At 33.0% G+C, this 283,075-nt stretch overlaps 35 protein-coding genes, 1 long non-coding RNA gene, 5 other non-coding genes and 1 pseudogene across 49 annotated transcripts; 18 read left to right on the forward strand and 24 right to left on the reverse strand.

The window, feature by feature from the left end:
• Nucleotides 1–23,949: 23,949 nt before the first annotated feature.
• Nucleotides 23,950–27,866, reverse strand: LOC107958021 (uncharacterized). The gene is made up of 4 exons (XR_001700564.2): nt 27,764–27,866; nt 26,987–27,418; nt 24,750–25,975; nt 23,950–24,608 (listed from the first exon to the last, which is right to left on the reverse strand). It is a non-coding gene; the product is annotated as an uncharacterized lncRNA (long non-coding RNA).
• Nucleotides 24,963–29,208, forward strand: LOC107958019 (uncharacterized). Its single transcript, XM_016893670.2, has 3 exons — nt 24,963–25,454; nt 26,790–26,957; nt 27,052–29,208. Exons 1-3 carry the CDS (start codon nt 24,963–24,965, stop codon nt 28,759–28,761), a joined length of 2,370 nt encoding a protein of 789 aa, XP_016749159.1. The 3' UTR covers nt 28,762–29,208.
• Nucleotides 29,180–29,440, reverse strand: LOC107958020 (dolichyl-diphosphooligosaccharide--protein glycosyltransferase subunit 4A). Its single transcript, XM_016893671.1, has one exon. It carries the CDS (start codon nt 29,438–29,440, stop codon nt 29,330–29,332), a length of 111 nt encoding a protein of 36 aa, XP_016749160.1. The 3' UTR covers nt 29,180–29,329.
• A 1,515-nt stretch (nt 29,441–30,955) lies between these two features.
• Nucleotides 30,956–31,027, reverse strand: TRNAH-GUG (transfer RNA histidin (anticodon GUG)). The gene has a single exon. It is a non-coding gene; the product is annotated as a tRNA-His (tRNA).
• Nucleotides 31,028–31,099: 72 nt separating this feature from the next.
• Nucleotides 31,100–31,171, reverse strand: TRNAH-GUG (transfer RNA histidin (anticodon GUG)). The gene has a single exon. It is a non-coding gene; the product is annotated as a tRNA-His (tRNA).
• A 1,326-nt stretch (nt 31,172–32,497) lies between these two features.
• Nucleotides 32,498–32,579, forward strand: TRNAS-AGA (transfer RNA serine (anticodon AGA)). Its single transcript has one exon. It is a non-coding gene; the product is annotated as a tRNA-Ser (tRNA).
• Nucleotides 32,580–33,281: 702 nt separating this feature from the next.
• Nucleotides 33,282–36,377, reverse strand: LOC107958023 (rop guanine nucleotide exchange factor 7). 2 transcript variants are annotated; one of them, XM_016893673.2, is made up of 7 exons: nt 35,791–36,377; nt 35,564–35,680; nt 34,921–35,075; nt 34,722–34,796; nt 34,357–34,650; nt 33,943–34,275; nt 33,282–33,861 (listed from the first exon to the last, which is right to left on the reverse strand). In XM_016893673.2, the coding sequence occupies exons 1-7, from the start codon at nt 36,056–36,058 to the stop codon at nt 33,439–33,441; spliced, it is 1,665 nt and encodes a 554-aa protein (XP_016749162.1). In that variant the 5' UTR covers nt 36,059–36,377; the 3' UTR covers nt 33,282–33,438. The 2 variants fall into 2 exon arrangements, with proteins under 2 accessions (XP_016749162.1, XP_040971619.1); XM_041115685.1 differs by lacking the exon at nt 35,564–35,680 and having other exon boundaries at nt 35,791–36,345.
• A 3,759-nt stretch (nt 36,378–40,136) lies between these two features.
• On the reverse strand, nt 40,137–40,946 carry LOC107961280 (copper transporter 4). Its single transcript, XM_016897456.2, has one exon. The coding sequence runs from the start codon at nt 40,784–40,786 to the stop codon at nt 40,355–40,357; it is 432 nt and encodes a 143-aa protein (XP_016752945.1). The 5' UTR covers nt 40,787–40,946; the 3' UTR covers nt 40,137–40,354.
• A 1,326-nt stretch (nt 40,947–42,272) lies between these two features.
• On the forward strand, nt 42,273–46,895 carry LOC107958024 (phosphatidylinositol:ceramide inositolphosphotransferase 1). Its single transcript, XM_016893674.2, has 13 exons — nt 42,273–42,777; nt 42,864–42,953; nt 43,649–43,735; nt 43,823–43,891; nt 43,975–44,055; nt 44,602–44,673; nt 44,757–44,817; nt 44,915–45,017; nt 45,211–45,306; nt 45,389–45,435; nt 45,513–45,640; nt 45,723–45,868; nt 46,592–46,895. The coding sequence occupies exons 1-12, from the start codon at nt 42,745–42,747 to the stop codon at nt 45,804–45,806; spliced, it is 951 nt and encodes a 316-aa protein (XP_016749163.1). The 5' UTR covers nt 42,273–42,744; the 3' UTR covers nt 45,807–45,868; nt 46,592–46,895.
• Nucleotides 46,896–51,546: 4,651 nt separating this feature from the next.
• LOC107958025 (serine/threonine-protein kinase BSK6) lies at nt 51,547–55,887 on the forward strand. Of its 2 annotated transcripts, XM_016893675.2 has the most exons (10): nt 51,547–51,810; nt 51,892–52,115; nt 52,218–52,353; nt 52,682–52,815; nt 52,905–53,010; nt 53,159–53,244; nt 53,810–53,998; nt 54,100–54,264; nt 54,647–54,760; nt 54,998–55,887. In XM_016893675.2, the coding sequence occupies exons 1-10, from the start codon at nt 51,729–51,731 to the stop codon at nt 55,238–55,240; spliced, it is 1,479 nt and encodes a 492-aa protein (XP_016749164.1). In that variant the 5' UTR covers nt 51,547–51,728; the 3' UTR covers nt 55,241–55,887. The 2 variants fall into 2 exon arrangements, with proteins under 2 accessions (XP_016749164.1, XP_016749165.1); XM_016893676.2 differs by lacking the exon at nt 54,998–55,887 and having other exon boundaries at nt 51,571–51,810; nt 54,670–54,760.
• A 7,145-nt stretch (nt 55,888–63,032) lies between these two features.
• LOC107958026 (uncharacterized) lies at nt 63,033–64,579 on the reverse strand. The gene is made up of 3 exons (XM_016893677.2): nt 64,362–64,579; nt 63,914–64,240; nt 63,033–63,385 (listed from the first exon to the last, which is right to left on the reverse strand). Exons 1-3 carry the CDS (start codon nt 64,423–64,425, stop codon nt 63,237–63,239), a joined length of 540 nt encoding a protein of 179 aa, XP_016749166.1. The 5' UTR covers nt 64,426–64,579; the 3' UTR covers nt 63,033–63,236.
• Nucleotides 64,580–88,877: 24,298 nt separating this feature from the next.
• On the forward strand, nt 88,878–91,512 carry LOC107958027 (receptor-like protein 7). The gene has a single exon (XM_016893678.2). It carries the CDS (start codon nt 89,266–89,268, stop codon nt 91,510–91,512), a length of 2,247 nt encoding a protein of 748 aa, XP_016749167.2. The 5' UTR covers nt 88,878–89,265.
• An 8,009-nt stretch (nt 91,513–99,521) lies between these two features.
• Nucleotides 99,522–100,553, reverse strand: LOC107961283 (uncharacterized). Its single transcript, XM_041115719.1, has 3 exons — nt 100,364–100,553; nt 99,905–100,231; nt 99,522–99,816 (listed from the first exon to the last, which is right to left on the reverse strand). The coding sequence occupies exons 1-3, from the start codon at nt 100,425–100,427 to the stop codon at nt 99,659–99,661; spliced, it is 549 nt and encodes a 182-aa protein (XP_040971653.1). The 5' UTR covers nt 100,428–100,553; the 3' UTR covers nt 99,522–99,658.
• A 3,081-nt stretch (nt 100,554–103,634) lies between these two features.
• LOC107958028 (uncharacterized) lies at nt 103,635–107,380 on the reverse strand. Its single transcript, XM_016893679.2, has 7 exons — nt 107,040–107,380; nt 106,690–106,954; nt 105,704–105,904; nt 104,751–105,414; nt 104,553–104,662; nt 104,410–104,469; nt 103,635–103,746 (listed from the first exon to the last, which is right to left on the reverse strand). The coding sequence occupies exons 1-7, from the start codon at nt 107,259–107,261 to the stop codon at nt 103,694–103,696; spliced, it is 1,575 nt and encodes a 524-aa protein (XP_016749168.2). The 5' UTR covers nt 107,262–107,380; the 3' UTR covers nt 103,635–103,693.
• Nucleotides 107,381–110,242: 2,862 nt separating this feature from the next.
• Nucleotides 110,243–110,340, reverse strand: LOC121207219 (small nucleolar RNA snoR27). Its single transcript, XR_005902318.1, has one exon. It is a non-coding gene; the product is annotated as a small nucleolar RNA snoR27 (small nucleolar RNA).
• A 60-nt stretch (nt 110,341–110,400) lies between these two features.
• Nucleotides 110,401–110,491, reverse strand: LOC121207198 (small nucleolar RNA snoR26). The gene has a single exon (XR_005902296.1). It is a non-coding gene; the product is annotated as a small nucleolar RNA snoR26 (small nucleolar RNA).
• Nucleotides 110,492–111,681: 1,190 nt separating this feature from the next.
• LOC107958029 (60S ribosomal protein L35a-3) lies at nt 111,682–113,374 on the forward strand. Its single transcript, XM_016893680.2, has 5 exons — nt 111,682–111,832; nt 111,920–111,955; nt 112,045–112,273; nt 112,367–112,409; nt 113,157–113,374. The coding sequence occupies exons 1-4, from the start codon at nt 111,801–111,803 to the stop codon at nt 112,406–112,408; spliced, it is 339 nt and encodes a 112-aa protein (XP_016749169.1). The 5' UTR covers nt 111,682–111,800; the 3' UTR covers nt 112,409; nt 113,157–113,374.
• A 2,396-nt stretch (nt 113,375–115,770) lies between these two features.
• On the reverse strand, nt 115,771–117,267 carry LOC107960703 (uncharacterized). The gene is made up of 6 exons (XM_016897000.1): nt 116,987–117,267; nt 116,833–116,868; nt 116,660–116,720; nt 116,318–116,569; nt 115,949–116,221; nt 115,771–115,884 (listed from the first exon to the last, which is right to left on the reverse strand). The coding sequence occupies exons 1-6, from the start codon at nt 117,265–117,267 to the stop codon at nt 115,771–115,773; spliced, it is 1,017 nt and encodes a 338-aa protein (XP_016752489.1).
• A 2,198-nt stretch (nt 117,268–119,465) lies between these two features.
• On the forward strand, nt 119,466–122,535 carry LOC107958031 (uncharacterized). Of its 3 annotated transcripts, XR_005928681.1 has the most exons (5): nt 119,466–120,229; nt 120,329–121,126; nt 121,220–121,406; nt 121,511–121,652; nt 121,773–122,535. XR_005928681.1 is itself a non-coding variant. In XM_016893681.2 (3 exons), exons 1-3 carry the CDS (start codon nt 119,648–119,650, stop codon nt 121,289–121,291), a joined length of 1,452 nt encoding a protein of 483 aa, XP_016749170.1. In that variant the 5' UTR covers nt 119,466–119,647; the 3' UTR covers nt 121,292–121,474. The 3 variants fall into 3 exon arrangements, 1 of the variants encoding a protein (XP_016749170.1); XR_005928679.1 differs by having other exon boundaries at nt 121,511–122,535; XM_016893681.2 differs by lacking the exons at nt 121,511–121,652; nt 121,773–122,535 and having other exon boundaries at nt 121,220–121,474.
• Nucleotides 122,536–130,254: 7,719 nt separating this feature from the next.
• On the reverse strand, nt 130,255–131,454 carry LOC107960705 (uncharacterized). The gene is made up of 3 exons (XM_016897001.1): nt 131,144–131,454; nt 130,427–131,018; nt 130,255–130,353 (listed from the first exon to the last, which is right to left on the reverse strand). The coding sequence occupies exons 1-3, from the start codon at nt 131,452–131,454 to the stop codon at nt 130,255–130,257; spliced, it is 1,002 nt and encodes a 333-aa protein (XP_016752490.1).
• Nucleotides 131,455–136,132: 4,678 nt separating this feature from the next.
• Nucleotides 136,133–139,795, reverse strand: LOC107960708 (probable LRR receptor-like serine/threonine-protein kinase At3g47570). Its single transcript, XM_041097051.1, has 4 exons — nt 139,293–139,795; nt 137,091–139,222; nt 136,506–136,919; nt 136,133–136,323 (listed from the first exon to the last, which is right to left on the reverse strand). Exons 1-3 carry the CDS (start codon nt 139,793–139,795, stop codon nt 136,915–136,917), a joined length of 2,640 nt encoding a protein of 879 aa, XP_040952985.1. The 3' UTR covers nt 136,133–136,323; nt 136,506–136,914.
• On the reverse strand, nt 136,316–136,911 carry LOC107960706 (putative receptor-like protein kinase At3g47110). The gene is made up of 2 exons (XM_016897003.2): nt 136,506–136,911; nt 136,316–136,323 (listed from the first exon to the last, which is right to left on the reverse strand). Exons 1-2 carry the CDS (start codon nt 136,909–136,911, stop codon nt 136,316–136,318), a joined length of 414 nt encoding a protein of 137 aa, XP_016752492.2.
• Nucleotides 139,796–143,207: 3,412 nt separating the features above from the next.
• Nucleotides 143,208–144,457, forward strand: LOC107960709 (uncharacterized). Its single transcript, XM_016897006.2, has 3 exons — nt 143,208–143,396; nt 143,495–144,292; nt 144,386–144,457. The coding sequence occupies exons 1-3, from the start codon at nt 143,208–143,210 to the stop codon at nt 144,455–144,457; spliced, it is 1,059 nt and encodes a 352-aa protein (XP_016752495.2).
• A 6,933-nt stretch (nt 144,458–151,390) lies between these two features.
• LOC107960710 (uncharacterized) lies at nt 151,391–152,977 on the forward strand. Its single transcript, XM_041097124.1, has 4 exons — nt 151,391–151,588; nt 151,672–151,960; nt 152,185–152,393; nt 152,921–152,977. The coding sequence occupies exons 1-4, from the start codon at nt 151,391–151,393 to the stop codon at nt 152,975–152,977; spliced, it is 753 nt and encodes a 250-aa protein (XP_040953058.1).
• Nucleotides 152,978–159,844: 6,867 nt separating this feature from the next.
• On the reverse strand, nt 159,845–161,538 carry LOC107960711 (uncharacterized). Its single transcript, XM_016897008.2, has 4 exons — nt 161,509–161,538; nt 160,778–161,392; nt 160,027–160,680; nt 159,845–159,937 (listed from the first exon to the last, which is right to left on the reverse strand). Exons 1-4 carry the CDS (start codon nt 161,536–161,538, stop codon nt 159,845–159,847), a joined length of 1,392 nt encoding a protein of 463 aa, XP_016752497.2.
• Nucleotides 161,539–165,388: 3,850 nt separating this feature from the next.
• On the reverse strand, nt 165,389–167,825 carry LOC121230644 (uncharacterized). 2 transcript variants are annotated; one of them, XM_041115731.1, is made up of 3 exons: nt 167,111–167,825; nt 166,357–167,013; nt 165,389–166,273 (listed from the first exon to the last, which is right to left on the reverse strand). In XM_041115731.1, the coding sequence occupies exons 1-3, from the start codon at nt 167,729–167,731 to the stop codon at nt 166,166–166,168; spliced, it is 1,386 nt and encodes a 461-aa protein (XP_040971665.1). In that variant the 5' UTR covers nt 167,732–167,825; the 3' UTR covers nt 165,389–166,165. The 2 variants fall into 2 exon arrangements, with proteins under 2 accessions (XP_040971665.1, XP_040971668.1); XM_041115734.1 differs by lacking the exon at nt 165,389–166,273 and having other exon boundaries at nt 166,500–166,627; nt 166,743–167,013; nt 167,111–167,824.
• Nucleotides 167,826–170,338: 2,513 nt separating this feature from the next.
• Nucleotides 170,339–174,947, forward strand: LOC107958032 (neutral ceramidase 2). Of its 2 annotated transcripts, none has more exons than XM_016893684.2 (11): nt 170,339–170,943; nt 171,022–171,096; nt 171,241–171,597; nt 171,685–171,893; nt 171,971–172,327; nt 172,431–172,695; nt 172,782–173,052; nt 173,145–173,270; nt 173,487–173,550; nt 173,659–173,828; nt 174,274–174,947. In XM_016893684.2, exons 3-11 carry the CDS (start codon nt 171,266–171,268, stop codon nt 174,817–174,819), a joined length of 2,340 nt encoding a protein of 779 aa, XP_016749173.2. In that variant the 5' UTR covers nt 170,339–170,943; nt 171,022–171,096; nt 171,241–171,265; the 3' UTR covers nt 174,820–174,947. The 2 variants fall into 2 exon arrangements, with proteins under 2 accessions (XP_016749173.2, XP_016749171.2); XM_016893682.2 differs by having other exon boundaries at nt 170,795–170,943; nt 171,019–171,096.
• Nucleotides 174,948–176,582: 1,635 nt separating this feature from the next.
• LOC107961284 (probable sugar phosphate/phosphate translocator At5g05820) lies at nt 176,583–180,105 on the forward strand. The gene is made up of 4 exons (XM_016897458.2): nt 176,583–177,099; nt 177,899–178,002; nt 179,041–179,269; nt 179,875–180,105. The coding sequence occupies exons 1-4, from the start codon at nt 176,659–176,661 to the stop codon at nt 180,019–180,021; spliced, it is 921 nt and encodes a 306-aa protein (XP_016752947.1). The 5' UTR covers nt 176,583–176,658; the 3' UTR covers nt 180,022–180,105.
• An 889-nt stretch (nt 180,106–180,994) lies between these two features.
• Nucleotides 180,995–184,456, reverse strand: LOC107958033 (ataxin-3 homolog). The gene is made up of 2 exons (XM_016893686.2): nt 184,033–184,456; nt 180,995–181,808 (listed from the first exon to the last, which is right to left on the reverse strand). Exons 1-2 carry the CDS (start codon nt 184,279–184,281, stop codon nt 181,215–181,217), a joined length of 843 nt encoding a protein of 280 aa, XP_016749175.1. The 5' UTR covers nt 184,282–184,456; the 3' UTR covers nt 180,995–181,214.
• Nucleotides 184,457–184,998: 542 nt separating this feature from the next.
• LOC107958034 (OVARIAN TUMOR DOMAIN-containing deubiquitinating enzyme 3) lies at nt 184,999–189,339 on the reverse strand. Its single transcript, XM_016893687.2, has 8 exons — nt 189,156–189,339; nt 188,906–189,062; nt 188,727–188,814; nt 186,895–186,958; nt 186,382–186,487; nt 186,233–186,287; nt 186,022–186,075; nt 184,999–185,343 (listed from the first exon to the last, which is right to left on the reverse strand). The coding sequence occupies exons 1-8, from the start codon at nt 189,175–189,177 to the stop codon at nt 185,206–185,208; spliced, it is 684 nt and encodes a 227-aa protein (XP_016749176.1). The 5' UTR covers nt 189,178–189,339; the 3' UTR covers nt 184,999–185,205.
• Nucleotides 189,340–190,066: 727 nt separating this feature from the next.
• Nucleotides 190,067–197,943, forward strand: LOC107958035 (mRNA-capping enzyme). The gene is made up of 18 exons (XM_016893688.2): nt 190,067–190,411; nt 190,889–191,024; nt 191,587–191,725; nt 192,118–192,269; nt 192,672–192,755; nt 192,837–192,899; nt 193,264–193,392; nt 193,505–193,711; nt 194,160–194,279; nt 194,710–194,759; nt 195,526–195,685; nt 195,778–195,915; nt 196,309–196,431; nt 196,521–196,619; nt 196,853–196,942; nt 197,060–197,144; nt 197,232–197,365; nt 197,454–197,943. The coding sequence occupies exons 2-18, from the start codon at nt 190,896–190,898 to the stop codon at nt 197,595–197,597; spliced, it is 2,046 nt and encodes a 681-aa protein (XP_016749177.2). The 5' UTR covers nt 190,067–190,411; nt 190,889–190,895; the 3' UTR covers nt 197,598–197,943.
• A 5,053-nt stretch (nt 197,944–202,996) lies between these two features.
• On the reverse strand, nt 202,997–205,262 carry LOC107958036 (protein OCTOPUS-like). The gene has a single exon (XM_016893690.2). It carries the CDS (start codon nt 204,476–204,478, stop codon nt 203,087–203,089), a length of 1,392 nt encoding a protein of 463 aa, XP_016749179.2. The 5' UTR covers nt 204,479–205,262; the 3' UTR covers nt 202,997–203,086.
• A 3,330-nt stretch (nt 205,263–208,592) lies between these two features.
• On the forward strand, nt 208,593–211,353 carry LOC107958037 (probably inactive leucine-rich repeat receptor-like protein kinase At5g48380). Its single transcript, XM_016893691.2, has 2 exons — nt 208,593–210,227; nt 210,307–211,353. Exons 1-2 carry the CDS (start codon nt 209,262–209,264, stop codon nt 211,153–211,155), a joined length of 1,815 nt encoding a protein of 604 aa, XP_016749180.2. The 5' UTR covers nt 208,593–209,261; the 3' UTR covers nt 211,156–211,353.
• A 504-nt stretch (nt 211,354–211,857) lies between these two features.
• On the forward strand, nt 211,858–214,304 carry LOC107958038 (pentatricopeptide repeat-containing protein At3g09060). Its single transcript, XM_016893692.2, has one exon. The coding sequence runs from the start codon at nt 211,982–211,984 to the stop codon at nt 214,067–214,069; it is 2,088 nt and encodes a 695-aa protein (XP_016749181.1). The 5' UTR covers nt 211,858–211,981; the 3' UTR covers nt 214,070–214,304.
• Nucleotides 214,305–214,525: 221 nt separating this feature from the next.
• Nucleotides 214,526–215,894, reverse strand: LOC107958039 (uncharacterized). Its single transcript, XM_016893693.2, has 2 exons — nt 215,390–215,894; nt 214,526–215,042 (listed from the first exon to the last, which is right to left on the reverse strand). The coding sequence occupies exons 1-2, from the start codon at nt 215,726–215,728 to the stop codon at nt 214,611–214,613; spliced, it is 771 nt and encodes a 256-aa protein (XP_016749182.1). The 5' UTR covers nt 215,729–215,894; the 3' UTR covers nt 214,526–214,610.
• A 1,133-nt stretch (nt 215,895–217,027) lies between these two features.
• LOC107958041 (protein NRT1/ PTR FAMILY 8.1-like) lies at nt 217,028–218,922 on the reverse strand (annotated as a pseudogene).
• A 4,966-nt stretch (nt 218,923–223,888) lies between these two features.
• LOC107958040 (laccase-4) lies at nt 223,889–228,194 on the forward strand. Its single transcript, XM_016893694.2, has 5 exons — nt 223,889–224,164; nt 224,288–224,439; nt 225,190–225,563; nt 226,041–226,967; nt 227,802–228,194. Exons 1-5 carry the CDS (start codon nt 224,072–224,074, stop codon nt 227,930–227,932), a joined length of 1,677 nt encoding a protein of 558 aa, XP_016749183.2. The 5' UTR covers nt 223,889–224,071; the 3' UTR covers nt 227,933–228,194.
• Nucleotides 228,195–250,396: 22,202 nt separating this feature from the next.
• LOC107958042 (transcription factor DIVARICATA) lies at nt 250,397–252,842 on the forward strand. Its single transcript, XM_016893695.2, has 2 exons — nt 250,397–251,400; nt 252,173–252,842. The coding sequence occupies exons 1-2, from the start codon at nt 250,973–250,975 to the stop codon at nt 252,630–252,632; spliced, it is 888 nt and encodes a 295-aa protein (XP_016749184.1). The 5' UTR covers nt 250,397–250,972; the 3' UTR covers nt 252,633–252,842.
• Nucleotides 252,843–255,971: 3,129 nt separating this feature from the next.
• Nucleotides 255,972–260,175, reverse strand: LOC107958043 (sulfoquinovosyl transferase SQD2). Its single transcript, XM_016893696.2, has 11 exons — nt 259,467–260,175; nt 258,928–258,994; nt 258,617–258,687; nt 258,182–258,299; nt 258,028–258,101; nt 257,835–257,890; nt 257,662–257,745; nt 257,061–257,148; nt 256,902–256,979; nt 256,711–256,767; nt 255,972–256,602 (listed from the first exon to the last, which is right to left on the reverse strand). The coding sequence occupies exons 1-11, from the start codon at nt 259,826–259,828 to the stop codon at nt 256,107–256,109; spliced, it is 1,551 nt and encodes a 516-aa protein (XP_016749185.1). The 5' UTR covers nt 259,829–260,175; the 3' UTR covers nt 255,972–256,106.
• A 5,390-nt stretch (nt 260,176–265,565) lies between these two features.
• LOC107960714 (josephin-like protein) lies at nt 265,566–265,961 on the forward strand. Its single transcript, XM_016897010.1, has one exon. It carries the CDS (start codon nt 265,566–265,568, stop codon nt 265,959–265,961), a length of 396 nt encoding a protein of 131 aa, XP_016752499.1.
• Nucleotides 265,962–267,148: 1,187 nt separating this feature from the next.
• On the forward strand, nt 267,149–270,063 carry LOC107958045 (mediator of RNA polymerase II transcription subunit 6). Of its 3 annotated transcripts, none has more exons than XM_016893699.2 (5): nt 267,149–267,535; nt 268,690–268,864; nt 269,060–269,129; nt 269,524–269,633; nt 269,776–270,063. In XM_016893699.2, exons 1-5 carry the CDS (start codon nt 267,294–267,296, stop codon nt 269,791–269,793), a joined length of 615 nt encoding a protein of 204 aa, XP_016749188.1. In that variant the 5' UTR covers nt 267,149–267,293; the 3' UTR covers nt 269,794–270,063. The 3 variants fall into 3 exon arrangements, with proteins under 3 accessions (XP_016749188.1, XP_016749187.1, XP_040971704.1); XM_041115770.1 differs by having other exon boundaries at nt 267,180–267,535; nt 269,849–270,063; XM_016893698.2 differs by having other exon boundaries at nt 267,172–267,535; nt 269,524–270,063.
• Nucleotides 270,064–270,352: 289 nt separating this feature from the next.
• On the reverse strand, nt 270,353–273,598 carry LOC107958044 (26S proteasome non-ATPase regulatory subunit 7 homolog A). Its single transcript, XM_016893697.2, has 10 exons — nt 273,246–273,598; nt 272,601–272,693; nt 272,412–272,493; nt 272,225–272,321; nt 271,990–272,065; nt 271,839–271,897; nt 271,606–271,728; nt 271,020–271,077; nt 270,810–270,895; nt 270,353–270,721 (listed from the first exon to the last, which is right to left on the reverse strand). The coding sequence occupies exons 1-10, from the start codon at nt 273,430–273,432 to the stop codon at nt 270,656–270,658; spliced, it is 927 nt and encodes a 308-aa protein (XP_016749186.1). The 5' UTR covers nt 273,433–273,598; the 3' UTR covers nt 270,353–270,655.
• Between the last annotated feature and the right edge of the window lie 9,477 nt (nt 273,599–283,075).

Consider the following 283,075-nt stretch of genomic DNA (forward strand, 5'->3'; position numbering starts at 1 on the left):
TATAATTATACAAGCATATGAGTTATGATATTTGGATTATGATGCTATATAAAAATTTTGATTGTGAATTAGTGATTTGAGTTAGAATTTTGTGTTGAGAACAAAAGTGATTAAAAGCAAATGTTTATTAAATGCTTTGAGAATGTGAACTTAGTAATGAATTGGCTATTTGTGATGGTATGTGTTATGCGCATTTATGTGTAAGATAAATTTGAGGCTTTACTACACTCACCCTCATATTAGTAAAATGTTACAATGAAATTTGTGAGATTTTGGTTGAATAAGCTTACGAGTGTAGTGTTACAGAAGTTCGTGTATGGGAGAATAATAATGTGGTCGGAAAAGTGAATGAATTAGAAAATGAGGACAATATAAAAAGAGAGAAATATTTGATAGTTCTGAAAACTACTCAGGTTATCAAAATGGATATCATTCTATATGGATTGTAATTTTTCGATACTTCGTGTAGCTTCAGATGCTGAAATATCGCTATCCTGATTTTCTTATGAATCTATGTGATTATCTGTAAAAGATATGAAAATCCAAAATCATGTGTGAATTTGAAATATACTGTGGAAGTAAATCATTAACCTACCATCTGGTAAGATTTTCGGGGACGAAAATCCCTAAAGGGGGGAGAGTTGTAATAGCCCGATTTTAGGCTTAGTCGGAACAGTGGTTTCGGGACCACAAATCCGACAAAAAAAAATGTAATGGCTTGAATTTTCAGAGGTGTTGGAACGGTGATTCGAGATCACTAAATTCGACAAATGGGTAGAAAATATTATTAATTTAGTAAGTATAAGTTAAATATGAAGTTAGGAAAATTTTTGAAATAGTGAATAGTGCACTAGAAATAAATATTAAAATAATTAGAATCGAAATGAGGTATCAAGACCTCGGGGATTTTAAACTGAGCCATAAATATTTTTATAAATATTTATGGAGTGTTAAAAAGTTAGTATTAAAGTTTCGTTAAGAAATTTTAAAGTTCCGATAATTAATTGAACAAAAAGGACTAAATTGTAACAAATGCAAAATTTTGGGAAATGATTAAATAGCTTAAATGATAAAAGGAAGAGGGCTTAAAAGGCAAATAGACCCAAGGTCTATTTGGGCTGGACGGCAGAGGCATGAAATCAGCAAGAAAGTAAGGAGAATTAAGGGAAAAATTGGAAAATTGCAAAATTTGCTTAATAAAGTTAGGACCCAAGTGGAATTATCTAGATTTCTCTTCATTTTTCTGAATTCTCATCAGCTAAAACACCATGGAAGGGCTTCTTCAAGCTGGTTCTTCATATTTTTATTACAAGTAAGTTCAATTCTTGACTATTTCTTAAAATTTTTGTATTTTTATGACTTTTACAACTAGGCCCACTTGTTAAATCCATTAGTTTTTGATTTTATGAAAGAAGTTGAAAGTTGATATGAATATGTGCTGGAAGTATATGATGATTTAGCATGAAATTAGAGCTTTAAATTGTTCATATGCTGATTTTATTGAAAGAATTGAATAGAAAGTGAATGTTTGGGACCTAATAGTAAAAGAGTTTGAAGATAGAGTTATATGTGGAAATTCTGAATTTCAATATTTGTGTAAAAACTTATAATGTCTAGAAAAGTACTAATTGAGAAAATTAGATTAATTGAGGGGTTAATTGAGAAAGGACCGAATTGTATAAACTGTGAAATTTGGGGCAAAATGGAAATCAACATTTTGCACTAAAGCAGTTTTGGACAGCAGCAGTAGTGTAACTTTGAAAAATCACCAAAAATTGTAGAGATTGAATTAGAGGATGAATAAAATATGAAACTAAAGCTTATTGAGTCTAGTTTCTTATAAAAGAAATGACGCGAGCAATGGAATTGTAAATCATGAGATATAATAGATTTTGTGAGACAAGGTCAGAATGAATTCGGGTTCCCCTGTTCTGACTTTGGAAAATCATTAAAAATTGTACAGAAATTATTATGAGTTATAGTTTATATGGTTAGAATCCTTAATGAGTCTATTTTTAGAAGAAACAAGCTAAAACATCATCCGAATTCTGTACAATGAGATAATTAATTTTTAGTGAAGAGTGGTCGGAACTGTCAGACAGCGAAACAGGGGAAATTTTAAAGAATAAACTGTACTATATGGCTGAACCAAAAATTATGAAAATTTTATGGTATGAAGATATGTGAGTCTAGTTTCAGGGAAAATTAACGGATCTTAATTTGGAGCTCTGTAGCTCCGGATAAAAATAATTTAGTGACTCTGACTCGGATAAACAGCTTTGAATATACATGTTAGTGAGTGTTGAAATTATGGTTAATGTTGTTTAAGTGTGTTATACACATTAAGGATGTGGAATGGAGAGGAGGAGGAGGAAAATTGGGAAATATATGAATGATTCGTGTATAAATGGTCATATGTTTGATTATAACTCATAAACGATGAAATATGAATGATGCTTATTTTTGTGCATTATTGGTCATGGTTTAAGCTCATGTGTGAAAATAAAGTTTCATAGTATGTGTGTATGGTATATTCAGTATATGATTTGGCATGAAATAATACCATGAATGGTTTATGAATTAACACATGTTGGTAAGCTTGATATATGAATAAATGATCAAATTGAGCGGAACGCCGGATTTGAGTACTTCTGATCAAGTGACAAAGTGATAAGTGGTAGCTTTAGCTACACTTATCTGATCAAGTGACAAGTGGAAAGTGATAAGTAATAGCTTCGCCTATACTTATCTGATCAAGTGACAAAGTGATAAGTGATAGCTTCGGCTGCACTTATCTGATCAAGTGACAAGTGAAAAGTGATAAGTGATAGCTTCGGCTATACTTATCTGATCAAGAGACAAAGTGATAAGTGATAGCTTTAGCTACACTTATCTGATCAAGAGACAAAGTGATAAGTGGCTACACTTATCTGATCAAGAAACAAAGTGATAAGTGGCTACACTTATCTGATCAAGAAACAAAGTGATAGGTGGCTACACTTATCTGATCAGGGACAAGTGATAAGTGATCATACGTAAGACCATAGTTATACTATGGCAAAGTGAAAGTGAAGTACTCAATTTTCCGTGACCGTTCCCTAATTTGATTAAGGATGGTAAGTGACAAATGGGCCCAAAAGAATTAAAGTAAATGGATAAGTGGTAGTGTATTTATATCAGGACGATGTTGTTATTCAAACTAAAGTGATATTTTCATTGCTAAATTGAGAATTTCATAAATGTGTTATTGAATGGTATAATCAATAAACATTGAGTTAAATGGTAAATACGTATTAGTTTTGAATTTGATATCATTGAATTGTACGTGAATTAAATGGAAATTGCTAGTGATATGATTTAAATTATGAGCATGAGAAATTGCGAATTGAATGAAATGGAAATGAAGCATTAAATTGCATGAGTATGTATCGGGTCTCGCAGGCCCTAATTATTATGATTATAATATTTTGAGGATATATTGTGAAAAGTTATAGAAACATGTTAATTATTTTGAAAGTTTTAATTTTGATGAAATTTTATAACTCGGTTAAATACGTTTACAAGTGTATGTGTTTTGGTAATGCCTCGTACCCTATTCCGGTGTTGGATACAGGTAAGGGGTGTTACATTTAGTGGTATCAGAGCTACGGTTTAGTCGGTTCTCGGACCAAACGTAGCATATGTGAGCCTAGCTATACATGCCACGTTATTACTCTTGATGATGTGATATCTCCGGGCTCTAACGAAATTGCTTTGTTAAGACAGAGATGATTTTCAATCGAGCTATTTTCGATAATGCTAAAAATGATATTGAGATAAATGAAATATGCTCACGTTATGTTGGAATTTGGAAAGGTAAGTATAAAAATTTGTGATATGGATGTGTTCATGTATGAAAAGAGATGACTATAAGTTAAAAAAAAAAGTTTATGTTGTGACAAGCTCATCCAAGTATGTTGGTGATTATATAATGCTATGTGCTCAACATATTTGATTAAGTGAATATGATAAGCAAATTTACTTAAATAGATGGAACGTGTGTATGTACATCTGCTTGAATAAGTGTAATTAGTATGTTCATATGATAGAATCTTATGTTTAATTGTTAAATTAAAGATAATAAGATATTTTGTTTTATGTCTAAACCATGAATATTATAATAGTATGAAAAATTGAATTGGAAGTCAAATTGAGTAGAACGCAGGAATGAGTACTTTCGTTCAGTGATATGTGATGAATTGACGGAAAAGACCATGGTTTGACCATGGCAACATGTGAACATGTGATTATGTGATTCCGTGTAAGACCATAGCTGGGCTATGGCATCGGTAAGTGATATGTGTGATATGTGATTCCGTGTAAGACCATAGCTGGGCTATGGCATCGGTAAGTGATATGTGATTTCGTGTAAGACCGTAGTTGGGCTATGGCATCGGTATGTGATTTGTGATTACGTGTAAGACCATAGTTGGACTATGGCATCGAGAAAACGAAGTGCTCAATTCCGTAAGACGTTTTCTAATTTGGCAAATGTCGGTAAGTAAAATAGAAGCCAAGTATTGGAATTTAATTAGATATTAACGTTGAGCTTGAGTAAGTAAATTCGTTGTGTGAAATTGTGAGTGACAGAAAACATTTGTAATAAATAGATGTGTTAATTTGCTTGGAATGAATTACGTGGTTATGATGGTATTACATTGATGATGAATACAAAATCATATATATATGTATCTATGAGAGCAAGTTGAAAGATTTATGACTTCACCATCACCCCCTTATCAGTATTGTTCTATGACGAAAATTATCTTGATGAGACAGATATGTTTTTCAACTGAGTTAATTCTAATAGTATAGAAATAAATACTAAAATGTTTGAGTGAAAATGTATTGATTATGAGTTGAAACTCATAAAGGTATGGATCAAAGAATAAAACATTTTTTTATTGATGAATGTTATAATTATACAAGCATATGAGTTATGATATTTGGATTATGATGCTATATAAAAATTTTGATTGTGAATTAGTGATTTGAGTTAGAATTTTGTGTTGAGAACAAAAGTGATTAAAAGCAAATGTTTATTAAATGCTTTGAGAATGTGAACTTAGTAATGAATTGGCTATTTGTGATGGTATGTGTTATGCGCATTTATGTGTAAGATAAATTTGAGGCTTTACTACACTCACCCTCATATTAGTAAAATGTTACAATGAAATTTGTGAGATTTTGGTTGAATAAGCTTACGAGTGTAGTGTTACAGAAGTTCGTGTATGGGAGAATAATAATGTGGTCGGAAAAGTGAATGAATTAGAAAATGAGGACAATATAAAAAGAGAGAAATATTTGATAGTTCTGAAAACTACTCAGGTTATCAAAATGGATATCATTCTATATGGATTGTAATTTTTCGATACTTCGTGTAGCTTCAGATGCTGAAATATCGCTATCCTGATTTTCTTATGAATCTATGTGATTATCTGTAAAAGATATGAAAATCCAAAATCATGTGTGAATTTGAAATATACTGTGGAAGTAAATCATTAACCTACCATCTGGTAAGATTTTCGGGGACGAAAATCCCTAAAGGGGGAGAGTTGTAATAGCCCGATTTTAGGCTTAGTCGGAACAGTGGTTTCGGGACCACAAATCCGACAAAAAAAAATGTAATGGCTTGAATTTTCAGAGGTGTTGGAACGGTGATTCGAGATCACTAAATTCGACAAATGGGTAGAAAATATTATTAATTTAGTAAGTATAAGTTAAATATGAAGTTAGGAAAATTTTTGAAATAGTGAATAGTGCACTAGAAATAAATATTAAAATAATTAGAATCGAAATGAGGTATCAAGACCTCGGGGATTTTAAACTGAGCCATAAATATTTTTATAAATATTTATGGAGTGTTAAAAAGTTAGTATTAAAGTTTCGTTAAGAAATTTTAAAGTTCCGATAATTAATTGAACAAAAAGGACTAAATTGTAACAAATGCAAAATTTTGGGAAATGATTAAATAGCTTAAATGATAAAAGGAAGAGGGCTTAAAAGGCAAATAGACCCAAGGTCTATTTGGGCTGGACGGCAGAGGCATGAAATCAGCAAGAAAGTAAGGAGAATTAAGGGAAAAATTGGAAAATTGCAAAATTTGCTTAATAAAGTTAGGACCCAAGTGGAATTATCTAGATTTCTCTTCATTTTTCTGAATTCTCATCAGCTAAAACACCATGGAAGGGCTTCTTCAAGCTGGTTCTTCATATTTTTATTACAAGTAAGTTCAATTCTTGACTATTTCTTAAAATTTTTGTATTTTTATGACTTTTACAACTAGGCCCACTTGTTAAATCCATTAGTTTTTGATTTTATGAAAGAAGTTGAAAGTTGATATGAATATGTGCTGGAAGTATATGATGATTTAGCATGAAATTAGAGCTTTAAATTGTTCATATGCTGATTTTATTGAAAGAATTGAATAGAAAGTGAATGTTTGGGACCTAATAGTAAAAGAGTTTGAAGATAGAGTTATATGTGGAAATTCTGAATTTCAATATTTGTGTAAAAACTTATAATGTCTAGAAAAGTACTAATTGAGAAAATTAGATTAATTGAGGGGTTAATTGAGAAAGGACCGAATTGTATAAACTGTGAAATTTGGGGCAAAATGGAAATCAACATTTTGCACTAAAGCAGTTTTGGACAGCAGCAGTAGTGTAACTTTGAAAAATCACCAAAAATTGTAGAGATTGAATTAGAGGATGAATAAAATATGAAACTAAAGCTTATTGAGTCTAGTTTCTTATAAAAGAAATGACGCGAGCAATGGAATTGTAAATCATGAGATATAATAGATTTTGTGAGACAAGGTCAGAATGAATTCGGGTTCCCCTGTTCTGACTTTGGAAAATCATTAAAAATTGTACAGAAATTATTATGAGTTATAGTTTATATGGTTAGAATCCTTAATGAGTCTATTTTTAGAAGAAACAAGCTAAAACATCATCCGAATTCTGTACAATGAGATAATTAATTTTTAGTGAAGAGTGGTCGGAACTGTCAGACAGCGAAACAGGGGAAATTTTAAAGAATAAACTGTACTATATGGCTGAACCAAAAATTATGAAAATTTTATGGTATGAAGATATGTGAGTCTAGTTTCAGGGAAAATTAACGGATCTTAATTTGGAGCTCTGTAGCTCCGGATAAAAATAATTTAGTGACTCTGACTCGGATAAACAGCTTTGAATATACATGTTAGTGAGTGTTGAAATTATGGTTAATGTTGTTTAAGTGTGTTATACACATTAAGGATGTGGAATGGAGAGGAGGAGGAGGAAAATTGGGAAATATATGAATGATTCGTGTATAAATGGTCATATGTTTGATTATAACTCATAAACGATGAAATATGAATGATGCTTATTTTTGTGCATTATTGGTCATGGTTTAAGCTCATGTGTGAAAATAAAGTTTCATAGTATGTGTGTATGGTATATTCAGTATATGATTTGGCATGAAATAATACCATGAATGGTTTATGAATTAACACATGTTGGTAAGCTTGATATATGAATAAATGATCAAATTGAGCGGAACGCCGGATTTGAGTACTTCTGATCAAGTGACAAAGTGATAAGTGGTAGCTTTAGCTACACTTATCTGATCAAGTGACAAGTGGAAAGTGATAAGTAATAGCTTCGCCTATACTTATCTGATCAAGTGACAAAGTGATAAGTGATAGCTTCGGCTGCACTTATCTGATCAAGTGACAAGTGAAAAGTGATAAGTGATAGCTTCGGCTATACTTATCTGATCAAGAGACAAAGTGATAAGTGATAGCTTTAGCTACACTTATCTGATCAAGAGACAAAGTGATAAGTGGCTACACTTATCTGATCAAGAAACAAAGTGATAAGTGGCTACACTTATCTGATCAAGAAACAAAGTGATAGGTGGCTACACTTATCTGATCAGGGACAAGTGATAAGTGATCATACGTAAGACCATAGTTATACTATGGCAAAGTGAAAGTGAAGTACTCAATTTTCCGTGACCGTTCCCTAATTTGATTAAGGATGGTAAGTGACAAATGGGCCCAAAAGAATTAAAGTAAATGGATAAGTGGTAGTGTATTTATATCAGGACGATGTTGTTATTCAAACTAAAGTGATATTTTCATTGCTAAATTGAGAATTTCATAAATGTGTTATTGAATGGTATAATCAATAAACATTGAGTTAAATGGTAAATACGTATTAGTTTTGAATTTGATATCATTGAATTGTACGTGAATTAAATGGAAATTGCTAGTGATATGATTTAAATTATGAGCATGAGAAATTGCGAATTGAATGAAATGGAAATGAAGCATTAAATTGCATGAGTATGTATCGGGTCTCGCAGGCCCTAATTATTATGATTATAATATTTTGAGGATATATTGTGAAAAGTTATAGAAACATGTTAATTATTTTGAAAGTTTTAATTTTGATGAAATTTTATAACTCGGTTAAATACGTTTACAAGTGTATGTGTTTTGGTAATGCCTCGTACCCTATTCCGGTGTTGGATACAGGTAAGGGGTGTTACATTTAGTGGTATCAGAGCTACGGTTTAGTCGGTTCTCGGACCAAACGTAGCATATGTGAGCCTAGCTATACATGCCACGTTATTACTCTTGATGATGTGATATCTCCGGGCTCTAACGAAATTGCTTTGTTAAGACAGAGATGATTTTCAATCGAGCTATTTTCGATAATGCTAAAAATGATATTGAGATAAATGAAATATGCTCACGTTATGTTGGAATTTGGAAAGGTAAGTATAAAAATTTGTGATATGGATGTGTTCATGTATGAAAAGAGATGACTATAAGTTAAAAAAAAAGTTTATGTTGTGACAAGCTCATCCAAGTATGTTGGTGATTATATAATGCTATGTGCTCAACATATTTGATTAAGTGAATATGATAAGCAAGTTTACTTAAATAGATGGAACGTGTGTATGTACATCTGCTTGAATAAGTGTAATTAGTATGTTCATATGATAGAATCTTATGTTTAATTGTTAAATTAAAGATAATAAGATATTTTGTTTTATGTCTAAACCATGAATATTATAATAGTATGAAAAATTGAATTGGAAGTCAAATTGAGTAGAACGCAGGAATGAGTACTTTCGTTCAGTGATATGTGATGAATTGACGGAAAAGACCATGGTTTGACCATGGCAACATGTGAACATGTGATTATGTGATTCCGTGTAAGACCATAGCTGGGCTATGGCATCGGTAAGTGATATGTGTGATATGTGATTCCGTGTAAGACCATAGCTGGGCTATGGCATCGGTAAGTGATATGTGATTTCGTGTAAGACCGTAGTTGGGCTATGGCATCGGTATGTGATTTGTGATTACGTGTAAGACCATAGTTGGACTATGGCATCGAGAAAACGAAGTGCTCAATTCCGTAAGACGTTTTCTAATTTGGCAAATGTCGGTAAGTAAAATAGAAGCCAAGTATTGGAATTTAATTAGATATTAACGTTGAGCTTGAGTAAGTAAATTCGTTGTGTGAAATTGTGAGTGACAGAAAACATTTGTAATAAATAGATGTGTTAATTTGCTTGGAATGAATTACGTGGTTATGATGGTATTACATTGATGATGAATACAAAATCATATATATATGTATCTATGAGAGCAAGTTGAAAGATTTATGACTTCACCATCACCCCCTTATCAGTATTGTTCTATGACGAAAATTATCTTGATGAGACAGATATGTTTTTCAACTGAGTTAATTCTAATAGTATAGAAATAAATACTAAAATGTTTGAGTGAAAATGTATTGATTATGAGTTGAAACTCATAAAGGTATGGATCAAAGAATAAAACATTTTTTTTATTGATGAATGTTATAATTATACAAGCATATGAGTTATGATATTTGGATTATGATGCTATATAAAAATTTTGATTGTGAATTAGTGATTTGAGTTAGAATTTTGTGTTGAGAACAAAAGTGATTAAAAGCAAATGTTTATTAAATGCTTTGAGAATGTGAACTTAGTAATGAATTGGCTATTTGTGATGGTATGTGTTATGCGCATTTATGTGTAAGATAAATTTGAGGCTTTACTACACTCACCCTCATATTAGTAAAATGTTACAATGAAATTTGTGAGATTTTGGTTGAATAAGCTTACGAGTGTAGTGTTACAGAAGTTCGTGTATGGGAGAATAATAATGTGGTCGGAAAAGTGAATGAATTAGAAAATGAGGACAATATAAAAAGAGAGAAATATTTGATAGTTCTGAAAACTACTCAGGTTATCAAAATGGATATCATTCTATATGGATTGTAATTTTTCGATACTTCGTGTAGCTTCAGATGCTGAAATATCGCTATCCTGATTTTCTTATGAATCTATGTGATTATCTGTAAAAGATATGAAAATCCAAAATCATGTGTGAATTTGAAATATACTGTGGAAGTAAATCATTAACCTACCATCTGGTAAGATTTTCGGGGACGAAAATCCCTAAAGGGGGGAGAGTTGTAATAGCCCGATTTTAGGCTTAGTCGGAACAGTGGTTTCGGGACCACAAATCCGACAAAAAAAAATGTAATGGCTTGAATTTTCAGAGGTGTTGGAACGGTGATTCGAGATCACTAAATTCGACAAATGGGTAGAAAATATTATTAATTTAGTAAGTATAAGTTAAATATGAAGTTAGGAAAATTTTTGAAATAGTGAATAGTGCACTAGAAATAAATATTAAAATAATTAGAATCGAAATGAGGTATCAAGACCTCGGGGATTTTAAACTGAGCCATAAATATTTTTATAAATATTTATGGAGTGTTAAAAAGTTAGTATTAAAGTTTCGTTAAGAAATTTTAAAGTTCCGATAATTAATTGAACAAAAAGGACTAAATTGTAACAAATGCAAAATTTTGGGAAATGATTAAATAGCTTAAATGATAAAAGGAAGAGGGCTTAAAAGGCAAATAGACCCAAGGTCTATTTGGGCTGGACGGCAGAGGCATGAAATCAGCAAGAAAGTAAGGAGAATTAAGGGAAAAATTGGAAAATTGCAAAATTTGCTTAATAAAGTTAGGACCCAAGTGGAATTATCTAGATTTCTCTTCATTTTTCTGAATTCTCATCAGCTAAAACACCATGGAAGGGCTTCTTCAAGCTGGTTCTTCATATTTTTATTACAAGTAAGTTCAATTCTTGACTATTTCTTAAAATTTTTGTATTTTTATGACTTTTACAACTAGGCCCACTTGTTAAATCCATTAGTTTTTGATTTTATGAAAGAAGTTGAAAGTTGATATGAATATGTGCTGGAAGTATATGATGATTTAGCATGAAATTAGAGCTTTAAATTGTTCATATGCTGATTTTATTGAAAGAATTGAATAGAAAGTGAATGTTTGGGACCTAATAGTAAAAGAGTTTGAAGATAGAGTTATATGTGGAAATTCTGAATTTCAATATTTGTGTAAAAACTTATAATGTCTAGAAAAGTACTAATTGAGAAAATTAGATTAATTGAGGGGTTAATTGAGAAAGGACCGAATTGTATAAACTGTGAAATTTGGGGCAAAATGGAAATCAACATTTTGCACTAAAGCAGTTTTGGACAGCAGCAGTAGTGTAACTTTGAAAAATCACCAAAAATTGTAGAGATTGAATTAGAGGATGAATAAAATATGAAACTAAAGCTTATTGAGTCTAGTTTCTTATAAAAGAAATGACGCGAGCAATGGAATTGTAAATCATGAGATATAATAGATTTTGTGAGACAAGGTCAGAATGAATTCGGGTTCCCCTGTTCTGACTTTGGAAAATCATTAAAAATTGTACAGAAATTATTATGAGTTATAGTTTATATGGTTAGAATCCTTAATGAGTCTATTTTTAGAAGAAACAAGCTAAAACATCATCCGAATTCTGTACAATGAGATAATTAATTTTTAGTGAAGAGTGGTCGGAACTGTCAGACAGCGAAACAGGGGAAATTTTAAAGAATAAACTGTACTATATGGCTGAACCAAAAATTATGAAAATTTTATGGTATGAAGATATGTGAGTCTAGTTTCAGGGAAAATTAACGGATCTTAATTTGGAGCTCTGTAGCTCCGGATAAAAATAATTTAGTGACTCTGACTCGGATAAACAGCTTTGAATATACATGTTAGTGAGTGTTGAAATTATGGTTAATGTTGTTTAAGTGTGTTATACACATTAAGGATGTGGAATGGAGAGGAGGAGGAGGAAAATTGGGAAATATATGAATGATTCGTGTATAAATGGTCATATGTTTGATTATAACTCATAAACGATGAAATATGAATGATGCTTATTTTTGTGCATTATTGGTCATGGTTTAAGCTCATGTGTGAAAATAAAGTTTCATAGTATGTGTGTATGGTATATTCAGTATATGATTTGGCATGAAATAATACCATGAATGGTTTATGAATTAACACATGTTGGTAAGCTTGATATATGAATAAATGATCAAATTGAGCGGAACGCCGGATTTGAGTACTTCTGATCAAGTGACAAAGTGATAAGTGGTAGCTTTAGCTACACTTATCTGATCAAGTGACAAGTGGAAAGTGATAAGTAATAGCTTCGCCTATACTTATCTGATCAAGTGACAAAGTGATAAGTGATAGCTTCGGCTGCACTTATCTGATCAAGTGACAAGTGAAAAGTGATAAGTGATAGCTTCGGCTATACTTATCTGATCAAGAGACAAAGTGATAAGTGATAGCTTTAGCTACACTTATCTGATCAAGAGACAAAGTGATAAGTGGCTACACTTATCTGATCAAGAAACAAAGTGATAAGTGGATACACTTATCTGATCAAGAAACAAAGTGATAGGTGGCTACACTTATCTGATCAGGGACAAGTGATAAGTGATCATACGTAAGACCATAGTTATACTATGGCAAAGTGAAAGTGAAGTACTCAATTTTCCGTGACCGTTCCCTAATTTGATTAAGGATGGTAAGTGACAAATGGGCCCAAAAGAATTAAAGTAAATGGATAAGTGGTAGTGTATTTATATCAGGACGATGTTGTTATTCAAACTAAAGTGATATTTTCATTGCTAAATTGAGAATTTCATAAATGTGTTATTGAATGGTATAATCAATAAACATTGAGTTAAATGGTAAATACGTATTAGTTTTGAATTTGATGTCATTGAATTGTACGTGAATTAAATGGAAATTGCTAGTGATATGATTTAAATTATGAGCATGAGAAATTGCGAATTGAATGAAATGGAAATGAAGCATTAAATTGCATGAGTATGTATCGGGTCTCGCAGGCCCTAATTATTATGATTATAATATTTTGAGGATATATTGTGAAAAGTTATAGAAACATGTTAATTATTTTGAAAGTTTTAATTTTGATGAAATTTTATAACTCGGTTAAATACGTTTACAAGTGTATGTGTTTTGGTAATGCCTCGTACCCTATTCCGGTGTTGGATACAGGTAAGGGGTGTTACATGAAGATTTGGCTTTGATGCTGTTGGGGTCACTTCCTGAGGAGTTTGAGTTCCTAGAAACTACTCTACTTCATAGCAGGAGTGATATATCTCTGAGCGAAGTCTGTGCGGCCTTATACAGTTATGAACAGAGAAAGAAGGACAAACAGAAAAACTCAATCAGAGATACAGAAGCTTTAGTAGTCCGAGGTCGTTCATACACTCGGAAGAAAACTCAAAAGGGGAGATCAAAGTCAAAGTCCAGACTCGGGAAAGATGAATGTGCTTTTTGTCATGAGAAAGGCCACTGGAAGAAAAATTGTCCAAAGCTGAAGAATAAGGGAAAAGCTGCTGTAGATGCTTGTGTTGCTAAGCATGATACTAGTGACTCTGAACTATCACTGGTTGCATCATCATCGTCGTTCCATTCAAATGAGTGGATATTGGATTCGGGTTGTACCTATCATATGTCCCCTAACCGGGAGTGGTTCTCTGATTTAGTAGAACTAAATGGAGGAGTTGTTTATATGGGCAATGACAATGCCTGTAAAACTGTTGGGATAGGTTCAATCCAATTAAAGAATCAAGATGGATCAACCAGAGTTCTGACTGATGTTCGGTACGTGCCCAGTTTGAAGAAAAATCTCATCTCATTGGGAGCCTTGGAATCCAATGGTTCAGTTGTTACTATGAGAGATGGGATTTTGAAAGTGACATCTGGCGCACTTGTGATATTGAAGGGCATCAGGAAAAATAACTTGTATTACTACCAAGGTAGTACAGTTATTGGAGCAGTCGCTACAGCTTCCGGTAACAAAGAATTGGACTCAATGCAGTTGTGGCATATGAAGTTGGGACATGCCAGCGAAAAATCCTTGCAAATTCTGGCAAAGCAAGGATTGTTGAAAGGTGCAAAGGCTTACAAATTAAAATTTTGCGAGCATTGTGTTCTGGGAAAGCAAAAGAGAGTGAAATTCGGTACTGCTATCCATAATACAAAAGGTATTTTGGAATATGTTCACTCAGATGTGTGGGGGCCTTCCAAGACACCTTCATTGGGAGGAAAACACTACTTTGTTACTTTTGTTGATGACTTTTCCAGAAGAGTGTGGGTGTATACCATGAGAACTAAGGATGAAGTGCTTAGAGTTTTTCTTAAATGGAAAACTATGATCGAAAACCAGACTGGCAAGAAAATCAAGCGGCTTAGGACGGACAATGAAGGGGAATATAAAAGTGATCCGTTCTTCGATGTGTGCCAAGAGTATGGTATTGTTCGACACTTCACAGTTAGGGATACACCACAGCAGAATGGATTGGCAGAGCGTATGAATCGAACATTGCTGGAGAAAGTTCGATGTATGTTGTCCAATGCTGGGTTGGGCAAGCAATTTTGGGCTGAGGCTGTGACATACGCTGGCCATCTTGTTAATCGTTTGCCATCATCTGCATTAGAAAGAAAAACTCCTATGGAGGTATGGTCTGGAAAACCGGCTACAGATTATGATTCCTTACATGTGTTTGGATCCACTGCATATTACCATGTGAAGGAGTCAAAGTTAAATCCGAGGGCAAAGAAAGCTCTCTTTATGGGAATCACTTCTAGAGTGAAGGGATTTCGTCTTTGGTGCTTAAGCACAAAGAAAATGATCTGTAGCAGAGATGTTACCTTTGATGAATCTGCCACATTGAAAAAGGTAGCAGATAAAGATATTCAGACGAGCAATACTCCACAGCAGGTGGAGTGTACTCCAAAACAGGTGGAGTTTGAGTAGATGGGGATTTGCCCAGTTAATAAGTCTAATTCTCCAGCCACAATGGAGGAATTAGAGGTTGAAGAGGTTCTGACCCAAGAACCACTAAGTACACCAGAACCAGTTGCAGTTGTAAGGCCACAGAGAGAAATTCGTAAACCTGCTCGATTTACTGATATGGTGGCCTACGCCCTTCCCGTTGTTGATGATATTCCTATCACTTATCAAGAAGTAATACAAAGCTTAGAAAGTGATAAATGGAAAAGCGCCATGGATGAAGAAATGCAGTCTCTCCGGAAGAACAATACTTGGGAGTTGGCGCAATTACCGAAAGGTAAAAGGGCAATCGGATGCAAGTGGGTAATCGCAAAGAAAGATGGATCTCCTAGCAAGAAGGATATTCGCTACAAGGCAAGATTGGTAGCTAAAGGCTACGCTCAGAAGGAGGGAATTGACTACAATGATATATTTTCCCCTGTTGTGAAGCATTCCTCCATTAGAATTTTGTTGGCCTTGGTAGCACAGTTGAATTTGGAGCTAGCTCAACTTGATGTTAAGACGGCTTTCTTGCATGGTGAGTTAGAAGAGGAGATCTATATGACTCAGCCCGAAGGATACACAGATGCTGGTGGTAGAAATTGGGTTTGTAAGCTGAACAAATCGCTATATGGATTGAAGCAATCCCCGAGGCAGTGGTACAAGCGATTTGATAGCTTTATGAGAAGGCAGAAGTACACAAGAAGCAAATATGACAATTGTGTGTATTTGCAGAAGCTGCATGATGGATCTTTCATTTATCTACTCTTGTATGTTGATGATATGTTAATCGCTTCGAAGAGCCAAAAAGAGATAGATAAGCTGAAGGCTCAGTTGAATCAAGAGTTCGAGATGAAAGATCTAGGTGAGGCCAAGAAGATTCTCGGCATGGAGATAAGTAGAGATAGAAGAGAGGCAAGCTTTGTTTGAATCAGAAGCAATATCTGAAAAATGTATTACAATGTTTTAGTGTAAATGAAAACACAAAACATGTAAGTACCCCACTTGCTTCTCATTTGAAACTTAATGCTCAATTATCTCCGAAAACTGAAGAAGAAAGAGAATATATGGAAAAAGTCCCATATGCTAATGCAGTTGGGAGTTTGATGTATGCGATGGTGTGTACGAGGCCTGACATTTCACAAGCTGTTGGAGTTGTGAGCAGGTATATGCATGATCCTGGAAAAGGACATTGGCAAGCTGTGAAATGGATTCTACGGTATCTTCGAAAAATCGTAGATGTTGGTTTAATTTTTGAACAGGATGAAGCACTTGGTCAGTTTGTAGTTGGATATGTTGATTCCGACTTTGCTGGTGATTTAGATAAACGTCATTCAACTACGGGGTATCTGTTTACTCTTGCGAAAGCCCCAGTGAGTTGGAAGTCTACCTTACAGTCTACAGTAGCTGTGTCTACTACAGAGGCAGAATATATGGCAGTTACAGAAGCTGTTAAGGAGGCTATTTGGCTTAATGGATTGTTGAAAGACTTAGGAGTTGTTCAAAGTCACATAAGTTTATATTGTGACAGTCAGAGCGCTATTCATTTAGCGAAAAATCAAGTCTATCATTCAAGAACCAAGCATATCGACGTAAGATATCACTTTGTGCGGGAAGTCTTTGAAAAAGAAAAAATTCTACTTCAGAAGATTCCGACAGCAGATAATCCCGCAGATATGATGACCAAGGTGGTAACAACAATCAAGTTTAATCATTGTTTGAACTTGATTAACATCCTGAGAATTTGAGCACCTTTAGGTGTATGGCGCTCGAGAGCGCATTTGGAGGCACTACAAAAGATAGCTTTATCGAATTTGGGGAGTTGAAGGAAGTATGTGAAGATGTGATTATCCTAATCAAATCTTCAAGGTGGAGATTGTTGAAAAGACAAATTAAAAGGGGTGTTGAAAAGTCAAAAAAATGGGAGGTGCAAGTGGCACCGAAAGAAAAAAATGGTAGGCAAGTTGTTTAAAGTTGAATGGGATAATTGCAATTTTGGTCCCTAATTTTTTAGGCCATTTGCAAGTTAGTCCCTGAACCTCAACTATAAATAGGCCTAACCATTTCTCATTTACACTATCCCAACCAATCTTTCTCTCTTAGTTTTCTCTCTTCTCCCATTTGAGAATTCTTAAGGAATTCTATTTGTTTGTAATATTTTGGAGATAGTAAAGTTATCATCTGGTGTTAGTGCCCGAGGACGTAGGTATCATTTACCGAACCTCGTTAAAACTCTTATGTTCTTTTTGTCCTATTTTTCTTTCAATATTTGAGGGTATAATAGTAGTATTTAATTGTGCTATTAAATTACGTTAGAAGGAATATTCTGACTAAGGAAAGACTTGGTATTTAAGAGATCCTTGTGATCCACCTCTCTTCCCTGGGAATTGAACTTTGTGTGATTTTTTAGTACAATAATTTACACGCTTCCGACCCTATTGGAACAACAACAACCATCCTAGGCAAAGGATAAATTTATCAATTCGGTCAGACCTAATCCTATGGGCAAAGCCTAAGATAAAAAAAATGAAAAAGGGTCGATGATCAGTTGTTCCACGACCAAACATCCAATCACCGTAACAACACTTAAACTAGAGACTCAGATGGTTTTGTGCGTGTTGGATGTGCACTAAGGGTGGTTGAGTGCATGGAACCTGTTTGAGCAAAGGCTCAAGCAATTATACGTGGGTTGCGTTTGACACATTCCATGGGCTTCCATCATGTCATGCTTGAGAGTGGTGCCGTCTCGATTGTTAATAAACTTCATTTTAACAGTCTTGATTTGTCCATTTTGGGTTAATTGTTATTAGAAGTCCAAAGTTTGGATGTTTTATTTGATTCGTTGATTTTTTTCTTATGTAACTCATTGGTTCGATAAAGTTGTAGATTGTCTCAATCATGTGGGCTTAGAATATGACGATACGTACTCTCACATCTAGACTAAATTATACGTCCTCTATTCATGGTATTGTGGTTAATGATGATACTAGTTATGAATGAATGGTCTATTAAGAATATCAGACAAGAGGTCTGTCCCTCCTTGTTGCAGGTTGAAAGAATGAAATTCACATATCTGCCTAAGTTAAATTATGCATCAAGTTGTCAAGTTGGATGCCCTTGTTCATGAACATCTCATTTCCCTTTTCATATGCAAATTGTATTAGCATTTGAATCAAACTCATTCCCCAACAAGGCCCATTTTGGTTCAATTAATAAAGTATGTTTGAAGTATCAATTGGGCTGAATGGTGGGTTGCCCCACAATAAGCTTTAGTCATATATGCTAAAGATTTGGGGTTAAGATTTAGAGAATATGCCAGCTCTCTATACGCAGCAAAAACAGATTACATTCTTAGTTCAAGATGATGTTCATATTAATGTATAATTGCTTTAATGGTTAAATTCTAAAATAAATTTATTTAGAGTAATGAATTACTATGATAAAATTATACAGATTATGTCTTCAAATCATGTTAATTGCATCTTCAAATTATCGAGGTTATAATAATTAAGTTCTTCCATTACTAAATCGATAATTTAATTGTTAAATGACACATCAAATTTTATGTGATATAATTTAAAATGAAAAAAATTAATAAAAAATGAATATAATAAAAACGGATGTTTTAAAAGTTTTATCATTCGCTCAATTTTATTTTATTTTTAGTTTTTTCTTTTAAAAGTTATGTAACAATATTCTTTTTTCTTTAAAAAAATCGTTTTAAATTTAATTACATGAGAATTGGCGTGACATTTAATGGTTAAATTAATAATTTTAAAAACAAAAGGACTTGATTGATTTAATATTGATAATTTAAAGATGTGATTAAAATATTTAGAAGTTTTAAGGCTAATTTAGAATGAAGGCTATAATTTGATAATATTTAAATAATACAAAATATCGAAAATAATTAAAACTTAACATATAAAAAGAAATAAATAATATCTTAAATTTTATGTAAAAGAAATTATTAAAGTGTAAATAAAGACAAATTCGGTGGGAGAAAGTAGGGCCTTGACTTCCTTACTTTTTCTTTTAAATAACTATGACCAAACTATACTTTAAGACCACTAAAAATTAGTTAATCTAATCTTAATTTTATTGATATAGACATTGTTACCAACGCAGGAGGATGTGAGTTTGAGTACGCTGAAGCTCATTATTCTCCTATTTATGGGTTGGAAGGAACTATAGATATTTATAGAAAAAAAATTTAACTTGATTGATATGGACATTGTTACCGGCGCAGGAAGATGTGAGTTTAAGTACACTGAAGTATATTTTTATTCTATTTATGGGTTAAAATAGACTATAGAATACTATTAAAAATTAATAATTTAACTTTAAAAATTTTAACGTATTTTTTTTAATAATTGTTTTCTAAAGGAGTTATTTAAGTTTTAAACATAAAATTTTTAATTTTATCTTGATTTTTCTACACAAAATTCCTGAGTTTTAATTATAAATTTTTAAATTTTTTTAATATTTTTTTTAATAATTTTTAATTTTGACCTTTATAAAATTTTATAATTTATCTTGATTTTTCTACACAAAATTCCTGATTTCTTCTCTAAGTGTAAAGGATTATCTAAACATAATATTTATATTAATATATGCTTCGTATGATTGCATTTTTTAAATTAAAATTATATCATTACGATAAATTATTCAAATATGTAAAATGAATTGAAACATCAAATCTCAACCTAACCCTAAACTTTGAACTTGAACCCTTAAATCCAAAGCCTCAAACTTGTTTAAGGATCAAGATTTTGGATTTGAGGTTCGGGGAAATTTTTTTATCAAAATTATGTGTTAATGACATAAAAAATTATTGAAATATTATTATATAATTCGGAATAGACCGTGAATAATGTAGTGAGAACGGTCCATAAAATAATTTTTTTATTTTGAATACATTAATTTACTCTTTTCTTTAATTCCTTATCCAAAGAAAAAAAAAGCAATTTTCCTAAATAGCCCTCTCTTTTAATACCCAAACTTGACCAAAGTAAGTACATCCGAAATTGAAATCGAGTTTTCTTATCTTTTTCTCGAAAACTTTATTTATACAATTCTTAACTTATTTATAACCTCCAATTCCTAAAGTGAGGATATAACGCGTTTGAATCTATATATTCTAAATGTTGCAACAATATTGATATTAACGAAGTTAAAACACAATTAATGTAGGTTACATGTTGCAAGCTAACTTGCTTGTTAAAAAAGAAATCGAAATAGTTTCACTATGAAAATTAATGTGCTCTTATATGTTTATATGATTCTTTTAACTACCACTATCTGATTACGTTCTTTTTCATATTTTATCTATGATAACAAATTGTAATCGTATTTTTTATATCGTATCTAAAATTATCGGATATAACAAGTTGGGAAGTCATATTTTACTTTCTTATTTTATAATTCATTGAAGATTACATTGGAAATATATTAGGTACATCACCTTTTTGTGTATCAAATTTGAGGCTAGTCATATTTTACTTTCTTATTTTATAATTCATTGAAGATTACATTGGAAATATATTAGGTACATCACCTTTTTGTGTATCAAATTTGAGGCTTACATTCCAAGTGATATATGAATGGCTACAATCTATAAGGCAATTATGTGTGCTTTCATTTTCATGACTAAAATCCCAATCCAAATTTAATTTTGTCCTCATCTAATTCTAGTAGTTCCATCAACTCTTATTTTTAGTCCAATTAATGCCCTGCCTCTGATGTTTGGCTAATCATTAATGTTGTTGATTTATAGTAAATTTGTTTGGAAAAAAATTATACATGGTTTTTATTTGAGTATTATATTTAAATTTTTACGTTCTTAAAAGTTAAATTCTTTTTTCGACTGAGTTTTAGTTTGATTAATATGAGTATTGTTGTCAATATATGAAGACGTGTGTTTAAGTGCGTTGAAGCGCATTATCCTCTTATTTATGGGTTGGAGGGGGTTATGGACAGTTTTAGACATTTGTCAAAAAGAGCATATATGATCAGAACCTATATTGAGGTTGTTTAAAAATAAATGAACTTTAGTTTTGTGCCATTTTATACATGAAATTTTAATTTGATTAAATTTCATAAATCACTAACAACATTATCAAATTCTCATCATTTTACGTTGATATATTGCATATACAAACAACTATATTAAAATGAAAATAAATGTATGTATCAATTTCTTAAATGTGTATAGTTAAATCAAAAACAAAATTCAATGTATACATATAAATCACAATATTCAAGTTTCATGTGTACAATTTTACCAAATCGAAGTTCATATATCAAACTGTACATTGGATCAAAGTTCATGTATAAATTTGATATTTCATTTTGAATGATATCAAGAATTTAGAGTTTCAACTGATTTAAACTTAGTTGGCACCGTTGCCATTGCAACAATTAAGAGGATATGGGTTCGAACACGTTTAAATCTATTTTTCTTTTAATTTAAGTGTTTGAATAAAAATCATTAAATTTAACAAAAAAAAAAATTATAAGTGAAATGCCAAGTTTGCTTTTGCATTAAAGAGACTTGATGGAGAGTGACTAAGCTTGGAGAATGGACTTTGTCAATGTAAAATTGATAGCTTAAGCCACGAATTAAATTGCCATTGCAAGTGGAATCATATTAAGCTGTTTGTATCAATGGCAACCATAAATCCAACACTCTTGCTTTCCCAGTTTCCTTTACCGTAAGGAAGAGGGAGATCTTAGACTCCACTTATTAAAATATCAATGGGAATGGCGTATATTAATACTAGATTCATCAATTATGCATCAAACTAAAAAATTCAAATTTAAATTCGAATTTAAAATTAATTTAAACAAATAACAATATAATTCAAAATGATCAAGGTAAGAAATCCAAAATGACCTGATTAAGAAAATGTCAATTGGTAATTACAAATTATTCGAATTCAAAACAACCTAAATCGAAAATGACTAATCTTTTTGTTGAGCGGGAAATCTTCGAAGTGTTGTCTGTTAGGAAATCGACCTGATCCCTTAACAACTGAAAGTATTGTCCTTCCGAGAAGATTGTCTCCCGTGCTCTGCTGAGAGATAGTGTGCTGTGAGCGACTACTTGGAGGACTTGGTTCACAAAGCCGAGCACCTGGACCATACATGGGTGTATTGCCACTCACCAAGGGGACGTGAGCGTCTCGCTCTAGGCGAGGTTCGAACTCGACCAATTGTCAACAATTTTAAAACTTGAATTGACTTTATCAGATTGACTTGGTAATCACTCAATTATAATAAATTTCATATTTTATCACCCAATTATAAAAAATTATAAAATCATCACTCAACTATGAAAAGTTACGAACGTAATAAATTTACTCTCTTTTTCCATGGTTGTTGATTTATGATACAATAATTTTTGAACTGCAGAACAAAAATTGGGTGATTCTAGGGAGGATACAAAATTTTCCGGGAAAATTATGATGTCACATTCGGTCATAGGACGTAGAAGATGTGGCCTGAATGTGACCGCTCATCTTTCAGATATGAACCAGCTGCGATAAGGGTTAGGAGGAGGGTTTCGTAAAAGAATCAAAATCATAAAATAACGATAAAATACTTCGACTTATTCGGGGTCGTTGGATTACAACTTGTTAGATTCTGGTTCTGGTCTCTTTCAAAATTCCCTCAATTGCACCCATTTCAACATGTGGAATGGAAGGGAAAGGAGGAACTTATTCCAAATGCAAGATGGTGATTGGAAAATTCGTATTCTTTTCATCTTGAAAGATTTTATGGAACTATCATTTATAACCTAAGAATTAGGAGATAAATAACATCAAACAATTTGAATTTTAATCCAAAATGATATCCAAGTTTATAAAAAAAAGGGTAAATTATACCCAAAATCATTAAATTATTAGTAAATTTACGTTTTGATCACTCAGCTTTAGAATGTTACAAAATAATTATTAAACTATTCGAAGGTTTTTATTCATTTAAATCACTAGACTGTTAATATTTTTTTTATAGAAAAAATTCAAGTCAGCAAGCTATAAACAACGAATTGATGATCGGTACAATAGATCAATACTTATCAACGAGCAAAAAAACATGTCTTAGATCCAAGTCAATTTGACTGTAAATGTTGATAATCGAAAAAGAAAATAGTTTGGATTTTGATTTGCAGAATCGTTACATTTAAAATTGTTTTATGAAAAAAATTGAACTATAGATGAAAAAAATGAATGAGAGTTTTCGATCGTTGCAAAATGTGCAAATAAAGAAGGCCAAACAACAACAGTTTTAATAATCCAACTTAAATGAAAACTTCTGAATAATTTAACGTTTTAAAATAAAGTAATCAAAACATAAACTTACTAATAATTTAAAAAAACTGACAATAAAACTAAAATCTTGACAAATAAATTTAGAAAACAAACATGCATGTAAAATAAAAAATTTATCATATATGTCTCATTTATTTAATTTTTTATTTTAAAAATATTAATTAAATACACATGAAGATTTTTTTAACTTATTGAATTGAGAAAAATCAACAGCCAAAGAATCATATAATTATTTATTAAACAAATTAAAAATGATTTGGCCAAGAAAAAGAACAAATTAAAAATGAGTCAACACATGTATGTCATCAATTATTCATTTATACTCTGCTTTATAGAGTTAAAAACTCCACGTAATAATCCAAAATAAGAAAAGGTCGTTTTATAAAATCTAATATGGAAATTATTGTTGAAAAATGTTCCAAAAAATGTGGGATTTTGGAATGTAGGACAAAAACAAGTGGAACAGTGACAATTCCGGATTTCTATATTTGGTAGTAAAAATTAAAAGGAATAAAGAGTAAAAATTCGATGAACGAGGTAAAAATATTATAAAGACCTTTGTATTAGGAGTTATATTGTATTTTATCTTTTTTATTGAAAAAATAAATAAATTAGTCCCTATATATTAGATTAAAGAGCAAACTAATACTGTTAAAAATTGATCTATGTAAGAATGAAATACATGTGATATATCACGTGTATTTGGTTATTCTATAAGCTATGTTAATTTTTAACCGTAGAATGATCTATGTCGGGTTTGCTCTTTGATCTAACATATATAGATTAATTTACCTATTTTATGAGTAAAGGAGAAAAAATATAATCTAACTCTTAGTACAAAAATTTTCATGGTACTTGTACCGAAATAAAAAAATTATCCCTCAAAAAAAGGCACTTGATAGAAGGGTTTTACCGTATATGCTCCTGGTCCAATAAATGTTAGTCTCGAGTCCAACGTAACTCGGGATATACCTGGAGTTTACACCCAAAAAAAGGGAAAGATTAGCAATATTTTTTAACCATAATCCATGCAGAATCTCCAAAGGTTTGCCTAAACTGACAATGACTTTCGATGGCTAAGTTAAAAAAAATACAAAAAGTACAACGAATCACCTTTATGATGCCAAAGAAATACTGCCGGCTTGAGTATTTTCACTCCAATAATGTAAAATACATCATAATCCTTCCATTAATCTTCCCAGGCTTGCAATTGCATACCACCATGTGTGTCTTTGTTCTCCTATAAAGCCTCTCGTCAACCAATCTCAGACTCTTGACAGACCTAAATTACATAATGAAAGCACCAATGGATAGCTCACAAGCTCCATGGCGTTTACGCCTAGGATCTGCTTTGCTTGCTCCATGGTGGGTTGCACTACCCTCTACGGGCCGGAATCTGTCCGGCATACCATAACGTTTCCTGCGTTTTCCTATGTGACAACTATCTTAATAGTCTCGGATGCTACACTTGGTGATGCCCTGCGAGGTTGTTGGCATGTTCTATGTGCCAGCATTCAAGTAATACTGCCTTCTATGTTGATTCTCCGGTTGATTGGACCATCTAGGTTCAACTGTGGACTAGCTGCTGTAGCAGTGGCACTTAGTTCATTCCTGATCGCGTTACCTGGTTCCACGCATTTGACGGCTAAGAGGATTGCCTTCGGTCAGACTGTGATTATTTATGTAGGTGCAGTTATTCAAGGTGCAAAAACTGGAATTATCATTCATCCGATTCATGTCGCAGCAAGCACAGCTCTTGGCACCGTGGCATCTATTCTAGCCATGTTGTTTCCGTACCCTCACTTAGCCTACCGTGAGGTAAGTACCGAGCTGGAATATGAACTTGCTTTGTTTTGCATGGGACTGCATCTATTTTGCATCAAGATTTATGTATTGCATAAGCATAACGAAATAGTGCAATGTTTAGGGTCAAGTTTCATGGTTGTTCATCCTCACCTAGTGCTGTAAAACACTAAAATAGATGCCAATAAACCTTTTCATCAAATATCCAATCATTTTCCTTCTGTCTACAAGATGATGATGAGGATTACGTTAATTTCTTTTCTTTGTTAAAACTAAGAGCATGAAAGTTAAGGTACATCGAAAAGCATGGTCCTTCATAATGCATAAACAGGGAAGCAGAAGAATAGAAAAATCATGAAGCATCAGATTCTTAATACCGCCATAAGGGAGAGTATATCCATATGTAGACCATTCAATTTTGGCCCAAATCTGAAAACTCAACCCAACCTGATTTAATCATAAAAAAGTCAACTTGAATCTGTCCAACTAGAACTTGAAATGCGCCAAGCTTGAGTGTCAAATCTGAATGACAAAACCTGAAATGACCCAAATCTGAAATTATCCGACCTGAAAACCTTAACTAGCAAACCCAAATGACCCAAACTCAAAGTAATTCAAACCCAAAACACACCAAATCCAAAACTGACCCGAACACAAAATAATCCGAAAATTTTAAAACCTAAATTGATCAAATCCAAAACCAACCTGATCAGCACAATTAACACATCTTTCTATATTCTTTTTTTGACAAATATCTATATTCTTTTTGTTTTGACTATTGTTTGCTCACATTCCGTTTAATGGTATATCATTGAACTTTCATGCTCAAAGTTGAACTGATATTTTACTTATCAAGTGTCTTCCACTCCCTTCGATAACACACTTTGGCATGTTAGCCAGTGACTATATTAGGAATTAATCAGTAAACTAAAGAAGGATTAAGCCCTTTTCATGAATCTTATTCGTTTTAATATTCAACATTGCCTTTAGTTCAATCAGGGTATCTAATTTAACTGAATATAGTCTAATACTATGAATAGCCCTATCAATTGGACAGGTCAAGTTGATTTTAGATCAGTCATTCCAGTTTTTAAAATTTTTGGGTCATTTTGGTTTCAGTTTGTTTTACTTTAGGTCATTTTGGGCTTGAATCATTTGAGTTTGCCAGTCATCTTTTTTGGATTCAATCATCTCGGCTTCAAGTCATTTTTGTTTTGGGTCTTTTTAGGTTTGGTTTAGACAGGATCATTTAGACAGGTTTGTATTGTTATATCAGGCTTAGATTTGGATTAATTGGGTCGAGTTTTGGGGTTCAAGTTAGAATTGACGGGTCTTAATATGGATGTACAGGTAAGAAAGATATGCAGATTCTATGCGGAGAATGCTTCAAACAGGTTTAATCTCTTAGTGGAAGCTTTTTGTGCAAAAGGCGACATGGCAGCGCATAATTTAATAACAGATGCAAGGTTACTCTCTAAAGCAGGAGCCAAGCTAATTGGAAGTATCAAAGATAAACATGTAAGTGAAAAAGCAGTTAAAGAGCTAACCTTTTCTAATCTCTGTCTGAGCTTTTGTTTGAAAGTAACATTGACGAGGTGTTTTCTGTTAACAGGAAGGCATGCTTTGGGAGAAACCTTGGTTGAGATTCTTGAAACCAAAGCGCTCAGATCCTGGAGAGAAACTGAAAGAGATGGATATGCCGATTCAAGGGATGGAATGGGCCTTAACCAATTGCACTTCCTTCCCTGTCAGGATGATGGACGAAGAGCTCGTAAATGTTCTACAAATTGAAAAGAAACAGATTGCTCTAAAACTTGAGCAAGCTATGCGTTCCGTGCCTTTTGATGCAGCAACAACTCCAGATATGAAGGGAGAAAATACAGACAGATCTTTGTGGACCCAAAAAGCCATTTCAACAAACCATGAAGATCTGTCATCCTTCTTCTTCTTGTATTGTATGGAACTCCTACAAGACGGTCCTGCATGCATTTTAAAGAATGGTGAGGAAGCTAAAATACAAGAATCAAGTCAGCCAAAGAAGCAAGGAAAAAGTAGAGTGAAACAGATGCAGAGTTTCCGGAGGGAAAACTTACTTTTCGCAATCAAGTGCTCACTTTCTCTAGGTCTCGCTGTGCTATTCGGTTTGATATATAACAAAGAGAACGGATACTGGTCGGGACTAACAATTGCCATTAGTTTCGTAACAGGGCGACAAGCAACATTTATGGTGGCTAATGCCCGTGCGCAGGGGACAGCCATGGGATCAGTATATGGAATACTATGCTGCTTTATTTTTAAAAAGCTTACAGATTTAAGGTTCTTACTTCTACTTCCTTGGATCATTTTCACCAGTTTTCTGAGACATAGTCGCATGTATGGCCAAGCTGGTGGGATTGCAGCAGTTATAGGGGCATCACTGATATTGGGAAGGAAAAACTACGGCACTCCAAGTGAATTTGCAATTGCTAGAACCGCAGAAGCTACCATCGGATTAATATGCTTCGTCGCAGTGGAGATTCTGTTCCATCCTTCAAGATCTGCAACACTAGCAAAAACAGAACTCTCTAGGACCTTAAGAGCACTTCAAGATTGCTTTAAGGTAATAAGTCTTCATACTGATCAAAAAGAAAATTTGAGAGAATTAATGCGAGAAAAGCAGAAGCAGCTGAGATATCATGTCAGGGAACTGCAGAATTTCATTGCAGAAGCTGAATTGGAGCCAAATTTCTGGTTCCTGCCATTTCATTGTGGTTGCTACAATAAGCTTCTAATATCTATTTGCAAAATGACAGATTTGCTACACTTTACTATCCATCTAATTGGATTTCTCTCAGCAGCATCCCAGATGCTGGGAGTCACTTGGGAGGAGATCCAAGAACAGATAAAGAATGTCCTAGAACATCTCGTGGACAAAACAGGCTCTTTATCAAAATGCCTGGATAAGGTATTACTAGTTAAGTCTCTGGAAGAGATTGAAAAACAGTTGCAAATGGAAAGTGTATCCCAAGACCTTGAGTTGGGAAAATCACCAAATGCAGATGTCTGTACACGATTGGGGTATGAAGAAACCAGCATTTCTGAGATCGGAAAGTGTTTTCTTCAATATACAATCAGAGTGGCAGATAAGACAGAGTGTAATGAAGTCGAAGAGATGCTTAAGAGCCAAATGGTTCTATGTCTAAGCAGCCTAGGCTACTGTCTTAATGATTTGAAGAGAGAAGCCACAGAAACAGAGAAAGAAATAGCCGAACTACTGAAATGGGAGAATCCAACAAGGCATGTAAATTTTCCTGAACTGTTATCCAAGCTTCATGCCACATGATAAAAATACAAACTCACACGAAACCTGTCAAATTGCAAGCTATACGAGGAAGCCTCAACGGTGACCCAGCTATTGGCAACCTCTGGTTCAATTTCATTTTTCTCTGCAACTAGATAAAAGAGACAACAGAAGTGAATATGTGAACTAGGCCTTTTCAAAGCCTATGTATATATGTATCAAGGAGGTTTCAATGCAATTTGCAAAAAATTTTCGGGACTTATCCAATCCGGCAAGGCTATATTCAGGATAGTATGGATCAAGTGATTGACTATCCTCAGTTGAAATGCCACCCCCTCTTTCAGCTCCAACACAATGCGGTGCTGCTATACGTTTAAAGTATTTCTGTAGGGAATTCATTTCCACTAGTTGCTGCTAAAGCACTTACGAATGTAAAGAATAAAAATATTTCTCAAACAAATTTCAACAATAAGATGACATTTATAGCCACAATTTGTCAAAGGTTTTCAACAACAATGATTTGTCTCTATTTTCAAAACAAGTCGGTCTACAGAAGCTAATCATCTAAATGTCCATTGCAGACACTTTTAAAAAAAATGCAAAATCTTCATTAGTTTTCATATTTCGGGTCCGCCATCACAAAATGATACGCTATAACCAGAACAAAAATGAAGATTCCAAGGAAACTTGCGAAGAAACCAAGGTCTTGATCGTCAATCATCTGAAACATTACAAGCAAAAATAACAGGATAAATCAGTTTCGGAACATAATCTTTCTCATTTCATAGGGCATATCTTGCAGCCAAATGGAGTAAGGAAAGAAAACACCAACAACCAGAAATAAAAACAGTAGTTTGTGAATAACACTTTACTCTTTTCTATATCACTAACCAGAAAGGCATACTAGAAACAGCAAATTTCCCAATCGCAACATTAAAACTAATTATAAAATTAAACTACTCTGATAAAAACAGTACTAACACACTTAATCAAATAATGATTGCTTCCAACGATTGAGTTAAAACCCAAATGATGAGTTAAACTGCCACACTCAAATTCAAGACTTTCTTGGAACATAGTGAGGCCAACCTAGAGATGACAATCGAAGGTGTAGATACGAATATTTGTGAATATCTGACTTGCTTTCTATATATTCAAGTAATATTTGGATTTGGATATTTAATTACTATCTGCATAGGATTCGAAGCAGCTGTGAATGTTACTGATCCGAATCTGCTTTACTTTTGTAGATAACAAATTCAGACATCTAAATCCATTATCCACTTTACATATTAAAAATTTTATTCTAAAAACTTTCTACACTCACTATCTTCATATACTTAACGGATTTGGATATTTGATTGATAATTTAATTAATTTTCGGATAGTAATATTCAAATTTAATACGGAAAAATAAGGATTTAGGTTTTAAAGCAGATTTGCAGACTCAGATTCAAATTCAAAATCGAATTCGAATATGAAGTTCACGGAAATTGCAGATATCCAAACTGTTATCATTCCTAGGCCAACACATCCACTATTCCGATCAAAGCATAAAACTGGAAGCTCAAGCAAAAAATAAACCACGAACTAAAATTTCATAAGAAGCAATAATAGATCAGTCATGGATGATCAGCAGGAAAAGAAGATTAAATCTTTCTCGAACAACACCATAGTGGAACCAAGAATTCAGTTCTAAAAGTTAAAACTCGGTGATTATGAAAAATTAGTAGCTAAAAAAAGAACAGATTTAATGGCAGAATTTAGAACACTTACGATGAGAGCTTAAAAGGTAATGAAGAAAAGACGAATCTGAAAATTCCCAAATGGTCACTCACAATACTAGAAACGCGCAAGTATTGGCAGTGTTTTAAACAAAACTGGGCGACAGTTCAGGGTTGGCCTATAAACGAGGTCGTCTTGCAGCAAAAACATATGGTTCAATTCTTATATTAGTCCTTATATATTTCAAATATTGTACTTTTAGTCCCTATACTTTAATTTGATCAATTTTAGTGCCTATACTTTTTAAATTTTAAATTTTAAATTCTAATCCTGACCAAACAGAAGCAATTAAATCCAAATTTCTACTGAGTAATATATAAAAAATATTAGCTGATATGGCATCACACATCTTAATGAATTTAACAATTATGAGAACTAAAATATTAAAATTTGAAAAGTAAAGGGACTAATAGCTAAAATTAACCAAACATTTAAAGAACAAAAAATTCAGTGTGGCTGCTGGGATTCGAGCCCAGGTCTCCACGGCCACAACGTGGAATTCTTACCACTAAACTACAGCCACAACTTGTTAAAGTTTTGAAAAGTAAAGCTGTAATATCTAAAATTAACCAAAACATATTAAAAAAAAAATTTTTGTGGCTGCTGGGATTCGAGCCCAGGTCTCCACGGCCACAACGTGGAATTCTTACCACTAAACTACAGCCACAACTTGAGAACCTTAGTCATTGTATAAGTATTAAGATGTTATGTTATTTTCAACAAAGTGCTTTGACATTCAATATTTAAGTTTGCAAAGAGCTTTATTGGAGCAATAAAATAACAAGAGCTTTAAGCATGTAAATAAGTTATGTAGAGAAAAGAAATAGTTGCAATTGAAATATTTATATTGAGTCTTTGGGTTGTTTGATTGGATATGTTAGCACATCTGTTTACCTAGTGATTAATTTGTTAATCTTGTAATTTATATTACTTGCGATTCTTTTTAAAAGATATTTTTATTCTTGATAACTACTTATTATGTCAAGTGATTAATTTTTGTTCCTTTTAAAATATTCTCTCTAAATTTTAATAACTTTCTATCATTATTTATCACTAACAAACTATGTTGATCATGATCTCTCATTCAACCTTTTTACCTTGTGTTATAAGTAACATCTTCTAGCCTCTCCATCATCATTATTATTAACCTCTTTTATAATATTAAGAAAAACAATGTTTACTTCATTAATATTAAAATGACTTATTACAATATGTAAACAATTTAAAACTTGTGTTACACATATATTTTTCTTTATTTAGCAAAAATATTAAACAAGTTTTTTTGAGATATTATTTTATAAAACATCAATTTTACTTTATAATAAATTAAATATTGATGACATATCATAGAGTCTTAGAAAAAATATATGGTATTGGTTTAACCTAAAAAATCTTATGATATAATTTAGATTTGTAAACTTTTTCTCAACTTTCAAAACTTAATTCTAATTAATTTGAACTCGAACTCAATCTAATTTGATTTTATCATAAAATAATAACTAAATTCATTCAACTTGAATCTTAATTGGTTCGAATCCAAATTAAATTGAACTTAAAATGATTTGTATCGTTGTTTACTTACCAAAAATCATTTCATGTTAAAAGTATTATGGAAATGAGTCAGATTGCATTTTTTCATTCTACACAAAAACGGGCAAATGAGTCATTGTACATTAAATTAATGAGCAAATTTTAAAATTCATCTATCTGTACTGTTAAAAACTAGCGTGGCTAACGAAATAACCAAACTATGACATGTGGCGTGCCATGTGTATCTAATGTAGATATATAAAGACTAGTTTTTAACAGTAGAAATAGATGAAATTTTTAATAGAAGGATCGGTTTGCCCACTTTTCTATATAGGGGGTTTAAAATACAATTTGACTCTTAGTTTATGAGTCTCCATGGTACTTTTACCTCATTTCATCCAAGTTTAGTCAAAATAAATTATAGTAAAATTTAAAGTTAACGAAATTCTATCAACAAATTGGAGTGGGTGTGTCGGAGTGGTTATCGGGCATGACTAGAAATCATGTGGGCTTTGCCCGCGCAGGTTCAAATCCTGCTGCTCACGGTTTTGTGTAAAGCTTGCAATTATATTTTATTTTTGGGATAATATAATTTTTTACCCTTAAATTTGGCAATTAGTCCATTTTGGTGTTTGTACTTTTGTCCACTTCGATTTTTTGAACTTGGCAACTAGATTCATTCTGGCCTCTAAACTTGGATTTTGTCAAGATTTGATGATATGACTAGTGTTATTAGAACAAGACCGAATCGGACAAATCGACCGAGAACTGATCAATATAATGGTTTGAACAAAAGGGTTGAGCCAATTAACTCAAAAATTGCTTGAAATTGATAAAAAAATAAAAAAAATCAAGACAAAAATCGACAATTGAACAAGTTGACTCGATTTAATAATTTCTTTATTTTTATTTTTTTTAAATTTTTATAAAATTTTAATTATTTATTTAATTATTGTTTGCCTGACAGCTGAACTGATCGAACTAGTTGAATTAGGAACAGGGGGTTTAACATTTTCAATCATGCAATGTAGTTATTAAAACACTGAATGTGGCATTTTAAGATTTGACCACATTATCATTTTTATCTAAATTTTTAAATTTTCAAGTAATGATGTGACACTACATCATCAAAATTTATAATTTTCTAGTCTAGGGATCAAAATGGACTTAATTGTCAAGTTCAAGTATCAAAATAGACTAAAAGAAAAAGTAAAAATACCAAACTGAACTTAGTTACCAAGTTCAGGGACCAAAAATTACAAGCTCTTTATTTATTTTTAAATATCTACTAAGGATACAAATTACACAAATGTGTGAATGTTGAAACATTCTCAAGCATCTCCCTATTCCTACCAAATAGATTCGACTGAAACAACAGTTTTCGCCGAAAATCGGGTTCCAATCTCACTGCTCTTTCTCTGGAACCGGCTCCTCATTTCGATGTTCAGACGATACCGATGTTTCTTGATAAGTGCTTGAACCTGATTCTTTCGTGCTTAAATCGATACTAAGATAATCCGTCAAGACCTTCTTCGCACCCGTGCTGCGATGTGCGATTTTGTTGCTTGTGGAAAATGATGATCTGTCCCCCCTCGCGGGGCTAGCTAGCTGTGCCGGTGAAAAGTTCGGGGTGGTAAATGTTGTTCTATAAGGAGTGCTTGAGACACTCTTCGGACCTATTAAACCGGCTCGTAACAGCGAAGAGAATTGCTCCGAATGTTTCGTTAAGTCATCTATGTAGAGCAGGTCGTCGATACGTGCAACAATGTTATGCGCAAGGCTCTCCAACACTCTCGAGTAGCTTTCTAGAATCGATTTCCCAACATCCTAATCAACAACGTTAACGACTTTTTGTAACTACAAGCTTGGTGAGAACGAATGTTGTTATCGGGATTTATCGAAACATACCTTGTTGTATTGAATTTTGGCCATGTCTAACGTGGTCTGAGGAAGACCGGGGAACCTTTGCTTCAAGCAAAGGAGGACGCTCTCAGCTCGGTCCGCGAGTATGTCTCTCTTGTCTACATCAACTATCAAGTCCTTGACCAATTCCCAACTCGACCGGGCTGCATTGTTGACAGGCCTTTTACGCCATAAATACATCGAGGCCTCCACTCGGTTGGCAATCTCTATCGCTTGATGTTCGGAGGACAAATTAAGGCAATCGAGAAGACATTCGGGTGTAAACATATCTGATGAAATATGTCGATAAATGACATCACCTAAACTGGCTCGACCATTCTGAAACACATTTGGAACAAGAAAACTTAACAACCAAGTAATCAAAACGCCCGAGAAAGCGTAAACCCAAAAACTTATTACCTTTGGAAGTGCTTCCAAATACGATTCGGGGACTTCAATATCAGCAAGACTAACATTGTTGATAGCCATTGCAGCTTTTAGTATCTGGTTCGTGCAATCCCGTTTATGTTGCAATTTCTTTCGTGAACTATCATCGAGGCCTCCTGGAGGTACTCGAGGTACGGGAAGCCACCATTTTTCCTCTTGTCGTTGAAGGGCTTTTCCGAAACAGTTCATCAATCCATCACCTTCCGGGGCTACTATCCCTTGATCAACATACCAAAACTCGGTACCGACAAAGCTATCCAGTATTTCCTGCAACAATGTTGTTCATATCAACAAAACCAAATCATTATCGCACCGAAACGAGAACCAAACGATCTTACAAGAAGCATGTTGTCCAATTTTCTCAATGCAGGGAGGTTAACGTAAAGATCCGATCGAGGCCTACAAGTCATGACCTGAAAATCACAGGTGATTTTGGTGTCAATGGCATTCGAATTGCTTGGGGAGCATGTTGTCCAATTTTCTCAATCGCATTGCATCGATACCGAATAAAAACATGTTCGCTTATCTAGCTTTTACCTCAAGCTTAGTTCCATCAGGAAAAGTCTGAAATGAAGGTACCAATTCAACAATGTGATCACTAACACAAAGAAGCCATTCGATCTCTCGTCGCCACATCGATTTCTTCTCGGCCGGAACCGGTTCTAGCCTCCACATTTGCCCAAATAAGGTGGCTACAAAGTTAAAGCAGCCAATACCAAATCATAAAACAAATGCTCACATTGAAATTTTGATTAAAAAAAAGGATAAATTACATTAGTAGTCACCTAATTATTAGTAAATTTCTTTTTTAGTTACCTAACTATGATGAAGAGTTACAGAATGTCACCTGACTATTTGATATATTTCTTTTTTATCACCAACCGGCTAATGATGACAACTTTTAAAATTGGCATTAGAGTAACTTTAACCCTTAATATTTATACAATGTGTCAATTTAGTCTTGATTTTAAAAAATCTAACCTCAACGATTACACATATTGTAAAAATTTTTTAGAACTAAGACTAAATTGACATAATTTATAAATATTGCGGGTTAAAGTTACTATTATGTCAATTTTAAATGCTAATAAATAATAGGGTAAAAATAAAATTACTAATAATTGAGTTACTACCAACTTATTTTACCCAAAGAAAGAAACCATTGTTAGCAATAGCATACCACAAAGATTGGTGATGGCATTTGAAATAGCCAAAGCTGTGCAAACACCATTTCCACAACCAGACATATCTTCACCAAGCAACAATTTAGCAAATCTTTCCTTCATCAATTCAATCTCTAAAAACCCATTAAAACCAGACACATTAGCATAATGATTCAAGCAAGTAAAATGACGGCCACACACACACACACACATACATAGATACATACATAAATACACTCTTTACCTGAAATTGTGGAGCTTTGTTTCTTTAATTTTGTATCATCCAATGGGGTCTCCTTTGCATCTTCACTACAACTAGAAGTGGAGCAGGAACTACTGTCACTGTGTTCTTTGTTGCTCTTTGTTTCTGCTGTCAAAATATCAGAACTTGAACTACTTTCACAACCCTTGTCTTCAAGCAACACTGCAGATGTACCCAATTGCACACCATTTTCAACGAAGTTTTCATTTTTATCTACAAAGCTTCGTTTTTTTTCAACCAAGTCCTCCATTTCAGCTTTATTGCCACTATGCTTTAGCCTCTGCAAGCAAGAGCTGTTTGTGTCTATGTCTCTGCAACACAAGCTGGTAACAGATTTTGAAACCCAATAGCTGTCAGCTTTAGGCTTTGGTGAAGACAAACAAGGCTTGAACTGGCAATGCTGTTGTTGGTGATAATGTGGTGTTGGGTGGAACTATTTGTTGTTGGTGGGTGAAATATCCATCCGTAAGGTTGTAACCATGTCTCCTTCAATGGGGCAAATTGGAAGTTAAAAACAATAAATAAATGAAGAGAATTTTGGTATGGGTTTTATTTTTCCTTTATATTGTGACAAAAAAGTGGGAGTCTTTGTTATCTTATGGCATGATAACTCATGATAAAACTATTGGTCTAATTTTTTATTTAGTCCTTCTATTATACTAAAATTTTAGATATAATTTCTTTGTCTTAATTTGACATTGTTATTTGGTCCTCTATTTTATATTGTTATCATTAATTGTTGTTAAATTGATGATGTAGATTTGTTTACTGTCAAGGGCAGGTAGGATTTAATCTCGTATAATTATAAGTTAATACATAGTAAAATTTTATTTTAACCTTTTTAAAAATGATAAAATTTTAATTTAGTCATTTTAAAGGCTATAAAGTTATAAGCTAATACAACGGTAAAATTGTATTTTGACTCTTATAAAATTTATAATTCGATTTCGACCCCTAAAAATTTCTAGTTTTGCCCCTATTTACTATTATTCGATCACACAATTAGTGTAAATCCAATTAACAATGTTCATCCAACAATAAATTTACATGTCAATCGAATGTCAAAATTGATCGAAAGAAGAAAATTCACATAATCAGTTTAGGGGCAACACCTAGCAATATTATCGATTTGAATCTACTCATAACATTATAATGAAAGTAATAAAACCAAATTATACCAAATTAAAGGATTAAATGCAAATTTCACCTAGGGACTAAAACAATAATTAGACCAAAACATCTAAAGACCTCCCAAGTTTCCAAATTTTAAATTTTTTTTGAATTTTTTAAAATCAATGAAAAAGTAAGGTAATGGGAAGTCGTGTAGCCGACGGATCCTATCCATTATGTCTACCATTTTTAAAATTTAAATCTTTCATTTTTTTTTATTTTGCTTTATTGCCAGTTCTTGAAGTTACTTGACAACCCTTTTTCATGGCCATCTTGAATTTAAAAAGAAAAATAATTTCAAAATTCAAAACATGTAAAGTAAGAATAATTTTCACTTTATGATGCTTATGTAAGTTATTTTCCACTTTTGTATGGTCATTCATGCAAATATCCCCTTTGGCATTTGAAATTTGACAATTAGGAATCTTCTTTTTTTTCAAATTCAAATCAAATTTGTCAAATCTTGATTTTTTCATAAAAGATGTTTAATTTAATATTTAAATTTAATGTATTCATAACCATAAACCTTGATATGCTATTAAAAGTAAAGATTGGTATGAGAGTAATGGTGAACTGATTGGTTATTGAGAGTTACAGTAAAATATCGGTAGATTTAATACTAGGGAATGAGAGAGGGGGAAGCTCTTCGCTGGAGTTAGAGATCTGTAATTGGATGCTGAAAGATTGGTATGTTAAACTTCGATTTATGTCAAGAACAACAAATATAGTAGTTGATACTATAAGTAAGGAGGTTCGGAGACGTAAAATGGGATTGCTTATATTTGCTTGACCACCTGTGACGATGCATGATGTAATCCTAAAAGATAAATGCTAAATAAGTCTATTTTTAGTTTTTTCTATTGAACATTGCAATTCAACTTCCTTTTTGTAACAAAAAATAAATGAAGTCATATAAATTGATTTTAAAAATAAATTTAATGATAGGCAAAGGGGAACGTAGAGGGTTTGGTTCAAAATTGGTAAATTTATTGTTAAGTCCTTGAAATTTTTTTAAGAAAAATTATATGGTAGATGGTGCTCGTGAGTCAGGCTAGACTGAGGGTCGATTTTTAAAAAAATTCTCAGGCTCGGGTTCAAGTTCGACTTGCTCAAAAATATTGTCTTACATTAATATTTATATATTTTTATAATTAAAAATTACTTAAATTTAGTTTGGATAGGGTTGGATCAACTCGAACACAAAGACTTTTTGTCCAAGCTTGACCCAAGTTGAGTTGGTTTGATAAGACCAAGCAGTCCACTCAACTCATGGATAGGTCAATTTTCAATAATTTATAATTCAATTATGACTTCTAATTTTTGTTAACTTTTTTCTTAATTAAATGAAACTAGAGGTGTTCATGAGTCGAATCCGGCCAGTCTTAAACATAATATTAACACACTTTATGCTTGCCCAAGCTCGGTCTGGTCCAAAATATGTGCTTAAAAGTTTGCCTAAACTTACTCATTTTTGCAAAAGACTAAACCTAAGCCCATTTAAGGCCCACTCATATTATTTTTAATTTTTTTAAAAATATATTTATATTATATTATTTTAATATTCAATAATTGAATACAATTTTTATTTATTGAAATTTTTATATAGTAATGTTAATATTATTTTAATGTTTACACTATAGCAATATTATATATTTAGTATAACTTTATTTTTTTTAATGTGTTCTAATTACATAATGTATAAAAATAACAAAATATAAAGTATTATAAACTTAAAAAATGGTCGGGCTTAAACGGGCCTAAATTTTTTTTACCCAAATCCATTTTTCGGACTTAATATTTTTACTCGAACTCTTCCAAATTTCAGACGAGCCTAAACGAGTAACCCGATCCATGAAAGGTATTAACGAAACTATATATAGAATTATATACTATCAATATTTCAAATAATTCATTAATTTATGTTGTTCCTTTCTTTGCTTACAAAAGTGAAAACCCAAGTTGGAAAACAACTTCTTTTAAGGATTGATTTGAGAATTAAGACAAAATCAAAATAAATTTTCCTCACAACCAACATTGAGAATGATTGGGAAAAATGACATTGAAATTTGAAGTTTAAGGTCTCATAATTATTTATCTAATGAAATCCCTTTGTTTAACATACATCTACACCACTTAGCCTTTTTCTAACTTTCCTTGTAAGGCTTTAGAATCTTGTGGTCACTTCTCTTTGGTTAATGCGGTTGGTCCAACAAAAATTATATTTTAGAATTTGGTTGATGTTGATTTCTAATTTGAAAAGTCATCAGAGGGATTAAAAAAGAAAAAAAAAACTTGATTGTCAAGCTGTTTTGGGTCTTAGTATATCAAAAAGTTAATGTATTAAGAGTTAGATTGTATTTTGTCCCCTTCACTAAGAAAAAGGATAAATTAATCCATGTATGTTAAATTAATCCATTTGTACTATTGAATACTAGCTTGGTTGACAACATAACAAAATAGTGACACGTAGCGTGTCACATGTACCTCAGATTGGCGTACAGGGAACAGTTGAAATGGATGAAATTTTAATAGAAGGACTAGTTTGTTAAATATAGGGACTAACTTGTATATAATTTAGTAGAAAGTGTAAAATGCAATCTGACTCTTAATATAAAGGCTTCATGGTATTTTTACTAATACATGTCTTATTTAAGGTAAAATAGAAAAAGTGTAACGCAACATTTAGCTCTTGAACTTAACAACTCTTTTTGGTCCACGTTAGTTATAAAATTTGATAGTTTTCTTAGTTTTGGTCTATGTGATGATGTGGCACTCTGATATCGTGCTATATTATAACCTAAAAACTATAATTTTATAATAAAAAAAGTGATGATGTGGCACAATATTAAAGTACTAAATTGAATATACTAATAACATGATAGAAAAAATAAAGGGGCTCAATTATGCTAAATGATAAAGAGATTAAAATAATAATTACACCTATGAAATTTCAACTACTTCATTATGGCCCTAACTTATGAAGCAAATTTTATGTTAATCCTAAATTTTGAAACATTTCAATTAAATCCTTAAACTAAAATATTATTTTAGTCAAGTTTTTTTTTCACTGTAATCCTCAATTTTTGCTTTAAAATCAATTTGAATTTGACGTGTTTAAAAATATTTATTAATTTATATATGTTTGACTTTACGTTGACATTTAATTTAAAGCCGACTAAATTAATTTTAGAAAACAATACTTTATTTAATAAATGCGAGTGCAAAACTCAAAATTTAAGATATCTTATGCCCTTAATCCATACATAAATCTATCAACTCAAACCTATCAACTCAGAGTGAAGCTTATACGATCCGTAACGAATCCGAAACATGAACCATAAAACACACTCCAAAATAAACTTATCATTTCGTTTCCCTACTTCCTAGGAGGAAGGTCAGGCACTTTTTCAGCTTTTCTAAAAGCTTTACTCCCGAAAACCAAGAACCCGATCGCATGTCCGAAAACGGCAGCAAGAAAGACTCCGCCGTTAAACGACATGACAGCCAACATCACCATGTAACTCAACCCGGCTCGCACTGTGTGCATCGCTGTCTGGAAGAACCCGGCGGCGACTTTATTAGCTCCGGGCTTGATGATGCTGCAATAAGAGAGCCATTCCACGACCATGGCTAGTGCAAATACCAAGATCAAGGCTAATGCGTACATGCCCGAATTACAACCGGGCCAACCTGAGAAAAGGATTTCGGATTTATGACCCCAATAGAAACTCATGTGTAGCAAGGATTTCCGGTGAACGTGCAGGCCCGTCGTGTTCCAAGCCGACGTGGTTTCGACCATGTTCGCCATCTTCGTACTAGTTTTTTATGGGATTTTGAATACAACTGTGATGGGATTTTAAAGAGAAGTGAATTGGAATCTCCTGAAAAACTCATTTGAAAGCAATCCCAACATGGAACTGGCATTTTCCAAGTTCACACGGACCGAATGAACTGCTACAGCAGAGATTTTCAGATTTTATTCCCTCTTTTTCCATATATAATATATACACTTTAGCTTTATTTTGAGTCCTATTACTCTGTTCTGGCCTTCTGAGTTTTGTTTTAGGAAAATTGTTTTAGCTTTATTAAATGCCATCTTCAATAAAGTGGATGAGGGACTATTAATTTTTTTTAAAAAAAATTAGGAATTTAATGATTTTTTTAAAATCAAGGGTATAATTAATATTTTTAGATTAATGAGAATTTTAAAAAAATTAAGGAGGTTTAATTAAAATTTTAAGGGAGAAATTAAACTTTTTCAAAATCATCATGAAGTAATATTTGTTTCTCTTAAAAAGTAACTAAATTTGTCCAACAAAGTACTTAAGCAATACTAAACACACCCTTAGAGGTATTAATGGGTTCGATAAATTCAGTTCTTATTAAGCTTATACCTCTACTATTATTTAATAGTACTTTGTTCTTTTTTATTTTTTTTTAAAAATCAATAAAAAATTGCATATGGGGAGAGTTGAACTAGACTTGGCCTAGTCCGAAGGTTCGTTCGAAAAGTGGAAGGGTTTGATTAAAAATAATACTCATTTTCTAAATGGGTCAGGCCTTAGGTAAGCTTTTTTTTTTTTGCCTGAGTTCGGCCCAAACTTGCAAAAAAAGAATTGATGTTGTTATTTTGTTTTGCTGTTGTGTTTTGTTGTTGTTTTGCTACTATTTCGCTATTATATTGTTATTATTTTTTTTTGTTGTTGTTTGGATATTTTATAATTTTTGTTTCATTGTTAATTTTGCTATTATTTTTTTGTCCAATCTTATTTTTTGAACCTATATTTTTTTTCAAACCCTTCCACTTTTCAATCAGGCTAAATGACCCAATCCATGATCAGGTGTAATTATCATTAATTTTCCTATAAAATATAAAAAAAAATTAAAACACCCTCTTAATAATATAATTAACTTTGTGAAAATAATAACTTTTTATTTATTTCCCAATTAAATTGTTGACTGATTAACTCTTGACATTAATTCGGTATCTACTCATTCCAACTCAATTTTGACAAAAAAAAAGAGACAATTTTAATCTAAAATTATCAAAATTTAAAACCAATCAAAATTAAAATAATTCAAACCCAAAATAACTCGAAACCGAGATCAGAATAAAAACCTAAAATAATCCCAACATTACAATCTAAAACCACCTAAACCTAAAATTAAATCCAACAAAACAAAACTAAAAAAAGTAACCGAAATGTCCTAAAATTTTAAGCCCTAAATAAGTTCACCTAAATTAACCCCAAATATTATTTAGTTTACAAAGTCATCCCTAACCTTAATACAGTAAAGTTTCTAAATACAACTCAACTTGCTAGCTGCTACGGGTGTTTGGGCTAATTGTTAAAAAAAACCCCTTCTGAACGGCTTCTCCGTGTTACCCTCGCTGTTTTATTGTTCCATTTTTCTCTTAATTGTTGCCATTTTTAGCAAAAAAATGAAAAAAAAAGAAACAAAAAATTTCCATTTCATTTATATCAAAACCCGAGGAGAAGAAAGACCTTTAATACCAACCCATTTCCCATTCCTTTGATTCTCTTTCTTTGTTCTTCCTTTTGGGTTTTTGTTCTTGATCGTAAATCGCCGAGTCTTTGATCATTTCAAGAATCGGCTACATTGAAGGAAGCAGAGAAAGAGAATCATAAGATAACCATTTGTTTAAAATTTTTTTTTGAGGACTTTAATTTGGTTTTTAAATGATGTTGATCAGAATTGGGTGGTTTTGAAGTACTATGGAACTGATTGGTAAACGATTAAAAGATGACGCTTTACATTGGTCGCGAAGCTTCAAAGGTGGGTGTCTGTGTTTGTTATGGTTCGTTCTACATGAGGTTTTTTCAGGGTTTTTGATTTGGTATTTTTTAAAAAATTATTTGTAGTTATGGAAGAGAATTTGTGCAGAAACAAGTGCAGAGAGCAATCTTTTTATAGGCAATTGGAAATACATTATTGCCGGTTTCGTTTTTCAGGTTCATTTTCTGCATTTTTTTTAATAGATGCTTGATTTTATGAAGAGATTTGTATATAGTGAATTGTAATACTTAGAGAAATCTAAGCTTATGGCATTGTTTTAGCATTTGAATTAGGGTTGAAGGTGTTACTTTTATGCTGTTTCTCGAAAGAATTTTGGGTCATTTGAGATTGTTAAATGTGTGTTTGTGTGTTGCAAAGTTCAAGTAATACTTTAATTAGTCATTTTCTGGCCTTTTGTTTTGGTATTAAATCTAGCATTTGAGGGTTTAAGTTGTTACTTTTATGTTGTTTCTCGGAAGAATTTCGGGTCATTCGAGATTGTTTAGTGTGTGTTTATGTGCCTTTGTTTTGGTTTTGAAATGTAGCATTTGGATTAGGTTTAAGGTGTTACTTTTATGCTGTTTCTCGAAAGAATTTCAGGTCATTCGAGTTTGTTTGGGGTGTGTTTTTGTGTTACAAAGTTCAAGTATACTTAATTATGTTCATTTTCTGGCCTTCTGTTTTGGTACTGAAATGTAGCACTTGAATTAGGGTTTAAGTTGTTACTTTTACTCTCTTTTTCGAAAGAATTTCAGGGTCATTTGAGATTGTTTAGTGTGTGTTTATGCATTACAAAGTTCAAGTACACTTAATTATAGTCATATCTGGCCTTTTTATTTTGGTACTGAAATGTGCATTTTGCTCTCTGAAGTACATACACGGTGTAGCTGCTCGAGGAGTTCATTATCTACACTGGCCTGGACCGACACTACAGGATCTTGGATTCTTTCTTCTTCCAGTAAGTACAAGTTTCTTCTGTTTTTCCCTTTTGCTTATATCTCCATGATGTACAAGTTTCATATACTTAATTTTCTTGTAAATTTAGGAGCTTGGACAGGATAAAGTCTATGTTAGCGAGACAGTGTTCATGTTTGTCTTTCTATCATTTTTCTTGGTAAAGTTATATTCCTCATTAGTTTCAGTTTTGAGTAGCATCGTTTTTGTTTCCAGTTCTAATGCATGAATTGCTATTTGCAGTGGACTTTCCATCCTTTTGTTTTCAAGGTCAAAAAGTTCTATACGGTTCAAATTTGGTGCAGGGTGCTAGCATATTTAGTTGTAAGTGCTAATGCATTAGTCTCTCTTTTGTTCTGATCATAAATATGCACCCACCATAGGTTCCTTTACTAAAGCAGTTTTAAGGTTCTTTGCTTTTCATATTTTGCCAATGTATGTTACCATGTTTGAGTGAGAATCAACTTCAGCATTGTTGGTTCAAAACCCTTTTTATCTTTGACCAAATGTTTCTATCCACAGGGACGAAGCTAGAAAATTGCTTTAGGGGGGCTAGAAATGAATCATAAATTATTGGGGGGCCAAAGCGCAAATTTACTAACATGTAATTTCATAAAAAATTAAGGGACTAAATGGAAAATCTACCATTTTGGGGGACCAAGGCCACTGCTTGCCCCCCTTTGTCTTCATCCTTGTCTATCGATTGGAAGTACCACTTTCATCAATGACCGGTCCAGTAAAAATTGAACTCAATGCTGAAGTTGTTCATCTATACTAATTTGGTGCAAATCTTGATAAATCAGAAGCCTTTAGCATTTCCTCTGTAATTTTACTTAATAGTTGTTTGTTTCATTTATTTATTTGTTGCAGGTTTCTCAGACTCTCCGAATTTTCACTTTCTATTCTACTCAGCTTCCCGGTCCAAATTACCATTGCCGACCGGTATATTTGTTCTCTGGGGGTTAATGTAACAAATGAAACGGATTGGTTTTATCGTTTTAGTAAATAACTTGTGTTTGTTGCAGGGTTCAAAGCTTGCTAGATTGCCAGAACCGGATGGTGTGCTAGAAGTCCTCGTAATTAATTGTTTGTATTTTTCTTTTGTTGAACTCTTGATTTATTGTTTTTAAAAAACATAGATATGTTCTTTAAGCATATACTCATTTGATTGTCGAATTTGCAGTTCCTCAAGGTGTAATATATGGCTGTGGTGACTTGATTTTTTCATCGCACATGATTTTCACCCTCGTCTTTGTTCTCACCTATCAGAAATACGGCACACGAAGGTAAAACATGGTTTGTTCGTATTTAATCAATGGACGAGTCATCCTAAGTATGGCTGTAGTTGTAGCCTAAGTATGTTTGATCGGTTTTCTCGTATATAATCAATGCACTAATCATCCTAGCTTTGCTCTGTAGACATTGCATATGAGTAAACAAATTGATTGGTTTCTAACGATGTCATTTGTACAATCGCAGATGTATAAAGCAATTTGGTTGGACGATAGCTATTATTCAAAGTCTCTTGATTGTAGCATCTCGCAAACATTACACAGTTGACGTAGTTGTCGCTTGGTAATGAAGCAAACTCCCAAAATTTTTTATTTATACATAACTAAACTTCATCTTCGTTTTAATTTGGCGGGGTTTTCTCCAGGTATACTGTTAATTTAGTGGTATTCTTCGTAGACAAGAAATTGCCAGGTTAGAAATGTTTCGATCTTATCTAACTTTGGTCATGGCATTTTGGTAGTGGTTCTAACACTAACATTTTACTGCAGAATTGTCCGACAGAACTAATGGAAGTTCGCTTCTTTTGTTACCATTGAGCACCAAAGATAAAGATAATTGGACCAAAGAAGAGAATCACAAGCTTTTGAACGGGAATTCTGTAAACCCTGCTGATCGGGTACGGTAACTTTATCAGTTTAACTCTTTTCCCTCTTTGGATATCTTGGTATTTATTGGTAGTGTTTTCTAAATTTGTTTAGAGGCCAAGATCTCAAAGTAATGGCAAGAATCTGGAAGATGTCAATATAAACCAGGTCGATACTTCAATGAACAGCACACCATAATGGGGGACTGTTTTGAAACCATATCGTTCTTGGATTTAAAGGCTCGGCTTCTTCCAAAAATGGTAAACTTTATTTGTAATTCTTAAAAGAAAAAAACAGTACTTGCTATTTCTTGGTTTAAAACCATCATCAGCTATCATTAGCATCAAACATGTACATGCTGGTTCTTTCTTTTCTCTTGTTGATAGCTTTTTTTTTTCATTTGTTGTAGCTTTTGAAATATTGGTTCTCTTTTTTTGTCTAATTACGGTTTTAGTCCATCTAACATGGAAAAATTTGAGATTTAGTCCTTCTACTTTATTTTGGCATAAATTGTTCCCTCGATTTTTATAATGTTTTTACTTTTTAGTAGGTAGTTATTGTTAAAGTGATGACAGTAAATTTTCTTAAACAACATTAAGTATTCATTGAACATCTAAATTTATTATTGGTTGAAATAATAGTAAAAAAAATTCAATTATTCTTTAACTGCAACAACTAACGGTACTATTTGGTTTTAGTCCATCTACCATGGTGCAATTTGAGATTCGGTCCCTTTATTTTGGTATAATTTGGTTTTAGTAGGTAGTTGTTGCTGTTAAAGTGATGACAATAATTTTTTCTTAAACAACATCAAGCATTCGATTTAATTTTCCATTATCTTGACTGTGACCAAATAATGGTAAAAGAAAATCCCAATCATATTGATTTAGACCTATTTATAGTAGAGGATCAAATTATACTATCGAATTATGTCAAATTCAATGTGAATGATTGGAACATAATTGTTGTCTCTCTCAATACAGGATTTGCAGGTGAGAAGTGCTTGAATCTCAAAAGAACTTAAATCCCAAAAGGGGGTACGAACTATGGCCAAGCTTTGAAAACTCTGGTTCCTGTGACTAAAATGGCTATGGTGATTTCAATACCCTGGAGCCACCATTTGTCTACAATTCTTACCCTTTTTCAATACCTTTGAATGGGGCAATGACGTACATGGAAAGAAAGAGAAAGGCTTCTTTTCGTAGCCAGGCTGCTTAGTCTTTATTGCTTGTGTAAACCCTTTTTCTTGTAATGTTCCAATTAATATACCTTCCACAGTTTTTTTAACAGCATTTCACTCATTAATAGAAACTGTCACTCTCTAATAGAAACTTGAAACTTGTTAGGATAATTATCACCATCTATCCAAATTCCATCTGGGTTTGGGCCGATAGGTTTTGAACCGGCATCTGCCCAAACTTACAAGGTTTCAGATTGAGCTTGCAGGCGGAGTTCGCTCGCCCAGCCTATTCCCTATGAATCTATATGTGCATGAGAACATTTAACACGTATTAAACCTAGAGTAGGGGCGCGTCTGTATGAATAGAGTTTACCTAGTATGTCAATTCAATGAAAAGTACCCATATCATAAAAATAGAAAAATATCACTAGAAAAAGAGAGAAAAAAAATTACCTCAACAAAACAAAATATTGGGTCTTGATTCTCTATTTTTGGGGGTCAATTAATTGGAATTTATTAATATGCAAGCTTACAAAGAAAGTGAATCTTAATGGTATCGTACATAAGAATGTAAGCGCTAAGCTACACATATCTCGAAAAACTAGTATCATCGTTTGATAAAAAATGAAGACCTTGGGAAATACATGACCCTAAAGATGTTTTTTTCCGACTTTTTCACCTAAAAAGTTTAAAAAATAAATTATCAATTAAATTGATTAAAAATATATAAAAATTGGAACCATCCCAAAATTCAATATAATAATTTTTATTGTTTCTCGTTATTTTAAAATTAACCTCCAATGTTACCAAAAAAATTTGAAAAAAAAGTTAAATTACATAATGTGTAAATATTGAAGGTAATGTTATAATCAAGACTAAATTGATATAATTTATAAATTTTGATAATTAAAGTTGCTATTAAGTCAATTTTAAAAGCTACCACCATTAGTTAACTAGTGACCAAAAAAAATAAAATTAAATAATTGAATGATCAAAAATAAATTTACTAATAATTAAGTGACTACAAATATAATTTAGCTTAAAAATATGTTATCTATCTTTATAAATTGTCAATGTAATAAAAATGTCAAGTATATGTGCTGTACAACAGCTAGTGTTGCTTGCCCATGTGGGATTCTCTATGGAGGGTGCTTATGTCGACAAATTGACGGCAAAGAGGCCCCATTTTTCTTCCATAATCTTATAAGCTAAGGTTAAAATGTTTGATGCCCTCAAAAGCAATGCTGCCGCAATTTCAGCTCTGAAAATTTGGTCCTACTAGTTTATCTCAATTTTATCCCGTAAATTTTGATATAAATTCGAAAATCAACTTGATTTAACCTGATTAGATCATAAATATTTAACAACTCAAATTTATTAACCCTAATTAAAATAACTTTAAAATATAAAAATCTAAATTGTTCCAATCCAAATTAACTTAAAATCGATTTCTCCGATAAATTTTCGGGCGGAATGGAGGTGCAAACTTTCATCATTGTTGCATGTAATAACGACCACTTTCTCCTTTTGCATGCATTGCCGGGCCTTTAGGTTTTTTTTTTTCATGTAAAAGAATAACCAAAAAAAGGGTCCTCTTGAACCCTAATAAGTGGGTGATATTAATTATGTCACCACCCGTTAGACAAGGATTCTCTTTATTTTTCTATTATTATTATTATTTTTTCGATCTTTTTATCGGATTAAGTTTTAAATTTAAGCATAATAGAATAATTAAAATTATGATTTTTAAAGAGGTTATCAATAATATAAAGGTAGAGGAACTACAACCATAAATAGAATGGTTTGATTGAAACGATATTTTTATTTAAGAGTTCGATTAAAATTAAAATTTTAAAATGAGCATTGAGATTTCATCTTATTTTATAACCCAAAAAATAAAATTAAAAAAAAAATCGATGAGTCATGTTTACATATGGTTATAGAGGGGCTAGGAGAGATGTTCTTCAAAAAAAATAAAATGAAACTCGATGCTCTCAAGTTTTTATAAGATGAAAGTGAACTTCAAGAATGTCGAAGTTTTATAATGAAAAAAGTAATAACATAAGTTTCTCTCCTTCATCTCTCCTTTTTATTCTATTTCTTGTGACTTTACATTTTTCTCGTCTCTATTACGAACATTTGTATATTTAATCTCATATTTATCTTATAAAAATTTGAAATAGTCTGCAGTTATTTCGTTTTCGTTGAAGAATATTTCTCTAAGCGTAAATAAATCAAATTACATGTTTTTCCCAGGTAAGATGTGCAACTCAATTTTCCAATGGATTCCTAAAAAAATAATTTTTTTATGCTAATTGTATATTTATAAATAATTTTTTAGATGATTTTTTTTTCATAAAACATGATTCTTGTTTCATGCAGAACACATATTTCCCAATTTAATTTCATGTACCACATTTTCAACAAAAACAAAAGCGTGAATCCAAAGAAAAAAAATTGTGGAATTGTCCCTCTCAAGATTCTTAGTAAAATAAGGGTCTAATTCTGATTTTAATCCTTTAAACATTCAACTGACATGTAAATTTATTAATAATTGAATACGATCGATTGGATTTCCACATGACCAAATAAATTTATTTTCAAAATCACAGGGATTCTAATTACTTGTGCAATCAATTTGAATTTATTAATAATATTATAAAAAGATCAGATATATTAAACTAGAAAGATCACGATTCAAATTTAGTATAATAAAAGAACTAACATAATAATTAAACCCGAAATAAGATCATTAAAGGTAATCTTTTCTTCTTCTTTTTTTGTACATATAATGATATAGCCTTAAAGCTAAAGTTATGTCAGTACTAATCTATCTCAAACAATGGACACATGGCGCAATGGATATCATCATCCAATAAATTTCTCACAATATCTAGGGATTTCTTACAAATAATCAATTGTTCCATTTTGTCTCGAGCCTCTTTGGCGATAGATCTGTCTCTATGTTACTTTCTTTCAGGATTTGCTGAAATTTTACTTCCCAATCCTTAATATATCAGTCTTGAATAAGCCTAACTTCACTGTAATTATTGGCTATTGCTAATCCCTTTTGTATAACGGCAATCAGCAAAGAATTATCACTCTCAATCTCTACTTGATAGTACTCCTATGCCCAAGCATACTTTTAAACCTTCAAGTAACGCTCGAGCTTCAATTTGAAAAATATCTGACAATCCTACTACCATTTCAAAACCCCCGTCCAACTTTCATTTGGCTCTCTCACCACTCCGCCTATGGCCGCTCTTGGACTAAAATTCGATATTGAACCATCAACATTCACCTTATATATATGTCATCCATGAGTAGAAAATTGCCACTAACCCTTAATCATGGATCTACAAGTTAAATCAATTTCTTTAGTATAAAAATTGTAAGTTGGAGCTTAGAAATGTATAAAAAAAATTGTTAATGCAACTTTACCAAAATCTTAAGACCAAACTGATGGACAATCACATAAAGTCTGCTTTCCCACGCCAATGATTTGTTTGACTTTTTGAGCAAACGAAGCACGTTGCTTGTCGTTGATATGTTTGACTTTTGACATTATGTAAATTAAAAATCAAAGAGGGAAAGGAAAAACAAATGATGAGTTTTAAAGAAAAAGGAAATAGCTTTTATGGAATGGGGTTGGATAAATTGTAAAATTCAATAAATTATAGGGTTAATTTTAATAGACATCCTCTAATTATGCTTAGATTTTAAATTGATCCTTGAACTTCAAAATGTTTTGATTGAATCCTTAAAGTATTAATATTATGTCAATCAAATCCTTTTATCAACCTAGACATTAGTTTAAACATTAAATGCCATATCAAAAATTGCGATAAGCATATTTAGAACACGTGAATTAAATTATAAATATGTATATGTGTATATATATATATATATTATATGGACAATTTGTATCTAACATGTTAAAAAAAAAAGAAAATAGTTTCTACATTAAACACGTTATGTTTAAGTTGTCCATTCGATAATTTGGGTAGGTGTATTTACAATTTTATTCACATGTTTTAAATATGTTTCACATTAAAACTTAATTAGAGGTGTCAATTGAGACACTGGTGCTCCTAAACTACTTGAGTTTGATTCAAAAAAATTAAACTAGATTCTTTGTTTGTCGAGCCAAGATGGAACTCGAGGTGCTTGAGTTATTAATTAAGCCAAATTTGAGCTTAGTAATACCCGGTTCGAACGACTCATAAGACTTATCAACCTTTTCAATTTTAATATATATTTTAGACATTTTATATTATGTTATTATGTTATTGCCCTTAATATATGTTATTAACTCTAATATTAATTGTTGAGCCTAGTTAGAGCGCAAGTTTAAATACATGCGAGCTTAATCAAGCTTGAGCTTAAGTACAAAAATTGATAAACAAGCTTAATTGAGTTAACTCGTTTATATCCCAACTTGACCTCAAGCTTGAAAATAGATGTTCGATTAAGTTTAAGTGAAATATCGAGCTTCGAATTTCAAGTCGAGCTCAAACTTTTCAGTATTGAAGCTCAGTTCGACTTTCCTCTATTACTCCCGTAATTTGAACTAGAATTTAAGTACTAAATTGACAATTTAGTGGAAAGAAGAACCCAAGGGATATAATACTAGTACTTCGAGAACTTAACAATTTGACGTTTAGGGACCAATTTAAAATCTGAGTGATAGTTTGAGGGCATTAATTGGAATTAACCCTGAATTGCAAGTCATAAAATGTCGCATTTTTATTGCAGAGCGAGGGAAAAAGTTGTGTTAAGCTGAAGAAAGCACACAGTAAAGGACAAAAAAAAAAACCAGAACTTTGGGTTCACAACGATCAGAATTTGGGATTTTAGCACCAATGTATGGTGTATGATCATTTAACAAGTCATTGATTCCCCCATTTTTTTGATCGATTTGACTTGAAAAAGAAAAAAAAATGGGTGCTCGTTGTTCTAAATTCTCTATCTGTTGGTTTCAATCTCACCTGAAAGCTACCGTTCTTGAATCCTCCGATTTGGGTACCTTTTTTTTCCCTCTGTTTCTCTTTCTCTGTTTAGGAAAAGCAATGTCATGTGTCTTTATGTTATAATTCAATGTAGATAATGGAGGCAAAGGTGAGAAGCAAACATGGCCGAGTTTCACTGAGTTCAGCTTAGAACATATGAAAGCTGCCACAAATGGATTCTCTTCAGATAACATAGTATCTGAACATGGTGAAAAAGCTCCTAATGTTGTTTACAAAGGGAAGCTCCTCAAAAACGATCTTTGGGTTGCCGTTAAACGTTTCAACAAGTTCGCTTGGCCTGATCCTCGTCAATTCCTGGTCTGTTTAATTCAATCCCATTTGCTCATTTTCATTTTGTTTTCTAACTGTTTGTTTAAAATACTGAGTGAATTTTATGTTAAAATTTGTGTGTGTTTTTAGGAGGAAGCGAGAGCTGTTGGGAGTTTAAGGAGTGAACGGTTAGCTAACCTGATTGGTTGCTGTTGTGAAGGCGAGGAAAGATTGTTGGTCGCCGAGTTTATGCCTCATGAAACGTTGGCTAAGCATCTTTTTCACTGTACGTTAATACCTTTTTCTGGTTAAAAAACCTCTCCAGTCCATCTCAATTTCAAAATTGAGCGAATTGGTTCCTATAAAAAAATTGGGGCAATTTAATCGTGTCAATTTCGAAACTGAATAACTAAGGACAATTAATCACGATGCTAACCTTAGTTGTTTAGTTTCGAAATTGACTAGATTAAATTGCTTTGATTCTTTCGAGAGGGACTAATTTGCTCAATTTTCGAATTTGAGAGGGATTGGAGAGGTCTTTCTACCCCTTTTTTCTTTATTTCTTCTTCGTTGTGTAAATGAAGTAAAAATAAGTACTGGGTTATATTTGTTAGGGGAAAATCAGCCGATGAAATGGGCAATGAGGTTAAGGGTGGCACTATACTTGGCACAAGCATTGGAGTATTGTAGCAGTAAAGGAAGAGCTTTGTACCATGATCTTAATGCTTACAGGATTTTGTTTGACAATGTGAAATTTAATGAAGATTTTGCTTGTAAAAATTACCCCTCTTTTTTTAAAAAAAAGGTTCTGATTCTGAATTGGGTTTTATGTGGCAGGATGGTAATCCTAGGCTATCTTGCTTTGGCCTAATGAAGAATAGCAGAGATGGCAAGAGTTATAGTACAAACTTAGCTTTTACACCTCCAGAATATCTAAGAACAGGTTAAAATTTGTTTAAACAATTCATTTTTTGGTCTAAAGTGTAAGGACTAATTTACTAATGAGTAGAGGGGGCAAAATACAATTCCTGATACTTTTAGCTTATGGATTACTTTGAATATTAGCTCAAAGTTTGGATATTCTTTGGCAGGTAGAGTGACGGCTGAAAGCGTTGTATATAGCTTTGGAACCTTGCTGTTAGATCTTATGAGTGGCAAGCATATCCCTCCTAGCCATGTAAATTATTGACTCTTAATGAATTTTTATTGTTTTTAGGATCTTCTCTTTGTTACTGAAGTAGCAGGACAAAGTTTGGTCATATGAACTTAATAGGAAACTCTTGTACCATGAAAACTCTTGTACTAGGAGATGGATTGCATTTTGCTGCTTCTACTAAAAAAATAGGTAAATTAACCTTTGTACGTTAAATAAAAGAACAAACTGGTCTTTCTATTATAAATTTCATCCGTTTTTACTGTAAAAAATAGGTCCTTGTACATCAACGTGAGGTACATGTTACATGACGTCTAACTGTTTGGTTATTCCGTCGGCTACACTAGTTGTTAACAGTAGAAATAAATGAAATTTTTAACAAAAAGGATCAGTTTGCTTTTTAATCCAACGTACAGAGACTAATTTGCCTATTTTTTGAGTAAAGGAGGCAAAATGCAATTTGGCTCCTAGTACAAGGACTCCATGGTACTTTTACCTCTAAAAGCTTTTCGATGCCAGCATTTGGATGCTGTTTAGGATGTTGAACTCGAATTAATGCATGGTGTTGAAGTGAATTCACTGTTTGTAGGCACTTGACTTGATTCGTGGCAAGAATTTTCTCATGTTGATGGATTCTGCTCTGGAGGGTCATTTCTCTAATGATGATGGAGCAGAGTTAGTTCGGTTAGCTTCTCGTTGTTTACAGTATGAAGCTCGTGAAAGGCCAAATGCGAAGTCACTTGTTGTATCTCTCATGTCAGTTCAGAAGGAAGCAGAGGTACGTTTAAATTGCAGATCGAATTGACTACAAGAAGTTCATATTCTCTAGCTGTTATTTTGTGTACCATGCACATATCTCATGAGATTGAGTATTGCTAGGTACCATCGTATGTTTTGATGGGTATTCCACAAGGAACCACTTCTCCAAAACAGCCACTGTCATTAACTCCTTTTGGAGAGGCTTGCTTGAGGTTTGATCTGACTGCCATACATGAAATATTGGAGGAAAAGGGATACCAAGATGATGAGGGTATCGCAAACGAGGTTTGCTACTTCATCCTTGATGTTCTATTTGCACAAATCGTGAAACATGTCGTTCTGTAAGCCATTTATAGCATAACCAATGACTAGTGCCAAGCAAAGCTTCGTTGTTATCTTAAATTTAACTAACGGCAAACATAAACATTCTTCTGCCTGTCACAAGCTCATATCGGGGTACGGATTTGAGAAGATAATGGATATAAGAAACGCTATTGTCAATGATTGATAACCATTTACTGCTAAATTTTCCAGTGGAGACACAATTCTATATACCAAATTGTTTGGTGAAATCCACATTTTCTGACTTAAATGAGCACAAAGGATTATTTCCTTGGATTATTTGCAGCCTACTTGGTCCTGCTCATTCTTTTTCCTGACTTTTCAGCTTTCTTTCCAAATGTGGACCAGCCAAATGCAGGACACCTTGAACTCCAAGAAACATGGAGATACTGCTTTTCGAGCTAAGGATTTCACAAGTGCAATCAATCACTACACACAGGTAAGCTTCCCACATCCAAATCTATATAGTTTGTGGTTCTTGACTATAATACTGAGTTCAAGACTATATGACTCCTAATTTGAAACATTAGACACCATTTTATGCAAAAACAGAGAAACATGAAATGGGATTTGGGTGGGGTTGAAGCACTTGGCTAGTGTTTTCAGTAAAAAGAAAGTTGTCTGATAATCAGCATGATATATATGTATAGACTCAAAGACCTTGTCTGTCATGTAGTTCATTGATGGCGGAACTATGGTGTCACCAACAGTCTATGCAAGACGCTGCTTGTCGTACTTGATGAATGATAAGCCACAAGAGGCGCTCGGGGATGCTGTGCAAGCACAGGCGGTTTCCCCAGAATGGCCGACCGTGTTCTATCTACAAGCAGCTTGCCTGTTTAGCCTAGGGATGGAAAGCGACGCCCAAGAGAACCTCAAAGATGGCACTAACTTGGAAGCCAAAAAGAGCAAACACTGAGCATTTTGTATAGGTTTTCAATTTTTTTTTTTAAATTTAATTTTCTTTTACTCCCATAGTTTACTTTAAGCTCTTTCATTTATTCCTTCATTTTCTTCATTATGTGATTTCGATAGATTTCTTCAATTTTTTTTTTTATTGTTGGTTTTGATAATTCATGTTTATTCAATGTCTGTTCGAGACTTTTAGCTGTTACAGATGGTTGCCTATAGAAAGAATCATTAGCATTATTGGTCATTTGACCTCTGCCGTGTGTGATCAAATCAGTCTCTCCGGTCATCATCTCTAATATTGATAAAATGTCTTGTTCTGGAAGACTTTTTAGTGCAAAGTCATCCTTAGCATCGGCAACCATCAGAACTTGGGGACCCTCCAATGTATGCTGGAGTACCAACCATTTCATTTGAGGAGACTGAAATGCAGAAGCAACCTAAGCTGCAGCAAAGACACAAACTTGAGGATCTTGCATGTGTCATGGACCACGTGTTGAGACCGCGGGTGACAATTGAGATTGCCAACGAGGGCTAAAAGGCCGACCGAGTCACTAGAGGGATGTTGGATCTAGTGTCTAAGTGTAATATTTTTTTTATGTATATTTATATTTTTTAAACAAAATGATTTGATAAAATATTTATTAATTACATTAATACTCTTTTATCTTTGATATTTTTACACACAAAGTAAAACGAAAACAAATATTAATTCATTGGTTATCTAGCATTTAACTAGTACTCCACATTATTCGTAATCGAACCGTAAAGCAAGAAGATATTTTGTATTAATAGATGAATCTAAACATGTCTTTAATCTAATTGAAAATGGGCAAACTGAAAGATTAATATGTCGCCTATCAAGTCTAATTGGAGAGATAATTTTTCTTTAAGTATCAGAGTGGATGACTCATATGATATAGAAAGTGACTGATTAGATTGACAGTACATCAGGTAAGACCTAAGTAGAATAGATACTAAATTCATTTATAGATTTATTCACTTATAACATTCGTAGTGTGACATACCTAAATTCTGAGTAAATAATGGACTATATATGCGTGACTCGTATATTCTAATGTAAGTAAAAACTTAAGTTCAAATAGTTAAGGAACTGAAAGTTGATGTGTTGGGTATACAACTTCTACAGTATATAACATTATTCACAATAGTGGAATTCATAGCCCAATTAATAGGTAAATGATATCTTCTCATCGACATTACATGATAGATGAAAAATAAATGTGATCACAAGTCGTTTATCTTTCTGATCAATGACTTAATTACTATTTAATAGTAATTGACTTTTCATTAGGAAAGATGAAATAATTATCATGAGACAAAATATGATCATATTGGGGAACAAATTTATCCCAAAGAGACTAATGGAATTGTAGGTAACACACTTATAACAAGGTCATTAGATGAACACTAATTAAGTAGCTTTCGTAGTAATATATAATTGAAGAGAGTTTAGTCATAATACTATAATGGAATGATTTTGTGACTAAATGAATTTATAACCAATAGGCGAAAAGTTAGAATTTAATTATAAATCATTCAAGCCCTAATTACATATGTCCAATCAATCTCTCCACTATCTCGTTGAAATCATAAATGAATCGCATGTAGAACCAAATGAACAAAATTGAATGAAAATGAAGTTAGAGAAATGGTTCGTGTACATAAATGAATACATTTTCTCACTAAGTATAAATATGACTTGAGAATTAATTTAAAGTTTTTGAATTATTATTTAATTAAATAATTGAGTTTCAAAAATAGAAATAAATTAATTTGTCATTATGAATCCGTTGAATATGAAAATTAAATAAATTTTCTTATAGGTTCTTTTACAATAAAGTCAATATGATATTAACGAAATTAAAATTGAGTTGACAAAATTATTGAATTGAGAAATTAATTTAATTAATTAATTAATATTTATTTTGGGAAATAGAAATCAAATATTAGATTGCATTAAATTCTAAAGTGCTGAGTCAAAAAGTTGAGAAGCACATATAATTGAACCTAATACATGCATCCAATCCCCTTTAAATGATAAGTGAGGGGTGACAACTCTAGTAATATTTACTAAGGTGTGTCGCCCTTACTCTCGTAGTTAGAGTAGGAAAGTGTTTTCTATTAAATAAATATGATTTTTGTTATTCTTATTCAATAAAAATTCTTCTATCTCTTGTTATAAATAGATGACACTAGTAGAGTTATTGAGATAAGTTTTGATATATAAGTTTTATATATTGTTATTCTGCTAGAAAGTAGTACGAATTTATTTTTAATAATAAATTCTATTACTTGGGAATTGCAATTTCTATCTGTTTCTATTTGGCAGAATTACTTTCCTAATGAAAGTAATTTAAACGTTTCTTGTTCTACATTTGGTTTGTGCTGCTCAAACTCACACTTGACACAATTCAGGGTATGAGTATAGCGATGAAGACTGTCCGATTGAAAGATGGGAACAATACTTATTTGTCTTGCACAAAGTATATGTACTTTTTGGGAAAAAGTTCATTATTATAAATATCATAAATTAGTTCGATTTTCAAAAATTTTAAATTTTCACTGTGACTGAAAATAGTTTTCTAAACTGAATTTTTCCAACAAAGGGCTCCCAAGAAATAACAGGTTTGAGCCTCCAACAAGGTTGGTAAATCTTCTAGAGATAGGAGAAGTCTCTAAAAGCTTGGAGGAGCAATCGAAACAATAAGGTAGCACCTAGAATCCTCTAGAACCAAGCAAGCTTGTAAGCAACACTATGGTAGGGAGAATTGGGTTGCTAAGGTGTTAGAATCAAACTAGTAGGGTCCAAGCACATACAAAAGACTCTAGAACCGTCTGGAGCGCGTAGGAAGTGTCAGGCATGTGAGAATAGTGCCTGACAAGCTTAGAACTTTCCAAGAATGGCCTAGAAAGGTCTTATATTGCCTTTAAAAGATATTTTAGGCTAGAATTAATCAGAGTCGTCCACTAGAGATAATATTAACCGTTGGATCAATTTGAGTTGCCTATAAATAGGATGGCACCTATCTCATTTGTAACAAACAAGAGAGCGTCCAAGTGAGGTTATGAACTTAGGAAACTTAGGCATACTCATAGTTCTTTCTTTGTAAGGCCTTTTTTTGTAAATATCGCTTTGGGCTTATTTTACTATCCAAGAGTTCCCTTACACTTCCTCATTCGTTTTGTTCTCTCAAGTTGTCATTGTTAATTGTTCGAAAGGTTGAACTTAAGGAATGTTGGCATAAGTCTTGTGTCTGAGACTGCACGGTGTGCCGAGCTAAAATCTCATCTCGTGACACTTGCGAGTTAGGATGTACAACCACTTAATTCAATGGATGCTTCAACACATACCTTGATCATTCAAATCTTGGTCGTCTGCATGCATAGATCACCCTCTCAATTCTCCATGGGACTTTACCTCGATGAAAAACCATGGTAAATAATTCTAAAGATCCAGTAGAGGAACGACTGGAAATTTCAACTCTTGTTGGGCTAGTAAATTATACAACTTATGAGTATTTATTCCAAATATTGAGTCCAATATGAAAATAAATGTTATTACAAGTGTATACTTTTGAGCAAGGTGATCTTTGGGCAATATAATTTTTTATTTAAGAATACCATCAAAAGTCAAATTAAATTATAGTAAATATTTTTTATTTAAATTTAATTATTAAAATATTAAAAAAAGTTTATTTTAAATATTTTAAAATTTATGAATAATGAACATAAATTTTAAATCAAATTGAGTCAAATTGTGTTTAATTTTAAACATAAAATTTATTTTTGAGTAGCTTAACTCATCAACAAATTTTAAACATAAAATTTCTTTTTGAGTAGCTTAACTCATCAACAAATTTAATTGTAATGACAAAAAAAATACAAGTACTTGAAAATTTTAATTAAAATTCAAATTATGTAATCAAGTGGTTATGGCATATGTACTTACAAAATACAAGTACTCAAATTTGATTTTTGCTTGCTCGATCAGATTTGAATGTTATATGCGAATTTAGGAGGGTTGGCAAGTTGCCAACAACCCTTCCTAAATTTTGTAAAATTATTTTTGAAGGTCAGCTAAGTTTTAATTTTTTTTTTATAATTAGTGTTTAGAAAAAAAAATTATATTTGGCCCTCAAATTTTTTTAAGTTACTTTTGAAGGCCCTTTAAGTTTTAAATTTTTTATTTTGATATTATAATTAGTGTTGATGACAAATTTGTGTTGTAACAGCCTAATTTTCAGTGGTGTCAGAATAGTGATTCGAGATCACTAAATCCGACAAATGAGTAGGAAATATTATTAATTTAGTGAGTATAAATTAAATGTGAAGTTAGGAAATTTTTTTTTGAAAATAGTGAATAGTGTACTAAAAATAAATATTAAAATAATTAGAATCGAAAACGAGGTATCGAGACCTTGATAATTTTAAATCGAGCCATAAATATTTTTATAAATATTTATGGAGTGTTAATATGTTAGTATTAAAGTTTCGTCAAGAAATTTTAAAGTTCTGATAGTTAATTGAACAAAAAGGACTAAATTGTATCAAATGCAAAATTGTGGGAAATGATTAAATAGCTTAATTGATAAAAGAAAGAGGGTTTAAAAGGAAAATATACCCAAGGTCTATTTGGGCTGGACGGCAAGGGCATGAAATCAGCAAGAAAATAAAGAAAATTAATGGTAAAATTGGAAAATTGCAAAATTTACTTAATAAAGCTAGGACTAAAGTGGAATTATCTATATTTCTCTTTATTTTTCTGCATTCTCATCAGAAAAACGCCATGGAGGAGTTCTATTAAGCTGGTTTTTCATATTTTTACTCCAAGTAAGTTCAATTCTTGATTATTTCTTGAAATTTTTGTGTTTTTGTGACTTTTACAACTAGGTCCACTTGTTGAATTCATTAGTTTTTGATTCTATGAAAGAAATTGAAAGTTTATATACATATGTGCTGGAAGCATATGATTATTTGGCATGGAATTAGAGTTTTAAATTGTTTATATGTTGATTTTATTGTAAGAATTGAATAGAAAGTGAATGTTTGGGACCTAATTGTAAAAGAGTTTGAAGTTAGAGTTTTATGTAGAAATTATGAATTTAAATAGTTATGAAATAACTTATAGTGTTAATAAAAGTATTTATTGAGAAAATTATCTTAATTGAGGGGTTAATTGAGCAAGGACTGAATTGTATGAATTGTGAAATTTGGGGCAAAATGGAAATCAACATTTTGCACTAAAACTGTTTTGGACAGCAGCAGTAGTCTAACTTCGAAAAATCACCAAAAATTGTAGAAATAGAATTAGAGGATGAATAAAATATGAAATTAAAGCTTATTGAGTCTAGTTTCTTATAAAAGAAATTATGTAAGCAATGAAATTTTAAATCATGAGATACAATAACTTTTGTGAGACAAGGTCAGAATGATTTCGGGTTCCCCTATTTTTAATTTGAAAAATCATAAAAAATTGGATAAAAATAATTAGAGGCTTAAATTTATATGTTTAGAATCCTGAATAAGTCTATTTTCAAAATAAATAAACGAGGACATCATTCGAATCTTGTACGAGAAGATAATTGATTTTTAGTGAAGAAGGGTAGGAACTGTCTGACAGCAGAACAGGGGAGAATTCAATGAATAAACTGTATTAATTGGTTCAACCAAAAATTATGAAAATTTTATGGTAAGAAGATATGTGAATCTAGTTTCTGGGAAAATTCATGGATCTTAATTTGGAGCTCTTTAGCTAAAGATAAAAATAATTTAGTGACTATGACACAGATGGACAGCTTGAATATTCACATAAATAGATAGTGAAAATTATAGATAATGTTACTTACAAGTGTGTTGTTTATACTAAGGATGTGGAGGGAGAGGAGGAGGAGGAATATATACAAAAATATATGAATGAATCGTGTATAAATTGATTACATGCCCGATTATAATCGATAAGTGTTGAATTAGAAACGATATAATGTTTTATTTGGAATATTTATTATGAAATTATGATTATCGCTATAATAAAAAAATCGAACTTATGAGTTTATATAACTAAATTTAGTGACCATTTGTTAATATTATTAAATTTCAATATTATTTTATGAATGGTGATTAATATTTATGTATGTTAATTATTAAAAATAAGTAAATTATGTACAAAAGTTATGAAATTAAACTGAGAATTTCGGAGGAACGGAACGCAGGAAATAAGTACAATCTTTCAGTGAAAAAGAAGAATTGACGGTAAATTACCCAAGTAAACGGAGATTCAGCATTTGTTGCGAATTCTCGTGTTTGCTTTCCATTTAGCTCTTACGAGCTTCCGTTAACTCATATAAGTTTCAGTTAACCCTTTTGGGGTTTCAGTTCAGCTCTAATGAGCTTCAGTTCTTCCGTTTAGCACTTATGTGCTTCAGTTAGCCTCCGGGCTTCCGTTTAGCACTTATGTGCTTCAACTAGATTTCGGGCTTCAGATCACGATGTACTCAAATCCGTAAGCTGTTCCTTGGATGGACAAGTTGGTAAGTCGTAAATGTAACATGTGGAAAAAGAAATGTAAGTAATGTTATCATTATTATTATTGAGCTCAATTATGTGATTTTATCATTCAGAGATTGTGTTTGACAAGATATGTTAGTAAATTATGAGTATGTGAATCAAAGTGACAGAATTTAAACACCTAATGAGGTTGAGCTGATTCACACGAATTTGTCATTTGAAATTGTGATTGACAGGAAGAAACAATGAATTCCATGCTTATCAATGGTTACACATAATTATCTGAAAAACAAGAAAAATGACGGTTATTAATATATGGAAATGTAAGACATTGATATATGAATGCGGAATATGTTTGATAAATGTGTTCATTCTTAACTATGGAATTATGTACCTCATGTGCGCTATTTGCATAAAAATGATATTTCAAATACTTTGGTGAGTAAAGCTTAAATATGAAATAGTATGAAATCGAGACAAGTTGTTATGAAAATATATTTAAATTATCTGTAAGTGTTTTTGTACTCCTCAGTAATGCCTCGTACTCTATTCCGGCGACGGATACGGGTAGGGGGTGTTACATGTGTTCCCAAAGTTTTTCAAAGTTTTTTAAAATTGATTTCCTTCGTAGAATTTATAATTTTTTATGATAAATTTAGTAATATTTTTGGTTTAATACTTTAATTTAGTAAACTAATATAAAGTAGTATCTAAATATTAATTTGATAAAAAAGTGTTTAATAATTGCAATATCTAAATATAAATGGTATCTAAATATTATTTAGGTAAAAAATAAAGTTAATAATATCTAATACAAATTGAACATTTAACTTATTTTATTTTCTCTAAATTCATGTAATTAAGATTATCCATAATTTAAAAATACCTTGTTAAAAATACCTTAAGACGTACCATCATGCCTAGACCTCGATCTAGCCCTAACCTAAAAGAAAACTTGCATGAATCTGATCCTAAAAGTTTTTAGAGAATTCGATCTCAATTTTTTTAAAGAATTAACTCGAACTTTTCATAACCCAATTTTAGAACAAATAAAATCTTAATAGATCGTGTCGGGTCAAACCCTGCCGATTTTGATTTTCTTGCCATCCCTACTTATATTATTTAATATATCTTAAATTTTTTTAAAGAATTCGACCTTAATATTTTTAAAGAATTAACTCAACTTAATTTACTCTGAACTTCATTTTAAAACAAATCAAACATTAACAGATTGGGTCGGGTCAAAACCCGTCAATAGAATAATAAAATAAATATATAATAAATAGAAGACACATATTATTATAATTTAACAAATGAATGTCCAATCCAATAAACCCACCCTGAAAATTCTTAAATACAAATATATTCTCTCTCTCAAGTATTCCTCAAAACCAATTCACATATGGAAATGAAGTAATTGTGAATTGTGATGAAATCATATTATTGAAGTAAAAAAAAATAAAAGAAAGCAATTTAGATCACCACATGGGGGCAGGGGCAGGGGCTTCAACGGCTGTTGCTTGGCTAGAAACAGGGCCAGGGGCAACACCGGAGCTCAATATAAGCTCCACCATGCTCCGCCGTGGGTTCGATCGCTGAGCGTTGCAAAGATCAGGCAAAAATACACCTGCAAACAAAAGGTTACAATATTAAACAAATTTGAGGGGCTAAAGCGAAAAATCTTAAATTAAAAATGTTTAAATTAAATTATCAAGTTTTTAAAAGAATTAAAATTATACCTAAATTGAATGTTTTAATTTTGGAAAGAACTTAAAAAGCAATTTACCCAAGTTGCTTTGGCTACGCCCATTTTAGCCATTTAGGATTATCAAGTTAGATAATTTCAAATTACTTTTTCAGTTTATTTTGAGATTGAATTATTTCTTATTCGAATTGTTAACTTCTTAATGTCAAATCGAATAGGGTCAAGTTCGGGTTTGAGTTAATAGGTTGAGTTTTCAGGTTTGAGTCCAAAATTGACAAATCTAAACTATGATTGTTGGAACCGAACTAATTCAATTGATTGAGTTAATTGAATTAGGAACTGGCCGATATACTAGTTTGGACAAAGATTGAACCGACTTTGAATTGGATTTCATTTTAAGCAAACCCTTTGGAGCCAATTAATAATAATACGTAGGTAGCAAATTCATACCTTCTCCGGCGGCCAAGTTGAAGTAAAGGTCAACAATATTGGGACACTTCTGGTAACAAGCAGGGGTACAAAGCTTGGCGGTGAATTGTTGATCGAGAAGAGAATCTGATGAAATGCCGACGGAGTTTCTATCGGCGCCACATGCAGCAACACATTCGTCAGTCTCGATATACTCCGCCATCCTCTCCACCACAACCTCCGACGTCCGGCATTGATACTGGACGTCGCCGTCTTTCTTCACCGCCGTTTCCAACACACATCTTTTCCCCGATGAGGCTATCGAAAACGCGCACAAGTCTTTCGGCAAATCTTCACAAATCATCTCAGCTGCCAAAAAGACAACAAAAACCATTAAAATCAAATAAACAAAACAGGGTTTTAAGAAACTCCATGGATTGATCATAAAATGGAAATGAACTAATGAAGAAGGTGTTTGATGGATAGATACCTAGAGAAGAGTGGAGGAGAAGAGAAGAAATGAAGAGAACAATGGGGAATTTGAGAGAAGCCATTGTTGATAATGGATTTGATCAAATAAATTTAATGGGTTTGTTTGAATTGAGATGGAGAAATCAATGAGTGAAACAGGAAGGCATCTTTGTGAAGTATATATAGAGAGAGCAAAGCACCAGCTTCGTTTCCTTAAGCTAGTTTCCATAGTTGAATGACGCGTTTGGAAGTTTACCGGTCTTTATTTGAATTTCTTGGTTGGTTCTTTAGTTTTTAACAAGTCCCTTTACTCTTCACCAATTCAAAATTTAGTCCCTTTACTTTTCAAATTTTAAAATTCAAGTCCAATTGTTAATACTTTTGAAATAGAAAAAGGAAACTCACTTCATAGCTATGTAACTAAAAAAATGAGATCATCGATTTTTTATTTAACTGGAGTTGAATTATCAATTCAATAATAAATAAACGAAAAATATAATCATAACAGATTAAACTATCGGATTTTTAGTTTCGAGTTTCGATTAAACCTTTTTTGGGTAAATTACATTTTGGATAATTTAATTTACCATCAATGAAATTAATTTTATCAAATTGGAATACTAAATTATTTTAAGGAGTTTAGAGATGAGTCATAAAATTTTAAGTGTAGCAGTGTAATTTTTCCATTATATTAATTTGTAATTTCGTATTGAGAGGACTAAGCCCATTTTTTGTCCGTATTTTTTTTTTCAAAAGGATAACAATCCATAATCCTTTCCCCAACCCATAAATAAGACGATAATTTATTTCAGTGCACTCGAACTCACGTCCTCCTGTATTAACAGCAATATCTATACCTATTGAGCTAAGACTCAATCGGCATTTCTTACCTCTAATTTCATGAACCAATTATATTAAAATTTAATTTTCGAACCAATTGTAGTTTTTTTTTATTTATATATTTTTACTATACTTGGTTAATACATGTACTCTAGTGTTTAGTTTTAATCTAAATAATTCCTTTCAAAAAGAATAAATTAATTTAAATAACCAATTTTAATAAAATTAATTAAAAAATTTACAAAATTTTCACTTGATGTTAGACAAATTTTTAACTAAACATCAAAAAACGTGTTTTATTTTCCTTGATGATTAATTAGATTTCTTAATTTTGTTTCTAGAATATTAAAGTTTGAACTTTGAATAACTAGTCAACATGTCTCCATTGGCTCAATGCCTAATATTAGTGGGGGATATTTTTCAATTAATATTACTACCCCCAAAATTCCACGGTCCGCTTAAAAAAACAGCATACTAAAGGTAAGCATTTTTTTTTTTTTGCCAATAAAAACGAAGATAGTGAATCTCGATAATTAGGTGAGATGATAAAAATCTTTTCTACTTTAATTAGTGGTTGAACTATCAATTTTTATATTAAGTATGAAGTACATTTAAAACTCGTGACTAAATCCACTCTTTTAATGAGCTTACAAAATACGAAAAATTAATTAATAAACTCGCTCTAATGAAATACCGAAAAATTGGAAAAGAAAAACAAAAATAGTGAAAAAATAATTTTCCATATCTATGCATCTTAATTAATCCCATATTTTTAGTGGGTTGATATAGATTATAAAAAGATTCATAATATCTTTTCGGTTAAATTATGTTTCAAGTCTTTGTATTTTTTTATATTTAGAATTTAGTCCTTTAACCTTTTAGATTTAAAAATATATGCCTAATTGTTAATATTTTTAAATTCAAATATTTTACAATGTCATTTCTTTTGTTACATGATTACCCAATAAGTGTTTTTATTATTTCTTAATGTTACATCGTCAAATTTAACAGAATAATTTTAACGGTATCAACAGTTGAATATAAACTTTTAAATATAACAAATAAAGGGACTAAATTCTAATAAATTTAAAGTAAATAAATTAAATTTCAAATATATAAAAAAAATATAGAAACTTAAAACATATTTTAATGTTGTAAATATTAGATTATAATATTAGATTAAATGCTTCTAGATAATGTCTAATACCCTAAATCACAAAAATTGAAGGTAATAATATTAAAATATTTTTTTGAGTAATAATAAGACCATTACACATACACGTGCATGACACGTTTATGAATTATTGACTTAATATTCGTCAATTTCTGTTAAATTAATAATAATGAAACATTGACTTGTACTTTGCTTTTCTTTTCTTTTTTTTTCACAATTTTCATTTAGAAAAAAAAAATACTTTAAGACAAGGTCACGTTTCCTGTTAAATATTGAATAAATAAAATCATGGGTAAAAATATTATGGAAATCTTTGTATAAAAAGTCAGATCACATTTTACTATTTTTATTAAAAAATGAGTAAATTAGTCTTTGTGTGGTATCAAAGAATAAACTGATCGTTCCGTTAAAAAGTTTATTCGTTACTACTATTGAAAATTAGTCTATATACGTCAAAATGAGGTATTGCTATGTGTAATTGTCTGGTTATTCTAGTTTTTAATAGTAGAAATAAATATACTTTTTAACAAAAATAACCGATTTGTTTTTTAATACAAGGGCTAAAATATAATTTCATTCTTAATACAAGGGCTTTAGGAGAAATTTACCCATAAACATGAAAGCTTGGAAGTGTTGTTGGAAAGTTCAACCTCATCAGCACCCTTTGAATGACATTGTCACCTATAAATGCCACCTATATACATATAGTCATAGATAGGTAATTGATTAATTATTTAGTATTGGTAAAAAGCCAAAGAAGTTTCAATTTGCTTCCTAAATTTGGAGTCTTTGCTACGCTATGACCAGAGTCTTTTGAAGCTTTCAAGGAAATTATGTGAATGATAATTGCATTTGCCAACGTCATCTCAAATCTTCTTTATTTTATTTTATTTTGTATATAATTAAGGTATATTTTATGTTAATTTTACTGTTTATAAAATTTAATTCTTTCTGAGTAAGGGTGATATCGATTTAGTTCGGTTAGATTTTTGGATCATTTAAATTGTTTGTCATAATTTAACTTAGTTCAGTTAGATTTTCGAGTTTTTCATGTTAATTATTGGTTTTAGATTTTTTTCAAATTTATTATAACAAAATGAGTTTTATTTTATGGTTTTTGAATATCAATGAATAAAATTTTAAAGTTTTTTCATAAATATTTTTAAAACGTAAAATTTTTAAGAATTTTTAAGTTAATTTCATTATTGTAAACATAAAACATTTATTTTATATCATAAAAATTAAAATCATTTATATATTCAATAAAAAATAAAATTTAATTCGATTTTGAGTAATCATAATTTCTAAATTTGAATTTTATAAACCCTTCAAACATTTTGATTCGAGTTGGTTTTACGTTTTTTTTTCTCAATCCTATTTCAAAATTCATAATTATTTTTCTCAATAATATTATCACTTAAATTCTCTTTAAAATGCAATATGTCTATGCCTTTATTTTGTGATTGATTTGCTCAAGTGTGAAGTTGGTATGGCTAATGAATGATAATAGTTAATAATGATAGTAACAATGATGTATCTTTGTGCTTGTCGCCACTTAGGTACAAAATTACTCTAATCCCTAAGAAGTTGGACATTTGTAAAAGTTGGGAGATAGAGTTATTTTGTCGTCTACATGTTTTGATTGTTTCCAACGTAAAAGAATTGAGTTGTTGTCTACATTTTAAAATTTGTAAATCGGGAATTTAGTATTTATATTTTTATTTTTAGGAATTATATTTTTGTATTGTTAAAATTATTAAATTTAAATTTAATAGTTAATTCTGTTAAAACTTTTTCTTTAGATTTAAGTTCATTATAATGTTATTTTTTTAGGGTTACCAAGTGTATTAATTTCAAAATGTCATACTAATATATTTAACAAAAAAAAACAGTGTTAACAATTGAACTTGAATTTTGAAATTTGAAAAGTAAAAAGACTAAATTCCCGAAGGGATAAATATCAAAAACTATACATGAGCTTTGATTTGGTGTGATTTTATACATGAAATTTTGATTTGATTCAATTTTCACAAAGCATTAACAACATTATCGAATTAGCACCATTTTACGTTTGATATTGATCCAATATGAAAATAGATGTATATGCTCATTTCCTTAAATTTGTATAATTGAATCAAAATCAAAATTTTATGTATATATAAGAACCACAATTCAAGTTTCATAAGTATAATTGCACCAAATCAGAGTTCATGTATAAATTTGATATTTATCCCATTACTGAATATAAAAATACATTGACTAAATTTTCATACCTACATCTTGATAAATTCAGAGAAACTTAATCAGTATTGGAAACAACATACCTTCTTAACCTTTCTTGATAAATTCAACATCTTGAATATTTGAATTTCTTATACTTATCTTTGGCGGATACCTTCATGCTGGCAGTGATATAATTTCATGTTTACACGCCTCATATCATTCTTACCGTATCATCATTCATTCAACTACTTGACTAACTTCAGTTCTTGACAGACGATACAACCTTCCTTTTCTCTTCAGACACTTTCAACGATAATTCCAGAACAGATAATTGCAGACACTATTGTTGGCAGATATCACTTAGTGTTCATACCTTTGGCAAATACCCATATTGTCTTTGCTAAATCAAATCTTAATTCAGACTATACCTTGATTCAACCCAATCCATACTCATACTTATGAGGAACCCTCCAGATTCGTCCAGAATGTTGCACATCTTCATTACAGGCACAAGATATTCAATATAATGAATAACTTAGATTCCATCAGAGCTCAGTACAAGACGTAATACTATTCAGATACAATGAATATCAAGTAACTCAAAATTGCACCTTAATAGCATAATAGCTCAAATTGGCAAACTCTTATTTCGAATACACCCACATACCATATTGATAGAAAACCACGATGAATATTCTCTTTGAACATATTAAATCTTACATCTTTACTAGAAACTTCCTTTAAAACTTATTCAATTTATATCACAAAACCTTTCACTCTATCTTTAGACAAATCATATCCTCGACAGAGTCTTACCAGAGTACGCCACCAGAGCTAGACATATTACGCCACAAAGGCTACAGAATACATTATACAAGCTAACAGAATACGCCACACAGGCTAAAAGAATATGCCACAAGAGCTAGATCAAAATGTCGTGAAGGCCAAATCATAGTACTCCATGAAGGCTAATAGAATGCCACCCAAGCACCCTATGGTTGTCGTGTTTACAATATAGATTTGCTTAAACTCACAGCGCTTAAGGTTTGTCCATTATCGCCTTGGGACACGCACAGAACCCCAATCGATAAATGCTGCTCAATAGGTTTTTTTCAGAAATGTGCCATGGCCATAGACTTTTGTTGGGTTTTTCATACAGGAAGAAAAACAGAACTAATTTATCCGGATAAAATATGAAGCTCTTGTTGAAGCTAAAGCAACAAAGTAATAATTTCGGATAAAATATAAAATAAGTTTGAGATGTAAAAAATGAGAGTTGCAAGGAAAGCAACCAAAAACAACAGAAGCAAAAAGGATGAGAAAACTAAGAGAACAAGAATCGACTATTCTCTTTTTGTAACACCCCTAGCCCGTATCCGCTGCCAAAACAGGGTTTCGGAGCATTACTACAATTTACAGATCACTAAAAAAAATTTAAATACTTACCGATTCAATGCATCATATAAATAAATATGTTACCATTCAATCAACAGTTTGACACTTGTATAAGCATCAAACAGCAACATTGTTAGTATGCTTGCACATATCTCATATAAATTTAACATTGATATATCTATTTTCTCGACATATCGCACTTGAGTTTAATAATAGTCTCAACTTACATAATTTCCTTGTATCAACATATCAAAGATAATCATATATGTACATGTCATGAAACATATCATGCTCTTACCGTTTCTTCATAAGCATATATCATTCATTTCATTATATCAATATTTCATGCTCCATCATTTTCATATATTTTATGTATATTTATTCCGGTAATAGCTTATATCAAACTTAACATAAATTATATTCCATGTACTTATACTTATTTCGTTTATCTATCTTCATAATTATTTCATATAACCATTCGTCATCTGATACATATTACCTGAATATCAATTGTTCAACAGATGTTAGAGCGTCTCCTATCCACGGTCTTATTTATCTTTGACATGATGCCATAGTGTCTTTCAACTATGGTCTTACTCATTTTCTGTCATGTTGCCATGGTATCTTTCAACAATGGTCTTGTTCATTTCATATCACGTTGCCATGGTATCTTTCAACCATGGTCTTACACATTTCACATCACTTTCAACCATGGTCTTACACATTTCATATCAGGTTGCCATGGTATCTTTCAACCATGGTCTTACACATTTCATATCAGACTGCCATGGTATCTTTCAACCATGGTCTTACACATTTCATATCAGGTTGCCATGGTATCTTTCAACCATGGTCTTACACATTTCATATTAGGCTGCCATGGCATCTTTCAACCATGGTCTTACACATTTCATATCAAAGAGCACACTCCCGCGAACCTTATCTTTATAGTGGGATTACCAGTCCAGGCTAAATCCCCTGTAATATAAACTCATAGAGTATTGTCGGGATTACCAGTCCAGGCTAAATCCCCTGCAACGACAATTACTCTAATGAGCTTGGATCTGAATTACTAGTCCAAGCTAAATTCAGACCCTAATTCAGATTACCCGTCCGGGCTAAATCCATTTTATACGTATTCTTCGGGAGGGCTATATCAGAATAGGATCACCCGTCCGGGCTAGATCATTTTTATCGTCAATTCCTTTTCAGAGATCCATCGAATTTTCCTTTCATTCAACTAGGATTTATTTTCAATTTATATCGAGTATTATCAATATTTCATCAAATATCATGAATTGAACATTCAAATCATATTTTCATCACATAACCACATATTTCAAGTATTTAAAATACAATTCAAGTTACACAAACTTACCTCATTGCTTGTTTGTGTTTATAATTTCGTTAATCCGATATCTTTTCTTTTCCACGATTAAGTCTCATATTTGAGTCGTCCGGATCTTTATAAATAAATTTGATCATCATTTTCATTCATTTCATCTTCTAATGCATTTAATTAATGCTCTAGGTAAAATTACCATTTTGCCCCTAAACTTTTAATTAATGATGATTTCGTCCTTAGGGTCAGGAAAATAAAATTCTTGCAATTTAATCCTTATTTCTAGCTATTATTCTCATATATATTGATAACAGTCCATGAATTCTATAAAATATCAGAATTTTCCATAATTTCAACACTTTTCAATTTAATCCCTAAAACATGTTTTCCCCCGATCTTAAACTAAATTAATAATTTCATTCAATTTTGTAATTTAAATAATAAAATAATCCATTTCATTCAATTTGGTCATTTCTGACATTTTTACAAAATTACCCATAAAGTTTTACTTTTATTCAATTTAGTCCCTAAACCTAAAATATGCAAATTAGCCATGCTTAATGAATATTCATATATGTTTTCCTCCTCCTCCTCTCCATTCCACATCCTTGATGTATGTAGCACACTTGTAAGTAACATTATCTATAATCTTTATTATTTACTTTTTATGAATATTCAAGCTGTCCATCTGTGTCATAGTCACTGAATTATTTATATCTGGAGCTATAGGACTCCAAATTAAGATATGATAATTTTCCATGAAACTAGACTCATATATATTCTTACCATAAAATTTTCAGAATTTTTGGTTTAGTCAATAAGTACAGTTTATTCTTTAAAGTTACCCCTATTCTGCTGTCTGACAGTTGTGACCCTTCTTCACTAAAAATTAATTATCTCCTTGTACAGAATTCGAATGATGTTCATATTTGTTTCTATTGAAAATAGACTCATTCAGGATTCTAAAAATATAAATTTAATCCCCTAATTATTTTATCCAATTTTTTTATGATTTTACAAATTCAAAACAGGGGAACCCGAAATCATTCTGACCTTGTCTCACAAAATTTATTATATCTCATGATTTAAAATTTCATTGCTTACATAATTTATTCTATAAGAAACTACACTTAATAAGCTTTAATTTCATATTTTATTCATCCTATAATTATATTTATACAATTTTTGATGATTTTTCAAAGTTAGACTACTGCTGCTATACAAAACTATTTTAGTACAAGATATTAATTACCATGTTATAACATCCTTATTTTCTTTTTCTACACCATTTCTCATCACTTTCTCTTTTTTTTTCTTCACTAACATATTAAGTACATAGGACCTTATGTAAGATAACTCTACTATAACATTATTTCCATGCTTTATCAATAATAACAAACTTAAAAACATATTGAAATCTTGATGTACTTACCTTTTCTTATTGACTTCAATCTTTAACTTGATTTTTCTCTCTCCTCCAGCTTCGATTTCTTAAATCCAACTTGATATTCTTGCTCCCCATCATCTCCTTGCTATCTTTCTCTCTTGATGGCTATGGAAATTCTTTCAATTTTTAGGTGAAAATAATGAATTTTTGGTGGAAGGACTAAATTGTAAAGAAAGCAAACTTCTTTTCTTCTTCTTATCTTACGTTAGTTTGCATGGGAAAGGAAATGTGTTAATAATTCTTCATCTTTCCTTCCTTTTATACTAAATAAATAATAATATAATAATAATAAACATCTCATAAAATATTAATAAAATAATATTTATCTAATTAATTAATTTAAAATATCATCAACATAATCATTACATTCTAGAATTCTCTCTCTTACTAATTGACCATTTTACCCTTCATGATCTTTTAGAATTCCATCCTTGAGTCATCACTTAATTTGGTAAAATTACGATTTAGTCCCTCATAATTTTTTACCTATTCAATTTGGTCCTAATTCATCAATTTTTCTTGGTTTCTAGATCATTCCACCCTTAAAATATTTGCACCATTAGTCCTTCAACTTTTTATATTTACACTTCAACCCCTTAAATTTTGAGTATTTACCCTTGTGCAACAAGACTTTTCTCATCTTTGCAATTTAGTCCTTTCTTGAATTAATATATCATAATACACTTCTCAATATTGACATCACTCAAAAATTCCCTTTTTGTCACTTTATTTCCTTATTTTACTATATCACGGATAATATTTTACTGTAAAAATTTTCGGGGTATTACACTTTTGATTAATTCATCAAATGTATGATGTACATATATAAAACTACAACAATATTTTTAACTTGTAGAAGTGAACAAACATTAAATACATCTTAATGATAACCTAAGACCTGTTTAAAACTGGAAAGTATTTGACCAACTTTATCCAGTCAAAAAGTTTTCTGTCATATCATATACAGGTCATCTGTTGCAAAAAAAACATACTTCATCCGGATAACATACGTACATTTGTAGTTGTTGTATTTCATCCGGGTAACATACATATTGTTGTTTGTTGCCACCTTTAACACTCCTCCTTGGCTATAAAACAACAGAATCCAATTTGCTTCTTCAAATACTGGAACCTGGTGGCAGCTAACGGCTTGGTCAAAATGTCTGCCAATTGAACTTCTGAGCAGCAATGGACCAAGTTGATCTCCTTTGACAACTCTGCCTCCCTCACAAAATGGTATTTGATCTTGAAATGCTTAGTTTTGCCATGAAACATAGGGTTCTTGGCAATTGCAACAGCTGACTGATTGTCAACTTTGATCTCAGTTGCTTCAGGTTCACCAGTATTCAAGTCATCCAACAGCTTTCTAAGCCAAATTGCTTGATTAACAACCCCAGCAGCTGCAATATACTCTGCTTCAGCTGTTGATTGAGCAACAGTTTGTTGTTTCTATGAGCTCCAACTAAAAAATCCTGATCCTAGAGTGAAGAAGTATCCCGATGTACTTTTCATATCATCAACCGAGCCATCCCAATCACTGTCTGAATAACCGACCAGCTTCAGTTCCTCAACTCTCTCAAACTTCACACCATAGCCTAAGGTGCCTTTAACATACCTTAGGACTCTTTTAGCAACTTTAAAATGTGCAACATTGCAGCAGTGCATGAATCTCGATAGAAGACTAACAGCATACAAGATGTCTGGCCTTGTTGGTGTCAAGTAGAGTAGGCAACCAACCAAACTTCTATACTCCTTTTCATCTATTCGATCATGCTCATTGATGCTTGAGAGTTTCTCTCCTAGTGCAACAGGAGTGCTAACAGGCTTGCACTTTGACATGCTGAATTTACTTAAAACTTTCTGTGCAAATGCTTGCTGGCTTATGAAAATGCCAAGCTCATTCTGATTAACTTCCATACCAAAGAAGTAGGTCATCAAACCTAAATCAGTCACCTCGAACACATCTAGCATTTGCTTCTTAAAGTCTTCAATCAGCTCACCCTTGCAACCAGTAACCAATAAGTCATCCACATAAAGTGAGACTATCAACAAGGTTTCTTTCTCAGCCTTCTTCACATAGAGTGTAGGCTCACTTAAGCTCTTCTCAAATCCAAGCTTCAACAGGTATGCATCAATCCTGTCATACCAGGCCCTTGGAGCCTGTTTTAGGCCATTCAATGCCTTTTTGAGCTTGTAAACCTTGTCTTCCTCACCAGGGACCTTGAAACCCTCAGCTATTTTATGAAGATTTCTTCATTGAGAAATCCATTTAGAAATGCTGACTTTACATCCAATTGATGCACTTTCCACTGTTTTTGAGCAGCTAAGGCAAACAATAGCCTTATGGTGTCTAACCTTGCAACAGGTGCAAAGGTTTCAAAATAATCAACACTTTGCTGCTGACTGCACCCCTTTACAACTAATCTGGCCTTATGCTTGTTCAGAGATCCATCTGCATTGTTCTTGGTCCTGAACACCCATTTGACACCTATGATCTTTCTGTTTATTGGCCTATCAACCAGCTCTCATATGTCATTTTTATGGATGATCTCCATTTCAGCTTCCATAGCCTTCTTCCAACATTCTTCTTTAGCAGCCTCTTCAAAATTTGAAGGTTCAACTATTGCAACATTACATCTTTGATAGATGTCTGCAATAGTCCTTGTCCCTCTCATAGGTGCTTCATCAAAATTATCATCAACTGGCCCTTCTTCAGCTAGCTCCAAACTGCTGTCCAGCTGATCTTCATCAGTCAACCTTGCATCAGCATCATTCCAGCTCCATACTCTACCTTCATCAAACCTCACATCCCTACTCACTAATATTTTCTTTGTTGAGGGATCATACACCCTATAGCCCTTATTAGTGATGCTGTAGCCAACAAATATTCCTGGAGCAGCCCTTCTCTCAAGCTTGGTTCTCCTCTCAGTTGGAATAAGGGCATAGCAAACACAGCCAAACACTTTTAGGTGTGAAATAGAAGGTTTGATTCCATGCCAGGCTTCAAAAGGAGTCTTTTCCTTCACAGCAACGGTTGGCAACTTGTTGAGCAGGTACACTGAGGTATTAACAGCCTCAGCCCAAAACTTGCTTGGCAGCTTGCTATCAAACAGCAAACATCTAGCCATATCAAGTGTTGTTCGATTCTTCCTCTCACATACTTCATTTTGCTGAGGAGTATAGACTGTTGTTAGCTGATGATGAATCCCAGCTTGTTCACACAACTTCTAGAACCTTTCAGACAGATACTCAGTTCCATTATCTGTTCTCAAAGCCTTAATCTTGCAACCAGACTGATTTTCAGCCAATGCCTTAAATTTATTGAAGGCTTCAAACACTTCAGATTTCTGCTTCATGAAATAAACCCAGCAAAACCTAGTTAGATCATCTATAAACAGCACAAAGTACTTACTGTAATAACCCGAATTTTGCGGTTATCGAAAAAGTGTATTTTCGAGTCTTCGTTACTAAAAAAAAAAGGATCCGTAAATATTTATCAAAAATATTTAAAAAGTTCAGAGTGGTTAATTAGAGTTTAATTAAGTGAATTTAGCTTAATTAAGGATAATTGGATAAAAGGATTAAATTGAATAAAGTATGAAAGTTTAATTATAGATTAAAAAAATAAAAAGGACCAAAATGGCAATTATGCCATTTAGCATAAGTGAGGCAGCATATAAAATAAAAATCTAAGATTTTTACTTAGATTTTAATTAATATATATATATTAGTAATAAATGATATTAAATTAATTTATTATAATTATATTATAAGATATTTATATGATAAACAAATTAATATAAAGACAAATGTATAGTAAATAAAATATACAAGTGTATGGATAAAAATATATACATTTGTAATACATGTATTAGATATTAAATAGATATTTATTAATTAAATAATTATATTATAAGATTTTATATGATAAATATATTAAATAATGACAAATGTATGGTTATAAATGGATACAAATGTACTAATAATATACACATGAATAAATAAATAATACTTATTATTCAAGTATAAATACATGTGTATATATATAAAAAAGGGAAAATAAAAAGGAAAAAAGAAATAAAGGAGAGAAATAAAGAAATAAAGCAAACGAAACAGAAAGCAGGGGAAGGAAAGAAAGAAAAAGAGAAAAGAAAGAAAAAAAGGGAAAATCAAAGATGTGAAGCTTGGAAGTTTAATAGGTAAGTCAATTGAGCCCTTTTTACTTAATTTTGATATTTTAGAAGCTTTGGACAAGATTTTGATGAAATTAAATTGATATTTTGAAAAGATATTAGATTTTTAGATACTGTTCATGTTGAGTAAAATGATGAAATAAGGGTTAAATTGATAGAAATTCAAGTTAGAAATGAAATAAGGATTGAATTGTAAAGTAATTCATAACTTTTATGTTGAAGGGCTAATTTGAGGAAATTTTGAAACTAGTTAAATAAGCTGAAAATTTAGGAGTTAAATTTGAGTTGGGATGGAACTTGAATAGAAATAGAGTATGAATTAAGTTAGTAAAATTAATGGAAATTGATTTTAGGACATAATTGTGAAAATGTTGGAATTAAAGTCTGGTGCTGAAATTATGATTTCCAAAAGTTGTAAAGTAGTTTAAAGTGATAGAATAAAGTGTTAATTGAGAAAAATCATCTCAATTGAGAGGCTAATTGAGTAGGGACGAAATTGTTATTTATTAAAGCTTAAGGGAAAAATGGTAATAAACAACTTGCACTAAAACAATATTGGACAGCAGCAGTAGACTAACTTTGAAAAATCACCATAAATTGTAGAAATCGAATTAGAAGATGAAAAAAATATGAAATTAAATATTATTGAGTCTAGTTTCTCATAGAAGAAATGGTGTAAGTAATAGATTTGTAAATCATGAGATATATTAAATTTTGTGAGACAACATCAGAATGATTTTGGGTTCCCCTGTTCTGACTTTGAAAAATCATAAAAATTTGGATAATCATAATTATGGGCTTAAATTTATATTTTTAGAATCTTGAATGAGTCTAGTTTCAATATAAATAAACGGAAACATCACTCAAATTCTGTACGAGAAGATAATTAATTTTTAGTGAAGAAGGGTCACAACTGTCAGACAGCAGAATAGGGGTAACTTTAAAGAATAAACTGTACTTATTGACTAAACCAAAAAATTATGAAAATTTTATGGTAAGAATATATATGAGTATAGTTTCAGGGAAAATTATCGGATCTTAATTTAGAGTTCTAGATCTCCAGATATAAATAATTTAGTGATTATGACACAGATGGACAGCTTGAATATTCATAAAAGTAAATAATAAAAATTATAGATGATGTTACTTACAAGTGTGTTATATACATTAAGGATGTGGAATGGAGAGGAGGAGAAGGAAAAATATATATGAATATCCAGCTTGCATGGCTAATTTGCATGTTTTAGACTTAAGGACTAAATTGAATAAAAGTAAAACTTCAGGGGCAATTTTGTTAAAATGTTAAAATGATCAAATTGAAGGGAATGAATTGTTTTATTAGCTAAATTAATAAATTGAATGAAATTGTCAATTTAATATCAGGTGAAAATTGAGAAAATGGTAAATTACCAAAATGTCCCTAAATCTTGATATTTCTACAATTTCGTTAGGTAAGTTTATGTAACTTGAATTATATTCTTTAATGCTTGAAATATATGTTATTGATGTGAATATGATTTGAATGTTCATTGTATGAAAATTGATGAAACATTGATATATTTGATAAAATGGGAAGAAATCCCAGTTGAATGAAAGGAAATTTTGATGGATCTCTGAAAAGGAATTGGTGGTAAAAAGGATCTAGCCCGGACGGGTGATCCTATCCTGATATAGCCTTCCCGAAGAATATGTGGAAAATGGATTTGGCCCGGACGGGTAATCCGAATTAGGGTCTGAATTTAGACTGGACTAGTAATTCAGATCCAAGCTCATTAGAGTAATTGTCGTTGCAGGGGATTAGCCTGGACTGGTAATCCCGACAATACTCTATGAGTTTATATTACAGGGGATTTAGCCTGGACTGGTAATCCCGACAATACTCTATGAGTTTATATTACAGGGGATTTAGCCTGGACTAGTAATCCCACTGTAAGGATGAGGTTCGCGGGAGTGTGCTCTCTGATATGAAATGTATAAGACCATGGTTGAAAGATACCATGGCAACCTGATATGAAATGTGTAAAACCATGGTTGAAAGATACCATGGCAACCTGATATGAAATGTGTAAGACCATGGTTGAAAGATACCATGGCAGCCTGATATGAAATGTGTAAGACCATGGTTGAAAGATACCATGGCAGCGTGACATGAAATGAATAAGACCATGGTTGAAAGATACCATGGCAACATGACAGAAAATGAGTAAGACCATAGTTGAAAGACACTATGGCATCATGTCAAAGATAAATAAGACCGTGGAAGAGAGACGCCAAGATATCTGTTGAACAACTAATATTCAGGTAATATGTACCAGATGACAAATAGTTATATGAATTGGTTGTACAAAATGGTTGTGTGAAATGTTTACAGGAATTGGTCATATGGAAATATATGTACAAAATAGTTGTATGAAATAATTAAGAAGATAGATAAATGAAATAAGTATAAATACATGGAATTTAATTTATGTTAAGTTTAATACGAACTATTACCAAAGTAAATATACAAAAGATATAAGGAAATGATGATGCATGAAATATTGATTTAACGAAATGAATGATATATGCTTATGAAGAAATAGTAACAGAATAATATATTTTGTGACATGTACATATATAATTATCTTTGATATGTTGATATAAGGAAATTATGTAAGTTGAGACTATTATTGAACTTAAGTGTGATATGTTGAGAAAATAGGTATATCATTGTTGAATTTATATGAAGTATGTGCAAGTATACTAACAATGTTGTTGTATGATGCTTAGACAAGTGCCAAGCTATTGATTGAATGGTAACATGTTTAATTATAAGGAGCATTGAAATGGTAAGTAATTAGATGAAAATATAATTTAAGATTTTGCGAAATTTTTTGTGATCCCGATTCAATTCCGGTTGGTTTTTAATGTATGTTTGGGGCTTCGAGGGCCCAATAGAGAAACGTTATGGTTATTTTCAAAATATGAATAATAAATGACTCAAAATTATCTGAAAATGTTAAGTAAACTCCGGTAATGCCTCGTACCCTATTCCGGCAATGGATACGGGTTGGGGGGTTACACTTACTTTCATTTAAGGAAGAGGTCTTCATTGGTCCACAGACATCAGAATGGACTAACTCAAGTCTTTCTTGAGCCCTCCATGCCACATTAGCAGGAAAATGTAACCTGGTTTGCTTACCAAGCTGGTAAACCTCACAGACAGTGTCTTTGGCTTCAAATTTCGACATGTCTTTAACTAAGTTCAACTTGTGCAACTGATCAAGTGACTTGTAATTAACATGTCCTAATCTCTTGTGCCATAGACCAGCATCATCAACAAGGCTGGTGTAAGCCTTCTTCTCAAGTTGATTGACATCAAGCATAAAACACCTGTCTGTCATTGCTACTGTGACCAACTCTTGACCATAAGAGTCTTCAACAATGCATGAGCTATTCTTAAAAGTAAGTGAGTAACCTTTTTCTACAAGCTGACCAACACTAAGTAGATTCTGATCTATGTCAGGCATAAAAAGTACATCAGAAATCACTTTGTTACTTGACTTTGTGTTGATCACCACATTTCCCTTGCCTTTGGCTTCAATCAGGTTCCCATTGTCAATCCTGATCTTTGAGGCAAAACTTCTGTCGAGCTCTTTGAACAGTCTTTCATCAGCTGCCATGTGATGTGTGCAGCCACTATCTACTAGTCAGTCACAACTGACCTTACTCGAGGTTGCAAAACATGAGGCTGTAAAATATGCTCCTCCTGAGCTTGAAGATCCTTAGTAGCCTTAGCTTGCATTTGCTGCTGAGCTTGTGCCTTCACTTTATTTTTGCACACCCTCTCAACATGTCTCAGCTGTTTGCAGCTCCTGCACTGAACATCTGGTCTGTGCCAGCAGTTCTTCTCCAAATGTGAAGTCTTCTTGCAGTGAGTACATGGTGGAAATCTATTCTTCCCTGCATCTCTCCTTGATTTCTCCCTTCTATCGACCCAAGGTTTCTTCCCCTTTTGACTAGAACCTGAGCCTTCTTTGGCCTTTGCTTGGAAAGCTCCTTCAAGATGCTCTTCTTACCTGTTGGCCCTCCTTTGCTCAAGTGCATATAGGGAATTTACCAACTCAGACAATGAGATGGTTGATAAATCCCTCAAGTCCTCCAATGAAGAAATCTTTGACTCAAACTTCTCTGGGAGAGTTGTAATGACCTTTTCAACAACTCTGTTCTCACTGAAATTATCACCAAGGAGTCTAATGTTGTTGACTATGGCCATTATTCTGTCAGAGTACTGCTTAATGGTCTCTGGCTCTCTCATCTTCAGATTCTCAAAATCCCTTCTAAGGTTGATCAGTTGTTGCTGTCTTGTTTTTCCTAACCCCATAAACTCCTCCTTTAGCTTCTCCTATGCTTGCTTTGGTGAATCACAAGCCATTATTCTTGTGAAGATCACATCAGAGACCCCATTTTGCAAGCAGGTCATTGCTTTATGCTTCTTGGCACACTCTTCATTGTGTTGCCTCATCTGAGTAATGGTTGGATTGCCCTCAATGGAGGTCGTTCAGCATCATTCTCGATCACACTCCACAAATCATGTGCTTGAAGGTATGTCTTCATCTTAACTACCCAAATGTGGTAGTTTTCTCCAGCAAACATAGGTGGTGGTGGTGGTGTGAAACTCATCTTTGCAGCAAACAAACAGACTAACAAAAAAAATAGCTTCTGCTTCTTTTCTCTCAAACACAAACAAGGTCCTCAAAGACTTAAGCTCTTGATACCATTTGTTGGGTTTTTCACACAAGAAGAAAAATAGAACTAATTTATTCGGATAAAATATGAAGCTCTTGTTAAAACTAGAGCAACAAAGCAATAATTCCGGATAAAATATGAAATAAGTTTGAGATTCAAAGAAATGAGAGTTGCAAGGAAAGCAACCAAAAACAATAGAAGCAAAAAGGATGAGAAAACTAAGAGAACAAGAATCGACTATTCTCTTTTGATTAATTTATCAAATGTATGATGTACATATATAAAACTACAATAATATTTTTAACTTGTAGAAGTGAACAAACATTAAATACATCCTAATGATAACCTAGGACCTGTTTAAAACTGGAAAGTATTTGACCAACTCTATCCAGTCAAAAAGTTTTCTGTCATATCATATACAGGTCGTCTATTGTAAAAAAACATACTTCATCCGGATAACTTACGTACATTTGTAGTTGCTGTATTTTATCCGGGTAACATACATATTGCTGTTTGTTGCCCACTTTAACAACTTTCTTCAGAGTTTCATATCAAAATTCGTGTTTACTATCCCGACGAACTTCATCAATTACCACCACGTTGACCAGACTCATATATTAACCTCTCCATACTCAGATACACCCTAGTCCCAAAACATTCCAAATCACTCATCATACATCCAATATAAACTCACATACACACATCTCACAGTATACATTCCATACACAATTCATCTCATAGTATATAATCCAGGCATACACACATATTGTTATTTTTTTCAGAGTCACAAACATCCATACACAATTCATCATATTTTGGACTCATTAGATCCTATACCAAATATACTTACTTTTCTTCAGCAATCATTCATGTACTCATTTACTGTTTTTGAAACATTGATTATAAGGGACTTATCTAAAAAACTTGTAGGAGTCTTAATTAGGAATTCACCTGATAATCACCTACAGCAACTACCAACTCCAGACTTCAACATCCAGTTCGAACCAGGAACAACAACTACTTAAAGAACATGAATTTACCATTAAAACACATTTGTAGACAAATTTCTAACATTTCTTTTACAGAAAACCCCTATGCACTTACTAGCCATATACTTCATAGCATCATTATTTTTAACATGCAAAGTTATCAGACTTACCAGGAGATAACATTCTTCTATATTTTCTCAAGAATCTTTAGCTTCCAGTTTACAGAAGAAGAGTAACTAGCAAATAAATTTTAGTACTTAAGAAAAAGAAAAAAAAATTAAAGAGTCATTTTGAAGAAAGAAGAAACCTTCTCACCAACTTTTCTCATCCGTATATATAACTCACTTTTGTTTAGTGGAATTTGACAAGTGTCAAGAGATTTCAGAATGTGTCCCTTTTAATGGCCTACAAATTTCGAGGGAAACATAAATGAGAGCTTTTTTTCACACGTCATTTGTCCAATCAGTCTAGTTGGCTTATAATCAGATCTGAAAACAAACTAGGCATAATATACCTTTGGTGGCAACCTACACAAGGCTTATTTTTTCTATTATTGAGAATTTCTTTTATTGAAGAACATGTCGAAGACTAAATCCTAATATTCTTCTATGGGCGGATGTACAATTTGCCAATACAATAGTTTGTCAAAAGCTACAATTTGGCGAACTAACTATCAGAATGTGCTAGAACAAACAACTTTACTTCTTCATGCTTTCAGTTCAGATCATCCAGATTTGGGGTGTGACATGAATATTTTTGGTAATCAAAGTAGTGTTACTCGGAGGAAATTTCTTCAGGATTAGATTATTGAAGAAAAAGGCTTATGGTCAAGGAAAAAAGATAGTTGACAAAGCCTCACATGCATTGCACCAAAATGACAGAAATATAGTTGAATAATGTAAGGATCAGACAACTTAAAAGTTGAGAAGACTTCATGGAAAAGAAAAGTACTTCATGAAAATTTACCAAGCCTTCATTGTGAAAGTTCAAAGTTAGAATGGAAGGCTTCAAGTTGAGGATATGAATTCAGATTGTATTGCAAATAGGAAGGGAGTTATGAGAGAACCAGCTGATTTGCATTGCAATGGCATGTGTTCCAAGGGACAGCCACGAACTATGAAATTATTAGTCTTAATGTCTTATTAGTTGATAATAAATCTCTGTAATTGGAGGATTGATTTGATCCTATGGCTTTTTATTCTAAATCATGTGTTTTTTTTTCTCCATATCAGCTACAAGGTTAGGATCTTCACCAGCTTCAACTCAGCTTATGGAGGATTAATCCCATTTACATAAGTAAGATTAAAGTAATAACTGTAGTTTTAACTCTTCTAAATTCAATGACTGTATGGAGTAAATCCTGTTGAACATGAACTGTAAAGCAACAAAGGAGCAACTTGGTGCATTTTGTTTATTTTGTTTATTTTTAATATTTGTAATGATAGATATAATTGAAACAAGTTGATATGCAACTTGGTTTCATAATAATAGCTAATATGCTTTCATAATGATAGCTATAATGCTTTCATCTTTTTAATTATTAATTGGCAAGTTGCCAAATTTAGTGGAAATTGTTAGGTAAACATTCCACTTTTGTAACTCTATATTTTGAAATGAAATGAAAATGGTATCATCATTCAGTTTCAATCAAACATATTTTTTTTTCTTTTGCTTGTTAACCGAGAGCTTATGCTCTTGATGCTTTGTGTTTTTCTGCTTGCTGTTTGAAGAGCTTATGCTCTTAGTGTTTCATTGTTTGGTTGTTGCTGCCATTTTATCCAACAAATGGTAATCAGAGCATCCTATCTTTGAGGACCTTTGTGGTTTTGTTTTAGTTTTCAAAACAAAGTCAGTTTTGCTTCTGCAAAATTAGTTTCAGCAACATGAGCTTTGCACCTCCTCCACCACCAATTTTTGCTGGAGAAAACTACCACATTTGGATAGTTAAAATGAAAACTTACCTCCAAGCACTTGATCTATGGAGTGCAGTTGAAAATGATGTCGAGCCACTACCATTGAGAGCAAATCCAACCATTGCTCAGATCAAGCAACATGGTGAGGAGCGAGCCAAGAAGCATAAAGCCATGGCCTGCCTACAGAATGGAGTGTCTGATGTAATTTTTACTCGCATCATGGCCTGTGACTCACCCAAACAAGCTTGGGACAAGCTGAAAGAAGAGTTCATGGGATCAGACAAGACAAGGCAGCAACAAGTAATTAATCTTAGAAGGGAGTTTGAAAATTTGAAGATGAAGGAGTCAGAAACTATCAAGCAATATTCTGATAGGATTATGGCTACTGTCAATAATATTAGACTCCTTGGAGAAGATTTCAGTGACAGCAGGGTTGTTGAGAAGGTTATTACCACCTTACCTGAAAGATTTGAGTAAAAAATCTCCTCATTGGAGGACTCGAGAGATCTCACAACCATTTCTTTGTCTGATTTGGTTAACTCACTTTATGCACTTGAGCAGAGAAGAGCAAGTAGGCAGGAGGAAAGTTCTGAAGGTGCTTTTCAAGCAAAGGTCAGAGAAGGCTCCAGCTCAAGTCAGAAAGTTAAGAAGCCTTGGTTTGAAAAGAGGGAAAGATCAAAGAAAGATGTCGGTAGAAGGAGGTTTCCACCATGCGTTCACTGCAAGAAGACTAACCATTTGGAGAAGTATTGCTGGAACAAACCAGACATCCAATGCAAGAGCTGCAAGCAGTATGGTCATCATGAAAAGATTTGTAGAAATCAAGAAAAGTCACAAACTCTGCCAGTACAAGCCAAGACTGCTGAAGATCTTCAAGCTCAGGAGGAGCATGTCTTCACTGCCTCATGTTCTACAACCACAAGCAAATCCAAATGCAGTTGGCTTGTGGATAGTGGCTGCTCACATCACATGGCATCAAATGAGAGCCTGTTCAAGGATCTTGACGGGAGTTTTGCTTCAAAGGTCAGAATAGGCAATGGGAATCTGATTGAAGCTAAAGGCAGAGGTGATGTTGTGATCAACACTAGTTCAGGTAACAAGGTTATTTCAGATGTGCTTTATGTACCTGAAATAGATCAAAATCTACTTAGTGTAGGTCAGCTGGTTAAGAAAGGCTACTCTCTAGTTTTCAAGAATGATTCTTGTGTTATTAATGATATTCTTGGTAGAGAAGTTGTTTCAGCACCCATGGCAGATAGGTGTTTTATGTTGGATGTGAGCCAACTTGAGAGAATAGCCTATACAAGTTCAGTTGACAATGCTGATCTGTGGCATAGAAGATTTGGCTATGTCAATTTCAGGTCACTCAATTTGCTACACAAGATGAGTTTGACAGAGGACATGATTAAGGTTGATGCAAATGAGTCTGTTTGTGAAGTATGTCAGCTTGGTAAACAGGCCAGGTTGCCTTTTCCAGTAAACCAAGCATGGAGGGCTCGAGAAAGACTTGAATTGGTGCACTCAGATGTCTGTGGACCAATGAAGACTCCTTCACTGAATGGAAGTAAGTATTTTATACTGTTTATTTATGATCTGACCAGATTTTGCTGGGTTTATTTCATGAAACAAAAGTCAGAAGTGTTTGAAGTTTTTGGAAAGTTCAAGGCATTGGCAGAAAATCAAATAGGCTGCAGGATTAAGGCCTTGAGGACAGACAATGGTTCTGAATACTTGTCTGAAAGATTTCAGAAGCTATGTGAGCAGGCTGGGATTCATCATCAATTGACCACAGTGTATACTCCTCAGCAAAATGGAGTATGTGAAAGGAAGAACAGAACAGTGATGAACATGACCAGAAAGAAGAACCAAGCTTGAGAAGAGATCAGTTCCTGGTATATTTGTTGGCTACAGTAGCTGCAAGAAGGGCTACAGAGTATTTGATCCTTCAACCAAGAAGATTTTGGTAAGCAGGGATGTCAAATTCGATGAAGGAAGGTTTTGGAGTCTAGATGGCTCTAACACAAGTCAGTTTGAAGAAGAGCAGATTGACAATAATTTGGAATTGGCAGAAAATGAAGTCAGTAATGCCAATGTAGATGATACTCCTGTGAGAGGGACCAGGTCTATTGCTGATATCTACCAAAGATGCAATGTGGCCATTGTTGAGCCTTCAAGCTATGAAGAAGCTGCAAGAAGCAAGAGTTGGAAGAAGGCTATGGAGGCTGAAATCGACATGATCCATAAGAATGACACTTGGGATCTGGTAGACAGACCTGATCAGAAGAAGGTCATAGGTGTCAAATGGGTTTTCAGGACCAAATTCAATGCTGATGGCTCTTTGAACAAGCACAAGGCAAGGCTTGTGGTGAAAGGGTACAATCAACAGTTTGGCATTGATTTTGAGGAGACATTTGCTCCAGTAGCAAGGCTGGACACCATAAAGCTCCTGTTTGCTTTGGCTGCACAGAAACAGTGGAAGGTCCATCAGCTTGATGTCAAGTCAGCTTTCCTGAATGGCTTCCTTAAAGAGGAGATTTATGTTGAACAGCCTGATGGATTTAAAGTCCAAGGAAAGGAGGACAAGGTTTACAAGCTGAAGAAGGCACTCTATGGACTAAAACAAGCTCCTCGAGCCTGGTATGACAGGATAGATGCTTACCTGTCTAAGCTCAATTTCGAGAAAAGTTTGAGTGAGCCAACTTTGTTTATAAAGAAGTCCAAAGATGAGACTTTGCTGATTGTCTCAATATATGTAGATGATCTATTAGTGACTGGAAGCAGGGTCGATTTGATTCAGGAGTTCAAGAAGAATATGCAAGACATGTTTGACATGACAGACTTGGGAATCATGACTTACTTTCTTGGTATGGAAGTAGACCAGTTTGATCAAGGCATTTTTATCAGCCAGCATGCATTTGCCTTGAAAATTCTCACTAAGTTTCATATGGAAAACAACAAACCAGTGAGCACACCATTAGCTGTGGGAGAGAAACTAAGCAGCTTTGGAAATGAAGAAAAGGTAGATGAAAAGGAGTATAGAAGCCTGATTGGATGTTTACTTTACTTGACAGCAACCAGACCTGACCTTATGCATTCAGTTAGTCTACTGTCTAGATTCATGAACAGTTGCAATACAACTCATTTGAAAGCAGTAAAGAGAATACTCAGGTATGTCAAAGGTACTTTGAAGTTTGGTGTAATGTTCAAGAAAGGAAGTGAGCTGAAATTAACTGGCTACTTAGATAATGACTGGGGTGGATCAGTTGATGATATGAGAAGTACTTCAGGCTACTTCTTTACACTTGGTTCGGGAGTTTTCAGTTGGAGTTCAAAGAAGCAACAAACTGTTGCTTAGTCTACTGCTGAAGCTGAATACATAGCAGCAGCTGCAGCAGTGAATCAAGCCATTTTGGCTTAGGAAGTTGCTATGTGATTTGAATGAAGAACAACTCGAGCCTACTGAAATTTTGGTGGATAACCAGTCAGCAGTTGCCATCTCTAAAAATCCTGTTTTTCATGGCAAAACCAAACATTTTAAGCTCAAGTTTTACTTTGTTCGAGAAGTTGTCCAATCCAAAGAAGTGAGTCTAATACATTGCAGCTCACAAGATCAATTGGCTGACATTTTAACAAAGCCTCTTGGCACAATCAGGTTTGAATTTCTAAGGAAATCAATTGGTGTTTGTTGCCTACAGTCCAAGGAGGAGTGTTGAACATGAACTGTAAAGCAACAAAGGAGCAACTTGGTGCATTTTGTTTATTTTGTTTATTTTTAATATTTATAATGATAGATATAATTGAAACAAGTTGATATGCAACTTGGTTTCATAATAATAGCTAATATGCTTTCATAATGATAGCTATAATGCTTTCATCTTTTTAATTATTAATTGGCAAGTTGCCAAATTTAGTGGAAATTGTTAGGTAAACATTCCACTTTTGTAACTCTATATTTTGAAATGAAATGAAAATGGTATCATCATTCGGTTTCAATCAAACATATTTTTTTTTCTTTTGCTTGTTAACCGAGAGCTTATGCTCTTGATGCTTTGTGTTTTTCTGCTTGCTGTTTGAAGAGCTTATGCTCTTAGTGTTTCATTGTTTGGTTGTTGCTGCCATTTTATCCAACAAATCCATTATAGTCATCAGCATTAAAATGACTCAATTTGAAAAAAAAAACATGAATGAATTAAAACACAACATTCAGCCTTATTGAATAAGTGAGTTTTGTCTCGATGGTCTGGTTATATTAAATTCAAGGATGGGCAGCAGTTTTGCGAGACCACCACTCAAAGTCTTCGTATGATTTTTCCAAGTTGCTAAAAAGAAGCTACAAACTTCAGCCAGTCTATTGAACAAAATAAATGCTAAAGAAAAGCCCACAAAACAACGCGTCATGTACTGATGCTGACTGCACATGGTTTGACGGTTCTTCCTTTTGCCTAGCATCCCATATCTTTGCTTCTTCTCTAATTTCAGAGTTTCCATCTTCCTTCATTCTACATTTTGCTAAAAGGATTTGTTTTTTAGTTGCTGCCACTGAAAAAGGTTATGCCGAAAACTCGTGGTTGTGGACTTGCTCCTTCCTCAACCTAGTGCCATTGTTATCTTCTTCATAACTCTTTGTTGTATTGATATCTCTCATTATTTTGTATTGATATCTCTCATTATTGATACTAATGAGGATTTCACTCTTTTCATTGCTTTTCTTAAATTCTTTTGTATCGGTTATGTTTATTGTCGATGTGGTTTTGGTTTCGGCTCAATGTCAAAGTGATCAGAGTCGGTTGTTGCTTCAACTCGAAAGCAGCTTCAGCTACAATTATGATTCATCAGGAAAGCTGGTGCCGCTGAAATGGAATCAAAACACAGATTGTTGTTCCTGGGATGGTGTAAGTTGCGATGGAGGTGGTCATGTCATCGGTCTTGACTTGAACAGGAGATCAATTTCAAGTTCAATTGACAATTCAAGTAGTCTTTTTCGTCTTCAACATCTTCAGTGGCTCAATTTGGCTTATAACGAATTCAAGCCAGCTTTTCCTTCTGCGTTTGATAAGCTGGAGAATTTGAGTTATCTTAACTTGTCCCATGCTGGCTTTGAAGGACAAATTCCAATAGAGATATCACGCTTGACAAGGTTGGTTACTCTTGATTTATCTGTATCTTTATATCTTGGAAGACCATTGAAACTTGAGAAGCCAAACCTAGAGATGCTTGTTCAAAATCTCACGAAGCTGAGATTTCTCTATCTTGATGATGTAAATATATCAGCTAAGGGGAACGAGTGGTGCAAGGCTTTATTGCCACTGACCGAGTTGCAAGTGTTGAACATGTCCGGCTGTTATCTATCGGGACCTATACATTCTTCACTTTCCAAGCTTCGATCTCTCTCAGTAATTCACTTGGACTTCAACAACTTGTCTGCGTCGGTTCCAAAATTCTTTGCGGAATTCCCAAACCTGACTTCCCTCAGTCTTACTTACACTAATTTGAGTGGAAGATTGCCAGATGAAATTTTTCAGATACCTACATTACAGACTCTTGATTTGTCAGACAACGATTTACTCCAAGGTTCGTTTCAAAAATTTTCTCCCAATCTTTCTCTTCAAATTCTGTCACTTAGCCGCACAAATTTTGAGGGGCAAGTACCAGAATCTCTCGGTAACCTTGGAAAACTGACAAGAATAGAGCTTGCAGAATGTAATTTCAGTGGAGCCATACCCAAAACAATGAAGAAACTTACCCAACTTGTGTATCTGGATTTTTCCTTTAACCGTTTTTCTAGTCCAATACCATCATTCTCATCATCCAGAAATCTTACATATCTAAGTTTTGGTTATAATCAGTTAAATGGTGGAATTCATTCCACTGATTGGTCAAGTCTTTCTGAGCTAGAAATTGTTGACTTAGGAAAGAACAAGTTAAGTGGAACCATTCCACCGGCTTTGTTTTGCGTTCCATCACTGCAAAGACTTTTCCTTTCTCAAAACCAATTCAAAGGTAACCTTAGTGACCTTCATGGTAAGGCCTCTTCATTGCTTGAGGGACTTGATCTTAGTAGCAACAAGTTTCAAGGGCAATTCCCAATGTCCGTGTTTGAACTCCATGGTCTGAAGTTACTATCCCTTTCCTCAAACAACTACAGTGGATCGATACCAATGAGTGCCTTTCAGAACTTGAGGAATCTTTCTTACCTTGATCTCTCATATAACAGGTTGTCTATTGATGTCACCGATACTAATATTTCCTCGATTTCTTTCCCCACATTTACCACATTGAAGTTGGCGTCTTGCAACTTAACCGAGTTCCCTGATTTTTTGAAGAATCAGTCCAGTTTAATTCAACTAGACCTCTCAAAGAATCAAATTCATGGGAAAATACCCAATTGGATTTGGAAAGCAACAAGTCTCGAGTACCTAAATCTTTCTCAGAACTTTTTTGTGGAATTTCAAAGACCTTTGGAGAATATAACTTCTAATGTTCGTTTTCTTGACGCACATGGGAACCAATTGCAAGGGCAAATCCCAATTCTTAACCCATATGATGTCTTTTATCTGGATTACTCTTCTAACAATTTCAGCTCCATTTTACCACCTCACATTGGTGACTCCCTCCGGTCTGCTTCTTTCTTGTCCCTTTCAAATAATAACTTTCATGGGAGTATCCCTCAGTCGATATGCAATAGTACATCTCTTGATGTACTTGATCTGTCTAATAATTCCCTGAGTGGCCCAATTCCTCAATGCCTCTTTCAGATGAACGTGTCTCTTGGAGTACTGATTCTAAGGGGAAACAACCTTAGTGGCATCATTTCCGACACTTTTCCAGAAAGTTGTAAGTTGCAAACTCTAGATCTCAATCAGAACCGATTGGAAGGAAAGGTTCCAGAATCATTGGGGAATTGCAAAGAGCTGGAGGTTTGTTAGAAATCAAACCCACTCCAAGCATAATCTAGAAGCATGAGACGTGGAGCAATTTTGTGCCATGCAAAGTGCTGAAATTTTAGCCATACAAAGTGCTCCATTATTGAGATGTTTTGTGGCTGGAAATTAAGTGGATTAATAGCCACATTTGTTGTCATTTTATCAGCCTATAAATAGAGGCTTGAACTTGTGTTGTAATGAAGTAAAATGAGAAGAAAAAAGAAATAAGAGAAGCAACGTGAGTGAGAGTGAGAAGGTTAGCAAACCTTGAGTGAGTTAAAATCTAGCAGCAGCTAGACTATCTAGTCATTGAGAAAATATTTGTAATCTTCGTATTGTAATATATTGAGTGTGTAATAAAAAGTAAATTTTCGGCCCATCACGTTTCCAACAAGTGGCATCAGAGCTACGGTTCGGAGCTTGGTTCGGAGTTCGGTTCGTGTCCGGTTCGTGTCCAGTTCGGAGTACCTTTGGTGTTCATCTAACAAGTCGATATGGGTGACGTAATTCAGCTACAAGTTCCACAATTGACGAAGACAAATTATGGAAATTGGAGCATTCGAATGAAGGCTTTGCTCGGTTCGCAAGATTGTTGGGAGATCGTTGAAAAAGGATACATCGAGCCCAGAGATGCCGCTACAGAAGCAGCTTTATCAAATGACGCTAAGAAGGCGTTACGAGAAGCACGAAAGAAGGATCAAAAGGCCTTGAATAGTATCTTTCAAGGTATGGATGAATCAACCTTCGAGAAAATATCAGATGTAAAGAACGCGAAGAATGCATGGGAGATTTTGTAAAAATCATTTCAAGGTGTAGAAAAAGCTAAAAAGGTACGCCTTCAGTCACTTAGAGCTGAATTTGAAATGTTAAAAATGAATAGCTCCGAGAATATCGATGACTATGCCAATCGTGTAAAATCGGTGGTAAATGAAATGAAACGAAATGGAGAAACTCTTGACGAGGTAAGAGTGATGGAGAAAATTCTACGGTCACTCACACGCAAATTCGAGTACGTAGTCGTTGCCATCGAAGAATCAAAAGATTTGTAAAAGATGTCGCTCGAAGAACTTGTGGGTTCTCTGCAAGCCCATGAGCAAAAGATGAAGCTAAATGAAGATAGTGAAAATCTTGATCAAGCCTTGCATAGCAAGTTGTCCGTCGACGACGGAGAAACAAGTAATAACTTTAGCCAAGGAAGAGGAAACCGCAGAGGATACCGTGGAGGCTACCGTGGTGGAAACAGAGGAGGAAGAGGATCACGAGGACGTGGAAATCAATCATATGGGAGATATCAAGAAAATAAAGATTATCAAACATCCAACCGTGGACGTGTATCTAGAGGTCGTGGCCGAGGCAGATTTCAAGAAAATAAATCTCAGGTACAATGCTACAACTGTAACAAGTATGGACATTTCAGTTACGAGTGCAGATCAACACACAAAGTGGATGAAAGAAACCATGTAGCAGTCGCAGCAGAAGGCAACGAAAAAGTGGAATCAAGTGTCTTTCTCACTTACGGAGAAAATGAAGATCGCAAGAGAAGTGTGTGGTATCTCGACAACGGTGCAAGCAACCACATGTATGGAAGAAAGGAGCTGTTCACAGAATTAGATGAAACAGTTCATGGACAAATAACTTTTGGAGACAACTCACATGCAGAAATCAAAGGAAAGGGTAAGGTTGTTATAACACAAAGGAATGAAGAGAAGAAGTACATCTCAGACGTTTACTACGTACCAGCTTTGAAGAGCAACCTGATCAGTCTTGGTCAACTCCTAGAAAAAGGATATGAAGTTCATATGAAAGACCGCTCACTCGCCATCAGGAACAAAAGTGGAGAATTAGTTGTTCGAGTTGATATGATGCGAAATCGTCTTTTCACCCTCGACATCGAGTCTGGAGAAGTAAAATGCATGAAGACGGATCTGAAGAATGAATCATGGTTGTGGCACTTAAGGTACGGACATCTCAGATTTTCTGGCTTGAAGCTGTTGTCGAAGACAAATATGGTGAATGGATTACCAAGTATTAATCATCCAGATCAACTGTGTGAAGCCTGTGTCAAAGGAAAGCAGCATAGGCAGAAATTTGAAGTAGGAAAATCTCGAAGAGCTAGAAGACCATTGGAAATTGTACACACCGACATATCTGGTCCGTACGACATTGAATCACTCGGTGGAAACAGGTACTACCTAACTTTTATTGATGATTATAGCAGAAAATGTTGGGTTTATTTTCTCAAAGCAAAATCGGAAGCCCTAGAAAAATTCAAGGAGTTCAAAGCAATGGTGGAAAAACAGAGTGGTCGATATTTGAAGATACTCAGATCCGATAGAGGAGGCGAGTATACTGCAAAGCTTTATGAAAGTTTCTGCAAGGATCATGGAATCATTCATCAGTTAACAGCCAGACGCACTCCACAACAAAACGGAGTTGCAGAAAGGAAGAATCGGACAATTCTGGATATGGCAAGAAGCATGATAAAAGGTAAACACCTTCCGAGAACTTTCTGGGCTGAAGCCGTTGAATGCGCAGTTTATCTGTTGAATCAATGTCCAACAAAAAGTGTAAGACACAAGACACCAGAAGAAGCATGGAGCGATCACAAGCCAAGAGTTGGACACCTCAAAATTTTTGGATGCATTGCATATGCACACGTTCCTGAGCAACAGAGGAAAAAGCTTGACGATAGAGGAGAGAAGTGTATCTTTATAGGCTATGACAAAAGAAGTAAGGCCTACAGACTTTATAATCCTCTTACTAAGAAATTGATTATCTCAAGAGATGTCGAGTTCGATGAAGCGGATTACTGGAGATGGAGTGAAGAAGAAAAGAAAGTGGAAGGATTATTTTTCAACGAAGACGACAATGATGTCATCAACCAAAAAGAACAAGGCGATGATCAAAGTCCTGGTACAACAGCCCCTTCGTCACCAACCAGCAGCAGCGGAAGCAGCAGCTCAGATGAAGCACCCACAAGAACACGGAGTCTCAACGATATCTACAATTCTACGGAACCTGTAGAGACGCAGTTCGACTATTCACTATTCTGTCTAATGACAGAATGTGATCCAGTGACATACGAAGAAGCAATTGAAGACAATAAATGGAAGAAGGCCATGGACGGGGAGATTGCTGCAATAAGAAGGAATGACACGTGGGAGCTAACAAGTCTGCCAGAAGGACATAGCCCGATTGGTGTCAAGTGGGTGTACAAGACGAAGACCAACAAAGAAGGAAAAGTAGAGAAATACAAGGCAAGACTAGTCGCCAAAGGCTACAAGCAAAGACAAGGAGTGGACTATGATGAAATATTTGCTCCAGTCGCAAGAATAGACACAATTAGGCTTCTCATAGCGGTCGCAGCACAATACAAATGGAAAATCTATCAGATGGACGTCAAGTCTGCATTCCTGAATGGCTACTTGGAGGAGGAAGTCTACATAGAACAACCACCTGGATATAGCATACAAGGAAAGGAGGACAAAGTCTACCGATTGAAGAAAGCTTTGTATGGATTGAAGCAAGCCCCAAGAGCATGGAACACAAGGATCGACGAGTACTTCCGAAGAAATGGATTCATCAAAAGCCCGCACGAGCACACCCTGTACACAAAGAAGAATGGATATGGAGATATCATGATCGTATGCCTATATGTGGATGACATGATCTTCACCGGAAACAATCCAGGTATGTCTGATGATTTCAAGAAAGCTATGACTAAAGAATTTGAAATGACAGATATCGGTGAGATGTCATACTTTCTTGGAGTCGAGGTGAAACAAATGCAAGATGGAATTTTTGTCTCTCAAAAGAAGTATGCGGAGCAGATTTTGAACAAGTTCAAAATGAAGGATTGCAAGCCAGTAGTCACGCCAGCTGATCCAGGGATGAAGCTAAGTGTTGATTCGACAAGGGAGTCGATAAATCCGACGTTGTTTAAAAGTCTCGTTGGAAGTTTAAGGTATTTGACAATCACACGACCAGATATTACATATGCAGTAGGATTGGTGAGCAGATTCATGGAGAAGCCGAAGCAAGACCACTTAATTGCCGCAAAAAGAATTTTGAGATATATCAAAGGTACGATGAACCATGGTTTATTCTATACCCACTCACAAGATTCAAAATTAGTTGGCTACTCAGATAGCGATTATGGGGGAGACTTGGATGATCAGAAAAGCACTTCCGGATATGCATTCCACATCAGTTCCGCAGTTTTTTCATGGTCGTCAAAGAAGCAACAAACAATTGCTCTCTCAACATGTGAAGCAGAGTATATGGCCGCAGCAACTTGTACATGCCAAGCAATGTGGTTGAAGAATATTTTGGGAGAAATAGGTGTTTCAAATGAAGGTCCAATTACCATCTACGTTGACAACAAATCCACTATATCACTTGCCAAGAATCCGGTGTCGCACAGCCGAAGCAAGCACATCGATACGAAGTATCATTTTATCCGAGAGCAAGTGAAAAACAAAAACGTGGAGTTGGTCCATTGCAGGACAGAAGATCAACTGGCAGATATTTTCACAAAGCCGTTGAAAGTGGAGACATTCAACAAATTCAAAGAGAAGCTCGGTATGAAAGTTGGGTTTGAGGGGGAGTGTTAGAAATCAAACCCACTCCAAGCATAATCTAGAAGCATGAGACGTGGAGCAATTTTGTGCCATGCAAAGTGCTGAAATTTTAGCCATACAAAGTGCTCCATTATTGAGATGTTTTGTGGCTGGAAATTAAGTGGATTAATAGCCACATTTGTTGTCATTTTATCAGCCTATAAATAGAGGCTTGAACTTGTGTTGTAATGAAGTAAAATGAGAAGAAAAAAGAAATAAGAGAAGCAACGTGAGTGAGAGTGAGAAGGTTAGCAAACCTTGAGTGAGTTAAAATCTAGCAGCAGCTAGACTATCTAGTCATTGAGAAAATATTTGTAATCTTCGTATTGTAATATATTGAGTGTGTAATAAAAAGTAAATTTTCGGCCCATCACGTTTCCAACAAGGTTGTAGACATTGGCAACAATCAGATCAGTGGCAGCTTCCCATGCCATTTGGAGAATATATCCAAGTTGCGTGTCCTTGTTTTACGATCTAACAAATTCAACGGCAGTATTCATTGTCACAAGAACAATACCAGCTGGCCAATGCTTCAGATTGTTGACTTAGCATCCAACAATTTTAGTGGTAAACTGCATCTATCTGGTTTGGGGACCTGGGAGGCTATGCGGCCTAATCATGATAAAAACCAATCAGAGCTCCAACATCTCATGTTTGAGGTCTTAGCAAATAATGACCAATATTACTATCAAGATGCAATAACAGTTACCATCAAAGGCAATGAGTTGAAGCTTGTGAAAATCTTGCCCGTGTACACCGTCATTGACATTTCATGCAACAATTTTGAAGGGCCAATACCAGAAGTCATCGGTCAATTCAAAGCACTTTATGCCCTCAACTTTTCACATAATGCTTTCATAGGTCCAATTCCATCATTTTTTGGAAACCTAGGAGAGCTTGAGTCCTTGGATCTCTCAAGCAACAGCCTACGCGGTGAGATCCCTTTGCAGCTAGCAAACCTCAATTTCCTTTCATTTCTTAACGTCTCAAATAATAAGCTAGTGGGTCCAATCCCAACGAGCACCCAACTTCAATCATTTTCAGAAGCTTCATTTGAGAACAATGACGGATTATGTGGACCTCCTTTGAAGACAAAGTGCGGATTGCCACCAGCTAAAGAAGACAGCCCTTCAGATTCTGAAACAGGGAGCATTATACAGTGGAACCATTTAAGTGTCGAGATAGGGTTTATCTTTGGGTTGGGAATTATCATTGTACCTCTTATCTATTTGAAGAGATGGAGGATCCGGTATTTCGAGCGTGTCGATCATGCTCTCTCAAGACTTTTCCCCCGTCTTCGTCGTGAAACCAAAAAACATGGGAGGAGAGCTAACTGGAACCAAAGGAGGAGGCTCTAGCAACGATTGGGATTAAGTAGGGAAGGAGTTAAAAGAGGTACTTCAACTATTTGATTGTTGTTTCGACTGTATGTTGTTTTTGTAGCTTCTGTTTCCACCATTTATTACCCTTGTAAGAAGTTTTATCCTGTTTCTTTTGGATTAAAAATTATTTTAATTTGAATTTAATCTTAAAAATGTTTATACAAATATATTTTAATATTTATAGTTTACAAGTAATGAAAAATCATTATCGAATCAAATTAAATTTAGGTTTTCATATGAATTTTGTATCAAATTGAGATACAACCCCTCGATAGGTATATTGCAAGTAGATTTGTCTGGGTTATTCGGTCCAATTTGAAGTTGTGTCCGAAAAGTTTGAGAATTTGGATAAAAGATAAAACTTGTTTAAAAAATAGACTAGGTCCCGAGTAAGGTTTTTTCTCGAATCCGATCAGAATTTTTAAAAAAAATTATTCTTTTTTTTCACAATTTTGTTGTTGTTTTCTCACTGTTTTGTTGTCATTATGTTACTACGGTTTTGTCGTTATTATTTGAATATTATATAACTTTTATTTTATTGTTAATTTTACTATTATTTTAGACAGTGACGATGCCAGAAAATTTTTTTAGGGGATTGAAATTAAATTATATATTTTTACAATAGTAAAAATATAATTTTACCATTTTAATATTTGTATTTTTATAATTTTTAAAAGATTAAATCAAATTTTTATCATTTTTAGGAGGCCAAAGTATAATTTTGTCTTTGCTAATTTATATTTTTATAACTTTTAAAGGGGCCTAAATGAAAAATTTTACATTTTAGGAGGTCGGCTAGCCTGCCCTTGATTTTAGAGGCATTTGCTTATTAAATTACACCTATCTTAATGTTATTTAAGTATAAATATTTTTAAATTTATTTTCAAATAGTTTGGAAATATTTATTTTAATATTTTTGATATATTATATTTTAAAATTCTTTATATAAAAATAAAATAAAAATTTTAATATGAATAGGCATGACTCGATTTTAGTATTTTTATTTGGGTCGAGTTTAAACAAAAATTTAAGTCCATTTTTCGGGATAGACTTACCAATCGGACATAAAATTTTGTTAAGGCCCAATCCATAAACAACAATGCAAAAGAAAATATTCTAGAAAAAAAAAGGGAAAATCCGGTAACTTTGATTAAAATTATGATTATATTATATAAACACTAAATATAATAATTAAACGATTGCAAGATACTAATTATAAGATAAATATCAAATGGGAGTAAGAGTCGTAATTTAATTTTTAAAAAATAAATATTAAAATTATACATAAATTTTATTTTAATATACAATTTAATCCAATCAAATCTAAAATTCTTTCTAAAATATTCTTCAAAACCAATTTCCAACTCAAAGTAATTTTGATAGATTTTAAGGTTGTCCCACTCATTCGTCGAAAAAATAAACTCTATAAAAATAGATTACATTTTACTTACTCTACTTTAAAAAAAATAATAAATTAACCTTTGTATGTTAAGTAAAAGAGCAAATTGATCGCTCTGTTAAAATTTTATTCATTTATTCAATCTTTGATGCTGAGTTGTCGGGCATTTTGGGGTAGGCCAAGCATTAAAAAAGGAAGCATCTTCGCATCTTCTAATCCAGTCTCTGCACTGGTAATGCGAATTCAAAAGCTGTTACAGAATGGAATTCATTGGGTAGTAAACTATACCCCTAGGGAAGTTAATCAAGTTGCTAACAGGATTGCCAGCATGGCTTCAGCTAACATGGAAGGAGTTAATGTGTTAATAGGTTGGGAGCTTGTTCTTGAAGTTCTAGATAGCGATAAGACTGGTGATTTTATTTTATTTATATTGTAAGCATAGTTTAAAGTTCTATAGTTTTTTTCTTCAGTCAAAGAAAAAATTCTATTTATTTTTACGGTTAAAAATTGATTCTTATATGTACACGTAACATATTATATGTAATTATCTAATTATTTTATTGTCAAATTTTAACGATAAAAATAAATGAAAATTTTAATAGAAATAATAACTATAAAAATTAATTTGTTTATTTTTTTAAGTACAATCTATCACTTATTTCATAGGTTTACATTGTATTCAAAAAAAAAAAAAACTTGTATCATCACATAGGTTTCGTCCATTGTATTTAAAAAAAAAAAAACTTGGATCACCACATGGGAGCTGGGGCAGGGGCTTCAACGGCAAATAAGCCGGTTGCTTCGCTAGAAACAGGGCCAGGAGCAGCACCGGAGCTCGATATAAGGTCCACCATGCTCCGCCGTGGGTTCGACCATTGAGCGTTACAAAGATCAGGCAAAAACACACCTGCAAATTAACCAAAGCGTACAATATAAATGAAAGGGGCCTTTGATATGCTTTTTACGTAACATGTTGAGCAATAATTGATACATACCTTCACCGGCGGCCAAATTGAAGTAAAGGTCGATAACGTTGGGACAGTTTTGGTAACAAGCTGGTGCACAAAGCTTGGCCGTGAATTGTTGATCGAGAAGTGAATCCGATGATATGCCGATGGAGTTTCTATTGACGCCGCAGGCAGCAACACATTCATCACTCTCTATATAATCCGCCATCCTCTCCACCACGACCTCCGATGTCCGGCATTGATGCTCGACGTCGCCGCCTTTGTCCGCCGCCGTTTCCAACACACACCTTTTCCCCGATGAGGCTATTGAAAACGCGCACACGTCTTTGGGCAAATCTTCACAAATGATCTCAGCTGCAAAATCAAAATCAAAACAGAAAAAAAAAAACCATTTAATCAAATAAACAAATTAAAACAGGGTTTTAAGGAACTCCATGGATTGATCATAAAAAGGAAATAAAGAAGGTTTTTGAGATTTTGTATTACCCATAGAAGCATGGAGGGAAAGAGAAGAAATGAAGAGAAAGATGGGGAATTTGAGAGAAGCCATCGTTGATAATGAGTTGAGATGAAGAGCAAGAGGGTATCTTTATTATGTATATATAGAGCAAGCAATGGCTTCGTCTCCTTCGACAAGTCTCTACAGTTAAATGACGTGTTTATTAAGCTGCATGCTGAAGCATGCTTAAGTTTTCGAGTCCAAAAAGAAGACCTCAAGAAATTTCCACTATTCTGTTTCTAGAAGGGATAATATAATTTCACAAAACATAAATCTCAAAATTATACATTAACTTAGATTTATTGTATAATTACGTACATGAATTTTAATTTGGTATAATTATAAACGTGAAATTCTAATTTTAAAAAATTAACTATTTAATATTTTAATCAAGAAATTAAAGATTTTAATTATTTAGACTAATTAATAACATTATAAAAATATAAGGACCAAATATGTTATTTTAACTAAAAATATAAAATGGAAATAGTGAACAAATTAGATTGTCATTTTAAATATATATATACCACATGTCACTCAATTATGGGTTATTTTCACTTTTTAATCACTCAACTATGAATTTTTTAAAATTGGTCACCCTACTAATCGAGATTTTTTTTCCATTTATGTTAATTGCACTAATAGAAGGTAATGTGTCCGTTAAAAAACTAATATAATAACAATTTTAGCCATCAATTTTTATATATCATATCGATTTAGTCATAATTTAAAAAAAATTAACTCTCAAAATTTACAAATAATCTCAGTTTGATCCTAATTTTAAAAATATATAAAATTACATATATGTTTTCAAAAAATATAATAAAATTTAAAATTTTTATATTACTATTTATATCAATATTAAATAAAGAAACTATCTCACGTTCTCCCTCTCGTTACTACAATTAACGGAAATACACCAAAAAAGAAATCACGATTAATTGGATGACCAATTTAATAAAATTCACAGTTAGGTGATCAAAAAAGAAAATGACCCATAATTGGGTGACTTGTGATATAATTTACCCATAAATTTTGTTTCCGATACATACATTAAAAAATAATATATTTTACTAACAAGTAATTAGGTGTAATGATAAGACATTGCACTCCTAAAGGAGAATATAAGTTCGAACATTGGAGACAACGTTATTGAGAGGTGTAGTCACGAACCTTGATATGGACCGTAAAACGAAGATATATAATATCGAACATAAATCCAAAATTATTATACTATATTAAAATATTAGATGAACTGTTTCTAGATAATTTGTAATACCCTAGATCACATGAAGACACGTATTACAAAACCATTAAAAATACACGTATTTCTACCCAAAAATACATATACACATGTATCACACATTTTACGTATTAATTTTCTGAATTAAATAGGTAATAAATAAATCCAGAAACAAGTCTAATTATATTTTCATCCTTACGCTATATATAATTTAACGATTTAATCTTTTTTCTTTAGTTTGATACAATTGGATCCTCTTACTATTATCAATGTTAAATCTTAATTCGAATCACTATCATCGTTAAAATTTTCATTAATTAATCATCAAGTTGAATTGAAATCGAATTTTTTAAAAGAACTCCACATCAGCATACTAATGAAAAATGTTAAGGGAATAAAATTATATTAAGTTAAAGTAAAAATATATATATTAAATCTGAATTTAAGTATAGTGTAAGGATCAAAACCGTAATTTTACCTCGAGATATGAAAGCATTGAAGAGGCTGATTTTGGTTGGTTCTGTCGTTCATATCGAGGGATTCTGCTGGTTTGCCGATCGCCATGAATAAACTTCTATGTATTGACAGTGATCGTTGAAAATGAAATTTAATGACCATAAACATTATATTTTGGTATTATATTTTTCAGATTTTTTTAAAGCTTGTATAATTTTATAAAAATTAAAACATAATTTCATCAAAAAAATCATTTTAAAAATTTATATTTTATTCGATTAAATCAATTCTTTTATATTTTTAAGAATAAAGTGTAATTTTTCTATATATTAATTTAAATATTTATAAATTTTAAAATATTTTAATTTCATAATTAAAATAAAAAAATCAAGTATCTTGTTTTTTAAAAAAATTTATTTTTCAATTATAAATTATCACGAGAATTATATGAGATAGAGATGGTCTCTCTTATCTGAATTAGTAGTCAAAGATTCAACCATTGCCTTAAGTTAAATATAATGGTATAGTATTTTTAGTATTTTTCATCAAAATTTATTATTAACACATTTATATAACTATATCTTCCTTAAAAATGAATCGTTATCAATTCAATAAACATACTCAAATTTCAAAAAATAGATTGAAATAAAAAAATTTTAAAAAAATGATTTTTAATAAGTATAAAAATTTAATAGGAAACTTTACCCAAATTATATATTAGATCTACTCATTGGTCATATTACTTGCCTCATCTCAAAAGTCTATCAAAAAATGAAAAGATTTTAGACAAAATACGATACTTGAAAAATGCGCTTAAGTAAAATTTAATACTTGTTTTCTATATGAGCCAAGCTTTGGGCAAGATTAATTTGGCTCGAACCTAGCTCAACTTAAATATATTATGTTATGAAAATATATTATATTAATTATATATGTTAAATAATAGTTATATATATTTATATTGAATCAATAATCCAATAACAATTAAAGTGATTATCCAAGACCTAAAAAAAATTCTAAATAAATAATTCAATAAAAAAATATAAAATTTTAGTAATTATATTTAGTACAATAAAACATTTATTATATTTATGATAATATATTTTAATATAAATAAATTTAATATGTTAAATTTATTTTAACACTTTTTTTAGTACATTTAATGTATTATTATTTTTAAAATATTTATTAATTTTAAAAAAATCAAATATAAATAAGCTAAATCAACGCAAAGTTTATTTCTATTAAATTGGGTGCAGCTTGGGAAAAAAATAAATTTATATTTTGGATATATTTAGACTTAAAATTTCATCTGGATATATTGTATTATTCCAATCTGAATCCAGCGCATAAGCATGTCTGTTGCATATACAAAATTTAGTAATCTACCTAAATATTTCTTAAGTGTGCAGAGCACATAATTGTTGCCCAAACTTTGAAAACAAAAGCCATATGGGCACGTCGATTTCAATGACTTGTCATCTCAAACATAACCTGATCTTACAGATAAATTAGCTCAGTGGCATGTTTAAACAATGGTGTTTGTTAGGCATTGCTTGTAGCGAGTGTTGCGATGGTGCATGTCAGCCGAAGTAGTCATCATCATGGTAAAAACCACTCATTTCATACCAGAACAACCTTGTTGCTCCAATGAACCCCTTCGACCTTTTACTGCAAATTCAGAAGAAAAGAAACATGAGCAAAGCAAAAAAGAAAGGAAATGGTTATAGGAGATGTATTGAAAGTGCCATTTGTCCAAAATTGATAGATCACTTAATAAGTTGATATTGTCTCCAAGTTCTGCTAGAGTTTTGTCTCTTGCCTTCTCCGAAAACCTTGGAAGGTTTTCATGGAAAGAGAACAACAGGCATCATACAATACATGGACATGCGGCCACCCATCTTTGGTCATAGTGCTCATGTCCTCATGGTGGGTGGCCCTACACCCAGGCATGACCCAATGGTGGGTATGCTATACAAGGGGTAAGAGTTCAAAATCCACCATGAGCAAAGATGCTTACATCCCCATGGTAGGTGTTCATACACCCAACTCAAACCTGATGCCTCAAGATATTTCCCTTCCGTGAAACTTTCAAAGCCCTCAACAACTCAAGCATGGCTTGAGGATAATACCAACCCATTGGGAAATTTACCAGTTCTAAGCATACGATACTATGAAAACTTTTTTCAAAAGAGTAGATTCTCTTGACAAGTGTTCTAAATGAAAATACAAGTACTGAACTAACAAAAATATTTGAAGTACCAATCTAACAATTTAGTTATTGTACAATAGCCATATTAGATATTAAGCTTAGTTTTTTTTTTTTTTTTTTACCTGGGTTTACTATTTTTATGCATTTTGTTATAGACTTCATTGAAGTCACAGTGTCAGGACCTGCAAGCATAGCATATACAGAGTAAGTATGCAAGAACCAAAGTGGGTGACACTATCAAATAACAGAGCAAATGAGCTTTTACCGCATTGTACATTCATATCTTTCTCTGAAAACACTTCCCTGAAAGTAGATGAAAACTCTGACATCACTTGATTAGCCCCCATATTACCATTCCCTGATTCATGTGATGACCTTCACAACATCCATGGAATATAAACTTTTAGAGAACAATAACTAAGCTGATAGTAAAGAAGCAAGTGGAGATATTATTGGTCAATACCCTGAAAGAGCATCTCCAGAAGTGGCCAATGTTGGTTCACAAGGGTAGCCATTTGTTCCATCACATCCAAGATCAAGGTCAACCAACAATTCAGAGAAAGAGAAATTCGCTCCCAAAGCATCTAAATTAGGCAAATCAAGGTCGAAAAGATCAGCATCCATTTCGGATTCAGATGTTGAAGTCTCGTTTGTCATCGGTTTGTGCACGTTTTCCATCACTTCGGTACCATCAAAGTCGAGCCTGCTCTTTACATGATCCCTCTTGCCAACCCTCTTCGAGCATGTCTTAACCGGTGAACAAGAAGAAATGCAATGGTTCGTCTCAATGGCGTAACATGTCACTTGTTTTAAAGGACTAACCGTGACCCTCTCGGTTGAAATTATAGTACAGTTTGTAGGAGTAATCCGTTGTGGCGTATTGTTTTGACTGCAATTCACAGTTGAAGAAACATCGACCGGAGTCGTCAATTTTTCACTCTGAGGGGAAACTGCTTGTGGGGGTGTCATAGGCTGTGGTTGATTGAACAAACATTTGGCAACACCGGATATGTGTGTCGTCGATTCATTGGCTCCACAATTGGGGGACGATGATCGATTTAAAGTTGGCTGACCAGCTACTTGGCTATTATTCATTCCATTATCAGACTCTGCAAGCTTATTCATTCCTGCAACCAATATACCAGGGAATGTTATATATGCACCAACCACCAAGTACTATGGAGGCCCTTATACTAAGAGTCAAATCACATTTTATCCATATATTTCATGCTGTCATACAGAGATCAGTTCTTAACAATAGAAATTAATGTAACTTTTAATAGATAGATCAGTTCTTTTTGATACAAATACTAAATTGTTCTTTTTTTAATAGAAAAAACAAAATACGATCTAACTCTCAGTACAAGAGTTTCTGTGGTACTTTTACCAATAATATGCATATGAAAATAACTCTACCTTGGCTTGTTAACCTCCTAGAAGTTAATTTGCTACGAGTTCTTTTTGCAGCTGTTGGGGCTTCATTGGCAACCTCAAAAGTCCTTTTATTTATTGTTGATAGCTCACTTGTAAGTGGTGTGGAGTGCTTATCACGCTCCATTATTGAATTTCTAGGACCGGATACTGGAATAATAGTTGGTGTGCTGTACATAGGAAGGCCTAAAACAAGAGCACCAAGCAAAACACAAAAAGATTAATCAAGTAACCAAAAAATAGCCAGCTAAAACTAATTCAACATATGCTATTATCTCTCTAACAATGTTTGAATTAATATTTAGAATCTCAATCATCATATGTTGGCAATCAAATTCAATAAGACTAACAATTTCTTTAACAAATAGTAAGTTTAATATTTAGTAGAATGTTAACTGATAAATTTTAGGTCTTTTAGATTTTTCATTTATTTTTTTACTTTTAAGATACTCATATTAAACATTACAACAATTATTATGTGGTTATTTTATATTCTATTATTAAATTATATAAGTTAATTATTTTTAGCAGTAGTTATATAGATTTTACTGTGTATTTATATAAACACAACATATATTGTTGTGATTAGCATCCTGTTCCTACTAAATGAACTAAAAACAGCTACAATTGTTGAATTATGTTTCACATGAATAGCTATTTGGATATGAATTTTCATTTCTATAAATTTTACTTTTAATTAATCACATTTCGTTTCCTACTAAACCAATAAAAAATTACCCCTATGAAATTATGTTTCAATAACTATTTGCATTTACCACTATAATCCTAATTACATCAAAATTAAGCTATAATTTAGAGTTAAACATATGTACTATCTACATCTTATAAACATTTTCAATCTTCAATCATTTAACATTTTCAAATACCAGCTAAAAACATAATGTAACAGTTCACAAAAAATGACCAATTCTAAAGTAATTAATCAACCACCAAGACTCGAATTTTTGTACCTGGAGGAGACCCAGCAGTCGGAATTGACAGAGGAACCGTCACCGTCGGTTTAGTCACATTAACATGAGAGATCATAGTAGGAACAGGTACAGTAGAGCTTGCATTAAAAGCGTTCATCACAGATTGCATCCCTTGCAAAAGAGATTGAACCCTACATTTCTCTTGCTCCAAACGAGCTTTCTCTTGCTCTACTATTACCTTTTGTTCTTTTAAACTAATGTACTCGTTTAACATCGCCCCCAAGCTTAACAAACTCTTCGGCGCCTATAAAAAAAAGTAAAAAAAAAATGAAAAAAGATATAACGATCTGAAATTAAAATACAAGGGTTTTGTAATTTTGTATCTATACCTCTCGAACGGGGGATTTAGAGATGAGAGAAGAAGCTTCAGATCTGAAAACGGAACGGGTTTCGGAGTACTTGTTATCGGAAAGGTACCGGTCGACGATGAATGCGACTTGCACCGGAGTGACTTTCCCTTTGCCTAGTTTCTCTGGTTTCTTAGATCGGCTTTGCTTTGCCATTTTTTGTTCTTTACAAAAGGGGGAAAAAAGGCAAAGGGAGAAGAACATAATGGAGGGTGAAACTGTGAAAGTAGATATATGGATTCAAAGAATTGAAAGAAGAGAGGGAAACTTGGCAATGGCGCCATGGCTGAACAAAGCTTTTTTTTTTTTTTTTTGAAGAACGAAAACGCGGGAGAGTTTTGAATTTTTTTGTTTTGTTTGATGGGTTTAAACCTTCATCTAATCCCTTTGGTTTTTTAATATTTAAAATTTAGTTCCTCTATTTTTAATATGGAGGAAAGAAAACGCGGGAGAGCTTTGAATTTTTTTTGTTTATAGGTCAAACTCTTCTTCTAATCCCTGTGATTTTTTAGTATTTAAAATTCAGTCCTTTTTTTAATCTCATGAATTTCGGGTTTTCTTTTTAAGAATTACCTTGTAAAGAACCTTTAATTATGTCAAGCATTACAATATCGTGAATTACAATTGGATAATTAATCTTAAGCATGAAGTGATTATCTTTTCCGAAGCTTATATGAACAAGATAGTCTCTGTGATCGAATTGCATTAAAAAAGAACGATACAGCCAAAGGTGAAATTAGAAAATTTTGAGGCGTCAAAATGTAATTTTACTTTTATACTAATTTATAATATTGAAAATTTTAAAAGAGTAATATAACAATTTTCTCATTTTTTGAAAGACCTAGGCCACTGCATGCCCCTTATTGTCACCCCTAAATATAGACTCGAAACAAGTCAATGATGTCTGATAATCGAAGTCTAATTGATAAATCATAAATGCCTTTAAATTGAAATTATATAGCATTTTTTAAATAAAAATCTTGGTCATGTGGCCAATTACCTTTTGTTCATTTATTATTATTATTTTTAAAACAATGTTGAACAACCTTACAACCCAAAAATCAAAATATTAAAAATTTTAGGGTAGTGCGGTACGTTTTATTTATTTTTTGTCTCATGTTACAATATCTAATCTCACCGGCACCGTTATTTTTACACTAAGCGCAGGTAAATACACCACCCATCTAACTTCACCCTTAAAATCCTGGACTATATAGCATTTTAAAAATAAACCATGTTTTTTTATTTTAAAATGCCACATAAATTGATGGAATTACATCAATAATTCAATGGAAATAAATTATTAAATCAGAAAAAGTAAAGGGATTAAATTATTGAGATTAAAAATAAAGAGACTAAATTTCAATTGTATAAAGAGTACAAGGACTGAGAGTAAATTACACCTTTTTATTTACTTTAAGCGGAGTACTTGGTTGGGATTTTCAGTTTCCCGGGAAAATGTAGTTTACTAGCGGTAAAATGGATAGACCAATTATTTACCTTTTCTATTTAAAAATATATAATTAATTAAACATTTTTAAATAAGAGGAATTAATTTAATTTAATGATTATATTTTATTTTAAATATAATTTTAAAAATTAAAATATAAAAATAATAAATAAAAATTAATTTAAAAAATCAAACTCATATAGCTTTAATCCAATACAACAATGGCCACATTCTCCATTTCTCTATAATTCTCTATAGCCTTTGCTTTTACTTTAGGGATGGCAATGAAGTAAGGTGAGGAAGATTATTGTTAAATCATTACCGTTTTATAGTTGTCATGCTTTGCTTTACGTGCGACCCTCTTTATTATAGATGTATAATCTTAAAATTATCTCTATAGACGCTAAATGCATACTTCATTATTTTGTTTCAATTTAATATTTAAATTATTTTTAAAAATTTCAATAATATTAAAATTAAATAAATATTTAAACACAATTCTTCAAAAAATATTTAAACATAAACTATATTCTATAATACATTATAACATTTTTTATGTTTTAATAATTATATATAAGAATAAAATAATAATTTCATATAATAAAACAGTAATTTCATATAATAAAACAGGATGGAACAAGATAAATAATTACTATAATCCATTTACACCTGTTATCCAAAAGAAAAATCCATATTAATGCACTGTTGAAATTCATCAAATAATTCATAGTTTTCTTGGAAAGCTTTAGTAGATGGCCAAGTTCCATCTAAAGGTAAAAACTTAAACTTATGGTGAAAATATCATAGAAGTCAAATAAGAGTCAAGAAAATTGACTTTTTTCAACCTAGTTTAATGGAAATGGTGATTGTTTGGCTTTTGTTATAGTTCCTAGTAGTTGTAGTGGTAAAAACGGTTCCTTTATGATTCCTCTAGGGATGGAGATAAGTAGTAGTGTTGTTGCTGTAGAATTTGATACCTACAAAGATGTAAATGTGTGATAGATTTGTATGGAAACCACATTACCATTGATACCATTAATCAATGGAGAAAAATTGCATTGTTGGACTGATAAAGATGCAAAATTCACATTGAAATCAGCCATTAAAGAACAAAATTTATAAATAGAACTATCTTTTAAATACAAATTTCATACCGAAAAAACAGTATTAGCTGACAAAGTTTACAGCTTTCATCATTGTTCTTTCAGATATATACATGTTTACAGGTCAAAAGCTAAAACTTCTTGCCTTGGTTTTCATTATTCTTCCATGGCCCTGCAATGCTCAATTGATCCTCCAACAAGAACATAAACAAAGCACAAATAGATACAATTTAAACAAGATACCGTGCAGTCAAGATAATACGTACATACATACATTCTTTATCAATCAATAACCTTATCCCACTTACCATAATCAAAATCATAGATCAAAACAGCTGATATAACACATCTTAAGCATGTGCAAAGATGAAAAATATGTCTTGAGGGTTCAGCTGATGCTTAGATTTTAGCTTCGGGTATTGTCTTCCTATCTCCAAGGAGAGCCAAAAGATGTTCACAGAATTTGCCATGGGTGCATAATGACACTGTTACTTGATTAACCTTTTGAGCTCTTCTCAGAGTAGAAACACAAAAATCGAATATAGACATACGATACCAAAACATCGAGATGACACAATGATCCATCATTTTAAATTGGAGTATTTCTTTAGGGGAAAAAAGTGTAAATCCATATGGGATCTCAGCAAGTAAAAAAGTTATCTTCAAATCCCTTTTGAAAGGGAAAGTTCAGATAGATAACGCAGTATGTAAAATAACATCATGGATCCATAAATAAATAAAATTATCATCTTTAGAACACAAAAAATAAAACCCAGAAAAGAAGAAGAAGAAGCATCTCAGAGAGAACATGCCCATATTGTTTCTTCACTGAACAATCATAGTGCAAGGATAACAATTTAAAAGCTCCTCACCGATGCTCTTTGTAAAGAAAAACTATGAAAAAACATAACAATCATATCAAAATAGAGAGTTAAATTGCTATTTTAAAAGAACCAGTTTTGATTAAGACAAAACTTCGTGCCTTGAAACAGTAGTTGTATCCTAGGTAGAAGAGAGGCGGTGAAGGAAGAAAATGTAGCCATTTATATAGGTGTGATTACAGCCAGAACCCTAATGGGCCAGTTTGAAAAAGTAAACCCATGTGTATAGCAAACAAAAAGACCAATAAGTTAATGGGTTTGGATCTTTTTCGAGTAACCCGATCCTTTAATAGATGTAGTTGAAATCGATAAAATTTTCAAATTGTCTCAAAAATAATAGATTTGTCAATTAACCCTTAAATTTTCATGAAATTATACATTAATATTTAGTAAAATTATATTTTCACCTCCAAAAGTATATTTCACCTATAATTTTTTGAAAAACAATTTTCTAGCTTCACTTCTATTTTGTAATATACTAATTATAAAAAAAATATTATAAGAGTAAAACGGAACGTACCAAGACAAGCATTTATAATAATCGTTTTGCTTCAGAGCGTGGATTCACTTTTTTAATAAAAAAATCTACCAATTAAGAGCATAGTGGTATGGAATTCATCAAGTGGTTCGCGTTTGTCATCACTGCATGTTTATGAAATTATAAATTGAGTTAGGTTGGATTTTCGGGTCAAAAATCAATGTTTTGAATTGGGTAAATTATACACAAGGTCACTAAACTATTAATAAATTCATGTTTTGGTCATTTAGGTCATGTGGTAATTAAAATCACAGTTATATGACTTTCTTTATTTGCACCATTAGCACCAATCGAAAGCTCTCATTTTCTTTCTCTCATTCAATTTAATTAGTTTTCATGAAGAACAAATAACTTTATTTTCCGATCTCCAACATCGATCATCAGATAGACTTGGATCAAAAGTATGTTCTTTTATTTAATGGTGGGTACTGATACATTGTACCAATTATCAAAGCATTACTTGGAGCTTATTAGCTGAACTTAAAAAAAAAAAAAGCTTACAGCCCAATAATTTAAATGAAAAGTTTCAAATAATTTAATAACTATTTTATAATTTTTTAAAATTAAGTGATCAAAATATAAATTTATTAATAGTATAATGACATTCCGTGGAGTTTACCCAAAATGCCTCATTGGAATGGGTACTCAAAAGGCCCAAATATCACACGTCCAACAAAAAACCATACTATAAATGCCTCTTTTTCGCGCTTCACTAGGGTTTTTGTTCTTTCGCAGGTAAAGCGGCAGCAAAGGTGTCATCTTCGATTCACAATGGTGAAAGGTCGCCAAGGAGAACGCGTCAGGTCTTAAATCTCTCAAGCCCCAAACTCATTTTTCATTAATTTAGCGAAACCCTTCATTCATTTGGTCTATTAATTATCGTTTTGTAGGCTCTATGTTCGTGGAACCATTTTGGGTTACAAGAGGTAACAAAGAATCTCATTTTTGATCTTTTTGAGCTGGTAATTGAGTCTTTGAATTAGGTTACAAAAATGGATTTTTGATTTTATTAAAGGTCGAAGTCGAATCAATATCCAAATACGTCACTGATTCAGATCGAAGGGGTGAACACCAAGGAAGAAGTGGGATGGTACTGTGGGAAGCGAATGGCGTACATTTACAAGGCTAAAGTGAAGAAAAATGGGTCACATTATCGTTGCATTTGGGGTAAAGTAACTAGGCCTCATGGTAATAGTGGTGTTGTTCGTGCTAAGTTCAAGTCTAATCTCCCTCCTAAATCCATGGTAATTAAACAAGTTGTAGTAATCCAAGTACTATTTTGCATAATTTGTATTGCATTGATTTTGCTGATTTTGGTCTTCTTTTTGGTTGAATAGGGTGATAAAGTTAGAGTTTTCATGTATCCCAGCAACATTTGAGGTAATTAATTTGAACAGATTCTTTTAATTCTCTGAGTATTTGTGAGATTTAACAGCATTTGCTTCTTTGTGTGTAGCTGAGAATTCATTCTACTATGTTAGCTCTATGCATTGTTTCTTGTATGTGATGATGGAAACACTATTGAGATTTCTCTTGGATTTTCTGTTATTAATCTAGTGATTGTGAAAATTTTGGACTGGTTATGGAAGTTTGTATGTCCGTATTGTGTATCCTTGTTTAAACTAGACTTGGAATTATAAGCCTTATCCCTCAATCGGCATTCCTTGTTTCTTAAGTTAGCTTGACGAGAGATTATTACAATATATAATCATGAAACGACTAGTTAACTGTATTGTTGTCATCTTCCTGTCGGCATACCTTGTTTCTTTAGCCGGTTTTGAAAACTGCATATTATTGCATTATATACAATGACACATTTTGAAATCCTTCATTACTTAAACAGGAAAAATGGGTTTTCTTGAGATCACCTTCACATTCCCTTTTCAATTTTAAAGTGAAAACTTACCAACTCATTATAATGAAACTGCAAGTTTATACTTTACACCATTGTCTTGAAATTTCTCGACTGGTTAGTTCATAGCCTTTATGCTTTAATGTATGTCATTTTGCATGACTTGTGTTAAGTGGGTTGTACTCAATTTGTTTAGATTTTATTCGTACTAGAATTCATAGCATACGCATAGATTTTTGTTCATCTATTTATTGCTCTACTTTTGTGTCTTGCAGATGCTAGGTAGGAATTGCAAGTTGGTAGGATGAGTTGTGCAAGTCGGGACTGGATTGCAATTTAGAGCTATATTTTATATCTATGATGATTTTGGTAGCTTTTTGTATTTCTTAAGATAATCAATATTGTTAAGTTCAAAATGTGGAATCTTTGTTATTGATAAAATATCAGTATATTTTTGGATCTTAAAAGCATGAATGCAAGCCATTTTGAAATATGATCTAATTGTTGTCAGCGTCTGTCTTTGCCCTGGTTGCATAAGATCAAGTTAAAGCCGTTTCATTTTGTAAGTTCTGGTTTATATAAGGCAAAAACAAAGAGAGACGAGGAGTTGAAAAATGTTTGAATTGTTAAACAAACAATACTTAGAACTGTAATGGAATAGGGCTGTAATTTAATAGAGTTGTAATAGAATAGAGCTGTAATGGAATAGAACTGTAATAAGTAATTCAACTGTTTGGTTGAATGGAATGGAATAGAACTGTAATAGTATTCTTGTGTTTGGTTGAAAGGAATAATGATGTAATAGTATAAGGAAAAAAACTAAAATGACCAGAATACCCTTAGTAGAATTTTTGTTAAGGGAGATGAATATTGTTATTGATATTAAATTTTAATAAGATTATTATTGAAAATAATTTAATAAAAATAATAAATAGTTTAACCATATTTTAACATAATTATTATTAAATATAATTTAATAAAAATATAATTTAATAACATTCATTATATAACTATTATTATATGAATTAAAAAATCAAAATATATAACACTATAAAAAATATATAATCTGCTTTATTATTTTTAAACTTCAATACATATTTAGGCTCCGTTTGTTTGCCAGTAAAATATTTTCCGGAAAATAATTTATGGAAAATGATTTACTTTTCTAGAAATGATTTACTTTTCTGGTGTTTGGATGAATTTATGTAAAATATTTTCCGTTATTTGGTAGATTTCCTGAAAATATTTTATAAAAGCTGTTTTAAATTAAACAAATATATATATCTAAGAATTTATTATCTTTTATTGTTTATTTGAGTTTATTATATATATACATTAATAAATTTTACATATATTGCAATGTTTTATTTATGGGTAAACTACAAAAATAGTCACTTTTGTTTGCCTCGGGTTACATTTTAGTCACTTATATTTGAAATGTTACGTTTTAGTCATTTATGTTATTATTATCTCCCTAATGATAATCCTACGTGGTAGTCCAACTAGATTTTAAGTGCCAACTAGATCTTAAGTATATCTGTTAATACATACTTCATCCGGGTAAATTATACAATTTTCTGTTAATACATACTTTACCCGGGTAAATTATACAGTTTTCTATTAATACATACTTCATCCGGATAAATTATACAGTTTTCTGTTAATACATACTTTACCCGGGTAAATTATACAGTTTTCTGTTAATACATACTTTACCCGGGTAAATTATACAGTTTTCTGTTAATACATACTTTACCTGGGTAAATTATACAGTTTTCTATTAATATATACTTCATCCGGATAAATTATACAGTTTTCTATTAATGTGCTTGTGAAGAAAAATACAGAACAACATTTCATAGATATGTTTCCATCTATTTCCAGATTACTATAGCAAGAGAGTAAGTCAAGTCTGAGTTATTGTGCTTAGTAGAAATAATAGAATGCAATGAGGCTACAAAAGCAAGAACCAAAAATTACAAGCAAATATAGTAATCAGGAGGAACAACAAGCAGTAAGTAATTAAGCCAAGTGGCCTATCAACCTGCAACCACTGGTATAGGGTTTAGACAAAGCAAATCAAGCAACATAGAGATAGATTGGTTCAGTGCAAAATAGCATCAACAAAGACCACCAAATGTGAAGATATCCCAAATTTAATCCATATCCTAAACTAGGTCAACAAAACATAGAACCATAAAAAAGGCACTGATGAACTAAATATGAACTATAAAGCATTAGGGAGGAACCGAAATCAATAAATTAATGAACATCCACTAGCAGTAACAATAAGACAAACAGTTATTTCTCTGCTATAAACAAGAATCATAGAGAAGAAAAGCAAAAAAAAGAACAGAACAGAGCAAACCCCTAAACTGAAATCATAAACAAGATAGAGGCTATCGAGAAGAACGGAGGAACTGGTGACTTCAGTTGACTGACATGAAAGAGCGGAGGAATGAAAGTGGCCGGAGGCAAAGCAAGCAAGAAAGGCTGGGTGAGAGAAGCTGTCGGGTTGAAGTAAAAAAAAAAAAAAGAAAACGTACCTTTGAGGAGATGAAGATGAAGGGTAGATGGATGGATGCTTGATTTGGAGAAAAAGGTTGGAAGAAATCTGGAGCAGAATTTTGGGGAGAAGAAATCAGGTTATTTTGGTCCCAAAATTTGAAAATGTATTCGGCGTGTGTGTTGAATAGCAATTCAGTGCCCTCACTACTGAATACCTATTACAGGAGGTGAGGGAATATGACTGTAATAGCTAAACTGCAGAATTACCTAAACGGTGAACTAAACGTATGAATCACTGTAGCGCGCGGAATAAGGCAAGAATGGCATAGCAATTCCATCCAACCAAACATACTGTAATGTTTTGACAAATTATTTTTGATGTCACTGTAATGGCTCACGCTCTCGTTTCTTGACAATATAGTTCTTTAAATGTGATAAAGGTGAGGATGAACACAAACAGGCCTTCAATAGAGCAAGTGCCCGCACCAAAACACACTGCATTATAGATTTTGAATCCACAAAGATAATCAAAACTCAAGAAAAGATAAATCACTTCAACCTGCCCAATGCTAATAACTTGCTGTTCAACGTCAACAAGTAGGATATTTGATTTCTTCAGTACAGAAATAATAGAAACAGAGGATAGTGATTTAACCACTAAATCATCTGCTACTAGAAACGATGAGTTCTTCAGGACATAGCCCGAGCTGAATGACGAGTTTGGGTTTGGGGACTCCGGGTCCAAAAATGAGGAAAACCTTACTTCAGAACAGATACTTGGAAACTCCTTTGGGCAACTATAAAATGGTTGAAGAACAGCTTTCTTAGAATTCTATGGCTCGGTAATGGAGAGCATAATGTTTAAATCTTGAAGCAAATAAGAGATGGATCCAATTGTGAGATTACTACCTAGTAAGAGTTCCAATACAGAATCAAAAGGTATGGTGAGGAAGCTAAATAAGAGGTCCACAAAATCTTCATTTGTTTCAGCGAATAATATTTTCCAATCAGACTTCCTCAGTATTATCTTCATACTTGTTTTGACATCATTTTCAACTGTCTCCTCCATATTTGGAACTACGAGCAAGGACTTTTCACCGCTGAGAATTCGTTGTTTTCTCAGAAAAGCATCAGTCAAAGTGGTCTTTGAGACCAGTGAATAGCTCAAAAGATTAGACATCTGAAAATAGTTATGCAATGAGAGACATAATAATCAAACAAAGACATTATTGAAAGGATGAATGCTGTAAACAGTTAAGGATAATACTACCTCATATGAATCAATTTCCAGAACTTCTTCTTTGATGTGATGAAAAATTCTTGATTCCCAGCTTATGAAGGAATTGAATGAGATTACCTGGCAAACCTTTCATCACTACTAAATCATCAGTGATGAAAAACATGGACTCTCCCTTAGTTTCATCTTTTACTACATCCATTTACCTTCCAGAAACATCCCTGTTCATCAACTTTCCGCAACTGCATTTTGCAGTTTTTTAGTTACTCAATAAACCAGCTAGTCTTTCACTACACATTTTCGCACATAAAAATCTTTGTAGGCTCAGTAACATCCATGTTAAGCTTCATTTTCTTCAACCTGTTTTCATGAATGGTTCTTGGATAAAGCAGCATATACTTATATGCATGGGTACGACAGATGTTCGTGTTTAGATTTTCGACCCTGTTGTATAAGTTAATCAAGCAGCCAGGCTCTGGAATTTGAAGTTTGCAGAAAAGTCGAGGGATACTTCCGAGGGGAAACATAAGGATGGTACGAAGGGTATCGACAAAATCATTACCAGCTTCAGATAGAATTACCTTGTTTCTTTCCTGGTCTATTAAAAGCTTGATTGAAATCCTGGTTGATTCTGAAGCCATTGATACAAAACAAAAGCAAACTCAGACGGATGAAATCTGGAGCACGGCTGAAATGAAACTAAAACCAGTCTATTTATTGTGCGAGTCCATGAACTGAACATATTTAAAATTATAATTTATAAACTTATGTCAATGAACTGAACAGGTAATGAAGTGCGTGCATGATTATGGACTAATTACGTAAACAATGACTTGGGGGAGAGTGTTGAAAATTGGCCAACAATGCTGCTCTGATATTTTTGGTTGAAGTGCAGGCAGCTTGTAAATATGCTGCAGCACGTATGCTTGCTGTAACAGCAAGGTTGTTGTTTAGTTACTTTGTTAAGTTAGTTGAAAATGAACTAAGTTGGTAATGTTTTAATATTTTTAGGTGCTGATTGACATAATTAGCTTGTGTAAGGGTTAAGTTTTACTTGTTTCAAAGTATGATTAATGGGAGTAATCGAATATTTGGTGACGTATTTCGTTATAAAAATATTGTTTTTCTTATTGAAAAGTTGAGTAAAATGAGCTATTAGCCATAAGTTCCCTTACTGCACATTTATGAGCAAATAAAAATACTTTGCTTTATTGTTCTATGTCCTCCGTTTTTCATCCTTTGCTCCTCCAAAATCACCAACAGAGAGCAACTAGAGTTGTGAAAATGTAGATAACCCAGATCATGGCTAGCGGAATATTATTGACTAGTTCAGAGCTTTCTACTGTATCAATTAAGGGCCTAAGACGAGATATCCATGTTTATAAGCTATTCGAATTCAAAGAGAAAAAAAAAATTGAATTCGATTAATCATTCTCGAGCTGAGTTGAAGCTCAAGTGAACAGAGTTTAAGTATTTTGTTTTCGGTATTCTTCATGTAAGCGATGGGGGATGATGGAGGCCCTAACTCCCTAAAATGTAAAATTTTACTTTTGGCCCATTAAATTTAATATAATTTTGAATTAATAAATAGTTAAATTGTATTTTGACCCTTAAAATAATAAAATTTTAATTCAAAATTAAGTTATACATTCTCAAGAGTAGAATTAAGTTGTACATTTTTACAAGAGTTAAAACTATTAAAATTGTAAAATTGTATTTTAACTCTCATAAAAATGTATAATTTAATTCCACCCCTAAGAGTTTTTATATAGTCACTTACTGTTGATATTGAATAAAGAGTGGCTTATATTATTTTATCACCATCTCTTTACAGATAACCATTCGATAGTTTCCAAACAACTTTATTGGGAGATGCGAAACTGAATCCTCGTTTGCAGGCTGTCCCTGGGGTTGTTTGAGTGTAGTTGCCGAGGGTCGAAGGTTAAAAGTGATTCCCGAAAATTTTTTTTTTCAACTTAATGTAACAAAAAATTTTCAGACTAAAATTAATTAATTAAATATTTAATGCTTTATCTCTTAAAGCCCCAAATTTTTTCAGTTTTTATTATCTTACATTTTATAAATTTTTTTAAGAGGAGTTCAATTTATTATTACACCTTTACCTAAAAATGTCAAAAACGAGCCTAACGCTGTAGATTGATTTAACTTAGAAATGAGAGAGCTTATTGTCATACTCCTTTTTTTTTTCAACCATATTTTGAAAAAAACATATTAAAAAAAGTGGATATACGAGCATACAAGATTTATGATCTTTAAAAAAAAAACAAATATCTTAATAAAATTAAATATATCTATGTCGGTTGAATACTAGTATTTGACACTCAACCTAAGTTGAGTAATATTAGTTTATTTTTCTTCTCATATTTTTCACTTAAAATTATACATGTTTATTTTGGAATAAATTAAAATAAATTCCAATTATTTATTTTATTTAAAAAAATTCAACCATTAATATAGATAATATTTTAGTTCTATGTAATAAAGATATCGAATTAATTAAAAAATTTACTTGATATGAATATTATTATTAATATAAAAATATATAAATTCAAATACGATGAAGAGTATTATATAATTTTAAGAGAATAAAATTTGGACCCACTTCGGTGTAAGAAACGAATAATATTGAATCCCATTTTCATATTGCTTGAAAGCTAAGTGGAATTATTCCAACTCCACTCACAACCATCATTCATTTTCCCTTAGGTATCTTTTTCCTTTAATAAAGAATCCTGGAAGGAAAACAATGCAAATTCTCCTATTTTTTTTCTGTGGAGAAGTACCAGGAAAATGATTTGAAAGAAAGAACATATGAAAATAGAATCAAATTAAAAGAAACACAATATATTCTTAAAAAGATTCGCTGAAATATCAGAGATTAGCTATCTTTCGTTAAATAAGAATAATAAATAAGTAGAGTGAATTTGAGGTTGGTTTGTGCTGTGTTCCAAACTTCATCCCGTCTGAAGTTTCTCTTGTTTTGTATTCCATTCTGTACCTATGGCTTTTAAAACATTCACGGCTTCAATCAAACTGTTGATAGACCAGGAAAGAAACAAGGTACTTCTTGCTGAAGCTGGGAATGATTTTATTGATATTCTCCGCAGCCTTCTTAAGTTGCCGCTTGGAAACATTGGTCTACTCTTTCGCAAAAATAAAAGCCTGCTGACCGGTTGCTTGGATAACCTAAACAACAGCGTCGAGAATCTGAGCCTCAACAGCTTTCGAACCCATGCATGTAAGCGTATGTTGCTTTATCCGAGAAGCATTCATAAAGACAAGCCAGTCCAGTATTTTACATGCAAAAAGAGGGGATGTGGTTTGTTGAGTTATTATGAAACTTCTAGATGCTCTTGCGGGAAGTTGATGAATAGTGAGATATATTTAGAAGAAATGGAGAGAGATGGGGTAAAAGATGAAAATGAGGGAGGGTTCAGTAAAGTAGAATCCAGGTTTTTCATCACTGACGATTTAAGAGTGATGAAAGGATTACCAGGTGATCTCATTCAATTCCTTAATAAGTTGGGTATCAAGGATGTTAATATGAATGCTGTCAAAGAACTTGAAATTGGTTCAAAAGAGGTACTGTGTACTTAACTCACTTCCATTTTCTTCTTTTGAATATGATTTAGACTATGATCATGATAGTAATTTATGTGTCCCCTTGCTTGATTATATCAGATATTTAATCTTTTAAGCCATTCATTGATCTCAAAGACTACTCTGACCGATGTTTTTCTAAGAAAACAAGGAACGATGTTAGTTGAACGGCCCCTGCTCATAGGTCCAAGTGCCAAGGAGACAACTGCAAAAGATGGCAAAACAAGAGTGAAGATAATGGAGAGAAAGTCAGATAGGAAGATCTTGTATGCTGAAGCAAATGAAGATTTCGTTGACCTCTTATTTAGCCTCCTCACAATCCCTCTAGAATCGGTTTTACAACTTGTAGGAGATAGTTACATCATGGCTGGATCCATTTTTAACTTGTTTAACGATTTAAACACTATATTCTCCATAGCCAAGCCAAAGACTCTCCAGGATTATGGTTGGCCTAAAAGAATATTTAGCTTCCTCACACACCCTTTGGGATCTGTATATGAATTTGTAACGAAGTCAAAGAATTCCAAAAAAGTTGTTCTTCCCCCATTTTATAGTTGCCCAAATGAGATTCCAGATATCTGTTCTCAGCAGCCTCCTGCATATTGTTTAGTGACAGACTCCAGTAGCGAAAACAGGAGATACTACTTGGATAGTGCAATTAACAAAAGAGAAGGGCCCCTAAAACTGTTGGATCCAAAGTCTCCAGAACCGAACACAACGAACAGTTCGGGCTATGTCGAGAAAAACTCACTGTTTGTTATCACAGATGATCTAGTTGTTAAACCATTATCCTCGGTTTCTAGTATTTCTTTACTAAAGGAAATAGGGGTCGCAGTCGATGATGTTGAAGAACAAGTTATTACCATAGGAGGGATTGAAGTAAGTCATTATCCTTGCGAGTTTTGATCAATCTAAATTTCCACTTTTCACTCACTTTATATTCATAATCTGTAATGCAATATTGTTTTGCAGGCGCTCGGTTTATTGAGGGCTTGTTTGTGTTCATCTTCAGCTTTGTCAGATTTAATGAAGGTTTATGTCTAGCAACCAAAGCAAGAGCAATTATAGCAAAAGCTACATTATATTATTATTGCAGTATCAAGGATATGGAGTTGTAGTCGCCTAATAGTCAAGGTGTTTCAGTTTCCTAATAGTCAAGGTGTTTCAGTTTACTTTCATGTAATAGTACTTTATTGTCTCAGTTCAAAACTAAAATATTACTTTTAAGTAATGTTTCATTTTCTATCTTGGTTTTTGCTTTAGTGCAAAAGAGTTTGAATGAAATGGCTCAAGTTAGGGACCTTGGTTATACTTTGAAAATTGAAGGCTGTTAAGTATGGGGAACACCAATCATTTTGCTGAAGCAGTAATGGCCCTTTTATGAACTCACTCAATAAATAGACTGGTATTAGGTTCTTTTCTGCCATGCTCCAAACTTCATTCATCTGAATTTATTCATGATTTGTTATTTATTCTATCTCCATGGCTTCTAATTCACCCATCATTTCAATCAAATTATTGTTAGACCAAGAAAGAAGCAGGGTAGTTCTTGCTGAAGCTGGTACTGATTTTATTGATACTCTCCGTAGTATCTTTACGTTTCCCCTTGGGAATATTGCTCGGCTTTTTCGTAATAATGAAAGTTTGCAGCCCGGTTGCTTGAATAACTTATACAACGGTGTAGAAAGTCTCAGCCTTAACAGCTTTCGGACAGATGCTTGTAAGTCAATGCTGCTTTATCCAAGAAGCATTCATGAAGATAAGTTCAAGAGCTTGAAGCTTAACATGGGGTTCACAGTGCCTACCCAGTATTTTGTTTGTGAAAAAAGGGTTTGTAGACGAAATCCGGTAGGTTGGCTTAGTTATTACAGAACTTCAAGGTGCAGTTGTTGGAAGTTGATGAATAAAGAAGCTATTCTTCGAGTGAAAAAAGAATGTGTGTTGAGCATTGGCCTGCAATGCAACATGTGACCAGCAGCTCACCAAGCAGGCCAGAAATGAAGCAGAACCGAGTGCAGCAGCTTGTTCAGTCCATTTTGTTTTATTTTGCTCAAATGTAACTTGTTTAGTTAGCTTGAAATTTGTATTCAAAGTCAGTAGGATTAGTTTTTGATTTGTACTTGATGTAATGGCTGATGTATGAGCTTACTTAAGTTTGAAATATAACTTGTATTAGTTGTGTATTAGTGGGAGCAGTTACATTGTTAAGTAACTGTCCAATTTCATGTAACCTTCACATATATTTTGATTTCATTCAATGAAAATTGTTATCCAGTTACATTATTCAAGTTTTCAAACTTTCTTCTTTCATTTTTCGGTTCTTTTGCTTTTGTTCTTGTTTGAATGTTAAGTTGCTACCAATGTTCCAACAAATGGTAACCAGAGCCTAAGTCTTTGAGGGCCTCTGTTTGTTGGTTGCTTTGTTGAGAAAATATAAGCTTGAGAAAGAAGAAATTGAAGCTGTTGAGTTTGCTTCAGCAAGATGAGCTTCACTCCACCTCCACCTCCAGTGTTTGCTGGTGAAAACTACCACGTTTGGGTAGTCAAGATGAAGACATATCTTCAAGCTCAAGACTTGTGGAGTGTGGTTGGGAATGACATTGAACCAGCTCCATTGAGAGCCAATCCCACGATTGCTTAAATAAGGCAACATGCTGAGGAGAGCACAAAGAAGCAAAAAGCCTTGGCTTGCTTGCAAAATGGAGTTTCTAATGTAATCTTCACTCGAATCATGGCCTACAGCACACCTAAGGAAGCATGGGAAAGGCTAAAGGAAGTGTAACACCCCCTAACCCCAAACCGTCGCCGGAATGAGGTTATGAGGCATTACCGGACATATCAGACAACTTACGAATAATTTACAATTAATACAACTTTCATAGTATAATATAATAATTAAGTCCCTATCTTGGACTCTCGAAGTTCAAACACGTATTAAAAGTAGAACGGGACTTGTTCGAGTATTCCAAATTTTTTTATTTTTTATAAAAAAATTTCGGCAGCATTTCTGCTTATTTTTACCTAAACCTCCTGCAAATTCAAACCAAAATCACCAATACCAATGTTTCACATTCATATAACTAATATTTATATCATTAACATAATTTTAACTTAATAACTATCATAGCATCATTCAAAATTGATTATAAACTTCATTCATTTAACAACTTAATGTTCATGTATCAAAATATCATGTACTTTCCTTACCATTTCATTTAACCATCTAAATCTTATAATTCATCATTCACTACTCAAAGTAATATACATATTCAAGTGACTAAACAACACCTATGTACATGCCACCTTTACCCAAAAGAAAAATATACATCACCAAGTTTGTGCTGGAGTCGGGATTGTTCTGGATGCTGAGCCGGGACACTTGACTTCTACTAACCTGCGCACGGAAACAACCGTACGCTGAGTATGGATATACTCAATGGTATTACTATAAATCAAGACTATTTAACATTAATAAAATTTCAAACATCAACCATAAATTTTATAATTATTTAAACTACTTTTATATATAATTATTTTACTTCATAAATCTTAAATTCATAATTCATTTTTCTCATACTAACTCAATTCATAATTTAATTCATGCATTCTTTCTCGTACTTTTCAATAGTGCTAAAACAAATAATCTCATTTTCAAAATTTCATTTCAATTATTTACCCTATTAACAAAGCTCGGATTATGACAGATACGCGGATTTCCACCCAAACACACCAGAATGTCCAACCCAAACACACCCAGAATATTTTAAATCCTCCATAACACACCAGTAAGGCATTAAGTGCCTCTTCGGATAAATCGAAGTATATAATAACAGAAACATCTTCTCGGTCGAACTACAATCTCCTCATCACATCACAAATCCAATGGCATGCCATTTGTATCAAATCTAGTCCGACAAGTTAATAGGGTATTATTTTACCTTTTCTAATTTCAATTTAATTTACACAAAAATTTTCACTACTCATTCAATTCAAATATCTATTATCTTAATTCATATACAAATTAATTTTCACACAAGTGTATACCATCAACACCATACAATATTTGTCACCATTTATTTATTTTTCAATCAATACACTTTTCAAATAATCACATACTTACCTCAGGTCTTACTTACCATACATCACAATTAAAATTTCAGCAATCAATAATAATTAAAATTTGAGTTATAGTAATACACACCGCAATTCTCCCGTTTTAGTCCTCGATGACTTTCTCCTTTCCTTTCGATGCTGGCGTTTCAGGTTCTTTGTTGGCTACGAAAATAATAGTAATTTATATTATTATTTACAGCATTAATTATAATAAATAATTAAATTTCTAAACAATTCCTAGCTTATTCCCAATTTAATCCTAGCTAAACTTAATTATTTTCTTAATCCAATTCACTCTCTTTTTCTATTCAAATTTTGTCTAAACTTATATTTAACTATAAAATTTCCAGCATATTTCCCTAATTTCGAAATTTCTTCAATTTAGTCCCTTCAACATAAAACTTATAGCCTAGTTTACAATTTAATCCCTTAATCAATTATAACTTAGAATTCATTCAATTAAATCCCTAATTCCATAATTTATCCAACATGAACCATATTTGGAAACATATAAACTCTTGAATTATCAACTTAATTTCATCAAAACTTGTTTTAAAGCTTCTAAAATATCAAAATTAAGAGAAAATGACTTAATTAAGCTTACCAATTAAACTTGAAGCTTTAAAATCCCAATTTCCCTTTTTATTTTCTTTCCTTTTTTCTTCCCCTGTTTTCGTTTTGTTCCCTGCTTCGTTTCTATTTCTTTTGTTTTGTTTCTTTGTTTCCTTAATTCTTTTTATGCTTTATTATTTTATTAACATAATATAATATTAATATCATATATTAAAATATCTTTTACTTTAATATTAAGTAAATTAATAATTATATAACAAGTGTACATATTTATATTATTACAAATGTCATTATCTAATTTGCTTATCAAATAAAAATCTCATGATTTAATTAATACAATTAATAATTATAAAATATCTTTATACTTAAATTATAAGTAATTAAATATTTAAATTACAATTGTACTAATACAATTCTTACACATGTATATTTTATTACCATACAATTGTCTTCTATTTAATTTATTTAATAATAATGCTAATAATAATAATCTAATATAAAACCATAATGTTAATTAATAATTATAATAATTTAATATAAAACCATAATAATAATCATTATAATATATAAAACTTAAAAAAAATCTTTGATTTTATTTCACCAATATGCCGCCTCATTTGTAGTCAATGGCTTAATTGCCATTTTAATCCTTTTTATTTTCTATTGCTTTATAATTAAACTTTTACCCTTTATTCAATTTAATCCTTTTTATTACTTACTCTAAATTAAGCTAAATTCACCTAATTAGATCCTAATTAGACACACCACTAGGCTCATAAATATTTTTAATAATTATTTTCGAACTTATTTCACTAAGACAGAGGCCCTATAACTCACTTTTCCGGTGCCCGTGAATTCCGGGTTATTACAGGAAGAATTCATAGGGTCAAATAAAACAAGGCAGCAACAAGTGATTAACTTGATAAGAGATTTTGAGAACCTGAAAATGAAAGAATCAGAGAGCATCTAGCAATATTCAGACAGGATCATGGCCACTGTCAACAGCATAAGGTTGCTTGGTGAAGATATCAGTGATAGCAGGGTTGTTGAAAAGGTTATCACCAGACTCCCTGAGAGATTTGAGTCCAAAGTCTCATCACTTGAGGACTCAAGGGACTTGACAACCATTTCTTTGTCTGAGTTGGTGAACTCCCTTTATGCATTGGAGCAAAGAAGGGCCAACAGGCAGGAAGAACATCTTGAAGGAGCCTTCCAAGCAAAGGCCAAAGATGGTCCAGGTTCAAGCCAGAAAGGAAAGAAGCCTTGGCTTGATAAGAGGGATAAGCCAAAGAAAGATTCAGGCAAAAGAAGGTTTCCACCATGTGTCCACTGCAAGAAGACCACACATTTTGAAAAATTTTGCTGGTTTAGACCAGACATTCAATGTAGGAGCTGCAAGCAGTTTGGTCATGTTGAGAAAGTGTGCAAGAATAAAGCAAAGGCACCAGCACAGCAACAGATCCAAGCTCAAGCTGCTGAGGACCTTCAGGCTCAGGAGAAGCATGTTTTCACAGCCACAAGCTTTGTTACCATAAGCAAAGTCAAATGCAATTGGCTGGTGGATAGTGGCTGCACACATCACATGGCAGCTGATGAAAGTCTGTTCAAAGACCTTGACAGAAGCTATGCCTCAAAAATCAAAATAGGCAATGGGAGTCTGATTGAAGCGAAAGGCAAGGGGAATATAGTGATCAACACCGGTTCAGGTAACAAAGTCATTTCAGATGTGCTTTTTGTACCTGACATTGATCAAAATCTGTTAAGCGTTAGTCAGTTAGTTGAAAAAGGGTATTCCCTAGTTTTCAAGAATGGTTCATGTATTATTGAGGACTTTCATGGCTAGAAAATGATTACTGTAGGCATGGTAGACAAATGTTTCATGCTTGATGTGAATCAGCTCGAGAAGAAAGCTTATACAAGCTTAGCTGATAATGTTGGCCTATGGCATAGAAGACTAGGCCATACTAATTTCAGATCACTTGATCTGTTGCACAAGCTAAATTTGATAGAGGATATGTCCAAAGTTGAGGCAAGAGACACTGTTTGTGAAGTTTGTCAGCTTGGTAAACAAGCCAGATTGCCATTCCCAGTGAACCAGGCATGGAGAGCTCAAGAAAGACTTGAACTGGTGCATTCTGATGTTTGTGGACCAATGAAGTCCCCTTCATTGAATGACAGCAAATATTTTGTGCTGTTCATTGATGATTTAACCAGATTTTGCTGGGTCTACTTCATGAAACAAAAGTCAGAAGTGTTTGATGCTTTTAGCAGATTCAAGGCACTAGTAGAGAACCAGTCAGGCTGCAAGATCAAGGCCTTGAGAACTGACAATGGGACTGAATACTTGTCTGAGAGGTTTCAAAAGTTTTGTGAGTATGCAGGGATCCATCATCAACTAACCACTGTTTACACTCCACAGCAAAATGGAGTTTGTGAAAGGAAGAACAGAACAGTGATGAATATGGCCAGATGTTTGCTGTTTCAAAGCAAACTTCCAAGTAAATTTTGGGCTGAGGCTGTCAACACCTCAGTTTACCTACCGAACAAGCTTCCAACTTGAGCAGTGAAGGACAAAACACCTTTTGAAGCCTGGTATGGATTCAAACCATCAGTTTCCCATCTGAAAGTGTTTGGATGTGTGTGCTATGTGCTTATTCCAGATGAAAGAAGAACCAAACTTGAGAAAAAGTCTACTCCTGGTATATTTGTTGGCTACAGTAGTACCAAAAAGGGCTACAGAGTGTATGACCCTTCAACAAAGAAGATTTTGGTGAGCAGGGACATCAAATTTGATGAGGAGAAGTTTTGGAGTTTGGAAGGTTCAGATACAAGCCAGTTTGATGAAGACCAATTTGATATCAGCCTAGAGCCAACTGAGAATGAATCAGAAAATACAGACATGATGATCCTCCTGTGAGAGAAACCAGATTCATTTCTGACATTTACCACAGATGCAATGTTGCTATAGTTGAGCCTTCGAGCTATGAAGAAGCTGCAAGGGACAAATGCTGGAGAAATGCTATGGAAGCTGAGCTTGAGATGATCAAGAAGAATGAGACATGGGACTTGGTTGATAGGCCAGACCAGAAGAAAGTCATAGGTGTCAAGTGGGTTTTTAGAGCCAAATTCAACTCTGATGGCTCTTTAAACAAACATAAGGCAAGGTTGGTGGTGAAGGGCTATAGTCAGCAATATGGTACTGACTTCATGGAGACATTTGCTCCAGTAGCAAGGCTTGACACAATCAAGTTTTTGTTGCTTTTGCTGCACAGAAACAATGGAAGGTTCATCAACTTGATTTCAAATTAGCTTTCTTGAATGGTTTTCTCAAGGAAGAAATTTACATAGAGCAACCAGAAGGCTTTAAAGTCCAAGGACAAGAAGACAAGGTTTATAGACTAAAGAAAGCCTTGTATGGCTTGAAACAGGCACCAAGGGCCTGGTATGCAGGATAAACATTTACTTGCCTAGGCTTGGATTTGAAAAGAGTGTCAGTGAAGCCACACTCTATGTGAAGAGATCAGAAGGTGAAACCTTATTGATTGTGTCACTCTATGTAGATGATCTACTTGTGACTGGAAGCAAAGATGAATTGATCAATGAATTTAAAGAGCAAATGCTGGAAGTATTTGAGATGACAGATCTAGGAATCATGACATACTTCCTTGGTATGGAAGTGAACCAGTCTGATCAAGGCATTTTTATCAGCCAACATGCTTTTGCATTAAAGATCCTTAACAGATTTTGCATGTGAAACTGCAAATCAGTGAGCACACCAGTAGCACAAGGGGAGAAGTTGTCTAGTGATGGGAATGAAGCAATAGTTGATGAAAAGGAATATCGAAGCCTAGTAGGTTGCCTGCTTTACTTAACAACAACTAGGGCTGATATTATGTTTGGTGTTAGTCTCCTCTCAAGATTTATGCACTGCTGCAATGTGATTCACCTTAAGGCAGCTAAAAGAATCCTCAGATACATCAAAGGGACTCTGAACCATTGAGTCATGTTTAAGAAAGAAAATGAGCTCAAGCTAACAGGATATTCTGATAGTGACTGGGCTGGTTTTGTTGATGACATGAAGAACACCTCTGGCTACTTCTTTACTCTTGGTTCAGGAGTTTTTTGTTGGAGTTCTAAGAAGCAACAAACTATTGCTCAATCCACAGCTGAAGCAGAATACATTGCAGCTGCAGCAATAGTGAATCAAGCCATTTGGCTTAGAAAGTTGCTATGTGATCTAAATGAAGAGAAACTTGAACCTATTGAAATCAAAATTGACAACCAATCAGCAGTGGCTATTGCTAAGAATCCAGTTTTTCTTCATGGAAGAACCAAGCATTTTAAGATCAAGTTTCACTTTGTTCGAGAGGCTGAGCAATCAGAAGAAATCAGTCTTATTCATTGCTGCTCACAAGATCAATTGGACACTTGGTGCAACAAAGTTCAAGGACTTAAGAAACAGGATTGGTGTATGTTGCATATAGTCTAATGAGGAGTTTTGAGCATTGGCCTGCAATGTAACATGTGACCAGCAGCTCACCAAGCAGACCAAAAATGAAGCAGAACCGAGTGCAGCAGCTTCTTCAGTTCATTTTGTTTTATTTTGTTCAAATGTAACTTGTTTGGTTAGCTTGAAATTTGTATTCAAAGTCATAAGGATTAGTTTTTTATTTGTACTTGATGTAATGGCTGATGTATGAGCTTGCTTAAGTTTGAAATATAACTTGTATTAGTTGTGTATTAGTGGGAGCAGTTACATTGTTAGATAACTGTCCAATTTCATGTAACCTTCACATATATTTTGATTTCATTCAATGAAAATTGTTATCCGGTTACATTATTCAAGTTTTCAAACTTTCTTCTTTCATTTTTCGGTTCTTTTGCTTTTGTTCTTGTTTGAATGTTAAGTTGGAAACAATGTGGTAAAAGATGAAACTGCGGGAGAATCGACATTTTTTATAACTGACGATCTGAGAATAATGCAAGGTTTACCAGGTACCTGCAACATATGGAAACAAGGAAACCTCTAAACCATCGATAAAATATTGTTAAGTTCAAAAATGTGGAATCTTTGTTATTGATAAAATATCAGTATATTTTTGAATCTTAAAAGCATGAATGCAAGCCATTTTGAAATATGATCTAATTGTTGTCAGGGTCTATTTTTGCCCTAGTTGCATAAGATCAAGTTAAAGCCATTTCATTTTGTAAGTTCCGGTTTATATAAGGCAAAAACAAAGAGAGACGAGGAGTTGAAAAATGTTTGAATTGTTAAACAAACAATACTTAGAAACTAATGTTTAGACAAGTTATTTTTGACGTCACTGTAATGGCTTACGCTTTCGTTTCTTGACAATATAGTTCTTTAAAGCTGATAAAGGTGAGGATGAACACAAACAGGCCTTCAATAAAGCAAGTGCCTGCACCAAAACACACGGCATTATAGATTTTGAATCCACAAAGATAATCAAAACTCAAGAAAAGATAATTCACTTCAAACTGCCCAATGCTAATAACTAACTGTTCAACGTCAACAAGTGGGATGTTTAATTCCTTCAGTACAGAAATAATAGAAACAGATGATACTGATTTAACTACTAGATCATCTGTTACTAGAAACGATGAGTTCTTCAGGACATAGCCCGAGCTGTATCTCGAGTTTGGGTTTGGGGACTTCGGGTCCAGAAATGAGGAAAACCTTACCTCAGAACAGATACTTGGAAACTCCTTTGGGCAACTATAAAATGGTTGAAGAACAGCTTTCTTGGAATACTTTGGCTCGGTAATGGAGAGCATAATGTTTAAATCTTGAAGCAAATAAGAGATGGATCCAATTGTGAGATTACTACCTAGTAAGAGTTCCAATACAGAATCAAAAGGTATGGTGAGGAAGCTAAATAAGAGGCCCACAAAATCTTCATTTGTTTCAGCGAATGATATTTTCCAATCAGACTTCCTCAGTATTATCTTCACACTTGTTTTGACATCATTTTCAACCGTCTCCTCCATATTTGGAGCTACGAGCAAGGACTTTTCACCGCTGAGAATTCGTTGTTTTCTCAGAAAAGCATCAGTCAAAGTAGTCCTTGAGACCAGTGAATAGCTCAAAAGATTAGACATCTGAAAATAGTTATGCAATGAGAGACATAATAATCAAACTAAAACATTATTGAAAGGATGAATGCTGTAAAGAGTTATGGATAATACTACCTCATATGAATCAATTTCCAGAACTTCTTCTTTGATCTGATGAAAAATATTCTTGATTCCCAGTTATGAAGGAATTGAATGAGATTACCTGGCAAACCTTTCATCACTACTAAACCATCAGTGATGAAAAACATGGACTCTCCCTTAGTTTCATCTTTTACTACATCCATTTCCCTTCCAGAACCATCCCTGCTCATCAACTTCCCGCAACTGCATTTTGTAGTTTTATAGTTACTCAATAAACCAACTAGTCTTTCACTACACTTCACATTTTCGCACATATAAGTCTTTGTAGGCTCAGAAACATCCATGTTAAGCTTCATTTTATTCAACTTGTTTTCATGAATGGTTCTTGGATAAAGCAGCATAAACTTACATGCATGGGCACGAAAGATGTTACTGTTTAGATTTTCGACGCTGTTGAATAAGTTAATCAAGCAACCAGGCTCTGGAATTTGATGTTTGCCGAAAAGTCAAGCGATGCTTCCGAGGGGAAACATAAGGATACTACGAAGGGTATCGACAGAATCATTACCAGCTTCAGCTAGAATTACCTTGTTTCTTTCCTGGTCAATTAAAAGCTTGATTGAAATCCTGGTTGATTTAGAAGCCATTGATGCAAAACAAGAGCGAACTCAGACGGATGAAATTTGGGGCACAGCTGAAATGAAACTAAAATCAGTCTATTTATTGTGCGTGTCCATAAGACGGTGTTGAGTTATATCAGCATTCAAAGATTAAAAACAAAGAAAATTTGTGTTTGAAAGATGAAAAACAGAAGCAAAAACACAAGTTGGTTGAGAGAAAAATTGACAACTCTCATTACTACAATAAGCAACATTACAACATACATAAGCAGCTTCATTACATTGGAAGAAAACAAAATATTGCTTCTGCTAGTATCCAAGCTGTAAAATCAGCTTAATGATAACTTAAGAATCAGCTAAGTGCGTGACAAACCTTAGCAAAACAAAAATTACAATCAAATTAAACATAAGTCACATGTTACAAAAAATTTTAACAATCAAATTACACATTGGACATTTGCCTGCTGCTGCATTGTTGCCAACTTTCAACAGACGGCGATTAAAGCTTCAAGAAAACCTTTGATGTTCCCCATACATATTTTAAATGATAATTTATAAACTAACTTAGGTCAATGAACTGAACACTTAATGAAGTACGTGCATCATTATGGACTAATTACCTAAATAATTTCTAGGGAGAGTAACTAGAGTTAGGGTAAGTAAAACTCTATTTGATTTTAAAAAATTGAAAAAAAAATTCAAATTTCGAATAACTTAATTTGAGACCTAATTATTCTAAAATAATATATTTATATTTTAAAAAATTATAAAAAATTAAAATTATTCTAAAATAATAATTTTTGAGACCTAATTAATATTCAAATTTATTATACTCAACTGAAATTTTTTTCAAATATATATCGTTTTAAATTTATGTGTTCTGAAATGAAATTAGTTATACTGTAATAATATTTTTATTTGACATGTTTAATTTTTTTTTAATTTAACTCGAACAATTTCACTTGATTCGACTCAACTCGACACAAATTTCATTTTATTCGACTCGATTAAAAAAAATGAAATTGAGTTAAAAAGACAAAATAGGATTCGTGAACTTGAATTTTTTTAACTTAATTCGACTCGATTTGATCGAACGCTTACCCCTAACTAGAGCTATGAAAACGTACATAACCCAGATCATGGCTAGCTGAGTGTTATTGGCAAGTTCAAACCTATCTATTGCATCAATTAAGGGATTAAGACGAGATATTCATATTTGCAAGCGATTCAAATTCGAAATGAAAAAAAAAGTTTGAATTTGATTCATCATTCTGAAGCTGAGTTCAAGCTCAAGTAAGTAGAGTTCAAGCTCATGTAAAATTTTACTTTTCGCCCATTAAATTTGACATAATTTTAATTTAATAAATAGTAAAATTATATTTTGACCTCTAAAAATAATAAAATTTTGATTTAATCCTTTAAAATTTATAAAGATATGAGCTATTAGAATTTTAAAATTGCATTTTAAATCTCATAAAAGTGTACAACTTAATTCAACCCATGAGAAATTTTTTTTTTTGCTTCATCCCTGTCTCCATGTTTGTTTTACTATTTGTGTTCAAAGCCTTTGTAACAATGTAATCTCTAAGGACGGAACATGTAACATGTCTTGCTGTTGCATCCAACACTTGTTGGTGAGTTCAAGCATTTTAGCATTTAATTCGAGTAGATCGCGAGTATAATTTTTTGATCAAATTACTATTTTATCCTAAAGAATTGTATATAGAATAAGTTTGGGCTCGAGTTTAAGTATATAAATTTCCAAATTTCAGTCACTTTATATTCATAATCTGTAATGCAATATTGTTTTTCAAGCGGTTGGTTTATTGAGGGCTTGTTTGTGCTCATCTTCAGCTTTGTCAGAGTCAATGGAGCTCTATGTGTGGCAACCAAAGCAAGAGCAATTATAGCAAAAGCTACATTATATTATCGTTGCAGTATCAAGGATATGGGGTTGTAGTTGCCTAATTTTCAAGATGTTCCAATTTACTTTCATGTAATAGTATTTTGTCGTCTCAGTTCAAAACTAAAATATTACTTTTAAGCAATGTTTCATTTTCATCTCCAACATTTAGCAACTCATTGTCTTTCTATCTAGGTTCTTGCTTTATTGTCTTAGTACCAAAGAGCTTGAATGAATTGGCATAAGTTAGGGATTTTGGTTATGCTCTGAAAATTGAAAAGACCAGGATATATACAGTTCTTTTATGTGCTTGGAACCCATGTTATTCAAGAATGAAACCATAATCACAATATAATATTCTTTTTATGTGTGTTGTACCGGTTGCTATGTTATAAATTGTAAATGGCTCTTCTCTATGTTTACACCAGATGGAGTTCATGGTTCGGCATTAACTCTCTTACCATGGAATACAAAGTGGTCTACATTTAACCTATCTGATGCTAATAACTTGCACTTCAACTTTATCAACCAGGACCTCTAATTCTTGTTACAAGATAAAGACAGGATACTGATTTAACTATCAGATCATCTGTTACTGCAAAGAGTGAGACATAGCCCCTTCTTTTTGTTGTGGTTGGCTCTGCCGATTTGGGGTCCAATAGTTTTAAGGGCATGTTTGTTGAGGTTTTTTGCATACAGGAAGAAAAACAGAACCAAGTAATTCGGATGAAATATGAAGCTGTGTTTGAAAATAGAGCAACAAGGTAATAAACCCGGATAAAGTATGAAAGAAGCTTGAGCTTCAAAGACTTGAGACTTACAAGAAGAACAACCAAAAACAGAAGCAAAAACAAATTGTTGAGGAAGAAAATGAATTTTTCTTACCTTTCATTTCATCCAGCAAAAGTATATATGTTATAATAAAATTGACAGTTACCAAATGTATAACTGCTCCCATAAATGCTTGACTAAAGCATAACTAAAATTACAAACAAAATGTAGCCGACATACTAGCTATCATATTCAAATCTTGACCAAATCCTACTAACTTGAAGTACAAATTACAAAGAAACTAAATTAAGTTACAAATGAACAAAATAAACAAAATGTTGTTGCTCCACTGGTTCATCTTCAATGCTGGTCTAATGTTGCATTGCAGGCCAAAGCTTAACAATGTTATAAGAGACATCAACACTCTCACGACTTAGATCATTTTTATTACCTTCTTTTTAGCAATATTTTGTTATTATGTTACATATTTATTGTTCCTAGTTTGTTGCCTTATTTTGAATAAGTAGGAATTTCCTGTGTTGCTTATTATTTTATTATGGTTCTTATAGATTAGTTTTTATATGCTCACTGACTGTTGATATTGAAGAAAGGGTGGCTTATATTATTTTATCACCATCTCTTTACAGGCAACCATTGGATAGCTTCCAAACAACTTTTCCAATTAAGAGATTGAGAGATGCCAAACTATGGTTCCAGTGAGCACTGCAGATTAAAATAAAACATTGTGGATATGGCTTCATTCTTAAATAACAAGTTTCCGAGCACAGAAAAGAATGGTATATTGCTGGTGCTTATAATTTTCAAAGTGAAACCATGGTCTCTAACTTAAGCCATTTCATTCATAATCTTTGGTACTAAGACAATAAACGAAAAACCAAGATTGAAAAACAATGAGTTGCAATATTCTGGAGATTAAAATGAAACATTCTTAAAAGTTATATCTGTAGTTCCAATAGGGACGGAAGCGTGTAAATTATTGTACTAAAAAATCACACAAAGTTCAATTCCCAGGGAAGAGAGGTGGATCACAAGGATCTCTTAAATACCAAGTCTTTCCTTAGTCAGAATATCCCTTCTATAGTAATTTAATAGCACAATTAAATACTACTATTATACCCTCAAATATTGAAAGAAAAATAGAACAAGAAAGAACACAAGAGTTTTAACGAGGTTCGATAAATTATACCTACGTCCTCGGGCACTAACACCAGATGATAACTTTACTATCTCCAAAATATTACAAACAAATAGAATTCTTTAAGAATTCTCAAATGGGAGAAGAGAGAAAACTAAGAGAGAAAGATTGGTTGGGATGGTTGAAATGAAAAATGATTAGGCCTATTTATAGTTGAGGTTCAGGGACCAACTTGCAAATGGCCTAAAAAATTAGGGACCAAAATTGCAATTATCCCATTCAACTTTAAACAACTTGCCTATCGCTCTTTCTTTCGGTGCCAATTGCACCTCCCATTTTTTACTTTTCAACACCCTTAATTGACTTTTCAACAATATCGAATCTTGATACTGCAACAAAATATAATATAGCTTTTTCTATAGTCGCTCTTGCTTTGGTTGCTAGACTAACTACCCTGTTTCTTTCCTGGTCTATCAAAAGTTAAAGCTAGAGCCTGTCAAAAAATTCTTAACACATTCCATCTAGGTGTTTAGAACCAGAAAGGCAATTAGGATGAATTAAGCTAGAGCCTGTAAATAAACTCTTATCACATAGCACATAATACTCTGTCAATAAATATATGTTTACAAGTTTACGGAGTTATACTATAATAAAGTTCACATTCAACACGCATAAGTTGAAACTAGCATGAATAAAAGAAAATAGCCACGCTTTGCCTGATTTAAGCCCTTCAAGTTCATTGATACAGCGGCGCCTTAGGTACCTGCAACATATGGAAACAAGGAAACCTCTAAACCATCGAAGTTACTTCCATTGAGTGTAACCAAAATACATGTTACTTGTTCAAATTATTTGAATAAATCATTTATATGAAAAGTAGTGGAATTTAATTTGCTTCTAAGTCAAGTAATGATTTGATTATTTTGTTAAAATATTATTGTATACCTGCTGATTGAGCAATATATAAAGCTTGGCGCTCACGATATACGCGAGTTGGATGAAGAAGTTTGACTCTAATAGAACAAAGCTTGGAAACAACATCACTCATGTCCATCCTCTCGGTAGGTGATTCAGCAGAACAAGTGAGTCCAATTTCAAATATTGAATTCAAGTGTTGAAGATGCTTGTCATTGAGAGTGAATTCTGTAAATGTACCTTGTCTAGCTCTCTCTTGAAGAAGAATGGGATCTGTAATCTCAATTACTTGTTCTGGCAAAGCTGCCTCAACAAAGTTGTGAATGCTAAGACCTTCTTTGAACATATCATCAGTCGGCCTTTTCCCGGTGAAAATCTCGAGCAAGAGAATGCCATAGCTGTACACATCACCTTTTGTCGACAACTCACTTCCCATGGCTTATTCTACAATTAACTTATCACAAATTACATATAGAAATAATTGCAAAAGAAAATCCTTGGAAAATATAAAGATAGCCTGTTACATCCAAGCTCTAGATATATGAAAAACTACTTCTAGATTGTGTGTTTTGCTTTTATATTATAGAAGAAGGGGAAAAAAAAAACTTAATTTACCCGGTGGAGCATAACCAATAGTCCCTCTTAATCCAATGGAGCTTGACTGATTAGTAGAATAGTTAAGCCTATCTGAAGAAAGGATTTTTGCTAAGCCGAAGTCACTTATATGGCCAACCATTTCTTGATCAAGCAGTATATTGCTTGGCTTGAGGTCACAATGAATGATTGTCGTCTCACAATGATGGTGTAGATACTCGAGTGCATAAGCAACGTCTATGGCCACATTAACTCTTTGAAAAAAGCTCAGGTTTCTCATAATGCCCGACTCATTCCTGTTGATAGATTGATGTAGCCACTCCTCCAAGCTTCCATATTCCATGAACTCGTAAACCAATGCTTTAAAATCATTGCCTCGATAATCAACACCTGAAATGGCTGTTAATACCTTGACAAGATTTCGATGTCGAATGTTCCTCAAGGCCTCGCATTCAGCCAAGAAACTCCTAGAAGCTCCACGATTTAGAAGATTAAGCACCTTTACTGCAATAATTGCTCCACTCTCTTCGAGAATTCCTTTGTATACAGAACCGAAGCTTCCTGAACCAAGCAAATTTTGTATGGAGAATCCATCTGTGGCCCTTAGGATGCTTTGGTATGACAACTGTAAAATGGAATTTTCTGCACAAGTTGTTGTTGGCTGCTCTTTCTTCTTTCTAAACCACAGGATGAGGAGACAAGAGAAGACCAAAGTCACCCCTAAAATCACGACGATAATTGCAACTTTTAATTTAAGGGAAGTGTCTGATGATGTTTTTGAGTTACATCTTGACAAGTGTAACTCAGGAATGCCTCCACAAAGGTTATTGTTTCCCTCAACGAATGTAGCACTTTTATTCTTAAAGACTCCTTCGCTTGGTATGACTCCGTCAAAATCATTGAAAGAGAGATTTAAATACTTTAATGCCCCAAAGCTCACAAGGAATTCTGGAACCTCACCAGAAAGATTATTGTCAGAAACATCCAATGCCACAAGACCTCTCAATGAACTCAAAGATGAAGGAATGGGCCCTTCAAACAAATTGCCTTCTAAAAACAGTGCTTCTAAACGTACACAGCTACCAAGGTTGTTTGGAAGCAAACCGGATAACCTATTTCGAGAAACACGAAATGCACCTAGATTTTTCAGTTTTTCTACTGTAAGAGGAAGGCCACCAGTCAAATAGTTTGATTTTAAGTCTAGAAAAATAGACAAGGATGGGAGTTCAAATGCTTGAGGTGGTATTGGTCCACTAAGATTGTTATGAGAAAGACTCATTGCAAGCAAATTTTGGCAGTGACCAATACTTGAAGGAATGCTGCCCTGAAGATTGTTAAAAGCTAAATTAACTTCGATTAACATGGTTAAATTTCCAATAGAATAGGGAATAGTCCCAGAGAGAAAATTATTATCAAAGAAAAATCTTTGTAGCTTCTGATGCCTCCCAATATCGAAGGGAATGGGACCTGATAGTTGATTTTGTGATGCATCTAGAATTTCCAATTTGATGAGGTTTCCAATCCTATCCAGGATTCTTCCCGATATTTTGTTCTGATATATTGATAAATGTAAGAGGGTGCTAGAAAAATTGCTAATGCATTTGGGTAATGCCCCTCCAAAATTATTTACCCCTACATATAGATTTAATAGTTTGGTATTATTGACTAAAGTGCAAAAAAAGTTCAAGTCACCTTCTCTCCCACGTCCCAAAGCATTGGCGCCTAGTTGAAGCTCGCTTAGTTTATCCAACTTTTCCAATGAAGGCACATTTCCAGTGAGTCTGTTATTGTTAAGTTGAAGTATATCCAGACTTGAGGCGTTGCATAGTGCAATCGGGATTTGTCCAGAGATTTGGTTTCCCCAGATGGAAAAGAATTCAAGATTTGGCATTGTGATCTCTAAGTCAAAATGAAGAGTACCTTGAATTTTGTTTCCACCAATATCAATGGCTAAAATATTGGAGAGATTGAACATTGCCGTAGGAAAGATACCTGATATTGCATTCTCTGCTACCATAAAAAATGAAAGATTTGTCAATCGTCCAAGAGCTTCGGGTATAATCCCGGTTAATCCATTAGATTCCAAACGAAGCTCCTCCAGGGATGACAAGTTCCCAAAGGAAGGTGGGATACTCCCTCTCAAATCGTTGTTTCTAAAACCCAGGAATTTCACGTGTGACAAATGACCAAGCAAAGCAGGTATTTCTCCTGTTAGTTGGTTGCCTGACAGATAAACTACTATAAGCTTTAGAACAAGCTGATAAATTGGAAGGAATTTCACCACTGATGGAGTTATTGGTCAGGTCTAATATTTGCAGTCTTCTTAAACGACCAATTTCTTGAGGAATCTTGTTGTAGAAGCGGTTGCCCACAAGACTCAACTCCCTGAGAAAGCTCATATTTCCAACATACGGTGATAAAGATCCTGAGAGTTTCAAGTGTTGCAGTTCCAACTTGGTGACTCTCCGATGCTTACGACCGCAGGTAACACCACGCCACTGGCAGAAGTGAATAGAACTATTCCAAGATTCCATAACCTTAAGCCGATAACCGGTTATCTTCGCTTTGAACTGGAGTAAAGCTTGTCGATCAGTGTCGTTTCCTCCAACTACAGGGCTGCTTGTTGCTAAACCAAGCAAGTTGAAGCATGAGAGAAAAATTATAACTTTAACGTAAACAAGAAAAAAAGAGTTGAACACTTCCATATGCTTTCTTGATAGCTCCATCAACCTGAATCAATTTCTTTAGGGATGAGAATGATTTGTAGTTGAGAATGCTTTGTTCATCAGTGCAAAATAAGTTATTTTTGAACTCTGATACTACCTTATTCTATATCCCCTAAATTGGTTCAATTTACCATTTTTCAAAGTCATGTGGCTACAATTATGGAGCCCCCCACTTCTTCATGGAAAAATAATTGGAAAATGTAAGTATTGACTTTCCAAAGTCATCTGATAGATAAGTTAATGGTAACCAGATTTACAGACTACCATTGGATAGTTTCCAAACGACTTTTCCAATTAAGAGATTGGGAGATGCCAAACTGAATCCTCGTATGCAGGCCCCGTTTGGGATCGTTTGAGAGTGCAACTGTCCATCGTCTAAAGCTAAAAGGGATCTTAAAAGATATTTTTTTAATTTTTAATATGAAAAAAAGTTTTCAGACTAAAATAAATTAATTAAATATTAAAGTTTTTAATTTTCCACCATAAATGTTTTATCTTTTAGTGTCCAAAAAATTGACTTTTATTATATTACATTTTATAATTTTTTTTAAAAAGTCAAATTTATTATTTCACGTAGGACTCAAAAATATCAAATATCAAATATCAAATATCAAGAACAAATGAACATTGCATACTGATTTAACTAAGAAATGAGAGAGTTTATTGTCATGCTCCTTTTTTTTTAACCATAATTAAAAATTTGGATATATGATCATATTAGATTTATGATCATAAAAAAAAGAAAAGATAATTTAGTAAAATTAAATACATTTATGTCGGTTGGATACTCGTATTCGACACACCACTTAAATTGAGTAATATTAACTTATTTTTCTTTTCATGTTTTTTACTTAAAATTATGCATAGTTAGTATCGAATAAATTAAAACAAATTCTAATTATTCATTTAATTTTAAAAAAAAATTCAATCGTTAATATAGATAATATTTTAGTTCTATATGATAAAGATATCGAATCAATTAAAAAATTTACATATCAATTGAGTCTATTAAAGTTGGCTTCCATGCAGGACAATGAGTAGCACAAGGAGCAGACCATGCAGTCTGAGCCATGCATGTTGCAGCTAGAGCCTGTGCTGCTGATTTTGTTACTTCAAGGAAATATTTCGTTACTTAGTTAGATTTGAACTAAGTTGGTAACATATTTGATGTAATTAGGTGCTGATGGATAGATGAATTAGCTTTACTGTGTGTTCAAGTTATGTTTATCAATTTATTAGGTTACTTAGTGGTGTTAGGTAAATGTTTAGGTGACAATTGCTTATTTTGACCAGCTTATTGGCTGGTATATGTAATGGCTTTATGCCTCAATTCATTTGTAATGAAATTTGTTAGAAATTCTTCTTCATTCTCTAGTTTTTTACTCAAGTTCTTAAGCTGATTTTGAATGTTTTCCTCAGCAAGACATCGAGCCTTATAGCTCAAGTTTCTGTCAAATTTCTCATTTTGTTTTCTTAGTTCCAACAATTGGTATCAAGAGCTCATTTCTTAGTGGACTTCTCAATTTTTTTTAAATCCTCAAAACCATGTCTTTATCCGGTTTCTTTCCAGCTCCACCACTAGTGTTCAATGGTGAAGGCTACCACATTTGGGTAGGGAAAATGAAGACCTACATGCAGGCATTTGACTTGTGGGAGGTTGTCAACTCGGATGTTGAACCACCACATTTGAGAGCCAACCCCACTGTGGCTCAGATCAGGTAGCATTCTGATGATAGAGCCAAGAGATACAAAGCAATGTCATGCATCCAAAACAGTGTGTCAGACTTGATCTTTACAAGGATCATGGCTTGTGAGTCTCCAAAACAGGCCTGGGATCAGGGGCAAAGTCAGAACAAATTTTTAGGGGGGCCGAATAAAAATTTAATTTTTTACAGTCTATATATTTATAAGTTTTAAATGATTAAATCGAATTTTTATAATTTTAGGGGGCCAAAGTACAATTTTACCTTTACTAATTTAAAATTTTAAATAAAAATTTAAGAGTCTAAATATAAATTTTTCATTTTAGGGGGGGCCAGGGCCACTGCCAGCCCCCCTTGTATCCGCCTCTGCCTGAGATAAGCTCAAGGAGGAGTGTTGAAAATGGCCAACCATGATGTTGTTATATTTTGGTTAAGTGCATGCAGCTTGTAAACATGCTGCAGCACGTATGCTTGTTGTAATTGTAAGGTTGTTTAGTTACTTTGTTAAGTTACTTAGTTGAAAATGAACTAAGTTGGTATTGTTTTGATACTTTTTAGGTGCTGATTGACATAATCAGCTTGTGTGCAAGTTAAGTTTTTCTTGCTTCAAAGTATGATTAGTGGTAGTAGGTAGTATTTAGTGATGTATTTGACTATAAATGTATTGTTTTTTCTAGTTGAAAATTGAGCAAAAGTGACCTAAAAAGCCATAAGCTCCATTGCTGCACATTTGTGAGTAAGTAAAAATGTTTCTTGCATCTTGCTTCATTGTTCTGTGTTCTCTATTTTCTTACTTTGCTGTTGTCAAAACCCCAACAAAGTATTAGCTCAACTGAGATAAATATTATTGCCAATACAATAGTACATGAGTTCGAATACATGAAGCGTATTATATAAGTTTAGGAGAATAAATTTGGACCACTTCGGTTTAAGAAACGAATAATTCAATCCCATTTTCATATTGCTTGAAAGCTAAGTGGAATTATTCCAACTCCACTCACAACCATCATTCATTTTCCCTTAGATATCTTTTTCCTTTAATGAAGAATCCTGGAAGGAAAACAATGCAAATTCTCCTATTTTCTTCTGTGGAGAAGTACCAGGAAAATGATTTGAAAGAACATATGAAAATAGAATAAAATTAAAAGAAACACAATATATTCTTAAAAAGATTCTCTGAAATATCAGGGATTAGCTATCTTTCGTTAAATAAGAAAAATAAATAAATAGATCAGTGAATTTGAGGTTGGTTTGTGCTGTGTTCCAAACTTCATCCCGTCTGAAGTTTCTCTTGTTTTGTATTCCATTCTGTACCTATGGCTTTTAAAACATTCACGGCTTCAATCAAACTGTTGATAGACCAGGAAAGAAACAAGGTACTTCCTGCTGAAGCTGGGAATGATTTTATTGATATTCTCCGCATCCTTCTTAAGTTGCCGCTTGGAAACATTGGTCTACTCTTTCGCAAAAATGAAAGCCTGCTGACCGGTTGCTTGGATAACCTAAACAACAGCGTCGAGAATCTCAGCCTCAACAGCTTTCGAAACCATGCATGTAAGCTTATGTTGCTTTATCCTATAAGCACTCATAAAGACAAGCCAGTCTAGTATTTTACATGCAAAACGAGGGGATGTGGTTTGTTGAGTTATTGTGAAACTTCAAGATGCTCTTGCGGGAAGTTGATGAATAGTGAGATATATTTAGAAGAAATGGAGAGAGATGGGGTAAAAGATGAAAATGAGGGAGGGTTCAGTAAAGTAGAATCCAGGTTTTTCATCACTGACGATTTAAGAGTGATGAAAAGATTACCAGGTGATCTCATTCAATTTCTTAATAAGTTGGGTATCAAGGATGTTAATATGAATGCTGTTAAGGAACTTGAAATTGGTCAAAAAGAGGTACTGTGTACTTAACTCACTTCCATTTTCTTCTTTGAATATGATTTAGACTATGATTATGATAGTAATTTATGTGTCCCCTTGCTTGATTATATCAGATAGTTAATCTTTTGAGCTATTCATTGATCTCAAAGACTACTCTGACCGATGTTTTTCTAAGAAAACAAGGAACGATGTTAGTTGAACGGCCCTTGCTCATAGGTCCAAGTACCATGGAGACAACTGCAAAAGATGGCAAAACAAGAGTGAAGATACTGAAGAGAAAGTCAGATAGGAAGATCTTGTATGCTGAAGCAAATGAAGATTTCGTTGACCTCTTATTTAGCCTCCTCACAATCCCTCTAGAATCGGTGTTACAACTTGTAGGTGATAGTTACATCATAGCTGGATCCATTTTTAACTTGTTTAACGATTTAAACACTATATTCTCCATAGCCAAGCCAAAGACTCTCCAGGATTATAGTTGGCCTGAAAGAATATTTAGCTTCCTCACACACCCTTTAGGATATGTATATGAATTTGTAACGAAGTCAAAGAATTCCAAAAAAGTTGTTCTTCCCCCATTTTATAGTTGCCCAGATGAGATTCCAGATATCTGTTCTCAGCAGCCTCCTGCATATTGTTTAATGACAAACCCCTTTAGCATAAACAGGAGATACTACTTGGAAAGTGCAATTAACAGAAGAGGAATGCCCCTAAAACTGTTGGACCCAAAGTCTTCAGAGCCGAACACAACGAACAGTTCGGGCTATGTCAAGAAAAACTCACTGTTTGTTATCACAGATGATCTAGTAGTTAAACCATTATCCTCGGTTTCTAGTATTTCTTTACTAAACGAAATAGGTGTCGCAGTCGATGATGTTGAAGAGCAAGTTATTAGCATAGGAGAGATTGAAGTAAGTCATTATCCTTGCGAGTTTTGATCAATCTAAATTTCCACTTTTCACTCACTTTATATTCATAATCTGTAATGCAATATTGTTTTGCAGGTGGTTGGTTTATTGAGGGCTTGTTTGTGTTCATCTTCAGCTTTGTCAGATTTAATGAAGGTTTATGTCTAGCTGTTGTTCCAATAGGGTCGGAAGCGTGTAAATTATTGTACTAAAAAATCACACAAAGTTCAATTCCTAGGGAAGAGAGGTGGATCACATGGATCTCTTAAATACCAAGTCTTTCCTTAGTCAGAATATCCCTTCTATAGTAATTTAATAGCACAATTAAATACTACTATTATACCCTCAAATATTGAAAGAAAAATAGGACAAGAAAGAACACAAGAGTTTTAACGAGGTTCGGTAAATTATACCTACGTCCTCGGGCACTAACACCAGATGATAACTTTACTATCTTCAAAATATTACAAACAAATAGAATTCCTTAAGATTGGTTGGGATGGTGTAAATGAGAAATGGTTAGGCCTATTTATAGTTGAGGTTCAGGGACTAACTTGCAAATGGCCTAAAAAATTAGGGACCAAAATTGCAATTATCCCATTTAACTTTAAACAACTTGCCTACCATTTTTTCCTTTCGGTGCCACTTGCACCTCCCATTTTTTTGACTTTTCAACACCCCTTTTAATTTGACTTTTCAACAATCTCCACCTTGAAGATTTGATTAGGATAATCACATCTTCACACACTTCCTTCAACTCCCCAAATTCGATAAAGTTATCTTTTGTAGTGCCTCCAAATGCGCTCTCGAGCGCCATACACCTGAAGGTGCTCAAATTCTCAGGATGTTAATCAAGTTCAAACAATGATTAAACTTGATTGTTGTTACCACCTTGGTCATCATATCTGCGGGATTATCTGCTGTCGGAATCTTCTGAAGTAGAATTTTTCCTTTTTCAAAGACTTCCCGCACAAAGTGATATCTTACGTCGATATGCTTGGTTCTTGAATGATAGACTTGATTTTTCGCTAAATGAATAGCGCTTTGACTGTCACAATATAAACTTATGTGACTTTGAACAACTCCTAAGTCTTTCAACAATCCATTAAGCCAAATAGCCTCCTTAACAGCTTCTGTAACTGCCATATATTCTGCCTCTGTAGTAGACACAGCTACTGTAGACTGTAAGGTAGACTTCCAACTCACTGGGGCTTTCGCAAGAGTAAACAGATACCCCGTAGTTGAACGACGTTTATCTAAATCACCAGCAAAGTCGGAATCAACATATCCAACTACAAACTGACCAAGTGCTTCATCCTGTTCAAAAATTAAACCAACATCTACGGTTTTTCGAAAATACCGTAGAATCCATTTCACAGCTTGCCAATGTCCTTTTCCAGGATCATGCATATACCTGCTCACAACTCCAACAACTTGTGAAATGTCAGGCCGCGTACACACCATCGCATACATCAAACTCCCAACTGCATTAGCATATGGGACTTTTGCCATATATTCTCTTTCTTCTTCAGTTTTCGGAGATAATTGAGCACTAAGTTTCAAATGAGAAGCAAGTGGGGTACTTACATGTTTTGTGTTTTCATTTACACTAAAACATTGTAATACCTTTTTCAGATATTGCTTCTGATTCAAACAAAGCTTGCCTCTCTGTCTATCTCTACTTATCTCCATGCCGAGAATCTTCTTGGCCTCACCTAGATCTTTCATCTCGAACTCTTGATTCAACTGAGCCTTTAGCTTATCTATCTCTTTTTGGCTCTTCGAAGCGATTAACATATCATCAACATACAAGAGTAGATAAATGAAAGATCCGTCATGCAGCTTCTGCAAATACACACAATTGTCAAATTTGCTTCTTGTGTACTTCTGCCTTCTCATAAAGCTATCAAATCGCTTGTACCACTGCCTCGGGGATTGCTTCAATCCATATAGCGATTTGTTCAGCTTACAAACCCAATTTCTACCACCAGCATCTGTGTATCCTTCGGGATGAGTCATATAGATCTCCTCTTCTAACTCACCATGCAAGAAAGCCGTCATCAAGTTGAGCTAGTTCTAAATTCAACTGTGCTACCAAGGCAAACAAAATTCTAATGGAGGAATGCTTCACAACAGGGGAAAATACATCATTGTAGTCAATTCCCTCCTTCTGAGCGTAGCCTTTAGCTACCAATCTTGCCTTATAGCGAATATCCTTCTTGCTAGGAGATCCATCTTTCTTTGCGAATACCCACTTGCATCCGATTGCCCTTTTACCTTTCGGTAATTGCGCCAACTCCCAAGTATTGTTCTTCAGGAGAGACTGCATTTCTTCATCCATGGCGCTTTTCCATTTATCACTTTCTAAGCTTTGCATTGCTTCTTGATAAGTGATGGGAATATCATCAACAACGGGAAGGGCGTAGGCCACTATATTAGTAAATCGAGCAGGTTTACGAATTTCTCTCCGTGGCCTTGCAACTGCAACTGGTTCTGGTGTACTTAGTGGTTCTTGGGTCAGAACCTCTTCAACCTCTTCAACCTCTAATTCCTCCATTGTGGCTGGAGAATTAGACTTATTAACTGGGCAAATCCCCATTTGCTCAAACTCCACCTGTTTTGGAGTACACTCCACCTGCTGTGGAGTATTGCTCGTCTGAATATCTTTATCTGCTACCTTTTTCAATGTGGCAGATTCATCAAAGGTAACATCTCTGCTACAGATCATTTTCTTTGTGCTTAAGCACCAAAGACGAAATCCCTTCACTCCAGAAGTGATTCCCATAAAGAGAGCTTTCTTTGCCCTCGGATCTAACTTTGACTCCTTTACATGGTAATATGCAGTGGATCCAAACACATGTAAGGAATCATAATCTGTAGCCGGTTTTCCAGACCATACCTCCATAGGAGTTTTTCTTTCTAATGCAGATGATGGCAAACGATTAACAAGATGGTCAGCGTATGTCACAGCCTCAGCCCAAAATTGCTTGCCCAACCCAGCATTGGACAACATACATCGAACTTTCTCCAGCAATGTTCGATTCATACGCTCTGCCAATCCATTCTGCTGTGGTGTATCCCTAACTGTGAAGTGTCGAACAATACCATACTCTTGGCACACATCGAAGAACGAATCACTTTTATATTCCCCTCCATTGTCCGTCCTAAGCCGCTTGATTTTCTTGCCAGTCTAGTTTTCGATCATAGTTTTCCATTTAAGAAAAACTCTAAGCACTTCATCCTTAGTTCTCATGGTATACACCCAAACTCTTCTGGAAAAGTCATCAACAAAAGTAACAAAGTAGTGTTTTCCTCCCAATGAAGGTGTCTTGGAAGGCCCCCACACATCTGAGTGAACATATTCCAAAATACCTTTTGTATTATGGATAGCAGTACCGAATTTCACTCTCTTTTGCTTTCCCAGAACACAATGCTCGCAAAATTTTAATTTGCAAGCCTTTGTACCTTTCAACAATCCTTGCTTTGCCAGAATTTGCAAGGATTTTTCGCTGGCATGTCCCAACTTCATATGCCACAACTGCATTGAGTCCAATTCTTTGTTACCGGAAGCTGTAGCGACTGCTCCAATAACTGTACTACCTTGGTAGTAATACAAGTTATTTTTCCTGATGCCCTTCAATATCACAAGTGCGCCAGATGTCACTTTCAAAATCCCATCTCTCATAGTAACAACTGAACCATTGGATTCCAAGACTCCCAATGAGATGAGATTTTTCTTCAAACTGGGCACGTACCGAACATCAGTCAGAACTCTGGTTGATCCATCTTGATTCTTTAATTGGATTGAACCTATCCCAACAGTTTTACAGGCATTGTCATTGCCCATATAAACAACTCCTCCATTTAGTTCTACTAAATCAGAGAACCACTCCCGGTTAGGGGACATATGAAAGGTACAACCCGAATCCAATATCCACTCATCTGAATGGAACGACGATGATGATGCAACCAGTGATAGTTCAGAGTCACTAGTATCATGCTTTGCAACACAAGCATCTACAGCAGCTTTTCCCTTATTCTTCAGCTTTGGACAATTTTTCTTCCAGTGGCCTTTCTCATGACAAAAGGCACATTCATCTTTCCCGAGTCTGGACTTTGACTTTGATCTCCCCTTCTGAGTTTTCTTCCGAGTGTATGAACGACCTCGGACTACTAAAGCTTCTGTATCTCTGATTGAGTTTTTCTGTTTGTCCTTCTTTCTCTGTTCATAACTGTATAAGGCGGCACAGACTTCGCTCAGAGATATATCACTCCTGCCATGAAGTAGAGTAGTTTCTGGGAACTCAAACTCCTCAGGAAGTGACCCCAACAGCATCAAAGCCAAATCTTCATCTTTGAATGTCTCATCCATATTTAGCAAATCAGTGACTAACTGATTAAATTTGGTGATGTGATCATTCATTGTGGTACTTGGGACGTAAGTGAAGCGAAACAGTCTTTTCTTCAAGTGGAGCTTATTTTGACTGTTTTTCTTCAAAAAATTTTCTTCAAGTGCCACCCACAATTTATTTGCAGAAGTCTCCTTTGAAAAAGCATACCTCTGCTCTCGAGAAAGGCATGATCGAATTGTGCCACATGCCAACCGATTGATCGCCTTCCAATCTTTCTCCTGTACATCATCTGGTTTCTCTTCATCAATGGCAATGTCTAGACCCTGCTGAAAAAGGGCGTCTAGAACATCACTTTGCCACATACCAAAATGGCCCGTGCCATCAAAGATCTCCACAGCCAGTCTTGCATTTGCAATTGTCGGTCTTGTCCACATGGACGATGTTGAAGCTCCTACACCGACCGTTTTCTCCATAATCTTTCAATATACCTAAGGAAATCTTTTCTGATGTGGAAGATCAGTTCAAACTGCAACTACAGAGCATACTACGATTAACCTTCGGCTTTGATACCACTTGTTGTTCCAATAGGGTCCGAAGCGTGTAAATTATTGTACTAAAAAATCACACAAAGTTCAATTCCTAGGGAAGAGAGGTGGATCACATGGATCTCTTAAATACCAAGTCTTTCCTTAGTCAGAATATCCCTTCTATAGTAATTTAATAGCACAATTAAATACTACTATTATACCCTCAAATATTGAAAGAAAAATAGGACAAGAAAGAACACAAGAGTTTTAACGAGGTTCGGTAAACTATACCTACGTCCTCGGGCACTAACACCAGATGATAACTTTACTATCTTCAAAATATTACAAACAAATAGAATTCCTTAAGAATTCTCAAATGGGAGAAGAAAGAAAACTAAGAGAGAAAGATTGGTTGGGATGGTGTAAATGAGAAATGGTTATGCCTATTTATAGTTGAGGTTCAGGGACTAAATTGCAAATGGCCTAAAAAATTAGGGACCAAAATTGCAATTATCCCATTCAACTTTAAACAACTTGCCTACCATTTTTTTCTTTCGGTGCCACTTGCACCTCCCATTTTTTTGACTTTTCAACACCCCTTTTAATTTGACTTTTCAACACTAGCAACGAAAGCAAGAGCAATTATAGCAAAAGCTACATTCTATTGTTGTTGCAGTATCAAGGATATGGAGCTGTAGTCGCCTAATAGTCAAGATGTTTTAGTTTACTTTCATGTAATAGTACTTTATTGTCCCAGTTCAAAACTAAAATATTACTTTTAAGTAATGTTTCAGTTTCTATCTTGGTTTTTGCTTTAGTACAAAAGAGTTTGAATGAAATGGCTCAAGTTAGGGACCTTGGTTATACTTTGAAAATTGAAAAGACCAGTAAATATACAGTTCTTTTATGTACTTGGAACCCATGTTATTCAAGCATGAAATCATAGTTACAATATATGTGCTTTGACAAGGTCAAAGTGAAAAATATTTTTTAGGGGAGACTATAATTAAGATGTAATTTTTAAAGGATTAAATTAAAATTTTATTACTTTTAGGTGTCAAAGTGCAATTTTATCAATGTGCAAAAGTTATATATTAAGGGTATAGTTAACTTGCTTAGAAAAGAGTCACATTCTCTACATTATCTGTTTGTTAATTTGGAAGATCAAAACAATAAGATTCGAATATTCTAAAAAATTGATGAATACAGGTACACTTTCGCATTTAATTTTGATTTGTTATTAATGATTTAACATGATAGACTCTAGTTTACAAGTAATTAAGTTTTTATCAGATCTTATTTTTACGGTTCTAACAGTGAAAACATATATAACTTAGATCATGGCCAGTCAACTGTTATTGACAAGTTCAGACCTATCTAGGTATCAATTAAGGGCCTAAAATGATATGTAAGCTATTCAAATTCGAATAGAAAAAAATTAAGTTTGATTCATCGTTCTTGAGTTGAGCTCAAGCTCGAGTGAGCAGAGTTCAAGTATTTTGTTTTAATAATATGGTTTCGACCCTTTAAAATGTGAAGTTTCATTTTTTGCCCATTAAAATTTTCCAAGATTTAATTTAATAAATAGTAAAATTATACTTTAACCTTCAAGAATAATAAAATTTTGATTTAATTTTAAAAATTATAAAAATATAAACTATTAAAATAGTAAAATTACATTTTAACTCTAAGAATGTACTATTCTTTTATGTGCTTGGGTCCATATTATTCATGAATGAAACCATAACAACAATATAATGTAATTTTTTTTCCTAGATTTAGCATCAGTATGATTATATTATTTATATGTATCAATCATTCTTAAAACCAATTATAACACTTTGCCTTAGCAATTATAATCTTGAGAAGCATTATCATTAATGTAAACTCTCATATTTTCATTATAGTACATCAGTCTTTCATATATAGAATCATAATTGCCTGAAATTGAAAGGGATTTTCACTTGCTAACATGATTTTCAATGGTAGTGCTTTCCTTTGTTTAGGTATGGTGAGGTTTACACAGAGAACAATGTTGTCTTGGTAAATCAATGCTGCTTTATCCAAGAAGCATTCATGAAGATAAGTTCTAGAGCTTGAAGCTTAACAAGGGGTTCACAGTGCCTACCCAGTATTTTGTTTGTGAAAAAAGGGTTTGTAGACGAAATCCGGTAGGTTGGCTTAGTTATTACAGAACTACAAGGTGCAGTTGTTGGAAGTTGATGAATAAAGAAGCTATTCTTCGAGTGAAAAAGAATGTGGTAAAAGATGAAACTGCGGGAGAATCGACATTTTTTATAACTGACGATCTAAGAATAATGCAAGGATTACCAGGTGATTTAATTCAATCCCTTCTCAATTTTGGTATCAAGAATGTTAGTCTCATTGAAGAAAAGGTTCTAGAAATTGGATCAGCAGAGGTAATTTTGATAATTTCCTTTTTACTACTTTCTAACTTCCAATGTGATTTAAGTTTCATAATTGTGTGTCCTTTTGCTTACAGATGTGTAATCTTTTGAGCCATCTTTTTATCTCAAAGATGACGTTAACCGATGTTTTTCTGAGAAAACAAGGAATTCTCAGCAGTACAGCCATGCTCGATGAGCAATTCATGCTCGTACGAGCACCTAATATGAAAGAGTCAAATGAAAATGATGGCAAAAGAAGTGTGAAAATAATGTTGAGAAAGTCTGATAGCAAGTTATTATATGCTGAAGCAAGTGCAAATTTTGTTGACCTCTTATTTAGCTTCCTCACCATTCCATTAGAATCTGTGTTAGAACTTGTTGATGGTAATGGTAACGTCACAATTGGATGCATATCGAACTTCTTGAACGATTTAAACACTATATTCTCCATAAAGAAAAAGAAATCCCGGAAATGTGTTCTTCCCCTGTTTATAGTTGTCCCGATGTGTTTCCCGATATCCGTTCTTGTAAACCTCCTAAATATTATTGTTACTCAGTACCAAGACCAAATGGCCTTAACTTCTACTTGACATGTTACCATGAAACAGGCAGGCTGTTAACATTTATGGACCCGAAGTCTCCAACGCCAAACACGGAAAATAGTTCGGGCTATGTTGAGAAAAACTCACTGTTTGTTATAACAGATAATCTTGTAGTGAAATCTCTATCCTCGGTTTCTAGCATTTCTTTACTAAAGGAAATAGGGATCTCGGTCGATGATGTTGAAGAGCAAGTTATTATCATTGGAGAGGTTGAAGTAAGTCATTCTCCTTGTGAGTTTTGATCAATCTAAATTTCCCATTTTCAGTCACTTTATAATCATAATCTGTAATGTAATTGTTGGAGTTTCATCAATCTTTAACCGGGTAAAGTAAGAATTTCAAACAGAGCACCAGCAGCAACGTATTATACCCAGGTAAAATATGAAGGAAAAATGCTTGAAGTTCAAGCTTTTAGCTACTGTCAAGAATAGAGAACAGAACTTAGAATTTTTAGAAGGCAAAGGAAGAATGGAGCATATGGAAGAAAATCTGATAATTTTCATTAACATAAACAATGGCATATTGCCAATACATAAATCAAGCTTTTAGCTTGTCAAAATCAACATGTAGTCAACTAATCTACACCAACTACCACTAAGACATTGGAACTTACAAAACTAAACTTGTACATGAAAGAAAAGCTGATTAACAGCTCATTCATACATCAATCTTCTACCTAATGTAGTTCAATATGAACCAAAAAGAGTTACATTGACTAAAACAACAAAATGAACAAAAACAGATTGCAGCACTTGGTTCGACAGCTTCTGGTCTTGGCCTGCTCTGCATGATCGGATGACTGGTGCTTGAGCTGCATGGAGGGCCACATTCTAACACTCCTCCTTGGACTCTATGCTGCTAACTCCAAGTTCTTTCCTTAACTTGATAAATCTTGAAGTACTTAGGCCCTTTGTGAAAATGTCAGCAACTTGGTCTTCTGAATTGCAATGAACCAGCTCTATTTCTCGAGCTTGTTCCATCTCCCTTACTACATGCAATTTAATGTTGAAGTGTTTGGTTCTACCATGGAAGACAGGATTCTTTGCAATTGCAACAGCAGACATGTTATCACAATAAATCTCTGTTGCTTCCTTTTGATATAGGTTTAAATCACCAAGGATTTTCCTAAGCCAGATGGCTTGGTTTACTGCTCCAGCAGCAGCCACATACTCAGCTTCTGCTGTTGACTGAGCAACAATTGATTGCTTCTTGGAGCTCCAGCAAAACATAGCTGAACCAAGGGTAAAGGCATACCCTGAGGTACTCTTCAAGTCATCTTTTGATCCAGCCCAGTCACTATCAGTATAACCAATGAGTCTTAGATCTTTTGCCTTGCTGTAATGCATGCCATAGTTCAGGGTACCTTTGATGTACCTGAGGACTCTTTTTGCTGCTCGAAAATGGTCCTCATTGCAACAGTGCATAAATCTTGATAATAGACTCACTACAAACATTATGTCAGGTCTTGTGGCTGTTAAGTACAGCAAGCATCCAACCAGGCTTCTATAGGTTGTCTCACAAACCTTTTCTGAGTTGCTTTGACTTGTTAATCTTTCTCCAACAGCAACTGGAGTGCTTGTTGCTTTACAATTCTGCATTGAGAATTTTTTCAGAATCTTTATAGCAAAAGTTCTTTGACTAAAAAAGAATCCAGCCTGTGATTGTGTCACTTCCATCCCTAGAAAGTAGGTCATTTCTCCAAGATCAGACATCTCAAACATTTGATGCATTTTGGTTTTGAAATCAGTAAGTATGGCTTGATCTCCTCCTGTAACCAATAAGTCATCAACATACACAGACACAATAAGCTGTGTTTTACCATTTTCCTTTTTGACATACAGAGTAGGCTCACTGAGGCTTCTTTCGAATCTCAAACCAACCAGATAACTGTCAATTCTACTATACCAGGCCCGAGGAGCTTGTTTTAACCCATACAAGGCCTTCTTCAGCCTGTAGACCATGTCTTCCTTGTGTGGCACTTTGAAACCTTCAGGTTGCTCCACATATATCTCCTCTTCTAGGTAACCATTGAGAAAAGCTGATTTTACATCAAGCTGATAGATTTTCCACTCCATTTGAGCTGCTAAGGCAACCAACAGCCTGATGGTGTCTAACCTGGCCACTGGTGCGAATGTTTTCATGTAGTCCAGACCATACTTTTGGCTAAAGCCTTTCACAACTAGCCTGGCTTTGAGCTTGTTTAGGCTCCCATCTGCATTCTGCTTGGCTCGATAGACCCATTTTACTCCAATAACTTTCCTGTTGTCTGGCCTAGGAACCAGTTCCCATGTCTGGTTCTTCTCTATCATGGCTATCTCATCAGACATTGCCTGTCTCCAACCTTCATGTGCTTCATCATATTCAAAGCAGCCTGGTTCTTCTTGTGAAACATGTGCCCTCTCATAAACTTCAGCTAATGTTCTTGTGCCTCTGACTGGTTCATCATCAACATCCATGTCAGGCTCATTTTGCTCAGAATCAAACTGATCAGTCATGAGTTCTTCAGAGGTGGCTTCAGGTTGATTTCTTTCCCAATTCCAATATGCCTTCTCATCAAATACTACATCCCTGCTTACTTGAACTTTGTTGGCTGAGGGATCCAAGATCCTATAACCCTTTTTTACAGAGCTATAGCCTACCAGAATACCAGGTTTGGCTCTTTTTGACAGCTTGTCTCTCTTTATAGCTGGTATGTGAGCATAGCATAAGCAACCAAACACCCTTAGGTGCTGTACTGAAGGTTTGAATCCAAGCCAGCCTTCGAATGGAGTCTTTTGTTTTAAGGTTTTGGTTGGAAGCCTGTTTTGTAAGTAGACTGCAGTGTTAACTGCTTCAGCCCACAAATTTTTAGGCAATTTCTTCTCAAACAAGAGACATCTAGCCATATCCAATAGGCTTCTATTTTTTCTTTCACTAACCCCATTCTGTTGAGGTGTATAAACATTTGTTAACTGGTGTTTGATGCCAGCATCATTACAGAAGGCTTGGAACTGGGCTGAAGTGTACTCATCCCCACTATTTAACCTAATGGTCTTTATCTTGCAGCGTGTTTCTGTTTCTACTGCAGCTTTGAACTTCATAAACACTTGAGCAACCTCAGACTTATGCTTTAAAAAATAAACCCAGCAGTATCTGGTAAAATCATCAATGAAGAGAATAAAGTACCTGTTGCCACTAAGTGACTCAGTTCTCATGGGGCCACAAACATCAGTGTGCACTAATTCCAGCTTGCTTGATGCTCTCCAGGTGGTGTTTGCAGGAAATGGAAGCCTAGCTTGCTTTCCCATCTGACAGACTTCACGAACATCTTCATTCTGAACTGTCTTGGTGAAGTTTTCAACCATTTCCTTACTGACCATCCGAGCCATAGACTTAAAGTTGGCATGACCAAGTCTTTGATGCCAAAGCTTGGTATTTTCTGTTGAAGCTGTATGGGCTATGTGTGAGTCACCTGACCAGTCAACTTCAAAACATTTGTCACTCATGGTGACTGTTATAAGGCTTGATCCATTTGGATCAGTGATTTGGCACTCTTGACCTTTGAACACAACAGAGTAGCCCTTTTCAAGCAGTTGAGCAATGCTGAGAAGATTTCTATCAATTTCAGGTACCAACAGCACATTTTTGATGATCTTGTCACCTGTGGCAGTGCATATCAGCACTTCTCCTTTGCCTTCAGCATTTATGAACTGACCATTTCCAATTTTCACCCTGGTTTTGCAACACCTAAACATCCACCTAACACCACTAAGTTACATTGGAATTTATGAAAACATTACTTGCACACATAGGTAAACTGATTTATCAATCTGTCAGTACCTAATTACATTAAAAGCTATACTAACTTAGTTCATTTTGAACTAAAAAACTAACCTAGTGCTTGAAGTAACATAGCAGCTTGAACTTTAGCCAGCATAAGTATGGCTTTGCAGCTTGTTCTGCTTCTTGGCTGTTTCATGTGCTGCATGCATGCCAACTTCAACACTCCTCCTTGGCTTGCATGTTACATAATCCTAGCTTAGCTTGCAAATCAGTGAACCTTGCTGTTACAACAAGCATACGTGCTGCAGCATGTTTAGAAGCTGCATGCACTTAACCAAAAATATAACAGCAGCATGGTTGGCCATTTTCAACACTACTAGTCTGCTTTTGAACTTGGCAGTCCTTATATGCTTTGGTTAAAGTTGAACTTGCACAAGCACTTCATTTTCAACTTTTCTCAACCATGGACTCATTTTCAACCAAATCTGACTCACACACTTGACTATCTTAGTCTTTTGTGCCGCAGATTTGTTCATCAAATGGAGTGTTCTCCTCCTTCACAGCCTTGGTTGGTATCACCATTCAAACACATCTTGCCTTGTTCCCTTGTTAATTACAGTCCTGCTTCTTCTTGCTTCCACATGTTGTTGACCTCGCACCTTTGACAGATTCGCATCTTTGCATACTGTCTTCAGTAGGTGTCTTCAACAGGCTCCCAACTATCACTTCTCGCTAAGCTTGCAGCTTTGACATCTTACTAAGCTTGCAGCTTGCACATTTTTGCTGAGCCTGCAGCTTGCACATTGGAAAGCTCACATTATTTCCTTGAAAACTCCTCCTTCAGCTTATTCAAGCTTGTTTGGGAGTCTCTTATGGTTGAGCTGATGTTTTCTTCTCTTCAAGCAGTCCTTGATGACATGCTTTGACAACTTCTTTCTTTTAACAAGCAGCGGAAGCAAAATCAATGGCCCTTAAGACTAAGGTCATGATACCAATTGTTGGAGTTTCAACAATCTTAAAACCGGGTAAAGTAAGAATTTCAAACAGAGCACCAGCAACAACGTATTATACCCAGGTAAAATATGAAGGAAAAATGCTTGAAGTTCAAGCTTTTAGCTACTGTCAAGAATAGAGAACAGAACTTAAAATTTTTAGAAGGCAAAGGAAGAATGGAGCATATGGAAGAAAATCTGATAATTTTCATTAACATAAACAATGGCATATTGCCAATACATAAATCAAGCTTTTAGCTTGTCAAAATCAACATGTGGTCAACTAATCTACACCAACTACCACTAAGACATTGGAACTTACAAAACTAAACTTGTACATGAAAGAAAAGCTGATTAAGAGCTCATTCATACATCAATCTTCTACCTAATGTAGTTCAATATGAACCAAAAAGAGTTACATTGACTAAAACAACAAAATGAACAAAAACAGATTGCAGCACTTGGTTCGACAGCTTCTGGTCTTGGCCTGCTCTGCATGATCGGATGACTGGTGCTTGAGCTGCATGGAGGGCCACATTCTAACAGTAATATTGTTATGCAGGCGGTTGCTTTATTGAAGGCTTGTTTGTGTTCATCTTCAGCTTTGTCAGATTTAATGAAAGTTTATGTCTAGCAGCCAAATCAAGAGCAATTATATCAAAAGCTATATTATATTAGTGTCGGTATCAAGGATATGTAGTTGTAGTCGCCTAATATTCTAAGATGTTTAGTACTTTATTATCTCAGTTCAATACTAAAATATTACTTTTAAGCAATGTTTCATTTTCATCTCAAACTTTTTGCATCTCCTTGTTTTTCTATCTTGGTTTTTGCTTCACTGTCTTAGTACAAAAGAGTTTGAATGAAATAGCTCACGTTAGGGACCTTGGTTATACTTTGAAAATTGAAAAGACCAGTAAGTATACAGTTCTTTTATGTGCTTTGAATCCATGTTATTCAAGAATGAAACCATAATCATAATATAATTTTCTGAGGCTGAGCCAAAAACAAATAGCAGCGTCTATGCTGTGTTAAGAATACATTGACAGGCTCTGACTATGTTAACACCAGATGGAGTTCATGATTCGGTATTAACTCTCTTACCATGGTGTGTACAAAGTGGTCCACATTTTTGCCGATGACTGCAGTTTCGAGGTGGTCACCATCGGTTCTGTAATTCATAATTTTTGGTACTAAAAATGAAGAAACAAGGAGTTGCAATATGTTGAAGATGTTACAAACGTTACTTAAAAGTAACTGAGAATTTGACAACTTCAAATTGAAAATAAATTGAAAGATGAACTATTGCCCGTAATAAAAGATGTAAACTTTACTTCAAAATTAGCATAATGTGATTTTGGATTTAAGAATTTTCTGTTCTTTTCATTTTGTTTTGGTTTCTGTTTTGTGGAAGACGAGTTGAAGGACTAGAAACTTAGCATGAATTTTAGTGTGCCTACAGAGTATTTCATATGCGAAAACTGGTAATGTCGAAAATCGGGTGGTATAGTTGACAACAGAAGCTGGTAAACTGATGGGAGATGCGGTAAACCTGAAATTAATGGAGACTCAATGTTCTTCATCACTGCTGAGTTAAGAGTGATGAAAGGTTTAACAGGTGATCTCATTCAATTCCTTCATAGGCTTGGTGTCAAGAATGTTAATAAGAATGCTGTTAAGGTTCTAAAACTTGGTCCAAAAGAGGTACTGTGTACTTAACTTACTTCCGTATTCTTCCTTTAAATATGGTTATCATAGTATTGTGTCCCTTTGCTTGCTTTTATCAGATACCTAATCTTTGAGCCATTCATCGAACTCAAAGACAACTCTAACTGATGTTTTTCTGAGACAACAGAGAATGATGTTCGTTGAACAGTTCATGCTCGTAGCTCCAAATATGAAGGAGACAACTGAACATGGTGGCAAAGCAAGAGTAAATATTTGGAATTGTTGCAGCCGATGTTGTAATATACTTTCAACTTGAATTTTTTGTGATATTCTCAGTTAAAACTCAACAGTAGTTTTAAACAATATTTAATCAACATCTCCAACATATTGCGACTCCTTGTCTCTCTATCTCCAGTATTTATGTGGATCAATACATACAATACTAAATACCTCACATTTAATGCCAGGGAATATTAAACAAATGTTGGATATTTAAGATTTTTACTAGGTACTCTAAGAATAGTCTGGCAGTTTGTACTAGATTACATATATCATGTTATAAAAACTTGATGGACAACCCTGTCTGTGTCACAAATAGATGCAGGTTCACAACAAGACCGCTGATGCCAATGGATGTCTGTCAGTGTCAACATGGTTATTCAAACAGAAAGGCAATTAGTTTGAGTTTAGCAAGAGCCTGTAAATAAATTCTTAAAACACATAGCACATAATACTCTTCTTTTGTATGTTTCAGATGCTAGGTAGGGAATTGCAAGTTGGTAGGATGAGTCGTGCAAGTTAAGACTGCATTGCAATTCATAGCTATTTTTTTATATCTATGATGATTTTTGTAAAAGAATCGATATTGTTTAATTCTAAATCCGGAATCTTTGTTATTAGATAAAATATAAGTATATTTTTGGTTCTTAAAAGTAAGAATGCAAACCATTTTGAAATATGATCTAATTGTTGCCAGTGAAAACATGTAAATGCATGTGTCCTTTTCATGGTGGTACAATGCGCAATGGCTCCCCATTCCTGAAATTGGAGCAACAAGCCTTTTCCAAACGACTTATCCCGCATTGCTGTTTTGGCATCATACTTGAATAACACAGTGTTCTCACCGATTAAAAAAACTTAAGCCATTTCATTGATGGTTGTTTTTTCATACCCAGATGATAAGGAAAAACACAGACTGAGACAAGGAGTTAAAATATGTTGCAGATGTTAAAGAAAAATTGCTATTATGGCTCTTGCTTTGGCTGCTTGACATAAAGGTTCAGCAAAGCTGATAAAGCTGGAGAAGAACACAAACAAGCCCTCAGTAGAGCAAGCGCCTGCACCAAAATATTTAAGATAATGATCAAACTTAAAAAATATGAGAATTAGTATATTCAATTGATCAAAACTCGAAAAGATGACTTACTTCAACCTCTCCAATGCTAATTACTTTCTGTTCAACATCATAAAGAGGGACCCCTGTTTCCTTTAGAAACGAAAAAGTGGAAACGGAGAGTAGTGATGTAACTACAAGATCATCTGTGATCACAAACTGTGATTTTTTCTTAATATAGCCCCTACTGTTTGATGAGTTGGGGTTCGGAGATTTTGGGTCCAGCTGCTTTAAAATGCCGTAGCAGTGATGATGAAAAGTAGTAGACTGCTGAGAACAGATACTTGGAAGCTCAATTGGGCAACTATAAAACGGGGGAAGAATACCATTCAGGTAACTATTCTGCTTGGTTATGGAGAATGTGGTGTCTAAATTTTTAGACAAGTTATAGATGGATCCCACTGTTAGATTACCCTTATCTCCTAAGAGTTCCAATGCACATTCTAAAGGGATTGTGAGGAAGCTAAATAGAAGATCAACAAAATCTTCATTTGCTTCACCATATAATATCTTCCTATCTGATTTCCTCAGCGTTATCTTCACTCTTGTTTTGCTATTTTTTTCAGTTGTCTCTTTCATATTTGGAGCTACGAGCATGGACTGTTCAACGAACATTGTTGTTTGTTTTCTCAGAAAAACATCAGTGAGGGTAGTCTTTGAGATCAATGAATGGCTTAAAAGATTAATCTGATATAAACGACCAAAGCGACATTACTATCAAACTAAAATCTGAAATAATCAAGCAAAGGAAATATGCAGAATTTAGTTTAAGGATATATATTACCTCTTTTGAACTGATGTCCACAACTTTTTCTTCAATCTGACAAACATCATAGATACCCAAATTGAGAAGAAAATTAATAAGAGTACCTGGAAAAGCCTGCATTACTCTTAAATCATCAGTTATGAAGAACAACATTGGTTCTCCCTCACTTTCATCTATTACTGCATTACCTATAGGAATCGGAAAATTCAACATATTTCCGCAACGGCATCTTGAAGTTTTATAATGACTAAACAATTTTTCTGGACAACAAACATTTGAGCATCGGAAGTACTTTGTAGGCTCACTAACATCCATGTTAAGCTTCAATTTCTTCGAGTACTGGTCTTCATGAATGCTTCTCGGATTAAGCAGCATAGACTTACATGCATCGGTACGAAAGATGGTTGGGCTAAGGTTTTCTACACTGTCATATAGGTTATTCAAACAAACAGCTCGCTGTACACTTTGATGTTTGCCGATAAGTCGTGCAATGTTTCCAAGAGGAAACTTAAGCAGGCTACGAAGAATATCAACAATGTCACTACCAGCTTCAGCAACAATTACCTTGTTGCTTTCTTGGTCAATCAAAAGCTTGATTGAAACCGTGGTGGAATCTTCAGAAGCCATGGACATCTAATTGAAAACAAAACAAAAGCAAAAGCAAATTCAGATGGATAAAGTTTGGAGCACAGATGAAATGAACCTAAAACCAGTCTATTTATTGTGTGAGACCATAAGAGGGCCATTACTGCTTCAACAAAACCTTTGATGTTCCCCATGCATAACAAGTGAGACTTTATTAAGTCTAAGTTCAATTAAGAGGAAGTAAAGATGTATGTGCATGAATATGGACTAATTTAATCTGACTAGATAATATGTAAATACTAAGCCCCTGCAATAAAGGTTTGGCATCTGATGTTATGGATTCCATAAACAGAACATGTAATTTATGTCAATGCTGTTGGTTTCTCCAAGATTCTCAAATTAACCAGAAAGTAACATTTTTGGCATAAAATGAGGAGTGTAAAATAAGGTAGTGTTATACTAAATGGTACTTATTCATGTAATCACAGACAAATAACAAAACCATATCTTATAATGTAAGAACTTAAATAGATTCATGATCACAACAAGACAGATAATACTTTTGTATCTTCTAAAAGAGAATTTAATCACTGAACAAGTCTAATAACAGTAGAGATGACAATAATCATAGCTCAATCTTAATGGTCAATTTTCCTCAATCCAAAATCACTTCAATGCTAATTTTGAAGCAATTTTTTTTTAATTATTTTCATTATTAAAACCAAAAAAAGATGAAAATTTCACAGTAGTTTGGAAAGCTGTCATCTTGTTGATGCAATGCAAGAGAAATTACCATTCCTCATCAAAGAATATGACAGCATTCAATCTTTATAAAGAACTCAAATCATTTTAGTATATCATATGATCAAATTATAATAATAAGCATATTGAACCAAATTTCCTAAGCTAAAATAAGGCTATTTTATCAAAATAACTCAAAAAAATTTATTATTTACGTAAATGACCTTAATTAAAAAAATCACCTAAATCATCTGAAATGAACCGTGTTGACTGTTGAGAGGTTTTGGACACCCCATGACCAGCACTCATGTCCTCAATCCCCAAAAAATTACTTGATGATTGGAAAAGTGTTTAAAAAAATAATTTTTTTGGGGTAGGTCATAGCATGGCCAACACCCATATATTTTTTTCCATTATCTAAAAGAATTTTGAGTTTTGGCTTTATGGTGACCGATACCACTTTTTGATTTAAAGCATTTGAGCTAATTTTTTTTAATCAATCCTATGCCTATTACACAGACACCATATTGTATATTACAACATGATATAGCCCAAATGCTTTGAAACACAAAGTGGTGTCAGCCACCACAAAGCCAAAACTCAAAAAAAAAAATTTAGATACTGAAATATATATATATATGTTGGCTATGTAATGGCTTGCACCATAAAATTTATTTACTTTTTAATCATCAGGTGATTTTTTGAAGATTGAGGACATAGATGTCAGTCATGGGTGTCCAAAACCCTTAAAGTATGGTTCATTTCAAGTTATTTAAGTGATTGTTTTTGAATTACGGCCATTTACATAAATAATAAATTTTTTGGGTTATTTTCATCAAATATCTCTAAAATAACCAAAAACAGTCTTTTTGTCATAAAATTTGAATCTCTAGAGAAAAATATTGTTCAGTTTTGCAGAAAAATCATTTAAGTTCTCCAACTAACCAGACTGCTTCTATATTGTACTAATAACAAATATATTGTGCTAATAAATTCTAAAGCTTCTAAGAAATGGAATATAAATTCTGTAAACAAAATTTGAACGTAAACTCGTCAGATTCAGTTGCTTCGCATCTACATGATTCTTCTTCAAGCAGCTCGCAACTTTACCGCGACCCCAGTTCGCATTTTTACTTCCCCAAAGTAATGAGCTCGCCAATATTGTTGAATCCGCCAATCATAAGACGACTTCACCAATCTTGAAGGATTCGCGAAATGCTACATGAACGGTCATTTTGCAACAACACTTCCATATTCTTCCTTTGAATATGATTTATAGTATGGTTATGATGGTAATGTGTCCCTTTGCTTGCTTATATCAGATGCCTAATCTTTTGAGCCATTCATTGATCACAAAGACTACTCTAACTGATGATTTTCTGAGACAAAGAATGATGTTCGTTCAACAGTTCATGCTCGTAGCTCCAAATATGGAGGAGACAACTGAAAATGGTGGCAAGCAAGCGTAAGGATTTGAAATTGCTGCAGCCGATGTTTTAATATACTTTCATGTTGAAAATGGCCAACCATGCTGCTGTTATATTTTTGGTTAAGTGCATGCAGCTTGTAAACATGCTGCAGCACGCATGCTTGCTGTAACAGTAAGGTTGTTTAGTTAATTTGTTAAGTTACTTAGTTGAAAATAAACTAAGTTGGTATAGTTTTGATGTTTTTAGGTGCTGATTGACATAATCAGCTTGTGTGCAAGTTAAGTTTTACTTGTTTCAAAGTATGATTAGTGGTAGTAGGTAGTATTTGGTGATGTATTTGACTATAAATGTATTATTTTCTTATTGAATGAGTGAGCAAAATGAGCTATCAGCCATAAGCTCCCTTGCTGCATATTTGTGAGCAAGTAAAAATATTTCATTCATTTTGCTTCATTGTTCTGTGTTCTCTGTTTTCTTCCTTTGCTGCTGTCAAAACACCAACATTTCAACTTGAATTTGTGAAATTCTCAGTTAAAACTCAACAGTGGTTTTAAACAATGTTTAATTCATATCTCCCAACATATTGCAACTCCTTGTCTCCCTATCTCCAGTATTTATGTGAATCAATAAATACAATACTAAATACCTCACATTTAATGCCAAGGAATATTAAACAAATGTTGGATATTTAAGATTTTTCCTAAGTAGTCTAGACTACATATATTATGTTATTAAAACTTGCAGATCAACTGTCAGTATCACAAATAGATGTAGTGTCAAAGTGAAAGATTACCTACATATTATAATGAAACTGTAAGTTTCTACTTTACACCATTGTCTTGAAATTTCTTAAACACATTGCACATAATGCTCTTCTTTTGTGTGTTGCAAATGCTAGGTAGGAATTGCAAGTTTTAAATCCCAAATATGATCTAATTGTTGCCAAAGATATGGAAGAATTCTTGGTGTTGATATTTTGGTTAAGGGTGAAAACATGGAAATAAATGTGTCCTTTTCATGGTGGTACAATGCGCAATGGGTCCCATGAATGAAATTGGAACAACAAGCCATTACCAAAAACCTTATCCTCCATTGTTGTTATGGTATCATACTTGAATAACACAACGTTCTCTCCTAAAGCCATTTCATTGATAGTTTTTTTTTATACAAAGACGATAAGGCAAAACACAAAGATTGAGACAAGGAATTGAAATATGTTGCTAAAGAAACATTGCTACTGTGGCTCTTGCTTTGGCTGCTTGACATAAAGGTTGTTGGTGCAAGAGGCAGCAACAAAAGAGAGAACAAGAGCACAGAACATGAAGCAAGGTGCAAGAAGCATTTTTACTTGCTCACAAATGTGCAGCAAGGGAGCTAATGGCTGATAGCTCATTCAGCTCATTCATTCAACTAGAAAAAACATACATTTATAGTCAAATACATCACCAAGTAGTCAACTAACCCCACTAATCAGCATTGGGACTATTAAAACATTGCTTGTACACATAAACAAGCCACCTAAACTAGTCATTCAACACCTAATGCATCAAGTTGTCATCAACTTGTCCATTTTAAACTAGATTAATTAGAATGAAACTAAAGAGAAACCTTGCTGTTACAGCAAGCATATGTGCTGCAGCATGTCATCAAGCTGCATGCACTTCAACCACAAAATGTAACAGCAGCATGGTTGGCCAATTTCCAATACTCCTCCTTGGACTCCATGCTGCAAATACCAGTCATTCATCAAGTTTTTTGAACTTGGCAGCTCTTAGATGCTTTGATTCAAGCTGACCAATTCATTTTCTTCTTGCACAAACAGTTCGTGAGTATAGTTGCTTGCCTTCATTCTGCCATTTTGGCTTGCAATTCGACAGGCTCACACTTTGCTTACTGTCTTCAAGAGGCTTGCAACTATACAACACGCATTGAGCTTCCACATGTTGCTGAGCTCACACCTTTGACAGACTCACATCTTTGCATATTGTCTTCAACAGGTGTCTTCATCAGGCTCGCACTTTGCTAAGCTTGCAGCTTTGACATCTTGCTAAGCTTGCACATTTGGAAAGCTCACACCTTTCCTTTAAACTCCTCCTTCAGCTTATTCAAGCTAGTTTGGGGATCTTATAAGTTTGAGCCGATATTATCTTCTCTACAAGCAGTCCTTAATGACTTGCTTGTGCTTTGACAGCTTCTTTCTTTTCAACAAGCAGGGGAAGCAAAATCAATGGTCCCGTAAGACATAGGCTCATGATACCAATTGTTGGTGCAAGAGGCAGCAACAAAAGAGAGAACAAGAGCACAGAACATGAAGCAAGGTGCAAGAAGCATTTTTACTTGCTCACAAATGTGCAGCAAGGGAGCTAATGGCTGATAGCTCATTCAGCTCATTCATTCAACTAGAAAAAACATACATTTATAGTCAAATACATCACAAGTAGTCAACTAACCCCACTAATCAGCATTGGGACTATTAAAACATTGCTTGTACACATAAACAAGCCACCTAAACTAGTCATTCAACACCTAATGCATCAAGTTGTCATCAACTTGTCCATTTTAAACTAGATTAATTAGAATGAAACTAAAGAGAAACCTTGCTGTTACAGCAAGCATATGTGCTGCAGCATGTCATCAAGCTGCATGCACTTCAACCACAAAATGTAACAGCAGCATGGTTGGCCAATTTCCAATAAAGGTTCAGTAGAGCTGATAAAGCTGAAGAAGAACATAAACAAGCCCTCAATAGAGCAAGCGCCTGCACCAAAATTTTTAAGATTACTGAAAAAAATGAAATTTGAGTATATTCAATTGATCAAAAGTAGAAAAGATATGACTTACTTCAACCTCTCCAATGCTAATGACTACTTGTTCAACATCACAAAGAGGGGTCCCTGTTTCCTTTAGTAACGAAAAACTGGAAACCAAGGATAGTGATTTAACTACAAGATCGTCTGTGATCACAAACAGTGATTTTTTCTTAAAATAGCCCCTACTGTTTGTTGCATTCGGGATCGGAGATTTTGGGTCCAATTGCTTTAAATAACCGTATGAGCTATGCAAAATTTTTGTAGGATGCTGAGAACAGATACTTGGAAGCTCAATTGGGCAACTATAAAACGGGGGAAGAATACCATTCAGGTAACTATTCTGCTTGGTTATGGAGAATATTGTGTCTAAATCTTTAAACAAGTTAGAGATGGATCCCATTGTGAGATTACCCTTACCTCCTAAGAGTTCCAACGCAAATTCCAAAGGGATTGTGAGGAAGCTAAATAGAAGATCAACAAAATCTTCACTTGCTTCACCATATAATATCTTCCTATCTGATTTCCTCAGCATTATCTTCACTCTTGTTTTGCTATCTTTTTCAGTTGTCACCTTCACATTTGGAGCTACGAGCATGGACTGTTCAACGAACATTGTACTTTGTTTTCTCAGAAAAACATCAGTAAGAGTAGTCTTTGAGAACAATGAATGGCTCAAAAGATTTAACATCTGACATAAAGTATCAAAGGGACATTACTATCAAACTAAAATCTGAAATAATCAAGCAAAGGAAATATATAGAATTTGGTTCAAGGATATATATTACCTCATTTGAACTGATGTCCACTACTTTTTCTTCAATCTGACAAACATTATTGATACCTAAATTGAGAAGGATGTTCATAAGATCACCTGGCAAACCGTGCATTACTGTTAAATCATCAGTTATGAAAAACATTGATTCTCCCTCACTTTCATCTTTATTTGCAACTGTTCCCACTTTTAAATCAGTCGGATTATCCATCAATTCTCCGCAACTGCATCTTGAAGTTTTATAATGACTAAACCAACGACCAGTTTTTATACAAAGATAAGTTCTACATAGGAAATACCCTGTAGGCTCACTAACATCCATGTAAAGCTTCAATTTCTTCGAGTACTCGTCTTCATAAATGCTTCTAGGATTAAGCAGCATAGACTTACATGCATCAGTACGAAAGCTGGTTAGGCTAAGGTTTTCTACGCTGTTATATAGGTTATTCAAACAACCAGCTCGCTGTAAACATTGATGTTTGCCGATAAGTCGTGCAATGTTTCCGAGAGGAAACTTAAGCAGACTTCGAAAAATATCAACAATGTCACTACCAGCTTCAGCAACAATTACCTTGTTGCTTTCTTGGTCTATCAAAAGCTTGATTGAAACCTTGGTGGGATCTTCAGAAGCCATGGATATATAATGGAAAACAAAACAAAAACAAATTCAATGGATGACGTTTGGAGCATAACAGAAATGAACCTAAAACCTGTCTATTTATTGTGTGAGACAGTAAGGGCCGTTACTGCTTCAACAAAACCTTCGATGTTCCCCATGCATAACAAGTGAGAATTTATTAAGTCTAAGGTCAATTAAGAGGCAGTAACGATGTATGTGCATGAATATGGAACTAATTATGTGCATGAATATGGAACTAATTACACAGACAAATGACTAAAGGAGAGTAACCTGACTTGATAAAATTTAAATACTAAGCCCCTGCAATAAAGGTTTGGCATCTGATGTTATGGAATCCATAAACAGACATGTTATTATGCCAATGCTGTTGGTTTCTCCAAGATTCTCGAATTAACCAGAAAGTAACATTTTTGACATCAGATGAGGAGTGTAAAATAAGGTAATGTTATACTAAATGGTATCCATTCATGTAATCACAGACAAATAACAAAATCATATCTGATATTGGAAGAACCTAAATAGATTCATGATCACAACAAGAAAGCTAATACCTTTGTATCTTCTAAAAGAGAATTTAATCATTGAACAAGTCTAATAACAGTAGAGATGATAATAATCACAGCTCAATCTTAATGGTCAATTTTCTTCAGTCCAAAATCAATTAAATGCTAATTTTGAAGCAAATTTTTGTAGTTCTTTTCATTATTAAAACCAAAAAAAATGAAATTTTCCCAGTAGTTTGGAAAGCTGTCATCTTGTTGATGCAATGCAAGAGAAATTACAATTCCCCATCAAAGAATATGACGTTAAAATAACCCCAAAACAGTCTTTTCTCATGAAATTTGAAACTCTAGAACAAAATATTGCTCAGTTTTGCAGATAAATCCATCTAAGTTCTCCGAATAACCAGACTGCTTCTATGGGATATGAACTTTTGCCTATCTTTCATCTTCATCTTGAATTTCTTCATCTCATTGCTCTTCAAATCATACAAATATATGAAATCAGGATGACCCGTGTAACTGTTTTCTTCTTATGCTTCAGCATTATCACCTCACCATTTCTCAATGTACCAACAGCAGCTAGTTTCATAAAATGGGGCAACTTGTCTGTCTCCGAGTATGCTCCCATTGTGTAAAGTTTATGGAGTTAGCAATAATGGAATGTTCCATTGACCAAACTTGTCTGTTAAAATCATTCAAAACCCATCCATTGCGCAATGCACGCAGTTATTGGTAGATAAAAGAATCATGGTATGCACTTTCGTGCACTAGCTAAAGCTTTACTATGTCTGCTGGAGATCATATTCACGTTGGTATAGTAATAGGTAAATTTGAAAGAGAAAGGGACATAACTTTAGAGATTCATTTCAAAACTTATTATTGGGAGCTCGATTTGAGTTTGATTGAATACTATTCATTGTCTCTCTATCACCATTTTAATGAAACCATGTTATTCGACTTCAAGTTTGTGGTCCTAGCAATTATACAGTTGATGTTGGTTTTAGATAGAGTCAAATTTAAGTCAGACTAATTTAAAATTTTTGAATTATTTCAAATTAATGCATTAATTTGGATCATTTTGAGTACCAATTTAAGTCTTTTTTGAATTCTGACTGTTTTAGATTCATTTAATTAGTTTTGTTAGTTAATTAAGTCGGTGCATCTCGAGTTCATGTAATTTCAGGTCATTTTCAAGTTACTTGTTCGAGCCATTTTGGGTTCAGCTATTTCGAGTTCAGGTTATTTTAGCCTAAGGTGATTTTAATTTCGTATTTTTTAGGTTGAGTCATATTGTTGTCTTTTTCAAATGTTTTATTTTGATATTATAATTAGTGTTTAAAAAGGACAAATTTGTGTTTTGCCCCAGAATTTTTCAAAGTCTTTTAATTTGATTTCTTTTATAGAATTTATAATTTTTAGTTTAATTTAGTAAACTATACTTGTAAAAAAATAAAGTTTAAAAATATACTTAAATCATATTCAAATATATATTTTTTGAACAATCTCATTTAGGTTATAATAATATTTGTTCTTCGTGACACAATGACTAAAATTACCAATAACTCTTCCCAACCTATAAATAGGAGGATAATGCGTTTCAGCGCACTCAAACCCACATCTTCCTACATTGGTAACAATCGAGAACCATAACCTCTTGAATCTCCATTACGCTCCACCACCGGATAAGATCATAACCACGTCACATTATTCCATCATGACCACGTTGTGAAAAATAAAAATGGAGGATGAGGTGGTTGGTATTTGGAAAAGCCTTACAGTTGCATTGCCATTTTAGTGATTAGGGATCCATTGCAATTTACACCCACCGACAATTACCTACACCCATTTATTACACTTCACCCAACTTTAGGAATAATAATCTGAAAATCGAGATATTTAAACGATTTATAAAATATAAGTTAAAAAATTATAATTACGTAAAATTAAATTAAAATTAAATTAATAGATTTAATTTTTAGGCTTAATTCATGATTTTATTTTATTTTAATATTTAAATATATTTTTGTCTCAATTAGATACTTAAAATATTTAAATATTATAGTTTTTAGTCCAATTTTAAACCGACATTGAAAAAATAGTATTTGGACCAACTTCAATAGCTAATTTTTGAGGTGGGGTTCTCCAAAAATTCATATCAATTGATATAAGAACTAACCATCATGTTTTTCAATTGTAATTGTGCGGTGTGGCTGGTCATGCTAGATTAAATTAGTGCAAAGCTGCTACTGTGGGGGCGTTGGGGGTTGCGAAGCTTGGTGATGAACTGTAGTGGTGAGGGACGAGTTTATAGAGGAAATGATATTTTTCTTTTAAATTTATTTTATGTGAAAAGTTAATGAAATGTGGCATGACTTAATTGGTTGAATTTTTTTTAAACATACTTCAGAAATTGGACTAAAATGAGAAAAAAATATTTCAAGGGCCTTTAATTTAATTTATAATTAATTTTAATTTTTATAATATAAAAACAAATATTTTATATTTAAAATAATAAAAAATTCTAAATAAAAAATCTTTTTCAAAAAACTACTTATGGATAAAAATTAATATATAAAAATTGAAAAATCGAACCAATTATGGTCACTACCAACCTCAACCAAACCAGTATCACTCCGCCATTCTCCCATCCCTTTGGTAGTGGCGCACCAATCCATAAACACTTTGCCCCCGATCACCCTTGAAGTGAGTGTTTAGAACACATTTCACCACTTTATTCAGTTTATTCATATAATAATACACTATTTTGTCTCCTTTCAGCAGTGTTTGTCAACTACCCAATTATCCAGCTTTACTTGAGCTCACACCCAAAGAAGATAACTTGCTTCTTCCCTACAGGTACATACCCATTATTCTATTTGCTTATTTCTTTAGTTTTCTTTTCCAAATTTTGATTATTTTCAACTATGGTATGATCTAAGTTAGACCCATTATTGTGTGAATCTGAAATACGTAGCTTACTTGTTTGTTTTAATGTTTTAGTGAGGAATGAAATAAAGCTAAAGCTATGAAGATGGTTTGTAAAGATTGTTGTTTTATGGAGAGACCAGTTAGAATTCTTGGGTTCTTGTTTTTATTACTGCAAATTGAAGGGTCTTTATCAGCTTCCAATTATTTGATTGGCCTTGGAAGCTATGACATAACTGGACCTGCTGCTGATGTTAATATGATGGGTTATGCAAATATGGAACAAATTGCTTCCGGTATTCACTTTAGATTACGTGCTCGGACCTTTATCGTTGCCGAACCGGAAGGGAATCGTGTTGTATTTGTGAATCTTGATGCTTGTATGGCTTCACAGATTGTTACAATCAAAGTACTTGAGAGATTAAAAGCAAGGTATATGCTTGTATGGCCTCACAAACTTTAGGATTTAGTAGGTTGTTAAGCGTATTTTCCGATAAACGAGCTTTTGCTTTTGTTTAGGTACAGCGAGGTTTATACAGAAAAGAATGTTGCCATTAGTGGCATTCATACTCATGCTGGTCCTGGTGGATATCTTCAATACGTTGTGTATATTGTAACGTCTCTTGGATTTGTAAGACAATCGTTTGATGTTATCGTTGATGGTATTGAGAAAAGTATTATACAAGCTCATGAAAATCTCCGTCCTGGTTCGATTTTGATAAATAAAGGTTAATATTTTGTTTACCTATGGCTTAATGATATATCTTGAAAAAGTGACTGAAATTTATAAAATGGTGCGATACAGGGGAACTCTTGGATGCCAGTATAAATCGTAGTCCGAGCGCTTATTTGAATAATCCGGCTAATGAACGGAGTAAATATAAGTATAATGTGGATAAAGATATGACATTGATTAAGTTTGTTGATGAAGAATGGGGCCCTATAGGTAGTTTTAACTGGTTTGCTACCCATGGAACTTCTATGAGCCGTACGAATTCGTTGATTAGCGGTGATAATAAAGGTGCTGCTGCTCGATTTATGGAAGATTGGTTCAAACAGACTAGTTTTACAGCAGATTATGATAGCCTGTCTTTCAACAGGTCTGTAAGTGGGAGAATCCCTCGAAGAGTTTCGAGCATCATCCCTAATTTTCACGAAAAACGTAAGTGAATCTTGCCTTTAAGCTATACTGAGAATTATTGTTACACATAAATGATGTTCAGGGCTAAAGTACATACAGCACATGCTGTGTTTGATTCAAACAGGTAAGGAGCTGATGGAACTTGCCGCTTCATTTAAATCTTCTCAAGGACGACCCGTTACTAGACTTTTGAGTGTTGCAAGAAGGGTCCGGAATTCCTTAAGGCAGGCAGATAAACCTCAGTTTGTATCAGCATTCTGTCAAACAAATTGCGGTGATGTCAGCCCGAACACACTCGGTGCATTTTGCATCGACACTGGTCTGCCGTGTGATTTCAATCATAGTACCTGCAATGGGAAGAATGAACTGTGTTATGGCAGGGGCCCAGGGTATGTTGTTTATGTGTTACATTTGTATTCTTAGTTCGTTTAGAGGTATAGGATACTGATGGAACAATGTTAACATGTATTGGCAGCTACCCTGATGAATTTAAGAGTACCGAGATTATTGGAAAAAAGCAATTCAAGAAAGCAGTCGAACTTTTTGACAAGGCAACCGAAGAGTTGAAAGGAAAAGTCGGGTATCAACATGCCTATATAGATTTCTCAAATCTTCAGGTTTCAGTTCCTAAAGCGGGAGGAGGTAATGAGGTGGTCAAAACATGCCCTGCTGCTATGGGATTTGGTTTTGCTGCAGGTACAACTGATGGTCCCGGAGCTTTCGATTTCAGACAAGGAGATGATCAGGTAAGAGAACTAAAACCGATGCTGCGGACTTTAACACGTGTTTTGTAGTGCCATGTTCGTCAGATGATTCTATTACTATGTTCTGTTTTCAGGGGAATGCCTTTTGGAAATTAGTGAGGAACTTACTAAAGCCGCCGGGTCAGGAACAGATCGATTGTCAGAAACCTAAGCCTATTTTGCTTGATACCGGTGAAATGAAACTACCATATGACTGGGCGGTACGTGTTTAGTTTGAGCTTTGTTAATATATGCGGTGAAAATGGTTACACCATTGAATGAATTTATGTATGCTGTTTTCATACCGAGCGCTCTACATTGCGTGAACTGCAAGATATTGAAGTATAGTTAGATAAACTATGCGAATAGTTTAAATCCTAGGAACAAGAATTTGTGAATATTTTAATTTTGTCCTGATATTAAATATTTCATGCCAGCCTTCGATACTTCCGGTCCAAATTGTGCGGATGGGGCAACTTGTCATTCTCAGCATACCTGCAGGTAGAAGCAATTTTTTAATTATATTTCTGAAAACTTCTCGATTTTTTAATGATGGCTCAAGTCTTGATGCATGTTGAACTATGTTCTTAATGTTATAATTTCTTGCAGAATTCACAACCATGGCCGGCAGGCGGCTCCGAGACGCTGTTAAGACGGTGCTTACTTCCGGACACAATAAGCAATTCGACAGCAATGTCCATATTGTCATTGCAGGGTTGACAAATACTTATTCACAATATGTTACCACTTTTGAGGAGTACAAAGTGCAGAGATACGAGGTTCGTGTTATCCCATTCCTCATTATCGATCTTTCCATTCACGACAGTCCTTCGTAACACTTGTTTTTTTTTGCAATAAAGGTACTATGGAAGTCTTTGTATTAGGAGTCAGATTGCATTTTGCCCCTATACTCAAAAAATAGACAAATTAGTCCCTGCATGTTAGATTAAAGAGCAAATTGGTTCTTCTTGTGAAAAATTCCATCCATTTATATTGTTAAAAACCGGTATGGTTGACAGAATAACTAGATAGTGACTCGTAGCATGCCATGTGTACCTTATGTTGATGTACAAGGACCAATTTTTAATCAAATGTTCAATTTGCTTTTTGATCTAACGTACAAGGACTAATTTTCTCAATTTTAAATAAAGGGGACAAAATGCAATTCAACTTTTATCTTCTTTTTTTTTTTTTTTGCTTTTTTATTGAATTTTTTATTTTTAGGGAGCCTCAACTCTGTATGGACCACACACGCTTAATGCGTACATACAGGAGTTCAAGAAACTTGCAGCAGCTCTTATCAGTGGTGGATCTGTTGAACCAGGTCCGCAACCACCTGATCTTCTTGATAAGCAGATTAGCTTATTAACACCGGTTGTCCTTGATGCAACCCCACTTGGTGTGAATTTCGGTGATGTTAAAGACGATATCGCTAATTCCACTTTCAAACGGGGCAATACAGTCTCAGTCACCTTCTGGTCTGCTTGTCCTAGGAACGACCTCATGACTGAGGGCACATTCGCATTGGTCGAAATTCTCCAAGATCAAAAGACATGGATCCCGGCATTTGACGATGATGATTTTTGCTTAAAGTTCAAGTGGTCAAGACCTGCAAAACTGAGTCCTCAAAGTTATGCAACCATTGACTGGAGGATACCAGAATCAGTAGTCACCGGGGTTTATAGGATAAGACATTTCGGTGCTTCGAAATCACTTTTTGGTTCAATCCGACATTTTACGGGTACTTCGAGTGCCTTTGTAGTGGAATAGTATAGATCATATGCATGTATGAATATAATTAGCAACAGATTGTGCCGTATAGAATAAATAACACAGTATGTAATGCATAGCAGAGCCATATATCGAAATTATAGAAGAATAAATGAATTGTTTAGTTATATTATTTACATAAACAGCTAGAAAATGTAGACAACCTTTGTTTTTTTTTTTTGTCGAAATCAAGGTATCCATCGCCAGTAGTAGTGACTAATCTTCTTGTTGCGAGTGCTTTCCAAAAAGGTAAACGGTTGGCCAATTGCACACCCAATTTCATGGTTAAGGGATGAGGTGAATAATCATCACACGACACTTCATGGTTAACACTATTTATGTTGTTATTATGCAGTTTTGTGTTGCTTAGGAATGTGTTGATAAAAGTAATATGGTGGCTTTTGTATTAGAAATTGAATTGTATTTTACTAAAAAAAAGACAAATTAGCCCCTAAACGATAGATTAAAGAGAAAATTTTATTGATTATTATTATTAAAAATTAACATGGTTGACGAAATAATTAGATAATTATGGAATAATTTTTTAACACAAGGATTAATTTACTCTTTGATATAATATATAGGGATAAATTTGTTCATTTTTTGAATAGAGGGGAAAAAATGTAATTTGATTCTTAGTACAATAATTTATGTGATACTTTTACTAAAATGTGTTGCATTGATATGTGACTTCTCTCTCTTGATTATTTCGAATTCAAATTGTTTCGAGTTGAGTCATTTTGGTAGGTGAGCGAAAGTTAATTCAAATCAACTTTAATAAGTGGCTTTCAAACAATTGGTTTAGGTTAGTTGATTATGATGGTTAGTTATCAATTATGAAAATTCATAATTAAAACCAATCAATTTAATTGACCTTTAATACTTACAGTATATAAAATTTTAATCCAAATCCAAACTCAATCTAATTTGGTTCAATTAACTTAAATGGCTGAATCGATTTATATTAAGTTAATTCGATTAGATTAATTAAAATCTTTTAATCGAATTGGCCAAATCAATTGGCTAGTCCCCATAATTTCGAATGAGTTGATTTGAGTTTGCCAATAAATTTTTCTAGGTTTGGATTTAGATTTGTTCTTGTCGTTTTGAGTTCATACTTTGAATTTAGGTAGATAATTTAGACTTTAATTTGGATTAATCTAATTAAATTTTTAAATTCGTGCCAGAATCGAGAGATTTACTCAAAATAAATAACAAGAAAAGATACAAAGAGGGGCGAAGGGAGAGGCTAGCAAGGACCTTGGCCCTTTCAAAATAAAAAATTGTTTCTTTAGACCCTAAATATTTATAAAATTTTAAATTAATATATGGTAAAATTATAATTTTGTCTTAAAAATATTAAAATTTTAATTTAATCCTTTAAAAATTACATTTTAACTCTCAAAACAATATATATCTTAATCTCGAAACCATTAAAAAAAATTCATGAAGTCATGTGTCTTGCCTAAACCTCTTTCCGGGACAGCATGGGATTAGTGCTAAAAAAGCCAAAAACAAGTCTTTAAAACTGAAAATTGCCTGACACATACATGACCAACATTGAATCACGTTTGCGACAGCTGAAAAACTAGACACCATATTCATAATCATTCAACAGCAACCCCCAAAATCAAACATTTAATGATCATTAAAATCTGCTAATCCAAACCCCGTTCCCCTCAGAAAAAAACGTTTTTTTTCCCATGCACATCGCATCAGGCACTTTCAATCCTACAATTCCTTATAATCCTTACGTTACCTCTCCCCTTATTAGTTCCCAACATTTTTTTTTCTGAAAGAACGACCAAAAAAAGAGACAAAACCCTTGAAACCATAGCTATGAAGACCATGATTCCATGGACCACGATCTGGATCGTGTTCTCATGGTACGGTTCCAACATTGGTGTCTTGCTTTTAAACAAATACTTACTTACCTACTGTGGGTTCAAATACCCAATTTTCTTAACCATGTGTCATATGCTTGCTTCTTCATTGTTAAGTTACGTAGCTATAGCATGGCTCAAAGTGGTTCCCATGCAAACCATTGGTTCTAAGAAACAGTTTATAAAGATTTTTGGGTTGAGTTCGGTTTTTTGTTTCTCGGTCGTCCTCGGAAATGTCTCGTTACGGTACCTTCCGGTGTCGTTTAACCAGGCTATTGGCGCAACCACACCGTTTTTCACGGCAGTTTTCGCTTATGTTATGATGAAGAAGATAGAGAGTTGGGTTACGTACTTGACATTGTTACCTGTTGTGGCTGGAGTTATCATTGCTAGTGGGGTAACAATTTCTTAACTTTACTAGTTTTGAATAAATCAAGTATCAAATTAAATCAAATTGATATTTAATGTTTCCGGGTTGACCAATTTCAAATTTAGGTCAATTTTGGATTTGAGTTGTTTTATGTTGAGTTCATTCAAGTTTGAGGTTTGGAGTTTTTGAGTTCGATCATTATGGTTTTATATCATTTTGTTTTACTAGTGTTTTAGAATAATTGAGATTTTAAGCATGTAATTCCTTAGATTAGGTAATTAGTTTTGGATTGACTCCATCCAGATCGAGTCAATTTGAGTTTTAATGTTTTTGGGTCAACCGATTTTGGATTTGGACTGATTTGGGTCAAGTTAGGAAAATTGGGATTTAGACATGTAATTTGACTCGACGAGTTAGTTTGGATCAAGTCAATTTGAATCAAATTAATTCGAGTTTCAAATAATTTTCAGAATGATTAATCTCAGATTTGAACCATTTTAGGTTTAAGCTATTTAAATTTGAGGTTCAGACTTTTACTATTCAGTCATTATGATTTTATATCTTTTTGGTTTTTAGTCACTCTAGCTTTAGGTTGTTTCTGGTTTAAGTTATCTCGAGTTCAATTTATTTCAGGTTTAGATCGTTTTAGGTTCAAATTGTTGAGTTTTATATCGAAATCAGATTGAAACGAATTTGAGTTTGATTACTCGAGTTGGTGGTTCAGATCAAAATTTGACAGGTCTAATTTGTATAATTGGCAGCAGAATCTTTGGTAAATGGTAATTTTTTCAACACATTTTCACATATAGGTGTTTGTATGTTGTAGGCTGAACCAAGTTTCCACCTTTTCGGATTTCTAATGTGTGTTTCAGCTACTGCTGCAAGAGCCTCTAAATCAGTGCTTCAGGCTATTTTGCTGTCATCAGAAGAGTAAGCTTTTTATATATATATATATATATATATCAATTTTGTTTCGGATCATTTTGGGTTTGAGTCGATTTAAGTTCATGTTAACTTTAGGTTGGGTCATTCCGATTTAGATTGTTTAGCATAGGGGCAAAATCAGGAATTTGATATTAAGGAGTCCAAATAAAATTTTAAAAGTTTGGGAGCTAAAGGTAAAATTTGTGTTTAAAAAGAGCTTAAATTGAATACTTTATTATTATAAGGGATTAAAATTAATATTATGCCACTAGAGGGTAAGGCTGTTGCCTGCCCATCTCTAGCTACGCCTCTGGTTTAGCATTCGAACCATTTCTAGTAGGGTAAGTTATTCAAGTTTGTCAATAGAGTTTTTCAGTTTGAATCATTAAAGGGTTTATCATCAAGCTTGACACTCAAGTCTAAATCATTTTAAGTTCAAATTTTTTCGAATTTGGATCATCTTGGGTATAGATTGCATCTAGTTAGGGTGGTTTTTGGGAATGAGTTGAAGGGTTTGAGTTGACGCTTTTAGTCAAAATGAATTGTGTAGAATTTGGTAAAAGTACCATGAGGCCTTTATAATAGGAGTCAAATTGTATTTTGCTTCATCTATTCAAAAAATAAGCAAATTAGTCCCTATACATTAGATCAAAAAGAAAATTGGTTCTTCTATTTAAAATTCCATCCATTTCTATTGTTAAACTTGGTCTTTGTACGTCATCTTAACGTACTGTCTAGTTATTCCATCAGGCATGCCAGTTTTTAACAGTACAAATAGATAATATTAACAAAAATGATTAATTCGCTCTTTGATCTAATGTATAAAAATTAATTTACTCATTTTTTGAATAAAGGGAACAAAATGCAATTCGACTCCTATTACATGAATCTACATGATACTTTTACAATTAAATTTGCATTAATCTGGATATTCGGATTCGGATCTACTCTCAACATTCATCTAATTAACTTATGTTATATTGTTGTAGGGAAAAGGATCTACTCTCAACATTCATCTAATTAACTTATGTTATATTGTTGTAGGGAAAAGCTAAACGCCATGAATTTGTTGATGTACATGGCACCAATAGCAGTGGTGATATTGCTTCCTGCAACTTTATTGATGGAGAGAAATGTGATAGCCATAACCATAGCTATTGCAAGAAAAGATACAATAGTTGTGTATTATCTGCTTTTCAATTCTTCTCTTGCTTATTTTGTCAACTTGACCAATTTTTTGGTCACTAAACACACCAGTGCCTTGACCCTCCAGGTATGTAATCTTTTAAAAACTTTGGGTTAATTGTGCCGGGCATTTTTATTGTCAATCTCTGATCTACATTCTAAATTAGTTTCCGAACTTTAGAATTTGTCAGTATCGTATCTTTCCATTAGTTTAGCCATTAATTTGGATGTTAAAGACCGGTTTAAATGAGACGAGAGACATACCAAGTTAGCACTTAAATGTCTGAGCTAATGACTAAATTGACAAAAAAACTTGATTGAAATGATAATGATATATTAAGTACTCAATTAAAATATTTTAGATTTAAGGATCAATTTAAAATTTAAGTCATAATTAGGAGATGTTTAACGGAATTAACCCAAAAACTTGGATTCTAAATTAGTCTTTAAACTTAATTGAATCCTTAAAATACTTATATCATATCAATTTGGTCCTTCCGTTAACCAAGTAATCAGCTTAGGTGTTAAATAGTAGCCAAGAACGGATGAATTAATTTGTATACATTCAGAAAATAGCTATCCTAAACTACACCAACGCTTTTATTTTAATTCGTTACATCTAAACTCTCGATAACTCTATGCCGTAAATATTCACGTATTCAAAATATAATCACAAATTTAAAAATATTTCAGGTACTGGGAAATGCAAAAGGTGCAGTTGCAGTGGTGGTGTCGATTATTATATTCAAGAATCCAGTTTCATTAATGGGGATGCTGGGTTACTCTTTAACAGTTGTTGGAGTTCTTCTTTATAATGAATCCAAAAAGGGAAATAAATGACATTTTCTCAATTTTTTTACTCCTATAACTTAATTTTCTATTGTTTGCAGCTTACTCAATAAAAGTAGAAAGAGATTGCATGGATTTTAATTTCAAACTTGATATCGATCAGAACTTAAACATCGCAAGTCATTTATCACTCCAAACCTTTCAACTTGATTTTTATTATATCTAACTATTTATATGCATGCCTCTATATAAATATAGGGGATAAAATTAGAAATGGCTAGAAATGGCAAAAACTCGACAACTTTCGATGTGACTTAATCTGATAAGGAAATTGGATCGAACCGAATTAAGAAAAATTCCACTTTACCTTTGCCTCAAGACAATTACAAAAATCCCTTTTCGTATAATACTAGTTTAAATATATATATAATAATAAAATTTATATTAATATTTGTTCTAACTTAATTATATTTAAAAAATAATTAATAGTAAAATAAACTATAATCGTAATCACCTTTCTATGATTTTTTTTAATTATTCAACTATCAAAAATTATAAAATAATCAATTATAATTTTTTAAATTATGTAAAAGAAAACCCAAAAATCTAAAATAATTAAGTGAAAAAAAAAGCAAAATTAAATAATTGACATTTTTTGAGCAACTAAAAAAACTATAATTGGATAACCATTTTGTATTTTTTTAGTAAAAAAAATCCAAAATTAAGAGACTACTAATTAATTTACCCTTAATAGTATCATTATAAAAACATAGAAAATTAAAATTTATTATTTTCTTTTGATAAAAAATATTTAAAAATAAATAAAAATTATGCCAGATCAGGTCAGAATCCAATATAGCTTTCATTTTTCGAGGCAAATAAATTAATATTTAATTTCAGATTGGACCGGAGTTTGGTTATATAGAGAGTATGCCGGGTAAACCACCCGGCCCGGTTGCCATCTCTAGATGAAACCAACGGTGGCACCCAAAAGAAACTGAAAAGAACTATGACAGACACCATAAAGCAGAGATGGTCTAAAAACTATATATCAGCAAAATTACGACGACATATCTAAACAAAAGTACCTTCTACAGTGTTAAATTTTGACTAGAAAACCGTGTAATGAATGTATATACTGCGACAATGCAACAACCTCTGAGCCAAAAATGTCGGTTCAAAACATCGAAAATCTGACATGGATTTTTGTCACTTGCACAGCATAATATATATATAATTTCTTCTTATGCTGTTTTTTCAGGGATATCTTTATTTTCAGTTTTAGGGATGCTGGACTCACCGCTGGCCGTGGCTGGAGAAGAATCCATCAAACTAGCGGCGATTGCAGCCCTCAAGTCTTCATCTTCCATATCTGAAAGCATTTGCAGGTCAGTCTCGGCCAATGAAGGCAACCGCTCGGTATGTTGTTGTTGAGACATATTGTTTCTTTGAGGAGGAGCTTGTGTTAAGTTGCATGATTTAGTTATCCTTTCAGCGTCCTCGGGTGATAGCCACTGCCCGTAACCATTAGAGGCTTCAGAGGAAGAAATGGGGCATTCTTTCGGAAAGTTTCCCCTCACCAGGAAAATGCTCCAGCCGGATCCTTTTAAGGAGTCCAGATAGGCCGAAAGATAAAACTTCGAGAAGTGTTGCGGGGCTGCATAAAGACTGTCGAAATTATACCATTCTCCATTGACTTTCCGGATGCAAAACCAATGATCATGGAGATGACAAATGAATGCATTTTCCAGCTCAGGATCTATTTGGGCAGGCTCCGCAACGGGGCAATCAAGGGGAATAACTTGCAAATCCCAGACTTCTAAAGCTTTTTCCAAAACCTAACAGATATTATCAGACAATGCCATAGATGTTATAAGCTAGTCATCTCGAAAATATAACAGACATATATATGCACTTGTCTGAACAACAAACAGGGAACAAAATGATTCCTTTTGATACTAAATAGGGGAAGAAAAAGAATGTTTTTTTCTGTGTGTGTACGTGGGAGGGATAAAAAGAAAGCATAAGCAACAGTGATAAGATACCTTAACTGAGTTCTATGTGCCAAATCATGGTCACCCTGCATATAATAAGATTATTTAATCGATAATCATATCTGTGCACGCATGAAAGGCCACTGAACCGTCTTGATCTATAAAACGAAGTACAAAGCAAAACCATGCCAATAACTAATACCCTAAGGTGAGTAATGGTCCGCCAAACCCAGGGGCGAAGCGAGAAATTTTTTTTTGGGGGGGGGGCAAAATTGAATTATAATTTTTACGATAGTAAAAATGCAATTTCACCATTTGAATAGCTTATATTTTTATAATTTTTAAAAAATTAAATCAAAATTTTATCATTTTTAGTAGCCAAACTGCAATTATACCTTTACTAATTTAAAATTTTAAAAATTTTAAAGTGGCCTAAATGAAAAATTTTCCGTTTTAGGGGCCGGGGCCCCTGCCAGCCCCCCCGGATTCGCCCTGACCGAACCTTCCTAGCTTCCTTATTGGTAAAGAAGCCAATAGCATTTATTGTTTGACTTTGCTAGTGCTATTCTTGAGATATCTATAAATGGAATCATAAGTCCTAACACATGATATATTCACATATCCAATGCATAGCATATATACATAACAAAGCATTTGAATGTAAAACCAAACCTAAGACTGATGATACCATAGAGGGAATTAACGTAACAAAATGTCAACCATAACGCCTTATCCTACATTACTTCCTTTTATAATTACACAAACCACCAACATTTATAACTGAATCCTAATATGCCAGAAATAATACTTGTCAAGATTCTCATGCATTTATTTCACTATGAAAAAGAATTCTAAAGATGCTTTTTGTCATTATTTATTATTCTTGGGATAAGAGTCTTTAAGAATCGGACATTGAATATATAGCTTCACACAGTTTACATGCATGCTTACTGCCTTTTCTGGAAACCTACGTGTTGCTTTCTAAACTACAAAGGACACTACAAAGACACCATTTGGGCTTATATTGAAAAGCCACACTTGCATGGATAATATTTTGATTAGCATTTTCAGCAATTATATCCACATAACCAAATTGATTCTACAATGGAGTAAAATGAAGATGCATGCATATCCCACATATACACGAAGATTTCCAAGTTTTACACACGTTGCACACATGAATTCTACTCTACTCATACGATCTTTCTAAGAAATTTTCGCTAATATGATATGACCAAAAACCAACTAGATCAAACATATCAATGCTGTCAACTAAGGCTACAACAAATTTGCTCCAAGTGAAACACGTAGTCGTATAGTATCATATAAATTGCAATATGATTTCCATTCTTTGGTGCTTCTTTAAGATAAAATTAGCTTCTTCAATACATAATGAAAGTACACAGGCAGTTTAGGTTTACAGCTCTTAGTGAAACAATAATAACCAAGAAGTTGATGATATCATCACCGATCATGATGTATTATTTAACAAAAGTCGAGAAGGGATTCTACGAAAAAGCCAAACACGAAAGGATGTTTTGATTAGCATTTTCAGCAATTATATCTACGTAACAAATGGACTCGATAATGAATGATACGAAGATGCATATATGCCCTGCATGCGCAAGAATTGTACTCTCATCATATGATCTTTCTGGGGAATGTTTCCTAATATGATTTTACCCAAAATGAATCCGATCGAACCAATCAATGCAACCAACACAGGCTGCAATAAACTTACTCCCAAGTATAAGATTAAGACAAAGTTAGCTACTTTAATACATAAAAGAAAAGTAACAGGCAGTTTGGGTTTACACCTCTTGGTGCAACCATTCAATAAGGCACTATATCAAATATTCAAGTTATTCATGGCCTAATCTAACAATTCAGTTCCCAAACTTGCTAACCCTAATCACTCAATACTCCAAAAGAACTTAACTTTCAACTCAATTTGATATTAGCAGGGTAAAGCCCATTCGAATTATTTTGTTATTCGATCTTTCAACAAAGAAACCAAATTTAGGCACTTAAATCTAGATTTTATCCAATCTCAGAAACAAGAGCAAACCTGGATGCTAAAATCGCCACCGAGAGATACATTGTGGGATTCTTCAGAGAGGAAATCACCGGCGGCGGCGGTGGTGGTTCCTTGAAGCATCATCTGGCGCTCTTTGGAGTCGAGATCGGAGGCTAAAGCCGCTAAATCGAATTCAGAGAAGAAAGGTCCTTGTAACACCGTGTTGACGCAATGGACGGCACACAGCTTCGACTCTTGTACCTCGTGGTACAACATACCGCCATTGCTTGCTCCTTCCATTGCCCACTACCCACAAAAACCACTCAGTTGGAATTAAATAATAAAATAAAATTCCTTAAAGGGAAACCCTTATTTGTTGATATTTTTTGGATTATTTTTTAATTTATGGCTTAAAGCAATAGAAGTACGAAGAAGATGAAGAAATAAAGAAAAAAGAGGAAAAATATTTATTATAATTAAGGGAGTTTTTTTGGCTTGGCTTGGCATTTAGGGGAAACTCACCACGTGTAAAGGAAGTATTCCCACGTGTAAACCGTCGTTTACTTTCCCTTCTGGGGTTTTAGTTTTTGTCGTTTTGTGAAGATAAAAACAAGAGTAAACTACCGCTAAAGTCAATAATTATTAATAAATTTACATTTTGATCACTTCCTTTTAAAAAATTACAAAATAATCATTAAACCATTTAAATAAATTAAAATCTAAAATATATCATTTTACTCATTAATAAATACCAATCTACTGTATTAATTATTAAATTATCCTTAGAGTTCATTAGCCGAACTTTAAAAATATTTAATAACCTATTTACTTACATAAAAACTTTTAAATAGTTTTTAAGTATTTCATGAAGCATTTCAGGTAGCATGATCAAAATCCAAAATTTTAACATAGTAAACAGACTAAAACCATAATTAAACCAATTTTGACTCCAAGCATTAATATCAAATATATGAAAAAAATAAAATAATCAATCAGATTGGATTGGATCGGATCAGATTGAATCAAATACAACTCCGGCATGCATTTACTTAAAAGATCTAAACTTTAGTTATAAACTCATCCATTCAATGTTCAAACATAATCTTCCTGCCTGTAAAAAGATATGTAGGAGAATCAACTGGCTAAAATCCATTAGTAAATCTTACAAAAAAATGGGTGGAATTCAGCGTTTCAATCCATCGATTTGAAGTGGATACGATACTCTCAAACAAGTAGGTCGTAATGGTTTCGGCCGCTGTAAAGAAGCCTTACGACTTTCTTAGGTTTTCCTTTTCCGAAGCCCTTGCGGAACTCAGATCCGTATTCCGCAATGGGAATAAAGCCCCATCCACCCTTTCTATGCTGCAATATACGAAACATCAAACAAATTAATGCAAGCATCAAACTAGGAGGATAAAAACTATTCAAGTGCACGCATTGGCTTGAGCAATGTTTCATTTTCATTATAGATGCATGAAACAATTTCGAAATTTATAACATTGGTTGCGGTGAATGTATAGACAAATCGAACCCCGGCACTCATTCATAAATGAAACTTGAAATATAGGTGGTAGCGTGCACGGCTTAACACAAATAGGGGGTAAAAATATCACGGAGGCCTCTATACTAAGAGTAAAACTATATTTTGCCCCATTTACTCAAATAATGGGTAAATCAGACCCTGTACACTAGATTAATGAGCAAACTGCTCATTTTTGTTAAAAATTTCACCCATTTCTGATCTTAAAAATCGGCTTGGCTGATGAAATAACCGACAGTCACACGTGACATGTCACGTGTACCTTATGCTGGCATATAGGGACCAATTTTTAACAATAAAAAGAGACGAAACTTTTAACAGGACTAGTCAGCTATTTAATCTATCTTACAGGGACTAATTTGGCCAATTTTTGAGTAGAGGGGGCAAAATGCAATTCAATTTTTAGTACAAGAGCCTCCATGGTACTTTTACCAAAACAGGAGATACCATATTCGAAACCAGCCTAAATTTTCAATGAACAAGCCAAGAGACAAACATACCTCATGCTCGGGGATATAAACAACTATTGGCTGACCACACAATCTTGAAAGCACCTGGGAAAGTTTATGGCCATTAATCATCGTAATTGTTTCAACAAAAAAGTGACAAAAGACTGCTGCAAATATGTGCAAAGAGAAAACGGCAGATGAAGTTCCTGCAAACCCATTAATGATTCATTCTCTAATAAGTATGCATTGAAAGAACACTAACCAGGAGCTCCGATTCACCTCCCCAAAAGTCAGGCCGCTGAATGCGTTGGCAGTAACTGCAGAAGATGTATTTTCATCGCAAGGATATGTTAAGGAATCAATCGAAAATAGTAGAGATTCCATGAATCATCTATAAGATTAGAGACTAACCGTTTCAAAGATTCTTCAACCGTAATGGCAATCAAAGCCTCTTCGTACTGCTGCCGGTCTTTCGCACTGTCACATAAAATCTCTTTAACAGCCATTCGTAATTCATCTGCATTGATATGATTCGGAGTTTAGTAATGTACCTAAAAGGTTTGAAGCCTACAAACGGAGTTACTAAAAACTTGCTGATAAATAAACAGAACATGTAATCATGCCGATGCTTTAGGTTTCTCAGAGATTCTTGAACTAATAAACTCGAGAATAAGCCCTTGCTTCTCAACCATCAAAAAATTTTGTACTTGGAAAAAAGTGGGGAAGAAGGGCCGAAAAAGACTAAACACAAGTAAAATTTTCTCCAGGATCAACTATTAATCCTATCCTATATTCCATGATTTGAGCTCATGGATCAAGCCAAGTACGCAAGCTCAATACTTGAAACTGCCAAAAGAAAAAGAAAGAAAGATGGTTTGTGCAAATTCAGCTATAGTGAATGATTATGAAATAATAGAATCATACCGGCATCATCTCTCTCTTCCCGGGGGCTTAAAGCAATACCCTTGTTGAAAGCCATCCCTTTGACCTGATTCACATCATTCACAATTAGTACACGAGCCATTACGGCGGAGAACACTAGACTACAAGGATTTCAAAGGTTTGAGGATTCAGTAACATATGCTTAAAAGTGTGTTACAGGTACTTATATCGAAGGTGTATCTGCCTTAGCTGACACATCACTCCTCGTTGACTTGTACCTCGTAAACACTCCTCGTAAAATCAGGTAGTGTCACACTATTTATGTTATTCATATAATTATAGACAAATAACAAAACTGTATCTGATAATGTAAGAACTTAGACAGAGAGGTTTCTATTAAGTTACCGGTAAAAGTATCTTAGAAGCTCCTGAACTAGGAGTCAAATAGCATTTTGTCTCCTTTACTTAAAAAATAAGCAAATTAGTCCTTGCATATTAATCAAAGAGCATATTAATCCTTTCTGTTTAAATTTTTGATCCATTTTTACTATTAAAAACTAGAGTGGCTGACAGAATAACCAGACAATTACACATGGTGTGTCACATGTACCTCATTTCGATGTACAAGGATCAATTTTTAATAGTGGAAATCGATGAAATTTTTAACAGAATGATCAATTTGCTCTTTGATCTAAAATGCAAAGACTAATTTGCTCATTTTCTAAATAGAATGGGCAAAATGCAATACAAGGGCCTCCATAGTACTTTTACCTTGAGTTACCCAAATAGATTCCGTATCACAACAAGACATCTAACACTTTGAATCTTGTAAAAAAAGAACATTCATCATCCAAATGGATGACTGTCAATGTCAACCAACATCATCCAAAGTTACCCGAATTGGCTTAAACCAGAAGCAACCTGAACCCAAAATACCATAACTCGAAATGATCCCAACCTGTAATGTCCTAACCCAAAAAACTAAGCTCCAATCTTGAATGACCTCAACCCAAAACAATCCGATTTCGAACCCATAACAAACTGAAACTGAAATGACTTGAATCTGAAATTAAACCAAATTTGGAATTGATCCAACTGAAATAATCCAGAAATTTTAAAACCTGAAATGACACACAAGCCACATTACCTGATCCAACCTGCTACCCAACATCATAACTCGAAATGATCCCAATGGATGATTGTCAATGTCAACTAACATCATCCACGGCTACCAAGTACCAATTTCAACCACTGGGTTCTTCTACTCAAATTGGCTCAAACCAAAAGAAACCTAAACTCAAAATGACCCCAAGTGGTAATATCCAAACCCCAAAAAACTAAGCTTCAAACCTAAATGAGCTCAAGTCAAAACAACCCGAATTCAAACCCTTAAGTTGAAGTAAAAATTACCCAAACCCAAAATTAATCCAAAAATAATCCACTCAATTGACAGGGCTAATTGTACTGCAATGAATTCACCATGCAAACAAATCAAATTAACAGCTACCCTATAGAGAAACAAAGTTGAAGAATCTTCAACAAACATCATCCCAATGGATGATGATCAATGTCAACCAACATCATCCACAGTTACCAAGTACCATCCTTAACCATCGGCTTCTTCCACTCGAATTGGCTCAAACCAAAAGCAACCTGAACCAGAGATACCATATCTCGAAATGATCCCAACTCGTAATGTCCTAACCCAAAAAACTAAGCTTCAAACCTGAATGAGCTCAACTCGAAACAACCTGAATCCGAACCCATAACAAGTTCAAGCCAAAATGACAGGTCTAATTGTACTGCAATACATTCACCAAGCAAACAAATCAAATTAAAAGCTACTCTATATAGAAACAAAGATGAAATGTTACCAGTGCTCGAAATAGGCATCGACCATCCCCAGTAACTTTGTGAATTGAATACTGCTCAACTTTCTTCGTTGCTGCCGACCCACCTCCCCTATCAAAAATTAAAACTTGGGGTTACAGACAATGCGAAATGTAGGCAAATTTTATTATTATAATAATAATATTAATAATAAGAATTTTACAAAGATGCTCCAATTCTAGCGAAGAATCGATGACTGTTATCTGCTGGGAAAGTTGTGGACAATGAGTGATTGAGGCTTGGAATTGAAATAGAAGAAACAGGGGAAGAAACAAGCTGGAATTTTGCAGTTCCATGCCTGAGTTGCTCCAAAATGGTCTCTGCTTATTTCAAAAGAACAGAAAAAAGTAATTTGTTTGAGATTGATACCAAAAGTAAGGGAAAAAAACGAAAGACCCCAAGTTTAAGAATACCATTGCAAAGCTTGTTGGCCATTGAACAAGCACTTGACACAAAGACGCTGTCCCTGAAGTGGGAGGAAGAAGGGAATTGGATAAGAACCAGTGGTATTATTGGGCCGGACCAATGTTTTATATACTAGAATCGTTCCAACCTAGACCTGTTCACGTGCTTTATTATATTTTAAAAATGAATTTGGATAAAAAATAAATTTATTTAAAACATGATCCGGTTTTGAGTTCGGATATTCTTGAGTTCGAATTTGACTTATTTTTTCTTATATTTATAATAATATATATCGAGTTATTTCTATATTAGATAATTTATAATACATAAAATTTAAATTTATATAATGTAAATAATAAAAAATGTTTAAATAATTATTTTAAAAATTTTAAAAATTAAAAAATTTTAAATATTAAATTGGTGTATAAATATGGGTAAATTTGAGTTAAATTTTAAACTATATTTTACATGAGGGCAGGTTTTGGTAAACATACAATATGTTAATATGATGCTTAGTCCATGAACATACAATATGTTAATACGATTTGTTATCAGTTAATTTGTTCGATTAAAAAGTCATAACTACAAATACGATTAAGTGTGAGTTTGAATGGGCTACGTTTCCATTAGGTTAGTAAAAACAGCGGTGGCGGTGAGATTAAATAATATAGAGATACTGTAACGTAAAATAAAAAATGAGCTAAACGCACCGTACCGTACTGCCACCTCAAACGAAACCTAATATTTTAATTAGTTTAAATGATCTTTACTGATTTATAATTCAATTAATTTGATATTATTCTTACTGTTACTCTAACCGAATATAATCAGTCTAATTTAAATATTATTGATGATAAAAGTCAAACCTGGGTCTTCCACATTATTTTATATCCCCTCTCTATTTAATTTATTTCGGCTACAGTCCAAATCTTCACGTTTCTCACTATTTCCTCTCTCTACTGACATTGGTGGAGAGTATGATTTATTAACTGCCCTTTTCTCCTTCATAGTTCGAAAAAAAAAAAAACCTCCAACAACTTTCTCTCTCTAGGGTTTTTAAAAGGGAAACTGCCACTGGAACTCACCATCTTAAGGCTTCGTACAGCTTTGAGCAAGGTTTTTGTGTGTGTGTGTGTGTTTATCTGATTAACGACAGGTAACGAAAAAGAGAGGAAAAAGAAAATCAGCTTATTTTTTTGGCGGCTTTCAACGGCGTAGTGGATCGTCATTTTACTTTAGTTTCGTCGTGGATTTCATGTTTTTGGTGAGTTTGAACTTAATTTCAGTTTTTCTGTTATTTTTTTGGTTCGTCAACGGACTCAACTGTTTCGATTTTGCTGCCAAAAAGATTTCGTATAGTTTTTTGTTGATTAAGATTTTTCGAATTGTTAGTTTAGTTAGCTTATCAGCTAGACGTCGAGCAGGTTAGGTAGAATTTTGCTTTTAATTTGATGAATTTATTTTACTCTGAGTGAGCTAGCGGTTGTATTTGTGATGATATATTGTTAATTGATTAGAGATTAGTATTTGTTATGATTTTGCGTTTAATTTAATGAATTTATTTACTCGGAGTGAGCTAGCTGTTGTATTTGTGATGATATAGTGTTAATTGATTACAGATTAGTATTTGTTATGATTTAGTATTGATGAAGAATTTTCTGCTTATACATACTTATATATACATATACGTTTCATTTTATTCACCTCCTGACATAGGCTATAAGTGCATTGTGTTTTGTAGATGCGGAATGATTGTTGGTATGGACCTAAATGCTTTCCCATTACCTGAAGATGATGAAGATCCATATGAAACACAGATAGAACATTACTCTGCTCCAGAAGAGCATGTAGAATCTGCAGTTGAAATTTCACGGCGGGTAATTCTCAAAATTTCTCCTCTGGTTTTCTCTTAAAGAATGCATTTAGTTTCTTTTAACATCTATCTTTGATTGGAAATGGTTTCTGGTTTTTATGTATGTATATATGTAATTCCGTGAGAATGAGATGTTCCAGGCATTGAGGGATAGAGTGAGGTAGTGCTGTAGCTATTACGAAGTATTGAAGTTATTTGCATAGATGTTGATTTCATAGGTAATAGGTACTTATTGACAAGATAACATGGAGAACTGAGGTTTTGTTTGTATATTCATTACACTGTAAAATGATGCTCTTGTGTAGATGTTCTTATATTTGTAGAGGAATTGTGAACAATTCTTACAATCCTACTCGCATTTATGAAAAATCAGTGTCTTTTTAACTTCGATTGTTAATCAACATGCAGATTCCTTTCCCATTTTTTTCTTTTTCATTACGCTCTTATAGGTTAAGCATGTCATATTATGCTGTGTTGTTTTTGTTTACTCTTTGCAAAAGTTCATAGTCTTCATGTTTGTGGATCACTGTTCATCCTTGCATGGTAATGGAATTTGCTTCTGTTAGGAACGCGAAGAGAGACGGAAGAGATTGAGAAGTGACCGACCAGATGACCGGCCAGTACATATCTCTCAGCCTGTTGTATATGATCACTTCTATCAAAATAGGAACTCAACATTTTATGATAAAAGCAGGATCCCTCCTGGTAAGATCCCTGACTTTGCACAATGGATTCTATTTAGTTTTTGTGGCTGTTGTCAATGTATGTTAAAATCATTGGTGTTCTATTGCCCCGATTTTGTAGTTCATAATGATTTTTATTTATGTGTAACCGAATTACCACAATGGTATCTATTATGTCAATGGTCAATAGAAAAATTTTATGGATACATTGTTTGAAGCTGATGATTTCAGCCCTTTAGACAGTCATTATGATGTTGGTGTCATCAGTAAAATGTAATCAAATGTATTTGAAATTGTTTCTTGTTTCATTTTTGTGCTTAAGATGTTGATTTTGATTGATTTATTAACTTTCAAATATGTCTTGTTGCTTAAACCATCGTGCATTTTTTTTTCCTATTTGCAAATAATTTGCAGGTTGGTTGGATTGTCCTGCGGTTGGTAAGGAAATAGGCTGCATCATTCCTTCGAAGGTTCCACTTGGTGAATCTTATAATGACTGTGTTCCTCCTGGTAAAAGATACTCTTTTAAACAAGCGGTTCATAAGCAAGAAGTTTTAGGAAGAAAGGTATGTATAAAGCATGACATTTCTTTTCATATTTCGCATTGATAAGACCTCATTGATTCTCCCATGAATGCAAAGCTGATCTCTTCTATCATCATCTTAAACATGTAAATGGCATAACAAAATCCTTGTGAAAGAGCACAAATCCTCATAAATTCTGGGTCTTTCTGACTATAGAAATGACAGCATATAGGGGCTAAGGTGATTATACAAGGTTAGGTGGTGGGCATGTCTATATCATTCAAGATTTTGTTAGAAGTGTCTGTTTGAAGGACTTGAGCCTAAGCCTTTGTGCTTGTCAGTTGTCACCCAACATAAGTTACTTATCAGTTTCTGCTGGATAAGACTTTTAAAATGAGATTGTTAATTTGAAAACAATACCTTATCTCTTATGCCTGCTTTCAGCTTGGTTTGGTGATTGATTTGACGAACACTTCTCGTTACTATCAAACTACAGACCTGAAGAAAAAAGGCATTAAGCATGTAAAGGTGAGCAAAGTATTAGAGTATGGTTTAATGCTTCTCTTACTTCTTTCAGCCTTGGCTTAATTTTTTATTTTTGTGTTCTAGATACAATGTAGGGGAAGGGATGCTGTACCTGAGAATGCGTCTGTAAATACCTTTGTTTATGAGGTACTTTTTGCTATGATATTTTTCCGTCATTTCCAGAATCTACTAGAATCACTGCCTTCATCTCTTCTTAAAATGTGATTTCTGTGATAGATTTAGTCCCAACTCCCATGATGCATTTATCAATTGACAACCAAATTTGTGGCTGGTCACTGGGTTATATGTTTCCATGTTATGCTAAAAACAAGAAACTACTATGTTGTAATCACAAACATAAATTAGAACTTATGTCATAATCGGTAATGCATCCCCACTTCTTCTCATTCATGTAGTACAGTTGCTGATCTACATGTGGTTTGATGTGAGCTACTTGCTTCTAGTGTGTTGTGACCAATTTACTAAAACTTCCATGAAACTTGTTTATCAGGTGTCACAATTTCTCCTACGTCAGAAATCGAATAAATATATTCTTGTCCATTGTACTCATGGTCATAACCGCACTGGCTACATGATTATTCACTATCTCATGCGAACACAGCCAATGTCTGTTACTCAGGTCAGTAATTTTTGTTGTTGGTGGTGGTATGTTTTTTTAGTCTTTTCCAGTATCTGTTTTAGGTATTCACAATGGAATACTATTTACTATTTTTGTTTAACCTTTTCTGCAGGCAATAAAATTTTTTTCTGAGGCACGCCCACCAGGAATATATAAACCAGACTATATTGATGCCCTGTATGCATTTTATCATGAAAGAAGACCAGAATCTCTTGTCTGCCCTCCAACTCCTGAGTGGAAAAGATCTTCTGATCTTGATCTCAACGGTGAAGCAGCTGCAGATGATGATGATGATGATGGAGCTCCAACTGCATTACCTGTATGGACAACCATGCAGTATTCTTAATTTCTCTTTTTTTTTTTATTTAACTTTAATAAGGGCATCAGAACAAATGAAACCTGTTATTAGCAAAAGCTTCATAGTACCATTTCCTCATTTCCATTTGGAAAGTGTAAGATATTGACTGTTTAGCACAAAATGACCTATTTATTATAAATATTATGAATGGGTTTGTCTTCTTTGATTATAACAGTAATCTTTGCTGATGGCCAGCCTGCCTTTTCTTCTTCACCATGTATATTAAGCTTTGTGTTATAAAGGTCTTACAAATTATATTAAGCTTTGTCATTAAATTGTTACTAATTGGCACTGAGGTATACTTGTTTATGTTTCTTCTAGTTTCATTGGTGATGTTTCAATTTTGCTCAAGATTCTGTACAAGTCTTTTCTTTTGATTTCAGCTTTAATATGTCTTTTGTCATTTCAGGAGAATCATGAAACTGATGTAATGTTGACAAATGATGACGTTTTGGGTGATGAAATACCTCATGACCAGCAGGTACAAATGAGGCAATTCTGCTATCAACAATTGAAGTTAAATACTGGGGTATGCACTTTGAAAGCAGATTCTGTTTCTTTTTCATTTTCCTTCAGCTACTTATTCGAATGGTCAAGACTGAGATTTGGAGACGGAATGTTTTCATCAGGACATAGCTTTTTTATTCACCTTGTTTCTTGACTGTAGCTTTGGAAATTTTGTGGAGGATTATTAAGTGATAAGTTAATAGTCTTTGAACTTGTTAAACTGCTGTTCTAATTTATATTATATTCGAATACTATAAGAATATTTTCTCTTAATTATAAAATTAGGAGAACTTCTCTCATTTACAAAACTAAAACTATTGAAAACTTGTACACCTTTTATCCAATTAATTATTTATATTTTTTTTGGCTAAAAGTTAATTCTTTAGTTTGCGTATGATTCATTACAGTTTTAATCTAATACGAGCTCTGGTATGGCCATTTTTTGAAACCAGGTTAGAGGGCATGCACAATTCCCGGGATCACATCCAGTTTCGCTGAACAGGTCCTTTATATGTTTGGTTTTATTCTTTTTCTTAGTTCTTTATTCTGGTTTTTGATTCTTCATTTTGTTGAAATTAGCGCATTATCTCTTAGAACTGTGGTTGGCCTTTAAGTTATTTTCTTACTAATGCAGCAATTTTCCTTGTTAAGCTAGTAGAGACTAAAATGCCTTGAGATTGCAATTGGCCATGCTGTATGTTAAAGTTCTAAAATATGTGTTCGAAATTTTTCAGAAATTTTGTTGGGCAATGGATATAACTTTAGAGTACAAATTTATATTTTAAATAACTTTTTTCTCATTTCTGAAAATACTTGCAGTTTCCTAAGGCTTTATAGTGACACGTTGATCATTTCTCCTTTTCCATTCTCATGGGATTCATGTCTATTTCAAGTACAAAATATTAGTGATGAAAAATCGGGTTAAAATGTGTTTGAAGGTGTGACCTGGCTCAGAAACGGGTCTTGAAGCATGCATGAAAAACGAACCATGGTACTGGGCATGGGATATGGAAATGATGTAGTTATAAAACTGTGTAGTTGCTATTACATTAGTAGAAAAAGCAAGAATGTCTTCCATTTCTCTGTTTTGTCTCCCAAAAGAGTTTTTAATTATCAGCATCAAATGTTCGTTGCTTACTTAATCGCCTTCAGTATAAAAGTGAGTGTTGAGCTTGTCCTATTTAGTGTTCTTTTACATTTTGTTCTTTTTCTAATTATTTTGACCAGAATATTTATCTTATAAAAATTCTCTATTTTTGAGTTTGCAGGGACAATTTACAACTTTTAAGGCAACGCTATTATTATGCCACTTGGAAAGCAGATGGAACACGATATATGATGTTAATAACTATTGATGGATGTTACTTAATTGATAGAAGTTTTAATATCCGAAGGGTTCAGATGAGGTTTCCATGCTGGCACAATAAAGTATGTATTTGCGTGTCTTCTTTTTTAAGTGAAACTCTGGGATCTAAGTGTCTCGTGAGTCTTATTACTTTGTCAATTTTTTCACTTGTAAGGGTGTAGGTGGCATGAATCATCATTTGACATTGCTTGATGGGGAAATGATAATTGACACCCTGCCAGACTCACGGAAGCAAGAGAGAAGATATCTCATCTATGATATGATGGTTCTTAACAATGAACCTATTATAGAGGTTGGTCGTCCTTATTTTTAATACAATTTCTCTTAATTGTTTGTCCACTTCGGCATTTTATCTATCTTATGAAACTGACGTTCAGTTGATAGCTTGTGATATAGATATTTTATCTTGTTTTTCTCTGAACTTCTGGAGACTATATTTTAAAATTCGTTGTTTGGCTTGTCAGAGATGTTTTAGTCGTCAGTAATCTTAATTTTCAGTTGCTTTTCTAGTTTCTTTTTCCTTTGGAGATTCTAGAATGTCAATTTTAGATCTAAGAGCATATTCAATTGAGAGACATTTTAATTTTCAGAATCATGTTATCCCCATTTTTCCCCTATGAAATTTGAAAAAGAAAAAGAAAATATAAAGCATAGCTAGTAATCCCACGGATCAACACTGGTGCAGCGGCCATTCTATGAACGATGGAAAATGCTGGAAAAAGAAGTGATTGAGCCTCGAAATTATGAACGCCACAATATTTACCAGAGCAGGAATCCTTATTACCGATTTGACCTTGAACCCTTCAGGGTATGTTTGATGAACACCAATGTGTAATATGTTGTTCTGTTTCTACCTTTGTGATAAATGGTTGAGAATTTGCTTAAATCTTTTGTCAGGTGCGGAGGAAGGACTTTTGGTTGCTTTCTACTGTAAATAAGGTTTTGAAAGAGTTTATCCCCAAGCTCTCTCACGAGGCAGATGGTCTTATTTTTCAGGTGATTGAAGAGGGTTATAGGATTATCGATCTCAAATCTTTTGAACTTATTCAACTGTTTCTCCTACTGTTATGTATGAAGGTCTTTCAGTTGGTAATTTAGTACCGCACCATATATAATCACCCGATCTATCATTTCTTAGTTTCACTTATGTGTTGCCTCATATGCATGCTCTCTTAGGAAAGGCATTATGTTTTTCGGCATTAGTGGTTAATAATGGTTCTTTTTGTCAGGGTTGGGATGATCCTTATGTACCTCGCACTCATGAAGGTCTTTTGAAGTGGAAATATGCTCAGTTGAACTCTGTTGACTTTCTATTTGAGGTTGCTTTTCTCATTTTTCTTTGAATTAGTTTTTTGACGTTTTAAATTCTGGGGGATTTTGGCTTCAAAATTTTGTAGCAATTCATCCTTGAACTGAAAGCTTTTATGTATCGACAGATTGGAAGCGATGATCATGAACAACTTTTTCTCCATGAACGGGGAAGAAAGAAGTTGATGGAAGGGAATACTGCAGAATTCAGAGGTTGGTGTGACTTACGTTTATTCTACTTTCTTCTTCATTTGAGATCATTACCTCCTATTCAGGACAATTTCCTGAAATGCTTTGCAGAGGTTTCAGATCCTCCTTCATCGTTCTCTGGGAAGATTATCGAGTGTTCTTGGGATCCTGATCGACAAGTGTGGGTCTATATGAGGATCAGGACAGATAAGTCGACTCCCAATGATATTAATACTTACAGGAAGGTCTGTATCTTTGCTAATTTGACATATAGTTAATTTTTTTCCTTACCCAACTGCTGTAACTAAAAGCTAGCTACGTACGCAAGAACAGGTTATGCAAAGTATAAACGACAATATCACAGAAGAAATCTTATTAAACGAGATCAACGAGATCATTCGCTTGCCCATTTATGCTGATAGAATAAGGATGGACAGCAAGGCCCACCTGCATACAAATTCAGCACGACGGAGGTGATTGATATAACAAACTGGTTGTTATGCAGCCGATCAAGGTACTGAATGGTTCGATATGCTTTTCTTTAGCTTGTGTTTTAAAATACTTCTAGGTTTATTTTGGTAGGAATTAGGCGCATAATTGAGTTGTTTGTATCATATCATGTATGTAATTAGCTATACCCTTCTTTAGTCAGTCTTTATAGTGTTTGTGTGCCATGCTGGTGAGTTGCATGATCCATAGTTAACTATTCTTCTTATAGTTGTTTAGATTAGAGGATTAGCATTAGCATTAGCATTAGGATTAGGATAATCATGTATGTATATTAGTGATAATATATAAATTAATCAATATCTTTTTCCCTTTATCTAGAGATCCTTTGAGTCAGGTTTTAACACTATGCTTGATTCAATGTGAGGAAATAGATTTATCTAATGTAAAGAATATATCATTTGATATCCAGAGTATGATACTTTTTTTAACTGTGGTACTTGTGCTATGTGACAAAAGTTATACATTTTGATACCAAAAATAACAATGTTAACTTTTTAGTGTTTAATTCAGGTTTTAGTGTTGGTTTGATGAAAATTAATTGCTAATATTATTAAGTTTGAATTTTCCATAATTTTGTTGATAGAATAAATTTAGTGTTAATTGTGAATTTGTTTAATTTTACGAATTAAATACTAAAAAGCTAAAATTGTTATTTTTGGTATCAAAATGTATAACTTTTGTTACTATATTGGAACAAAAAGTAACACTACCACATTAAGCCTAAGCAATATAAACCAACAAGATGGTCAACATCTTCAAAGAAATGGCCCTCTGCATATAAAGAGCAACACTGAGAAGAACCACCAATTAAAGAATTCACTGAAAATTTATGTCGTTAAGAACAACTGAGAACCCCGTTGAGGAAGTTGATTCATCCAATAACCTCTTAAGAAATATAACTGCTGATACCAATATAGGTAGAGGAAGAATGAGGTACAACCACTCATAAGTTAAGAGTTATAAGTTTAATAGGTAAAAGTAAAAATATTAAGTTCGGAAAATGAGTTTAAATAAAATAAGGTCCGTTTAAAATACAAAATGAGCGCAAACTAGAACATCTAAGGCTTAAGCTCAAATTGATCTATTCTTCAAGTTGGTAATATTACAATTTATAAAACACAAATTAAATCTATAGTAATATATAATACTTGTAAACATTAAAAAAAACTAAGGTGATTATATATAAAATTATAATAAATTAAAATATATAAATTTATTAAATTAAAATAAATAATTAAATTTACATATATATTTTTAAAAATTTAAAATTTAAAAAATAATATGAGCAGGCTTAAAATGAATTTGTATTGAGTTTGGGTTTAAATAAAATTATAGATTCATTTTTGGTTAAATCGAATTTGGCTAAATATAAAATATGTTAATATCATATTTAAATTTTGCTCGACTCATTAACACCTCTAGAATGCGGTTGGCACAATGGAGTCGATAGCTGATTGTGGTGGATTTTTTATTTAGAGAGTTGAGTAGGGAAAGCACTTATATTCTAATAAGTGGGTCATCTTGGTGTAGATTATAAATTATGTTGTGTTATAGGAAATTTTAGCACGTGCAATGGAAAGAATTTGATCCAATGTCCTTAAGTGGGATTGGTGTAATTTTGGTGTATGCTCGTGTGGTTGATGCGAGATACTGGTGAAAAAGGGGAACGGTTTTAAGACGTTGTATGTCTGATCATCTTATAGTATTTGACGAGATGGCACCTTTCGGTGAGGTAGTTTCTGAGTCTACTTATTCAGATAGTTAAATGAGTTCTCTTTGGTATACAGTGAGGTGGCTCCTTTAGATGAGATGATTTTTTCCAACAATAACCAAAAAAATAAAGACTTGCTAGATTTTGAAACAGATTTGATGATTCAAATTAAATATTGTTTTGTGTTTCAATTGAATTACAAATTTGATTTAATAATTAGAGAAAAACAAATAATACTGAAAATAAAGAAATTGGTCCAACCTATGACTTCTTTTTAGGCTTAATGATAAATTTGGTCATTAATGTTTGTATGTTTTGTCAAAATAGTCTAAATTATATTTTTGAGTCTTTTTTTATCATCAACTTTTGTTCTTTTTTTCAAACTGTTTTTTCTAATAGATTTAATAAATAAATATAAGGTTTTAATCTTTCATATGTTTATTTATTGACAGATTTTTCTATTGAGTTAATTTTTTTAGATAATTATGTTTATTTTTTAAAATTAAGAGTTATTTTTTTAATTTTATGTATTATTTTTTCATTTAATTATTTTCACATATAACTATCTTAAAGAGCTATTTAAGTAATAAATTACATCTCATTAAAAATATTCTACATATGAAATTTTATATTGTCCTCATCAATTTTTTTAATGATGCTTTTATTAAATCTATTAGAAAAAGCAGTTTGAAATAAATAACAAAAGTTGATGGTCAAAAAAGGCTCAAAAATACAATCAGGACTATTTTGACAAAAATGCAAATATTAGTAGCTAAGTTTATCATTAAACTTTTTTTTATTTTAAACTTTTTTTTGGTCATCATGGAGAGTAATGATCTAAAGACAACATAATTAGATATAATGGTTTTAAGTTGGCGAAATTTGTGGAATCCATTAGTGCCAAATCAATTTGTATCATTGGTCTTCAATGATTTCAGCAGCAAAGCCTGAGCTTTACAGCTTCAAAAGATGCCAATAGAATTTTTAAGGGTAAATTACCCATTAGTCACCCTAAAATAGGATCTTTCTATTTTGACCACTCTCAAAATTTTTGTCAATTTAACCACTGTCGCTAAAATATTTGATTGAAATGATCACTCAAGTGTTATCTCATTAATGGATTGTTGACTGAACCTGTCAAATCTATATTTTCTTCTAACCCTTCGTTTACCTTTCAATGGATCTCCCATTTCGTTTCCTCTTCTGACTCCATTTTTTTTGCTCAAAAAAGAGATCTCTTTTATTGGTTTCACTAAATCTGCTGTTTTGTTTTCTGGGAAAAGTTTCTTACTTTCTGGCATAGTAAAGAAGAGATGAAGGTGCAGATAATGTCTTGTGTTGTTCCCTAAACCATGTTTTGAGCATCCTTCCATCAATCTAAATTCCACATAGAAACCCATAAAAAGGATCTCTAATCAGTAAAATGAGTTTAATTTACAATTTAAAATCTTGGGTCTGAATCTGATAGTAATTAAAGACCTGACCTGCCAACAACATAAAATAAGCAAAAATGGCGAACTTGGAGATCAACAACGAAGAGATTCGTGTTCGAAACACCATATTCGATACTTTGCTATTGGATCCCTTACTCTGCAATCTGCATCATCTTCTTGAATGAAAAAAACAGATTCAACAATAATCCAAGTCCGAGTATTGAGTTTTTTTTCCAATGATCCGAGTTTCGCACAGTGTTTCAGGGATTCCCCAAAAGATGACTTGTCACTGTTGAAAGCAATTTTCCGAGGATGTCGGTCTTGTCTTTTGAGTTTTGGGGTTTTCAGTGCAACGCTCTGCAACTGCAAAGCATCAAATTTTTTGGGTTTAAGGGATTAATTTAAAATTTTTTAAGTTTTTTAGGGACTAAAAGAAGAATGTCATTTTATAATTTTTTAAAGTAGATATTAGGAAAAAAATGCTGACATGGCAAGCTCAGCAAGCAAGCAATTAACGAGATAACGGTTGAGTGATCATCTTGAATAATTTTTTAACGAGATAATTTACTCAATTTTTAAATAAGAATATGTCAAAACAAGCAAAACCCTAGAAAGAAAATTCCTAAAAAACTAGAGAGGGGAAATAAATATCTTAAAAAAAAAGTTTGAAAAAAAATCCAAAAGTATAATAATTTAACCTCGAAAGTACCATCCTTAAACTTAAATAATTTGAATCCGAAATAACCCAAACCTAAAACAACCTAAATTCAAAAAGGTAAACTATATTTAAGGTCACTAAACTTTTAATAAGTTTATGTTTTAATCATTCAACTTCAGAAAGTCACAAAATGGTCATTCTATTTGAAAATTTTATTTTGAGTCACTAAGCTATTAAAATCCTTATTGTATGACTTTCTTTAATCGCATTTCCTGCACCACTTCTATCCTACTGTTTAGTTTTTTTTCTTAAACAACTTTAAACGTTATAAATCTACAAATAAAAATCCCAACAGCTTTTGTCTCTAGTTTTCAGCATCAACCGCCAGATCAACTTGAATAAAAAATATGTTCTTCTATTCATCAATGAGTATTGATCTACCATACTGATCTTATCCTCGAATTGTCACTTAAAGCTTATTAACTAAATTTAAAAAAGAAAATTAACAACCTAATAGCTTAAATAAAAACTTTTGAATACTTCAACAATACTATCTGTTTTTTTAAATAGTAAGTTTGTTAGTCAATCCATTGGGAGGAATAAGCAAGGATGCTTCTTAATCATCTTTTTGACTTTAGAGATAAAAAAGAAGATTGATGATGGTGTTTTTACATGTTTAGAGAAAAAAGAGAGAGCATGATCTTTAACTCTCTTGATTGAAAATGTTGTTGGGTTATCCTTGTGATAATGAATGATTAAACCTTGTTAAAGTGGAAAATAATCATTGCTTTGTTTTATTCTTTTTGTTTTTCTTTATTTTATGAATTTCATCCTTTACTTTTATGAATATCAAATTTTAATTTTTGAATTTTATGATAATTGAAAAGTTTGTCTAATTTTTAGTAAATATATAAAATTAAATTTGTTGATATAAATTGTTGAATTATTAATTTTTAAAACATTTGTATTATATAGCGGTTTTGAGCATTCATCCGGTTACAATTGAACCTCAAGAAACATTTAAAAATGAAGGTTGTCACCGAGATTAGGAATGATTGTGTTGAATCATCTGAATTCGTGAATTTACTTAAAAATTCGAATCTATTTATCACCCGTAAATTATCTAAATATTACTATCTAAATTCGTATATGAATTAAATATTATCATACATCTAAAAGAAAAATCCGATTTTAAAATTTTCAATCTTTTCCAAATATTCAAATCTGTAAAAATTTGAATTCAAACTCACTAAATTCTTCATATAAATTCTATAACCATCCCAATAATTATTGCATATTCGAATAATGACTCAATATCCAATTTGAATATAATTTGAATATAGTGTAATTCAATTAGTATCGATATTATTGTTAATGTAGAAGGATGTGGGATCATGTGCATTGAAACGAATTATCCTCATATAGGATTAGGGGACTATGGGCACTTTCAGACATTGTATCAAAAAGAATAAATATGTTACTGAAAATAAATTAAAGAAATTATTAAATTCCATAAAATTAGCAGTAAAATGATGCAGGAAGCTAACATGAGACCCATACCAAATTATTATACGTATAATCCATTTCATAAAACTAACAACATTATATGAATGTTCAAATGCAAAATTAAACAACATACATATGAATCTCAAATTCAGTACAACCTTTTTGGAACAGGATGTGCATGGTTACCCCTGCATTTCCCCGATCCACCTCTCCGGCCACTGCCGACGCCGCCACTCATCGTGTCGAACATTAACCGTCCATTCGACTCCACACCAAACCTGCTCGAATTCCGCCAACTTACACTGCTACTACTTCTCATAAGCTTCGGATTAAAACCCAATCTCGGCTCCGACACCGATTCCGAATACGAGTACGATCTTTCGACACCACTAGCTCTACTATACTTATCTTCATCTTCATTTTTGTTAACACTCTTCCTATGAATGAACCCCAAAATGTTCCAAGCTTTAGTACTCCATTTCTTTGATTTTTTAGTACGATCCCCGTTCATGATAATGGAAGCATTGTCTTTAAAACTGCTAATCTCGAACGTTTCCGAGTTTGAGTTGGAGTTCGAATCGACAATGGCCGGAGAAACCTTAGCGGTGGAAATTGATTTCAATTCATCAATCTCAGCTACAACAGCTGCAGCTGTTTTTCTTATAGAATTGGATCTATCAAGACTTTTTCTTCTTCTAGAATCTGAATAATAATCCCTTGTTTGAGCTGATCCACCCGGCAAAGACTCACCATTAATGGAATCCATTGCTAATGGATGATCTTCAACCATTGTGGCTATGGGTACTTTTGGGAATGGTGTTGTTGTTCTTCCCATTAAATACCCATCCCAAGAAGCTCTTGGTTCATCAAATGAAAACCTTGAATCATCAAATGAAAACCTTGGTGGAGCTATATCACAAGATCTTCTTCCTAATGGGTTCTCTAATGGCAATCTAACTGACCCATTATCACCATTTTTGGGCTTTTTAAGCTTTTGTTTTTGTCTCCATTGTTGAAGTTTCTTGCTGAAAACTGAAGCAGTTGACCAGAAAGTAGTTTTCTTCTTTGTTTGTGAATCAAGATCCATATGATCTTTCATGGCTTTCAACTGTTCTTCTTCTTCAACGATCTGTACGTCGTCGTTTTCAGTAGAAGTTTTAATGGAAGATGAACCTAAATCACTTATTTCTTGAGAAAACAGTGAGCAGGATTTCCTTTGAGGTTCAAATCCCAAGTTGGTACCTTCGTTTTTTGACGCCGAGAACGACTTTGTACGGCGGAGCTCAGGGAGAAAACTGGGTCGGGTACCGTTTCCACCGGGAGGTTTGAAAATGGCTTTAAATGCGGCGGCGGTGGTGCTGCTGGGGGCAATGGGTGGTTTCCCAGAAGAAGAAGAAGTGGAAGCTGGTTGAAGAAAAGCGAGACGTTCGCAAAGGCATGAGGGACAAAAGGTGGTGAAACTCTCTTCAGGGTGGCGGTCACAGGGACGGTGAGGCGGTGGCTGTGGCTGTGATAATGGTGGATCGGCGGTGGGATTCATAAGCAAATGTAGGGATATGAAATGAGCATTTGGCTCATATTGTTTTAGCTTCACACAAAGGGAAAGAATATGAAACAATATGAGTGAAAAAGTGAAGCTTTTTTCATGGGAATCATGAGAGAGAGAATGATAAATTCATATATGGAAAAAAAAATTAAATTTATTAAACTATTAATAAATTTACATTTATTAAATTTTAAAAAATTATAAAATAGTCACTAAATTATCTGAAAATTTTATTTAAGTCATTGGGTTATTAAGTTTTTATTTAAGCAACGGTTCATATGGTTAAATTTTAAAAAATTACAAAATAATCACTAAATTATCTGAAAGATTTTATTTAATTCATTGGGTTATCAAGTTTTTATTTAAGCAACGGTTCATATAGTGGGCCAATACTCATCAACGAGTAGAAGAACATACTTTAAACCTAAATAGATCAGACAGTCATTATTGAAGATCAGAGAAGAAAGTTATTTTGATTTTGATTCGCATATTCATGACATTCAAAGCTGCTTCATGAAAAAAACGGGATTGTAGAAGAGAAAAGGAAGGAGAGCTTTCAATTAGTTGAGGCAATGGGAACAGAGAACGTCATACAATATCAAATTTAACAGCTCAATGACTTGATGAAAACTTTTGAATAGTTCAATGACCATTTTGTAACTTTTTAAAAGTGAGTGACCTTGAGTGTAGTTTAGCCTATTTTAAATAATTTTGTAAAGAAAAAAGAAGAGAAAATCTTGGCGTAAGATCGGCAGTGACCCACCCAAACACTCCTTAGTACTCATATTCTTTTTCTTTTTCTTTCTGTCTTTGCTTTGGTCCTTTATTTTTTCTTTCTGTCTTTGCTTTGCATTTCTTTTCATTTTGTTTTTCCTTTTTGAGCTTTGCTTTGCTATGCTTTTCACCATTTTGTGTCAAGTGTTTGATTTATATATATATATATATATTATGTTTGTGATATTTTAGATTGTATTTTTGTTGTTAAAAACTGGCGTGATTAATGAAATAATTAAATAGTTACACGTGATGTGTCATATGTATTTTATTCTGACGTACAATGGCTAATTTTTAAAAGTAAAGATTAATGAAATTTTTAACAGAATGACTAATTTGTTTCTTGATTTAACGTACATAGATTAATCTGTCCATTTTATGAGCAAATGTGACAAAATACAATACAACTCCTAATACAAAAGTTTTCATGATACTTTTATATTTTTTTATGTCATATTCGTGGTGCGGTTTAAATCATAACATATTTCAGATATTTTAATTGTAAATTTCAAGACATTAATAATTTATTTTATGTAGATTTTAATATATTTCTATATTTGAATAATTTCATTTTATTTTTCATAATGCGACATGTTTTGCTAATTTCCTATTTCTTGTCATAATTAAGTTTCTAAACGACTTATTTTAAAATTGAATTATTGTACTTGTTGTTGAAAATTATTTGATACGTTTTTTGTGAAAATTTTAGGCTTTACAAGCATGATTCAAAGGACGAAACATATTTATAGTAAAAAAGTAATAAAAATAGGATACATGGCGCTACTTGAATTATTCTCGTGGAATTAAAATTTTCTCAAACAACGTATCGAATACTACCCTTACTTGACATACATAATATAAATATTGTATTTAAACGTAGAAGAATTTAAGACCCTGTGTTGTTTTTTTAATATAATGCCTACTTCTATCTATTTCTTAAACTCTTAAACTAAAAACAAAATACACACTTAAGCGCACTCAAAATTACACTTTTCATATGATTACAATAACAACGATATTAACTAAACTAAAACTTAACCCGAGTTTTTTGGGTCCTAATACATCTTTGTCATTAAGCACCAGACAGACAGACAATTCAAAGGACCAAAACCAGGTTAAATTACAGCAAACAGAACTCACTTTGGTCTTTTTATGAGACCAATTTAAAAGTAACACTCTTTGTCTTTGTTTTTAATAAAAATCAAACCTTAGATAAGGCTTCTTCTTTTTTATTCTCTCAAGCTTAAGTTACACTTTTTCTTTTCTTGAAAATCACATTTAGCATTTGTATTTGATTTTTTTAATTAAAATATAGTTGATATTTTTTTTGAATAATCTCATTATAGGTTTTGATCATATCTGTTCTTTGCAACACAATGTCTAGTACTACTACTCATAACCCCTCCCAACCCATAAATAGGAGGATAATACGTTTCAGCATACTCGAACTCATGTCCTCCTATATTAACAATAATATTCATGCTAATCGAATTAATACTCAATCAAAAAATATAATAAAATTTTAAAATAACTCATAAAATATATGTTTTCTGAGATTATTTTTTAAGGCTATTTCGACACTTATAAATACCAAAGTCTCGTAAGTCTAATAATATATATTATTTCGATTTATCAACTTAATCCTTGTGAATGGATCAATTATTTCGATTGAAATTGACATTGTGTTTCTAATAAGGTATCCTTTTAAATGACGTTTAAGAATGAAATCAGTCATAAAAAAACAAGATTATTGGGACTGATCGAAGATATTAATATGACATATGGTTTAAAAAATAGATTTGCAAGAGTATCAGTATTATGTGATGGATCTTAGTGATGATGAAGATGTCAAGGTGATGGTTTACCAAAAAAGTGGCGATCTTGTAGTTGAGTCGTTAGTGGAGCTTAAACGATGGATAAATATTTTTTTCAATTATTCAAGTGTGCTGATGGTCTTGATGACAACATATAATCTAGATATTCGCTGCATGAGAGATGAAAAGCATGAATCTCGAGTTTATTAAAAAAGATCATTTAAAGATAAATTATTTTTAGGGTTTTTAAACATTTGGGTCAACTTCTAATTTAAGCCTGTTTATTTCGATCATGCAAATTCAAATTATATTTTTATCTTTGAATTAAATTTACAGAATGATCAATTTACTTTTTAATCCAATTTAAAAAAATAATTTATCTATTTTTATATAAAAATAATAATGCAATACGAATCGGAGTACATATTTTTACCATAAAAAGTTAACCCAACAACTTTTTTGGTCAAATGGAATTAGAGATCATGCTTTCTTCTTTCCTCTAAACATGTAAAAGCACCATTTTCAACAAGCTTTTTTCCTTTCTTTTTGGCCTCTAAAGTCAAAAGATAAATGAGAAACATGGCAACATGTTCCTTCATAGAGAGGCTAAAAGATAGAAACGAAAGAGTGAATGAAGCTCAAAACCCGATGGCTTGACTACAACAAACCTGCAATACTACAACCAAAATAATTTATGATCATTTGAGACCTTATTTGTCAACGTTCCAGCATTGCTAGCTGCCTCTTTAAAGACCAGACCTCCCCTTTTTTTTTCCCTTGTTTTTTTGTTTGTATTATACCCATAATTTGGGTGGTGGGTTAGAAGGTAAGTTGGATCAAATCGACTAAAATTATTTTGAATTAGTTGAGTTAATGAATTTTATTTTATTATCTTAATTCATTTTAGGGGTGTAGCTAGAGGGACTGGCAGGAGTTTCGATCCCCTTAAAAAAAGAAAATTTTTCATTTAGGCGTTTTAAAATTTTTAAAAATTTAAATTAATAAAGGTAAAATTACATTTTTATCCACTTAAAAATGATGAAAATTTAATTTAATTATTTAAAAATTATAAAGATATAAGCTATTAAAATAGCTAAATTGTATTTTTACTATCGTAAAAATTATAATTTAATTTTGGCCCCCTAACCTAACAAACTTTTTTGCTTCGCCCCTGATTCATTTTAGTTAAATTCTAATTTTCAAATGTAACGAGTACTAACCTTCTAATTATTTAGTTAAATTCGGTAAAAATACCAATGAAGCCCCTATACATAGGGGCAGATTGTATTTCGATTCCTCTATTAAAAAAATAAAAAAAATTAGTCTTTATATATTTCGAAACATGTAAATTAGTTTTTCCATTAAATTATTCTGTTAAATTATGATGTGAAACATTGATTTAAATAATTACTTACAAATTTGGTTCTTGAAATTTAACTAAAATATCATTTTATTTTTTAAAAAAAATTAGCAATAATTCTAAAAAATTATAAAAAATCTTAAAAATAAATATAAATGATTAAAATTATATTAAAAATATTAAATCAAAAGCATCTCAGTTACGTGCGCCTTACGTAGTGGCTCTACAATATTTATAAGGGCATCTATTGTAAACGTAGTATTTCCGTGGTGACTAAAATTACATATTAGCCATTTACATTCATGACCCATAAAAAAATTAACACATGAGCCTTCACTGTGTAAGACTCTACCTGCTTCCAAATCTAATAGCTTTCTTTACTCTTACGTTATGAACCCATGTTTATGGTGTCATCCATAATTCTTTGATTTTTTCAACTCATGGAAAATGTGTTAGTGTGAAATTTGACTTTATAAGTCTTTAACTTAAGCCACAAGAAAACTCCTTATTTCTTCTGTCGTACATCTTCCAAACACGTTTTCCAATCACTAATTTTCATAGACAAGACTTGGAAGACTTAGGGTGAGTTTGGATGGGCGGTGCGTTTACCTGCGGTTAGTGTAAAAATAGCGGTGGCAGTGAGATTAGATACTGTAGCGATACTGTAGCGTGAGACAAAAAGTAAGCTAAACGCACCGCACCGCACCTAATCGCCCATCCAAACCCACCCTTACTTTTCTGGCTTTGGTCTGATGGGAACATATGTTGGCCAAATTGAAAGTTCTTCTCTTTTCCTTCCCCTCTAGTTTGTGTTAGGTTTAAATAGTTAATGCAGCCCCATTTTCTCCATTCAATTCACTCCTTGCTATTTGTTTCTTGCTTTTGCACCCTAAATTTGACCTCCATGGAAATGGCTCCAAACACAAGACTTGTGCTCCATGCTTTCTCATGGTCATTGCTAGCTGCTATAAGTATCTGCTCTCAAAAAGATATCGCCTGCTTGAAATCAATAAGAGCTTCCCTGGATGACCCTCATGACTACTTCAAATCTTCATGGAACTTCAACAACACAACAAAAGTTTTCGTTTGTAACTTTGTGGGGATCGAGTGCTGGCACGCTGACGACAATGAAGTGCTAAACATTCGTCTAACCAACATGGGGTTGAAGGGTCAGTTTCCACTAGGCATTGTGAAGTGCAAGAGATTAATGAGATTAGACCTTTCAAATAACCAGCTTTCAGGACCCATTCCATCAAATATTTCAAAACTCTTCCGTTTTGGAACTGCAATTGATATCTCCTCCAATAGATTCTCTGGTAACATACCAAAAAGAATAGCAAATTGCACTTTTCTAAATTCACTGAATCTCTCAAACAATCAACTAACCGGCTTTATTCCGCCGGAGCTTATTTTGCTACACCGGATGAAGAATTTCAGTGTTGCTAACAATCAATTATATGGTCCGGTGCCACTATTCAATCTCAGTTTAAGTAAGGATTCCTTTGTGGGTAATCCAGGACTATGTGGTAACCCTTTAGAGCCTTGCATTGATCATAAAAACAGTCCCTTCAAGAATGGTTTTATAATAGGCTACAGTGTTTCTGTAGTTTCTGTTATAACCATTTTTATGTTCTACTTTGTCCCCTGCATGCATAGGAATGAGAGGAACAAACTGCTCCGCCACTTCATATTGAACCTGATATGGAATAGGACTAGAAAGGTTAACATGACACAAAATTCCCATCAAACAAGCCAAATGGTACTTCCAGATATCCTACATGAAACCAGCAGAGAGGTACTCTATCTAATTCTCTCCCTTTGTTTTTAAGTTACTTGTTCTTCAAGTATTCATCCCAGTTTGGTGTTTATCACAGACTTCTATGTTGGTGGAACTGGTTTCAAGAATGAGTTACAGTGATCTCTATGAAGTAACAAAGGAGTTCAGTGGAGAAAACATCATAGGACATGGACAAATGGGGACAACATACAAGGCAACATCATCCAGCGGTTGTCTTCTAGCAATCAAGAGGCTATTCGACACCCAAAAATTCGATGAACATTTCATAACAGAACTGAAAACTCTAGGAAGATTAAGACACGACAACCTAGTCCCACTCTTAGGATTTTGTATAGAATCTAAAGAAAAGCTTCTGGTTTACAAATACATGTCCAACGGCAACCTTTATGATTTGTTACATCCTTCAGAAAAAAGAAGAACCATTGGTTGGCCATTGAGACTAAAAATTGCATGTGGTGTAGCAAAGGGTCTGGTTTGGCTTCATCAAAACTGCAATTACAAGGTGATTCATCTCGGCATATGTTCGAGATGTATCTTACTTGACCAGAATTTTGAACCCAAGATATCGAATTTCAGTGAAGCGATGCTAATGAAATCGAATAATCGATATTGGAGCAGTAGTTTCGACATGGATAGTGAGTTTTGGGAGTCGAGTTTCGTCAAGGAAGATGTTTATAGGTTTGGGATACTGGTTCTTGAATTGATTAGCAGAAAAGAACCGAGTGAACTCACTGATTTAGCAAGATCTGGAGATGAAAGTATTGGTAAATGGGTGGTTGATGATGTCAAGAGTTCTGGTTTTGTTGATGGAGGTTTGGTTGGGCATGGATTTGATGTTGAAATCTTTGAGATTCTGAGAGTTGCATGGAACTGTGTTCAGCCTAATCCTGATGAAAGGCCAGCAATGCTTAAGTCCACAAAATAATGAATGGTTTTAGCAAGAAATATGCCTATCCCCTCTAGTCCGCTTCAACATAGTCTTTACATTTAAAGTTGGATAGCTATTTTAGGACATACTACTTTTTTTTTTAGATCAATGGCACGGATAACAACCAAGGAGTTGACAGGTGCCTCTTAAAATAATAAATTTATGTTTTAACCTTTTAAAATTAGTACATTTAACCTCCCATAAAATTTAAATTTAATAAATTTTAAACTATTAACATGAAAAAATTGCATTCAACTGTCATAAAACTATACAACAAAAAAAATTCTCTAGCTTTGCTTTTGATCGGGAGAAGAAGTTTACTGCCACTACTTCCAATCACTTGATGGTTACTTGAAAGCACGATTGTTGGATCCAGACTGATTTGGCCAGTACATTAGTCTAGAGAATGAGGTTGAATTGTGAACGGGTATATGTCGATTGAATCGGGTTAAAAATCTAGTTTAATCAACAATTGAATCGATTCAACTGAATTTTTTTTATTTTATAATAATTTATAATAATTTATTTAATTAAATCGAATAAACTAATTAAAACAAATATCAATAATCTAACCAATCCAACCACTAACTTGTAAAAATATTAGTTAAAAATAATTTCACATCCACAGCGCCCAATAGTTTGGGCCTAAATTTACCCATATTTTTATAGCTGCTTGCGCATATAAGCCCAATCTATCCCAATTATGACCCAAATTTCCCAATATAGAACATAATTTCTGGTCGCCGTAAATTCCTTCCTTTTTCTCAACAGCGTAAGCTTGAACAATGCGACTACCAATTTCCCAGAAACCACCCTATTTTCCATGACCAACTTCCCCCAAAACCTCTCACCAAAGCGGCTTCTCAAGCTTCTCAAATCAGAAACAAACCCTTACTCTGCATTGGCTCTCTTCGACTCAGCAACTCACCATCCGGGTTACACCCACTCACCCGACGTTTTCCACCACATCCTCCGTAGACTGATCGATTCCCGTCTCGTTTCCCACGTCACTAGGATCGTTCAACTCATTGAAAGCCAGAAATGTAATTGCCCAGAAGATGTTGCTTTGACGGTAATCAAAGCTTATGCTAAAAACTCAATGCCTGATAAAGCATTAGATTCCTTCCAAAGAATGAAACAGGTTTTCGGGTGTGAACCTGGTATTCGGTCTTACAACACTTTGCTCAACGCTTTTGTTGAGTCGAATCGTTGGGATGAAGCTGAGTCGTTTTTTAAGTATTTTGAAACGGTGGGTATGGAGCCGAATTTGCAAACCTATAATATTTTGATTAAGGTTGCTTGTAAAAAGAAGCAGTTTAAGCACGCGAAGGAGATGTTGGATTGTATGTGGAAAACGGGTTTTCAACCAAATGTGCAAAGCTATGGGAGTTTGATTAGTGGGTTTGTTAAAGGTGGGAACTTGGTTGTTGCTATGGAAGTGTTCGACGAAATGTTTGAGAGAAAAGTGATCCCTGATGTTATGTGTTATAATATATTAATTGATGGGTTTTTCAAAAATAGAGATTTTGTGAAGGCAAATGAGGTTTGGGAGAGATTGTTGGAAGATTCTTCGGCTTATCCGAATTCGGTTACTTATAATGTTATGATTAATGGTTTGTGCAAATGTGGAAAGTTTGATGAGTGTTTGAGTATATGGGAAAGGATGAAAAAGAATGAAAGAGAGAAGGATTTGTTTACTTATAGTAGTATGATTCATGGCTTATGTGAGGCAGGGAATATTGATGGTGCTGAGAGAGTTTATAAAGACATGGTTGAAAATGGTGTAATGATTGATGTGGTTACTTATAATGCAATGCTTAATGGGTACTGTAAAGCTAGGAAAATTAAAGACAGTTTTGAGTTGTGGAAATTGATGAAGAAAGAGGGTTGTATAAATGTTGTTAGTTTTAATATATTCATTAGAGGGTTGTTGGAGAATGGGAAGGTAGATGAAGCTCTTTCTCTATGGGGGAACTTGCCTCAAAGAGGTTGCTGTGCTGATGCTTCAACTTATGGAGTTTTGATTCATGGATTGTGTAGAAATGGGTTCTTAAGAAAAGCTTTGGATATATTGCAAGAGGGTGAACTTGGGGAAGGTAAAGTGGATAGCTTTGGATATTCTTCAATGATTGATGGGTTAGGCAAACAAGGGAGACTAGATGAAGTAGCCGGTTTAATTTGTCGAATGGTCAAGTGTGGTCATAAACTGAATCCTTATGTTTATAATCCCTTGATTCAGGCTTTTATCCAAGCATCCAGACTTGATGATGCAGTTAGATTTTTCAAGGGAGTGGACTCAATGGGTTGTTCTCCTTCTGTTGTTTCATATAATATTCTCATTTCGGGTTTATGTAAAGCAGATAGATTTCGAGAGGCGTATTCAATCTTGAATGAAATGCTAGAGAAAGGGTGGAAACCGGACATGATTACGTACAGCTCATTGATGAAAGGTCTTTTCCGAGGAAAGAATGTTGAAATGGCACTTGGGTTATGGAACCATGTGCTTGACAAAGCCTTAAAGCCTGATGTAACTATGCATAATATCGTCATTCATGGTCTTTGCTCCGTTGGCAAAGTTGAGGATGCTTTACAGCTCTATTCAAAGATGAGACAAAGGAACTGTGCTACTAACCTCGTAACCTATAATACTATCATGGAAGGGCTTTACAAAACTGGAGAATACGAGAAGGCATCGGAGATCTGGACCCAAATTTCAAGTGATGGACTACAGCCAGATATTATTTCTTATAACATTACTCTCAAGGGGCTTTGTTCTTGTGGTAAGATATTAGATGCAATTGGCTTTTTGGATGATGCTTTAGAGCGTGGAATCCTCCCAACTGTCATTACCTGGAACATCCTAGTCAGGGCAGTGCTGACCACTGGCTTTAAGATGGCTGTTTCGATTTAGGATTCACTTGCAGTTAAATTCCCATTTCTGGACTTTTGGCAGTTGAAACTATGGTGCGCTCTTCACCAGATCAAGAATCCCGAGGACTAGTCTTTGAGTTGCGTACATTAAAGAGATCCTAAGTTCATTTACATGTTCCGGGATCAAGAATTGCTATCATTGTCATTCGTAAGACTTATTGGACGTACATGAGAGGATGGCTTTTACAATGAAAATTCTCTTGAAGTGATTGGAGGTATGGATGCATGAACACCTAAGGCTAAAAAGTCAAGTTCCTATACATGGCTTTTTTTAGAGTTTAGACATGACATGAAACCACACTCACATCTTGGGATATATATATTTACATTTATTGTTATAAGCATCGGATTTTGAAACTCGCATTGGTATTAGTGATGGCAGCTATGTCACTAAGATCAAATGTTGATGATGATGCAAAAGAAACATTGCTTGATGTATCAAACCCAAGTATTAAGTTATTACTTGGGGTTATTCAATCATGCTACACCATTTGTTAGATTAGATATAATAAGAAGAGCCTTTACTTGTTTTCATCATTCTTTTCTGTTTTTTCCTCTTCTGATAACACTGTCTGTTCATAGATAAACTGGGAAAACAAAGCAACTAAAATAGCTCCAAGAACTGCAACTTTTCGCCAATCCGATCCAGTGACCAACGAGTCCGCAATCCCAATGGCAAGCACCGTGATTAAAGCAAGGTAAAGATTCCTCCTTGCTTTTGACCCAACTTTTTCTTTAGTAACCTCCTTAACTTTCTCAGCTTCCTCCATTGCTTTTGCTTTGTCTATAGGCTTTTTCTCTGTCAAGTTCTTAAAGAACAAACCTTCATTCCTTTCTTTCTCCATTTGACCTTCAAATTCTGCTAATTGATCTTCATTCATCTCAAGCTCTTGCCTGTTCAATTCTTGTGATTCTTCAAAAGCTTGCATTTGACTCTCAATGTTCTCCATTATCTGCTTAACACAAACAAAATGAGGTAAAAGTATTATAGAAGCCCCTGTACTAGAATTCAGATTACATTTTGCCTTTTTTACTAAAAAAAAATAGGCAAATTAGTTTCTGTACATTAAATTAAAGAGCAAAAAGACCAGTTTTTAACAGTAAAAAATGGATAGAATTTTTAACAGAAGGGCTAGTTTGTTTTTTTATCTAACATATAGAGACTCATTTACCCATTTTTTTGAGTAGAGGGGGCAAAATGCAATCTGAATAGTACTTTTGCCAACAGAATGAATAACAACAACAACATCACTCACAAGCAGATTTACATATCAACCAGTTTTTTTATATAAACCCCTACCCTTTCACTAGCTTCTTCAAGTCCTTTAAGAGCATCTTCACCAACTTTATCAAACTCAGCATTAGCTTCTTCAGCAAATTGTGTGAGATAAGCTGATCTTTCGTCTAAATAATCCGTTAGACGAACCTTTTGAGCCTGCAACATAGCTATTTGAGCAAGCAGGTCTTGTTTACGAGTGTCACCTTCCGGTTCGGGGTCGGAATCCGACTCAGAATCATTCGATTTGCTGAGACACAGTATGGGGTTCTTTGTGTATGTTGTAATTCTTCTGGTTTGGAAAAAAACCTGGTTACTACTGTGTGTAAAGGAAGCTTGAATGGATTTGAGGGCTATCATCATTTTTTTTTCCAATATGGGGATGGAATGGCGGCTTAATTTTGTATGTTTCTATTTACAATTGGATGCGTTTTGTTTCTGTGTTTGAACCTCTCATTTTTTGTGTACATTATCCAGTTTTGTGAGCTATATTAATATAAAGAGAGCTGTGTGAAATTACCATTTTGCTTCCTTAAAAAGGGTATCAGGTTGTTTCTTTAAGTTTTTTTTTTTTGGACTTTATCCATTGTTTGAAGAATTATTGGTTTTTTTATTTATATTCGAATTATGTATTGACACAAAATATAAATATAAATAAAATTACAAAAGTTAATAATTAATCATTTTGACATTAAAATATATTAATTTAACAATATATAAAAAATTGATAATATTATTTAAATTATAATATATTAATTTATTATCTAATATTGTATTGTTTTAATGTTAAATTTTTTTAAAATTAAATAACAATAATATAATTTATTATAAGTTAGTTAAATATTTTTAAAAATATTTTGTAATTATATTACTTTTTTAATTTATTAGTAATTTTAAACAAAAAAACTAATATTGTAAAAATATTATAAATTTAATATGCATAACTGACTTGTGCATTGCACAAGAATGCAAATTAGTTGAGGTGAGCGTTTGATCGAATTAAATGAAAATTTTTTTAGTTAATTGAGTTGATGAGTGATGTTTTATCTTCCTAATTCGATTTTGAATTTTTTTTCAAATTAAGTCTAGTTAAATAAAATTCGAGTCGAATGAAGTTGTTTGAGTTAAATTAAAAAAAAGTTAAACATGTCAAATTAAAATTTTGTTACAATAAAGTACGATAAATTTGAATCATTAATTAACTTATTTATGTCTCAAAATTATTATTTCAGAAAACTTTTAATTTTTTAACATTCTTTATATGTTTTTTAGATTTTTTTTGAAAATTTTATATTTTTTTAAATATAATTTTTAAAATTTCTATAAATATTTTAAATTTAAAAAATTATTTTGAAGATTTTAAAGTTATTCTTCAAGAAAATAAACCAATATTCCACAACTTAGTTCTTTAAATCTATTATTTTTAACTGTAATTAAAAACGTTAAGGAATTAAATGAAATTAATAAGATTGATATGGTAAGATCTACTTGATTAATTCATATTTGAATCAGATATAATTTGCTTTTATCATAAGAAGTCAGTAACATGAACCAGCCTAACTCAAAATTATCTACACTTCAATATCAAATCAAAATCACAATGGAAAAAAAAATGAAATGACTTGAGCCTGAAAATTCGATTAAAAAATTCAAACCCAAAATAATACAAACTCGCAAAATAATTGAAAGGTAAACCGATTCAATCCAGATTAACTTCGAAACCAACCCAAACTGCCCAATTGATCATCAATTTCATATAGGTGCCTTCTTAAAAGTATACCATCTAGCAACCATAAGATAAACTCCCAAATTAAGCACACTCAACACTGCCAAAAGCCAAAAGAAATAGTGAGGATGACCATAATTCAAATTATCTGGTATCCACCCATAATCACCATCCCTAGTGCTAAAATCAGCCACTATATTCACAAGAAATGGGCTCAAATCATTCCCTAAAGCAGCTGTTGCAAGTGAAAGAGCAGAACATAAGCTCCTAATAGCGTCTGGTGCTTGTTCATAGACGAATTCCAATTGTCCAATAAAGGTAAAATCTTCAGCACATCCTATAATGAAGTATTGTGGAACTTGCCAAAAGATCGACATCGGGATATGTATAAGTTTGTAGTAGTTATGTTCTTTTACTTTACGGAGTCGAACAAGTTCCAATGTGACAGTAGATAGCATGGCGAAGATATAAATGACAAGGTCGATTGCCATGCGTTGGAGTTGGGTGAACCCATTTTTATGACCGGTTAATTTTCATGATAAGAGAACGATGAAACGTTCATAAACTAGAACCCAGAAGATAACATTGATCGTCTCGAAGAGAAATAGTGAAGCCAAAGGGATCTCGAATGATGGGCTCATGTGAAGCTACATTGTGTTGCCTTGTAGTACAAACAATGTGCCCATTTGACTATATACAGCTGAAAATATAATACCTGTTGCCCATATGGGAAGTAACCTTATTATGGATTTAAGTTCTTCAATTTGGGCTATTGTGCAAAGCTTCCATGGATTAATGGATCCTTAGATTTGATCATTTGAAGTTACCACAGCTGCCTTGTCAAAGAAGCTATAATGGTACATACATTAATGAAATCAATTAGTACACAATTATAACATTACGTGGTAAAAGTATCACAAAATTTTCTGTACTATACATTAGATTGCATTTTAGTCCTCGGACAAATTAACTTTTGTACCGTACATGAGTAAGCAAAGCAACTCCTTCAAAATTTGGTGTTTATGTATAAGGTATAAAAATAAATTTAGCTCTCAACCTAATAAAGCTAAAAGGTCAAAACGGCATTAGTAACCAATTTTTTTAAAAAAAATTAATTAAGTCCTTTTAAATTTTAAAAATTATTAAAAATCATCAAAATTTCGTACCTTAATTGCTTCGTATGATTGAGTTTTCGGCTTCCTCGAACTGTAGAAGAGACTTGTCGTTCGGGACTTCAACTCGAGCTTTCCCGACGGAAGCAACCATAACCTGGAAGATTCGAGTAAGGGGACTCCCTCCTGGTCTTTGGTTTCTATACAACTTCGTACCCGAAAGAAGCTCGCAACTGCAATAGCCATGGCAACGGCTGGAATCCCAAACCCCCAACCACATCCCATGTTTGTTTGTATCCAAACAAGGAACGAAGAAGCGACAAGTGCACCGATATTAATCGAAAAATAGAACCAATTGAAGAAAGAACTCTTCTGTTTCTTTTCTGTTTCATCGGAATCATCAAATTGATCCTCACCGAACGAAGAAACACAAGGCTTAATTCATCCGGTACCAAGGGCTATTTAGTATAGTCCTAGAAAAAACACTCCAATTTGTAACCCTGTCGAATGGCAAATGTTGTTTTCGTCGCATTTCGGTTTTAGCCCATGAATTGATGCCGATATTGTCAATATAATCATGCCCTGCAATGAACTTACACAACTTAGTGACTAAAAAAAATTGACCAAACCCGAAATAAACTTACGAAAACGGAGAAACTAGCAATCGTCCAGTATCGTCCCAAATACGCATCAGCGAAAAACGCTCCAATTAAAGGCATGACGTAACACATTCCCGACCAATTCGTGACGTTACTAACGGCCATGACGTTTCGTTGATTGAGTTGGAATTTTAGATAATTAACAAGGTTCGTGTTAATCCCATAGTAAGCTAATCTCTCACAGCATTCATTTCCTATATATAAAGCATACGCATCAAATGTACCTTAAAAGGGATCATTGAAAATACCAGACCATGGAACATACATAGAATTTGTAACATATACAATTACCTAGGATGTAAGGACATGCTTTCCATGTCCCGGTCTTATGTTTGACGGCCGGTTTGTTCCGTCCTCCTTATATATATATATCTTCTTCTGCCATTACAATCCAATTAAAACCCCAAGGATTCAATGATCAAAAGTTCAAAGTTCAGCAAGCATATTGAGAGCTGAATTGAAACCCCGGAAGCAAGTGATTACTTATAAGCCATTGACATTAGCAATTTTGGGCACACAGTTGGATCAGACACCATTAAATGCTTGGTGAAACTGAAACAGGGCAGTGTCCGATTGATGTAAGATATTAATTATAAGTCTAATGTTCGAAACATGAATAAATGCAGATTTACTTAGAAAAGATTGAGTTATATTTTTTTTCTTGTTGGTGGGCACATTTTGATAGGAAAACAAAATGATCTTCGCTGCTTTCATTTGAAACATTTAAGTCCTTTTCACTCACTGATTTTGTCAGTGGCAGCCATTGATGAATTTTTGGGACTTATCTTATTATCATTTTAACAATTAGATGGGTGGTGAAATTAATTAAGACATTAATTTTCAATTTGATTGGTTTGATTGTCAATTCAATTTTAATGAAATAAATTATTTAAAATATATATTATAAAATTATAAAATTTCGTTTAATCAATTTTTAGTTTAATTGGTCCAACCCTTTTATTCAGATTGATGTACTGATCAATTTTTAGTCTAGTTGATTTGAGCGATAAATCCGTTTGATTCTAACAACAATAAGATTTTGCTAGCAAGTGCATTTTAATGTTTATGGCGATCTTTAAGATGAGTTAATATAACTTTATAATAATCACTTTGGTCCTGTTTGGTGTTTGACAATTGATTATATTAACTATTAAATGCACATTTTATTTAAAAATATTTACTTGTTTATAATACTTTAGTTTTTATTGAATGAAATTATTGAAATGAAACACTATTATCAACGAATTAAAATATCCATTATAGAAATTAATTAGTGAATATTTTTAAAATTTTAAATAAACAAATTTCTTAAATTCCTTATTTGCAAATTTCTTAACTTGGAAATATATTAAGAGTACATAAATTAATCAGTGATTTTTTTTAGAATGGAAGCTGTTGATATTTTGACGCCCCTTTTAGGTTTGAGAGCATGTGGCAAAGAGAATAATTTTTAGCAAGCATGGTCAAATATGTCATTCTATGTATCTCATTCTCAATCAGTTGCGAAAAAAATTATCCGTTCCAACGTTTTTTATTTTGGAGGTTTTAGCTTAACAAGCTCTTGTAAACCTCCATTCACCAAACACTACAATTAGAGGATTTGATTACTCAATTCTCTATTTGTACCCAAATCAAACACCATCTTTATATTAAATTTAATGTTAGATGGTAGCTTACACTAATACACATAACGATAAATTATTTGCTTACACTAATACGCATAACGATAAATTATTTATGTTTAAATTTTTATTTAATATCCCACGCTCTTATTTTTTTAAAATAATATATATAATGAAAATATTATAAAAAATAGTCTATAATTTTATTTTATCAAATTTTATATAAAATAATTTATTAATATATCAAAATTTATACAATATACTTTAAATATAATTATAAAAAATAAAAATAATACAAATTTTCTTCTATTAAAAAAAAACATGAACAGATAAATGGATTTAAAAAAACAAGCCATGCATTGCTATAAAAAGTTGAAATTTAACACCTTTCTTTATTTTGCTTAGGCTATAGAAAAATAGAGGGTAGGCTTCTGTTTCAGTCCCTTAGAATGGTCTAAAAAAAGAAATTTTGGTCAGAGAATGGTCCAAAATTTGATCCCAATAAAGCCCATATATACAACCCCAAGCAATAAATCTATCTCCATTTTCCACTAGAGTTTTTGTATACATATGTTTAATTCACATCAATTTAATTTAGGGTTTATATAGATAGGAATCAAATATGTGATTTATTAAAGAATTTGTTTATTTCTATTTACAATTTTCAAATAATATTGGGTGAAGATGATATATCACGGTTTGAATCTGTATTAAATGGGTGTCTCACAAGAATTTTAACTATCATTTTATACGAATCAAGATTTCAAGATTTTTATTTCTTTTTTAATATTTTATTTCATTGTTGTCATATAATGATTGTTAGTTATAAATATATATACACCAATGTATTAAATACATTTATTTTTTTAACTTAGAGTTGTTCATTAGACAAATCAAGTTGGTTTCGAATTGGATCAATTAGGAATAGATCAATTTGGGTTTTAAAATTTTTGAGTTTGACCATTACAGATTCAGATTATTTTGGGTGCTTTGAGTTTGATCATTGCGGGTTCGAATAATTTTGGGTCATTTGGTCACTTCAAGCTCAGATCACTTCTAGTTACTTATTTGAATTATTTTACGTATGAGTCATTCAGATTAGAATTATTACTGGTTTAAGTCAAACTTGGGTTTAGGTTAATTAAGGTTTGAGTTGAATAGGTTTAGATTGTTGAATTTTCATGATTAACTCAAACTAGATCAAGTTTAAATTAAATTGATCCAATTGAATTTTTTGTATTCGGCTCAAAATTGAAATATTTACTCCAATTTATTCTTCCAAAACAACTTTTTTTTTTCATAATAGATGCCATAAAGTATAATCCCAATCAAAGCATAATCAAGCTTCCAACCAAAATGAGAATTTAGTTTAGCAATGTTTATTGGGTCGAGTAGTAAAGAGTTCAATATCCTTAAACGGTATCTTTGATTCAAATATTGTGGATGAAAAATATAAAGCTAAGAGAACTTGTCTCTCATTTAAAGGTCCGACTCAACTCAATTCCAAATTTAACCAAAATCCAATATAATTACCAAAAATCGCAAAATGTTAGACAAAAAACAGCAACCGGTTTACTATAGGGTCCAATTCCAACCACGGACAGTCTAGAAGTGATTTGAACTCAATTCCAAAGGAGTTCATCATAATTTGGTAGCTAACCCTAAACTTCAATAAGCCATTTGGTTTCAAATGAGTAATCTCATCCCCATTTAAACAAATATACTTTGGAAAACTTTGAAATTAAGGAGAGGGGAAAGCATGTTTCTTAGTTGGTTTTGTCTTGGCTTTCAAACAAGCGATTATAGTTAAACTGTTGGCCTATTAGGGTTGTCAATTTATGAAGATCATCATGAAAGCCATTTCTCAACCTTTTTGTTATCTTGGTTGATAATGTTAAAACAATCAGATTTAGTTTTTGTATTTAATTTTTTTTTCGATTTAAAATTTCAATTCAATCATTAAAATAGTTAGTATTTTTCGATTTAAAGTTTATTATCAATACACCCGTGCGATTGTATAAACTCAATAAATTGACAAAGTGAATATTTTATGTCAAAATTTGTCATAAGTACATCTATGCAATTACACCAACTTCAAAAACAAATCATACTTTATAATAAGCAATTTTCTACAGAAAACAACAAGAATGTCAATAATTGGACTAAAAATTTTAAATTGGATTTTAAGTACAAAGACGGAGAACATAATTTGACTTATAAAATATTCTCACAAATAACATTAAATAAAGAAATACATTCTTAATCCCTCTAAAAATTAATAATTTAATTAATTTAAAATAATTTTTTTAAAATTTTATCTGGATGTCTCGGCACAAAAATTTTTATTTCAATTTTCTTAGGTAAAAAAAGAAAAAGCCTGGGATGAAATAATCACACAGTAGCTGGCTTGGAATTCAATGCTTAAAGGTGGGCCTAAAGATGAATTTACTGACGATAAATTCCAACCAACCAATTTTCTGAGTTAAATGCTTGTAATTTATCTGGAAATGGCATTGAGAGGTTTAAGAACTTAAACTTCCAATTATGATTTGGTCCCTAAAAAACAACTTTTATGTGAAATGCAAGAAATAATGGGAATAAACCTTGTTTTTTCTCCATCTTTCTTGTTTCTAGAGGATACATTCATCCACCTAACAAAGAAGAAATCATATGTTTAAGCAGTAATAAATCTATTTCTAAGTTTGTATTATTCATAACTCTCCCCAAACTTTAAAATTGGAAGACGCTCAAATCTACATTTTCCTTGTTATTGTAACAAGAACGATGCCAACTAAATTAAGAGCCAAAATTCAGATGTTGTGATTTTTTTTTGGAATTCAAATCTCATGGTTATTAGCATGAAGTAAACGGTTTTATTGTCTTTCTAAACTTGCCCGTATTTTCAAAAGGTAAATTCATGTATCTTTTCGACTCGTATTGAATCATTTTTTTATCATCACAAGATGATAATGTTTGAATCCGTATCATTTAGGTGTCAGTTGATGACCTAAATTCGACTCTCACTATGTGTGGGTCTCCAATTTCACAATGCGTAGTTACCCTGTGCTGGTTTTGTCTAATTCTTTGTCCATTTGTGTTTTTTACTTGTTTGATTCTTCTTTTCTTTTTTTTGGTATTTTTAATATCCGTTTTAAAGTCCATATTTGAGGCTCGTTGCTGCCCCTACTAATAATGTCGTTTTCAAGGTTCAAACCTAATTCTTCCCTACAAGCAGAATGTGTCTTACCATTGCAACCAACAATTGTTGGTATTATTGGTTTGAATCTACTTAAACTAGCTGGTAATTTAAAATTTTGTAAATACATGTATAGATTTTTTTTGTCACAAGTGTAAAATAATTTAGTGTATATTAATAATTTTCAAGTTAAGCTAGATTGAACCCATACTCATTTTACGAGTCTAATATTCGATAATTTAAACATATGATAATCCAAATTTTAATTAGAAATATCCAACACCAATAGGTCGCTTTAAAATGGTGCAATGTTAGAGTTCATACAGAACCGCAACAAAGCCAAGGGAAAAACCATGTGAAAAAATCAAACAATAACAAAAGAAAAAGAAAAATGGAGTCTTCAACCATTCGAATTTTAGTTATTGATGCAATAATCCACTTTCCTGTTCTTATCGACAGTGCTGTTCGACAATACAAGTTCGATGTAAGTGTCTATCACTCCATTTGTTTTAATTGTTAGATGTTTTTAATTGGTTAGGAATTAACTAAAACATGTTACTCAGTACTATTGTGTGTTGTGTTTTGTTGGTAAACTTGGCAAATTAAGGTGGTAATGAAGAATGCAACTATGTTATGTTCGACAAAACCCATTGTTACAGTCAATGGTATGTTCCCAGGTCCAACGTTGTACGCTGTGGAAGATGATACAGTGCTTATCAATGTCGTTAACCATGTCAATTACAATGTCACCATTCACTGGTGAGAACCCTAAAAATTTCCTTTTTTTATTATTTATTTTTAATCTGCTTTGAATCGGTTAAATTATCATTTTAATCCCTCTCTATTATGCTCAATTGTGAAATTTAGTCCGTATACATTAGGGTTAAGATTCTAAGTTCTAATTGAAATTTCAAAATATTGGTATTGTATAAATCAAGTATTTTTTGTCAACCTAACTATTAACTTGAGCATTAAATGTTAACTTGAATATGATGTGAATCATATTTAAAACACGTGCTTTACATATACTCCATACTAGATCCGAGCTAACATTTAACACCTAAGTCGATAGCAGCTCAGCTGATAGAAAAATTTGATTGAAATGATATTGATATTTTGAGGACTCAATTAGGTTAAATTAACCCCTATACTTTATTTTTAAACAATTTAGTCTATCTATTTTTAAAATTTTTATTAGTTTCTCCAAATAATTAATACCGTTAACTATTTCAATTAAAATTTTAGAATTTTTCCTAAATTCCAAGAAGAACAAAGAAATCATGTTAGCATTATGAGTTTGTATAGGTGTTTTAAAGGAAAATTCACAAATTAATGGTATGAATTATTTGAACTAACTAATGACGTTATAAACGTAAAGAAATAAAAAATTATGCCAAATAATAGTGACTAAATCTTCAATTTGAACATAATAGAGTGACCAAAACCAAAATTTGACCCTTTAAAATCACCATTCAACACTGAGAAAGCTTTTTTCATTGAGTTTTTCAGGCATGGTATCAGGCAACTTCGAACAGGTTGGGCAGATGGGCCAGCATATATTACACAGTGTCCAATCACGACAGGGCAAAGCTATATATATAATTTCACCATTACAGGCCAAAGAGGCACATTGCTATGGCATGCGCATATTCTCTGGCTAAGATCCACCGTCCACGGCGCCATTGTTATCTTGCCGAAGTGTTGTGTGCCTTATCCGTTCCCGAAACCCGACAAGGAAGTGGTTGTGGTGTTGGCTGAGTGGTGGAAATCCGACACTGAAGATGTTATCAACGAAGCAATCAAATCTGGTTTGGCTCCTAATGTCTCGGATGCTCACACCATTAATGGCTTGCCAGGACCAGTCTCCAATTGTCCTTCACAGGGTATTATTTCCCTTCCGCTCTTAATTACATATAATTTGATATCTTTATTTTTTAATAATGTTATTAGTATATTTCCATATCATGTAATTCGGGTCATCTGAAAATTTAATTAATTAATTTAAACAATAATAAATTTATAAATAATAAAAGAATCAAAGTCAATGGCACAATAAATTAAGATTGCCATAAAGTCAAGATCAAAGTTGTTTGTTCAATTCAAATCATATGTTAATTGTCATATGATCAAACATATAGCTATTAGTAGTTGGATTTTATTTTACTCTTTCAACTAAAAATTCAACTAAAAATACATGTAAAATAATTATTGTACGTTAAATTAAAAAATAATTACATTTATAATATTGTATATTATCATGAGTTGACATGCCACATGTTAACTATTTAAAAAATTTTAAGAGAAAAAAGTAATTCACTGCCCATTTTTTAAACTAACATGATATAATAATTTGCATGCAGGTGGTTTCACGTTGCACGTTGAAAAGGGGAAGACGTATCTACTACGTTTAATCAATGCTGCTCTTAACGAAGAGCTCTTCTTCAAGATCGCCGGCCACCATGTCACCATCGTCGAAGTCGACGCCACATACGTTAAACCCTTCAAAACCGACACTGTGCTAATCTCTCCGGGCCAAACCACCAACGTCCTTCTCTTCGCCGATCAAAAACAAGGCAACTACTTGGTCACCGTGTCCCCTTTCATGGACGCTCCCATTGCTGTAGATAATATAACCGCAACAGCCACCTTAAACTACATCGGAACACTCACAAACACCCCCACAATTCTCACTACCCCACCGCTGGAAAACGCCACGACGGTCGCCACAAATTTCGTAAACTCACTCCGTTCCCTCAATTCGAAACAATACCCGGCCTGGGTACCTCGAACCGTTGATTACAACCTTTATTTCACCGTTGGACTAGGGTTGAACCCTTGTCCTACATGCAAACCCGGTAATGGTAGCCGTGTGGTGGCTTCAATTAACAACTTGACATTCACATTGCCTACTACGGCATTGCTTCAAGCACATTACTTCAATATCAATGGGGTTTTCACGACGGATTTTCCGGCGAACCCGCCGTATGTTTTTAACTACACCGGGACTCCACCGTCGAATCTACAGACGATGAATGGGACAAAGGTTTTTAGGTTGGCTTATAATGCTAACGTGCAACTTGTTTTGCAAGGTACTGGGATTGTAGCACCTGAGAATCACCCAATTCACTTGCATGGATTTAGTTTCTACGCCGTTGGGAGGGGACCTGGAAACTATAATCCGATGACCGATCCGATGAAATTTAATCTTGTGGATCCGATTGAGAGGAACACTATTGGGGTACCATCTGGTGGATGGGTTGCTATTAGATTCCGTGCTGATAATCCAGGTATATTAACACTTTTATAATACATTAAGGGTTAATATAACTTTGAGCGTTCAACTTGGTAATTAAGTTCATACATGTAATTTTTTTTCCATTTTTATGCTTGAATTTGATATCCGAATCCATTTCGATCTTTGAACTTAGATTCTTTTAAATTTTGTTGATATCATCACTTAATTTTTTTTATGTCTAGCACAATTTTAGAGTGTCACAATATTAAATTTGTACGTTTACCTAGTTTAAGGACCAAAACGGGCTTAATGGTTAAGTTCAAGTACCAAAGTAGACAAAAAAAACACATGTATTAAAATGAATCTAATTGCGAAATTCAAAAACTACAAGTTATATTAACACTACATCATATTTAGAGTCATGAATTTTGTTCTAAACCATGTCCAATTTGAATTCCAACTCAACCTAACTTGATTTAAGCATGAAAAGTCAATAATTTGAACCCCCAACCTATCCTTGTTTGTCCTAAACTCAAATCCCAAATGAGTTGAACTCAACTAACCAAAATTGAAAATAACCCAAAATTACTCAAATCAAAGGTGAACAAAACTCAAATGACCCAAACCTATAATGACCAGTTTTGAAAAATTTAAGCCTCAATCCCGAATGATCTGAACCCAAAACAGCATGAACTCAAACTTGAACTTAAAATTAGCTTGAAATGAAATGAATTAAATTTTTAAAAATTAACTGAATTAACTCAACCAGATTGATCTAACTCAAACCGACCCAATCCACTCAATTCACAAAATCTAAAGTCTAATTACATTAATAAACTTCTTTCCTATACATTGTCCATCAATCTTATTTGTGGAAATTGTTCAGGAGTTTGGTTCTTGCATTGCCATTTGGAAGTGCATACAACATGGGGGCTTAAGATGGCATTCTTGGTGGACAATGGAAGAGGTCCTAACCAGTCACTTCTTCCACCTCCGATCGATCTTCCGAAATGTTGAAAACGACACCGAGATTTTCGAGTTCGGAAGAGATTGCAGTTTTTTCTTTGTTTCTGTATAAGCAAATGGTTTTGTTTGTCCAAATGAAAAGCAGCAAAGAGCTGGTACATTACACCGTTCTAGCCAATTTGGCTTACAAAACAAATACAATTATCCTGTACATTCTACTTTAATTCGACTTTTATAATGTTATTAGTAAGTCTAAATTAATAACTCTATTAGTTGTACAATCAAAGTGGTTATATGAATTTTGTTTTACGACTATTCAATTACAGAATCAAAGACATGTGAAAATCCAATCAACCATATTCAATCAATAATAAATTCACATGTCCTGTATTTTTAAAAAATCACATTATCACTTTAATAACAAAGCTATTGGTATTACCAATTTGGATATACTAATAGATTATAAAAGTATAAGACCAAATCCTGCCAAATCAAAGGATTAAATCCCAAATTTCAACAAAATAGAGGGAGTAAAGACCCATTACTCCAATACCCCATTGATATCATTGTTTTTCACAGCAATGTAGCATTGAAGCCTAGCATGGCCATCTTAAAATGTTCATTTGGAAAAGTTTGTTTACTTTCATGAATTCCAATTTATTTTTAGGTCTGTTATTTTTTTTTTTTGGTAAATAGAACAAAGAACTAACAGGAATAACTCCTAGTCATATTAACAAAACAAGATTCATCCTTCAAAAGCACTTGTATTTCCAGCGGGGGTTCTTCAAAAATCTGCAAAGTCTCGCTCTTCCTTAAGGCCATTTTAGCCAAAGTATCTGCTACTTGATTAGACTCTCTTGGGTTATAATTTAAGGACCACTTCTCTTCATAGGCTAGGATTTGGTGAATCCTCCTTATCAGGGAGCTCATTGGACCATCAGACTTGCTGTCACGAAGAGAAAGAACATTTTTCAAGGCTATCGGACTGAATAATGACCTCAGCATATCCTTGTTTCTGAAGGAGCAGAAGCCCATCCAAAATTCCCCACAGCTCAGCAACTGCTGCTGTACATTTTCCCAAATGTCGGTTATACTCCTTTTTAGGTCTGTTGTTGATATTAGTTTTAGTACTTTTACTCTTTGAATTTTAAAATTTTAATTTTAACCCAATTGATACCAATTAAATGCGTTTGATAAAATTTTATTATTAATCTTGCACCATGCATAAAGTTATAGATTTAATCCATGTTTTTCAATTTGATCTTTTTTAGTCTTGGTACTTTTTGAATTTTGAAATTTTAGTCTTGATGCAAACGATAATCATTAAATCCACTAACCAACTTTTTTTTTGTAAGGAGTATATGGAAATAGCAAGCTAACATAAAATTACACATCTGATAATAGATTTGTCGCATAAGATTTTGAAAATAAACAAAATTTAATAAATTTAACCACTAACATCTGGTCAAGATTGAATTTTCAAAATTTAAAAAGTATAATAATTAAAAATGACCAAATTAAAGTATATGAACTAAACCAATAAAAGTTGAGTGCGATAGAAAGACACATTACAATTTTAATAAAAAAACTCGAATCAGAACCTTAGAAGCAACATTTTTAAGTGGCGTAACTACAAACCCAAACATTATCTCTTCCCTTAAAGACAATATTATTAGGTGTAAAAAGACAAATAATTGACATGATGGAAAAAAAAAAAAAAGAAACACAAGAATTGACAAATGACAGTGTTGCGTTCATATCTAATTATCTTCAACTATTTCCCTATCTGTAGCTTTAATTATCTTTTTACCTAAATTTGCTTTAAAAAAATGTTGAAACTAAGGATAGTAGGATCAAATATCTGTAAATTTTAGATTATCCGAATGTAAATCTGTAAATTTATCTTTAAATTTAATTTCGTAAAATATTTAATTTTTATTATCTAAATTCGCATTTGAATTAAATAGTAAAATTTGCCAGCTATTTAAATTTACAAAAAATTTAAATTTAACATTTTCAATCTTATGCCAGATATTTACATCCGGATCAGCATGGTAAGCAGAGGCGGATTCCAGAGTTGGATATTTATACCAATTATTCGAATATTGAATGCAAATTCGATTAATGGATATTTGAGAGGTTAAATTTGTATTCGCTCTGAACCTGTAGCAGATAGTATTTTATTTGTAATATCCGAATTCACTTAATTCGGATCGGGTATCCGTGGATATTCAAATCCCCAACCCGATTTGCCATCCCTAGTTAAAACAAATTTTCATAAAACTTTATCATATCTAATCATAGTTTTAGTCCCTCTAACATACTAATATTTAGGATTTAAATTTTCTACTTTAAGTTCGATAGTATTGTTACTGATGCTCTTAAGAATTAGTAATTCACATACACGATAGGTACATACCCACACCACACACATTACATCGAAAGGGAACTACTCAAATAAAGGCCTACCACTAACTCCCTAAAAGTTTAAACCCGAGTAGATTTTACTAATGAACAGCACTTAGCCACCAAGCCAATTATGGGAATTATTATTATTATTATTATTATATTACAGAAATTCTATTGTGCGCTCATAAAAAAAATAGTATCGAATTTTTTAATTAATGTTTTTAATTAATAAACATCATATTTTTAATTAATAACTTCTTTATTTATATATACAAAATAATAATTATATAATTATATAATGAAAATATTTATATATATATCATTATGTTAAATATATTTTATTTTTTAATACATCAATTAATTTTTTTGATATATTTTGGAGGTATGAAATACAAATACCCGTATAAACTAATGCCGCTTGTCCCGGACCCTCAAATTTTAAATTTTTTTACTAGTAGGCTAATGATTAGGCTGAAAAAAACAATGGTGGTGTCGCTTCTCCACCACCCTTCACCACCCACAACTTACCATTTTCGTAAATAATGTGGATGGCATATCATTTTTGTATTTATTTTTTATTTTTGTATTATGTAGGTAAAAAAGTTGATAATAACATATTTATTATTTTATCTATATAAATAAAGAAATTATTAGTTAAAAAATAAAATAAAAAACTTAAAAATATGTTTGTTAATTAAAAATATTAATTAAAAAAAGAGCTTAAGCAATATTTATTAGAAAAAAAATCATTTAAATATAGGAGAGGATTTGAACAGAAGACCAAAAACTATAAAATGCAAGTATTTAACCAATAAAAAAAATCAAGCATTATAAAGTGTTTTCAAAAACTCGTTTATCATGTCAACTTCTTACTCCAAATACGACTTATTTTCCTAAATCGTGTAAAAACGGTTTAATCACTAATTCTTTTTTAAAATATGGCCTTTTTCACTAATTTTACTAAAAATTATTAGTAAAATGATGACTGCTTTTGAATGGTGCCTGCCTTAGTGGGAGGAAATGAGGATGGGACTTTTGATGCTGACCTCCCATCAGCCTCAGTAATTCAACTTTTCAAAGACTCAGCTGTAGGATTTCTAAATTGAAAAAGAAAAAAAATTAAAAAAAAAAAAAAGCTTTGTCTACTTTTATAAATTTCATCAATTTTTTTTTAAAATTTTTTTGCCCTGAGAACCAATAAAAACAAAACCCCATCAACAAGTTTACATTACTTTCACTTTTATTCAAGACAATCTTGTTGTGTTGGCAACATTTAATTGCACATAAATTTTAGCATTAGCATGGATAATTGAGCTTTGCTGTAAAAAAATCATTAAAAATCAGCCCTTATAGTTTGAACGAGGAAATGGGGACCAATCTTTGATTTACGATTATCAAAGGATTTGGGACCAATCTACCTATTTGGCCTCGGGGCAGGATTCCCCCCAACCCCAATAAATATATATTTACTTTTTAATTTAATAACAGATTGGTTATAATAAAGGGGCATTGTTAAGAGTGAGGGACCCTTTTGAAAAATTTTTAAAAAAAATTATGATCTTGGTCAAAGTATAGTTGTTAAATTTATTAAGTTCTATTATTTTTAAGTTTTACGTCAACTTGTTATTTTCATGTATTACTGACAAAAATGATTATTTGCATTAAGATTAAATTTTTAAAATTCGAAAAATATCGAGACTAAAGATATTTAAATTAAAAAATATAGATTAAATCTATAACTTTACAAATAGTAAAAGACTACCAGTAGAATTTAACTGATGTTGTTTTGGTAATGATTGAAATTTTAAAATTTTAAAAGTATAGAGATTTTATAGAATTATAATAAAATATATCATAACTCGACCCGAAGTCTAACCTACTCTGGTGACCTGGAATTCAATCCAAAAACTCCTCTTATATACATATCCAAAAACCCTCTTTATAATTATAACAAAATATATCATAACTCGACCTGAAGTCCGACCCGTTCTGGTTATCTGGAATCCAACCCAAAAAACTCCCCTTATATACATATCCAAAAACCTTCTTTACTCTCCAAACACTCCACGAGATTATCTCTTTCACCAGAAAATCTTTTTCCTCTTTACTTTAACCATCCATGTTAGTAAAAACACGAATCAAACTAATCAATTAAAACTATTCAATTAAGAAAAAATACAAAAACTAGAATTAATCAATAAAATAAAGCATTGTAGAATGATTAATAGCATAACTTCAACTAAAATTTTTGGCTTTAGCTTTTGGTAACATTTGTATCAAGTAGTCCAAAGAGCCCACCCTCAACTACAAGACGAGCATCATGAATTGACAAGTATCTAAAATAGGCTGAAGACAAAGCCAACAAACATAGAGTGTTTAGACATGACCCCAATCAAACAAGGGCATCTCAACCAATCAGATGAAGATCATGCACTTTCATACAAGGCAACAACTTGGGAATAACAGAAAAAAGGATGAAGGATGGGTTTGGCTACAAATGAAGATAACTATCTCGCAAAGATTCATTCTCATTGATCATCACTTTTAGTCTCTTTCAGCCCTTATCTCTCAAACTTGAACCTCTAAGAGTGTTTTGAAGAACAAGATCCGGCACTCCCATGGTTTATTTATTCTTGTAAATCTTCTTCTTTCGAGTTCAACTAAAAATGCGTATCAGGGCACAAGTTTTGAGGTTCTCATATCTCACTTAATTTTTGTAGGTCTTATTATCTTAAGTCCATCTCATTATTTTTCAAACTCAATAACATCTCAAATAGGTGTAGACACATTGTATGTTTATAGATAAGGTCAAACTTTGTTAAAAGAAATATATGCAAGATAATGTGAATTATTAAAACGTCAGAACTTATACTCAGATATATACATTCTGCTATACGTAAATCAATGAAAGAATAGCAAAAATAATGATGCACAAGTAAAATAACTAAAAATGCTTTGTTGATTTATAAAATATATATTATCTAAATTTTAAAATCTTTATGATTGTACAAGCCCAATTTTCATGCCCGGGCCCAATTAACCTCTAGCCCAAGCAAAAAAAAAACAAAACACAAAACCAATTAACTTACCCAATTTCTGCCCGGCCCACTAACAAAAGAACCCATACCAGCAGACCCAATTACAATACCCCATCACCTACCCTCTGCCACCGCCACCAACTCCGCCGTTCACCTGCTTTCTGCCACCGTCCCATCACCGCTCACTTGCTCCACCTGCTCCGCCGCTCCCATGCCACTTGCACCTGCAAAAACAAAGAAGAAAAGACAGAAAACAAAAAAAATAGGAGAAAATTGTGGAAGGCTATATTAAGCCACCGAAACTATTTTGTAAAATGGGGGGGGAAAAGCTTGATCACTGAATCGGGGGGCTTTTTCTTTTCTTTTGTAACATTTTCATATAAATAAAACAACAAAAAAAACAGATTCAAGGCTTTGATATCAGATTTGCATTTCTTATTTATTTATTTTATTTTCTTTATTTCGTACATTAAATAGAAAATAAAAGGGAAAGGGGACTCACCGGGAACCACCATGGTTGCGCCGTCGGAAGGCTTCTCATCCGTCGCCGATTCGGGTCCGAGAGGGATTGTGGGTTTCCCTCTTTCCCGCGGGTTGAGAGATCTGAGATCTCAAGGATGCCACACGATGAGGGTTAAAACCCCCTTTTTCTCGCATGACTCCGGCCACCGTCCTTGGTGGCGCTGCGATGGAGATGCGGCAGACGGCGGCGGGGTTCTAAGTTTGGAACCCTAGCAGAGAAAGGGGAAGACCCTTTTGTTTTTTTTCTTATTTTTTTTAAGAAATGAGATAGCAGAAAAAAAATTGGCTTTTATAGGAATTTCAAGACGGCGCCGTTTAAGGCTCCCTTGACCCGCGCGGTGACCCGACCCGAGGGGAAGATCCGCGCGTTTTCTAAAAGGGGGATATTTGTGCATTTAGTCCCTCCAATTTTGAAGCGCTTTCAAGGAAGTTTTCTCACATTCGCAATTTTGACCACAAATTTTTGCATCTGTTTCAATTTGGTCCAGGAACCATGCGCCTGGGTCTTGGCAGAACGGCGCCGTTCAATTAATAGGAATAATTTCCTAATTGGCCCTTCTATTTTTCGCGCGCCTCACATTTTGATCCCTTACCCTATTTTATTTTTGATTTCAGCCCTGAGATTTCGTTTCAGTTTTGATTTAGTCCTATTATTATTATTATTATTATTATTATTATTATTATTATTATTATTATTATTATTATTATTACCTACTTATTTATATTTATTTTATTAAAATTTCGGTATATGTATATATATGTGTATATATTTTTATGATATATATACATTATTTTTGTAACATATATGTATATATACTTATATATTTTTATATATTTTTTACAACTTATATACATATCTATATATATATTTTCATTTTCATAAATACATACATATTTATTTTTTCTTTTATATATTTAAATATACTTTATATATTTTGTTAATTTATATATACATATTTTAGTTTATGTCTATATATATATTTTATATTTAATTGTATTTGTTACTTATTTATTTTATTTTCGTTATTATTTTGAATGAATGTTTTAATTTATTTGTTTATATATATTGTTATTTTATATGATTGTAGGCTTGATTTTTATTTATTTTATATTGTTGCTATTACTCGTATCATTTTTACACTTTTGTATTCATTATGATTTTGTCATGTATAACAATGTAATTTGCTTTCACATTTTTACTACGACTTCATGTTTTTATTTCACTCGATAATAAAATTTGTTTTAAAAAATGATATTTTGTGTTTAGATTCGAGAGGATCGTACCCTAACTTACTGGGTTTCGATTTCCACAATAAATCTAAATACACTAATCTTTTCAAACTCAAGTTTTGAAACGATCTCGGGAATTAAGAAAAGATCGTGTCCTAACTTACTGGGCATGATCCCTTTCCTAAACCCGAGATAATAAAATATCTTTTAAATAAGTAAAATTCTGGCATTCATTCACGTATTGGGAATTTGAGACATTGTATTCTAACTTACTGGATATGATCCTCTTTCTCGAATAATGTGAAATATGCCCATTTTCCTAAAAATTTCCAAAGTTTTAATACAAGGATCGTATTTTTTAAATTCTTCTAAGTTTTTCAATTTTCGACATTAAGACATTAAGTAATCAACTAAGGTACCAATTTTGGGCGTATCGAGGGTGCTAATCCTTCCTCGTGCGTAACCGACTCCCGAACCCGTTTTTTTTTTAATTTCGTAGACCAAAATCATTGTTTTGATAAAAATTAAATCGGTTATTAAAAACAACTACTTTTCGAGGTGACCCGATCACACCTCACAAAAAAGATTGGTGGCGACTCCCGTTTTTAGTTTTCATTTTCAAAACCCAAGTCGACCCCGTTTTTAATCCAAAAATGGTGTCAACAGCTTGGCGACTCCACTGGGGATTCTACACGAGAGTCAAGCCATGAGTTGATTACTTTTTGTCTTTTTGTCAAAAATCAAAAACCTAGTTTAAATATACGATCCTCTCATTGTATTTTTATTTATCTTTATTATGATCTTCGTCATTGTGATTCATAATTGCTGTGTTTAAGTTCAGATTTATTTTTGCACATTGCATTGCATGACCGTTGGTCATACCCTTTTAAGTGGGAGTGAGAAGCTACGCCTTCGTGAGGTTTTCACCTCCGCATGGGATAGTGAATCGCTTTCGGGATACATTCGTACCTATGTCTTCGTGAGATTTTCATCTCCGCATGGCCATAGGGAAATGTATTCCCCTGAACTGAACTCAGTCCGTATGAGCCTATAATGGGTGAGGATCGAGGAATCTGCTGGTTCGGGTACCCTTACTTTAGAACCAACCCTCATATAGTAGACTTAGGAACTTAACCTAGGTAGAGCCACTCCAAACCCCTAGTATCTACCCGATTAGGTACTTTTTGTTTTCTGTGCTTGCTTATGTTTTGTACTAACCCTTCTTGTGGTGTTTTGATTATGATTGCATTACATTGCATTTGCATCTTAGGAAAGAGATATGGATTCAAATCCAATTACTAAATTAGAAAGCTTGTCATGGAATACGAATTCCTTGATAAAGTGGAAAATAATACGACTTTCCAAACATATTCTGAGAAACACAAGAATGGCGATGGAAGAGTTCGTGACCTTACTTGGTGGCCTGGGGATTCGAGACGATTGTCCAAAAGCCTTCAACAAGCTGACGAGCCTTATGAAGATGGGCAGATGATGGATCGCGACCAAGATCAAGAAAATGAGCTAGCAATGGCATCTATTGGTGAGATTACCTCAAACATGCAGATGAAGAAAAAATCGATGTTGTTTCTTGGAATATGAGGGTAAGGTCGTACATGTATCCGTTTTATGTAAGGGAATTTGCTTTCTAGGAAAGTTTCCTAAATGTAATTGAATCAGAATCAACGTCTCTTTAGGCATTCATTTCATGCATCTGCATTACATTGCATCATATGCATTAGATTTTCACGAAGTGACCCTAATTATGTAAAATTATTTCAGCTAATCTGGAAAACCAATCAACCAAACATCCTTACGGTACTCGTCGCAAAGCCAAAGAAATGGATCAAAGATTAGAGAAACTGGAGCAAACGCAAAAAGAGATGCAAGACCAGTTACAGGTGCAAATGAAAGAACATATGGAAAAGATCCAGAAAGACATGGCACAAAAGATGAAGGAGTCTCAGGATGAACTAATGACTAAATTGACGCAATTAATAAACCTGGGAGTGTTCTAAAGAAACCTTTGTAGTATTTAGAGCTTACTCAGAGTAATATTCAAAACACACTTGTTGCTTTCAGCCTAGAGCAACAAGAAGTCTTTCGTGAAAAAGGCTTATGTCTGAACGTCATTATTTTAATGGAATGCATCTTTGCGATCTTTTGAACTAATATTTTTTCATTGATTATTCTCTTATTCTTCCATCCAAATCATTCTTTCATTCATTCATAATCATACTGTGCAGATAATTATTCTTAAATTCATACATTCTTTATATATTATTTTGTACCTACAATAGGTCCCTGGTTATCAACGACATGAATGACACTGCTACAGACTTAGAATCTCCTTTTGAGCGAGACATGTGTTTAGAGGGATCTCACGACTTTGAAGTTGACACAGAGCGTAGCTTATCTCCAAACTTGTTGAGGATGGTAGAACAAAAGGATAAACAGATCCTACCTCTCAGTGAATCATTAGAAATTGTGAGCTTGATAATAAAACCTGCACAACAGCACGATGTCAGAAATTTACAGTGTGAACGATGCAATTCTTTGCCGGGGCAATGCCTCTCTCGTTGAATCAGCATAGCTTTACCCATTTGAAGTTGAGTTTCCATCCCTTCAAGATGTTGTTGGATTTTATCCTGATTAAAGATAGAGATCCAAATTTTTCTGTCGTAGTTGCGTCCCAAAAGGGCTCTATGAAAGAAATCTGGTACCAAAGAAGGTTTCTCACATACAAGATGAAAGTGGAAGATCTTATGTGGAAGACTTTAGAATAACATTGATTCTGGTCGAAAAGCATGACCAGAACTTGCCTAATCTCATGAATTCAAAAAATCAAAAAATCAAAAAAATCAAAGTCAAAATAGGAAAAAGAAAAAAGGAGAGGCCAAGGCGAAAACCCACAAAGGGCGCTTTGACCAAAGGTGAATCTGAGTTGAAAACCCGAAAAAGGACGACTCAAATTTTGAGCACAATGGGGCATGGACATCACCATTATCGAAGACTTCTAATGGGCATTGTTTCATTTTGAGAGGCTACTTCATGAGCTAAAGGCATCGTATACCGATACAGAGTTTCAGAGAAGAGAGTATTGGAGAATGCATTGAGGTTAAACAATAGCACGATACCTGAAGTCTCAAATTAGCTCAGAAGTGGACACCACGATTCGTCACTGAAGTTCCTAGAGTTGAACATCAAAAATTGAAGGAAAATGACTGAGACTTACGAGGATCGATGTGAGAAATTGCCATTTACCCTCATTGTTTGTCGAACATCGGTATTGGGGCAACACTTCTCTTTTTGGTTTACAGGATTGAGGTAGTTCTACCTATTAAAATCCCCTCGTTGCTTGTTGAAGGGATCCAATCGCAATGTGATCAGTTGGCCCTAGGAAAAAGGGTTAAAAGCTATTCATCAGGGTCAGATGTACCATAAATAAATAATATGAGCCCATAATAAACATGCTCGTCTCAGAGAATTCCACAAGAGGGCTGGATGTTGAAAAAGATTCTTCCTTAACGAAAGGATTCTAAAAGGAAATGAATGCCAAACTAGGAAAGTCCCTATGTTGTAAAGAAGACCATTTTAGAAGAGCACTGATCCTGAGTGAGATTGCTAATCCTATAAACTCGGATCCAGTCTAGAAACACTTCGTTTAAAGAAGAAGGAAGGACCAAGGAAAACCTACAAAAGGGCACTTTGATTCAAAAAAAAGAAGAAGAAGAAGAAGAAGATGGAAAAAATGAAAAATGAAAAAGTAAAAATGGAGAGGCTAAGGGGAAAACCCGCAAAGGGCACCTTAGGCCAAAGGAGATTTGAGTTGAAAACCCGAAAGAGGCGGCTCAAATACTGATCAAAATAGGGCATGAGGTGATATAAGCTGCTCAAGTTTTGTTCATATTGAGGCATGTGTTGATCTTGCCATGCCTGAATCAACAGGAAAGGATAGGCGACATCTTGGGAGCATCGACAGAGCATTGTAGATCTCCTAAACACATGTCCAACTCAAAAGGGTCTTCAGAAAGTTTGTATAGAGAAGTCCAAGCTGTGATATCTGGGGCACCCAATTCTCATGTTATTCTTGGAATACTTTTTCTTTCTTTCCAAGATATACATTCCCAATTAATTCTTTTGTTGTCTTTCTTCACTATTTTCGATAATTTGTTCTTTCGAGCTATGCTCAGAACCAACTTTATTCTTACCCATTGTTATGACCTTTTTTGCAAGCATTGGAATAATGATTAATGGACTAATAAAACTTTCACAAAGGAAGTTTTGCATATTACTCTGAAAAGTTTCTAAATAATATAGGAACCTGAAACAGGACTATTGTTTAGAACATGCCAAATTTGAAGGTTGGAAATTTGAGAAGGAAGAGTCTAAGTTTGGACTTTCTCTTTGGATTTTGTTGACAAATGCATTGATTGAACAAAAGGACAAGATGTCGTGTCAATGAAAAAGCTTAAATAAACAAGCAATCAATGATTGTTAGGCAATAGGAAGAGGTTACCTCGGAGAAGAGAGCCTTCATTTGTGCATGAGTCGTTGAAACGACACCCTGGAAATGGTGTAAGGGGGGACCAGAAAGATTAAGATCCTATATCCTTGAATCGTGATAAAAGAGGATTGAGGAAAAACCATATTTCTACCCTTGGATTGTAGAGGGAGAATGATGGTACAAATTTTGTGCCCTAATGGATTAAACTTTAAGGTTTACAGTGGGGGGCAACCAGATTAAGTGTTTCTTTGGATATACCAGACGAGCAAAAAGGCGTTGTAGTACGTCAATGATAAAACCTTAATAAGGTTTTACGTGATGTTAACCTAAGCATTAAGGAATCATCTTCATGACATTTTGCATTCATTCAAATGTCATTCATACATATCTAGTTAGGAGCATTTGATTCATTCTGATTATGTCATCCTAATCACTAGGCACAATTAGGTTCATAAAATAGAACATACAGGTCATGTTCCCCAAGGGACAGATCAATGAAGTTACAGATCTTGCCTTCCTGCATTGATAGTGAAGCAGGTCGAGGACACAAACCTTGCCTCTTTCGGTTGTGATAGAGCTGGTTGAAGACAAAAGATCTTGCCTTCCTGCATTGACAGCGAAGCAGATCGAAGACACAAACCTTGCCTCTTTCGGTTGTGATAGAGCTGGTTGAAGACAAAAGATCTTGCCTTTCTGCATTGACAGCGAAGCAGATCGAAGACACAAACCTTGCCTCTTTCGGTTGTGATAGAGCTGGTTGAAGACAAAAGATCTTGCCTTCCTGCATTGACAGTGAAGCAGGTCGAAGACACAAACCTTGCCTCTTTCGGTTGTGATAGAGCTGGTTGAAGACAAAAGATCTTGCCTTCCTGCATTGACAGCGAAGCAGATCGAAGACACAAACCTTGCCTCTTTCGGTTGTGATAGAGCTGGTTGAAGACAAAAGATCTTGCCTTTCTGCATTGACAGCGAAGCAGATCGAAGACACAAACCTTGCCTCTTTCGGTTGTGATAGAGCTGGTTGAAGACAAAAGATCTTGCCTTCCTACATTAACAGCGAAGCAGATCGAAGACACAAACCTTGCCTCTCTCGGTTGTGATGGAGCTGGTTGAAGAAAAAAAGATCTTGCCTTCCTGCATTGACAGCGAAGCAGGTCGAAAAGACAAATCTTGCCTCTTTCGGTTGTGATAGAGCTGGTTGGAGACAAAATATCTTGCCTTCCTACATTAACAGCGAAGCAGATCGAAGACACAAACCTTGCCTCTTTCGGTTGTGATGGAGCTGGTTGAAGACAAAGGATCTTGCCTTTCTGCATTGACAGCGAAGCAGATCGAAGACACAAACCTTGCCTCTTTCGGTTGTGATAGAGCTGGTTGAAGACAAAAGATCTTGCCTTCCTACATTAACAGCGAAGCAGATCGAAAACAAAGCCTTGCATCCATCGATTGCAGTGGAGCTAGTTAAAGAAAAAGATCTTGCCTTCCTGCATTAACAGCGAAGCAGATCAAAAACAAAGCCTTGCCTCCATCGGTTGCATTGGAGCTGGTTAAAGGTTACAGATTTTGTCTCCCTAAGCCGTAGTGGAGCAGATCAAAGACAGCAAATCTTATCTTCAAGTGTAAGGAAGCGGATTCAAACCATAAGTCCTATATCCCTGACCTGTAGGGGAATAGGTTGGAAATTACAGATCTTGTCCCCCTGAAGTCACAGTGGGGCAAACTAAAGCCAGAGATCTTATCTCCCTGAGATTACAGCGGAGCAGATCAAAGATAGTAATCCTATCTCCTTGAGATTACAATGGAGCGGATTAAAGGATCTTATCTCTCTGAAGTTACAGTAGAGAAGATCACATCAGGTCTTATCTCCCTGAGATTACAGTGGAACAGACCAAAGAATTTCAGGTCTTATCTCCCTGAGATTACAGTAGAACAGACCAAAGAATTTCAGATCTTATCTCCCTGAGATTACAGCGGAGCAGATCAAAGATAGTAATCCTATCTCCTTGAGATTACAATGGAGCGGATTAAAGGATCTTATCTCTCTGAAGTTACAGTAGAGAAGATCACATCAGGTCTTATCTCCCTGAGATTACAGTGGAACAGACCAAAGAATTTTAGATCTTATCTCCCTGAGGTTACAGTGGAGCAGATTGAAGCCAGAGATCTTATCTCCCTGAGATTACAGCGGAGCAGATCGAAGACACTATACTATCTCCCTGAAGTTACAGTGGAGTGGATTAAAATAAAGGATCTTATCTCTCTGAGGTTACAGCAGAGTAGGTCGCATCAAGTCTTATTTCCCTGAAGATGCAGTGGAATAGATTGAAAACAACGAATCTTATCCCCCTGAAGTTGTAGTGGGGCAAGTTGAAGATATGAGTCCGATCTCCCTGAAGTTGCAGTGAAGCGGGTCAGAATGATGGACCTTACCCCCTGAAGTTACAACAGAATGGATTGAAGTTACAAGTCATATCTCTCTGAAGTTGCAGTGGAGTGGATTGAAGCAACATGACACATTGGATTGGAATGAAACGACTTGAAGAAAAGCGTCAAGAGGAGTCAAGACTCGGCGAGACCGGGCAAAAATTGGTCTTTCTTAATCTTTGCTCTGTTCTCGTTACACGACAACGAGCAAAAAGGGGCAGCTGTACAAGCCCAATTTTCATGCCCGGGCCCAATTAACCTCTAGCCCAAGCAAAAAAAACAAAACACAAAACCAATTAACTTACCCAATTTCTGCCCGACCCACTAACAAAAGAACCCATACCAGCAGACCCAATTACAATACCTCATCACCTACCCTCTGCCACCGCCACCAACTCCACCGTTCACCTGCTTTCTGCCACCGTCCCATCACCGCTCACTTGCTCCACCTGCTCCGCCGCTCCCATGCCACTTACACCTGCAAAAACAAAGAAGAAAAGACAGAAAACAAAAAAATAGGAGAAAATTGTGGAAGGCTATATTAAGCCACCGAAACTATTTTGTAAAATGGGGGGGGAAAAGCTTGATCACTGAATCGGGGGGCTTTTTCTTTTCTTTTGTAACATTTTCATATAAATAAAACAAAAAAAAAACAGATTCAAGGCTTTGATATCAGATTTGCATTTCTTATTTATTTATTTTATTTTCTTTATTTCGTACATTAAATAGAAAATAAAAAGGGAAAGGGGACTCACCGGGAACCACCATGGTTGCGCCGTCGGAAGGCTTCTCCTCCGTCGCCGATTCGGGTCCGAGAGGGATTGTGGGTTTCCCTCTTTCCCGCGGGTTGAGAGATCTGAGATCTCAAGGATGCCACACGATGAGGGTTAAAACCCCCTTTTTCTCGCATGACTCCGGCCACCGTCCTTGGTGGCGCTGCGATGGAGATGCGGCAGACGGCGGCGGGGTTCTAAGTTTGGAACCCTAGCAGAGAAAGGGGAAGACCCTTTTGTTTTTTTCTTATTTTTTTAAGAAATGAGATAGCAGAAAAAAAATTGGCTTTTATAGGAATTTCAAGACGGCGCCGTTTAAGGCTCCCTTGACCCGCGCGGTGACCCGACCCGAGGGGAAGATCCGCGCGTTTTCTAAAAGGGGGATATTTGTGCATTTAGTCCCTCCAATTTTGAAGCGCTTTCAAGGAAGTTTTCTCACATTCGCAATTTTGACCACAAATTTTTGCATCCGTTTCAATTTGGTCCAGGAACCATGCGCCTGGGTCTTGGCAGAACGGCGCCGTTCAATTAATAGGAATAATTTCCTAATTGGCCCTTCTATTTTTCGCGCGCCTCACATTTTGATCCCTTACCCTATTTTATTTTTGATTTCAGCCCTGAGATTTCGTTTCAGTTTTGATTTAGTCCTATTATTATTATTATTATTATTATTATTATTATTATTATTATTATTACCTACTTATTTATATTTATTTTATTAAAATTTCGGTATATGTATATATATGTGTATATATTTTTATGATATATATACATTATTTTTGTAACATATATGTATATATACTTATATATTTTTATATATTTTTTACAACTTATATACATATCTATATATATATTTTCATTTTCATAAATACATACATATTTATTTTTTCTTTTATATATTTAAATATACTTTATATATTTTGTTAATTTATATATACATATTTTAGTTTATGTCTATATATATATTTTTATATTTAATTGTATTTGTTACTTATTTATTTTATTTTCGTTATTATTTTGAATGAATGTTTTAATTTATTTGTTTATATATATTGTTATTTTATATGATTGTAGGCTTGATTTTTATTTATTTTATATTGTTGCTATTACTCGTATCATTTTTACACTTTTGTATTCATTATGATTTTGTCATGTATAACAATGTAATTTGCTTTCACATTTTTACTACGACTTCATGTTTTTATTTCACTCGATAATAAAATTTGTTTTAAAAAATGATATTTTGTGTTTAGATTCGAGAGGATCGTACCCTAACTTACTGGGTTTCGATTTCCACAATAAATCTAAATACACTAATCTTTTCAAACTCAAGTTTTGAAACGATCTCGGGAATTAAGAAAAGATCGTGTCCTAACTTACTGGGCACGATCCCTTTCCTAAACCCGAGATAATAAAATATCTTTTAAATAAGTAAAATTCTGGCATTCATTCACGTATTGGGAATTTGAGACATTGTATTCTAACTTACTGGATATGATCCTCTTTCTCGAATAATGTGAAATATGCCCATTTTCCTAAAAATTTTCAACGTTTTAATACAAGGATCGTATTTTTTAAATTCTTCTAAGTTTTTCAATTTTCGACATTAAGACATTAAGTAATCAACTAAGGTACCAATTTTGGGCGTATCGAGGGTGCTAATCCTTCCTCGTGCGTAACCGACTCCCGAACCCGTTTTTTTTTTAATTCCGTAGACCAAAATCATTGTTTTGATAAAAATTAAATCGGTTATTAAAAACAACTACTTTTCGAGGTGACCCGATCACACCTCACAAAAAAGATTGGTGGCGACTCCCGTTTTTAGTTTTCATTTTCAAAACCCAAGTCGACCCCGTTTTTAATCCAAAAATGGTGTCAACAATGATCATCAATGGGTATTAATTTATAATAAATTAATCTTCTAGAAATGCTATGGTTGAAATAATGAAACCTTTCTTGCCCTTTAATAATAACAATAATAACATTTTTTTAATACAATATTAAGAGTGGAGATGGGATAATACGGTTCGAATCCTTGCCAAACAAGTATTTAACAAGAGCTTTAAGGTTTTGGGTTTTAGTAGAGACGAAGACAGGGGCAAGTTGTGGCTTTGACCCCCTCAAAGATGGTAGATTTGTCATTAAACTCTTAAATGTTTATGAAATTACATGTTAATACAATGGTAAAGCTCCACTTTAACCCCAATAACTTATGATTCATCTCTGACCCCTTAAAATAATTTTCTAACTTTGTCGTTGAATTTAAGTTTTGTGAAAAAAAGAAGAAGCCTCGAAAGAGTTTCACCATCCGTTTAGAGGCACTTGAATTTAGTCGGAGCTATCAAATACATTTACTTAAAATTACCCATAATCCCTCTTCAACTCTTAAATAGAAGGATAAATACATTTCAACACACTCAAACCCTCGGCCTCCTATATAAATAATAATATCAATACCAACCGAGCTAGTATTCAGTCGATATAAACCCACAATTTTAAATAAGTAATATAGGATTTGAAAATACAAATAATTTAAGAAGAATGGTGTATAGATGTGAGCTGCTTAGTGGACCCACCAACCCATTGTTGAAGGCGTGTATTAAATTTTGCTTTTGGCAGATAACCACATGAGGTAAGGCAATGCACTCAATGAACATTAATTAATATTTTAAACATTAATTTATTGCTATTAATAAATAAATAAATTAAAGATATAAAAAGTAAGGCATATAAGTTAGCATGCCAAAAATAGGTAGAATATTTATTTTAATAAAGAAAAGGAATCTTTCTATAAATAGAAAGGGTCGTACATTTGTTTAAGCAGTCATTATCATTTTCCCAAACAGCTTAAGAAGGGCTAAGTGGAAGACAAATAACTTTGGGGATTATTTTATAATATAAAGTTTAATTGTGTCCCCCACTCCCTATATTCTTCTCAATTTTGAAATTAAGTCCCTCTACTCCTTCAAATTTAACTATAATTTATTATTTTTTAAAATAAGACGAATAGGACTAAATTCCCGAAATTAAAAACAGAAGGATTAAATTTCAAAAATCAAAAGAATACAAGGATTAGGGTGTTTTGACTTAAATAAAATAATAATAATTAGAATTTGATCTAAATTAATATTAATTTGGACAAAAAATGGAACCTATCAAAAAAAAATTGGTCAATTTGAAAATAAATTAGTCAAATAAATAGGCTGTAATTCAATAAAAAATAGGGGAATAATAGAGAAATAAATACCAATTTACCAAACTTTATGCCCCACCTTTCTTATTTTTAATTCATACCTTCAAAAATTAAATTATATTCAAAATAGTCCAAAGTTATTTTATGATATAAAAGTGAACTTTTTCTCTCTTTTTTTAATATATATTTTCCTACCTAACCCTTATTGTCCATATTTTGGATTTAGTTTTTAAGTAATGACAATATTAGCATATACTCAAGTTATACTTGAAGCGATAAACATCCTGACCATTAGACGTACACACGAGGTTCGCAAAAGAGAATCTTCGTTAATTTTTTTTATTGTTCAATAAAAAATTAAGGTTGGAGATTTTTAATTTGGATTTTTTTAAATTTATTTTTATTATAATTAAATGATTAATTCTAATTAAAATTGTTATTTTTAAAAAGTTATTAATACCCTTTTTAAAAGGCACTTCCTTTTTTTATAATAGTGAGGCCTAATAATTATTATAGATTTTATTTTATTTTGCTTTTAAAGTGGTTCCATGTTCACTAACCCAAAAACTTCACAATTTACTATATTTAACTCTATAGCTTTTGAAAGACTAATAAATAAACCCAACTATTATTTTTATATATTTTTTTAGTTGGGCAATAAAAAGTTGGTGTGATTCTATTAGGGTAGCCTTTTGAAAATTAGGATTTGGATTTCAAAAATAGTAAAAATTGTGGGATAAAAGAATATATATAAATGTATATAAAGTTAGATTATTTTAAAGGGTAAATTATATAGGTAGCTATTAACTATTAGTAATTTTTTTGGCTATTCAATTATGAAAGGTTACGGAATGATAATTTAATTATTCAATTTTATCTTTTTTTTATCACCGACTATTAAATTACTAATTAACGGAAAGATGTCTTGTCAACTTTTATATTTAGTATAATAGCAACTTTAGTCCTCAATATTTATATATATGTCAATTTAATTTTGATTCTAAAAAAATTAACCCCACAATGTTTCCGCATTATTTAATTTGATCTTTTTTTTTGTAATTCTGCTTTTACTTATGACCTAAAAGCTAAAAATTTTATCAGTTAAATTTAATCGAAAAGATTTAAAAATCCAATATAATAATTTTCATATTTTCATTTTTAACGGTAGGAACTGATGAGATTTTTAATAAAAAAGATCAATTTTTTTATCTAATATACATGAACTAATTTACCCGTTTTTAAGTAAATTGGGCAAAATGCAACCTAACTCCTAATACAAAGGTCTCAATGATACTATTACCTGATTTTATATTATATTAAATCTTAACTAATTTATATAATAAATAAAACCCGAATTCAAATATCTAAAATTTATATTCTCATAATTGAATAAATTAATTATTTAGCACATTATTAATAATTTGATAACTTCTAATATGAATATAATTTACTTTTAGGTCTCTAAGTTTGGTTATTTAGATTTGGCATTTTAGGTAAAAAATTAAAACCTTTAGGTTCTACTATTTTTCACACCTATATATATATATATTTGTAGCCACAATAATTTAATAAAATTGCAATTGTTCATGCTTTTCATAAACATATTTCATAGGTTTTACTTTTAAAGATATTAGAAATTGAGGTATGGTAATAGTTTAGACAATAATTAGTATTTGATATAATTTTAATGAAAAAAATTGTCTAAATTGTATCAATAGTAACTTAATTATGCGTAATTTTTCTTTTTGGCCATTAAACTGAAAAAATTACAATTTAATTACCAAGATTTTTGATATTATTTTTTTTATCATCCAATCATTAAGTGAATAACGGAACAATGGTGTGACACTTTATAAATTTATATAATCATTAGCTTTTTATACTTTCTACCAATTTGGCTTTTATTTTACTATTACTTCTCGTAGAAATAATTTAACAGTTTTAGAAGTAGAAGATGAATATGACTAATTTGTTCCAATGATTAGTGGGGGCTTTTATTTTTAAAAATTTAAAATTCAAGTTTAATTGTTAATATTGTTAAAACTATTCTGTTAAATTTGCTACTTGAAAGTTATATAGCAAAAAATGACGTTGTAATGAACTTTAATATAATTAACAGTAAAATTTTAATCGTGTTAACAGTCGAACTTGTATTCTTAAATACGAAAAATAGAAAGACTAAATACCTTGAAATAAAAGTTAAACAGATAAATTTTGAATATACAAAGATATATTTTAACTTATTTTTTTCTTTGAATTTAATAAAAGAAATTTGAAAATGATTAAAAAAATGTTTAATAAATGTGAACATTAATTAAGTAGATCTGTTAAGTAAATATGATCTAAAAGCAATAAATATGAGTTTGACTAAATGGATATTAATTAGAAATCTGCAAACCTTAGTCAAATCAATGATTTGTTTAATGGTGGCTCCTTCAATTCTGATAATCAACAATAAAAGGTTAATTTCATCAAATTTCTTCAAACTATGGTCCAAATTTTAAATTGGTCCTTGAACTTCAAAATGTTTTAATTGAATTCTTAAAACTCCATTATTGTATCAATTAGGCTCTTCCATCAGCCTAGCCATTAGCTTAAGTATTAAATACCTATTAAAATATAATCCGAAACATATTTAAAACATGCAGATCAAAATATAAAACACGTGTATATCTATATTATTGATAGCTTGGGTAAAAAGAAATTGCCATCTTAAATATGATTGACATTGTCTACTTTTTTTTTCTTTTACATGTTAGATTTAAGTTGGCCATATAATAGGTTTAAAATTAGGATAAAACATCATTTAGTCCTTGAACTTGACAACTTATCCCAATTTGGTCTCTGAACTTTTTTTTGTCACATTAGTCTTAAAAATTGACAACTTTTCCTAATTTTTGTCTTTACAATAACGTGACATTCTGATAATGTATCACATTTTTACATAATTTTTTATGTGATGCAATATCAGAGTGTCATGTCATCACATCGACCAAAATAAGGGGAATTTGTCAAGTTTTAAGACTAATCTAGAAAAAAAAAATCAAGGACTAAGTTGAGAACAATTGCTAAGTTTATGGGCTAAATGTTACTTCTTTAAAATATGCTTTATGTCATTTCCGAACAAATTGATAGCTAAGTTGATAGAAAAACTTAATTGTTACGGTATTGATATTTTCAATAGTCAAGTAAAACACCTTAAAATTTAGAGACAGATTTAAAATTCAAGTAACAGTTTAAGGATAATTGATAAAATTAACCTAAAAAAATTGAAAATAACTTTTTAAATTTCCGATACAATTTATATAATTAAATTCTCGAATCAATCGATTTTTTATTCAATTGGTTTATCCGATTAACGAATAAATAATGGAAACCTACATTCTAATAAGAAAAAAAGAAAAGATTTTTTCTTACAAAAATCTATGAAGGAAAAAACCAAAGCTTTTGAAATAGAAATTACAGAAACCCCAGTATCAAAAATCGATGATAAAAAGACAAACATCTCACGTGCTACAACTAAATGTCATCAACATCCATCGCCATTGTCAGGGTTGTTCCTTTCTTTTATTCGTAAATTCCATTAATAGTCATCCAACTATTAATAAATTTATTTTTGACCACTTAACTATGAAAATTTATAAAATAGTTATTCAATTATTAGTAAATTTTATTTTTAGTCACCCAATTATGAAAAGTTATAAAATGATTATCCAACTATTTAATCTTGTCTTTTCTTGTCACTGGCCGACTAATGGCGACGGCTTTTAAAATTGACATAATAGTAACTTTAATCCTCAATATTTATACATTGGGTTAAGTTAGCCTTGATTCTAAATAATTTAATCATCAATATTTACACATGGTGTAATTTAATCTTTGTGATCCTTCTTAAAAAGCTAAATTTGATTGAAAATATACAAAAAATTGGAAGTACCCAAAAATCCAATATAATAATTTTTATCTTTTCTCTTTATTTAAAAATTAACCCTTAATGTCACAAAAAAAGTAAAACTACAAAAAAATATCAAATTCCTCAGTACATAAATGTTGAGGGTTATTTTTTTTAGAATCAAGACTAATTTGACATAATTTATAAATGTCGATGGTTAAAATTACTATTATGCCAAGTTTTAAAAGTTGTCACAGGACAAAATTAAATAATTGTGTGACTAATTTGTAATTTTTCATTGTTAAATGACAAAAAAAATCAATAATAATTAAGTGAGTACTAGTGAATTTACCCTCTCTTTTTTTTCCTTCTTCTTCAAAGCTAGAATGACTAGAAAAATCCCATAATCACCACCCACTTTAGTTCCTTTCATTCATTTATTGGTTTTATATTGCTCATTGTCCCTTTCATTTTCTCTTTATTGCAATCACTTTCTATATATATAATATTTACAAATAGAACTTTGCTTTAGCTCAAGCATAAGCACATATAGGCGCCCACAATCTCCATTTTCACCAATCACAACTTAGCAGCTTTGACCCTTTCCCTTTCTTTTTCTGCTTTGCTTTTTCACTCTCTTCTAATTCCCCTGTTTCATACATTATTATATAAGCATTCATTCTCTCTTGCTCTCTTTGCTTTTGCTTTTTTGCTTTATAAAAGAGCTAACAATTTCTCAAAGTAGCTCCCTTTTCTTGGATTTTCACTGATTTTTGATGTTGTAATGATTTTGGGTTTTTTGAATTTTGATCTATATATTGTTTTTTCAGTGTTTTAATTCAGTGTTTTAGTTGGATTTTGGATCTTTTTATGTATATCTAGGTTTTTTTTTTCATCAAGATCTGATTTTTCCTTGGATTTTGGAGCTTGAGGTTCTTTTAAAGAGATTCCTTCATGGATTCCATTAATGCTTGAATGATTTAAAAGTTAAAAAAACAACCATTTCTCTGCAATTTTTTTTCTTGGACTTTCTCTCTCTTTGAACAAGAGGGAGAAAAAAAGCAGAGCTTTTATTTTTAGGGGCAAATCATCTTTGAAAAAGAACAATGAATAGGGGACTTGAAATCCTTTCACCAGCTTCTTATTTACAGACATCAAATTGGTTGTTCCAAGAGAGTAAAGGTACTAAATGGACACCACAAGAGAACAAGTGTTTTGAAAATGCTTTAGCTTTGTATGATAAAGACACACCTGATAGATGGTTTAAGGTAGCTGCCATGATTCCTGGTAAAACAGTTGGTGATGTTATCAAACAATACAGGGAATTAGAAGAAGATGTTAGTGATATAGAAGCTGGTTTGATCCCAATCCCTGGTTATAGTAGTGATTCTTTTACGTTGGAATGGGTTAATGATGGTCAAGTGTTTGATGGGTTTAGAAATTATTATTATACACCTGGTGGTAAAAGAGGGACTGGGACTAGACCTGATCAAGAAAGGAAGAAAGGTGTTCCATGGACTGAAGAAGAACACAGGTAAATTTGCTTGTCTTGTTCATTTATGTCTTGTAATTATGGTTGGATTTAGGATATTAAGTTATGTTTGGTTTTATTATGTGGAATTTGTAGTGTTTAAGGCTGTCATGGTAGTGGAATGGCAAAAGGTTTATGTTCAAGGCTTTAGTTGACATTGATCTCGAATTTGATTCGTTAAAAGGATTGATAATTTGGATATTTGGAACATATTGTAGTAATGGGAATGTCTTGTTTGATCCTTGAAATTGTTATGTTTGGTTTTTAACATGTGGAATTTGTAGTGTTTAAGGTTGTCAGGGTAGTTCTTTGTTGATGGTGGACTCGCAAAAGGTTTATGTTCAAGTCTTTAGTTGAGATTGATCTCGGATTTGATCCATGGATAACTCTTACCATACTTGAAACATATTGTAGCAATGGGAATGTTCTTTTTGATCCTTGGAATTGTTATAAATGTTGGAAAAATGTTGTTTGTACAGACACCCTATAGGTTGTTTGGGTCAAAGATTGTATTTTGTCTCTTCCACTCAATAAATGGGCAAATTAGTCTCTATATATTAGATCAATGAGCAAGAAATGGATGGAATTTTTAACAAGGACCAATTTGCTCTTTGATCTAATGTTCAAGGGCTAATTTGCACCTTTAAAAGGGAGAAAAATGCAATCTGACTTTTAGAACAGGGGCCTCTATGGTACTTTTACCAGTTGTTTGGTTTTGTGGGATGACCTTTTTGTCTAGCAGGCGATGATGGTTTTATTTGGTTATCAATGACAGGCAATTTCTAATGGGGCTTAAAAAGTATGGCAAAGGTGATTGGAGAAACATTTCGCGGAATTTCGTGACGACGAGAACACCGACTCAAGTGGCAAGTCATGCTCAAAAATACTTCATCAGGCAAGTAACCGGAGGGAAAGATAAGAGAAGGTCAAGTATCCATGACATCACGACGGTTAACATCCCCGATACCATCTCTTCTTCACCGGATCAAAGCAAGCCTTTGTCTCCAAGTAATTCTTCCACAGTCATGCAACCACAACAACAACCGAAAGCAACCAGTGTTACTAAAGAAGTCCTCGATTTCGAGTGGAACCAACGGAATGAAGGAGCAGCTATCATTTTCGACCAGACGAGCAGCGGCAATGCACTCCTCTCACCTTACTGTGGGATGATTTCTTCATATGGACCTCAATTCGGATCGTACAACGCTCTTTTCCAGTCTATGCAACATCCATAGATCTTCATCGATGAATCAATCAAAAGCCCTTGTATCAGCTAGCTTTGATCAATTCCACATGTGTATATGTTGAAGATGCAATTTAGTCCCATATTTATCAATCACTGTAATGAGAGATCACTTAAATGGTTTATGTGATTATCATTGAAATTATGCATCATTGAACCATAAAAAGAAAGCTTATTACATGAAGCTTGGGGCATTTATTAATGTCTTTGTTGTCACCAGTTATTATTAGATTGATTGTGCCTTTGTTGGATATTTTGCCTTAATAGCCACAAGCCTTTCTGGTCAAATAATGGTTTTGGTCCCACTACCATATTCAAATTTGAACCTTAATTATTTTGGTTAGAATGTTAATATGATATCTATACATTTAAATCCAGACTAAATTATTCTTACATATTTGAAATAAGTTATATACCAAACCCAAAGAGGGTAAACTAATCGAAAGGTTAGAGATAAAACAAATCTCGTGCAACCTCACAATCTATGATACCAAGACACCACAATAAAAACATACTCGAAAACTACCATTGATATATATGTTATATAAACAATTGCAGTGCATTTAATATTATTAATGCGATGCATTTACCTATTTAAATTTCCTTCTATAACAATTTATACTACTTTTATATTTTAATTTCGTACATACTGCGTGTGTATATATATATATATTATAAGTAGTAGTTTCAAACCATCCACATACATATGAGATAGAATTTCTTGTTTTATAGAAATTTGAAACGTCCAATTTCCTAAGAGTAAAGGTGCGACAAATATACAAGTATTGAGTAAGATGATGATTATATGAAAGTTACACGCACATAATTCATCTCAGCTAAAAAATGTGTTATATTTTATAAATTTAAATGTAAATCAAGAGCGGATCTAGAAATATTTTTAAGAGAGGTCGGAATTGAATTATAAATTTTGAAGAGGACTAAATATAACTTTCTTTTTTGCATTCTAACCTTAGTGCAAATGCCTTTGAATCATGCTCTCCAAGACATCCCGTGAATCATTATGCAACTTGTAACCAAAATTACAACCACACTGTTGCATCTGCTTGAACTTGTTGCTTGTCACTAAATTGATATTGTTGTTGTTGATGAAAAAGACTGGTGGACAACATATTGGTTGCACCATGCACAAATAATTTTATGGTCCCACCCACTAGACAAAACTATTTAAGGCCAACATGGAGCAATATGTAAAAATACAAAACTTTTTCTTTTTTCATTAATGACAAAACTGTCGACTTTCCTCCTTTAAAAAAAAATCACTTTTTCTTTCTGCAATTTGTATAGGAAATGCAATTTGGCCACTTTATTCTAATGCCTTATAATTCCAATAAATATTTTTATTTAAAAAATTTGATTATAAATTTCAATAAATCGAAGCGAATAATACCTTGTAATTTAATTCGGATTCTCCCCTCCCATGCCCCTTGGGGCATCATAGTAGGACCAAAGGTACCAAATCGAAAGGGAAATAAAAGTTAAATTGTGGTTATGATTTTTTTTTTATTTTTAAATTTAACATATAATTCTTGTTATTTAATTTGGTATAATTTGATTCTCAATATTTATAATTTTATTAGTTGCTTTAAATAGTTAACGAATGTTTTCAACATTCAACATTTTTCTCTTAAATTTCTTTTATTCTTATTGTGGGGTTGCTTTGTATTTATCGAACTATTTGCAGACACTTCGAAAGACAATCTACGAGCAACCGAAGAAAGGCCAAAATAGGCCTGACGTCACGACGCGATGAAACCCCAAGATGAACGTGGCATCGTGACATTTTCCCAACTTATGTAGTTGCATTTTAACAATTCAACATGACTTCTTTTTTCCAATTAAACTCTAACAATAACTTTGATGCTTTGTTCACAAAATTCTAACAATAACCATCAACTTAACCACCATTATACCAATGAAATCAATCAATAAACAGTTCATTGGAGCATCCATCTATTAACCTGTCAACATGTCATCTTCAAATGTCTCTTCTAATTTTCCATTATTGCAACATAGGACAAGCAATAGAATCCTTCAACTTATGAGAGTACTTCAATGGACTTCAATTCAGCTTCATGTTGAGCTGAAAAGTAATTATTAAAACAAAACATTCATTTGTCACTTCAAATTTTATTTTTTTGCCTTTTTTTCTGTATAGTTTTTCAAACATCAATCAAAAGCGACATTAGTGGGGAGTAAACAGGCGAACTGCGAACCATGGTGTTTCACCAAGTTGTTGTTGTCGACGATTGATGGAAATACCTGTAGCTTTTGTCTTAAAGACATGTATAATGACACTGATATAATTCCAACAGGAACCTGAAAAAAATGTTGACGTGACTTTGTTTTTTTTAACATAAACATTACTTCAATGTGAAGAAACATCCTGTTTGGTCCTTCAGAATCACTTGGATGTATGTAAATTAAACTTGGTAATTGGGACTGAATTGGGTGGTTTGGGTTGAAGTTAATTTGGGTATGGATTAATTTCAAGTTTAAATCATTTCGAATTCGAGTTGTTTTAGAATTAAATAGTTGAATAAATTTGTGTTTTCGAATAATTTGATTATGGGCTTAGATTACTTTGAGTTTTTAATAATCATTTTAAGTTCGAGTTGTTTTGTGCAACTATATTTCTTAATAAATTATTATACGAAAAGTATTAAGTCAAAATTGTCAACGAAAACATGATATTGTATTGCTCACGGTGTTTACTTAAGAAGTAACACTCGGTGCAACACGAACATTGTGTTCTAACGAGATTAGATTTTATACATAATATGATCGTGTTTTTGTATTGTGACTAAAGTTTCAAGTTTTAAAGGAATATGAAATTATGAAATTAAGTAGAAGAGTAAAAGTATCATGAACGCTCATGTACTAAGAGTTACATTGCATTTGACTCTCTTTATTTAAAAAATGGGCAAATTGATCCTATACGAAAGATCAAAGAACAAAATAATCATTTATGTTACAAATTTCATCCATTTCTATAGTTAAAAACTGATGTAACCGATAAAAAAAATCAGACGATTACATGTGAGTACCACTTGTACCTCGTGCTAACATATAGGGACTAGTTTTTAACAGTTGAGTTTTTCCAAAAATTATTAATTTTCTCTTTAATCTAACGTATAAGAACTAATTTGACTATTTTTTGAGTTGAGAGGGCAAAATCCAATCTGCCCATACCGGTAACTCTTAGCAGGCAGAAGCAGTTTCAATTGTCAAGGCGTAATATCCAGTTACCAATATGTGCCTATTTCTAAGCATTATCATTAGAAGTACATAAATATGCACAACAAAGTAAACATTACTGCAAAAGAATCAATCATGCATATCCCATAGAAGAGCCTTTTTGAAAGGCAATAATAAGTTGACAATCCCTAGAAATTTGCAATTTTCCTTTCTTTTCTACCAAGCAAACTAATGTTAGAATATATTCTAATCACCTATAGCTGATTTTCGGGGAGGGGAAAACTCGTTTTGCTAGCCATTGTAGAGGTCTTAGTAGTTGTGCTCTCTTCTTCCGCCAAAACCAAATAGCGGCGTTGTACTGTTCATTTCGTATCTTCTTAGTCGCTGCTCTCCAATCGTACTTTTCCATTTCTTGACGTGCAGCTTTGCCAATGGTTTCTCTCATCTCCTTATTTTGTAACAATGGCCCCAGTTTGGTCAAGCAATCATCGAGATCTCCGGGGTTAAAGAGAAAACCGGTTTTGCCTTCCTGGTCTGCCGGAATTATATCAGGGATCCCCCCTGCACGAGCACCCACCACTGGGATTCCTGAAGACATAGCCTCCAAAACAACAAGTCCAAGTGTCTCGGATTCTGAGGGCATGACGAATATGTCCCCACTTGCATATGCTTGAGAGAGCTCTTCGCCTTGTAACATTCCAGTAAAAACCACTGGCATGCCTGAAAACAACTTCTCAAGATCTTCCCTGTAAAGAGATCAAATATTGGTTTTTAAAGGAGCTTGAATTAACGACATAGCAAACATAGTATCCCCGAAATACTTGAGACTGCATTAAAGCAGTCACACGGATTACCTGTACGGTCCATCTCCGATAAAAGCAATTCTAGCTTCAGGAAGTCTATCCATGACACTGTAAAATCGTATATATTCCTAACGTTAAAATTTGCAACAAAAAAAAAATCATAAATCAAAGGGAGTCTATGGTCGCAATGAAAATTCAATGTAACTCCATTAATTTTTCAATTTTCAGCTATGACATGGTACCTTTTGAGGAAATCCAAACTCTTCTCGACTCCAAGACGCCCGACATGAATTATCAATGGTCTCTCCGGTTCACCATTGCTTTATAAGGCAATATATATAGCATTTAGTACTACATTGTAATTTAGGATCGAGAAACAAAATAAGGGGTACATGGAGTACCTTAGTCTTAACCGCATTTCATGAGAACGATATCGGGGGTGGAAGCTTTCGGAATCAACACCCTTGTTCCAAAGCCGAATCTTATTAGCTGAAAGTGTTGATAAATAGAAAGAAGGTTAGTTTAAGGTCGAGCTATCTACTTATCGTCAACAAGCCAGCAATCATAGAAGTAAATAAGAGAACAAATAACACAAAATGCAAAAAGAAAAAAAAAAGGCTTGACGTCATATGGTAAAAGTACCATAGAGGCCGCTGTACTAAGTCAGATTGCATTTTACCCCTCTACTAAAAAAAAGGCAAATTAGTCCCTATACGTTAGATCAAAGTGCAAATTGGTCCTTTTGTTAAAAATTTCATCCACTTTTACTGTTAATGATTTACTGTCTGATTATTCTGTCAGACAGCACAAATGGATGAAATATTTAACAAAAAAGACCAATTTGCTCTTTGATCTAACGTACAAAGATTAATTTGCCCATTTTTCGAATAGAGAAGGCAAAATGCAATCTGACTCCTCGTCCAGAGGCCTCCATAGTACTTTTACCAACTCTGTAGTAACACCAAAGCTAAAATGCAGAAGGTTAGTTTGATATATGTTTACCAGCAGTTACCCTAGCTGCTCGGAGATCCTTTGCAATTGCAACTGATGGAACCAGTGTAAGATCGGCTGCTCTATGAAGAAATTCTGATAAAAGAGCAAAAAAAACTGTCTATTACTTAAACTTGGGCGAGAATACTGGCTTAAAACAAGGGTATAGAAAAGGTCTTACATACTTAATATCAACCACATAGGTTTCACCAACCAACTAAAAGTGTACCTCGGGATATACCTGTAGAACAAACGAAAAGTCAGATTTGAGATCGGGTTTCGTATAACAGTTCCATAGAACAAACAAGTCTCGGGATATATCATTATTGAAGGAACGGGATGGATTTATTAGGTGAATCAAAGAAGAATCGAACTCACACTGGAACATGGGTGTGGTAAGACATTACTATGGGTACACATAGTAGTTTTGCTATAATGAGAGCACCGAAAACCTGCAATGCAATCCGCAACAATCAGGAATTTTTCTCCTACTGTTCCTCAAGAACTTAACGAGCAGCAATTAGAAGTGTACCATGATCCCGGGTGAAGATGCGTGTATTATATCAGGCTTAAACCGTGCAACTTCTGAAATTATTCTTGGACTGAGTGCCAAGGAAAGAGGCACTTTCTGGTACCAAGGGCACGGGAAACTGCAATGAGAAAGAGAAAAAAGGAAATATATATATATAAAAAAAAAAGAACCAATATAGAACGAAATCCAAAGAATGAACTAACGATATAGTTGAAACATATATGAAGAAAATTGCTTAACATTTCACAACAAAGCTATCTGCATCCTCAGGGACAAAGACACGGACACTAAATCAATCATTCTTAAGCACTTTTACCAACCCCTCATAAACTGCCTAAGAATGCTTCACGAATGGTAACATTCACGGGGTTGCAACGACATCTTAGAATGTAATCAAAGGTTAACTTTTGCTCAAATTTATTTGATTAGACCAACCTTCTCGATCCAATCAACTTTGCTCCGTAGAACTCCTTCGGGACCCCTTCGTGTGTTGTTACAACCATTACCTATGAAAGACCAATAGCCACATAATTAGTTCATCATAACTATATTCCGGTCAAAAATTTCAGCTGCATCGGCTATGATCTTCTGGATAAGAATGAACTTAAGCTAAACCGGTATTTGTTCGACCGTTATTCCTTCAAATACAGTCAACTAGAAATCACTTGAATCAAATAAAAAGCTAATGAACTCAATTCCTAAGCAGTACTCAATGGTACTGCCATAAACAAACATAATGAGCATACCTCATCTCCCATTTCCCTTAAATATTTTATAAAATTCTGGAACCTGTTTTTATACCCTGATACATACCTGCAAAAATGGGAGCAAAATGCATCCAATGAGTACCAAGTTTCCACATTTTAACAAATTGATACCTATATAAGCAAAGATCAAAACTTTAGCATAATTGATAACAGCCATGAAATCAATGTAACTCTCAAAACATTAACAAAATGCACTCAATCAGTGCCAATTTTCTACATTTTTTAACAGTGTAAGGTAACAAATTGATACCTACATAAGCAAAGATCAAAACTTTAACATAATTGATAACAGCCATGAAATCAATGTAACTCTCAAAACATTAACAAAATGCACTCAATCAGTGCCAATTTTCTACATTTGTAACAGTGTAAGGTAACAAATTGATACCTACATAAGCAAAGATCAAAACTTTAACATAATTGATACCACTAACTAACACCAACTAACACCCAAAGGTCTCAAATTTAACAACAAGAACAACATGACTCAGAACATAAGATGCAAAAGTGAGACTCACGAGAAAGGAGAAGGCTCGACAAAAAGTGCAATACGACGTGGCTTTGCATTGTTTTCAGAATCAATCAAAGGAGGATTTTCATCTTCTCCATCATCTTCTTTCACCTCTGCAACACTCAATCCACTTGCTTTAACAACAGTTACCCTTCTTTTTCTCTCAGTTTTCAATCTGAGTGACAGAGAAAAGCATATTTTTTTGCAATTCAAGCTAATGGGTGTTTTTGAAAATGAAGAAAAGGGCAAAACTTTAATAGAATTGGGAAGGATTAAATTAGAAGAAGAACAAGAATTGCTTGAACTTGAAGGGTATACAAATAAAGGATGAGAAGAGAGATAAGGGTTTATGGACAAAGAAGAAGACATGATGTAGCACTGAATAAGTTACTGCAAAAAAAAGGGGGGTTGTTTTGGATTGATTAATATGGAATAGGTGATTTGGTGAAGGAATCTAAGAAGACCTATGAATACGCAGAGAATGGATATTCTATATTTTGTATTACAGAGAGGAGAGCATCGAACAGAAGATGACTGAGCATATGCTTTTTATATAGGCAATGGATTAATTTCACTAAAGGTCCCCAAATTACGATCTATATTCTAAATCAGTGCTTAATCTTCAAATTCATCAACCTACTGTCAATTAAGGTGTTAATTGTAAGCATTCACCGTATAATCCTCCTAAATTTTAATAAAATCTTTTTAATATGCCATGTTATTCATTTGGATTTGGATTACTACAAGATAAAATGCATTGAATCATGTGAATCATATGATTAAATGCATTGCAATCACATATAGGGACCATACGTGCCATTGAAGAGGGGGAGGAGGTCCTACTTCGTTATCCTCAATGATTGATTGAGCAAAATTTAAACCACAAATTGGCTTTCTTTTTGTCCTTTTTCACTAGAACCAAACCAGTTCGGTTTTATGTCTTAAAGATTTTTTCATCTCATCTCCTTTATTAGTAGTGTTACTTTGCGTAAATATACTTCATTATTCTCCATTACAACATACTTTATTTAACTTAAATATAAGAAAGTATCTCAAAACATAAATTCCGACATCTTTAAACTCATGTTTGTCTTGTAGTAATTCAAATACATCTGAATTATTATTTATTATTATAAGCTACACTTTTCACTCCAATCTCAAATAAAAAAATGCGTAGAAAAATGTACATGGATTCTTTTCATATCTATGGTTGTTAAATTGTATAAGGTTTTGAATTTTTGTTTCTAGTTCAATAATAACGATGTTGTTAAAATCAAATTAAATTCATTGGTTAAATTAATTAAATTTAAAATTAGTGGTTTAATCAAATCACCCAATAATATATAATTGAATATAAAGCAAATTATTATGAATTGGTAAAAAAAAAAAGCCAGACCAATGTTGAAACGAGTTCAAACACTTAAATTAGATGAATTAAAAATCGATAATCTAACCTGATTCCCAATCTAATTCTTACATCATTGAATGATGGTTCAGCCAATGGACCAATAATCTTCAAAGAAGCTCAGGCTTTAAGTTAGTTCAAAATAGTTTTCTTTCTGTATTTCATGCTTGATTGACAAACGTTGGCTTAATCTAAGAATTCAGCCCATATTTTCTGGTCTAAAACTAAACCTGGGTTTGAGCTTGAAAACCTTCATCCCTAGGTGATTATCGGTTTTGTGCTTATAAGTTATTCGAGTTTTATATGAAATAGTTTAAATTTAATTCAATTATTCTTGAGTTGAGCTCGAACTCTATCGATTGATGTGAGTTTAAGTATCTTAACTATATTTGACTCAACCGAATTAGGTAAGCTAATGTCTTAAGTATATTTTACTATCTAATTGAATATATATAAATCAATTTTGACCCGAATGCGAATTTGTATAAAATTTTGGTTAATATCATTTTCTTATTATCAAAACTTGTATGAAATAGTAGTTAGAGTTACTGTCTTACACTAATAAAGTTCGATGAATGACAGTTTATATAACAGTCCAGCAATAGGCTATCATTCATTGAATTCTATTACCATTGTTTAACACTTAAAAGGCTTGAATTTAAAGATTGACATTCTCCATCCTTCTCTCTCAATATTATACTGATAAAAGAAATGATTTTCGACATAACATTCCATAAAATAAAATTGATTGCAATTACTCCATAGTGTCGCGACACTATTGTATCATAAAAATCGGGCCTCGACTAGACCATGTTGTCAAGAGAGGCCTTGAGGGTCTCATAATCAACGTGAATATCTTATTCTAATGTTCTAGTCACATTTGAAAGATTGCTTATTATTTGCATTAAATTCGAGTATTATTATCGTCCGAATATGAACCCAAATTAAAAAAAAATTATTTATTGAATATTCAAATATGATAAATATATAAATTTAATAAGTCAAAGAAAATTCAAGTAAAAAAATTTAAAAATCAATAAAAAATTATTTAGATATTTATAAATATTTAAATCCACACTGTTTATGATTAGTATCAATGATTAGTGGTCATTGCTTTAATGAGGCTGGAAATTTATGAATGAGTATCCTTCTTTGTCTCCCAAAGACAATGAACTTATGGTGAGTATCACTTTCATAACCAAAATTTTGTCCAAATAAATTAAGACAAAACTAAAAATTTTCTAAATCTAATACAGCTTGATTTCAACTCAAACTACTTCCTTGAAAATGTTGCCCTAATTGTCTCAATTAGAATTGACAATGGGTTAGTTCGGGACAGATCCTAATAAACGTGTAGGCTCGAGTCTGGCCCGACTTGAAAATGGGTTTAAATTTTTGTTTAAGTCTGACTTAAATTATACATGTTAAATTCAGACTTGGACTGACTCGACCCATATTAAAGCCTATAGTATCGATACAATAGGGAATGTACTAATACTTGCTATGAGGTATCAATACTCGGACAATTTTTTTTTTAATTTTCAAAACATCAAACATTAAAACGGTATTGATATCAAGCAGGATATCGATACTTTTATAAAAGGTACTAATACTTTGTTAAGGTATTCGGGCTAAGCTCAGGCCAAAAAAAGCTTATCCGAGGCCTTATCCCATTTAGAAAGCGGGCCTCTTTTTTTGTCCAAGTCTATATTTCAGGCATATATTTTTGTCCAAAATCTCTAAATTTTCAAGCGAGCCTTCGAGCATGATCAGGTGGCCCAGCCCATGGACAACTCTAATCTCAATCATATAGATGTACACATCATTTTTATTTACGTGTTTAATTATATCAAATTAAAATTCATGTATTAAACTACACATTGAATGAAAATTTATTTACAATATAGTAACTATCTTGGATCGATTGGTATGAATCAATAAATATGGGTATAAACTAAAAACACATTCAAACATACCAAAATTTTGATGGGAATGAAATTTTTATTGGTTGATATTGATTAAGACTAAAACGGTATATACTGACCAATGCGGCACCACCGACCATGATTTCCAAAGCTTTCCCAAAGCTTATCTTAAAGCTCCATCATTAAGCAAATAAGTCCTTAGGGTGGGTCTCCCTTTTGTCTACTTTTCTATTCATTTTGCTTTGTCATTCGAAAGCTTTCTTTTTCTTGATTATTTTGACCAAATATTGGTCCAATTAAAAAATTCGTCCCATAGGACAGCAAAATCCAAGGAGAAAAAATGGGGTTAGTTCAACTATACGTTCCTAAACTATGTTTCATATTTTAAATTAGTCCCAAAGTTCAAAACGTTTTGACTTTTTGAAACATTAGTATCGTATTAATTAAATTCTTACGTCAGCCTAGCTATTAGCTTAGACATTAAATATTAGCTCGAATGTGATGAGAAGTATATTTAAAGCATGTAGATTAAATGTTAGCTTAGTTATGGATAGGTTCGATTTGATGTGTTAAAAAATCTCTCTTCTAATTTTAATGGAACTCTTTGTTTCTTTAACACGTCGATCTAAATTATTCTTCATGCGATAGGTATATTGTATACACACGTTTTAAATATACTACACGTCAAATCGAGTCGACATATAACGCCAAGTTGACATTAAGCTAATAGAAGAACTTGATTGATATGTAAGGACAACGTCAAAAAATATTTTTGGGATTAAAAGTTAATAAAATATTTGGGAGGCTAAAATGCAATTTTCTCATTATACTTGTGATTTCTTACAATTTAAAGGACTATATAGAGAATTTTCCATTTTCACGGGGCCAAGGCAATGCCTGTCCCTTCCCTCCACCCCTGTTGATACGTTGTTGATACTTTGAGATTAAAGTTTAGAATCAAATTAAAATTACAATCATACTTTGAGAGCCTCTTATGAATTAACCTAAAAAGTGGTTGCCTTATATTCACACCAAGCCACCAAGGCTCACACTCCCATAGATATCAATAGAGATAAATTAACATTTAGTCCCTAAACTTGACAACATTTTTAACTTTAATTATTGAACTTTTTGTGGTCTACGTTAGTCTAGAAACTTGACAACTTTTTCTTGATTTGATCCCTAAACTTATATATCGATAAGGGAGGATGACGTGATATTTTAATATTCTACCCTGTCATCACTTGAAAAGTTTTAAAAAAATTAAATTTTTTATAACTTCTTTATAATTTTTAATAATTTATATAATATTTTTTAAATTTATGTGACATAATTTGAGAGTGTCATATCATCGTGTCTTAATGGAATCCAAGTTCAGGGACCAAATTAAAAAAATTACCAAATTGCAAGACTAATGTCGACCAAATTAAAAAAATAATACCAAATTTAAGGACTAAATATTGCTATACCCCATATCAATATTCAAACATATTCCCTCTCTTTTTCCTATATGTTTTCAAAGAAGTAGGCCATCCTCTTAACAAATTCTATATTTCTCATAACGAAATCAAGATATGGCTAACAAAAGAGAAATAAAAAGTAGGGACCTAATAGCAAAAAAAAAGAAGAAAAAAAAGGTACCTCAAAAGCAACGCTGATAAGAAGAGAATCAAGTGCTTGTCTCCTTATGTTCCCTTCGCTTAGTTGCTGCTAATTAACTCTTTAATTAACTTTTTGACCAATCTGCCCTTCAAATCATCCTCTTTTCATTTTTTTCCCTCATTGCTTTACCTTTTCTATTCAAATTCTTGTACATATATGCACCTAACCTAACCTAATACTGCACCTCACATCAAATAAGTAGTCCCACTTTTACCTAAGCTTGTTTTTTTGTTTTTTTGTTTAATACCTACTTTTAATATTTGTACCCATATCAGAACAAAAATGATACATTTATTGGTAGGGTATTGATAATTTTGAGTTTAATATCGATTGTTATGAGATAATCTGTATATGAATATGGTCTCAAGTTAGATGATCTTGAAATTAGAATCAGTGAATTATGAATCAATTATTTGTTGATAAAAAGTTTTGGACATATTCTCACCCAATTCAAATATGAACATGAATTTGGAAAGATTCAAATTCAAAATGACCTAAAACTTTAAATGATCGTAACTTGAAAGAACCTGAACTTGAGTATAAAGCTAGAATGAAAAAAAAAATCCAAAATAAATTGAACCCAAAAAAAAATCGATCATAAATTTTAATTTGCCCCCTCAAATTTTAATGGCCAACTGCAAATAAGTATAACTTTAAGTGACCAAAATTGGAATATATAGATGGAATGAAAAAAAATCCCAAAAATCTTACCTGAAAATTTTAATGACGCAAATTTGAAAATTTTAAAATCCAAATTAACTTTGACCCTACCGGGGCAATTGAGAAATTCTAGCTTTGGCATCAATGAATAGGCAATTTTACATTCAAATACGCTTGGTGCATGTTCCATGCACGTATACATACCATTGCATGTGACCATTGTTGCTTTGTGGAAAAAGTTAGCCCACCGTGTTTAAAAATTTAGGGCCTGTAGTCAACATCTTTGACAATGAATATGCTTTACAGTTAATTTACAATTTAATTCTTTAACAATTGAATAAATAGCCCCTAATTCCTCAATAAAATACCCCTAAAAACCTTATCAAGTGTTTCTTCTTCGTTGGTAACCTTTTCTATGAACTCCCCTTAAATCTTGTTTCTCAAGTACTCCAGAATGTTGAGAAGAACGACAATCAAGCAAGTGATTTCCAGTCCCGATGATGATGAGAGCCCAAAGATGTTACTAAAACATGGGGGAAGTGGCAAAAGAAGAGGTAAAAGAAGAAGGGTTGTCGTTGTCGCGATGTTTACGTTAAGGCTTGTTAAAAGATCCTTTTCACCGGCAAGATTGTTGAGGCGTCTTGGAGATAAAGTCGTGAGGGCTTTACGGTTGTTGTCGATTAGAAGGAAGTCTATGCGTAAGGTTTCTTCTTCAAATCTTCCCAGGTCACGGTCATTGGCCGAATCTATCGACTCCCATCGTGCTGAAGCTATAGAAGATTGCATCGAGTTCTTGAATTCTTCTTCGTCTTTGTCAAGATCGAACTCAGTTTCCACATGTTCTTGCTAGAGATTGTGGAACTAGAACAAAAAAATTGTAAATGAAACGGAAAACAATAGGGGTAGTCTATATGATTCATTGATTATTTTGATTTCCAATATTATTGTTTTCATCCTTGTACTATACTTAACTTCGAATTTAGTCCTTGTATTTTGATTTGAATTTTTTTTTTAAATCACTAAACTCCAAATTCCCAGCTTTCCATTAATTTTTCATTTGGAAAACATTTTTTTTTAATTTCACATCAGCCAAATGATGGTATAATAGTAATAATAGTAAGATGATTAAATGATGTCAAATTAAAGTTTAAGTACTAAAATTTCAAATTTAATATAGTATAGGGACTAAAACCATAATTTGACCTTTAAAAAATAGATGCCGAAAGCAATCGAACCAAATGGATTGCCTAATTTCACGGGGACAATTTGGTGGGGATTTAGGGGAAAAGGTTTATAAATGGATATATACAAAAGTTAAATTTTGAATTAAGACGTTTTCCTTTTTAGCTTTTTAAAATATTATTGAGTCTTAGCTCGAGTAGTAATATAAGAGGATGTGGGTTGAAGTACGTTGAAGCGCATTATCCTCCTATTTATGAATTGGAGAAAGATCATTGGTAGTTCTAGACATCGTATAATAAAAACTTATAATGAAATTATTAAAAAAAATCATAAAAAGTACTTATCATTGTTTGCAAATTGGAATAAAGACGGCATGAAATATTTGATGCACTAAAAGTGTCTAAATTCATTCACCGATAATAAATCACAAGATGTCATTATGAAATGTATAATAATTATATTTATTTTAAAATTATTTATCGGTGAAATTAGAAATTTTATATTGGGGTTGAAATCAAATTATAAACTTTTGATGAGACTAAAAGCAAAGTTTTTGTTTATAAAAGGGCTTGAATTGAATAATTGATAATTGAGAGGGGTTAAAATTGATAATATCTCATTTTACTAGGGAGCAGGGGCGAATTTGAATGTTTTAGGTGGAGCCAAAATTGAATCATAAATTTTTAAATTTCATCATTTGAGGGTTAAAATGTAATTTTATTATACATAAATTTATAATTTAATAATTTTTAAGGGACTGAAATGCAACTTTTTACTTGGGGGCCTTGCATTCCCCCTTAGAAGGGTTGAGTTACAAGTTATTCAAGTTTAATTAGAAAGAAATATAATTATTGAATAATTAAACACTTATATACTTAAAAGAGAGATCAAAATTGAACAATAGCTAAGCTGAGCTAAAGTGCTAAAAACACACCAATTTGAACGAAAAGGAAAAAGGTCCAAACTACGACAAGAACATACCCAAAAACATAGCCCCAAAATGGCGACGCCACCGGGGGCGGCAGGGGGAAACTTTGAAGCACCACCACCACCTCCGATGCAACCTCCCGGAACGGACATGACAGGTATATGTTTCAGAGACCAATTATGGCTAAACACGTACCCGCTTGATCGAAACCTGGTTTTCGATTACTTTGCCCTATCTCCATTGTATGATTGGACCTGCAACAATGAGCAGCTTAGGATGCGATCCATTCACCCTCTTGATCTCTCTCAACTTTCGTAAGTCTGGGTTTTCTTCCCCTTTCAATTAATGCTCTTTGGCATGCTGCAAAATTAGATATCTTTTAGTTTGTTTTTTGGAATTGAAAATTGTTAAATTTATGAAACCTAGTTTGAGTGTTGAAGAAATAGTGATTTGGATATGCCAAAGAGTCAAAGCTTTAAAACAAAGTTAAATTCTGTTGTTAGTCCCCGTACTTTACAACAGTTGTAGATTTAGTCTTTATACTTTAATTTGGTCATTTTTAGTCTTTATACTTTTCAAAATATAAAATTTCAACCATCACCAAAGATAACTGCAATTTCCAAAATCTAAGGTGGCAGCATACTATCATGTGTAATGTCATCACAGCTTGTTATTTCCACTAAAAATCCAATTATAGGGACTTAGAATGATCTAATTGGAGAATATGAATTAAACCTACAATTTCACGCATAGTATAAGACTAATAATTGAATTTAACCAAATGAATTTAACTGCTACTGTTTTGGGACTAAAAGTTTAAAATTCAAGAAGTATAGGGTCTAAAATTGACCAATTTAAAAATTTACAGTGATTAAAATTGATCAAATTAAAATACAAGGACTAAATCCACAACTTTCGTAAAGTACAGGGACTATTAGCAAAATTTAACCTAAAAAATTATTAAGGGTTGGGGTAGCTACCAAATAGGTAACTTGATTTTGCAGTTTAATTAAAAGTATTTCATTTGATTGGAAATTTTGCTGATTATATCATCAATTATAGCATACAATTGTAGTTTAAAAGATTTAGGTGATACATTTATACAAAACTTCTACCCGGCACACGCAATGGAGCCATAGACAGTCAAGTGAAATTCAATCCACGAAATAATTTGATCTATGAACAGCATCTTTGTGGTAAAGGTCGTAATGCCAGAGAAATCATTACCGCAAGGCATAGAAGGGGAGGTCATAAGCGTCTATACTGTAAAATTAATTTTTGGCGAAATGAAAAAGACATATATGGTAGAATCGTAACCATAGAATACTACCCTAATCGAAATGCATATATTTGTCTCATACACTATGGGGATGGTGAGAAGAGATATATTTTACATCCCAGAGGAAAGGTGCTTATAAGATTAGTAATGAGGTTTCTTTTTTTTTTTTCCTTTTTAAATTTAATATAGGAAAATGACTGGGATGGAGTATATGCTTAGTGAAGTTATGGAACCACATCTCTTTGTTATTCGTAAACAAAAGAGGGACAGTGCGGAGAAAGTCACGCCGATGCTAGCATATTATATTTTGGATGGTTCGATATATCAAGCACCGCAGCTTTGCAATGTCTTTGCAGCTCGAGTTGTAAGTTTCATCATATTGTTTTTCCTTTTGTGTTTCATACCTGTATAACAAAACGATGCTGGTTTCAGTCTGGTAACGGTTTTCTTTTCGTTGAAATGTTACCAAAACCAGTTTCCCATTCGGATGTCTTGGTCATTCGCCATATTTATATGCATGTATCATCTGTTGGTTATTAATAATTTATCCATTTGACAGGGACGTGCTCTCTATTATATATTGAAAGCTTTTACGACTGCTGCATCAAAACTGGAGAAAATCGGATATGGTAAATACTTTCATTGATCATGATCGTAATTCTCGAAAATGGTCATAATCATGCAATATAGGAGCAATCAGATTCTTTTGGTCTTTCCCTTTTGCTTTAAACCTTTAATAATACCATTGCCTGTTTCAACTCTGTCGGCACGGATTCCTGTTCATTTATAGCAATTGGTCATCTTATTTTGTGCCTTGTATCATGGTAAAAGTACCATGGAAGCCCCTGTACCAGAAATCAGATTGCATTTTGCTCCTTTTACTCAAAACATGGAGTAATTAATCTTGGTACATTAGATCAAAGAATAAACTGATCTCTTAGTACAAGAGCCTCCATGGGACTTTTACTCTCACATCATTCATTGGTGGCTTTTTACGTTGTTTGAATTGAATTTCTGGTGCAGTTGACACCGAAAACGAAAGCGAAACTGTTGAACCAAAGGGCGGTAAAGAGGCAATCGACTTCAAGGAAGTTAAACGTGTGGATCATATTCTTGCTTCCTTGCAGCGAAAGGTAACCTACATAACACAAAATCTTTGCCTATGTTCTTATTTCAATCTTAATTTTTACGATGGTATAAGATCGGTAATACGAGGGACTAACATTTTTCATTTCGGATTTTATTGCTTTGTTGTCCACTTCTCTGTTTGTATAGAATCTATTTTGTTCATGATTTTAAAAACCTGCATTACCCCCGTTTCCCGATGGCTTTGTTCCGCCTTCAACAGCAGAAGTAGAGAAAGATCCCGAAAACCAGCAAATAGCAGAGCCTCAACCTTCTGCTGTTGATCCCATCATTGATCAAGGTCCAGCTAAGAGAATGAAATTTTGAGGCCATTGTTTTTCTCCCATTTAAATGGAGCATTTACAACTTATTAGCTAACCGAAAAATCTTGGTTCAGTTTATTCAGTTTTGACAATAAATTTGGTTCGGTTTTAGAGACTTTGACCGAATGCTCACCCTGCCTTTTAGCCTTGTGTTACCCACAAGCTTTGTCATCTAATGTAAATTAGATGAACTCTTAAACTCTTAAAGTGATTCAATTAAAAGTTTAAAGTGATTCAATTGAAGAATATAAACTAAATTTGATTAAGTTAAATCGCAATAGCAAAGCTTAACCTACATATTTTAACACATTGTTTGAATGTTTATTAATGCGCATTGAGGAAGTTGCAATTTCAATCTAAATTCTTTAATGCCATAAATTACAGGATCTATTTCACCAATAGAATAAAGAAAAATGCAAATAAAGGCTTTTTCATAGCAAACCACAAGAAAACACATAGCTGTAAAAGCAGTATCCAACACTCAAATGATTAATTCAGCATAACATGATGCTTAATGGAGATGCACTTCATTAATACAGTCTATAGTGTATGGAAAACAAAGAGAAAAACTCTCAAATTTTTTAAGCCTACTGATATCTTCTGATTGAGCTATGAAGAATACAAAATCTCAAGAATAGAGGATCCTATGGAAGTTAATAGCACCCTATGCTCAAGTTTTTGACATGATTAGGACTTTATGTTCGGATTCAACTCGTAGCCTGGACAGTTGTTGGCTTAGCATCTTCAGCCTTCTCATGTTCTTTGTTTAACATCTGGATAAAACCCAAAATTGCTGGTCAGAACAGTCTATAAGTTTCAGCATGGTTTAAATATCAGAGAAACTGAAAGCAAGTCTCTGACCTTGTTATTGATCAAATTATGGAGCGCAATGACACTTCGGATGAGAGATGACAGATATATAACCAACATCATATCATTGGTTTTTACTGCAGAATAGAGGAAAATGTGGATCAATGAATTTCAAAAGTTAACACGTGTCTGTATCTAATCTGAAAGAACATGAGCATGTTAAGCGAATTTTTGTGAAACGTGTGGTTAATTTTGTATTACCTGCAAAAGCCTTGATTAGGTCATTTACGTTTAGGTTTGGCAGCAAGTTGAACACATCCTGCAGTTTAAACATGGAAAAATAGTAACAACAGTAAGGCAGACATTAACCGATCCAAATAGGCTTAAAATTATAAACTGTTGTCGATATTCTGGATAACTCAGGTAGACAGATAAGTTCAAGGGGATAAAAGTACCGTGAGGCTTTTGTACTAGGAGTCAGATTGCATTTTGCCCCCTTTATTAAAAAATTAGGCAAAAAGCAAACTGATCTTTTTCTATTAAAATTTTTATTCATTTCTACTGTTAAAAACTGGTATGACTATATAACCACATAGTTACACATAGTACCTCATTTTGAGGTACATAAACCAATTTTTAATGGTAGAAGTGAATGAAATTTTTAATAGAAAGAACTAATTTTCCTATTTTTTAAGTAAAGGAGCCAAAATGCAATCTGACTTCTAATACAGAGGCCTCCATGGTACTCTTACCATTCAAGGGAAATTTATGCAATCAAGTATTAAAGACTTAAAGTTAATAACTTCAAATGCTTTTTCACTTTCAACTTCCACTGAAATTAGTTTACCTGTAAATGGTACAGTATTTCATGATTCAGTGGAAGCTTCTCATCGATAACAAGGTCAAGGTAAGAACGTATCTCTTTTAACCTTGCATCTAAACCCTTCAAAGCTGTGAGTTTTCCAGTTACCTGTTATTAAAACCAAGGTATATATACTCCTATTGTAAAAATTTTCCATAAAAGTAAAAGCTCTATTACTAACTGGAATTGAAAAAATAAATAAAGAAAGATAAAAAGACCTCAGTTGCGAGTGTACTAATGGTTGTATCTTTTACATCCCTTAGCAAGTGCTCAACTCCTGTTTGTGAGCGAAAATGGAGTTATATTGGTAACAAAATAAAAAAAGGGTAACTTTCTGAAAATATAAAAATATTTCATCCAAGGGCATACCGATCTCTTCAACTTCATGAGCAGCAATTTCTGAAGGAACATGAACGAAAATCTTTTGGCTCTTTTGAGTGGCATTCTGCAACATTACTGGCATATTAGTTCAAATTCCCAACAAATACAAACAAAAGGCTGCAGCTTCTTAATATAAAAAGAACTGCCATTCCGCCTCAAGAGTCGAGCTCTCTCTCTCTCCATCATGCAAATTTAAAAAAGATGCATACAAAATGGTTCTTACCTCCTTAACCTCTTCAACATCATAGTAGGCCTTAGTAGGGATACCCAACTCCTTAGGTTGGACATCGATGATGACCAAGACAGGATTCGGGACATAGCTGCAACACCAAAAGCACTTGGTTAAAAGATTGGACTTTTAAAATTGAAGTTAAAAACCATATGAGAAACCACTATTAATAGAATCTTACTTGTGGAACAATCTATGAATGTCTAGGTCATTTTCCCGCAACTTTGGGCCGGTACTATACCAACCAACAACATGCTCCTTGGCTAAAACAATTATCACAACAAATCCAGATTTAAAGAACATTAATTACTTCTTCACAGCCGAAACAAGAAAGGAGAAAGAACAAATGAACTAAAAGTAGCATAATTACCATTAATCCTCTTGAACATCGAAAACATTGATTCATGGTAGTTGTGGTCGAGAAACCATATGCTCGGGTCCTTCTCATCTTCCTCGAAAGGCACTGAAAATTCAACATTCAACTCTTAAAAACATTGATAAAAATAACAATGGTGAATCACGTGTTAGCACAAGCTCACGATACTAAGAAATTATTCTTTAATTGCATCATCTTCAATAGCATACATTCTTTGCCTTCAATTCAATAAATTCAACCAAAGAAGAGGGAACTTTAGGTCATATTACCCAACATTTGCCTTCAATTTACCCAAAAAATTCAACCAAAAAAGAGGAACCTTAGGTCAATTTACCTAACATTTGCCTTCAATTCCATAAATTCAAGCAGAAAAGAGGGATCTTTAGGTCAATTAACCCAATATTTGCTTTCAATTCAAAACCCAACATATTCTGAGCTAAAAAACCCTAAAGGCCAAAACCCAAAATTACTCTAAAAAAACCCAATAAATTAACAATTACAATTCAACCCAAACATCATCTCAATCAAAGATCATGAAAAAAATAAGATCTAGAACAAAAGCAAAACAAATCAGATCTAGAATGAAATCCAGAAAAAAATAAAAAAAAGTGAAAAAAAACGAAAATAAATCGGGGAAACCTGCGTAGCTGTTGGAGACATCGACGGTGCCTTTGAAGGAAGAACCAAGGAGGACTCCGACGACGCGCTTGCGCGTGTCTTTAGCGACGCGATTGTAGTTATCGACGATACTTAAAAGAACCAAAGGATGAACTATTACCTTCTCTATGGGTCGAGATGAAATTTGCTGGGTTTTAATTACATCCATTATGAACTTTGGGTTTTTAGGTTTTTGTTTTTGTTTTTTCTCTGCCAAAGTGTGAGACTTTGCTTCTTTGCTTTTGGTTTCGTATTGCTCTTTTAAGAGACTGATGAGAATTTTTTTTTCTTGCGGGACGGGAAACCAAGGGACTGTAGAACATTAAAAGAGACATACTTTTGGTTTTAGTCCCTCTATTATGTTTAAATATGTGATTAATCCCTCTAATTTGTTTCTTTTTCGAAAGATCTCTAATTTTTTTGACAAATTTTGATCAATCACTTTTATAATTTTGTTCTCCAATTTTAATTTAAAATTTTTATGAATTAATTTGAGTGAAATGAAATTCAAATTAAATTCAATAATTTTGTTTAAATTAAATTAAAATAGTTTTAATAAATTTAATTAAAATTTTATTAACAATCTGAATAAGTTTTAGAACTTGTTAGAAAATTTTATATTTTTTAATAAATTTTTGGGAAATATTTATAATTTTTAATGTTATTTTGAATTTTTTTAACCTTTTTGAAGCTTTGAAATTTTTTTATTAATTTTTAAATAATAAAATTTTTAAGTTTTTTGTAAGTTTATTACTTTTGAATCTTTATAATTTTAAGATTTTTTTCATAAAATTGAAAATTTTTATCAAATTCTTTTTACGATCTTTAGAATTTTTTTCATTATTTATATTATATAATTTTAATAATTAGGATCGGTTGAATTTTTAAAATTTTGAGATAAAAATAGAAGGACCAATTTACTTATTTTTTAAGATAAAGAGGATTAAATGGATAATTACACTAAAGTAAAAAATAGAAAATTCTTATATCACAAATAACATGGTTTTGTTATTTACATTTTTGGATATTCTAATTTTAAAATTAAAACTCAACTCAAATACAAATAGCTTGATCTAACAATTTGAATAACTTTAATAAATTATTTTGAATTATTTTATTTAAATCGAGTTTATTAAATCTTAAAATATATGGCCCCTCTGGATGAGTGTTTATCTATAGTGCGGTGCGTTTAACTTTATTTTTGTTTCATGCTATAATATCGCTATAGTATTTAATCTCACCACCACCACTGTTTTTACATATAATATCGCTATAGTATTTAATCTCACTACCACCGCTGTTTTTACACTAACCAGAAGTAAACGCACCACCCATCCAAAAAGATAAATTTTTTGTTTACCTATTGTGAATTTTATAATATTATATATAATTATTTATATTTTTATGCTATAAATTCTATTTTTCGTTGGTTTAGATTATAGTTTTGATAGACTAATATGTTTTTGAGTATAGCCAAATCTATGTCCTCGTTATATTACTTCTACAATAATGATGTCAATTAAATTAAAACTCAACTAACAAGGAAAAATACAAACTATAAAATAATATCTTAAAAGCTCCGGCAAACATCAAAATATCACGAAGGCAATCGATGTGCCGACGCACTTGCTAAAATTATAAGTAGCTCTAATTTTTTTAAGGAACTTTCTTAATATGAATTTTAATGAAAATTATATATTATATTTTGAAATGTTTAACTTTATGTCTAACATTAGCTTGATTGATATAATCGATTTACTTATGTACTGTACTGTTGTTTTATTTACATTATATTTTTTTACTATAAAAACTCGAAAAATAGTATCAAATGAAACCCGTGAAAAATTCAAAGTTCAAAGTACAATTCGATATATGAAATTTTCTTTTAGAGAAAATCTAGATATAATTAAAAGAAAACAATAACAAACAAAGGCAACTAAGGCAACTAAAAATTTGAAGCTTGTTTTTTCAACCTCCTCTCTTCCTGTGGTATAGGCTTTGATAGGATCATTTGTTGGCAGCAACAGAGGGATTAGTCACCTAACACTTACATTTAAACCAAATCAAATTGCTATTGCAAAGTAGCAATGAACAAACAGACCATTATATCATGCTTGGTTCACATGAATGGCTTAGTCATTCTTATCTTATTCAACACAACAAAACCATTTGATATTTTGGTTGGTTGTAAAACCTATTCCATTGAATAATTATTACAGCCTAATTCTTTAAAAACAATAAATAACAACTCAGTACCTTCTTCAATGAATGGCTATTCAACGGTTCTAGTAATATACAAAATTATTTTTCTTCCTTTTCTACTCATCTCGCATCCTCTTCAAACTCCATCTGAAATTTTTCAAGAGATGTCAAAGATTATCATGTGAGTAAGAAATTTCTATATTTTATTTAAACTTTCTCTTCTTACTTTCTCTTTACCTGTACTATTTTCCTTAAGTTAAACCCTAAAACAATAAACAATTTACTGTGTAAAACGAAGAGGGGTTTAAAAGAACAACAGTCCTATAGAGATTACTTTATGTTACGTCATTGTTTCTTGTCAAAGCTTGCTCTTATGAATGTATGCATCATCTCCATCTCAAATTTGTCTTTTCAGACCCTCACACATCAGTTGAATAAAGAAATTTGTTGATGGTATTAATGCTTTGGACTAAAGCATAACATTATATTGATGATAAGAGATTAAATCATGTTAAATTAAAATATAAAAATTAGTTTCCAAGTTGAGTCTAGCATTGGGATGAAACCCCAATTAAATCATTTTATTTATGGCTTGATCCAAAGGAGAAGTGCTCTAAGTCTACATAAGATTCCAATAAAAAAATACATGAATTTAAAATTGAATCGAAGCTGTTGAAATAATCTGAAAATTATAAACACATATCACTGATAGGATTATCGAAGATGCATGTAACCATATAAAAGGATCAAATAAATTTGGGAAAAGTATTCTATAGTAAAAGTTAGATTGTATTTTGATCAAAGAATATAACTGATAATTTTTATGAAAAATTTCATTCATTTTTACTATTGAAAACTAGTGTTTCTAACATAATAGTTAAATAGTTATACATAGTGAGCCACGTGTACTTTATTTTGATATGTATGAACATATTTTTAACAATAGAAATTGATGAAATTTTTAATAGGACTTACTCTTTAATCTGATGTACAAGAGTTAATTTACCCATTTTTTAAATAAATGGTACAAAATATAATCTGACTCTTAGTACGAGGTTCTCAATAATAGTTTTACCAAAAAATTCTTAAGAGCCTTTTTCATTTAGGACAGTTGTTTTAAATGGTCTTATTAATGCTCCAAGCCCCATAAATGTTGGCACATTTAAGGCCCATCTCAGAAACAAAGCCATTTTTATCACTTAGTTCAAAAACAGGCCTGGCCTAAGTTAGAATCCAATATTACTTTTGCAGTTTGCTTGTAGTTTTTTTCCCTGTTGAAATCGAAGTATAATTCATGTTTGTTTTATAGCTCATAGAGTAATTATTTTCGGGGCTCGTACCTGTCCTCCCAATAATATTATATTTTAATTCAAATTCCAATTTTTTCATTGAAAGTACAATGTACTTTATCATTGCATCGGACATTTGTTGATCAATTATCCACGTTTTTTGGTAGAAAAAAAACAGCATTTAGCGATTACATCAAAATTGAATCAAACCTGTGTAAAGGCATCACTATCAAAAAGAAAAACTCCTTGTACTAAAGACGGGGTTCCTCAAACAACATCAAAATCAAGGGACTTCTATTCACGCACTTGGCCATTCGATTAGCAACTACATTCTGAGCTCTTGATATATGACGAATCCTAATCTTCCAATCTTGTTTGAACAAGGTACTGATTAATCATAATTCAACCAGACTACTATTAGCAACGCCACCCTCTAGCGGATACTCCACTAAAAATACATTATCACATTCTAGTTCTAACCCTTTCTCCCATGTTATGAAGCTTTTAAAGATAGCACTTACTTCAATTCAAAAAATCATTTTCTTACCTACAATCATTGAAAATCCATAAAACCATTTCACATTCATCAACTCTTTTATAAATAACATCCTTATTTGCAGTAAAAAATACGTAACAAAACTCTAAGCCCTAAGCCTACTATGGGGAATCCATTGACTTTGCCAAGAATCTCCTTTTACAAATCCAAAATCTTCAATATGCAAGTCTTTAATGTGAGGTTCTTTCATGTCTGCCACAAACTAGCCAATCCATTCGTGCAAAGGGAGGCAAATGATAGTGGAAACTAAAGAAGAAATTCACTTTAAACATGAAGTTGTTATCATTCTTATACAAAAAAGAAAAAAAAAAAACCCCATTAACTCGAAACTTGAAAAAGACTTTGCCATAGATATTCTTTTCATTTTTTTCTATGCATTTTCCCTTCAAATGTTTGAGGAGATATCTACCAAACTGATTCATTTGCACATGTAGCAATTCCTAATGTTTTGTAGGTCATGAATCCCACTTATTCGTTTTTGGTGGAAGACTCTTTTATATTTGGTAGGGTGTTCAAATTTTCAATTTAAATTTAATTTAATAATTGAATTGCATTTTTTTGGTTAATTGATTGTTTATCATTAATTATATTTAGATTTGTCCATAGTTGAATTGAAAGTGAGAGAGTTTAGATAAAAATATAGACTCGAAAAATGAGTTTGGACAAAAAAAAATAGGATCATGGGTAAGCTTTTTCGGCCTAGGCTCAACCCAAATTTTTTTAAAAAAATGTTATTTTTTTACTGTTTTTCATTGTTTTATCATTTTGCTGTTATATTACTACATTTTGTTGTTATTATTTAGATATTGTATAACTCTTATTTTATTATTAATTTTGCTACTATTTTAGAGGTATTTGCTTACTAAATTGCACTTAATTATCTTAGTGTTATTTAAGGATTTTTTTCATTTGTTAGGAAACATTTATTTTAATGTTTTTAGTGTATTTGATGTATTATATTTTTAAATCTTTTATATAAAAATTTTAATACATGCGGGACGAGTTAGGCTTGGACAAAATTTTAGGCTCATTTATCGACAAAACAAGACTATATTTTTTACTTGACCCTACCCAAAATTGGCCTGGCCCATAAACAACTCTAATTATATTTTATTGCAAATTTTTTTAATTCCGGTTTTTGATTAATTCTATTTGGTTGAAGTTAACCAACTGAATTACATGTTTAATTAAAATTAAACTCTAATTTACCGATCAAAATGAATTTTTTTGTTTAATTGGTTGGTTGTTGATTATACTTCAATTGATGATCAGAAGAGATTTTTTAAAAATTTCGATTTTTAATTAATTCGTTTTAGTAAAGGTTAATGATCCAAATTAACTAGACTGATTATTTGAATATCTATAACATCTAATAACCATGATAAGTCTCGATAAAATTTGTGATATTAAGCTAGTCTAAATCTCTAAATAGAGTCAAAACTCTAACCCTAAACCTTTTACTTAAAAGGGCATCACAAGAATCCTTGACCTACTAGGAGTTGGTCATGAATGCGCCACTTATTTGTTGTTATAGCAAAGGTAAAAAAAAAAAAACCTTTAGCTTTGTTCCAAGCAACCCTAACCCTAAACTCTATATCTAAATGAAGTGTTTGGATATGAAAAAGTTGTTCCAAGGAACCCTAACCCTAAACCCTATATCTAAATGAAGTGTTTGGATATGAAAAAGTTGTGGAAAGGGGGGACTAAAATGAATAAGAAATGCCAAAGACAAATAAAAGAAAGATAAAGCACCATTCAATGTCCCATGCTGAATATAACAACCTTAGAAAGTGGGTCAGAAAAGAGCTGAAAGCAGGGCAAAAAGACAAAGCAAAGGTAGAGAGGTTTTCACGTGTAAAGTGGAGGGAAGAAGAAGACACTCTTTAAATCCTTTATATGAGTATTTTAAAATAAATAAAATTTAGTCACACTAATATTATATGCATAGAAGGCGAAATAAGCAAATAAAAATGTTTAAGTATGAGTAGGGGTGAAATTAGAATTTTTTTTGGAAGGGTTAAAAGTAAATTATAAATGTTTAGGGGTTAAAATGAAATTTTATCACTGTATTAAATTATATTCTTATAATACCCAAAGGGGCTCTTAAACAATTCCATCACTTTTGGGGGGGGGGCTTGCCACTGAGTATGGGATTGTAAGACTTTTTATTTTGAATTTGAGATTGTAAGTTTCTTCAACATTATTTTAAAAATGTCGAACAATCTAATGTAATGAAACTTTTATTATGGTGTTATTAATTAGAATTCAATTATTAAATCAAAAGAGAAAAGAGACTAAATTTTTTAGATTAAAAGTAAATAAACTAAATTTTAAATAAGTGAAAAATATAGGGGCTCAGACATAATTAGATCATATATATATGTCCCCTACACCCAATAATGGCTGCGAGACTATGCCAGCCCCCTATTAGGCCCATGAAGGCCTGGTTTTAGATTTTGAGGGCAATTAATTAGTGTTAAGTTTGTGATATGGTATATGTAGTCTTGAATTTTCGGGTGAAATTTTTGATAAGGACAATATTAAACTTAAACTTTAAAATAAACATAAAAATACCTCCAAAAGTAAGGATTTATAATTTTCTTTTACGATTATTCAATCACATGAGACTACATGGAAATCAGATCAACTATGTTCAATATATAGTAAATTAAATATTCTTAGAATGTTTCAAGACTATTTTTTTTCTAAAACGAAAACCCATGTCACTAATTTTGTATAAAGAATTAAATTAGAGCATAAAGGATTAAATTTATTTTCTGTATAATAAAGGGACTAAAACCAGAATTAAACCTGTCAATCACCTGCAAATTGGCTCATGTGTCTCATGAGCTTTTCTTTTTTATAGCTTTGTGGAGCCCATAATAAGTCATTTACTTACAAGTGTGAAAAAAAAAAACCCTCTTTTGTACTCAAATAATAATGGGGATAGAGGAATCCTCTTAGTCAAAAAGATGCCCACAAATTCAATGGTGCCTATAATCTGAAAGGACAAATCGAATTGGAAAAAAATAATCATTTGATAATCAGTTTGATTGGATTCCATCAAAGGGTCTCCAAATATATCAAAAGATTCCAAGCTAAAAACAATTCTAAAATAGGCACAAGAGATAATAGGTTTCTTATTTATTTAATTATGATTTTAAATAAACCATGTGTTTATCGCTGATAAAAGTTAAAAATAGTGGTTACAGTAAAGTTAATTACTATAATTATAAGATAAAAAATTTTACCGCGCTACAGTAATCACTCATTCAAAGTCACACTAAGTTATAATTTTAATTTGTTAAGTAGACAAAGTTATAGTAATAATTGTAACAAAGATATTAGAAATGTTAGAAGAAGAGAATAATACAAATGGACAAACATGGAGGGATGAGCAAGGATGGGATATAAGAGGAGAGATGGTTTGAAGTTTACATCATTTCAAATATGAATTAATTTTGAGATTTTGATTTATTTCAAGTTTAAACATTTTAAATTTAAATCATTCATTCTATTGATTGAATTTTTTTTAAATCAAGCTATTTGAGAGTTAAGTCATTCAAGTTTTAAGATTTGAAACTTGGGGCTTTGATAATTTCAGGTTATTAGCAGTTTTAACAAAGATATTAAGCAAGAAATGTTAGAAGACAATGATTCACATGGACAAACATGAAGGGATAAGGATGGGGTATTGTTGAATGGGTTGGATTGATTTTGAATTATTTCGAGTTCAAATTATTTTTAATTTAAAGTTTGGGATTCATTTTAAGTTCAAGTCGTTTCGAATTTAGACTATTTTAAATTTGGGTCATTTGTGTTTGCTACTCAAGTTTTTCGAATCATGTTATTTCAAAATCAGATTATTTAAAATTTAGGGTTCGACACTCGCATTTGAATCATTTTAAATTATTTGTTTGTATCTCTTATTTTAGATTAATTTATTTTTAATTTTAAATATTTTTCATATCCAACTAAATAAAATTATATTATTTATTTTTATAATCATGGAAGGGAGGCTCCAATGTTGAATGTTTGTCTTGGATAGCTCCAAATGACTAAATACACACCCCAAGCTACCTCATTCGATTCATTTTATGTCATCCAAAGGAGCCATTAATGCTCGAATTGACAATCTATGAGAACTATATACATCATAATTTGCCCCTCTTAATGTACTATATACATCATAATTTGCCCCTCTAAATGTAGGTAAATTAACATAAAAAATTATCAAATAATATGTTCATAAGGTGATGATATGCACCTAAGTGAACAAGTTCATATTTGAGCAATGGGTCCATTTGTGGGGTGTGGGGTACCATTTAACAGCTAAGAAAATAATTGGGGTTTGTGAGGGGAATAGTCAAGCTGTAGGAGACATAAGCATTTAACTCTAAAATAACCCTTATCTTCAAACATCTAAATGGATCCCACATGTTATTTATTGGATTTATATGGGACGGAATTAGAAATTATTTTTAAAAGATTATAATTGAATTATGAATTTTTATGAGATTAATATTTAATTTTTTCTAGAATAAGGTAGATGTTGATTACGAATTTTAAAACTATTTTATACACAAAATAAAGATCGAAATCTTGACTACTGATTAAAGTAAAAAAATCCTTTATTATTTCACTTAACTTCCATGGGTACAACAATTTTATATCAATTCTTCTGATTATAACTTATGGATCTGATTCTACTACAATCACAATGTATGAATACAATTTCCTACCTATTTTTGAAGAATATTATATAGGTGTTGATGGCCTAATGGACCTTTAACAAAACCCAAAACTAGTCCTCCTAGTTTTGAAAATAATGGAAATCCAAATAAAATTCAAAGTGTTGGCTGATGAAATTGTGTAGCAGGTAGAAAACATTGAAAAGATTGATGTGAAATTGAAATCCAGGCACCTTTTTCTTTCACCCCTCATTAAGCCTAGAGATTTTTAGGTTTTTTCCATTGAATGGGAAAATGATGTGAAAATGAAATTACACCTGTTAACCATACATGTTTTATACTCTTAACTTGATTGATGTTGATATTATTATTAGTACAGAAATATACGGTTTTGAATATATTGAATCGTATTATCCTCTTATTTAAAGGTTAAGAAAATGTTATGGGTAATTCTAAGTATTATATCAACAAAAAGTATTGGTATTCCTCTTCAATTCCTCACTTATTCTTTTTATACTTACTTAAATATATTTTAATTAAATTCTCTAAATATTATTACCATATTAATCATATCTTTTTATTAATGTAATTACGAGTTTGGATGTTAAATTGTAGCTCGAATATGATATGAAGTATATTTAAAACATGTAAAGCAAGTTTTAAAAATTGATGTTCGGTTAGCAAAAGTACATGATTGATATAATACTTGATACTTGCATGAATGAATTAAAACATTTTGAAATTTAAGAATCAATTTAAAATTAGAGTTAAAATTTAAGGATGTTTATTGTAATTAACCCATTAATTATGTTATTGATTTCATTAATTATGAACTAATAATGCGATATTGTTTAGAGCATAATTGCATCAGTAAATCAAAGTTGATACTACAATGATAAAAAAAAATACTTCATTGAAATATTATTGTAGCTTAAGGGTGGATTTGGATGGACAGTGCGTTTACTCGTAGTTAGTGAAAATACAACGGTGACAATGAGGTTAGATATTATAGCGTGAGACAAAAAGTAAGCTAAATATACCCACCTTAAATATTTAATTGAAACGATATAAAAG

Source organism: Gossypium hirsutum, chromosome A01 (assembly GCF_007990345.1).
Source record: "Gossypium hirsutum isolate 1008001.06 chromosome A01, Gossypium_hirsutum_v2.1, whole genome shotgun sequence".
NCBI classification, from domain to species: domain Eukaryota; kingdom Viridiplantae; phylum Streptophyta; class Magnoliopsida; order Malvales; family Malvaceae; genus Gossypium; species Gossypium hirsutum.

Bases quoted from the DNA above. Each gene is read 5' to 3' on its own strand.
- LOC107958019 (XM_016893670.2), top strand. From the start codon at position 24,963: ATGGCGTTTACGCCTAGGATCTGCTTTGCTTGCTCCATGGTGGGTTGC. The intron at 25,455-26,789 runs GTAAGTACCGAG...ATGGATGTACAG, and splicing joins CTCACTTAGCCTACCGTGAG to GTAAGAAAGATATGCAGATT. The intron at 26,958-27,051 runs GTAAGTGAAAAA...TTCTGTTAACAG, and splicing joins GAAGTATCAAAGATAAACAT to GAAGGCATGCTTTGGGAGAA.
- LOC107958020 (XM_016893671.1), bottom strand. From the start codon at position 29,440: ATGATTGACGATCAAGACCTTGGTTTCTTCGCAAGTTTCCTTGGAATC.
- LOC107958023 (XM_016893673.2), bottom strand. From the start codon at position 36,058: ATGGAGGACTTGGTTGAAAAAAAACGAAGCTTTGTAGATAAAAATGAA. The intron at 35,681-35,790 runs GTAAAGAGTGTA...ATGGGTTTTTAG, and splicing joins ACAAAGCTCCACAATTTCAG to AGATTGAATTGATGAAGGAA. The intron at 33,862-33,942 runs GTATGTTTCGAT...GTTGTTGATTAG, and splicing joins CCAAAATTCAATACAACAAG to GATGTTGGGAAATCGATTCT.
- LOC107961280 (XM_016897456.2), bottom strand. From the start codon at position 40,786: ATGGCGAACATGGTCGAAACCACGTCGGCTTGGAACACGACGGGCCTG.
- LOC107958024 (XM_016893674.2), top strand. From the start codon at position 42,745: ATGACGCTTTACATTGGTCGCGAAGCTTCAAAG. The intron at 43,736-43,822 runs GTAAGTACAAGT...TTGTAAATTTAG, and splicing joins TTGGATTCTTTCTTCTTCCA to GAGCTTGGACAGGATAAAGT. The intron at 44,674-44,756 runs GTATATTTGTTC...TGTTTGTTGCAG, and splicing joins CAAATTACCATTGCCGACCG to GGTTCAAAGCTTGCTAGATT.
- LOC107958025 (XM_016893675.2), top strand. From the start codon at position 51,729: ATGGGTGCTCGTTGTTCTAAATTCTCTATCTGTTGGTTTCAATCTCAC. The intron at 52,816-52,904 runs GTGAAATTTAAT...TTTATGTGGCAG, and splicing joins ACAGGATTTTGTTTGACAAT to GATGGTAATCCTAGGCTATC. The intron at 53,011-53,158 runs GTTAAAATTTGT...ATTCTTTGGCAG, and splicing joins TCCAGAATATCTAAGAACAG to GTAGAGTGACGGCTGAAAGC.
- LOC107958026 (XM_016893677.2), bottom strand. From the start codon at position 64,425: ATGGCTTCTCTCAAATTCCCCATTGTTCTCTTCATTTCTTCTCTTCTC. The intron at 64,241-64,361 runs GTATCTATCCAT...TCTTTTTGGCAG, and splicing joins TCTCCTCCACTCTTCTCTAG to CTGAGATGATTTGTGAAGAT. The intron at 63,386-63,913 runs GTATGAATTTGC...TTTTGTTTGCAG, and splicing joins CAACTTGGCCGCCGGAGAAG to GTGTATTTTTGCCTGATCTT.
- LOC107958027 (XM_016893678.2), top strand. From the start codon at position 89,266: ATGAGGATTTCACTCTTTTCATTGCTTTTCTTAAATTCTTTTGTATCG.
- LOC107961283 (XM_041115719.1), bottom strand. From the start codon at position 100,427: ATGGCTTCTCTCAAATTCCCCATCTTTCTCTTCATTTCTTCTCTTTCC. The intron at 100,232-100,363 runs GTAATACAAAAT...TTGATTTTGCAG, and splicing joins TTCCCTCCATGCTTCTATGG to CTGAGATCATTTGTGAAGAT. The intron at 99,817-99,904 runs GTATGTATCAAT...GTTAATTTGCAG, and splicing joins CAATTTGGCCGCCGGTGAAG to GTGTGTTTTTGCCTGATCTT.
- LOC107958028 (XM_016893679.2), bottom strand. From the start codon at position 107,261: ATGTTCTTCTCCCTTTGCCTTTTTTCCCCCTTTTGTAAAGAACAAAAA. The intron at 105,905-106,689 runs GTACAAAAATTC...CTCTTGTTTTAG, and splicing joins GACTGCTGGGTCTCCTCCAG to GCCTTCCTATGTACAGCACA. The intron at 103,747-104,409 runs GTAAAAAAAAAA...CTGAATTTGCAG, and splicing joins CATAAAAATAGTAAACCCAG to TAAAAGGTCGAAGGGGTTCA.
- LOC107958029 (XM_016893680.2), top strand. From the start codon at position 111,801: ATGGTGAAAGGTCGCCAAGGAGAACGCGTCAG. The intron at 111,833-111,919 runs GTCTTAAATCTC...ATCGTTTTGTAG, and splicing joins CGCCAAGGAGAACGCGTCAG to GCTCTATGTTCGTGGAACCA. The intron at 112,274-112,366 runs GTAATTAAACAA...TTGGTTGAATAG, and splicing joins ATCTCCCTCCTAAATCCATG to GGTGATAAAGTTAGAGTTTT.
- LOC107960703 (XM_016897000.1), bottom strand. From the start codon at position 117,267: ATGGCTTCAGAATCAACCAGGATTTCAATCAAGCTTTTAATAGACCAG. The intron at 116,869-116,986 runs GTTGAAGAAAAT...TGCAAAATGCAG, and splicing joins AGAACCATTCATGAAAACAG to TTGCGGAAAGTTGATGAACA. The intron at 116,570-116,659 runs GTAGTATTATCC...AACTATTTTCAG, and splicing joins TGGAAATTGATTCATATGAG to ATGTCTAATCTTTTGAGCTA.
- LOC107958031 (XM_016893681.2), top strand. From the start codon at position 119,648: ATGGCTTTTAAAACATTCACGGCTTCAATCAAACTGTTGATAGACCAG. The intron at 120,230-120,328 runs GTACTGTGTACT...TGATTATATCAG, and splicing joins TTGAAATTGGTTCAAAAGAG to ATATTTAATCTTTTAAGCCA. The intron at 121,127-121,219 runs GTAAGTCATTAT...ATTGTTTTGCAG, and splicing joins TTACCATAGGAGGGATTGAA to GCGCTCGGTTTATTGAGGGC.
- LOC107960705 (XM_016897001.1), bottom strand. From the start codon at position 131,454: ATGGATGTTTCTGAGCCTACAAAGACTTATATGTGCGAAAATGTGAAG. The intron at 131,019-131,143 runs GTAGTATTATCC...ACTGGTCTCAAG, and splicing joins TGGAAATTGATTCATATGAG to GACTACTTTGACTGATGCTT. The intron at 130,354-130,426 runs GTGAATTATCTT...GTTTTGGTGCAG, and splicing joins TTAGCATTGGGCAGTTTGAA to GCACTTGCTTTATTGAAGGC.
- LOC107960706 (XM_016897003.2), bottom strand. From the start codon at position 136,911: ATGGGAAGTGAGTTGTCGACAAAAGGTGATGTGTACAGCTATGGCATT.
- LOC107960708 (XM_041097051.1), bottom strand. From the start codon at position 139,795: ATGGAGCTATCAAGAAAGCATATGGAAGTGTTCAACTCTTTTTTTCTT. The intron at 139,223-139,292 runs GCAACCAACTAA...CCTGGGTTTTAG, and splicing joins TATAGTAGTTTATCTGTCAG to AAACAACGATTTGAGAGGGA.
- LOC107960709 (XM_016897006.2), top strand. From the start codon at position 143,208: ATGGAGAGAGATGGGGTAAAAGATGAAAATGAGGGAGGGTTCAGTAAA. The intron at 143,397-143,494 runs GTACTGTGTACT...TGATTATATCAG, and splicing joins TTGAAATTGGTCAAAAAGAG to ATAGTTAATCTTTTGAGCTA. The intron at 144,293-144,385 runs GTAAGTCATTAT...ATTGTTTTGCAG, and splicing joins TTAGCATAGGAGAGATTGAA to GTGGTTGGTTTATTGAGGGC.
- LOC107960710 (XM_041097124.1), top strand. From the start codon at position 151,391: ATGAATAAAGAAGCTATTCTTCGAGTGAAAAAGAATGTGGTAAAAGAT. The intron at 151,589-151,671 runs GTAATTTTGATA...TTTTGCTTACAG, and splicing joins TAGAAATTGGATCAGCAGAG to ATGTGTAATCTTTTGAGCCA. The intron at 152,394-152,920 runs GTAAGTCATTCT...GAACAAAAACAG, and splicing joins TTATCATTGGAGAGGTTGAA to ATTGCAGCACTTGGTTCGAC.
- LOC107960711 (XM_016897008.2), bottom strand. From the start codon at position 161,538: ATGGGGAACATCAAAGGTTTTGTTGAAGCA. The intron at 160,681-160,777 runs GTAATATATATC...CGTTTATATCAG, and splicing joins TGGACATCAGTTCAAAAGAG to ATTAATCTTTTAAGCCATTC. The intron at 159,938-160,026 runs GTAAGTCATCTT...ATTTTGGTGCAG, and splicing joins TTAGCATTGGAGAGGTTGAA to GCGCTTGCTCTACTGAGGGC.
- LOC121230644 (XM_041115731.1), bottom strand. From the start codon at position 167,731: ATGGCTTCTGAAGATCCCACCAAGGTTTCAATCAAGCTTTTGATAGAC. The intron at 167,014-167,110 runs GTAATATATATC...ACTTTATGTCAG, and splicing joins TGGACATCAGTTCAAATGAG to ATGTTAAATCTTTTGAGCCA. The intron at 166,274-166,356 runs GTAAGTCATATC...ATTTTGGTGCAG, and splicing joins TTAGCATTGGAGAGGTTGAA to GCGCTTGCTCTATTGAGGGC.
- LOC107958032 (XM_016893684.2), top strand. From the start codon at position 171,266: ATGAAGATGGTTTGTAAAGATTGTTGTTTTATGGAGAGACCAGTTAGA. The intron at 171,598-171,684 runs GTATATGCTTGT...GCTTTTGTTTAG, and splicing joins CTTGAGAGATTAAAAGCAAG to GTACAGCGAGGTTTATACAG. The intron at 173,829-174,273 runs GTTCGTGTTATC...TTTTATTTTTAG, and splicing joins ACAAAGTGCAGAGATACGAG to GGAGCCTCAACTCTGTATGG.
- LOC107961284 (XM_016897458.2), top strand. From the start codon at position 176,659: ATGAAGACCATGATTCCATGGACCACGATCTGGATCGTGTTCTCATGG. The intron at 178,003-179,040 runs GTAAGCTTTTTA...ATATTGTTGTAG, and splicing joins ATTTTGCTGTCATCAGAAGA to GGAAAAGCTAAACGCCATGA. The intron at 179,270-179,874 runs GTATGTAATCTT...AAAATATTTCAG, and splicing joins CCAGTGCCTTGACCCTCCAG to GTACTGGGAAATGCAAAAGG.
- LOC107958033 (XM_016893686.2), bottom strand. From the start codon at position 184,281: ATGGAAGGAGCAAGCAATGGCGGTATGTTGTACCACGAGGTACAAGAG. The intron at 181,809-184,032 runs GTTTGCTCTTGT...AATATCTGTTAG, and splicing joins GTGGCGATTTTAGCATCCAG to GTTTTGGAAAAAGCTTTAGA.
- LOC107958034 (XM_016893687.2), bottom strand. From the start codon at position 189,177: ATGGCCAACAAGCTTTGCAATG. The intron at 189,063-189,155 runs GTATTCTTAAAC...TGAAATAAGCAG, and splicing joins GGCCAACAAGCTTTGCAATG to AGACCATTTTGGAGCAACTC. The intron at 185,344-186,021 runs GTATGTTTGTCT...CGTATATTGCAG, and splicing joins TTTATATCCCCGAGCATGAG to CATAGAAAGGGTGGATGGGG.
- LOC107958035 (XM_016893688.2), top strand. From the start codon at position 190,896: ATGATTGTTGGTATGGACCTAAATGCTTTCCCATTACCTGAAGATGAT. The intron at 192,756-192,836 runs GTGAGCAAAGTA...TTTGTGTTCTAG, and splicing joins AAGGCATTAAGCATGTAAAG to ATACAATGTAGGGGAAGGGA. The intron at 194,280-194,709 runs GTATGCACTTTG...TTTTGAAACCAG, and splicing joins AATTGAAGTTAAATACTGGG to GTTAGAGGGCATGCACAATT.
- LOC107958036 (XM_016893690.2), bottom strand. From the start codon at position 204,478: ATGAATCCCACCGCCGATCCACCATTATCACAGCCACAGCCACCGCCT.
- LOC107958037 (XM_016893691.2), top strand. From the start codon at position 209,262: ATGCAGCCCCATTTTCTCCATTCAATTCACTCCTTGCTATTTGTTTCT. The intron at 210,228-210,306 runs GTACTCTATCTA...TGTTTATCACAG, and splicing joins TACATGAAACCAGCAGAGAG to ACTTCTATGTTGGTGGAACT.
- LOC107958038 (XM_016893692.2), top strand. From the start codon at position 211,982: ATGACCAACTTCCCCCAAAACCTCTCACCAAAGCGGCTTCTCAAGCTT.
- LOC107958039 (XM_016893693.2), bottom strand. From the start codon at position 215,728: ATGATGATAGCCCTCAAATCCATTCAAGCTTCCTTTACACACAGTAGT. The intron at 215,043-215,389 runs GTAGGGGTTTAT...TGTGTTAAGCAG, and splicing joins TTGAAGAAGCTAGTGAAAGG to ATAATGGAGAACATTGAGAG.
- LOC107958040 (XM_016893694.2), top strand. From the start codon at position 224,072: ATGGAGTCTTCAACCATTCGAATTTTAGTTATTGATGCAATAATCCAC. The intron at 224,440-225,189 runs GTGAGAACCCTA...TGAGTTTTTCAG, and splicing joins TACAATGTCACCATTCACTG to GCATGGTATCAGGCAACTTC. The intron at 226,968-227,801 runs GTATATTAACAC...GAAATTGTTCAG, and splicing joins ATTCCGTGCTGATAATCCAG to GAGTTTGGTTCTTGCATTGC.
- LOC107958042 (XM_016893695.2), top strand. From the start codon at position 250,973: ATGAATAGGGGACTTGAAATCCTTTCACCAGCTTCTTATTTACAGACA. The intron at 251,401-252,172 runs GTAAATTTGCTT...TATCAATGACAG, and splicing joins TGGACTGAAGAAGAACACAG to GCAATTTCTAATGGGGCTTA.
- LOC107958043 (XM_016893696.2), bottom strand. From the start codon at position 259,828: ATGTCTTCTTCTTTGTCCATAAACCCTTATCTCTCTTCTCATCCTTTA. The intron at 258,995-259,466 runs GTGAGTCTCACT...CCATTTTTGCAG, and splicing joins GTCGAGCCTTCTCCTTTCTC to GTATGTATCAGGGTATAAAA. The intron at 258,102-258,181 runs GTACACTTCTAA...ATTGCATTGCAG, and splicing joins CATCTTCACCCGGGATCATG to GTTTTCGGTGCTCTCATTAT.
- LOC107960714 (XM_016897010.1), top strand. From the start codon at position 265,566: ATGTTGAGAAGAACGACAATCAAGCAAGTGATTTCCAGTCCCGATGAT.
- LOC107958045 (XM_016893698.2), top strand. From the start codon at position 267,294: ATGGCGACGCCACCGGGGGCGGCAGGGGGAAACTTTGAAGCACCACCA. The intron at 267,536-268,689 runs GTAAGTCTGGGT...AATTTAATATAG, and splicing joins CTTGATCTCTCTCAACTTTC to GAAAATGACTGGGATGGAGT. The intron at 268,865-269,059 runs GTAAGTTTCATC...TCCATTTGACAG, and splicing joins ATGTCTTTGCAGCTCGAGTT to GGACGTGCTCTCTATTATAT.
- LOC107958044 (XM_016893697.2), bottom strand. From the start codon at position 273,432: ATGGATGTAATTAAAACCCAGCAAATTTCATCTCGACCCATAGAGAAG. The intron at 271,898-271,989 runs GTATGCCCTTGG...GCTCACAAACAG, and splicing joins TCATGAAGTTGAAGAGATCG to GAGTTGAGCACTTGCTAAGG. The intron at 270,722-270,809 runs GTCAGAGACTTG...GGTTTTATCCAG, and splicing joins ATAATTTGATCAATAACAAG to ATGTTAAACAAAGAACATGA.